Source organism: Mastigoproctus giganteus, chromosome 3, assembly GCF_048544385.1.
Source record: "Mastigoproctus giganteus isolate SK-2022 chromosome 3, ASM4854438v1, whole genome shotgun sequence".
NCBI lineage: Eukaryota > Metazoa > Arthropoda > Arachnida > Uropygi > Thelyphonidae > Mastigoproctus > Mastigoproctus giganteus.
The window spans coordinates 98,045,786-98,334,143 of NC_143577.1; the positions used below are offsets into that span (position 1 = coordinate 98,045,786).

The 288,358-nt window shown below is 40.3% G+C and overlaps 1 protein-coding gene across 1 annotated transcript; it reads left to right on the forward strand.

Moving 5' to 3' along the window:
• Nucleotides 1-75,679: 75,679 nt before the first annotated feature.
• Nucleotides 75,680-204,041, forward strand: LOC150088176 (protein Wnt-4-like). Its single transcript, XM_090370058.1, has 5 exons — nt 75,680-75,867; nt 81,311-81,410; nt 81,496-81,778; nt 148,533-148,837; nt 203,571-204,041. Exons 1-5 carry the CDS (start codon nt 75,680-75,682, stop codon nt 204,039-204,041), a joined length of 1,347 nt encoding a protein of 448 aa, XP_090226184.1.
• The last annotated feature ends 84,317 nt before the right edge of the window (nt 204,042-288,358 follow it).

The window sequence follows — 288,358 nt, forward strand, 5'->3', positions numbered from 1 at the left end:
TTTAAAGAAAGCATCTCGAATAGATGTTTACATTCTAATTAAATGGTCCAAATGGTATCTATTGTTTCGGAAGCCGCCCTGATTTCGAGAGAGAGAAAGTCATTTGTTCTAAATACCATAAAAGGCGAGCATTGGCCATTCTCTCCAATAATTTACACAAGCAGCTAGGCATAGCGATAGGGCGGTAATTTGTTGGAAGTTTAGGATTCTTGCCCAGTTTAGCAAAAGCAAGAATAATTGCCTTGCGCCAGGTGTCCGGGAACTGCTCTTCAAGGAAAATTCTGCTGTATAGGAAGAGAGCAAATGATCCATGGATTTTGGTGAAAGGCGTTTGATGTCATCTGGTCCAACAGCGGTAGCTTTTGTGAAAGCAAGCGCTGTTTTTAGCTCACAGATCGTAATATTGGTGGCAGCCCTTTGATGTAAAATTAAGGATCTGTTTTTCAGTTTTGTGTTTAAGGACCAGAAACTCAGGGGAGTAAGATTACAAATGTTTACCCAGGAGCATTGGCTATTGCAGACATCTGCACTAGTACATCCATTTTCTGCACTTTTTCTCAGAATACCTTAGAGCTGGTCGCCTGGTTAATAGCCGATGTAAAACGGATTCAGGATTCTTTTTTGCTGTGACGTCGGATAACACGTGCTTTAGCACGTGCACGTTTAAAAGCTATTGAATTGGCTGTGGTGGAATATCTTCCATGCTTTGTTTTGCTTTGCTTCTTTTTTGCTGCTGTGCATTGTGGATTCCACCATGGTTTGGGAAATTGTGGAAACCGGGTAGATGTTTTTGAAATTGCGATTGAAACTGCTTGGACGATACTTTCTGTGATGTACGTGACTGCATCATTGATAGGTTCCTAACTGTAGTGATGTCACAATTTGCCAGATCTTCAAAGTCAGCCTGATCAATCTTCCACCATGGTAACCTAAAAGAAAGACACGGTCTCCCATTGTGAAGGCAGGTTATCACGGGAAATTTATCACTTCCATATAGGTTTTCCTCCACCTCCCAGGTAAGATAAGGGAGGAGAGAAGGGGAGCAGATAGAAAGATCGATGGCAGAAAACGTACGAGTTTGCATGTGGAAAAAGGTATTTGTTCCCACATTTAGAAGGGAGAGGTCATTGTCCATGATCATATGCTCAATGACTCGACCCCTTCCATTAAGATTAGCACTGCCCCACAGGGTGCTATGTCCATTGAAATCCCCAAGAAGTAGGCAGGGGGAGGCAATTGCATTACAAGATCATCAAGGTTTTTCTGGGAGATGTCAGTCCCAGGTGACAAATTTATAGATCAGACAATTAGTAAAACCCCCACTTTAACTCGAATTGCTACAGCCTCTATATTGGTTGTAAGTGGCAGAGACTGAAATGGGGTATGGTTGCCCATGAGGATTGCAACTCCTCCATGAGCAGGGCCATTCCCAATAACAGTAACGTTATGCATCCCGTGATCATCATTTGCTCTTAGGTAAGTTTCCTGTAAGCAAAATCAAGATGGTTTGTGTTTTTCAAGGAGTGCCTTGATGTCTTCTGCTTTTTGCCGAAATCCACGACAATTCCACTGTAGGAATTCAGCTATTTTTTGGGCTTGGTGGATCCGTGAGTCGGCTTCCGAAGTGTTGCGGGCTTACTTTTATCAATCGTGGATTTATCTCTTTTGGGGAAGTATGGACGCAGTCTTGTGTCCATTTCCTCTTCCGCAAAGAGTTCCAAGACTGAGTCATTAGGTACCTCCTTCGTTTCTACATCCATTTTTTCTTGAATCGCCTTTGGCGGTTGAATTTTCTGTACTGCTATTTTTACGTTTGATTTTGGTAACGCTGGAGCAGGAGGAGGAACTGATATTGGAGTGACAACTGACTGAAATTTCTGTGCTGCTTTTTCTGAGCGAGCAACGGGCATAAATGACTCTTTCGGTGATATGGTAATTTCCGTTTGAGTTCCAATTGAACATTTTTTTTTACAACCTTTTCAGCTTATGTTGCCTTACTGCTATTTACTGGTTTAACGGCTTTTATGGCCTCCTGTTATGAGATATTCAGCTCTGCCTTTAGTCTTTGAATTTACTTTTCTTCCTTCCACCTTCGGCATGCTCTAGAATAGGCAGGTCCTTGGCAATGAATGCAGGTGGGTTTTGAAGCCTAACATGATGTCATTTCGTGGTCTTTTGAACCACAGCGAGCGCAAGCAACAGCACCACAGCAGACCATTTGTGAATGTCCATATTTATGGTACTTGAATGGGTTGAGCACGCTGAATTCTGATGGGATCCTTCCACTTGTTCAGATTACGAACCTAAGGGGGCATAAATTCAAATTAAGAAAATACGGATGTAGCATAGATGTGCGGAAATTTGCCTTTGGCCAGCGGGTTGTTAATTGCTGGAACAAACTTCCACTTGTCGTTGTGGAAATTGATAAATAAATTTAAGGAGGAACTGGACAGGCATTTGGAGGGAATGGTGTTATTTTTGGCTGATGCTGCATAAGCTCATACACTTGCTTTCTTGCATCACATACCACCACCACTACTACTACTACTACTATTACTTGAAGCAGCTTAACGGGTTCGGAACATATGGACGTATTGTGCAGTTCAGATAATCAGCTTTTACCTCATTAGGTGACGTTGGTGTATTAAAAGTAAGGATGATGTTTCTAGTCGGGACTAGATTCCCATCCCTACGTACGAACATTCTCTTTGCAACTGCCACTCCTTCCGATTTCAGTTCTGAACAGATCTCCTCTTCAGACACTTCAAGATCCCATTCCGAGAGCACACTTCGGGATCAGTTCAGTGTCTTGTGGGATGTTACTGATATTGGTATTCCCCCAATAAAGTTGGCACGGAAGAGCTGATATAGCTTCAGTCCTGGGCCTTTTTGCTGAAGTGGTGGTGTCTGTATCTGTGTCACTGACTTCTAGTTGGGACGTGTTGAGGCCACAGAAGAAAAATTTAGATTATCAGGATTCATAATGGTTTTGTTTTTGTTTCAGTTCCCGGGGTTCCCACTCACCACAGAACCCAAAGGGACGCCCACTACCTGGCAAGCATCAAATGCGCTCGGGGGTGGTACGCCCTGGCTACCCAGACACCATACCCACATCGCCGACAGCCTGAATCCTGTCCCTCGGACCATGAGCGTAGGGGCATAACATTAGCACGGTTGACTCTTGCAGGCGAACCCACTAGATAATTGATATTGGCCGAGCCTTCCAGGACCACCCGTCTTGTCGCAGCATGGGCCAACGTGGTGTGTTGAAGCTGGGCCCCTGAGCCACCAGGATCCCCCTTTACGAGTTTTCACGGGTTTTACACTAATTATTTATACACTATACAATATTTATACAATAATTATTTATACAACTTATACACTAATTATTTATGTTTAAATAATTAGTGTATAAGAAGTATTATATACTTTTTAATAATATATATATAATTCTTAATAATATATTAAATATATTATATTTTGTGTTCCAGATGGCAGCACTAAGCTGTAACTTAGAACAGATTAAGAGATTCTAAGCATTGAAAAGGTCGCTGGGGACGAACCGTTGAGGCTGGCTGCATCTTAGGAACAACCATTTAAATAATTAGTATATAATATAGGAAGTATTGCAGATTGTGTTGTTAGTTGCTATGTGTGTGAGTGAGCGTGCACCCTTTGGCCATGTGTTCCTGGAGCAGGGCATACTTCCCGCGTAAAGCGGCTGTTTTCTCATTAATAGCAAGCTCAGTTGAACCCTATGACCCAGTAACCTAGAATATATTAAGGCAACGTGTTCATCATAGTACACGCACGTATACTCACAGGAACGGGGAGTTTCAGTTGTTTCTGCTTTTCTGAAATACCATTTGACGATTGTTACGCCTCTATTCACAAAAAGAGGCGTACTATCAAAATCTATATTCTATAGAATAAACACTCGTACACCCACAATGTGTTATGATATAGAATAAACACTCGTACAAGCAATAATGACATTGCTATTTAACAATTAAATCAGAAACAAACGGTAAAGTGTTCCCAATAGAATTAGTTTATTGAATATATATACAGTATATAATAATTCTGTATTTAGGTTGCCTGGAGCAACCTAAATACAGTTAAAAATATTCAAGACCGGTAACAAATAACGGAAACAACTTCATTTATTTCTGTCGAATAATTCGTATATAAGAAGCATTACAGGCTACACTATTTAGATAGAAAATGCTTGCATTAAATACTGCAGTTATGCAGCAATAAAGTTCTTTCATTTTAATTACCGAAATTCTCCAGAATTTCACAAGTTAACTATTAGTATTAGAATGGCCACATGGTGCAAGGAAGCCTATAGCTTATGCTGCACCAGCCAAAAAATAAAAATAAATAAATAATAATAAAATAAAAGAAAATAACAAAAATAAATAACATAACAAAAAAAAAAAATAAAATAAAATAATAAGAATAAAAATAAAATAATAATAAGAAGAAAAGAAAACAAAAAAAAAATAAGAAGAGAACAAAAAATAATAATAATTAATAAGAGAATTTAAAAAAAAAACTACAATCACTATATATAATTCTGTTGTTTTCCTTTGTTCATAGGCAGAACAACCAAGATTACACAATTTAAATAAATTTTCTGTTTATACTCCAGGACGACCACATAAGGTCAGATGAATTTTAAAAGATTGAGAGGTACAAGAAATTATCGTATCAAACTCAAAGTGCGTACACTTCTGTAACCTTGAGTTTGACCACTCAATTAACATGAAATTATTTATACATCATCATCTATTGTGCAAGGACTTTAAGAATTCACCTATGCTCGCGTTTGACAAAATTGCATGTGGATAATCGCTGTCACTATTACGTTACACGGAATGAGGATTCTTGCTTCGTTGTGATTAGACTTACGATTCCATAGGTAAGAATTTCCAGTAGCAGAAAGGCTGGCATTCAAATAATTATACGGAATAGTTCGCAAAAAGCATGAAGCGAGCTTTGCACCCACAGTATATTTTTTTGTAGGATCTTGTCTTCAAGGAGTTTGATATATACAGGTCACTGAGTAGCTACTCGTACTTTCTCAGGTACACCTATCTAACAGTGAGTAGGGCCACCCTTCAGCCAACAAAAACAGCCTATATTCTTCGTGCCATGGACTCAAACGAAGTGTATAAAGCGTGTCACAAGGATGCTGGTCAGCCGGAGTTCTGGTTATTGTAAGGAGGAAGGAACCAGAAGATTCTGGACTGAAACAGGAGAGTTTTATAAAGTCCGCACTACATGAGAAATTCTTGGATTTCCAAATCCAAAAATGCATTTTTGGATTTCCAAATCCAAAAATCAAACTCTGTTTGGATTTTCAAATCCAAACAGAGTTTGATAAGATCTGAACTCAGGAGCATCTCCGAAACTTCAGAAGGATAAGATCTGAACTCAGTTTTTGTGTTTCTAACCTGGCTGAATGTTCTCTCACACCCAACATTACTATAAGGAATTAATTATTCCTTACAGTAATTTTGAGTAATATTCCTTATAGTAATGCCAACAACTTAGGATAATTTATTATATTTCATTGTGCACTTGTCAGTTCTCCGACCAAGGACCAACGTACATTACTTCTTTTACGCTAGCGTCTGATAAGTTCTCATGCTGAAACTTACAGAACTGATGCTGCAAAAAATCTATTACTTCATCCGTTTCTTTATCATTAACGATACCAAGAAGTACTGGAAACTTTCCAACAAAAAATTTCAAATCTGAAAATGATGGCATCCCGAACTGATGAAATTTGCGCTACCTTGGCATTTATAAGAATATAATTTTTCAATGGACACCTGTGCACTATGTAGTCAGAAGAAGCAATAAAACACTTCCTCACATTTTTCAAAAAAGAACAGCATATTCTCTTGTTTCAAAATCTCCACAATCGCGGCAGTAGAAATGCCCATTTTAAAGTCAGAATTATCCTTCTAATCGAGTCTTCTATAGTAATCAATTTCCAAAATGGCAAAGAAAGATTTAAAGACTCTTGGTATAATAATAATAAATAAATTTTCTGTTTATACTCCGGGACGACCAAACGGTCAGAGAAGTTTACAAGATACACAGATTACAAGAAACAGCACCGTATTCAGCAGTCACGGGCTTGAACCCCGGTCACTCAAGGCACGTGTACTTATGCACCCGCGTGCCTGACCACTAGGCTACGGCGGCCTTTGATGCTGCATATAACATTCTTCAACATATCTAGAATGTAACGACCTCAGTATATAAATATAATGTAAAGCCAACTCAGTGTGTATGAATATACGAGTATTTTACTTATACACACACAACACATATATATATATATATTCATTTATTGCAAATACAGTATAAATATTGCAAATTCAGTATAAATTCGGCATAAATTCAGTACAAGGAAGACATATAAAAACAAATGCATAGCAGAATTCATATGTACATTAACAATATATACATATATGGAGATTTCGGCAAGAAACTGAGGAGAGGAATTACTCCGATGCCCTCGTCCAACAGAAACAGGCAGATGACGGAGTGTTTTGGTAGATGTTTTCCTGGGCTTTTCTTGGAGCTCTCGCTCCCTTAAAGCGCATTCTGAATGCTAAAAACTACTGATCCATCGTGGTCGATTAGGTACACCCCTTCATGGTGACTGTCAGCAGGATAATACTCCCTGCCATGTTGTCGGTTTTATTCGAGAGTGGTTCGCCGAACACGAAAGTGACTTCTAGGCTACTTCGGCCGCCGAATTGGCCGGATATAAATCCATTAGAACATTTCTGGGATTACGAGGATATAAATCCAGCGTTGGATCCTCCAAATGTTTTGATTGGACAATGTATATGTATCATAATGTTTTGACTGGATCATTTATATGTAATTAAATCCAGATTGCTGATTTATGAAAGGGTCAAGTGATTCTGGTTGGCTAGGTAGTGTCCCGAGCAGCATATAGTGTAATATGCTTTTAGCTTCCGATAATAGTTTCCTTTTGTATTAGTAGAGTTCGAACAAGCAGATGTTGGTCACGATGTTGGTTCTGTAACTTCTGTCCGAACAAAGCCATTCGGGATCATTTTGTAGATCACTGTGTACAGAAGACTACTGTGTTAATTGGGAACTTGCAGGAGATGAAGGCTAGATTTTGCAGCGTGCATATGGTACTTGATTCCTTCTTCTCTTCCTACTCTTTGAGATGAGGTCATGTATGTTTGAAGAATCAATTTCATGAGCAACGAGCTGGCTGAACGTTATGATATTGCGGACTAGCATGGGAAACTTCTACGGTGTTGTATCCAGGCTACAGTATAGTTCTAACTTAGATATTATAAACGGTTTCCTCGTAGCTCAGTCTAGTCATCTCAAAAAACAATATTATAAGTTTAGGTGCCACTTCAGATAGACGGAGAGGCAGAAGTGCAGATCACCGATGCGTAGAGCGTTATAGGAACCACGTATCTCTGAACATATTGAACAATGATTCCGGGTTCGTGACAGTCAGTGAGTTCTGGTTTGATGGACCACATAGCCGTGTAGTATATTATTTAGCCCTCGTGCATTTTAAGTGGGGGAATAAAGGAGTGGTTAGTGTTCCACGTTATCCCTAAGTCTTGATGACGTGAGATTCTTTGAATAGGTGATCTATTTATACATACCGGGACGCCTATCGTCATTCTCTTTCTAAAGGTCATCTGCATGGATTTGGCAATTAGTTCGGGGCAGGTATTCTTCTAACTGCTTTGTCTTTTATGCTATTTTATTGTTAATCTGCGGGCCTTTGGCGGATCGGAATCTCAGAAGTAATGAAGAATTCCATGCTGTCTGTATAGAAAATTAGATCATAGTTCACTGACAAGAACAGCTCGAGAGCAACTGCAAATAGCATCAAAGAGAGGACGCCTTCTTGTGGTACGCCTCTAACGACTATAATTACGCATTGGAAATCCCGGTGGGTAACTTTAAGGATTTTATTTTATTTATTTATTATTTTTTTGTTTGTTTTTGTTTATTTATTTATATTTTATTTTGACTAGTGCAGCAAAGGCTTCCTTGAGCTGTATGTATGATTTATAACGATACAAAATAACCAACTGCTTTTAAAAATTATTTTAGTATCTGATCTTTCAACAGACTACGGGTTTAATAGTTCTCCTATCTAGGTATGTTAAATTATTGGACAGTAATAATCTGGATACAGTTTTACCACTACAGTTAGAAATGGACAGCAACGCACCGGTATGGCGTTCCGGTTTGTCACTCGCATCAGTAATTTCGTGTACATACCTGATTATTATAAATAAGATATTTTACTAACAACAGTTTCTTTCATAAAATTTTCCATTCAGTGCTTTAGCTGAGCAAATGAACGATAAGGCTGCTTAACTATACTTGCAAGTGCGCACCTAGCCTTAAATATCCCTAATAGCTCTCTTGGAAGTTCCAATCAGAGTGAAGTCTCAAACAGAGCTATTGTGAAGGGGAAAAAAGAAAGACAGAATTATAATAAAAATAATGAAGTAAAAGAAGAAGATAAATGGAAAGAAAACCTATAATAAATATCTGTGGAACCTGTTTATATCATGTGACAAAACAGATCTAAGAACGAAAGATCCAAGGTGGGGGGGGGGGGAACAGAAGTAAATACACGATTAAGTCGGAAGCTTGTTGGTACCGGAGAAAGACAGGTGTTAATTTGAATCCCGCCAAGTAATTTTAATTCCTTTCTATAAACTACTTTGTAATGTTCAGTTTTATTTCGCACTATATACAAATGTAGAAAAACTGCATAATTATTAAAGATGCTATAGAATTGTTAATTACACCTCAGACATGACTTTAATCCAGTATTTCACGACTTGCTATGCTTGTTCATATCTAACAGCATTTCATGTTTCCGAACGGCGTGCTGTTTTCTGGCGTAGCAGTCACGTTACGACCTCAGACGAACTATGTTTGGAGACATTGGCCTTTAAGGCCTAAACACAACTAGTTAGATCAGAGCACTACAATTTAGGCATCTCTGCAAACTGAGTGAAGATATAAACCGGAATTTTTACTGACACAAATTTAAAAGCATTTAATTCTTTCAAAGTAAACTTTTTTCTACCAAGAAAAAATCTCATGAATGAAATAAAACTAATTGATAAAACTTAAAATATAACGGATAATTGTGAAAATTAATTACTCAACCTTTCACGAAATAAAAAACCTTCATTTCATGGTGTCACTTCTGTTGGACTTCGATCATTTTAGAGAAAAATCTCTAAACAAATGCATGTTTAGAGATTTTTCGAATTACCATTTAATTGTATTATCATAAGTCAAAAAACTCTGCACTCTAGTTTTAATAATGCAAAATGGTGGGCGAAGTTCCAGAAAAAATTCATTTTGCAAGTTTGTAACTTTCTAATAAGTAAATTTCCGGCAAATTCCTCTACACATGCATTTGTGTTTAGAACGATCTGAAAACCGGCGCCACAACTGTCGAGTATTCTAAACTTGAACAACTCCAGTTTAATTTTCATTTTAAATCCTTCCAATTTTGAGATGGCTGTATTATAAAAAAGCATGCCCAAAACGTGCTACTGTTTGTCTTCAACTGTAGAAAAGTTCATCAAGAGCAAACAGAGATAAAAAAAAAAAAAATCCCACGATTTATTGTAATAAATGGGTTTATATATTACTACACATTGGATCGTATGCATTAAAAAAAAAAAAAAAAAAAAAAAAAAATATATATATATATATATTTTTTTTTTTTTTTTTTTTTTTTTTGATTTGGTAGTTCTTGGCGCATCGGCTTCTGTGGCCATATTGCACCTCCCAAGGTTTTTGCAGTACTTTGATCCAAGCCCGAGGCGGGAATCGAACCCGCGACCTTTGGGTTGCCGGGCAGGTACTTTACCCACTCGGCTAGCCCGGTCGGCTATATATATATATATATATGTACGTAAATATGCAATAAAATACAGACTGGCCTCGATTAACGCGATTAATTCGTCCCGCAAGCGCATCGGAAACGCGTAATGGAATATAATAATCAATAGAAAAAATTATAATTTGGTCCTTGACCTTCTGGAATGTCCATAGAGAATTTTAAAAATATCTTTTAAATAACTTTTTAACTGTATACAATGTAAAAGATAATGAAAATAATTATGGAATTAAATGTTTATTGCATAAAACAGCGGATTCCAAACTGTGCGCCGCGGAATATTTTAAATTTTCGAGGAGAAATACAGCGATACTCGACATCTGTCGGACACCGCGCGAACTACTAGATCGAGGTAGTTCACAGTTTCAACATTTCTTATTAAGTTGTTTGGACCTAACTACTAAACGGAACTGTTAGGTATTTCTTTTGGTCTGGGTGCGCCTTGAAAAAATTACTGAGACACTAAGAGTGCCGTGAACCGAGAAAGTTTGGGAACCTCTGACATAAAATAATGCGAGGCCTGGCTGTATACGAAAATATGCATGAAAGCGATACTATAGGCAACAACGTTTTTACATTTATTATCTTTATTATAATTACATTTATAGCGTTTATTTTACATTTATTTATTAATTGAATTACATTTTTTTGTATTCTATATTTAAAAGTAACAAACTGTCAAAATAAAAGGTTTTAGAATAAGTATCATTTTAAGTGGAAGTTTTTACTGCAACCGAAGTTATTCGGTTGCAGTAAAAACAATATATTTTTCAACGTGGCCAAATAGTAAATCAGTGGCGTTTATCGCCCATGATATTTCAAAAGGTCCTAGGATAACGTATCAACTGCATGTTATACACTTATATTAGCGGAAAATGAAAGCAACCTAGGGGAAACACTGTGCAGTCTGATATGAAGTTCTCAGAGCAGTGCAGATAGGCTTCCAGGCCAGCTCATGGGGTTTTGTCAATGATATACGGGAAATTTGCTAGCAGAGATAAGGAGGTGATTATCACATTTTATAAGGCCATGGTTACTGCACTCAGGCCTTATATTAGGAAGGATGTAGAACTGCTGGAATAAGTACTGAATAGGACAACGAGATTGATGAGGGGAACAAAGAAAGGCTTCATTCTGCAAATTGCAGCACCAATTGCAGGTGATATAATTGAGATGTTTAAGGCTTTGAATGGCTTGAGAAAACTCAGTGCTGGTAGGATTCTTCCTCTTGCTCAGACTGTGCACATGAGGTTAGCAAGATGGATTATATTTTAGAGTGCATGACAATATTCCTACATAGCAGCAATAGATTACATAGCTTAACGTTATCATCAGTACATAAGATAATTTACCATTAATAAATAATAATTGCAGAATATTATTTAAAAATGTTATATTTCGACAGTTTAGAGATAATAAATATTTCATCCTTTTATGAGAAGGAATATACTTTTAAAGTTAATCTCTGAAAGTTTTCCAGTTAAAGGCAACAGGTCAAATAACAACAACAACAAAAAAAAACAATTCTGTAATAGGCTTTCATCAAAAATAGATGGGTGAGAGCGTTTGTAACGACAAGATTTGGGCTCTGCATAACTTACTATTGCACATCTTATAAAAACTTCAAGGTAGAGCATGTTGCATGTGGCAATTGTATTAACTAAAATGTGTTTCAGGAAGTTAAGGATATTGAGTTTAGATCTCACAGGCCTATTTCTTTTCTCTCCTACCAGTGAAAATATCTCCCTCATTCATTCTACTGTTCATCTACATCAATTAGTTCCCGTCCCATCATGTATAAGACATCTAGCTGTCAAGTTTTGAAGACTGCACCTTCCAAGCCGTTCATATTAGACATCTGTTAGCAGCGCCTCACTAATCTTGTTGCCTTTCTCTGAACTGTCTCTTGAAAGTTTTTTTTTTTTTTTTAATACAGTCTGCGCGGTAGCACAGTGGTATTGTCACCGTTCTCCCCACACTGGGTGGAAAAGGCCTGGGTTCGAATCCCGTCGATGACGCGAGGAACTTTAATGGGCTTTTTTCACTCCATGGCAGTGAAATTCGTCATCGCAGTGGAATTCGCCCAGGCGTTCGACGCTCTGGTGGCCGAGCATCTTGGCGTGACTCACAGCTGCCAACCTTCCATTGAATCTTTACAATTGCATGAAGGATTACCTGGCTGATAGAGCAGTGCAAGTTACCACACCATATAAATGTCACCTATTTATTAACTGGTCACGGGGCCTTTACAGCCAAGCTGGCAGCGCTGGGGATTGAGGTGGATCCGAGATGTGCCTGTGGGGAGCTTGAGTGCTGGGAGCACATTATGTATGATTGCACCCATTATGAGGACCTCAGGTGCAGACTGATCACTGCAATACACTACCTCCCCAAGAACTTGGAATCACATCTATTGGACTCACTTGAGGAATACAGGGAGCTAAAGGAATATGCCCAAAAACTATTTGGTAGGCGTAAAACATTGATAGCCATCTACAGAAGATAAAAAAAAAAAAAAAAAAAAACACAGAATATGCGTGGAGAGGACTCAAGGAGAACCTCGCCCAGGAACCTGCTTACTACTAATCATCTAAAACCAGCGATCGCAAGAATAACCCCATGGAGCTGCGGATCTTCCCATGATGAAGAGAACCACAGCCATAGCTAACAGACCAACAATGGACCTGACCAGTGTTCATAGCTGAGGAAAAATATGGCTACCAATGACAGAGAAGACCAACGAAGATAGAGAAACTCCAAGTTGCTGCCTCAACGGAGCCATATTGGCTCTATGCTCTGCACTCTCTTGTGCAGTGCAATTCTTTTACTCCCACACCCGGCAGGGGAGGGAGGTGACGGCTTGCTGTCGCCTCTCTTCCCTGCCACACCATTTCTTCCCTCTGGTGGGGCATGGGCATGCCTCACTGAAAAATTGGGGGTCACCTACCCTATCGACCCTCTTCTTCCTATTTCACCCACCAGCCTCCATTCTCCCCTCCCAGCACTTTTTCTTGCACAGCGTATAGCCCTACACGTCCAAATTTAAATACACCAAAAAATTTCGCCCAACCTTTTAGGCACTTCAGAAACAGGCTTTCAGCGTCAAACCCCATATTAGTGCTTTAATGTAAGTGATTTAAAATCAACCGCGGTCGTTCCAATTTTTTTTTTTTTTTTTTAAGGTCCTAGCCACTAAAATACCAGGAAAGTAAGTGGCAGGACCTGCCAGAGTACAATTGACTCAATGGTAACACCCGGCTAGCCTCCACGTGGCGAGGTATGGACAACGTCTGGTCCCATTAGGGGCCTGGCGGCCAATAAGCCGGATAAACAATGGGCACAACATATAACACTACTCATGACCCACGCACTTCTAAATCTCTGGCTTTGACAGGGTACTGTCACCGATACATAGAACATTCGCGGAGATGGGAGAAATCCCAGGAGCCGCTAGACCCTCAATATACCTCATACCTCATACCATATAAATGTCTCAGTCGCCCAGTCCGCAGGGGCTGCCCCCAAGGTTCTGTTCTGGGACCGCTCCTGTGGAACTTTGTCTTAGATGAATTCCTCACCATGGACCTGGGTCGTGTGGAGGCCCAGGCCTATGCAGATGATTTAGTCTTGACCATCGAGGCTAACAGCAGATCCTCCCTAGAAATGGAAGAAAATGATGCCCCGCAAAAGCTGCTACAATGGACGAAGCTACACTTGCTCAAACTAGCACCCGACAAGACAAAATCGGTGCTGCTAAAAGGTACACTAGACTTAAGGAGACCACCACAAATTAAGATTGAGAACAAAACAGTTAAGCTGTGCGAACAGATTAAATACTGTATCTAGGAATAATCCATTCTGGACAGAAAATTAAATTCCAAGCCACACCTAGAATATATTAAACAAAAGATAAGAAGATATGTGGCTCTTGTCGCTAGAGTTACTCGCATGGACTGGGGACTCAGCCGTACTCCCTGTCCCTCTTCTACAAAGCACTCTTCATCCCTGTCATTACGTATGGCTCTCTGTCTGGTACGTGAGGGCGGGACTAAAAGTGAATAAACGGGTCCTCGAAACCATTCAGAGGGCCATCCTCCGTACCATGACGAGAGCAACTAGAACGACTAGCACGGCTGCCCTCCAAAGTCCTGGCAGAGGTTCTTCCCCTGGACCTCGAGGCTATCCGCTGCGGTCTGCTCTACCATCTTGCCAGAAACACATCGGCTACAATGTATGACCTCACTACTGACATCACTAATGACCGCAACTGTGAGAAGAGAAGAGAAGAATCACCGACCACCTCGTCCAGATTTGGCAGAGGAGATGGAGCGACACAGAAAAGGCGCAGTGACTAGAAGATTTCTTCCCACCGTCACCAAGCTATACCCTAAGGCGCCAGCGTGGTTCCACCCCAGTCGAAATACCACCATCCTCCTTACAGGACACGGCCCGTTTAAAGCTAAGCTTCACCAATTTGGCATCATAGATAACGCGAACTGTCCCTGTGGCACCCGAAGTCCTGGAGACAATGTTTGAGTGCGATCTGTATGACGACCTACGACTACGCCTAATAACGGCAATCCAATATATACCTGACAATCAAGAAACCAGACTGTTAGACACTCAAGAGAACTACAAGGCACTCAGTCAATATGCCCAAGATCTATTTTCCAGAAGGAAATCAACAATAGCAATACACCAATGGCAACCCGACTAGAAGGACTGCAGAACTCAAACAAGTATGTGATATACAAAAAAACTCACCATACAACAGAAAGACAAGACTTTAGGGTGATTTGGATGGCCTACTGGAGACCCAAAACTGCACTCCCTCCCTTGTGCGGCCTTCTTTTTTCCTATTTCCCGGGGAGAGGGGAAGGAGAGTATTTGCTCTTCTCCCCTCCTCCCCATATTTTCACTCTGGTGGGGCATGCCCCACTGAAAATGGAGGGTCACCTTCCTAGCGACTCCCCACATGTCCAAATTTAAATCACATCAAATTTTGCCCGACCTTTTAGACTCTCTAGAAATAGTTCTTTCAGCGTAAAACCCTACGCAGCGCTTTCTAAATGCAATTTTACCTAAATCAACCGCGATCGCTCCAACCTTTATTTTAGGTTCTAGTCACCGAAATCTCAGGAAAGTAAATGGCAGGACGTGCCAGAATATAATTAGTTAGGCTCTTGGACACCCGGTCGGCGTCCCCGTCGCCAGGTATAGTAACGCCAGATCCCACTAGGGGCCAGGCGGTCAACAGGCCGGATGAACAATGGGCACAACAAACTACATACCACATGACCCATCCATTATTTTTAAACCTCTGGCATAGACAGGGTACTGTCACTCGATACACAGAATATACGCGGAGATAGGAGAAATCCCCGGAGCGGTCTGACCCTCAACATACCCATACCTATCAAGACAATAGTACTGCAGGCAGTTCTGGAATGGAGTTTGTCACGGGTAAGCTTGCAAATCACATACTTGGTGCGATGTGGAAATCGCATACACTGTGACCTCAGTGTTAATCGTTGATTGCGTCAGGATTCGTGGCCGCCTGATGCAATACTTGATGTATGCGTTCAGTGCAGTACTTGGAAAGAACAAAGCAAAGCGAAAAATAACGTATATAATAACCAAAAGTTGGCAGTGTGGAGGGAACGAATCATATCTTATGTCAGATTCAAAACAATCACGGTTAATACTACGACCGCCTTTGTTGCAGTTTCTCGAACTCATGAAATTTAAAATTACTATGCAGACATATGATAGTATGTCTTTTTATATGCGTCATGACTCTAATTTTTATGCAAAAACACGGTCCTCCCCACACAGGGGAGGACGATGAAAAGAACTATGTTAGAATCCCGTCAATGACGCGATTCGAAATCAAGTCATCTATGAGCCTTTTTCACAACTGAGTTAGTCGATCTCAGGATAGGTTTTTTTCCCGAAAATTCGGATTTTCGTCCAGCAAACAACAAATCAACACAGAACAAACCCAATTTACAGACATATTATATGCGGCAAAATATATCCTAAGTTGTTGTTGCGCTTAAACGACCAACAAACCCACACTAACATATGACACATTTCAGGTATTTACTTAACAGCAGTACTTTCTGAGTCTGTGTGTGTAGCACAGTGGTATCGCCACCGTCCTCCCCACACCGGGTGGAAAAGGCCCGGGTTCGAACTGGGGTTTTTCATCCAGAAAAACAGCCAAATCGACCATAGAACACACGCTATTAACAGACATAAAACACGCAGCACGGCAGATGACTTTTATTATTCGGGTGGCATAAAATAATAGTTTGTTATTTTTAGTACTGTCTCTGAGAATTTTTCGGTTGTTATTCGGTTATTTTCAGCACTCGAAATGAGATGAGATAGATTTAAACAGAAGGGGTGCAAGAATATTTGCTGATGCTGTCGAGGCTGTGATAGGTGAGTCAGAAAACTGCTAGCTTGGGAGGATAAACAGACTAATAGATTTGAAGTAATTAGAGCCGCAAGCAGAGGTGAAAGCAAAGCGAGTCTTACACTGCTTCTTTTCGAACATGGAGCAGCCTGGAAAGCAAGATGTCAGGTATTTCAGATCCTGCTGTGGGTCATAATGGAAGAAGTATACACATGGGCTGTGTTAAGTAACTAAGAGAAAAAAAAACATATGCATGTATACTTACATGTACACTAATGCTAGGAGCAGTGTAAATAAATTTGATGAATTTGAAGTACTAATTAAGTCATCATATACAGACATTGTAGTAATAGCGTGCGTGTGTTTATTGGCACATTAGCTGCTATGGCTATAGTGCGCCACGTAGTGATAGCGGGGACAGTGTGCCACTGAGACATGAGCGATGCTGAATTTGAATATGGAGAGTACAATGTATATAGGAAGGATAGAGAAGACGGGAGAGTTATGTTCTTAGTTAAGAAGCATATTAAATGTAAGGCAGTGCATTCAGTCAGCATAGGTGACCAGTGCAATGTCGAGTCAGTTTGGTGTGATATGAACACAGGGAAAACGAAATTGAGAGTAGTGTTATGGGCCTAATGACTCGGTGCAGTGAGCAACTGTACAAAGGACTAGTGGCCAGTAAATCAGATTGTCTTTTAATGTGGATTTTAACTTTCCAGATGTTGACTGGAATTTGTGGATTGGTCACTCACACAAGCAATACTCTTGATCGGGTTACACTGGTTGACACACACACACACACACACACACACACACACACACACACACACACACACACACACACACACACACACACACACACACACACACTTAAATATTAAAATAATTACCAATGAAAGGAAGTTGTTGTTGCAGGGTTTATGAGCAACTTAAGCCATAATGACCACGAGTATAATATGCGGGTAAATTACGTGTGTTCTGTGGTCGATTTTCTGTTTGTTGGACGAAACACCCAAGTTTTGTGAACAAAAACTATGCTATTGTTGCCTGACAACGAAAATAATTTAGCAAAAAAAGACCATTAAAATTCCTCGCGTCATTGATACGATTCGAACTCAGGTCTTTTCCACCTGGTGTGGGAGGGTGGTGATTATACCAACTGTGCTACCAAGGAGGCTGGAAGAGCAATATCCATTGATAACCACCACTATTGTTGTTGTTGGATTTTAGGAGCATTGGCGGCTAAGGCCATGCTGTTCCATGTACGTTGTCTGTAAATTGCGTGTGTTCTGAAGACGATTTTCTATTTGCTGGACGAAAAAGCCGAGTTCAAAAAACGTGCCAAAAACCCGAGTTGTGAAAGAGGCCCATAAAAATTCCTCACGCCATCGACAGTACTCGAACTCGGGTCTTTTCCACTCGTTGTGGGGAGGATGCAATCCTACCAACTGTGCAACCCATGAGGGCTAACCACATCCAATTTACCGACAATATCCATGGCGCAATACTGCCTTTGTCGCTGATGCTTCTAAAACCATATTACAACAAAAAATATTAAATCAGCACTTATTCACTTTGTTCACCACTGGCTCTCTGAAACACACCTTTTTGAAATATGAAAATGTTTGCTTGGTGAGGAATCCACTCGTATATACACTGAGTGATCACTGAATTATGACCACCTACCTAATATTTCGTAGATCCTCCTTTTGCCCTCAGTACAGCAGCTATCCGACGTGGCATTGATTCAACAAGATGTCGGAAGCGTTCGGGAGGTATGGCCAACCAAGCTGTGTGTAATGCAGCTTTCAATGCAGGTATGGAAGTGATTGGTGTATCCAGACGCCTGATATGCCTTTCCATAGTGTCCCAGAAGTGCTCTATGGGATTGATATCGGTGGAGTTCGGAGACCAATCGATATACTGGAAGTCAGAACTGTATATCTCAAACCATTCCTGCACATCAAGTGCCCGATGGCTCGGTGCATTGTCATCTTGGAAGACACCATTGCCATTCGGGAAAAAGTGTAACATAGCGGGATGTACACAATCAGCAAGCAGTTGACAATAGCGGTGACCACTGATACGTTGTTCCACTTGTACCAGGGGTCCAAGTTCCTGTCAGTGAAACATTCTGCACATCATACAACCGCCTCCACCAGCCTGAACTTTTGATACCATGCATGATGGATCAAGAGCCTCATGTTTTTGACGGCAAATCTGTACACGACCATCCATGGTTTGGAGTAAATAACGTTTGTTTGTTTGGTTTTTTTTTTAGGAGCATTAGCAACTAAGGCCATATTGCTCCGGGATATGCGGTGGTCATTCCCTGACCTTTCCGCATCCTCTGTATTTGGTGGTGACGGGCTCGAACCACGAGTCTAATCAAGAAGCGTGTGCTACGCACTGCTGCTCCTTCCCACCTGGCTACGGAGGCGCCCCAGTAGTAAATAATGTGACTCATCCGACCAGCATATCTTCTTCCAATCTTCTAACGTCCAACTTGCATGCTCTTTGTACCAGGCTGATGAACCTTGGTTAGGAGAGGATGCCGTAGGGGTCGTCTGCTGGTATAAGCCCATACGTGCGACGCATGGACATGCCAGATATTGTTCCGGGTTGGCCCATGTTGTATTGGGTAGTCAACTCCTGAACAGTGCTGCGCCTGTTCGCCTGTACGAGTCGTCGGACCCGGCGCTCACCTCTCATCAACCTTTCGCTGACTGCAGTTTTGCCGTCGGGTCGTTGCTTGATCATTTTGACGCCAGTCCTGGTACACTTTAACTACGGCGGCTCTCGAACACCCCAACCAGTTCAGCCGTTTGAGAAATCGAGGCACCAGCTCGTCAAGCACCCGCAATCTGTCCTTTATCAAAGTCCGATAAATCTTTCCTTTTAATCATCACGCTCAGAATTTTGCTATCTACTGAACCACTGACACCTTATCTATGATACGTAGGTCTATTAACTCCGCACTCCCGTACCTCACGTGGTCAACGGGTCGCATTCAGTTTTCATAGGGTTTGTGATAATTCAGTGATCATTTTGTGTATACCGGTAGAGAAGTTTCTGGAAGGCTCACAGCGTTTCAAGAGAATTCCATATTAGAACCTTCCAGAAACATCCCAACCTTTCTTACGCACGTAACAATATTCTAGATCGTTCCGGAACGTTCTTGAATTCTGTAGAAAACTACTGAATGTTCTAGAAAAGAAATAAAAAAAAAAATAGATAAAATAGATGGAAAAAGATCAAACCAAGTACTGGTCTTGGTTTTTGGTCATTAAGCTAGATATTTGAAAACTGAGGGTGATGAGAACTTTTTAAGCACATATCTGAGTTTTTGAACATATTTCCTACAATAATCTGTCTAAATTATTTCAGAGAAGAAATCGATGTCGAAAAGCTGATAATTATCAGTAGTGATTCCTCACGCATTAAACATCAGGAAAAAAGACTCACTGGGCGACAGCAATCACAGTGTACTCATCTGGAATTTAATTAATGAAATAAATAATGTTAAAGGTAAAGGCTTTTTCTTTCGTAAGAGTCACTAAAGTGGTCTCAGACAGATTTTAAATTCTATGCAGCGGGACAACTGGTGATGTTACCAACAGCAAATTCTAAATGGAAAGCATGGAGGGAAGTAATCATAGAAGCTACTAGGCTTTTCATACCAACAAAGAAATACTGTTCAAGGCTTAGACCTAAATGGATGTCAGATGAACTATTGAGACAAGTGGCAGAAAAGAAAAGTGCATGAGATTCATATAAATTATTAGGTCATACAGAAGCCGTTGGTATATACGAGTCTGTAATCAAGTCACAAAGGAGGTTACGCAAGCTAAGGTAGATTTTGAGAAGTCTCTGGCAAAGAAAAGAAGCAAGGAATTCTATGCTTATACTGACAGTAGAAGGAAAGGTTGAATCACATTGGGCCACTTGATGTCAAAGGGTTAACTGTTGATGATCCTGTTCGGGTTTTTGACAAATTGAATAAGTATTTTGCTCCATCTGCACGTTAATAATTCTTTAGGGGAGGGGATGCCAGACGTTTATCAAACTCTAATGGGGAGCTAAATGACTGTGATAACTGAAAGGAAAGTGGAAGAGAAATTGTTGAATCTGAACATAAAAAAAGGTGCTTGGGGTGGATGGAATATATTCGGTTATATTTAGGGAAGCAGCAAAGGAGGTGATCAAACTCTTGATTATAATTATTTGAACATCCTTGGTTTCAGGGAGGGCACTGTAGATTAGAGAATTAAAGATTAGAGATATTCAAATTATGTTTCTATGATAATATCTAAACGTATTGTATTGTAATGGACACAAAATTGTATTAATTAGACAACCATTTTTCGTGACTTTTTTTAAAACTTCATAATCGTTTACTGTGAATAACAGAAGAGATTTACCTGTTAGCATTTGCAGATAATATATAACAGCCAAATGACGTAGCCGAGTGGTCAGGAGCGAATGTGCATAGCATGCGTTCTTTGAGTGGACTGGGGTTCAAGCCCATTACTACTAAATACGATAATTATTTGTATTGACGATTTATTGTAAACTCTACTGACTTGGTTGTCGTACCGGAGCATAAACAGAAATATATATTTTTATAAATATTAACAATGCCAAAAAAGGTAAAATATAAAATCGGTTAGCATATTTCATACTACATAACATCCAATGAGAAGATATAAATAAAAATCCATTCAGAGAAAACATTGTAAATTAAATACATTAAAAAACTTCAGTGTATTTAATTTAAAATGAACTGGTCAGCAAATCATGAATGATGCTGCCATGATCTGACTACACCATTTAGTCAATTTTAATAATTTAAGAATAATTTCAATCCAAAAGGCTAACCTACTCTGGAACCAGCAAAACTATCTAGGATTAACGTTTCGTTAATACGCATGATTCGGGTTTTGTAGGCGATAGAAACTGTCTGAAAACAGATATGATAACATTATTGCAGAATATTCACTGCTTTATTTCCGCTTAGCACAACATAAAGGTAGACCACATTACGGTGCACTAATTTATGTAAACTCCCCCCCCCCCCCAACACCAAGATAACAATCTAAACCAATGCGATTAAAAAAGACACTGACTAGCAACATTTAATAGCATACGACCCTACAACACTTTGCACCAATTCACGGAAAAGTTAGGTCGTGATGAAGCATGCCTCGGTGAGCACGACATTGAACATTATAGGGTGGCAGCCAAAAATGAAAAAAGTTCAGAGAATAGAAGCTTTCTTACTACTGACACGTGCTTTGCGACGTCACTCATATAGGTGACAGAAATGCCTCTTTGGCAGTCCATTGTGATTGGCCCAGTGATCCCATAGAGGAAGGCGTTCTGCCCCTTCATGAAAATGCTACACTAAGAAGCAGCGGTGTAGGTTAGCGAGCCAGTATTCAACAACCGTCATATGATGTGTGGTCTGTGGACACAGCCGATTGCCGGAGGTCCAAGAATATCTTATCTTTCCTATGAACAATCCCTCAGATTTTATTTCAATGTCAAATTATTAATTTTACAGTAGAAATAAATAGCTCATTTCGAAAGTGAACAGAACTGTCTATGTGTCTATGTACAAAAATAAAAAAGAAAGAGAGAGACAGAGAAGAAACTTGTTTAGCTAACACAGAAAGCGTACCTGAGGTCATGAACATCCGTCGATTGTGCAGCGATGTTGCATTGCTCCTAATACTTCGGCTCCCTGGAGCATTTCTTCTCCGCTGGCTGTAAGTAGTATAATACATATTAGATTTCTATCTTTAGCGATAAAAGCTTGAAGATCATTCAGTCAGTATCAATTACACCAGGTTACTTTTACAATAGTAATACGTATTACTGTAATACTGAGGGCAATTGGGTATGAGGGCAATTGCAGTATTATTTTTATTTCAATTGCCCTCATACGTATTACTATTGTAATACGCATGAGGGCAATTTCTGTGCATAACACACACGCATGTGGTGAACACACACACAAACAGAGATTAAGCTATATATATAATAGAAAAATAAGGAAATCACACGCACATCAACACAGATATAATTTGTAGTGAAATAGTGAAAACTTTCGGTATTTCTCTTTACTCTATAAGATAAAACTTTTCCATAATTCTAATCTAGCTAAAAGAATCTCTTGTTTATCTTAATTTACTACTTAATTCTTCATCATCTTCTTTAAACAATTTTCACTCAGAGTGCAAAAATTCTGGGCGTGCGAGTCCTGCTGTCATAGACTGGAGGAATTTCTAAATTCTGCCTCTTCACTCGGGGCTGTAGTGAGCAAGTATCTCAGGCGGAGGGAGTAAGGTTTTTCTTCCCAGTAATTCAGCGGTTTTCAAGCCGAAGAACAAAAATCGAACCGAGAATGCTACCCTAAGTGGTTATGCCTTATAAGCTTCTCCGCACCAACTTTTCACACCAACTTTTAGAAACTTATGAAGTCGGCCAGTGAATATTTTTCAAAACTATGCTGTATATAAGGCATATAAAAGTGAAATAACCATGACAGTTATTTTTAAAGAATTATTTCTAAAAAAAAATTCAATAACGTTAATTCTAAGAATATGGTAGAGAGCATATAGATAAAAAAATTTACAGAAAATATCAGAGAAATGTTGACACAAGGCAAATTTTGTCAATATTCTTTTTGTTTCTTATTCATGAACAACATTATGAAAATAAAATGTAATATTCATAAACACAACATAGTTTCTTAATATACTGTTTTTGATAACGAAATATGCAAATACCTATTTGACTGAAGGACAAAGCACAGAAACAATTACTGTATTATAAAGCTTATACATCTGCCTTTACCGTAAGTCGTTTTACAACTACTGTACTTGACAACCACAACTTATTATAAGTCATATGATACAAGGAGACCGAAGGCTGTCGGCTAATAAAAAAAATTAATTAATTAAATAAAAATAATAAACAAATAAATTAAATTAACTACCTATTTGACTGTCTCCTCAAGTAGGTACCCACCCAGACAACCTTTGAATTTGCCTAAGCTCTCAGCCTTAATCATTCGTGTGCAGACAGCTTATTCCTGTAATTAAAAGAAAAAGAAATTTTAGCTCGTTGGCTAAAAGAAAACTTCCCGAAGGCAAGTGTAAACCCTCTTCCGCCCATATTTTGAATTTATGGTTCCTAGTTCTGTAATCATTTGTAACAACGAAAATTCCAACTACGTATCCTCCAAATTCCTTAGTTACTAAGTTCAACAGCCAATATATTCGATTCGAGGTCGTCCTTTTCCGATCTCACCAGACGCGTTGCCTGTCTTTGGACCCTTTCAAAAGCTCGATTTGTTTTTTGTTAGATACTGTCTCCAAACTTGAACATAACATTCGAAATGAGGTCTTACAATTACCTTATACAGTGGAAATATGGCCTCCCTGTCTTTACAAGCAAATGTTCAATAAATCAATGACCGATCACCATGAGCCTTTCTTTTCGCTTGTACTGCTCAGAGAAATTCATGCCTGAATCATACCGTATCTCACAATCGCTCCCTTCCGCTACTATTTTTAATTCAATCCCACCAAAACTATAAATTAATATTTTGAGGTTGCTGTTCCCCTAGTGAGACTCTGAAATTTGCTAATTGAAATAACCGATAAACAAATAATGAAGTTAGTTCAATCTGAAAAGTAACCATTGAACACAATCCTCTACCTCGCGATCCATCAAAGGATTTTCTCTATGATTCCAACATATTTCAATTTATACAGTAACCTCTCATGCGGGGCTGAGTTGCTTTGCTCAAATCCAAGTATACAATGTCGAAATTATTTCCTACGTGTGGCTCATAACTGACATCTTGACATTACTGTCTACCAAATCACGTTGTTAAACGTGATTTTCCCTTTACAAAACTATGCTGATTTCCTTCAGAAATCCATTATTCCATGGCTATCTAAGTTTTTTCTCCAGAAACACAGGCGAATCGACCAAAGAAAACACGCAATTTATGGTCATATCACACATGAGCAGATGAATTAGTTCTCGAATGGCCCTGATATGACAGTTTATTATTATTATTATTATTACTGAAGCTAGACTAACTGGTTAGTTATCAACTTTATTCTTAAAGCTGCTTTTGTGTATTGACTATATATTGGCACTTTTCCTGTGTCCAGAGATGCCATAAAAATAAACTTTAATGGGTCATGATTATCACTTTAGATATACCATAATTCTAATCTGTTCGTGCTGTGTTTGCTTCTCTCCAGTTGATAGACGCTATGTAGTAGCTTCAGCCTTCATAATCTCCTTTTGTTTTTTTTAAAGTAAAACCCAATCCTTTGACTTTAACAACTGCTACATTTCTTTCTTTCTTTCTTTCTCTCTCTCTCTCTCTCTCGCTCGACTAAATCAGCCAAGTTGTGAAGAAGGCTCATAAAAATTTCCTCACGTCATTGAATGAATTCGAACTCAGGTCTTTTCCACCCGGTGTGGAAAACGACGATTTTACCAAATGAACGACTATGAGACAGACAGTGGTAAACCTCTGTAAGAGACAGGTCATAAATTAACATGACTGCTTCCTTTTGAGTAAAGTCTAGAAGTTGAGAGAGGTTTTAGAGGCACTACCCCTGAGGTAAAAACAATATTCCATAGTAGAGCGGAGCGAATATTTGCACAGAGTGAGCAGTTTTTTATAAGGAAAGTAACGTGCCAAGATAGATAAGTTAGGCCGATCTTAATAGAGATATAATCTTGTCCAGAAAACTAACTGTCGAACCATCGAAGATGAGCAAACGAACAGGTAGGCTCATTTTTGTGAGAAACTAGCACTATTCTCTTAAAGGCAGATATAGAAGTATTTCTAGAGATCGGCTTTAAGAGAATGGTAGCGGATATTCGAGAAGTTGAAGCTGTTTATGCAGAGCAAGGTTTCTCAAAATGGAAAATGGAATTTAGCGTATGTAAGAGTATGCTCATCAAGACAATATATAAGAATTACAGTCAGTGAATTAAGGTCATTAATATGTATATGACTATATACAGGGTGTCTCAAAAATACACGGCATAACTTCAGGAATGAGTTTTTCATATGTAGACAATAAAAATATTTTATATCAACATTGTTCCGGAAATGCTTGGTTACCGAGTTTTGAAGGTCTGTCTATGACACTTAACTGTTTACATCAACTTATAGTAATTGTTCAAACTGTTCACCTTCTGCCTGAATACAGACCTCACATCGACGTCTCATGGACTCGCGAAGACGATGCCAAATTCCTGGCATGTTTCGTATTGTCTCACAACCTGCCACAATTCGATTGCGGAGAGTTTCCACATCAGCTACCGGAGTCGAACACACCAATGACTTTAAATAATCCCACAAGAAGAAATCTAGTGGGTTTAAATCAGTTAGCGTGGAGGGTAAGCCCAGGGTAATCTGCTGGTGACAAGGCCTGTACCCGTTGCAGATGGTAAGGATACAGTTGGCATTCTCGCAACACTTTCCAAATAGTCGAAAGTTGAACAGCCAGATGCTTTGCTATTCTGCGTGTGCTGATTCCAGGAGTGGCATGCACAACATCCAAAATCTCATCCTCTACTTCAGGAGTCGTAGATCTTGGTCGTCCTCTGTCGGCAGCACGAGGTGTAAAGGTCTCATGTTCACACAAGGCGGCGATGGATACCTTCAAACGTTTTCCTGTCTGGACATCTTCGTTCTGGGAACCTTTCGTGGTACAAACGACGAGCCTCTAGAGCACTGCCGGGTACTGACAGAATCTGCCAGTACTGGACCCAAGGTATCCTGCTGGGATACCTTGGGTCCAGTCATCCATGTGCCAGGAACTCTGACGTCTACCACCTACCTAAACATTTTTATGTCTTTCTCCCCCCAGCCTTCAGTCTCGTCTCCCTCTCTATCTGCACGCCAGCGTATACCCCACAGGTCAAAATTTAATATCATCCAAATTAAAATCGCCTACATTTCGGTGTTTCAATCTAGCGTCCAACCCACGCAAGCGTATTTTTTTTTTTTTTTGTTTTAGGTCATAGCCACTGAAACATCAGGAAACTAGGTGGCAAGACCTACCAGAGTACTACAACTACTGGGTACCTGGTCTGCCTCCACGGGGCGAAGTGTGAGCAACGTCGAGCCTCAGCACGGGTCTGGTGGCTAAACAGCCAGAGGGACAACGGTACACAACACCACACCTCAAGATCCATATATTTTTAAATCTCTGGCATTTACAGCGAACTGTATCACACCACAATGTAAACTACACGGAGATGGGGGAAACCCCTGGTGCCGTTTGACCCTAAACACACTTCACACTTTACTTTACCTAAACAGCCCCCACGGGGTACAAGACTAGTCGCCTACAACCACAAGCAGAACCTGAGGACATCCACCTAGCTGGAACAAAGGGATCCTTGTTCCTGTTCCAGGACAAATACCGGTCCAACATCTCGGACGGAGCTGACGTGTGTGACACGGAGCCCAGCTGCTGACGCCATATGGCGATCTGAGCCGGACAACCTAGCCCAACTCTCTTTAAATCCTGGTGTGGGAGGGCTCCCATCCCTCCTTTCCTTCTGGTGAGGCATGTGCATGCCTCACTGATCTACTGGGGTCGCCCACTCTATTGTCCCCATACTTCTGCATTACACCCCCCCAGTCTACAGTCTCCTCCCCTTCTATCTTTACGCAAGCGTATCCCCCCACACCAAAACCTTAAACAACTCCAAATTAACTACGCCCACTTTCGGCCTTTTTACATCTAAGTGATATTTTCCCACGCAATTGAAGACACGCATATATGTACATATTACACACACACACATATATATTTTATATGTGTGTGTGTATTTTTATATATATATATGAAAAATATTTTAAATATAAAATATTGTAGGTAGAACAGGTGAAGGAGATTTATATGTAGAATTAAAACTAATGAATATACGGTATACACTGGGAGCGAAATATGTTGTGAACATCGTTCAGGATACCAACTATAGGAACGGGTTTGCAACCCCGAACTACATGAGTCCAACTACTTTTCTCTACTACAATAATCTTTCTACTTTACTAGCCTCTACCTCTTATGTCTTGTGAGTCAATAGTCTACCGAACGCAACAGCGGGACACTATTTTCTAGCTTTACCCAATCTATTTTTCGCCTTAACAAAGTTTAGCTGCCTTTTACAGCTACTTTGTCAGCTATTATATTTCTTAACTATCCTGGGCAGTTTGGACATCATGCATTTAACCTAGCACATCAGCACCATCTATTTAATTTCAATCTATACAGACAAAAAAAAAAAAAATTTTTTTTTTTTTTGTCTGTATCTAGCCACTGAAATCTCAGGTGTAAAAAAAAAATTTTTTTTTTTTTTTTACACCTAACGCTAGCGTACCCACACATAAATATATGTACTGGTAACTCGCCAACTTAGTCTTTTGGTCAGTTCTACACGTAACGGTAAGTCCCTTTCTTCCGGTCTATATCGATATTCCTTACATTTGGCTATAGAGTTTTTCTTCTTTTTTCAATTCTTTTCACTTACTTCTGTAAGGTCATCCATGATCTGTATGCACCACCTTTATTAGCACTTTAACTTAATTCATCTTACTGCATAATTCAAATCTAAATTTATTTGAGTACCATGTGGCTATCATACGCTTTGCATACAGAGCATGTCGGAAACAGAAGTAAGAGCATTGCTGTCTTTTTCATAATTTCGGTGGATGACCTCTGATGATGAAACTAAAATTGTGAAAGACACCGCAATGTTATTTCACCTTGGTCGTTCTTTCAATTTTGCTATTCATTTTTGAAAATCTTATCGTTATCTTATTTTCCAGTTCAATCCCCCCCCTTTTGTGCACGTATATTCATTAGTTTTAATTCTACATATAAATCTTCTTCACCTGTTCTACCTACAATATTTTATATTTAAAATATTTTTCATATATATATATATATATATATATATATACACACATTATGGCTGTAGGGTACGTTTTGCTATCGCAGTGTCCCTGATCCATAAGTTATGTTATTTTAATTCAGTCATATTTAAATTCAAATATATGTCCCCCCCCCTTAATGTCTTCTCTATACCATTATTCTTGATATATATATATATATATATATAAATAAATTTTTTTTTTTTTTAGGTCCTAGCCACTGAAATCTCAGGAAATTAGGCGGCAGGACCTGCCAGAGTAAAATCAGTCTCCTAGATTCCTGATCTGCCTCCACGGGGCGTAAGTTGGGCAACGTTGGGCCTCAGCAGGGGTCTAGCGGCTAAACGACCAGATAAACAACGGTACACGACATAACACAAATTCAATACCCACACACTTTTAAATCTGGCTTTACCAGAAAACTGGTACACCCACAATGTAAGCAACGAGGAGGTGGGGGGAAACCCTTGGTACCGCTTATTCATTAACACACTTTACACTTTACCTAAACATCATTGCTGACCGGTACGCCCTTTCATGGCAACGGTCTTCCCCTCCGGCGGTGCCGTCTTTCAGCAGGATAATGCATCATGCCACACCACCCGGATTGTTCGAGACTGGTTCGCAGAACTTGAGGAAGACTTCCAGGTATTGCCCTGGCCTCCAAATTTCCCCAGACATCAATCCCATCGGGCATCTGTGGTTTGTATTGGAACAGCAACTCCGATCTGCGGCTTTTTTTTTTTTTTTTTTTTGTAGTTGTTGGCGCATAGGCTTCTGTGGCCATGATGCACCTCCCAAGGTTTTTGCAGTACTTTGATCCAAGCCCGAGGCGGGAATCGAACCCGCGACCTTTGAGTTGCCAGGTAGGCACTTTACCCACCCGGCTAGCCCGGTCGGCTCCGATCTGCGGCGTCTCAACCACGGACCTTAAGGAGTTAAAGGATCTGCTGGTTATGTGTTGGTACCAGATACCACAAGACATATTTAGAAATCTTGCAGTATCCATGGCTCGCCGGGTACAAGTTGTTTTGGCTGCATGTGGAGGACCAACAACATATCAGGTAGGTGATCATAATGTTTTGGCTCATCAGTGTATAACTAAACATGACTACAGTGATTTCAGACAGTTTAAATTCTATGCAGTGGAACCAACTGATAAGTTTATCAACAGCAAATTCTAAATGGAGGCACTCAGGGAAATAATCATACAAACTACTAGGTTTTTCTACCAACTAAGAAATAATATTCAAAGTTTATTATTATTGTTATTGTTATTATTTATTTATTTATTTATTGTACTAGGCAGTCCCAGCCAGCTTTCCTGGTACCCCCCGCCACTATTTACATACTGTACAGATAATTACAATTGCCCCATTATAACATATTGAAGTTCCGCACTTCACTGTACGGTATTGAACCCTACAGTTCATATCATGTGAGTTTAAAAATAGCTAGTGAGAAAATCCTTGCATTAGCCCTCTCGAATCGTTTCACCTCTCGTAGACGTAAGTGGATTTCAGATGGTTGGATGCATATAAATTATCAGCTGATACAGAAGCCTACGGTAGACATAATACACTAGTCTGCAATCAGGTCACAAAAGAGGTTAGGAAAGCTAAGGAAGATTATGAGAGGACTTTGGCAAAGGATACAAAGAAAAATAGTAAAGACTTCTTTGCTTATGTAAGCACTAAAAGAAAAGGGGTGAATCACATTGGTCCACTTGATATTGATGGTTTAAATGTTAATGATCTTGATTAGTTGGCTAAAATCTGAATAGGTATATTGCATGTACATTCACACATGAGAAATTCCTTACGGTAGCAGATGCCAGAAGTTTTTCAAACTCTAACAGGAAACTAAATGATTTAGTGATAACTGAGAGAAAAGTGGAAGAGGAATCGTAAAGCGCAACGTAAAAAGGCGCCTAGGGTGGTGGGAACTATCCAATTATATTAAGGGAGGCAGCAAAGGAGGTAAGCAAACCATTAGCCATAATATAAGAGAGTATTTGGATTTAAGGGAGGTCCCTAATGTATCCACAATTCAAAAATGCAGACTAAAGAGTGACATGAGTAATCACAGACCTGTTAGCTTAACTTCTGTTTCCAGGGAGAATATTACAGTCGATGGCTAAAGAGGTTATGTAGGTCCATCTAGATAAGAGTGTAGTTATATTTCAGTCAGGTGCCTCCGTAGCCAGGAGCAGCAGTACGTAGCACACGCTTCTTGTTTAGACCGGGGTTCGAGCCCGTGATCACTAAATACGGAGGATGCGGAAAGGTCAGGGTATGACCACCGCATATCCCCGGAGCAATATGGCCTTAGTTGCTAATGCTCCTAAAACCCAAATAACAACATAATTCAGTCACAACATGGATTTGTTAACGAGCGATCTTGTCTGACCAATTAGAATGGGTATTATGAAGCAATAACAAAATAACTGAATGCAAAAATAATTTTGATATCTTATACTTGGATTTCAGGAATGATTTTGATACTGTTGCACATAAAAAATGCTGTATAAATGGGAGCAATGTGATACCAAGGGCAAGTTATTGCTATGGATAAAGAGATGGTTGAGTGGGAGGCGACAGCGGGTGGTTATCAATGGATGCTACTCTTCGAGCCTTCGTGGGTAGCACAGTTGGTATAATCACCGTCCTCACACCAGGTGGAAAAGACCCGTGTTCAAATATTATCAATGACGCGGGGAATTTTAATGGGTCTTTTTTCTGAATTATTTTCGGTCTAAGGCGACGGTAGCATAGTTTTTCTCCCCGAAACTCGGATTCTTCGACCAGCAAGCAGACCACAGAACATACGTAATTTACCCGAATATCATACACGTGGTCATTATGGCTTAAGTTGCTTATGCACCTAAAAACCCAACAACAACTTCTCCATTCTAAATTTCCCGGCATTCAGTTCATTTTCATTGGTAATTTCAATATTAACAACTGCAGTTTGCTTCAGTTTTCTTATACACGGCCCAGCTGGTCGATATGCCGACTTTTGCGATTACTGATGACTTCACACAGCTTGTTCATTTACCTACCAAACTGCCAGACAATTTTAACCACAACCAACACTCTTGATATCTTTCTCACTAACAACCGTTCAAAGTACACGGTCAATGTTGGGGTCCTCTAGGCAATTCAGAACAAAACTTGGTGATAATCTTTTCACCAATTGAGTTTCTCTCTCTCATAACCATTCTCAGCCTCGTGTTGTTTGGCATTACAACAATGCGAAATAAGATGATCAGCGTGGTTTTTATTCCTTGTTTTTTTCCTGGTTGGATTATTTTTTTAAATCTTCTGATTCAATGTTGCTCAGATCATGTCAGTGAAATTATTCTTATAGGGATGAACTTGTTTTACCTGTATTATTATTATTATTATTATTAGCCATATGGTGCAAGGAAGCCTGAAGCTTATGCTGCGCCAGCCAAAAAAATAATTTTTTTGAGTTACCCGGAAAGAGAGAGAGAGAGAGAGAGAGAAGTAGAAGGAAATCACCAAGAAAGAGAAGAATGATGATATCCAGCTCAGGATCCTCGGTGTGTCAAGCCAGGGTCCTGAGCTGGATATCATCATTCTTCTCGTTTTTTCCGCATTCCATCCTAAAATATATTTAAAGATGAAATGCACAAGGCATAATTATGTATGGGTTGTAAGTAATTAACTGTATAATATCGGTGAAGATATACCATAGTTTACCCATAAATTTAAACTACGTATGTAGTGTAAAAGGCATCGTTTTAATTGTATCTCATATTGTGACTACCTTCACAACGAGGTACCAGATATTGCACTACTTTCAATAAGTAACGCTTCTCTGCCATATTTTTGGTTTCTTGGCGTTGTTTGGTTTCTTGTTAAGGTCGACATAGATAAAAAATTGTCATATTATTTTTTTTTCCCAGAAAAATTCAACCATGAGTATTATGCCCATACTCTGCGTGTGTTCTCTGTTGTCGATTTTTCCGTTTTACTGGATGAAAAACCCGATTTGGCGATTTTTTCGTCAAAAAAAATTTTGTCATCCTCGGCTGAGACCGACTAACTCAGCCACAAGGCGAAAAAAGCCCATAAAAGGTCTTCGCATCATAGAATCATATGCTCGAATCCGGATACTTTTCATCTGGTGTGCGGAGGACTCCGCTTATCATTCCACTCAGCACCTGCTGTGATCTTCCTACAGAAGAAACACTCGTAATGCCAAGAAAGTTCCAGGTCCTAATGGTATTTCTTCACTTGTTCTCAATCTGTGTCCCTGTTGTCGTCCTTTTTACACTTTCTTATTACACTACTATTTTTCCTTCTCCATTAAATTTCATTTTATTCAACCAGTTGATAAAAAGTGTGGAAGATCCATTTTAGAAACTCACTCCCTAACCTCCAGTTATCGTTCACATTGCACTTACCTTTAGTCTTTACACAGTAATGGAGAAATCCATCAAGCGTTATCTATTAAACTATCTGCAAATTTCTATCTGATCAATGATCACTAATATGGTTTGTGTAGGGCTTAGAGGGGAATAGGCAGTCTGTGTGTTATCGGACACAGTCTAAAACACTGATGGATACAATATGGTTATGTTATGTTAGGTTAGGTATCTGAAGCTCTAATTATTAGAATATTATTAGATGATTTAATAACATCACTAGAAGAAACACACTTCTCAATAGTACCCCTCACAGTATCAAGCATAGGCACCACAGGCTCTTTTGTGTGTAACCTATCCGTCAGAAACTCATCTGTATCTACATCTGACTTTGGTATGTTCTTCCCTTCATCCTGTTCAATGTGTTTACCAGAGACCACAGATAAAGTTTGTAACACTGTTTGTAGCAATTGGGCTCTTTTGTCAATTTCTTCATTAATAGCTTTTAATCTCTCATTTTCTATCAATAGTGCAGTTGTTACAGTCTCCAAATTACACTATTTGTCCATAATGATATCCCCATTTTTTTTAGTCATCTTATTAGCCTCTCCGAAAAGAAAACTTGTGATATCTTTTCGCATTTTAGAAATGACCGCATATACAGAGGACGCATCTTGAATATTATCACACTCATCAGTTATTGTACTTGCATAATTTTTACATTCATCAGTTTCTGTACTTGAATCAGTAGTCAAAATAAGGGTGGGAATAGACCCAATCCCCTCCACTTCAATTAACTCACCACCTGTGCTCTGCTCTCGTACTAACTGAGCCGCGGGTCTTAACTGCTCGTGACCAATACTTTTCGAATAAACAAACTCACCTAACCTTCGTATATCGCCATGAGATGATTGAGGAATTTTAGATGGGAGTAGGGGTGAAGTATCCTCTGTATTCCCGCTGGATCTGTCTAAAGATCGTTTACCGTTAGGATTTCTATCTTCTATAATTCTTTGATATCAAAAACTCACAAATAGGTTAATATTAGTAGTATTAAATAAGCAACTTCCAAATGTATTAGTAAAAACAACTACAGTATTTCAGTAATTCCAACTTCTAAATCCTGTGTTCTGGGACTGTTCCTTTTAAGTTCAAAGCAACAATATTATTTGTACTTACAGTTACTCTACATTATCAACTACGGCTCTCAGCAAAACGCATGGCAACACAGCAGTTTCAGTATCACCACGCTCTTATCACGTGATCGGAAACTGTCGGCTCGCTCTGCATCACGTGATAAGTTGTTGTCGCCTCAAATGCGTCTTCAACTCTGTTGCGGTAATCCTCGAATACGGCTAGGTACTGGGTGATTTGTTCTCAATTAACGGTTGTTCTCTGGGAGATTCGTGTCACGTTAGCTTCAAGAAAGCGTCCCTTCAACTCGAACCATAAAAAAAGACTACTTCTTGTACTTTGGGTGTAAAGTAGGCCAAGAATTGGGCACCACACATATACTGCACTACCTGTTCATTAAAATTAAACACGTGGGTGAAAAGGGACGTTGTATGCCTTTCGCAGTGCCCATGAAATGGAGGAAGCCAACAAATCACGTCACAGACTGTTATTTCTGTATGGTGCCTCCTATTAGAAAAGGGCTGATAATGAAGAAAAGGTGGACAGTGACGTACCCAAATATACCATCTGCAATTCGTCCCGTGCCTCACTACCTATATACACTACCTATTCCTGAACCACCCGACCATTTTTCTGTACACTCCGATGAAGATGAAGACACTGATGAACATCAATTTGATATACACAAAGTACAGCAGCCGTCTACATCAGAAGATCCACCGTTTTGTCCAAATCTTTATCCTTCTGAACCATATAAGATCACAGAAAGTGAGCTTAATCCCACATCAGGGATCTCGAACCGCCGAAGAATAAGGCAGAGCTTTTGGTGTCGAGGCTACAACAGTGGAATCTTCTAGAAGCTAGACCATTCTCTGAAAGTGACAACATTTCGTACTCGAAATAAAGACTGATAAATTCTATCTAACAGAAGGTGAACTCATTGTTTGTATGGATGTTGATGGTCTAATGGCAGCAATGAACATGAGGCACCGAAGAATGGCGACTATTTATAGGCACTTCTAAGGTTAGCCTTAAGGCTGTGTTATTACACAATGGAAATATGCTGCTTTCAATATCTCTTGCGTATACCATCCACAAAAAAGAAACATGTCCAAACATGTTGAACATTCTCTTGGGTGCACACTATAAGAAGTATTAGTGGCAGATATGTGGTGATTTAAAGGTAATCGCCATTTCATTAGGACTACAAAAGGGTTACAGTAAGTATTGTTTCTTTCTATGCGAATGGGACAGTCGTGCCAAGGATATGCACTACGAGACGAGCAGTTGGCCTCAATGAAAATCATTAACACCTGGACTGAAGAATATAGCATTTGAACCTCTGGTAGATCCAAATAAAGTTTTGCTTCCATCACTCCACATCAAACTGGGGCTCATGAAAAAATTCGTGAAGGCTTTGGAAGTGAACGGTCCTGCATTCACATACTTGCAAGAGAAATTCCGAAGAATTAGTACAGAGATTAAGACAGGCGTTTTCACTGGTCCACAAATTAAAGAACTGAGAACTTAAAGAACTGAGAATTCCATTTCTTGTTTTACAAGAAATATAATTCTTGTTACAGATGAAAAACCGAAAAACTGATGATAACGTCTACACTACAAAATGAACCACTGACAAAATTTTCGGCATTTATTTATATCCTGTGGCAACAATTTTTGTACAGGTATACCGCGAAAGGAATACAATTGCTGTAATGTTCTCCATACGCATGAAGATAGCTTAATAAACATTTACAAACATTACATTTATATGCGGCTGCAGCCGAGTGGTCAGGCGCGATAGTGTGTGTACGCTTTGAGTGACCGTGGTTAAATCCCGCATAACTGCCAAATTCGGTGCTGTTTTATTATTTGGTCTTTCGACCGTGTGGTCGTCGCGGAGTGTAAATGGAATATTTTATTTTACATATACGCTTAAATACTTAAGCAACCTAATAACTTTCTGGTACTTGCGGTAGGAGATACCCGAACAGCAGAAGATATTTGCTCTTCAGCGTTTTCAAAATCCTCCTATACCAGTGTTTACTCGCAATGGTGTCAAGACTACCTCTTTCTCTAAGTCGTCTCTCCACAGTAGCAAATGTTTTGCAATTCGGGACTCGTCAACAGGCTGAGAGAGAGGGAAAAGGATTAGGGGGGTTATGGTATCCGGCCCGAAATTCTTCAAGGGGCCCCTGCAAAGACCTCAATATTATATTTTTTAAGTAATTAAATTTATTTTCAATAATCGACAAAACACAAATCGCACAGAACAAATGCTCCGACATTTATTCAGTGAAATTCTGAAACACCTTATATTACCGTAATCGGTTTACCGTACATTCTGGAGTACAAACAGACTTATTTTTATCCCTAAAATTCATTATCATATATTCGATATATATGACAGCTACAGCATGTGAAAAGAATGGATAAAACCAGAATACCTCGTTAGATTCTCCGATACATCCTTGGAGGAAGAAGAATGCCAGGAAGGCTAACAAAGAGATGGCTGGAGATCGCAACAGGCCACTAGGCCTACTACCTGATAGGATGATGATGCTTAATTATACATTAAACAAGTATACGTCATCTCGCGCAGTGTTGTATTACAACAAAATCTGAATTCAGAACCACTGTCTCTTTAATCTCAGTGACATCTAACGAAGTTGAACAAAATCTCGGGTTTTAAAATCTGAACAACATGCTGTATGTTTGTGTAAAAATACATATAGAATAAATTTTACTAATTCATGTTTTTCTAATAAGCACGTGCCTTTAACTAAAGTTTAAGATATTATACTCAGCTTATAAGCCGGCCTTGAATTTTAGTACTCCAAAAATAGACTTATACGCCGGAATAATGGTATTTTATTAGCTTTTATCCATCTACGATCTTGCTTTCCCTTTGAAGAAATGTTTACAGGATCGAAATGGCCGTCTGGAAAGTAGTTTTTTTTATTTATTTAGCCTGAATATCAGGAATTTGTCATCAACTACAAGTTTAAATTTCAACTATTCAAAACACTGTCCCAGGAATAGATTGCGTTTCAAAGTTTAATGAGTTTCGACATTCGAAGCCGTTTCTCAGGTCAACTGAAGAATTTATTTATTTATATTACTTCATTAAATAGGGTTCCATGCATTCAGTAGTTACAGTTTGATAATCATAATGAAGGCTTCACTGTAAATACACTTCATCCTCGTACATTAGTCATGTAACTTTGAGAGTTCTTGAACGTTGTTTATTGATGGAAGTTTTAAACATTCCTATAAATCTACAAATCAAATCTGTTTTCTTAAGCGCTAAAGAAACAGCACTGAGCTTCTCAGAGATCCTAATTTTCAGTTAACAAATAACGTCGCCGGCTTGTGCATAACAAATTTGTGTAGGCTTGTATGATGGAAGATGAAAGTAACAACACCACACCCTTCACATAAATGGAATACATATTGGTGACCATGTTGATATTACTTTTCAATGCAGGTCGAGGACCTTAAACAAGCCTTAGGTCCCAAATTCAGCAATCAGATAACCTGTTCTGGCAAACCGTTGCACTGAATAAGCTTTATTTTCGGGGTGATCGTCCTCATTACTCATCTCAATTTTTAAAATTAATATTCCTTGAAAAGGTGCCTTTCCATTAGGTTTGTTAAAGTTAAAAACACCGCTGTCGCGAACCTAGCAATAAAATGAAATGTTTCAAAATACACTTGTCAAACATAATAAAACTCAACCACTGTAAGAAAGAAAGGCATTCTCTGTAATCAGTTATTCCATAAATATGTAATACATTATCAGTTAATCAATAATTTTGTATTCATTACATCTGATAATGTATTACATATAAAAAATATACACTTACGTCCAAACGTTAAGCAGAACATTAAAGTGGGACATATCAAGGCAATACACTGATAGTCACTGAAATCTGCATCTAGAAAGAATGGACTGAGTTACGTGAAAATTTTCATGTATAAATGTTGGAATGTTGTTGTTTTCATCCGTTCAGTCGCAGCCGACTTTCGGAGATTTTATGGGCGAGCTACCTCCATGCTGTCCGACCTTCAACAGCTTCTTTCAAGTCCTTCATGCTCATGCCAGTGTCACTCTTGATGGTGTCGAGCTAGCGTGTTCTTTACCGAACTCTTCTCTTTGTTCCACTGACATTTCCTAGCATCGTCGATTTATTTTTGAGCTCGTTCATAAAGTTTTCCGGTGAAAAATACTGGAGTAGGTCACCATGTTTTTCTCCAGCGGTGGCGCCATTATATGGCTGTATGGGTCTTTATTAATCAAAACTCAAAGTATTTAAAAATTTATATCTTTTCCGATAAGGTGATATTTTGTCCTAAAATCAGATACAACTAATCAATGTTACAAACCTCTCCACTAATTAAAATCCCCTGCATCCATAACTTGTAGAATTTAAAAAACAGCTCTTCAAACTTTCAAATACCAGTGTATGCTAAAGCATAGGCAGCTGGAATTGACATTTAAAACATTTAAATGCTCTAACTGCCAAAACTGACATAATTTTAGCGTAAATATTACCCTTCCTTCATTATAAATCGTCAAACCTGATTAACCATATCACACTAACTCGAGTTTCACAAAATAATTTAAAATAAACACCTTAAAACCATATTTATAAACTATTTAGCAAGAGCATATATAAAAGCAATCTAAGAGTGTGTAATGCCCTCAACACGTGTAAGGCTACGTTCTGTACAGCTTTGAAAGGGGAAGGAGCATTGAGATGTCAAAAGTCGGATGGTCAACACAGCAAATCGCCGTTCAAGTGGGTTCGTGACGCCCAAATGGCTAAGCGGTTTGGCAACGATGGGTACAGGAAGTTAAATGGACAAGTCGACAGGGCTCTAGAAGAACATCAGTCAGAACGAGTGGGTGTAACGATCCTCTCGTTTTGACGTTCGGCGAGAAGTGAGACCACGTTCTCGTCAACCATTACACCCGTCTACCTCTGACGCCATTCCATCATGGCCAATGTCTGCAGTGGCACAGGGAAAGGACGCTCCGAGACAAGAATGGTATCGTGTCGTGTTTAGTGACGAATTATTTTTCTGTTTAGAATCCAGTAACAACTGTATGCGCATCTACAGACTTGCTATGGACAGCGGAGATCCAGCTTATATCACGGAGCAGCAAACCGGGCCAATGTCTAGAATCATTTATGGGGCACTATCGGTTACTATAACCATTCACCCCTGTTCATTACTGAGGAAGGCACTTCACAGCAAGACACGCTGAAGCCATTCTAAGACCAATGATTCTACCCTTTCTATGCCCCACACCAAACGTTATTTTCCAGCAGGACAATGCCCGTCTACCACATACGACTCTCAGTGATGTGCGCGATTTCTTGGCCTGCACATTTATTAAATTTCTCGCCTTCGAACGCATTTCGGATGGTGGGAAGTCCGTTGACTTCTTAGCTCCGTCTTACCATTGTTGCCCAACAGGGGCTCACATCTGGTGAGTATGGGCTTGGCACACCCAGGGTCCTGAGCTAGATATCATATTCTTCTATTTCTTGGTGATTCTCTTCTCTCTCTCTCTCTCTCTCTCTCTCTCTCTCTCTCTCTCTCTCAGGGTAACTCGGAATTTTTTTTTTTTTTTTTGCATGGTGCAGCAAAAGCCTCAGGCTTCCTTGCACCATATGGCTAATAATGATAATTAATGATAACTCAGAGCATAAGTGCAAGAAACATGGCTCAATGCTCACCAATAAGACATCCCGACTCCTTACTACGACATTCGTCCCCTTGTGTCCCTGTCCATGGAGGCCATACTTCATGAAGTGCACCGCATTTTCGTAAGTAAATACAGTATTGCTGAATCGATATGGAGACTTAACCATTTCTTGTGTACACTGATATCTGTAAACTCTACTTATTGTAAGCTCAAAACGTGGGTCGGGAATGACGACCTTAGGTTAGATAGGCTTAGGCTAGGTATATATTAAGCACCAAAGCAACTAAGGCTGAGGAGTCAATATATTTTGTCTGTATTGCATGTATTATCGGTTTCCAGTTAACTAAAGGAAACATGCAAGTTTTGGGGAGGGAAAAAACACACAACGCTCACCTGAGCCCGACGCTGTAAAAAAAAAAAAAAAAAAAAAAATAATAAATAAATAATAATAATAACAATTCCTCACGTCATTGACGGGATTCGAACTCAGATCTTTCCCACCTGGTGTGGAAGGACGGTAATATAACTGTGCTACACGCGAGGGTTCACTGAAGAGTAGCGTAAAGTATCGATGGATGAAATTCTACCAAATATTTTATGAGGAGACACCACAGCGAACTAAAACTGAGAGATAGGTACTGTGTGCTCAAGCTTCTAATATGATCACTTATGGCAATCAAAATACGAGTTTTGATTGGAACAGATGGGCGACGTGGCTTCACATCGTCTCCCTGAAGTAGCCTGGATCATGCTCGATTGCATTTAGGTCGGAGGAAAAACAAAGCTATGGCCAGCGCCACCATCAGAAAAATATCTTTACGTCGAAGGAAGCAGTCAACAAGCTGAGCGATGTGTGGAAGAGTTTACCATTTCTGGAAGAGTTAATTGAGATTGTTGTTGTTATTTGGTTTTTAGGAGCATTAGCAACTAAGGCCATATTGCTCCGGGGATATGCGGTAGTCATTCTTTGACCTTTCCGCATCCTCCGTATTTGGTGGCTCACGGGCTCGAACCCCGGTCTAATCAAGAAGCATGTGCTACGCACTGCTGCTCCTGCCCACCTGGCTACGGAAGCGCCTGTTAATTGAGATCTCCATGATAGCGTTCCCTTTCATTGACGTTGCAAGACTGAATCGATATTCATCTATGAAAGGGAAATGAGTTGGACTTGATTTTAGAGACAATGATATCCGCACAAGTCAGACGAGTACACCTGTGAGAAGGGAGAAAACCACAAACCAGAACCTTAAACAGTTCGTTTAAGATATAGGTATAAACAGAGAAGGGGAGATGGGAAGTAACTATCACAATGTATTCAACATATTAGAGATGAAAATCAATGCCAAAAACTGATATAATAGCATTAAACAAAAATCGAAATGCCCTTACACCTGGCAACAATTCTTAAATATAGATTAAATGCATTCAGTATAAAGCGCAAAAGAGATACATGAGGGGGAGCGAGGAGGGTAGTTTATAAAGACAGGACAGGAAATTATTCAAAACACCATGATGGACCCAAAAAATTAAAGATGTAATAAGAGAAAAGTTCGCTTCTACGGAAAGCGGAGTGGTGAAAATCGCCGTCTTACCACACTGCGTGGAAAACTGGAAAACATTTCGAATCCCTTATCGACGGGAGCAATTTACTCGTATTATTATTATTTAAAATTTTTCTCTTTTATGGGATTTTTTCCGCCTCGTGATGGGTACTGCTACCAAGTGCATAAAGTAGTTAGTTCGGTACGATTACTATTATTATTACTGTCGGCCAAGAAACTCTCTTATTGTTCTACAGGTGTTCAAGATCAGTGCTTTCTGGAGTTCCATGATGGTGTTCTCTGGGAGCCTAATTTTATTAGCTTCTTATAGAGGCTCTTTGGCATCATGCCGGTGGACATGGTGATCGGGATGGTCATTACTTGTTCCATATGCCACATATCTTTGCCTTACTGTCTTGGGTCTGAGTACTTCCTCATCTTTTCTTCATATGTTTTCTGGAGGTTGCTGCTGTTTGGTACCGCTATGTCGATCAGGTCGGTAGCCATTTCCTTCTTGTCGACGACCGTTATTGGCTGAATACGGTGCTGTTTGTTGTTGTATTCTGTCTGTTTGTCTTGTCAACTCCTCTGACTGTGTGATCGCTTCCTTTTGTGTGTGCCAAGCGTTTGAAGACATCTTATCTATGCAGTCTTGATGGAGGTTACTGTATTGTCTGCCATGGAGTATTTTGTTCGCCAATCTTTTTCGCTTTGTTTCTACTGTCTGTGTGAGTGGGATATCCTTGTTGAGGTTGAGTTTCGAGTGCCGTTTGTCTATCTTTCTTATGACTTGGCAGATTTGGCGCTCAGTTTCCCTGGAGGTAATCCCACAGGTTCTGAATCGCCTTCTTTACTTGTTCATTGAGGTCACACAAATCCCTCCCTCCTTTCCGGGCTATGATCAATCGCTCGATGGCCGGCTTCGGACGGCGTTCGCGGTTCTTGGTCATCATCATCCTGGTTGCTCTTATAATCTCGTCCAAATCCGTGTTGGTCCAATCTATGATCCGAAGGAATCCGTTAGTACTGGAGAAAAACTTTTCAGTGCGCTCGCATATCATGGCCAGAGGCTGAGGTAGAAGCCTACAGGCAGTAGTACAGGGAAGTACATACACTGCATTAATTAGGAAGCGCAAACGGATACTGTGGGAAGACCTTGTTTCTAGTTTTGGCAACTCGATCCCTGGGGCTGGTCTTCAAGGTCACCACCAACAATCTCCCCAGAGGTGAAGTGATTTCATCCACAAAGACCCCTCTTGGAACTATTACCACGAGTTGGTACGCATCGATAATAACATACTTGATGTAATATTCAAACAGCCAGCTGCCCCCATCCACTCTGCAGCAAATACAACGAAAGTTACGCCATGCAACAGCAGGAGCCTATATTCACAGCTGAAGAACTCAGTATAGCAGCATCAAGAATGAGAGACAGAAAATCACCGGGATTAGACTTACCAGAACCGGAAATTGTGAAAAAAAAGGTGACGGGATACAACTCAGAGCTTCTCCTTAAACTCTTTAACCACTGTCTCCAGCGTGGATGGTTCCCAACAGACTGGAAAATGGCGAACATCAGGCTTACTTATTTTGAAAAATTCTAGCAAACCTCATGACTAACCAGATTCATACAGACCCGTCGCTCTCCTGTCAAGTAATAAGCAAGTTGTTTTGAGCACCTTTTAAGACAAAGAATCGAAACATATTACAACAATGCCAACTTACCTTCCCCAAATCAATATGGATTCAGAAAGGGTAGTTTCATTGTTGACGCCCTGGAGAACATGATTGAGGGTGCAAAGAGCGCCGACAGAAAATATTTCTTAGCCATCTCAGTGGACTTTGCCAGGGCGTTTGACGCACTCTGGTGGCCAAGTATCTTCGACAGACTCCATAGCAACCTGTACCAATGCATAAAAAATTATCTATCACAGCGGAGCATAAACGTCAGGACACCGTATAGCAAAGTTACGCGCCAAATCTACAGAGGACGTCCCTAGGGCACTGTCCTGGGCCCCCTACTATGGAACATTGTACTTGATGCGTTCCTGAACATAGACCTGCAGAATGTCTAGTCTCAAGCGTATGCAGACGACTTAGTCCTTACCCTTGCCGCAGATTCTAGATGCCAAATGGAAGCCGCAGCAAACAGAGCACTCGCCACTTTACAGGACTGGACCTACCATAACCACCTGGAAATGTCACCAGAAAAGACAAAATCCATCCTGCTTAAAGGCTCTCTGAACGTAGCGAGGCCAACCCAAATCAAAATCTAAGGGACAACTATCCGGCTGACAACCGAGATGAGATATCTTGGAGTGATCTTGGATAGGAACCTATCTTTCACACCACATCTAAAATATCTACATACCAAGATTCGAAAATATGCTGCACTCGTGGCAAGAATCGCACGTCGGGACTGGGGATTGAAGACATGTATAGTATCTTATGTAGGACGGCACCTGAACGAAAGTTCAACTCCGTCTTTGTACACTGTGATGGTTACAGAGCACTGTAACAGGTCAGAAATGTGTGTAACATTATGTTCGTGCAGTGTGTGTGTTGTTGTGTTGTTTAGTTGTTTCTGGCCGTTTTGTCACCAGGCAGGCGATCACCTGGAAAGGTGATCGCCTGCCTGGTGACAAAACGGCGGAAAACGATCGCCCGACTGGGGATTGCGCGCTCACCCCCCCTCTTCTATAAGGCTATGTTCACCGCCATAATCACCTACGCATCCGGCATCTGGTTTTCAAAGGACGCCACAGCAGTTAATAAGAGGAAACTTGACTCGAATCAGCGCGTCATCCTGACTCACCATCATCCGGGCATCAAGAAGAGCCCACTGCAGCAGGTCTGACAGGCTAGGTAGACACACTCTACAGAAGGAGAAGTCACCAAGAAATTCATACCTACAATAGCAACAGTACACCCGAAATCTCCCACATGGTTCTCCTCTGGCTTATACGTCACCTTTTTGTGAACTGGCCATGAATCTATCAGAGGAAAGCTCACAATGCCCCTGTGGTTCCCTCGAAAGTTGGGACCACCTGATGTACGAGTGCGAAATATATGAAGATTTGAGATGCCTCCTCCTGACTAGGATAAATTACCTTCCTAAAAACAAAGAACAGCACAACCTCGAAAGAGAAGAAGACTATGTCGCCTTTACGCGCTATACACAGGATTTATTCGCGCGACGGAAGACCCTACAATGGACATAGTCACTATCTGGATCACCATCTCAACCAAGAGGAGACAATCAACTATATTTTGAGAATCAATGCAGGGGCCTACCAGCAAATGAGACTACACCACCACCAAATATGAGAAGATCCAGTGTAGGACAGCCAGAGCTGCATTCCTATTTATATCCCTACTGAATTAGACACAGATCACCGGATAGGACTTTAACTACCACACCACTGAAATTGACATCACGACCGGACCTGAATGAGAAGAGTAAGAAGATCGTACCAAATGGCGATCGCGTTTGTGCTCCCTTTCAAGGCAAATTTTCTCCCGCTTCCATCCCATTTTCGCCTGATGGATACATTCCATTGTACCTGGGGGGGTTGCCTTCTTCTTCAACTCCCATACTTCAACCTGCCCTCCCTTTCTTGACTCTAAAGCCAACACACTCTAACTTTTTTTTTTTTTTTACATTGGTCTCTGTCAGGAAGCATAGGCAACCCTGGCAGAGACTAGCCAGAGAATAATGGGCAACCTGGCTACCTCCTAGCGGTGTGTGCGGGCAACGTGGGGTTCCACCAGGGGCCCTGCGGCCAAATGCCAGGTACCCAACAGAACCGTTTTCTGGCATTTACAGCAGTTCTGCATTTCTTCACAGTGTACATATGGCGCAGATGTAGGAAACCACAGGCGGCGCCTGACCCTAATGCTATGCACACTGTGCAGTACTGGGACTCAACACAACACTTTCTGGCTTTCACAGTGATACTGTTTGTCTCCACAGAGTTTATATGGCGCAGATGTGGGAAACCACCAGAGGCGGCTTTCCCCTAACATTATGCAGTACTGGGATTGTCTGCGCGAGTAGCACAGTGATATCCTCACCGTCCTCTCCACGCCAGGTGGAAAAGGCCCGGATTCGAATCCCGTATATAACGCGAGGAACTTTTATGGGCTTTTTTTTTCATTCCGTGGCTGAGTCTCAGAGGCTTCTTTTTTTTTTTTTTTTTTCAGTTGTTGGCGCATCGGCTTCTGTGGCCATAATGCACCTTCCAAGGTTTTTGCACTACTCTGATCCAAGCCCGAGGCGGGATTCGAACCCGCGACCTTTGGGTTGACAAACAACGTACCTCTTAACTGGACACGGAGCGATTAATGCCAAACTGTCTCTACTTGGGATTCAGGTTGACCCAACTTGCACTTGCGGGGGGCTGGAGAGCTGGCAGCACCTAATGTATGACTGCAGGCTCTATGAAGACCTACGTGGTGTTTTACTCACCAGAATCCACTACTTACCACAGGGACAAGAACATCACCTCCCAGACACGAAGGAGGAGTATCAAGCCTTCTCGGATTACGCACAGGCACTGTTCACGAGGAGGACGAGGAGAAACCAAATGGCCGCAGCCCACAACCCACTACCATTATAACCAAAGAATATCTGTTCTTCAGCTCACCGGGCTCCCTTTCCTAGTGCCTTTCCACCCCCTCCCCTGCGCCGGTGGTGGGACGGTCCCCCCCGGCGCCCCCTACTTTCTCCTGGTGAGGCATGGGCATGCCTCACTGACTTCTGGGGTTGCCTACTCTATCATCCCCATATTTCTGCCTTAACCCCCCAGCCTTCAGTCTCCCACTCTACCTTTATGCTAGCGAATGTCCTACACACAAAAACTTAATTATGTCAAAATTCCCGTTCGCCCATTCTTTCGGCCTTTATTATGCAAGCATTATCCCCCTCACCTAACGATCATCAAACCGACGATGATGGATATATGTATCTGTCTGTACGTACGTGCATATAAAAGAGCACGCGCGTTTTTTTTTTTTTTTTTTTTAGGTCCTAGCCTCTGAAATCTCAGGAAATTAGGTGGCAGGACCTGCCAGAGTGAAACTAAAACTACTGGGTTCCTGGTCTGCCTCCACGGGGCGAAGGTGGGGCAACGTTGGGCCTCAACAGGGGTCCAGCGGCTAAACGACCAGATGAACAACGGTACACGACATCATACAGATATAAAGCCCACACACTTTTAAATCTCTGGCATTTCCCAGTGAACTGGTACACCCACAATGAAAGCAACACAGAGATGGGGGAAACCCCTGGTGCCGTCTGACACTAAATACACCTTACACCTTTGGGTTGCCAGGCATGCACTTTACCCACCCGGCTAGCCCGGTCGGCGTCACAGAGGCGTAGACAGCAAGGTTCCCCCCTAAAAAACAGGTTTTTCGTCCAGAAAAATAGGCAAATCGACAGGAGAACACACGCAATTTACAGACATAATACACATGGGTATATGTAATGGTGACCCTAATATAATAGTTTAATTTTTTTAATACTGGGATTGCGTAGGTGTTTATGGCGCTGACCACGCTGCTGCCAGTCAGCTTTGATTTTAGCAGGCTTCTCAATAAAACAGGCCTTGATCTCCTTGTGTTCTAACCGGTCAACTTGCATTATCATCAGATATTTGTACGTTTCTCCATCTGTCATGGCGCCTCCGTAGCCAGGTGAGCAGGAGCAGCAGTGCGTAGCACACGCTTCTTGATTAGACCGGGGTTCGAGCCCGTGACCACCAATACACCCTCCCAGAAAACTTGCTGTACAGGGGGTGAACCTTGCGTTAATAAACTGATAGTAAGTAAGTAAGTAAATAAATACGGAGGATGCGGAAAGGTCAGGGAATGACCACCGCATATCCCGGAGCAATATGGCCTTAGTTGCTAATGCTCCTAAAAACAAAATAACAAACAAACAAACCATATGTCATAGGTTTAATCTCTTCACCAATTTTTAACTGGTAGTTTCGGCTGACTGTATTTTCCTGATGCAATATAAGGGTAATGCAATTGTATAGGATAAATTGAATTCTAATATGAGTGGTGAACTCTTCAGTAATCCGGAGTAGCTGTTGAAGTTGACTGTCGGATTGCCGCATAGAATTTGATGTCATCCACGTACATCAGGTGAGAGAGAGTGTTCAGGTTTTTCTTCGCATCTTTTAGAGTCCATCACTACGTGGTGTGCGGTGGACAGTGGATTTAATGGTAAACAGAACACAGTGGATTCATCGCATCTCTCACTAGAAGATTACTATTCTGATGTTGATCGGTCTGGTCATGAAGTTCTCGAATTTCATGGTGGTACCCCATTTCACCATGGTTGCTTCTAGGAAATGAATTTGAAGTACTGATTATGTCATCAAATGCAGACATTGTGGGATAACCGACGTGCTGTCCTCAGACATACGGGATGCAGAATTTGAAGATTATGAGTAAAATGTGTACAGAAACGACAGGTCAGAAAAATTGTGGTCATGTTCTTAGTTAAGAAGCATATTAAATCTAAGGCAGTGCATCCATCCAGTCGACATTAGTGGCCAATGAGCAATGTTGAATCAGTTTGGTGTGACATAAGCAGTGGATTCACGAAAATGAGAGTAGGAGTGTGTTATCAGACTAATGACGGTGAGGAGTATAACACAGGTATAAAAAGAAATATACTAGGCTAGAAAATTAGAATGTGTTAATGGGGGATTATAACTTTACAGATATTGACTGAAACTTGTGGGGATTGGCCACTCACATACTAGCAAGATTTTATGCCTTTATTGGATGACTGTTTTCTACAGCAGCATGTTAGGGAAGCAACAAGAGGAAGCAATACTCGTAATCTGATTATGAGCAGCGATTCTATATGCATTAAGAACTTGCAGATAAAAGACCCTCTGGGTGGCAGGAATTCCAGTGTGCTCTTCGAAGACTTACTACTTAAAGACATGTCTCTTGTCAAGGGTAAAGGGAATGGCTTTTGCTTCCGTAATGGTGACTACAGTTGTCTCAGACAGTTTTCAAATTCTATACAGTAGGACCTTCTGATGATATTACCAGCAGCACGTGTTAAATGGGAAGAATTCTAGGTTGTAATCGTAGAGCCTACTAGAATTTTCATACCAACTAAAAAATACCATTCCAGCCTTAGATCTAAATGAAAAAATGAGCTATGTGATTGGCTGTGGTGAAATATCGGCGAAACATCTCCCATGCTTTGTTTTGCGACTTTTGGTTTTTTGCTGCTATGCATTCTGAATTCCACCATTCTTTGAGAAATAGTGGAAACTGGGTGGATATTTTTGGAACTGCAATTGCCGCTGCATGGCCGACACTTTCCGTGATGTACATGACTGCATCATTTATTGGCGGATCCAGAAAAAAAAAATGACAGGAGGGGCACCATTTTGTGCCTTGTTTGTACACAAACAAGGCACAAAATAATGCACAGAACAAAATAAATACAACACAAACGTAATGTGACTGGCGGACATAGGCATACAACTAAACTATGAATTACTTGGAAGTAAACATTACACACAATCAAACTGCGTGACAACTCGAACTAGAATGGTGATCACATCAGCATTGCCAATTGTAGTCAACTTAAAATAGCTAGAACATAATGCAAAAATAGCTATAATCCTATGTAAACAATGAAAAAAATATATTTTTTTTGTAGCTAAAGGGAATTAAACGATTGGGGTATATTTTCCGAAACACGACAGAGGTGCCACGAGCCCCCGTGCCCCTACCCTGAATCCGTCTATGGCATCACTGATAGGCTCCTGACTGAATGTAGTGATGTCAAAAATTTGAAAGATCTTGAAAGGCATTTCAGTCATTCCAGAAATACCGATTAAGGCGAACAGTATTTGACACCCAAACGAACGTCAGGTGAACTATGTGACTCGTGCCAGAGAAGAAAAATGCATGGGATGCGTATAAATTATCAGGCGAAACAGAAGCCGTTGGTAGATATAAGCTAGTCCGTAATCAATTCACAAAGGATGTTAGGCAAGCGAAGGCTCATTACGGAAATCTCTGGAAAAGGATGCAAAGAAAAATAGCAAAGACTTCTTTACTTATGTAATCTCTAAAAGGCAGGGGATGAATCAGATTGATCCACTTGATATCGATCATTTGACTGTTGATTATACTGCTCAGGTAGCTGATAAACTGAATGAGTATTTTGCATCTACATTCAAAGGTGAGGAACTTTGTAGTGAAGTGGACGCCAGACGCTTTTAAAATTCTAACAGGGAGTTAAATTATTTTGTAATAACTGAGAGCAAAGTGGAGGAGAAATCTGTTGAAGTTAAACATAAAAAAAGCACCTGTGGTGGATGGGATCTATACAGTTATATTAAAGGACGCAGCAAAGGAAGTAAGCAGGCCCATATTTATGATTATGAGGGAATCCTATGACTCAGGGGAGATCCCACGAGATGTGCAAATGTATCCTCAATTCATAAAGGAGATCGAAAGGTGACAAGTAATTACAGACCTGTTAGTATTAAGTAACAGATCTGTAATTATGAAGTATGATGAAGGTATTAAATTCTGTTCCGGGGAAAGTAATGAAGTCACTGTTTAAAGAAACAATGCAGGATCATCTAGAGAAGACTGCAGTTATAGTTCAGACACAACATGGGTTTGTTAATGAGTAACCTTGCCTGACCAATCTGATGGGATAGGATGTGGTTACAAAGGAATTGGATGCAAAAAATAATTTTGATATCATATACTTGGATTTCAGGAAAGCTTTTAATACTGTTGCACATGGAAGACTACTGTACAAATTGGAGCAGTAAGGCATTAAGCGCAAGTTGGTGCTACGGATAAAGAGATGGTTGAGTGGAAGAGACAGAGAGTGGTAATCAATGAACACTGCTCTTCGTGGACTAATGTTATTAGTGGAGTCTCCCAGGGTTCCGTATTCGGTCCATTATTATTTTCTATAATTTTCTATGATATTGATGAAGGTATTTCAGACTTAATGTCCAAGTTTGTAGACGATACGATGATTGGCAGGACTGTTAATAACAGTAACGACAGTATGCTAGTGCAACATGATCTAGTAAATATCTGGGCAGATGGGCTGATAGGTGGCAACTGAAGTTTAACATTGACAAATGCAAAGAACTGCGTATGGGCAGCAGTAATCCCAGCGTGATGTACACGCTGGGGTTACTGCTGAGTGTTGTACCGCACATTCAGGGATCTGACTTCTAATCTCTCTTGGCACAAGCACATTACAAATATTGCTTCCTCTGCATCTAAAAAACTTGGTTTTTAGGAATGGTGGGAGGTGTTTTACCAAGATCATTAATACATGAGCTGGAAGAAAAATGGGATGCTAGCAGGTCAGCTTTATCTTTGGCTGAAGTGACAACAGAACCATCTGGTTTGGACAGAGGTGGGAGCAGAGATGGGCAAAAGGAACTTAGGGGAAAGTAATGACAATGAAATACTGCGTGGGGTGCCATACAACAACAACAACATTGCGTACGGAAGTACACTAAAGGACCAGACGCCGATAAAATCAGGGAGGTTTCACGAGATCATGAAAGTAGCCAGCGAGCATAATACGCCTTCCTCCTCAAAGCCATTTCACGATAAAAATTATATCACCCAGATAAAGTCACCGGTAAATAACATATCCGATATTAATGACAACTACGAAGTAACCTCCATTAATCCAGTTACTTCACGACCAGAAGTATTAAATAACGGCAGTAGAAGGCGACACGTCAGTGACAGCCACGTACATATGAACCAGCTTGGTAAACAAAGCCAAGCTGAAGCTGGCACTAAGCAAGAAGAGTACACAGTTCGGGTAAATTGTGAGCTGAAGGAGGGCCAGGAAGGCTATGCTTCACAACAGCCAAATGAAGACACCAGACCACTGGACATCCCTCTAAACCCGACTCTACCCGAGGATACTGTACTAGAGAAGTCGCTCGTCCTCAGAACTGCGTTGGAAGACCTGTTGAAGGACCAGTGTAGTAGAGTCTCAGCTAGCCTCAGGGGACAGATTGTCACCTTATGGACTGAGCTGGAGACAATCCTAAACAAGGAACACGTGGAGCATGTAAAGATGAAAGCGAAAATGGAGGCCTACTTAGAAGAGAGAGAAAAACAAATGCCAGCGTTCTATCTCTTATTCAAACGCGCTGAGGACTACAATAACAACTACTGCAACTGATACAGCGGGGACAGAGCAGAATAAGAGAAAAACGCTGCTACCAACGCCAAATTTGGTCATCCTAAGACCACGAAACCTGGAAGAAATAAAAACTATCAAAACCAAAATAACATCAAACCTAAAAGAAGACCTAAAGCAGACAAGAGTAAAGGGAATTAGGAAAATGAGAAGTGTGGGTATAGTCATAGAGACACAGACCAAAGAAGAAGCACGGGAATTAATGGAAAACCCAAAGATTGCAATCCTTGGACTGAGCGCGGAGCCACCCAAAAGTATGGGCCCATCTATAGTTATTTATGATGTAAACAAAGATATTACCGCAGAACTGACAGAGGAAATATATCAAAGAAATTTCCAGGGGATATATCCGGAAGGGAAATCGCAACAATTAATAACTCCTAAATACGCCATCAAATCAAGGGTTGGTTCCAGCAATAACTGGATAGTAGAACTAGCCGGAAGCCTGGCAAATAATAAGAAATCAATCAAGAATCTACATAGACTGGGGATCCTGTCGCTTCAGGGAGCATGTGGCTGTTCCCAAGTGTTACAAATGCTGCAAGTTCGGCCACACCTCCCACACTTGCGCACAGGACGTCAAGATATGTGGTCACTGCTCTAAAAAGGGGCTTGACTACAACGCTTGCCCAAACAAGAACCAAGACCCTGTATGCGCAAACTGTAAGTCGCAGAAACTAGACCATAATCACTCCATCAGAGACCCGAAATGCCCGATCTATCTGAAAACCAAGAGTGTCTACCAAGGAAGAATTAACTATGGGCACACGAATTAAAAACTTTAATTCCACAATGATAAAGATCTTCCAGACAAATGCACAACGGGCCAGAGCGGTGGCCGACCAGGTCAGAGTAAAAGCAGAGGAGGTAAATGCAGACATTATACTACTCCAGGAGCCATATGTACATAAAAAGCTGGTCAGGGGCTATCCACTGCACTTCAAAATTATTCAGACAGATGAGGATACCCCGTGGGCGGCCATATTGATCAGAAATCAGAACATCACGGCCACCAGGATCACGCAGTTCTGCACGACTTGGGCCGCATGCGCACACCTTATCACAGCCCTGGGCGCCTTCTACGTGGTGTCGCTATACTGCCGACCAGGAGAAGAAATAACCTTCGCAATAAACTACTTACAACGACTTTTGGATACACTGCTTAACCAAAAAATTATCATCGGCGCGGATGTCAATTGTTGTTCGCCAGCATGGCATAGTACAGACAGAAGAGGTACCAGAAACGGCCAACTTCTGGAGGACTTCCTCATGGGCTCCCAATTTACTGTTCTAAATACCCTGTGGGAGGGCACGATCGACATCTCTCTGGCAACAAGAAATCGTGCTGGGTTCGTGACTGATTGGAGAGTCGAAGATTCGTGGACCACTTCGAACCACCGGGTCATAACCTACAAGATAACAAGAACACCACTAGCCAAGCAGATGACAAACAGATACGCTATCACCAGTGCCAACTGGGAGCTCTTCAGAAACCTACTGAATGAAGCGGTGGAACACAATCCAGGAAGTTTAGACCAGCAAGCCGACCCGGACGTACTGCAAGACAAGACAACTAAAATAATCACAGATACAAGCAACGAAGCTATCAAAAAGAAGAACCTGAAACCAACCCCTGGTGGACTCCGGAAATCAGTGCCCTCCGCAAAGTGGTAACCAAAAGAAGAAAAGAGTTTCAACGAGCGCGCGGGACGTGGCCAGAAGGCGAAGTAGAAGCCCTGAGGCAACATTATAGGGAAGCCAGAAAGCGATACACGGACGGCATCCGGAAAAGTAAGAAACGAACTTGGGAACGCTTAGTGACAACTGGAAATGATGACCCTTGGGGAACAGTTTACAGGGTTATTAACAACAAACTCCCTAGGGGGAGGCAGTGACTACCACACGAACCCCACAAAGTCAAATAACAACAACTTGGGAACAATCGGACAACATCTTGAATGCCATATTCAAGGAACCCGCGGTCCCAACTCTACAGGAACAAAATCATCTCTGTCAAGAAAACCTGAACTACAATACACAAATCATGGAGCCCCCCCCTTCACCATGGAGGAGCTCAGTACTGATGCCGCCCGGATAAGAAAGAGAAAATGTCCCGGCCTAGACATGATAGAACCCGAAATACTTAAAAAAGTAATAGAATATACACCACAACTTCTATTGACCCTGTTCAACAGATGCCTAGAGGTAGGGAAATTCCCAACAAAATGGAAAACGGCCACATCAAACTTATCATCAAGAGTCCGACTAAGAAATCAGAGTGCCCGAAATCCTACAGGCCCATCGCACTTCTTTCAGTAGTTAGCAAATTATTTGAAAGGCTGCTGCACAAACGAATCCTGCAACACTACGAAGCAGCTGGCCTCCTAGATGGGAATCAGTTTGGATTTAAACTGGGATCTTCCACAATAGAAGCCATCAGAAACATAACTAACAAGGTCAAAGAATGGGACAACAAATATTTCCTCGTAATATCGAATGATTTTGCCGGGGAGTTCGACTCACTCTGGTGGTCGACCTTCTTGGGCAGACTCAGGAAAGCTAAAGTACCCATCAACCTCTATAAAGTCATAGAAACCTATTTCTCACAAAGAAAAATTGAGATAAACACTCCATACAAAAAGATCGCAAGAACAGTACACAGAGGACGTCCACAGGGGTCTGTATTGTGGCCACTCCTCTGGAACTTGGTATTTGATGAGTTCTTTAGAATGGACCTAGGCGCAGTGGGGGTGCAGGCCTTCGCAAATGACCTGATTTTGACAGTGCAAACAAACTCTAGAGCCCAATTGGAAATCCTAGCTAATCAGGCCCTGCAGATACTCCAACAGTGGGCCAAGAATAATTTCTTAACAATTTCACCGACAAAGACATTGTCGGCGCTGCTCAAAGGAACCTTGCAACTGAGACGACCACCCCAGATTAAGATGGATGGGACAACTATCAAGTTTGCTAGTCAACTAAAACACCTGGGTGTCATACTAGACAATAACTTATCCTTCCAACCACATCTCAAATTCCTAAGACAAAAGATCAGAAACTATTCTGCCATGGTCGCTAGGATCACAAGGCGAGACTGGAGTCTCAAAAAGCGTACCCTAGCCTTATACTACAAGACAACCTTCCTGCCAATAATTACATACACTTCAGCAATCTGGTATGACAAAACTGCCTTGGTCGTAAATAAGAGAACCCTGGATGCAATTCAACGCACCATCCTCCTCACTACCACCCGCGCCTGCAGAACGGTGAGTAACCCAGCGCTTCAGGTGATAGCAGCAGTACTTCCACTTGATCTTGAAATCGCAAGAACATAACTCCTCTACTACTTATCTAAGGGAATAACCACCACTTTCTTGGAATTTACAATAGACCCAACAAACAACCATAAGGCAGAAAAGATCCGGCTTCAGTCTCACCTGCTGCAGGTGTGGCAGGACAGGTGGGCAGAAACAACCAAAGGAGCCCACAAGTTCTTACAGCAACTTGAAAAAATCTATCCAAAATCGCCTACTTGGTTCTTTCCGGGGTTGCAAACAACATACTTGCTAACTGGACACGGCCCCTTTAGCGCAAAGTTAATGGACTTCGCCCTTGTAGAGGACCCATGCGGTACATGTGGAGAGATCGAAACCTGGGAACACCTCATGTACGACTGTCAGCAATACGAGGATCTCAGGTGCATTCTAATCACGAGTATAAGATATCTCCCCAGAGGGCAAGAGTTTCACGTACTGGATTCAGAGGAGGAATACAGAGCCCTGGCCAACTTCGCTCAAGAACTCTTCTCAAGAAGGAGAACACTATATGCAATATACCAAGAGTGAAAGACGACCAGCCAGATAACAAATCAAAACATCCTTTAGGACACACCCCAGAATGAAAATTATGTGGAAGCTACTAGCTGTCTACCAAGAAACCCTGCCTATGTACCAACAAATATGAGACCTAAGTGAAACTGACAAATATACTGATTGAAGATAGAGAACCAAAAACAAAGACATTCAACTTGGACGGGACACTATCCCACGAGTGACTCTACTACCGGACTTATGACTACACTACGACTGATGCAGCCTCACTGCCATGTAGCCAAATGGCGATCTCTACCAGCTCCCTTGCCTGGTACCTTTTTCCTATCCCTGGCAGGGGGGAGGAGGAGATGGTCTTCCTGTTTCCTCCCTCCCCTACCACCCTATACATTTCGCCTGGTGGGGCATGGGCATGCCTTACTGACCACCCGGGGTTGCCTTCCCTATCGACCCCATACTTCTGTCTTTCTCCCCAGTCTTCAGTCTCTTCCCCCTACTCTGACTAATACGCCAGCGTAAACCCCACATAACTAATCAAAATTAACGATTTCTAAACTGAAAACTGAACCATATTAACCTCTCCTGGCTTTTCTAAACTTAAGTGCCCCCGTTTTTTTTTAAGGTCCTAGCCACCGAAATCTCAGGAAATTAGGTGGCAGGACCTGCCAGAGTGCATATAAGCTACTGGGTTCCTGGTCTGCCTCCACGGGGCGTAAGTGGGGAAACGTTGGGCCCCAATTGGAGTTTAGCGGCTAAAGGACGAGAAGAACAACGGTACATGACACTAAACGATCCAAGACCCACACACTTTTAAATCTCTGGCATTTACAGCGTACTGTAACATACCACAATGTAAACTACGCGGAGATGGGGGAAATCCCTGGTGCCACTTGACCCTAAACACACTTACACTTACTTCTCCTTCTGTCTGCGCGTGTAGCACAGTGGTATCGTCACCGTCCTCCCCACACCGGGTGGAAAAGGCCTGGGTTCGAATCCTGTCGATGACGCGAGGAACTTTAATGGGCTTTTTTCACTCAGTGGCTGAGTGATAATAATTCATTAGTCGGTCTCAGGCGTAGATAGCAAGGTTTTCTCCCCAGTAACTGGGGTTTTTTCGTCCAGCAAAACAGGCAAATTGACCATAGAACATACACAAATATGGGTTAATGTATTTAATTAAGGGCAACCCTAAAATAATAATTTGTTTTTGTTTTTTTTTTTTTTTACTTCTCCTTCTCACCTCTTTGCTCCGCTGGAGGATACCTTCCTTCCTCATCCTCCTTGTTCCCACTTTGATTCCACTTCTCGTACTATCTTCCCCACTCAACCTCACCATTTTTTTTATTATCATTTTAATATTATTTTAATATTATTTATTTTTTATTATTGTTTTATTTATTTTTATTTTATTTTATTTTTTGTTCTCCGTCAGGAAGCTCAGGCTGCCCCTGACGGCGAGCAGCCAGAGTACTGTGGAAGTCTGGCTCACCTCCCAGTGGTGGTGGAGGGCAACGTGGAGTCCCACTAGGGACCCTGCGGCTAAGAAGCAAGAACATTACAACAGAACCCAACACAAAACTCTTCACATACAACACACTACACTTTTTCTGGCTTTTACAGAGTTCTGTATACATCACAAGAGTACTGATGGCATAGATGTGGGAAACCACAGGTGGCGCTTTACCCAAACACTATGACAAGGCCCACTTAAGATCCAGGTCCAGGTGAGAGTGCACTTTTGCCACACCGGACCCGTGCACAGAGATGGAGATGTCATTTTTATTCTGCTTGTAAGTTATAATAATTTGGGCAGACTTCTGTGCATTAATACGGAGCCCAATGCAATCCAGGTATCTCTCAAATTCTCGGATTGTGCTATTCGCCATATGGCAGATACCTTCTGCTGATTCGTGGTCTTTGAACGTGATGAAGAATTTCACATCGTCGGCATACGTTATAAAATTGCAGTACCGAACAAGAAACGGCTCCGGGGGGGGGGTCTGCAAAAAAGGTACTGAAAGAACTCCCCCTGGCACTCCTCGCGAGACGGCAAAGCAAGATTGTTGCTTTTGGTGCTTGACAGTAAGTTTTCTTTGTTCGAACAGGCTGCTTATTATGTTTAACAAATTTCCTCTTATATTAAAATAATTCATTAAAATCCCAATGAGGGCTGGAATTGAGATGTTGTCGTAGGCCGCAGAGATATCCAAAAAAAATAATATCAATTTGTTTTTTTCTCATTTAGGGCTTTCTGCACGTGACAAATGGTTTCCAGTAAGTTTGTTATTCTCCCAGATTGTATTTTGGTTTTTAGGAGCGTTAGCAACTAAAGCCATATTGCTCCGGGGATAGGCGGTGGTCATTCTCTGACCTTTCCGCATCCTCCGTATTTGGTGGTCACGGGCTCGAACCCCGGTACGGAGACGCCTTGATCGCCCTGAAATGACTGAGTGAAATGTGGTGGTCTATGGCTGAAGCAGTGTTGGTTGATGGTAGGAAGCAATGCTTTTTCAAATACCTTCTGTAGGGTATTTGAAAAAGCATTGGAACAGAAATTGGTCTGTAATCCTTAGCCAATTTTGGATGCTTAATCTTTGGTACTGAGGTTACAATGTAATTTTTTTCAAGCTTGCGGGAACGCTCCTGATTGAATGATTTTCTGATAGATGTGTAGTAATAGATCTATTATAAATACGCTACTTATTTTTAGGATGAACATTGGAAATTTATCTGGTTCAACAGTGGCCTTATTGGGCAGATTTGATTGCTGGAACAAACTTCCATCTGTCTTTGTGGAAGTTGATAGCTTAAATAAATTCAAGGAGGAACTGGACAAACGTTTAGAGGGAATGGATGTGTGAAATTGTTTTTTGGCTGAGTTGATTGCTGGAATAAACTTCCATATGTCTTTGTGGAAGTGACCGGGTTCAAGCCCGTGACTGCTGAATACGGTGCTGTTTCTTGTATTCTGTGTATCTTGTAAACTCCTCTGACCGTTTGGTCGTCCCGGAGTATAAACAGAAAATTTATTTATTTTTTTTAAGTTGATAACTTAAATAAATTCAAGGAGGAACTGAACAAACGTTTAGAGGGAATGGATGTGTGAAATTGGTTTTTTTTTTTGTTTTTTTGGCTGATGCTACATAAGCTCATACGCTTGCTTTCTTGCATCACATACCTCTACTACTACTCCTACATAATACTACACAACATTTACATAACACTTTGGAACCTCTGGCCTTCACAGAGTACAATGATACACAACGCGGAGATGGGGGAACCCCTGGAGCCGTTAGACAATGAACACTTTATCCTTTATTGTCCACTAACAGTAAATGTGTTTTGTACCGAACACCTTCTAGTTGACTACTCATCATACCTCGTTTGAAGGCAATGAAAGGAAAGAAAGGATTGACGGCCACCATGGCCGAGTAGTCAGGCAAGAGGGTACGTACGTATACGTGCTTTGAGTGGCATTGTTCAAGCTTGCGTGACTACTAAATATGGTGCTGTTTTTGTATCTCTCTATTTGTGAACTCCTCTGACCGAGTGGTCATCCCGGATTATAAACAGAAAATGTATTTATTCAGTTATCCTTTCCTTTCCTTTCTTCATTGTAACTGAATAGAATGTAATAGTCGAATTCCCGCCTCTAAACATGGCTTTATCACGGTCTCTTGCATACGTTACACACCAAGTGATTGTGTTATGCCTAAATTATATTCACTGTAACTTCAATTATTATTGAAGAACTGGTCAATGAGAGCTTTACTCAATGGCGTGTACTCGTCTGAAAGGATTATTATATTTAAAGTGAAGAGAGTAAATTTCTATAACGCACGCACGGGAATTCACTTGTCCTGAAAAAATGACCAGACAGCGCACGTATGCCAGTCCACATCACCCGCAGTGATAGACATTCGAAGTTTGAAACCTATTGGAATACAGAAAGAAATTTTTGGTCAATCTAATCCTAATTTCCGAACTTGGTAATTTCCCTTCACCTAAAACTGAAGAATCAAAAGAGATTTCTGTTCTAATTGAAATCAGAACATAAAGCATGCCATCAGCTAAAAGTAATATAAAACATACCGTTATTTAAAATGAACTTTCATAAAGAAGAGATATAGATATTTGATTTAATTGCGTTAGTTATAAGTAATAAATTGGGAAATGAAATTTCTTTTATACCCTGTACGACCAGGACTAGAGGTGTTTACGACTTGCCTTGTATTTTTTTGTTGACGTGCGTGTGTGTGTGAAAGCATACGAGCTCGATCTCGTAATGGGCATAATGATGTTAATTTATCGATATCTTAATAATAAGAACAGATCAATATAATAACTTTAACTCGCCATACTGTGACATGTACTCGCTATTACAATTATATTTTACAAACCTTTTTAATCAAATACACAAGAATATACGGTTCGCTGCTTCTGGCAATAGCAATTATATTGTTGACACCAAAGGTTTCAGGAACCCTATTTAATGTTTCTTATTCTTGCCTCAGAGACAGAAAAACACTTGGGTCAGTGGACTTCGTTACACAACTAGACAGACTGGGTCACGTATAGGAACCAGTAGCATTCAAATACATAGTATATTTGTATGACGATTTCCTTTTTTCTCTCTCTCTCTCTCTTACAGATGGTAATAAAACTAGAAAATAATTGTTTTAAAAAGGGTAATTTAATTTATTACCCAGTTATATTAATTTTATATAAAATATAATGATAAACACTCAGTATAATATGCGTGTATGTTTGTGTTAAGCGGCAAAGCAACTAAGTTTACAAAACGTCATTATATTGTGTCTGTAATAGGATGTACAGTATATGCTACAGATACAATACACCTTCGATCGGTTTTCGTGTTAGCCGGACGAAAACTTCAGTTTCAAGGAGATTAAACTACTCATCTTTCGCGGACACAGACTACGTTGGTTATGCCGTGAAAAATACCGATAAATGTTCCTCCCGTCGAAATGGGATTCGATTCCTGGGGCTTCTTCACACGGTGGTGAAGAACAGCAATCGTATCACAGTGCTAACCGCAAGAGCAACAAAAGCAACCGATAATATACTCGTACAATTACTAGAGAAAATTAATTATAATAAGTTAATAATCTATAAACAGCAATTTCTTCTCTTAATTCTACGTTCTACTGACCCCTACGATTTTTTTTTTTTTTTTAAGTAGTCTACTTGCAGGAGAGCGTCTAAACGTGTACCACCGGTTGACACCCACTAATTGAAAGGAAATGTTTTCTGTACTCAGCAGATTAGTGTGCTTGAATGGTATTTTCCAGGAATTTTTCTTGCATGGAACGTTCTTTTCGCAAACAACACAGAACACAATAATACCATCCGTAGTAAAATGTTTTCCGTGATTAGCAATCCACGATTCTATACGAAGTTTTGTGACAGATTTAATTTTTGGCATGTTTAATGAAAACCTTCCATCTAATGTAGCCCATAGCGTGAGAACGAATGTCAAAATAACATTAAAACGTTTCCCAAGCTTAGTGAAATATTATTCCACGCTAATTTAATTGTAATAGAGTAACTATTGATAATAGTGACTGTTATGTAGTTCCGAGATCAACATTTGAAAAAATTATCAAAGTTCAGGAATATGCAGATTCAGTATTGCTCGCAATATTTATGTTATATGCATTTATATGCACTAATGACTACAATTGTTGTTGTTAATTGGGTTTTAGGAGCATTAGCAACTAAGGCCATATTGCTCCGGGGATATGCGGTGGTCATTCCCTGACCTTTCCGCATCCTCCGTATTTGATGGTCACGGGCTCGAAACTCGGGTCTAATCAGGAAGCGTGTGCTACGCACTGCTACTCCTTAGATTATATGCAATTGCATATAATCTGAAGTCTATACATTACAAACACAATGGCAATACAGTATTCTTATTACTACGCACACATACATATATGAGGTTGTAGGAAAATAAGTAAAGCGGGAAAAAAAAGGTTCTCAAAAAAACACTTTTTTATGCACTTCTGCTTTTATGTAAAGCGCCTATGTGTCTTTTCCCTGTCCGTCCGTCCGTCCACATGCAACAACTCGAGCCTAATGACAATAATAACTCCGCCCCCTGCTCGCCAACCCCCGCGCACGCTGTTCTACGTAAATGACACACCTATCGAAACGCACTGACCGATATCTAATCAGGAAATGACCTATGTAATTATTTACCTGTGCAAATTGAAAGAGACCCGCGGTGCCATTGTGGAGAAGAAGAGTCCTGGGGGCATCTCATGTATGAGTGCCCTGCCTATGACAACTGTAGAATCAAGTTTGTTACCGCAATTCAAAGGAATCCACGTAATCAAGAGTCCTCGCTGCTGCTCGATGAAAACACAAACAGGGCACTAACTGTGTATGCGCAGGAAACCTTCGCACTGAGGCTAGCCAAGATTGCTGAAATGAGGAAAACATTGGATCATGCTGCCCAAGGCCTGAATCAGACTGGCGTGGGTTAGCTCCTTCTCTGCTAGAGGACACTGCCCTGACAACTTGCTAATCCTTTAAGGGTAGGAACACTGCTGGCACCATCCTGGTGCGGGACTGCTGGCACTCATCGAGTGCAGGATACTGCTGCAAACCCCTTATAGGGTAGGATCAGCCGGGACCGTTCTGGTGCAGGATTGCTGGCACCCTGGAGAACTCCTGAGTGCGGGATACAGAGTCCACTGGCCTCTGGTGATCATGCAGGGGCATCTGTCCCCTGCTACTTTAACTTCCACTCCTAGACCCCTATTTTCACCTCACAAAGAGCGAACTGCTCCTCAACTTCAGTCCGTCCTCCTTTTCCCTCTTTCTGTTCCTTCTAACTCGTACCCCTGTTCTATATCCCCCCCCCCCTTTCACTTGGCCTTTGTCAGGAAGCTCAGGCAACCCTGGCAAAGGCCAGCCAGAGTATAATGGGCAGCCTAGCTCACCTCCCACTGGTGGTGGTGGTGGCGGGCAACGTGGGGTCCCACTAGGGGCTCTGCGGCCAAGCAGCCAGAGACATAACAACAAAACATAACACTACTCTGACAGAAACCAGACATTACACTTTTTCTGGCTTTTACAGAGATTCTGTACTTCTTCACAAAGTACCATGGTGCAGATGTGGGAAACCATAGGTGGCGCCTTTCACAAAATACTATGCCACTATGTGAAAATGTAGTGCGAGGCATCTCAAAGTCGAATAAATATCATTATGTAATTATTTACCTGCGTTTACATAAGTCATTTAGGAAAAGGCCTGGTAAAAATTCAGATCTTTGGTACCAGTCCATATTCCGACTAAAAGTCAGGAAGAAGGTAGTGATTGGCAGGTGTCACTCACTGTTTATCCCCGTCCCCCTTTCCCCCTAGGTTGACATGCCTAGGGTGTTTATCCCCCCACTTGCCACTGTTTTAAAACTGGGAACTCGTTTTCCGATTTTAAAACAGTGGGATGGGGAGATAAACACCCTACCTAAGCTAAGCACCTCCCTTCTCGACGAACACTAAACAATCAGAAACAAAACGCATTCACAATAATCACCCAATCACAGAACTCGACGTTCAATCACTTCGTTCTACGACCACACGTACTGCGCAGAGACAAGTGGTACCCAAATAATAGATTTTAGCCAAAGGCTTTTTGCTTCAGGTTCCATAATGCATCAGGAATATTGTTGCATCCGAAAGAGCACGACTGAAATGTTAACAAACTATAAAAATATTTAAAATATTTACAAAATACTAAACTATTTACAAATATACAACATTCATTAATATACAAAAAACGTTACAATGGACATCAACTCATTGAAATGTTAGACAGTGAAGTACGTGCACGAGGTTGGTGAACGTTATGGTGGCAATTGTCAATAATTAATTGCATTTGTAGTGACGTATTTTCCTCGCTCTATTCTCCCATTGGCTGGAATAAATATCACTAGGAGGAAAACTTTTATAATGTATACAGAGATAATAATAATAGCGGTATTAGTATTTTTTTTAAATTTTTAATCTTATTTATTTTTATTTATAATAGTAGTAGTAATATTTAGTAGTAAAATATAGGATATATTTTACTAATTTGAATACAATATGAATTTCTCGTTTCGCCTTAAGAAACGAGCGACAAGAATTTTCAAGGTTTAATTCATTTAAAGATCAGTGTATCGGAAAGCATGTTGAAAGGAGATAACTTCTAATGGGTTTAGAATCTTCAGATTATATATATGTTGTTTCTGCAGGCCCAGGATTCATAAATTTATTTCTTAGAATAAGTTTGCATATTCTATTTCTACAATTTTTGTGAAATTTGGATAGGCCGGAGTAATTTATTTTTTTAAGCCACATTTAAAATTAGAATCGGTTGTTGCATGCGAGCAGAGACCAAAAGAAATACAGTACATAATAAATTTCCTTTATTGCAAATACTTCAAAAACACATCCTTTAATAGGTGAATACGATTTATTGTTATAAAATTCTATCTCCAAAATATTTCAGAATTCGCAAACAGCTTGAGTTCCAAGAATTCGTCTTTTTTTTTTTTTTTTTTTTTTTTTTTTAAATGGCTCGCTCGCAAATGTGAAGCCACCCTGAAACATTTATAGCTCGCTTGCCAATGTGTAGACACCCTTACTGAGTTACATTAGTCTACATGTTCCGGTTGATTTATCCGGCATAATATTTTATTTTAAATTCCGAAGTAATTATGAACATTTTAGCCACGCATGTCAAAACTGCAAAATATTATCAGTACTTTATATTCAGATCCTTTTTCATATCAAATTATTTTCATAAAAGTATTTTAGTAATTATAATTTTTATTCAAAGGTTTTGATAACGTTACTTTGAAGTTCACTTTTTTTCCTTCTTTTTTTTTTTTTTTTTGTGTTATGTTGCAATTTGGTTTCCTGCTTCGATTAATCTCCCCCAAATAGTAGTAGTGGCATGTGATGCAAGAAAGCAAGTGTACGAGTTTATACAGCATCAGTCAAAAAACAAAAAAAAAAAAAAAAATTACAAAACAGTTCCCTCTAAATGTTTGTCCAGTACCTCCTTAAATTTATTTAACCCATCAACTTCCACAACGACAGATGGAAGTTTGTTCCACCAATTAACCACAAGCTGGCTACAGGCAAATTTCCGCACATCTATTCTACATCTGTCTTTCCTCAATTTGAATTTATGCCTTCTTAGGTTCGTAATCTGAACAAGTGGAAGAATCCCATCAGAATTCAGCGTGCTCAACCCATTCAAGGCTTTATACACCTTAATCAGATCACCGCGCAGATGCCTAGTCTCCAGCCACTGCAATTTGCGGAACTTAAGCGTCTCTTGGTAAGAGGATCCCTTCATTCCCCTCACCAATTTTGTTGCCCTTCTCTGTACACGTTCAAGCATATCGACATCCTTCCTAAAATGAGGCCTCCAGACCTGTACGCAGTACTCAAGGCGTGGCCTAACCATTGCCTTATACAGAGGGACAATCACCTCCTTTTCCCTGCTAGCAAAATTCCTATATATCATTGACAAAACCCCATGACCTGCCCTGGCGGCCTGTCTGCATTGCTCAGAAAACTTCATATCTGACTACACAATAACTCCCAGGTCTCTTTCATATTCTACCACCTTAAGTGTAGTACCACACAGTTGGTAAGTTCCTCTGGGAGTTGGTAAGTTCTTCTACCCATATGCAGTACTTTTCATTTGTCAAAGTTAAACTTCAGTTGCCACTTCTCAGCCCATCTGCCCAAATTTTATAGATCCTGTTACAGTAACACACTGCCATTACTGTCATTAACAACCCTGCAAACTTTTGTATCATCTGCAAACTTCGACACTAAGCCTGATATACCCTTCATCAATTTTTTTTTCTCCTCGCCTTTTTCTCATTATTATATGGGGTCAACGTTTTTATTGTTTTGGCATGCAATTTTTACGGCCGGACGCCCTTCCCGACGCCAACCCTCACCCTTTATCCGGGATGGGAATATGCGGTGGTCATTCCCTGACCTGCCGCATCCTCCGTATTTGGTGGGTACGGGCTCAACCCCGGTCTAATCAAGAAGCGTGTGCTATGCACTACTGCTCCTGCCCACCTGGCTACGGAGGCGCCGATATACCCTCATCAATATCATTGATAAATATACAAAACAACAGTGGGTCCAACAAACCCTGTGGGACTCCACTAATAACATTAGTCCACAAAGAGCAGCACCCATTAATTACCACCCTCGGTCTTCTCCCACTCAACCATCCTTTTATCCATTATAGCAACTTACCCTTAATACCAATATGCTCCAATTTGTACAGTCGTCTTCCATGTGCAACAGTGTCAAAAGCTTTCCTGAAATCCAAGTATATGATATCAAAATTATTTTTTGCATCCAGTTCCTTTGTAACCACATCATAATATCCAATCAAATTTGTCAGACAAGACTTTCCGTTAACAAACCCATGCTGTGTCTGAATCTGCAGTCTTGTCTAGATGATCCTGCAATGCATCTTAATAATACAGAGGTTTTCATTCCACCCAACAGGCAAACCAATCATTACTGAAAACACCCAATATACTAGCATAATGTACTGCCGCTTAGCAGCCTTAGTTACCTCGTCGAAACTAAAACCGCTTAGCGGCAGTATACAGTGTGTATATCATAACAGCTCAATTCATTAAATTAAGATATCACATTGTGTTCTCCATAGAAAATTAGTCTACATGATACATCGCTTTTTACCAATCGTTTAGAGAAGCTTGGGTTGTCCGATTCAAGCCGACAATTAGAGTTGACGATTCATGTCGACTACTTCTAATAGTCCTCATCAATCGATGCTGCAGTTCGTCAATCACAGGCGGAGGAAGTAAGGTTCCCCGTTGATTATTCCGGATATTTCAGGCTGCACAACATGTAAATCAGCGCGTCAACACACACTCCTACAGGCAAATTAAATAATGTAGATATGAGCGAGAAACTCCGGTGACATCCAATTAATAATTTCAATTTGTGTACGTGTGTGTGCACGCACTCGTGCATATTAACCGGAAATCCAAACAAATGAAAAACTACAATATAAAGATATTTACAAAGTGATGGATAAAATTCCTTTGAAAATCTGCCTATGTTTCCATAATTACTAATACCTGTTCATTATTGAAAGAGAGCATGGCTTACAAGAAAAAAAACGGGGAGGGAATAATATGTGGCCACTACTACTAATCACTACGTGAGACTTAAATGGGGCCAGTTGAATGTTCTGTACACAGAGAAAAAAAAAGCTTCAGGTCAGTCTTGACTAAGGTTGAGGTGTTCACTTAGGCAATTGGTATGCTGTCTGTTGACAGGCCGTTTTGACACTGATTTATCTGAGCACAACGAAGGAACGGAGCATCCCATGAAACCTGGTATTAAAACAGGAACTGATTAGAGGTTGTGTGGGGTCTTGCGCAGTTTATACGTACTGGGGACGGTAATGAAGGGGAGCTAAACTAATTAACGTGTCATTGCCACTGCAAAGGGTGACTAGCGATCAGGCCAAGCAAGCACCCTTCCCCGAATAAACCTGACATACATCCCAATTGGAACGTCTTATCTTGTTGCCTTGCTAGTATTTGGTTATATGTGAACATTAATTCAATATTTTACGAACGAAAAAAAAGAAGTTTTTAATTAACATTATGTGAATTTGTCACCCAATAAATGGTTTGATGACTTAACGAATATTGAGTAATTCGTGTTTTTAGAGAACTAAAAAATACAATAATAAAAATGAGCTGATTAAAATTAGAAAGGCAGTAACTGTTTCATAATAATCTTTCTTAACGTATAGGTTTGTGCTATAGCATCATGTTTATACGTACCAAACTACTAAGTAATTACAAAAATGGCATAATTTAAGTATATCTCATATTATGAACGCCTTCACAACGAGTTGCCATGGTATTGCACTACCTCGAATAAGTAACGTTTCTCTAATAGAGAGGATTACTGTTACTTATTCTCGGCGGATACTACCACTCAGACGGCACCGTTTTTGAAAATAGTATTGGATAAAGATGGCTGTTATCCTCAATATCCCTATTAGACTGAGCAAAGAAAAAAAGAGGTAGGAAAGTGACAGTAAGAGAGGGAGAGGAAAAGATGGCGTAGAAGAATGAAAGGGATTTTTTAGTTGTGATTCACCTGAACTCAAAACTCCATTCCCCGAATGGGCAATGCGTCCCCCCTGACGGGGACTATTATTACCCAATCGGGAGATCAATTTAACCATCCTACAAGGATGGTTAAATTGATCTCCCGGTGCCGTTTCTGGCTATTTGGGCTTCATCAGTGGGTAGGTAGGCTTGCTGGTAAGACCAGACATGTTTTCTAGTTTCCAGATATTTATATGGAATTTACCTTCAAGGACCTATATATGGATCCTGCATTGGGACCACCTAGCAGACGGCACCGTTTTGAAATATGGTATGGGATAAAGTTCTCGGTTATCCTCATACTATCCCTATTAGACTCAGAAAAGAGATAAAGGTGTAGGAAGGTGATAGTCGGAGAGGTAGAGGAAGGAAATGCCGTAGAAGGAAGAAAGGGATAGTTGCTCCTTCAACTCACACTCAAAGTTCATATATTCCTCGAATAGTCAACGCTTCCCCAGTAGAGAAGACTGTTGTTACCTATTCGAGGAAACTCAGTGGCCATCAGGCCCCCCAGACGGCACCGTTTTGAAATATGGTTGTTGTTGTTTGTTGTTTATTTGGTTTTTAGAAGCATTAGCAACTAAGGCCATATTGCTCCGGGATATGCGATGGTCATACCCTGACCTTTCCGCATCCTCCTTATTTGGTGGTGACGGGCTCGAACCCCGGTCTAATCAAGAAGCGTGTGCTACGCACTGCTGCTCCTTCCCACCTGGATACGGAGGCGCCTTGAAACATGGTATGGGATAAAGTTCTCGGTTATCCTCATACTATCCCTATTAGACTTAGAAAAGAGATAAAGATGTAGGAAGGTGATAGTAGGAGAGGTAGAGGAAGGAAATGCCGTAGAAGGAAGAAAGGGACAGTTCCTCCTTCAACTCACACTCAAAGCTCATATATTCCTCGAATAGGCAACGCTTCCCCAGTAGAGAAGACTGTTGTTACCTATTCTCGGAAATTCCGTGAATATCAGGCTCCCCCCGGCGACCGTTTCAAGGCTATTGGCCTATCATCAGTGGATGGGCAGATACCCTGGTATTGCAGACATGAAAACCCAGTTGTGAAGATAATCAGACAATATGAGAGATGCCAAAAGGTTTATATGATGATATTTAAAAATAACTAAATGCAACAAGGCATAATACGTTAAGAGTAAGAGTTTAATATCTATATAATATCGGTGTAGATACACCATAGATAACTCTTAAGAAACTACGATGGTAGTGTGGGCAGGTACTCTGCAGTACCAGGGTACCTGCCCACCCGCCGATGATAGGCCAATAGCTTTGAAACGGTGCCGTCTGGGTGGTGGAACTCACTGAGAATAAGTAACAATAGTCTTCTCTTTTAGTGAAGCGTTACTTATTCGAGGTAGTGCAATACCATGGCAACTCGTTGGGAAGGAAGAGCACAATATGAGACAGAGCAAATGATGCCTCCCACACTGCCATCGTAGTTTCTTAAGAGTTATCTATGGTGTATCTAACAGACAAATGCATCTATTTGTCTATGGTGTATCTAACAGACAAATGCATTGTGTACAAAGTCCAGATACAATACACGTCCTTAAACGGCCTCTGGTAAAGATACATAAACATAAAGATACAACATATAAAAATACATAAAGGTACAACAAAGCGTTGATAGAGCGGCATCTCCAAGAGACTCACTCAGAGCATGACGAGGGCATGCATATCTGCAAAAGTGGAAGATCTGTAGGTTTTGTCCTTGCACAGCTTCTCAACATCTATGGATAACACATTAAATGTTTGGATGGAGTTAAGTGGAAACATGTCCAGGGAGGACATGCTACGCAGCTTAGATCTGTATGGGTGGGGTGCGTTGGTCTGGCATCTATTTCTATCTGACGGTCTGGTGATGATATCCCAGATATCAAGCGAGTTCAGTTTTCCATATAGAAGCTGAGAGAAGGTTCCTAGAGATGATGTGCTTCCAAGGAAGCATATTAAGATTGGTGACTAGAACAGATTTTGAGATTGTAGGTGTTAGACCTGCGATCTTATTCAGCCATTTCAAAATTCAGTGTTTGGTAAGATGAGGGTGCAGAGGACCATATAGTTGAGGCATATAAAGGAATTGGGATTATGCATCGAAGAATTTAACTGATGATAAGGTGCGGATTATGAAAGTTCGAAATCTCCTGTTTCACTGTCCATAAAGCTGCATATGTTTTCATTCGAATGGCATTAAAATAAGGCAAGAACGTACGGTCTTTGTCCCAAGGACGCCCTAATCCTTATGTTGGGTGACTTTTGTAATTGGGGAGTTCGCTATAATGATGTTCACATCGTTTATATTTTTCTTCTTGGTAATAGAGAATTGTGCGGTTTTCTCTTTGTTAATGGAGAGCCCAAATCGCATGATTTTCCAGTTCATGCAGCTGTCGGTTGGAACTCACACGGAGAGACTGGTGGCATTTTGTAACGATGAAGAACTTTAAATCATCAGCGTAAGTGTTAAAGTTAGCCTTTATGATGATTCAAAAGAACGTGAGGATGGGGAAGTTAAGCCCTTTTCGGCAAGTTCAGGATGGTTCGCGAATTTTTGTCAACGGTATGGCTTTCATAATGTGAAGATGTGCGAAGAAGCTGCATCAGCGGATAAAAATGCTGCAGCTGAGTTCCATGCAAAACTGAAGGCGATCATAGAGGAGTACATACCCAAACAGATATTCGACCTCGACGAAACAGGCTTATATTGAAAAAAAAAAAAAAAAAAAAAAAAATTGCCTGCTCGCACTTATATTTCCATTGTTGGACAGAGAACTTATGTGATCGAGACCCGCTAATATTAGCGGGTCTCGATCACATAAGATCTCTGTCCAACATGTCTGACTACTGTGGATACTGTCTCTGTGTTATGACGTGTGAAATCTAGTTCCTGGATTTTATCTATAATTTTGTGCCTTAACCATCCCCCCCTTAAGTGAAAATACTTCCCTCTGATGGAATTTAGTGTGGTGAGTTGAATGATACCTTTTGTTTGGCTGCCAGAGAAGGGGTTGCGCCAGGCTAAATGTTTCTTTCCAAAATGCTTGCTCTCAGAAATTACCGTTGTGTTTTATGTACAAGATGGATGCCACTTATCATATAACTACTTCACTGGCAGTTTTAAAAATTTTGTTGTGGTCAAATACACCTGACATAGGGTGTATTGGATCTTCTATTTATAGTATTCTTTGTCCGGACATTTTGGGGTTTCTGTAGGTGTTATTGGGACATTTTAAAAGTGTGTTTTGGCCTTCCTATTACTGAAAATTGATTTTGCATTTTTAAATTACTGTAATATTGATTTTTTGCTATGTCTTGTATTTTTATATGGCCATCTTGTCTTCCTCGGTTGGGGAACCAATGAGAAAATTCATTTTTATTTTTGGAGGGAAAAGTCTAGTTCTTTAGTGTTGGGGTTTCCTTTCTAACTGCAAGGGTCTCTACTTATTGAAATATATTGTTGGGTATTCTGGGTAAACATGGCAGCCTACAGTGGTGGCTGCCATTGATAAATTTCACGCTACGGAAAATATAACTTTCTGGGTTTGGGGTTATAGACGGCCATTTATTCTTTTATTTATGTACACTGGGTGCACAAAATTTAGGTCCATTTTTAAAAATCTTTGAAATTGAAGGATATAAATGTATATGTTACCTTTTAGATATGCCTTATGTATATTTGTTTCAGAATATTGGAGTTCCCACTTATTAGGGGTGTTTTATGCAATTTTGGGCTTTTTTGGGCTACTTCTTTCTTTTTGAGATATCTCAGCTTCTGAGGGGGGTACAGTAATAATCTTGGTTTCTTTAGTCTTAACTTTTCTTTCTCTTTCGGTTGATTGGGTTTTTGGCTCCCCCTAGCGGCAATTAAAGGAGATCGTTAATAACTCTCTTCTGGTGCCTCGAAACTTTTGGGTTGGCACTGTATCAGATACCTTACAGACATTTCTTCTTTCCCTGAAAGTTTCAGCCCATTCCACCCATAACTTACTGAGTTCTAAGGCTTGTTCAAAAACCAGTTTTTCATCCCGTAAAATTTTCCATTTTTAACCAAAATTTTCAAACGTCCATAACTTTTTTGCTATTTATCCGTTTAACCTCAAATTTGATATTTGGGCTATTCTCACCACCCTCTTTCTTTTGGCATCGGTGGCGTCACCTAGCGGCGCTTTTTAAAAACATTTCATTTTTTGCTGTTGTAAATTCCAATCAAATTAATAGCATATTATGGCTGACTCCTCACTTGTCGTGGATCTGGATGGGCTTGCTCCCTCTGATCTGTTTCAGGCCCTTTCCCAGGGGTCTGGAACTCCACAAAATAATTCTTTTGCTTCATTTGCCTTAACAGAACCTCCTTCTGCAGTCTGTGATGGGGAAACACTTCCTCTCTCGAACTCCGAGAATATGCTAAAACTGTTTAACTTCTACAAATCTCAGTGTAATTATTTATCACACCTACGGCGTAAGGTGGCCCCGGGGGATATTGCCCTGGTTTTTCAAGTCCTTGACAAACTTGAGGAGACTTTCAGTTTGGTCACTTCTCTATATGATAATTCTATGAAACATATAGACTTTCTTCGTTGTGGCCTTAAGTCTGCTGAGGTCAATTATTTCACCTTGCTTCAATTGAAAGACTCTTTGTCTGATCAGAATTCTCAGCTTAACTCTGATTTAGACTCTAAAGACGAAATACTGCTATCCAGGTTGGAGCAGATTGCCAGTTTGGAAACCTCAATTAAATCCTTCGCGGATGTTTCTGCGAAATTGGACCAGGTCTCTTTAGATCTTAAGGATCGTGACCAGTTGCTCCTGCAGAAGAATGCTCAGATTTCTAGTCTGGAGACTTCCTTAGCTTCTTCTGAGGCTTCTCTTGCCTCTTTGGAGAACGTCTCCAAAGAAAATCTTTCCTTAATGGATTTGATAGCTTCGAAAGACCTTCAATTGCTGGACCTTACTTCTCGACTCTCAGCACAGGATGACTTTTCCAGAAAAGTTGACCATGTTTTGGAAACTTTCAACTCTAAAGAGGCTCAAATTGATGCCCTAAAACAAAAATTAGACACTTTCTCTGAGCAGCTCACTGCTGTTGCTTCCAGAGTTCGTCAGCTTCCTGATGCTCCTTCTCCACCTGATCCTGTGTCTTCCCCTCCTACACCCATATCAGTCGTGACTCCAGGCGTAGTCCCTTCTGTTGTTTCGGAAAAGTTTACTATATTAATTAAACCAGATGCAAACTGTAGTCTTCTGTCTAGTGATGCAATTCGTGCCTCTGTTCAGGACGGGTTGAAGACCGATTTAAAACAAGTTAGGATAAAGTCAATACGACCTACACGAGATAAAGGAATCGTCGTGGAGACTGCCTCTGCTCAAGATTTAGCCTCTATAGTTCAGTGTCAAAAACTTCAAACTTTGCGGCTTAAAACTGAAGTCCCGAAACAACTTAAACCAACGCTTATTCTCTATGACATCCCTAACAATACTAGTCAGGACGATCTTCTGGATGAAATTTTCTCCAGAAACTTACATTCTTCTCCTTTTTCTTTCACGGACTTTTCAAATGAGTTTCGTTTGCGTTTCTCTATCAAGGCCAAAAATAAGGCCAACAAGCACTGGATCTTTGAGGTTTCTCCTCGACTTCGTGCGTTTTTCCTTGGACAGCATAATCGTGTGTATATTTATTGGTCTGCTCATACTATAAAGGACTTTGTCATTACAACTAGATGCCGTCGGTGCCTCCAGTACGGACATTCTGCTCGTCTGTGTAGACAGCAATTATCTCGTTGCGGCCACTGCGGCCAAGCTGGGCACGAGGCCTCCTCTTGTCGTTCTCAGGACTCATCTCCTAAGTGTTCGAATTGTCTGCTTAGGAAACTAAACTGTAATCACTCTTACAAGGACCCTTGCTGTCCTGTGTTTCAGGCGGCCTTTAATAATGTGAAATCTAGGACAGCTTATGTGTAGCTGTTCCTGTTTGGTTAAACTAATAGTTTATTATCTAACGTTATCTTGTATATTTGGGTAATTTTGTTATTGTTAATTTTGGTAGACTCGGTGTTTCCTTGCGGTGTGTGGTTGACAGCTCTGCCTCCCACGCACCGTTTGGATCTCGGGTCTGCACACAGTGTAAATATGTTGTTTTTGGATCTTAGTTTAGATCCAAATGTTTTATTTTTAGTAGTTTAACTTGCCAAAGATGTCTTTAGCGTAAACATAATTTTATTTTTCGTTGGTACTTGTTCGTAACACTAATTCTTTTATCATAATTCTTCTTTTATTTAGTTCATTACCTTTTGATTGCTTACTATCACCTTTATTGTATACTTTAGCTAAGTGTTACTTGTTTTTGTTTTCTTGTGTTTGCAGAGGGTGCTTCCTTGCGTTCAGTTGTATTTAATGGTTTCACTACGTCGCTTAACCTTTTCTTTTAATCCAAAAATTTGAAAACTTAGTTTAACAAACTTTATCTTGTATATTTAGGTAATTTCGTTATTGTTAATTTGGGTGGACTCGGTGTTTCCTTGCGGTGTGTGGGTTGACAGTTTTGCCTCCCACGCACTGTTTGGTTCTCGGGTCTGCTTACAGTGTAAATATGTTCTGTTTTCTGGATCTTAGATTAGATCCAAGTGTTTGGTTTTTAGTTGTTCAACTTGCCAAAGATGTATTATAGTGTAAACTTAATTTAATTTTCGATGGTACTTGTATGTAACACTAATTTCTTTTATCATAACTCTGTTTCTACCTAGCTCACTACTTTTGATTGCTTAATATTACCTACATTGTATAATTTAGCTAAGTGTTACCTGTTTTTGTTTTTATGTATTTGCTTAAGGGTGCTTCCTTGCATATACAGTTGTATATACTTGTTTCACTACGTTGCTTAACCTATTCTTTTATATCAAAATTCAAAAACTTAATATTTTTTCCCTAATAGTAGTCCCCGGGAATGACATTCAAATTCCCCTTACTTTTGCTATAGTAGTTCCTGGCTACCTCCTCGTGGTTAGGGACGGGAGCGGGGGATTGGAGCATATCTTCGCTCTCAATCCCCTGCTGCTAAAGCCAGGTGCCGGCATTCACAACAACATACCCCACACTTACACGACACTAGTTACAATTTAATGCCCCCTTTTATCCTGCTCTTACTTTTAGATCTGTCTTTTTTTTTTTCTTGCCGGCTTTTGGCGCTCTGCCTAATATACGACGGTGTATAGGGGAAACCCTGGTTCCCGTCAGTAACTTACCATAATACTTGAATACTTGTCCAACATGTCTGCCCCGGTACCATTTTGGTAGTTTGGGTGCACAGTGTTCTCTTTGTTTTGATCTAGCATTTATTATAGTGATCCAAATAAGAGACTTATTTTTCGTGCAGTGACTACTGCTAAGTGGTTGGCCTTGCTTCCACGCAGTCCACGGTGGGCGACCAGGGGACTCCTGGTCGGCTAAGTAGGCCCTGATCGACGGACTATTGTCGGTAAAAAGTAAATGGTGCAGTGCGGGACTCTAAGGAATCGAACATTGTGTTCCAAGAAAGCCCATAGCTTGTGTTTGTTACATAAACATTTTTAAAAGTACTGTTGCAACTTATCTGTATTCCTGGCTATGTCTGGTAAGGCAAAGCACGGTCCAAAGATTTTGGACGGTGAGGGGATGGAGTTGGCTACTCCTGGTACTTCTGGCTCTACGGACGGTAGAGCTGGGTTGGGTTCGACACAAGTGGTGCTTGAACGCTTGCCCAGTAACCTATAAGCTATGTTGGATAGTGACTCAACTATCGACTCGATGGATCACGAGTCTTCACAGAGAACTGCAGTAAAGCGTCTCAGACAGGATTCTGATGACGAAGGTGACCCACAAGAATACTTCCAAGATATGAAGATTGTGCGTCAGGCGCTCCATGATTACATGTTTAACGACTCAAATAAAGTAAATAGAGCGGATATGTATGCGATCCTCGGGATGTGGGATCAGCTAGAGGCCAAGGCGATGGAAGTATACGCCGAGAACAAGACGCTCAATGTTCTGCAGAAGAGTCAGTCCTCTGTAGCGTTGCGTCTGCGTCGTATGCCATACGGGCTCAGAAGGGTACAGAACAAAAGAAGGCGGAGGTTCACGCCGTTTTTATAAAGTCGGACTCAGACAGTCTGAAGTCCAGTGAAGCCGTTAAAGAAGTCGTTTTGCAGGCTGTTAAGCCAGTTCTCAAATCGGCGAATGTCCGTCGTATGAGAACTATCAGAGACAATGGAGTTGTGCTGGAGGTGGCCAGCAAGGAAGACGCTCAGAAGGTTCTGTCCTGCGCGACCATAAAGGCCAAGGGATTGAAGACTGAAGTCCCCAAGAAGCCTGGATACCGTCTCATCATCTACGATGTAGATGCTGCTGTCGAGAAAGAAGATTTCTTGTCGGAGTTGTATGATAGAAACTACAGTTCTCATGGGGTCAGCAGAGTACTATTCCAGAAGAACATTGTGATTCTGGAATAGTACTCTGCTGACCCAGAAGAACATTGTGATTAGGACTGTGGCAAAAGTTGCGAATAAGGACACCAATAACTGGATCATTGAGGTTCTCATCAAGTTGCGGAAAGTTCTGATCGATAGTGGCAGGGTGTTCTTGAAATGGTCGTCCTACAAGGTCCGAGATATATTCCTCACAGTGAAGTGCTTCAAGTGCCTAGCCTTTGGGCATCAAGCGAGGAATTGTAAATCCAATATTGTGTGTAGTCATTGCGCAAGGAGTGTCCGAAGCAGGCTGATAAACCTACCTGCGTGAACTGTAAGAAGCGTAGTAATGCTTCTGACCACTCTGTTCGCAGTAGACACTGTCCTATCTACAAGATTTATTTAGAGTAGATTAAGAGCAAGGTTGTTTATGGATGATGTCCATGACAACTTTTGCACCGGTCGTGTTTCACAGTTGGTTGGTGCTCTTGTTTGATTGCCCTGCTGTCGCAGTGGGAACCTGGGTGGAGTATGTGACTTTCTCCTTGCATGTGTTGTGTATAGTGAGATTTAAGGAGCTTTGTTGCCTTTGTGTACAGGTTAATATGATATGTTTTGTTCTTGGTGCTTCTAAGAACTGTAAATATTGGCAGTACCCAGGGTTGCAATACTTGTAATATAAGCTGGTATTTCCGCTTGCTAGCGGATGTTAGTTTTGTGTTGCAACTGCTTGTCGTTGCTTGAATAGTGTTGTATATATTATATATATATATATATTTATTTATATGTATAGTTTTGACTTCTAAACTGATAAGATTGTATTATGTATAATTTCTAAATTGATATTCTTAATTAGATTTTGAAAGCAATCAGATTCTATGTACATAGTGAAAAAATTGGTGTAAATTTAAGGGTAGTAGCGACCTGCCTCCACGGGGCTGGGGATGGTAAACTTCCCTGCTGCAGTGCGAGTCCTCTTGCAGCATGGAAGGCCAAATAGGTTGATGTAAATAGCTAAATTGCGTTGTTGAGCCTCTTGTTCGGGAAATGCTTCAATGAGTGTAAATATGATGATGATGTCCAACATGTCTAGTAAAGTTTCGAGACAACAGGATTGCCATAATGGTTTTTATATTTATATTTCCGCGATATACTGTATTTATAAGAGTGCGCCAGGCTTTAAGGCTGCGAAAGATGGGCTAACACTTCTGTTTGGTGTTAATATGGAGGGTCATAAACTGAAACCTGTATGCATTTACCCTATCAAAACCGTCGTGCCCTTAAAGGTTACGACAGGTCGTACATGCCTAAATGCGAGAGTTATTTTCATAGGCCTATTATCACATTTTTGGTGATTATTTACATTAAGCGTAAATATAAATTGCGCGAGCCGTTCTGGAACGTAACCCTCACGTAAATTAAGAAGCACTGTATGAGGTTTAACCTTAATGAAGTACAATAACCGTTCTTACTTAGCAGCTTTATAGTTCCTTAGAATGCAGCTTTTATTTGTCTTTAAATTTGCGAGATGTTTTCCTCCTATGAACTTTGTTATTTAAAGGCATAACTGCAAACACTTAGCTACTGCTATCCTCAGAGACTTTGTACTTACAAGAATTCATTGTCTCTTTATGGTGCATGCATTTAGATATCACTGTCTGAACGTTTTTCATTTCCTATCAGACTAATACTGTGAGGAGAAGGGGTGCGTGCACATCTATTATCAGAGCAGTCATACAGCAGATGGATCGAGGCATTCAGATTAGTGACTTTCAGCTAATTGATTGCTAATATGGCATCAGAGGATGCCATATTAGCAATCAATATGCTCGTGCTATTGCAGAAAAACCGCAATACCCTACACCACGGCAGTCCAATCTTTTTTTAGCTAAAGGCCAAAACAGATAAAATGGTGAATGTCGCAAGCCGCAAGATCTTACCATTAATTATGCATTTTTCGAAATATTGTTTAATTTTTGTTATCTACATTCGTATTTGCGGCGCTTTTTTCACATTTAATAATGAAATACGAAAATCTACCAATTATTACACAATACTAATAATATTCCTATTATATTGTTATAATAACATTGATAAATTCTGAGGAAGACACATAAAATATGAGAAAATAATCTAGAAAAATCGAATACTATTTTCAAAAATTGGATATTTCAAAAATATTTCGAAAAAAAAAACGGATATTTTCAAAAATAAGTGTGAAACTATATTTGGTAGCACACTCCGGGGACGAATAACCCTTGAAATCTGCCTGCAAAGGTATATCAACTAATCCTAGAGCCTTTTTTTTAAAAAAACACGAACTGTTATTCCCTACCAGATACAAAAATCAGCATGGACGGACTCTGCATTATTCAGAGATTTTTTTTTTTTTTTTTTGAATTTCATGAATTTGTAAATTCTGTAAAAAAACACTTCAAGAAAATTAACTTGCCTGCCTGAAAAGGCTGTTCTGTTCTGGATAACGCTCCCCATTCCAACTGCAAGAAAGTCGAAGAAGAGAAAATAAAGGCCATTATTAACCACCGCCGAATGTTACATCCTTCAAACAGGCTATGGATCGGGGGAGGGGGGGTTTAAAGAAGACATAGGGGGAATTTTTTAAGTTTAATTTTGGAAAACTTGAAGACACGAATCTTGTAAGATTCGTCTTAATGAATCAAAGACGTGTTTACAATGTAGTATTAGCATGGAACGAAATTCCAAATTCATTATTTATGAAATCTTTGAGAAAACTTTGGCCTTTGATAATGCTAAGGAAAGCCCTTAACTACAAGAAGGTTTGTTTGTTTGTTATTTGGTTTTTAGGAGCATTAGCAACTAAGGCCATATTGCTCCGGGATATGCGGTGGTCATTCCCTGACCTTTCCGCATCCTCCGTATTTGGTGGTGACGGGCTCGAACCCCGGTCTAATCAAGAAGCGTGTGCTACGCACTGCTGCTCCTACAAGAAGGTAACAAAGAGCAGAGCATATTAGGTAATTTCAGGTGATTTGAAGTTTCCATATATTTTCAGCAAGAAGACATACTTATGAATTCAGCAATGTTATCTAATAAATCCCTAACGATTTGTTGGAAAATGAAATTATGAACGATTAATAATCATACATAATGTGTTGGAAATAGCTTGATCTAAATATAAAGAGATGGAATCAAATCCAGGCTAAAAAATTTTCATGAAGCTTGCTGCCAAAAAAGGCCTACATTCACAGCTTTACGTTATATTGAACAGCCTGATTTAAGGGTCAACAATGTGATGTTCATAAAAAAAAGTGAAGGAACTATGCAGAAAAACGACTCATTTCATTATCTAAACATATGAAAATTACTGATTTCATGTAAATGAATATACATCTGTTTCAAGTGAAAATAAAATTCTTACCGTATGTCTCCGCTTTAATCCCGATTACATCGTCTAAGAAGGAATTTGCTGTAAATTCAAAATTTTAAGGATTACATCTTAACTTCTGAATCTAATGCAAGCAGCATTCCGTTCGAAATTAGGCCTCAGTTATTACACTTATGCGGCATTTAATGCAGTCACTTTATTAGGACCGTAGAGATTTCGGCTATATACAAAAATCTAGGCAAACATTGAGAAGTCACAGCGGATGATATGTGCAGGAAAGCGCTATAACGCTATGCGACCGCACTACAGAAATAAGTTCACCAGCAATAGAGAACGGATAAGATCGCGCAGACTCCCAAAGAGGATTGATTATTAGTATGCGTTTATCAAGTGTTACAGCAGAGAATTGTTGTTGTTGTTGGGTTTGTTGGTGCATCAGCAACAATGGCTATAACGCACATATCTCTGGCTAGTATATTCAGACAAGGTGATATTTATCAATCGATTTTAGAAAAACAAAAACGTCATCCACATCCTAACGATCTCCTAGAACATTCTGTCGTGTTAATTGATTGCAATTTTAGAAATGTGAAGAGAACGCAGTTTTTCGTTCTCTTAGATATAGTGGGAATTCTATGACGATATGCTTTACAGTGAGTGGGCATGAATAGCTACAGTTTCTTCTTTTCTATTTCCTCTTAGACTGAACTGCCACTGTTTGAGCTCTCTCTTTATTTCAAAAAGTTTATTATTTGTTTCTTTTTCCCATGTTTCCACTGTTCTTTAGAAGTCTGTTGTATAATGGATTTATAGTCAACATATGGTGTCCTGAAATTGGGTGAGATCGGATTTCAAGCACTTTTAGCAGCTAAATCTGCCTGTTCATTTCCTGGGATTCCAGAGGCTACAGCAGAGAGAATGGCTACACTTCTCGGGTGTTTAAAGTCTAGTGACATTTAATCTTCAAGGAATGGAAAAATACCTGATACTCGGAAAACGTTCCTGAACAGACAACTGCTACCGAAACTGTAAGATGGCAGAGGGTGGGAGGTGCTCGACGTCTGTAGCGCATTAGTGAGTGTAATTATCGCCAAACGAGGAAATAATTAACTTCTGCATTAATGGGGAAACATCACAAGGCATCAGTATCCACAACATGAAAAGAAATTTACAAAGAATGCACTATGGAAGTGGGAGACCTTCACGGGAGCCACTGATGTCGGACACCATCGGAAAACACGGCTGCGTTGGTGTCAGGAATGCAAAGGATAGAAGTAGGGTGGAAGACAGATCAAGTGGTCCGATGAGTCCCGACATTTCAGCATCGATGGAACGGTATGGAGACAATCACACGAGGCACTTGAACCATCTTGTTGTGCACCGACAGCACAGGCTGCTGGAGAAGTTCTAAATGGTTTGGGGCATGTTTCCGATATGTGGTATCACATATCGGAAACGATATGTGGTATCTTCAGATATGTGGTATGTTCAGTGATATCTTCCGATATGTGGTATCTTCAGTCGTATCAGGGGGCCCTTGGGACCCCTGATACCACTGAAGGGCTTCGTTTAAGCTGGTGCAAATATGATAATCGATGCGGGTAAAATACACCTAAAAATTTTGCATGTTCACCCCAATGGATAGGAGTACTTTCAATATAACAAGGCAACTAGGAATCTCCCTAAATGTATGAAAAAGTGATCACCAGAACGCAAAGAGGAACTTAAACATCTGCCCTGGCCAGATGAATCCTCGGATCTTAATGCTATTAAGCATTTGTGAGATGAATTGGAAAGGCGTAAAAACAATGTTCTGCCCGCTTCGCTGCTGGGATTGAGGACAACTCTCTTATAGGAATGGTACAAAACTACTCGTTTTAATTTCGACACCTTGTTGACTCCCATGCCACGCCATGTCAGAGCAGCAATTCGGGCCAATGGAGGTCCGGCACGTTACCAGCTCATGATCCTAACAAACTGGCCAAGCATCATATTTATATGAAGATATAATACAATTTATGACATAATTTCTGTTTTCTCAATAGAAAACAATTAGCAATTTATCTAACTGCTACTTTTTATCGCGATATTAAGATGTTCATTCTTAATATGAATTTATTAAGAATGAATGATCATGTTAATAGAGTGAGTAATCGTGTTAATAGAATTTACGTGCTTTAACAAGATAAAAAGAAGGCTTTAGCATTATTTTCACTTAAATTTTCTGTAGGAAATAACAAAACAGAAAGGAATTTTTAAAATGCTCTCTTGTTTCAGTTCATTAATGAAGACGTCATCCATAGTTACAATAGATACTGCTGATCTGTGTCCTGTTCTAAATGGCCTGACTCAAAGGCAAGTGAAAATTTGTGCAAGAAATGTGGAAGTAATGGATAGCGTTCGCTTTGGAGCAGAAAAAGCAGTTTTGGAGTGTCAGTGGCAGTTTCAATACCAACGATGGAACTGCACCGTAGCTAATGGCAAACGGCTTTTTGGTAGAACAGTGATCGATGGTAAGTGGCTCATTCTTTTAATGAAAGAATTCCTCGTAAAGTTTCCTTACACAAATTTTAAAACGGCGTATAGCTGATAGCCTGATACCAATTTGGTCTTTTAAAAATTAACGCCTGAAAATCACAAATATTTTTTTCATTTGGATTTGGTTATTTTTGCAAACTTTCCCGACAAAACCTCAAAATATAAATTCGCAATTCACAGCAGAATGGCTGTGAATTGCGAAGATCCGCACTGAAATATAACCACATACCTAATACTGTTGGCAGTAAATAGCTAGCCAAGAAAGGAAGGCATAGCCTTCTAAATATTCACAAATCCGAGCTTACATATTGGTACAGCTGCGGAAAAGCAGCATACCATAATCCATATCAAAGGGATTCCCCAAAGTGTTAAACACTCATAAAAGTGCATGATGCATGTGAATAAATAAACTATTGTTGGTTCCTCGAAGAGTCCACGTCTTGTGCTTTGAATGATAAAATTTTCAGTTCTTTTCAACCTAACTTTAATTTGACTAAATGTGAAGCATTTCAAAGGATGTAGTGATTTGGATATAACCACCACACAACTGATATCATTATAATTTATATTTTCCCCGCATTGACATTTAATAGAGTGTAGGAGAAAAAAGGGTTGCACCGCACAAGAGAGTGCGGAGCCTTGAGCCAATATGGCTCCGTCAAGGCGGCAACTTGGAGTTTCTATATGTTCGTCGATCTTCTCTGTCATTGGTTTTAGTATCCAGGTTTGTCCTCCTCAGCTAAGAAAACTGGTCAGGTCCGTTGTCAGTCCGTTATCAATGGCTGCGGTTCTGTTCATCATGGGAAGATCCGCATCTCCGTGGGGGTTCTTCTTCCGTTCGCTAGGTATTAGATTATTAGTAGTGAGCAGGTTCCTGAGGCAGGTTCTCCTTGAGCCCTCTCCACGCGTGCTCTGTGTTTCTCTTTTTTTTTTTTTTTTTTTATTATTTGTTTCTTCTGTTGATGGCTATCAGTGTTTTACGCCTAGCAAATAGTTTTTGGGCATATTCCTTTAGCGCCCTATATTCCTCTGGTGAGTCCAATAGATGTGATTCCAGGTTCTTGGGGAGGCAGTGTATTGCGGTGATCAGTCTGCACCTGAGGTCCTCATAATGTGTGCAATCGTACATAATGTGCTCCCAGCACTCAAGCTCCCACAGGCGCAGCTCGGATCCTCCTCAATTCCCAGCGCTGTCAGCTTGGCTTTAAAGGCCCCGTGTCCAGTCAATAAATAGGTGGTATATAAGCCAGGTTGAAACCAAGTTGGGGGACTGGGGTACATCCTGTCGATGTTCGGAATGAATTTCATGGTGATATTTCCCTTATTTGAGTTGGCCCAGCGCTCTTGCCAACTTGCATAAAGTATTTTTGTAGTCTTATTTTTTTCATTTTTGCGTGATGCATTAGTATTAGTATTAGTAACGGCCGCACGGTGCAAGAAAGCCTATGGCTTATGCTGCACCAGCAAAAAAAAAAAAAAAAAAATCCGAACAAAACAATGATAAAACAAAAAAAAATAAATAAATAAAACAAATAAATAAATAATAATAATTAATAAATAAAAAAAAAAATAAAATATAAATAAAAAGGAAATTAAACCTATCATCCTATGCGCTTCCCTTACCCGAAAGTACTATCCAGATGACCTTTGAATTTCCCCAACCCGTCGGCCTCTACCACCCATGAAGGCAACTTATTCCAGTAATTTATAACTCGCTGGCTAAAATAAAACTTCCTGCAGTCCAATCTAAACATTTCCCCCCGTAACTTGAATTTATGTTCCCTAGTTCTGGCATCATTTATAATCTTGAAAATTTTGTCCTCATTCATTTTATCGATGCCTCTCAGAGCCTTAAACACCTCAATCAAATCTCCTCTAAGGTGTCTAGTTTCCAAACTCTGCAACCCACATATTCGAAGTCTTTCTTCATAAAGACGCCCTTTTGCCGATCTCACCAGGCGAGTTACCCTTCTTTGCACCCTTTCAAGAAGCTCGATGTCTTTCTTTAGGTGCGGTCTCCACACTTGAACACAGTATTCCAAGTGTGGTCTAACATAAGCCTTATATAATGGGATTATCACGTCGCTATCTCTACTTGCAAAAGATCGATAGGACACCATGGGCCTTCCTTGCAACCTGTTTACAATGCTCAGAGAATTTCATGTCTGACCGTATCGTAACACCCAAGTCCCTTTCCTCCAGTACTGGGTTTAGTTGAACTCCACCAAGTGAATAAGTTTTTTTGGGATTACTGTTTCCCAGGTGTAATACCTTACACTTTGTTGGATTAAAGCACAGCTGCCATTTTTCTGACCATTCTTGAAGTCTATCTAGGTGGTCTCTCTGAAGAAGCTCAGCTTGACAGTGATCATTAACTACTCTACCAATTTTAACATCATCTGAAAATTTAGACATCACGCCCTCTATCCCTTCATCAATGTCGTTTATGAAAAATAAAAACAACAGTGGTCCTAATATTGATCCTTGGGGAACCCCACTTCTTACATCAACCCAATCTGAGGAATAGCCATTTATCACAACCCTCTGCCTCCTGCCCTGAAGCCATCCTTCTATCCATCTAAGGATTTTCCCAGTGATTCCAACCTGTTCCAGCTTATAAAGCAACCGCTCATGTGGGACTGAGTCAAAAGCTTTGCTGAAATCTAAATAAACAATGTCGAAATTATTCCCTAAATCCAGCTCGTGAGTGACCCTTTCGAAATAGCGAACCAGATTTGTTAAACATGATTTTCCCTTTACAAAACCATGCTGAGTATCCTTGAGAATTTCAATTCGATCCAAATGATCCTGAATTCCACCCTTGATCATTGCCTCCATGATTTTCCCTACTACTGAAATCAGATTGACAGGTCGATAATTTCCAACTTCACTTTTAGAGCCACCCTTATGTATGGGAGATACATTTGCACTTTTCCAATCCAAGGGAATCTCCCCAGTCTAGTGATGCTCGCAAAATTAGCCTCAATGGTTCAATGCACTCGCTTGCCGCCTCTCTTAAGATTATAGGGTATATTCCATCAACTCCAGGAGCCTTACTGGTCTGTAGGCTCGAAAGTTTTTTCATTAAATAATCTTGCGAAATTTCAATATCATTAATTACATATTTTTTAACTTCGTTCCCACAATTTCCCATTGCCACAAAAGGCTTTTCATTTGTAAATATCGATGCAAAATAACTGTTGAGTTCATCTGCAACGGCAGCTGGTGTATTTATTACTGTCCCCTTTCCCTTACGTAAAGGTCCGATCTGGTTTGTCCTGCTCTTCTTGGCATTTATATATGTGAAGAATTCTTTATTCCCCCTCTTTGCTCTGTTTGCTAGTGATTTCTCATAAACTGCCTTTGCCTGTCGAACCTTTTCTGTGGCTCTATTACAGATCACCTTGTAGCTGTTATAGGCTTCAGTACTTTTTATTGCTCTGTAACCTTTCCATGCCACCTTTTTCTTCTCAAGTAATGTGGCAACTTCACTATTCATCCAACTTGGAACCCTTCTCGTGGAGTATTTTTTTAATGGTATATACGCATTCAAGGCATCTGTGATTAATGTTTTAAAACCGTGTCACAGTTCAATTGTATTCATTCTCAGCGCGATATCTACCCAGTTAATAGAGGCCATGTAGTACTTTAAGGCATCGTAATTTCCTTTTCTGAAATTAAAACCCATTCCTTTGCCTTTTACTTCTGCTACCTCTCTCTTCATCATCCACCGTAGAACTCCGTGATCACTTCCTGCTACTGGTTCCTCTACTGTCAGCCCTGTTATGTCATCTGATTCATGTGTGATGATGAGGTCTAGGATATTCTTTTCTCTAGTACTTTCCCCTGACATGTTGATACAAATAACAGTCATCTAGTTGATTTAAAAATTTTGTTCCCCATGTCGAGTTTCCTTCCCATTTACTCCAATCAATTAGAGGCAAATTGAAATCACCCATAATAAGGCATTGACGCTTACTTGCCCATTCCATTTGCATGTAGGGGCTTTTGTCATAATCTTCACAATCACCTGGTCTGTAGATTACTCGTACAGACCAGGTGATTGTTAACGTCCACAGTACAGCCATGGTATGTACAGGGTATTCCTTTCTCTATGTGGTAGATCATTCCCCTGCGCGTGATCTCTAAGTCAAGGGGGAGAGCCCCAGCCAAGACCTGCAGTGCGTGGGTACTGATTGTTCTACAAGCACGTGTCAGTAGGATGGTTCTTTGCGTTGCATCAAGGATGCGTCGGTTTACTACAGTTGCTGTTTTGGGAAACCATATCGCTGAGGCGTAGGTGATGATCGGTAGAAAGGTTGTTTTATAAAACAATGACAGGGTGCGTTGGTTTAACCCCCACTCCCGCCTGGCGATCCTAGCCACCAAGTTGTAGCCCAGTGGTCAGGAGCGAGAGTGCATAGCACGCATTCCTTGAGTGGACCGGGGCTCAAGCCCGTGACTACTAAATACGATAAATATTTGTATTGACGATTTATCATAAAACTATTCTGACTTGGTTGTCGTGCCGGAGTATAAACAGAAAATTTAAATCCAGAGTATCTTTTAATTTTGGCTCTGATATAAGTTAGATGGTGTTTAAAAGAAAGATTACCATCCAGTATAACCCCTAAATATTTTAACTGGGTCACTAGTTTTATTGTGGTAGGTCCTACCTTTATTTGTGGTGGCCTACGTATATCAAGATTGCCTTTTAGCAGGATCGAGGACGCATACTAGGCGCCTCCGTAGCCAGGTGGGAAGGAGCAGCAGTGCGTAGCACACGCTTCTTGATTAGACCGGTGTTCGAGCCCGTCACCACCAAATATGGAGGATGCGGAAAGGTCAGGGAATGACCACCGCATATTTTTTATGAAAACCCCAAACACGAAAGGTATAAAAACCTATAGTACTTAGTACCGTGCATGGGTTGAAGGAGAAGTATGGGGGAAGGGGGATGCCGGATACTTTGCTCTAGAGACTAAACATGGGTTTCACCACTTCAAGCTTCCAATAAGCAAAGTGGTGGTATTTCACCGGTTGATGAAAGTCATATCCAGGAGCAATATGGCCTTAGTTGCTAATGCTCCTAAAAACCAAAACAACAACAACGACGCATACTAGCTAATGTGATTTTTAAATTTTTAGCTCCATTAGCGACGGAAATAGAAGGGGGGGGGGCACGAAAATTACTCACATTTTCCTGTCTGGCGCCGCCATTTTTAATTTTAAAAATATATTTTAAACTTACTCTTGAGCTCATTCCAACTGTGTATAATAAGCTATAGGTTGTAGACAACATTTTTTGTCCCACCATTTCTCAGACAACATTTTTGTCAACAACGATCAACATGGCGTTACCCACATGATGTACAAACCCATGCAAAATTTGAAGTAAATAAAATAAAATAAATACATAAATTTTCTGTTTATACTCCGGGCCGACTAAATGATCAGAGGAGTTCACAAGATAGACAGAATACAAGAAACAGCATCGTATTCAGCAATCACGGGCTTGAACCCCGGTCACTCAAGGCACGTGTACTTATGCACCCGCGCGCCTGACCACTAGGCTACGGCGGTTGAGTGGTTCCAGAGATACAATGCTGTGACAGACAGACAACCGAGTGACATTATAAGGGTTCTTCGTTAGACTACGGACCCTAAAAGCTAAACATTTAAACACAATACACAAATCTTCTATGATGGTATTTAAATGTTCTTTATCCGCTAATAGGCCTCCCTTAATTAAACTTAATGGTTAATTTATTCCTTATGCTACTAAAACCAAATATCTTGGATTAATAATTATAAATAACCGTTCTTACCCTCGACATTCTTACCCTCCTTTATCCTTTTTACGAGATAATTTGAAAAAAAAAAAAAAAAAAAAAAAAAAACTGCTGGTATAATAACCAGAATCACTCGCCATGACTGGGGCCTTAGTCAAAAAACATTAACCACTCTCTATAAGGCTGTCATTCCACCTATTGCCACATATGCAGCTGCAGCCTGGTTTACACGGACCCAGGCTTTCCACTTTCAAGAGTAAATTGTGTACATTAAAACGCAGTTTTCTTTTACTTTTATTTAAAACTCTGTAGAGCTGTTTCATATCCTATCACACAGGTATCGTCTGGTTCCATGCCCCTTGACTTATTATTAGTTTTTGGAGGAGTTTGCTATCTCATTAAAAAAGAATATCTCTCTTGACTTTGACGGCATTCAAACTGATCAATCTAATGATCCGAAAAAGAAAAATCAAGTTCTTCGATATCCCCTTTTGTCAAGTTGGCAGCAACGTTGGACTGGCTCCCCTAGGGTTCAAGTCACTAAATATTTTATCAGTGCTGTTAATTTTTCCGATAAAATTACACCGAAATGGTTTTCGTAAAATCTATATTCTTGTTTCTTTCTTACGAGGTATTAGGCCTGACGTAGCCGAGTGGTCAGGAGAGAGAATGTGCAATAGCTCGCGCTCTTTGAGTGGACCAGGGTTCAAACCCGTGACTGCTAAATACGATTAATGTTTAAATTTATGATTTATTGTAAATTCTAGTGGTCGTGCCGATTATAAACAAGATAAATGCAAAATTGGCTCAATTTAATCTTTCTGATTCCGATCTTTGATTTTGCGGCGAGGTCGAGACTTCTGAGCACATTCTATTTATGATGATTTTCGTCAAACTCTTTTATCTATCACCGGCATAATCTTATGAAATTAGGAATCCGTGTTTCTTTTAAACAAGACTAATTCTATTGCCTTCAAAATTTTGCTTCTTCCCCTTTTCGTCGTCAGAAGTCACTTATGGGACGTCAATAGTGGTTTTGACTTGCTATAAAGAAACAATCTTATCCTAATTTTTATTTTATTATTATTATTATTATTTATTTATTATTTTTTTTTTCAGATGTCCTGGGTTTGGGCCACTCAGGGTAGAATCTATTGCTAAGTACCCACTGGTATAGCACTGCCTCCAATGGGTGCCGGATTTCGCCTTAAATTGGGCAGACTGATTTTTGTGCCTGAGATACAAACAGTAAAAGTGCATGAGATACACAACCTTTTGCGCTTAGTTGTGGTCCACCTCCTCGTGGGGTAGGCGAGCATTGGGTAGGCTTTTCTGGCCACTTTGCCTTCTTGATGGCGAAGTGGCCAGAAACAACCCACACACACAGCACAAATATAATATTACACACATTTCTGGCCTTTTACAGAGTTTTGTGTTCAAAATGCGGAGACTGATGTTCGGGTGCCGCCCTACATAAGTTACATGTCTATTATATTGTTTTCCTATTGCCTTATTATTTATTATTTTATTTTATTATTGCATTATTGTTTATTATTTAGTTTTATTATTGCATTACTGTTTATTATTAATTTTTACCCTCGACTATATATTCTTATTTTCCTTTGCTATAACGTTGCAAATAGTTCAAGTATATTGACTGAAATAAAATCGTAGCCAATGCTTGTACATGGCCCTTTAGGCTTCTGCAGTCTTATCTTCAGTACTGGTGGCTTATCTGAAAGGTTTCATTAACATTGAATACTCCGTTGGCCAAATGTAATAAGCAGAAAGCTATTCACAATTTCCCGCCTCATTCTGTACTCCAACTTTGTCTCGATCCCATGGGATCTTATTGTGACAAAAACGTTCCCCCATTACAATATCAAAACTATTCATGACCAGGATTTACTCGCTTAACTTCATTATTATTACATGCTCATGCAATAAAAGGCGTGTTCATGAAACTTCGGTGGACTTCGTGCATAGCCTCGATCAACTTGGAGCCTACGGCGAGTTTTCCGATCAACATGGTTGACATCTTTGATAAGCTTAGTATTGAATGTGAGCAATCTTCTGCCAGTAGTTCATACAGAACTAATAGCTCTTACCAGTCTTACCGCTTGATGATGTGTGAACAAACATCGTCTGGTAATGAAGTGTTGATGTAGTCACGCCTCTCGTTTTCAATGACACTCAAGACAGTTTCAGACTGTTAAATAGACCACGGTCTAATATTTATTCACTGTAACACTTTTAATTTCGAGATGCTAATAACTCTATTTATTTAGTTTTTATGTGTAAAACTATATAAATGGAGTAGTTTTTAGGATGTACTTCTCCGATTGACTATCCTGTTCCACCTTTGTTTAATCCTGTTAATCCTTTCTCGTCCATTATTGTTGTTATTATATTTTTATTATACACATTATATAATACATGTAGGTATTGTATTATTATAAACATAAAACTGCTAAACCTGAGTAAAATTGTGAACTCCAAATATTGGTTAAATAAAATGAAATAATCATGAAATGGCATGAATAAAATATTTAAAATAATCATAAAGTCTGCAACGAAATATTGTTTTCTCACATCTTTACAGAGCATTAAGTAATAGTTACTCGTTTATAGTTTTAAATCAGATAACAATATTTAAACAAATTTAAACATTACATACCTCAAGGTTGGAAAAAAGACCTTGTGCATCGGGAATAAGCATATTATAAAACAAATCTTGTTGAAACAGACGAAACTCGAGAAACAAGAACTTTATTTAAGATACTGAAACTACATAAATAAAATATATACAGTTAAAATGCAAAGATTAAAAGCATAAACACAATACGGCATAAATATATAGAATAAATTAAAAGCGAAAAAAAATAATACATAAAGATATGGAATAAATTAAAAGCACTAAAACACAAAGATGGGGAATAAATTAAAAGCAAACAAAAATAAAGAGAATAAACTAAAAGCCATAAAACATAAATGTAATTTTAAAATACTTAAACATTACATACCGCAAATTTGAAAAAAAAGATTGTATATTTACACTACAGAATTGCCACTGATATATTCATAATATTTTGCCCGTAGTATTGAACTACAACAGTAGTATAAAAGGCATCGATTTAATTGTATCTCTTATTGTGACTCCTTCACAAAGAGTTACCATAATATTGCACTACCGCGAATAAGTAACGTTAATATTTTTAATAATGTTCTTATTTATTGTTTCGTCGGTTGCTGCAAGTTATATTTTATAACTTAATTGAAGATGCTGATAAATTATCATGTAAACTTGGCAACATGTAAACGAATGGTAAGTATTATTTAAGGGTAATTTTTATCCATATAAGAGGGCGAATATTTTATACCAGCATATAAATCAAATTCAGTATCACAGGTTTTTGAAAAGTATACAGATGTAAGAAAAATCGTAATCTAGATCTCATCAACTGAGCATTCTGAATAATTAAAATAGTTTGCAAATGATTTGGCAATTTACGCTGCATGTTACAAGCGGCAAATATAAAAGCTTGCACCAGTCCGCAAATTAAATGATCAACCTTTGTATAAAGATTTAATAGAACGTTGTTGGATGACTGTTTTCTGCAGCAGAATATCAGAGAAAGCAATAATACTCTTGATCTGATTACCAGTAGGGATATTCTTCATAAAATAAGAATCAGTAGATTAAAGAACTACCAGGTAGCAGCGATCACAACGTACTGAAGTCGGATTTTCTTAAAGATGCAACTACCATTAAGAGTAAAACGAAGGGGTTTTGCTTTCGTGACTACAGTGGTCTCAGACGGTTTTTAAATTCTATACAGTGGAACCAACCGATGTTGTTACCAACAGCAAATTCTAAATGTGAAGCACTCGGGAAAGTAATGTATAAGCTACTAGGCTTTTTATAGCAACTAAGAAATACTGTTTAAGGCTTAAAACCAAACGAATGTCAGATGAACTAATGAGACTCGTGGCAGAGAAAAAAAAATGCATAGAATGCACATAAATTTTCAAGTGAAAAATAAGCCTACAGTGGATATAAACTAGTTTGCAATCAAATCACAAAGGAGGTTAGGCAAGCTAAGGCAGATTATGAAAGTTCTTGGTAAAGGACGCAAAGAAAAACAGCAAAAACTTCTTGGCTTGTGGTAACCACAAAAAGGAAGGAAATTAATCACATTGGTACACTTCAAAACGGTTTAGCTGTTGACGATCCTGCTCAGGTTTCTGACAAACTGAATGGGTATTTCACAGCTACATTCCAACATGACAAATTCTTTAAGGGATACCAGAAGTTCATAAAATTCTAACAGGGAGCTAAATTATTTTGTGATAACTAAGAGTAAAGTGGCAGAGAAATTGTTAAAGCTAAACATAAAAAGACACATGGGGTGGATGGGTTCTATAAAATTATATTAAAGGAGGCACTAAAGGAGGTAAGCAAACTGTTAAACGTAATTATGCGGGTAACTTTGCATTCAGCGGCAGTGGCGGATTTAGCACTTGAGAGGCCCCAGGCGCAATTCAATTTTAAGGCCCCCCTCTAAATATTTTCAATACCACTACAGTGTGCATTCTACGCGCACGTTTTTACTGTAGCACACGCTCTAGATTTCGTGTTCCGGTTTTAATCATTTTGGTTGCGCAATTTTTCCTACATATTTTAACTGATGTTTAAATGAAAAAATGACACAACTACAATCCCTCCGAAATCTATCATTAATACATAAAATCTAGCATTAATGATAATATATAGAATAGAATACAATAGAATCTTTAATTGCAGCCATGATAGACATACAATTAGTCCCGTCACGGCATGGTGGTGCCAGGGGTTTAAAAAACATATTTACAAAAGATACATGAGAAAAACATAAGTTACATCAGATTATTAACAAAGCACAGTTTTACATTTTCAGTTCGACGAGGATACCCTTCCTGTATTTTTTATTATTGACCACTTCTTGGAGGTCCCCGTCGATGGCTTTCAGTGAGGGCAGCATTTGCTTTGGCAGGAATCTGTCGGTTAGTACTAGCCGGTTACGGTTTGCTAGCAGCTGTGCTGAAGACCGGAGATAAGGGGGATGAATGCGCCAAGAGCAGTGATCGCAGAAGTTCGGCTCTGTAATTTTACCGGTGGCCATCTTGATGGTGAACAGCGGCCATCTTTCTCCAATGTAGGACCGGAGCCTGCGTAGTTGAAGAGCTTCTGCTAACTGCGTTTATCTGAGAGCTGGGGGAAGGTGGAGTTTGCTGTTGGCCCATTTTAGAAGCCAGAATTCGGCAGAGAATATTCTTTTAATGTTGGATTCGGTCCATATCTCTGAAGCATACAGTATTGTCGGGTAAAGGATTGATACGATGTATCTTTTTACCAGTTGTGGGTCGGTGGTGTGGAGCAGCTGTTGTTTGGCGACCCAGCGTAGTGAATTCAGCCTCGACTGTATGAGGTTTATGTGATCGTTGAAAGATAGTTTGGAGTCGAAAACGACCCCCAGGTCTTTGTGTGTTTGAACACTTGAAACTGAGGCGCGGTTAAGCACAGGCTCCAACGTTGTTGGGCTGCCCTTTAGAGAATAAGTTATTTGTGCCGATTTTAGGGGGTTAATTTGGAGGTTGAAAGTATTGACGTAGTCAGCCATGTCCTGCAGTTTGCTAGTGATTCGCTGAGTGATTTCGGCTGCCGAGTTGGATGGCGATATTCTAGTAAGGAGCTTGACATCGTCAGCATATGTGATCCAATTGCACTTATTGGTCACAAATGGCACCATCATTGCTGAGAAGAGAATGCCATACAGGACCCCCCCCCCCTTGAGGTACACCGGTAGTTATGTGACGCGTGAAGGTCTTTGTTCCGATATTTAGAACAAGGGTCCTCTTCGATAGGAGAGATTCTAGGAACCAGAGAACATCGCAGCGAAAATTGAAGTAGTTTTCTAAGAGACGTAGGAGATTAGGTATATAGATTGAACTGTGAGAATACAATTGAACTGTGGTACGCTTTTAAAACATTAATCACAGATGCCTTGAATGCGTATATACCCATTAAAAAAATACTCCACGAGAAGGGTTCCAAGTTGGATGAATAGTGAAGTTGCCACATTACTTGAGCAGACAAAGGTGGCATGGAAAGGTTACAGAGCAATAAAAAGTATTGAAGCCTATAACAGCTACAAGGTGATCTGTAACAGAGCCACAGAAAAGGTTCGACAGGCAAAGGCAGTTTATGAGAAATCACTAGCAAACAGAGCAAAGAGGGAGGATAAAGAATTCTTCACATATATAAATGCCAAGAAGAGCGGGACAAACCAGATCGGACCTTTACGTAAGGGAAAGGGGATAGTAATAAATACACCAGCTGCCGTTGCAGATGAACTCAACAGTTATTTTGCATCGATATTTACAAATGAAAAGCCTTTTGTGGCAATGGGAAATTGTGGGAACGAAGTTAAAAAATATGTAATTAATGATATTGAAATTTCGCAAGATTATTTAATGAAAAAACTTTCGAGCCTACAGACCAGTAAGGCTCCTGGAGTTGATGGAATATACCCTATAATCTTAAGAGAGGCGGCAAGCGAGTGCATTGAACCATTGAGGCTAATTATGCGAGCATCACTAGACTCTGGAGAGATTCCCTTGGATTGGAAAAGTGCAAATGTATCTCCCATACATAAGGGTGGCTCTAAAGGTGAAGTTGGAAATTATCGACCTGTCAATCTGACTTCAGTAGTAGGGAAAATCATGGAGGCAATGATCAAGGGTGGAATTCAGGATCATTTGGATCGAATTGAAATTCTCAAGGATACTCAGCATGGTTTTGTAAAGGGAAAATCATGTTTAACAAATCTGGTTCGCTATTTCGAAAGGGTCACTCACGAGCTGGATTTAGGGAATAATTTCGACATTGTTTATTTAGATTTCAGCAAAGCTTTTGACTCAGTCCCACATGAGCGGTTGCTTTATAAGCTGGAACAGGTTGGAATCACTGGGAAAATCCTTAGATGGATAGAAGGATGGATTCAGGGCAGGAGGCAGAGGGTTGTGATAAATGGCTGTTCCTCAGATTGGGTTGATGTAAGAAGTGGGGTTCCCCAAGGATCAGTATTAGGACCACTGTTGTTTTTAATTTTCATAAATGACATTGATGAAGGGATAGAGGGCGTGATGTCTAAATTTGCAGATGATGTTAAAATTGGTAGAGTAGTTAATGATCACTGTCAAGCTGAGCTTCTTCAGAGAGACCTAGATAGACTTCAAGAATGATCAGAAAAATGGCAGCTGTGCTTTAATCCAACAAAGTGTAAGGTATTACACCTGGGAAACAGTAATCCCAAAAAAAACTTATTCACTTGGTGGAGTTCAACTAAATCCAGTACTGGAGGAAAGGGACTTGGGTGTTACGATACGGTCAGACATGAAATTCTCTGAGCATTGTAAACAGGTTGCAAGGAAGGCCCATGTTGTCCTATCGATGATCTATCAAACTTTTGCAAGTAGAGATAGGGACGTGATAATCCCATTATACAAGGCTTATGTTAGACCACACTTGGAATACTGTGTTCAAGTATGGAGACCGCACCTAAAGAAAGACATCGAGCTTCTTGAAAGGGTGCAAAGAAGGGTAACTCGCCTGGTGAGATCGGCAAAAGGGCGTCCTTATGAAGAAAGACTTCGAATATGTGGGTTGCAGAGTTTGGAAACTAGACACCTTAGAGGAGATTTGATTGAGGTGTTTAAGGCTCTGAGAGGCATCGGTAAAATGAATGAGGACAAAATTTTCAAGATTATAAATGATGCCAGAACTAGGGAACATAAATTCAAGTTACGGGGGGAAATGTTTAGATTGGACTGCAGGAAGTTTTATTTTAGCCAGCGAGTTATAAATTACTGGAATAAGTTGCCTTCATGGGTGGTAGAGGCCGACAGTTTGGAGAAATTCAAAGGTCATCTGGATAGTACTTTCGGGTAAGGGAAGCGCATAGGATGATAGGTTTAATTTCCTTTTTATTTATATTATATTTTATTTTTTTAATTATTATTATTTAGTTATTTATTTTTTGTTTTTATCATTGTTTTGTTCGGTTTTTTTTTTTTTTTTTTATTGCTGGTGCAGCATAAGCCATAGGCTTTCTTGCACCATGCGGCCCTTACTAATACTAGATGGCATCAAATGCGGAATGGATGTCAAGATATATAACTGACAATTCCTGTCTTTGTTCAAAGGCATCTAAGATGTGCAGAGTGGTTGTTGCAAGGTTAGTTATAGTTGACCTTCCTGATATCCCATAGTGTATTTGCTGAGGACTGTCTCGGAGAATTTGATGGGTGACAGACGGTAGCAATGCTTTCTCCAGAATTTTTAGCAATACAGAGGCGCAAGCGATGGGCCTGTGTTGGCTTGGGAGCGTCGATTGTTGGTGCTTAGGAAGGGGCCAGAAAGAATACCTGTTCCACTGGGGTGGAAAGAAATGAACTTCGAGGCATCTGTTGTATATGTTGAGAAGTGAGTCGATGATGAAGACACTTAAACATTTGATTATGAACTGGGGGATACCATCGTCACCGGTGGTTGTTGTGAGAGGGAGAGTATTAATGGCCTGCATCAGTTGTTGCTTGGAAATTCGGATCGTAGCGAGACTATCAGTGAGATGAGAGCGGTTGAGGAGTGGCCGATTAGGTAGAGCTGGAGGTTGATTAGAAAATCTGGCAACGTAGTTGAGCCAGTCAATTGGGTCGATGTTGCTGGAAGAACTAGCCTTTTTTCTATAGAATGGTTTTCCCCTTTTTAGGGTTCTTTAGAGGTGCTTTTTAATTGCAGCTGATTTGTTTCTGTTGAATTCGGCCCTGGCTTTGGAGAATGAAATGCGGTCTTGGACATCGCCGGAAGCTTTCCACTGGCGTGTAGTAATTGTCTGTAGTGGAAACTTTGGTTGAGCTGGGGAGTCCACCATGCTCTGGAGCGCGGAGTAATGGTGACTGTCTTGGTAGCGGTGTGAAGGGCTATGGTATTGATCCATTTGGTCATTAAATCGATTGCGAGGCTCAGTTCACATCCATCTAAGATGTTCCATGGGACGCTAGATGCAGCTTCAATACAGAGTGCTGGATTCAGAAATTTTGGAGCGGTGACCTTTTTCACAGATTTGGTTTTGGAGGTATTGAAATATTTTTTGGGTAGGAGAGCTGTAAATATGATTGGTTGGTGGTCTGATTGAAACATGTCGGCTGTGGTTTCTTCGAGTTGGCATGTTGCCGAGGAATAGACTATGTCCAGTAGGTTTTGGTCTCTCGTTGGCTGGTAGTTAACTTGGAATATTCGGATTGATTGTGTGAGACGATTTTTGAGGTGTTGGGTAGATGGCGGAAGATTGAAGTCCCCACATACGATGTGAGTGGCTGCTGGGTGGAGATTATTTATTAACCAGTTAGTGGCTGCGTCAATGGCCATCATAGTTGGCGTTGGAGGAAGGTACAGGGATGCGACGTCTATAGTGGTACCTTGATGTTCCAGAGTTATCATTAAGGCTTCCACGTCTTGAGAGATACTTGAGACAGAGTGTACGATGGAGAACTTTGTCGTATTGAAAATTATAGCAACTCCACCCCCTCTGCGGTTATCGCGAGAGGCAGCCAGTACATGAAAGCCTGCAGGAATGGAGCAGCTGATATCTGTCTGGTTCGCCTCTAACCACGTTTCAGCGAGGCACAATATGTCTAGTGAGTTTGAGAGTAGAATCTCTTCCAGTGTATTAAGTTTATTTCTTAAGGACCTGATATTCTGGAACATTACGCAGATGGTAGGAGAGGTTGTAATGCTTATCCTCACAGGAGGGAGCCTTGCTTCCCGGCTGTGAACAAGTAGAGGCTCTCGATAATGAGAGATCAGGACAGGAATGAGGCGACCTCGGGTACTCTCGCGCGTTGGAGGATGGTATTACCAACCTTGGGCGGAGTTTGTTCCAGTATGTTGGTGTGGGAAGATTCTGGTGCTGGTATTCTTTCTGGCAGGCAATTATACTCGCCAAGTCAGCTGGGACTACGGTGGGAGTACTTTTGTCGGATCTGAGTAGTCGCTTTAGGTTTCGAGGTTGATTGATAGTGAACAAATGGCCTGATCCTCGTTCCGACAGGCCAAATGGCGACGCTTCCTATCAGGTCTACTTGCTATCGGCTACAGTCAATTTTGAATGCAGCATATTGTTGACTCCTAGTTTGCAGTTTATGTACAGTTGGCCGTAGATTCAGCTCTTCATATATAACCTGTTTGACTAGTTCAGGAGTTGCGCATGGATCCAGTCGAGATACGAAAAGGCTGGTTGTAGTGTCTGGTTGTAGTTTCTGGTAGTGTCTTGAGTCCTGAAAGCTCGTAGCTTGGAGTTTATTGCTATGCCGTACTTTATAGAGTTTCTCTGAGTGCGGGTTTCTTGTCTGGTGTCGCCGTTTAGTGAAGCTGCTACAGATTGGACAGTGCTGTTGTCGTGGTTGCTTCGTCGGATTTTGAATGATGTCGATTGAGCTCGCTTGGGCGTTGACGTGGCTTGATCAAATTGTCGGTATATTTTCTTGACTGCGTTGGGAAGTCAGCGATGGGTTTAGGTCACTGTCAGGGATTGAAGTTTGGAGGGAACTGTGCAATTTTATCGCGGTGCATGTTAGAGCTTGACCTTTGATGGTTTTGCCACTATTGCTCACCTCGGTGGCCAGGAATTCTGCGTATGACTTATCCCGGGGGGACTCTGAAGGTTGCGCATCATGGATGTTTCTTAGAGCTGTGCAGCCACGTTGGGGTGATGCTGATGTATCAGCACATTTGCACGTCATGCTTTCCAGTGTGTGAGAGTTGGCTTGCGGACTGGCATTGATTTCGTTACTTGTTAGGCAACTAGTTATTTTCTCTATGAGGACTTCCACTATTTCGTTGATTTTGCTGTCAAAGATTTGCTTTAGAGATGACTAAGTTTTGGATATTAATTTCTGGTTGGGTTTGGCACCCTTCGGACCTCCGCGCAGGTGCGCTTTGGCTATTTTCAGATATTGGCATAATATAAGCTGTCTGAGGGGTTGTTGAAGATGCATCGATGCTTGCATGCGATGTGGGCAGGTTCAGGTGGCCTGGTGTTGGTCTGTAGGAGGCGTCAGTATGAGGCGTTATATCTGTAACGATGGTGTCAGTCTCGTAGGTATTATCGCTCATATTTTTTTGCAGCTTGGCATAGTGCTGAGTATTATCTAGTAGTGACGAGACTTCGGTGAAATCAACCTCACTGGGCTGGTTTTGCTTTGCGCTTTGGGCTGTGCGTGGCGAGTTCTGTGAGTTATTGTTGGAAATTTTCGGGTTGTCCTTGTGGCCTAATGAGCGTAGCTTCTTGCAGCATGATCCCTTGAATTTCAGCCTGGCTGCCATGGAAAGTTTCTTCCAGCTGGATGGGGACAGGCCCGAACATCCGGGACAGATGGGGTTATCACAGCTGGTACAGAGGATGACGTCAACAGCCAAATTATAGCAAAGGGTACATTTCTGTGTCGAGTTTAGGGGTTTTCCGTTTCTGCTCATATTTGGGAGGAAAGCAGTGGGGATATTCAATGGACGGGCGTTTGTGTAGTCTACGTGGATATCTTGCTGTGAGTTGGCTTCGGGCTAGGGGTTGCGAACTTTCCGCACAGTCGAATAGTACGGCAAGCAGAGTAAGCGGGAAGCTGAGTGAAAAACAAAGGGCGCACTTCAGCCTAATGCTGTGATCAGAAAGTAAGCTTTTCAGCACCCGGGGCTATGGCTGGTGAACAAAGGCTGGCAGAATACAACGTGCCATAGCGTTCTTATTCGTTTGCAGCGATACGAATATGGAAAAACAGTAAATTCTATTTACCTGATTCAGACGGCAGTATGAAAGCTTCGTCATCATGAAAACTCCACGGACACAAAAACGGTTGATAGTTATTGTCTAAACTAAGAAGCATATTCTAGTGGGAACGAGCCAATATCATTCAAACCCCAGATTCTTATTTTTAAATTGAAATAGTGAAACCGCTAAGCCTAATTATCAACAATGCGTATGTGATTACAGCAAAACGCGTTAGCATGCGGTCAGCAGAATGCTAAGCCTAATGAGATTAAGTAGATAACGAGAGGGTTCTTACAAGATAACTCTGGTAATGACAAAATTTTCTCACCAACATAATCCGCTTACTTAGTTCTTTCAGCTGGCACACTTTTCCAGTGGAAGAAAACACATTAAATAATTCAAAATTCAAGAGCTGGAGAAATCGTGGCTGCATTGAATGACGGCCATTAAGTAAGATGTATTAAGTAATATATGTATTCTACTTCAGATTCACTTAGTTCGCATAGATATTTCATGTAATATGTGGGGATATTCGCTTAGAGTTTACTAACTTCTCATATTAAATTATAGTTTTATTCAGTAACGGTAATAAAGATGAGTGTAAAAATTTAAAATGAAACAATTTTTTTTTTTTTTTTTTTTTTTTTTGAGACCTGAGATTTGAGGCCCCTCAATTTAAGAGGCCCCAGGCGCGCGCCTGTGCGGAAATCCGCCACTGTTCAGGGGAGGTTCCTGTGCAGAGGCATAGTTAGGTTGTCGGCACCCTTGGCAAATTCGTGGCTACGCGCCTTTTTTTCGATATTGGTAAAATCATAATAAATAATAAGTACAGTCGGACCTCTGTTTAACAAAACACACAAACGGCGCCTCCGTAGCCAGGTGGGAAGCAGCAGCAGTGCGTAGCACACGCTTCTTGATTAGACCGGTGTTCGAGCCCGTCACCACCAAATACGGAGGATGCGGAAAGGTCATTCAGGGAATGACCACCGCATATCCCGGAGCAATATGGCCTTAGTTGCTAATGCTCCTAAAAACCAAATAACAACAACAACATAACATAATAACAACTGTTTAACAAACTTCTTTATAGCGAATTTTTCTATTTAGAGATAAATGTTTTCTGTTTGCCGAATTTTTTTAGAATTCGCTAAATAGAATTTTATTCTTTACCGAATTTTTTTAATTTCTTCGTTTTATGGAATGAAAATTTTCTTCGTTCTACGAACGAAGAAAATTTTCCATATAACGACTGCATTACGAGTCTTAACTGGGTACACATCGTTCGCACCCATTGCCTTCAAGCAAGCAATAGTGCTGTTGTTACGCCCGAATTAAAAGATAAAGAGATTACCATCTGCAACTCAGTGGAACAGTATGTGGAACCTATCCGACTACCTGTTCCACATACTGAGAAGTCGAGCTAGTCAACTACTTTCTGTGTATCCATAGCCAAGGTGTATTAAACATTTGGACAATAGGCTCTGGTCAACCTTCTAATTGTAATCACTCAGTTAGAGATTTAGGAGAGAGTCGTTTCCCTTTATCCCGACAAGCGGTCATCTGTTCTTTCATGGAAGTGAAACGGCACCGTTTCAAAGCTATTGGCCTATAATCGAACACAATATTAGATACAGAGGAAATGATGCCTCCCACACTACTATCGTAGTTTTTATCTTAAGAGTTATTTATGGTGTATCCACGCCGATATTATATAGATATAAAACTCTTACTCTTGACATATTATGCCTTTCTGCATTTAGTAATTTTAAATTATTTCACTTCATACTTTTGTTGCTAACAAATTAATAAATCCATTCTGAATTTCTGGGGATAAATAATTAGTGTGGTGTTTAATATGTCATTCCAGAGCATTTTTCATACCAACGTCAAATTGGCTGAAAAATTTTATCAAATTTAAAAAATACGCCACAATTTTTTTCTTCGGTATCGATATTACTAGCATGTCCACGAAATGCCAAATTATTTTCAGCACAGAACAATATACATTTCAATATATTACGCCATTTCGAGATTTCGCTTCTTATTGTTGCTTGTGAAGCGTCGTTAATTAGTCCATCCTTTTTGAAGACCCTTTTCTAATAATTTTCATGTTATGAAATTATTTATGTGTTGTAATAAATTCTCATGAAAAAGAACGTTTGGATTTAGATGTTTACAATCCTTAAATCCATCTGAGCTTCAAAATGTGCCAGAACATTATTTGTGCCAGATACAAATAAGAGGCACGGAAAACAATATATTGCCTCTTTGTTTTTGCAATAAAATAACCACTTCCTCTCTTTTTTCAATACCTTCATTTTTGTATTTCCAGGAATTATTGAAACATCTGCCATTAGTGACAGGATACGAATTTAAGACTATATGTTTGGGACCGTGCTACACCATAAGAGATCGTTTTTGTGGGTATTAATGTGGTCGGATCATTAAAATTCAGACTTACATGTTCAACGTTAATATTATTGTTGCCATCATTTTCTTCTGCCAACTGTTGTTGGTATTGTCCACACTTTCTAATTCTTTTAAAATAACTTCAACTGTTTGAGCTTTTCTTGGACTTCCATTTCAGTGGCAACATCATTTGTTTCATCTTCATTCGAATCATGTTCGTTTTATTTGTCACTTACAGGTTTCGAGTGGCCTATTGTAAGCCAGTTTTGTAAACTAGCAGAATGCTTTTTTTCTCATTTCCTCTTTATGCAGTCTTTCCACTTTTTTTTTAGTGGCATGTCTAAAATTAATTTGGCCTTTATTGTTTTATTTAAATTATAAATCACACTATTCACGATTACCTGTTTATATAGCAATCACAAAAACACTATAAGTTATTCAGTTTGTACAGAATGCGTGAATTGCGAACTACTATGCATTCGAGCATGCGCTGATGAAGCGATCGCCTGATTGGTCCCTTCAAAGTTACATTCTGGACAGCAAATAGATCTATGATGCTATGCAATATGTATTCAGATGTAAGGATGCATGCAGGCTTGAATTTTTTTTTTTTTTTTTTTTTTTTTACGTAAGGTTGGTGCAAAACACTAAAATCCACAGTATGAATATACCCAACCTCAGAGGCCTGTTTGAAGAATTGAATTACCGTGTGAAAATTAATTTTCACCCTTCTTGTGCTGTCATATTGATTCGACATCATCGAGTGGCGCCATTTCGTCAGCTAGCCTCGGGTGTCGAAATAACTTGACACTGTACTGATGTAGTCTGTCAGTGACACCCTTCTCCTGTCGGCGCCCTTGGCACCTGCCCCGATGCCAAGGCGTTCCTACGCCACTGTTCCTGTGGACTGAAGATGTGCAAACATATCACCAAATCAAATTCATAACGAGGGATTCAAAGAGAGACAAGAGTAATTACAGACTTATTAGCTTAATTTCTGTTACAGGAAAAGTAATGGAGTCTCTGGTTAAAGAAGAGTAATGGAAGACCATTCTAGAAAGGAGGGCAGTTATATTTCAGACACAGCATGTGTTTGTCAAGGGGAGATTTTTGTCTGACTAATTTGATTGGATACTATGATGCAGTCACCAAGGAACTCTATGAAAAAAATAATTTTGTTGAAATTATTTTCCAACAAAAGCTTTCCTGAAAAATAATTTCAGGAAAGCTTTTGATACTGTTGCACCTGAAACTCTGCTAAAGAAACTGGGGCATTGTGGCATTAAGAACAAGTTACTGTTTTGGATAAAGGGTTCGTTGAGTGGGAGAAGGCAGAGTTGATACTTCTCTTCGTGGACTTATGTTATTAGTTGAGTACTTCAGGGGTTCAGCGCTGGCCCCCACTTGATTTTTTTTTTCTATATTTACCAAAGATAATGATGAAGGCATATCAGGCTTAATGTCCAAGTTTGCAGATGATACAATGGTTGGCAGGGTGCTTAATGACAGTAATGAAAGTGCGCTACTGCAAAAAGGTCTAGAAAAATTAGGCAGAAGGGCTGAGGAATGGCAATTAAGTTTTAGCATTGACAAATGCAATGCATTGCATATGGTTAGCAGTAATCCCAGGTTAAAGTATCAACTGTGTGGTACTACATTCAGGGTAGTGGAAAATGAAAACCTGTGGTAATTGTACAGTCAGATATGAAGCCCTCTAAGTAGCGCAGACAGGCTTCCAGGGCAGCTCATGGGGGTTTTGTCAATGGTATTCAGGAATTTTGTCATTAGGGATAAGGAGGTGATTGTCCCATTGTATAAGCCTTATACTATAAGGCAATGGTTAGGTTGTGTCTTGACTACTGCATACTGGTCTAGAGGCATCATTTTAGGAAGGATGTCAATGTGCACTGGGACGGATGCAGAGAAATACAACAGGGTTGGTGAGGTGGAAAACAGTGCTCTTAACAAGAAAGGTTTCAGTTATGCAAATTGGAGCGTCTGGAGACTATGCACCTATGAGGTGATCTGATTAAGGTGTTTAAGGGTTTTAATAGTTTGAGCAAACTCAATACTGATGAGATTCTTCCTCTTGTTCAGACTATGCACATGAGCAGGCATAAATTCAAACTGAGGAAGGATGGTTGCAAGATAGATGTGCGGAAGTTTTCCTTCAGCCAGCGAGTAGTTGATTCCAAAACAATAGATGGAAGATTGTTAGAACAATCTTCCATCTATTGTTTTAGAAGTGGGTAGTTTGAATTTTTTTTTTTTTTTTGGCTGATGCTCCATGAGCTTGCTTTTTTGCATCGTTTGCTACAACCAATACTAATATTAAATCCAGGGCGCCACTTCTAGGCTTTCTGATACAGAATTAATCTTGGGACATTGGAAGGTTCACTGGTGTGAGGTGACTCTATCGCGTCACATCAGGATCCATTATTTGAGGCTGTGATACTTATTTTTCGTGGGAAAGGGGAAATGACCGAACCAAAAAAGCATATAACACGATAGGCAGCAACACTGGTGTAAAACTTAAGGACCAACACTATTTATAGAGGTTACAACTATATAATCTTTACTTAAGGTACTCTTTACTGATGAGAGCAGGTTCAGTCTCAGCAGCGATCGATTCTGGACGTCAGCTAAGCTAATCTGGCGAGAGGTTTGCACACATCACTGAAAGGGATCGATAATGGCAATCGAGCTGTTCTAGTCTAGGAAGGCGTTATCTTGGATGGACGTACACAACTCCAGATACTGAAAGCCGGTACTGTAACCGGTGCACGCTACTGTACTGAGGTAATCCTTCCCCATGTGCGTCTGTTCCCAGGTGACACTGGCCCGACTTCCTGTTTATGGAGGGTTGCACCACACCCCATCGCACTGCAGCTGTTCATATACTTTTGGAAAGTGAGGAAATTGTTGGTATGGATTGGCCTGCCCGTTACACCAATCTAAATCCCATCGAACTCATATGGTACGCTCTGGGGAGACGCCTAGCGGCACGTCCACACCCATCAGAAAATGTTCACCAGCTGAATATGGCGCTGACAGAGGAATGGACGATGTTACCGAAAGAACTTATCAACAACATTGTTCTAAGTATGAACAGGTGGTGCCTGCATCGACATTAGGGGCGGCCATATCTCCTACTGAGGACCACCTCTTCCATTTGTTCCATCTTTGGCAGTGATGCATCTGTATCATGGCAGCCAGTGCTATGGTGCCATTTTTGAATAAAGTCCCTCTGTACCGTTTTGTTTTCGTTGTTGTGTCGGTATCGTTTCCCTCATCATTTCTGTACCTCACGAGGTTCCTTTGGTATGCTTTTCGCATATCCAGGCCACTCCTATGAGAAGCTACAGGTGAAAACCTGACTGGTCCTTAAATTTTGCACACCAGTGAAGCACTACTGAATATAGGGAGTTTAATATTTGCGAGCCTTACTAATTCCTGACTGATGGTCCAAATTTCCTCATATGCATTTCCTTGTGGCAACAAAATGTTGCTTGAATAAGAGATTCTCCTTCAGTATTAATCCCCCGTCTTTGTGTGTTTCGATAATTTTGAAACCTCACCATTGATGGACACTTCACTTCCGGAGGAAAAATTATGCAACCATCGCCTGAGACCAACTAACTCAGCCACGTTGTGAATAAGCCCGTAAAAATTTCTCGCGTTATTACGTGTTTCTAACCCGGTTCTTTTCCATCAGGTGTGGGGAGGACGGTGCTCGTTTGCAGTGTGCATTGTAATTAGGGACGGATACAGTGGATACTGAAAAGGGAGGAGATTTGTTTATGTTCTGCCTCAGTGGTTCCCACACTTTTGTCACTTAAGTTATTCTGAGTTAAAAGATTGTATATTTGCAGCATACCTAAAGAGCGATTGCCATTAAGCTTAATGGAGTTTTGTCTTAATCTTGCAGCACACACTTGTAGGTCTCTCCTGCTTTTGAAAGACACACAGTTTAGGAACAACTGCAATTTACCTTCTGAGTGACGCACTCATCATTACTATACATACAGGGTTGCGCGTCGAACTGTTGCTGCTTCTCTTTTTGTGTTTTTGATTAGCATTTACATTTTTACAGAATTTATTTTGATCTTATATTTGTAAGGCTTTGAAGATCATCGTGTTTTTCCGTATCAAATAAAAATGCTACCTAGGAAGATAGTCGAAATTTTGGTGTATGTATGTACCTTGTTTCATCAACTTATCCTTATCTTTATGTCTGACTGTATTGTTAACCTTATCGTCGTTTCTATGTTGTATATATAAAAAATAAAGTTTACTGTAATATTTTTATATATTTTATTGGCATATATATTTTTTCATTAACTCCCTATTTTCTATGGCGCTTAGTCTTTCCAAGAACGGTTTTGCCAAACGGTACTTTTCAGGAAAGTATTCCTTGCGATAGGCAAGTTCATATTCACAGTACTTCCAATACCGCTTTTATAATACTAGAGAGTGATTCAAAAGACATATTAGTATATAGTACTCATATATTGATATGAGTATATACAGAGTGATTCACTACCAGTGCGACAAACTTACAGGAGGTGTAGGGGGCACAAAGGCGAATCGGAATCACATAGCATTGCAGGGTCCGAAATGCCTTCGTCATGCGGTAGAGGACGTTGAACGGGAGGTCGCGTGAACAGCGATCCCGCTGGAAGTCAGCATTTGAGAACCGGTTCCCGAGGCAGTAGGATGGACCAGTATTCAAACGTTGAACTGGCCGACAAGCACCTCGCGTATGGAGCTGCGGACTGTAACGGGCGCACCGCTCTGCGCTTATACCAGGAACGTTTCCCGCACAGGCGTGCTCCTCATCATACGATTTTCGCACGTGTGCACAGAAGGTTATGTGAGACTGGTTGTTTCACGAGAGGTACTATGAATCGAGAGCGAACGACGAGGACGCCAGACAATGAGGAGAATGTCCTACGTCTTGCAGAAGGCAATCCGAGTACACGAGCGTTATGCCAACGATTGGGTATTTCCCAATCTACTGTGATTTTGTGATTTTTGGTTTTTTTTAGGAGCATTAGCAACTAAGGCCATATTGCTCCGGGATATGCGGGGTCATTCTCAGACCTTTTCTGCATCCTCCGTATTTGGTGGTGACGGGCTCGAACCACGGTTTAATCAAGAAGCGTGTGCTACGCACTGCTGCTCCTTCCCACCTGGCTACGGAGGCGCATCCAATCTACTGTATGGAGGGTACTGTCAACAAACCAAATGAGAGTTCATACCATCTGCAACGCGTCCAATCATTGGAGCCTGCGGATTATCCACTCCAGAGGACTTTTGCTATTTGGTTTCTTCAACAGAAACGGTTCGCAAATGCTGACTTCCAGCGGGATCGCTGTTCACGCGACCTCCCGCTCAACGTCCTCTACCGCATGACGAACGCATTTCGGACCCTGCAATGCTATGTGATTCCGATTCGTCTTTGTGCCCCTACACCTCCCGCAAGTTTGTCGCACTGGTATTGAATCACCCTGTAGTACTCAACAATTGAACAGTATATGTTCAATTGTTGTCGGTTTTAGCTGCATCAGTTACTTGGACCATACTGATCCGTATCTACATTATGTCTGTATTATTATATTATGTATATTATGTTTTTTTTTTTTTTTTTTGTTTTTTTTTGTGATTTGGTTTTTAGGAGCATTAGCAACTAAGGCCATATTGCTCCGGGATATGCGGTGGTCATTCCCTGACCTTTCCGCATCCTCCGTATTTGGTGGTGACGGGCTCGAACCCCGGTCTAATCAAGAAGCGTGTGCTACGCACTGCTCCTCCTTCCCACCTGGCTACAGAGGCGGCCTATGTATATTATGTCTATATCATGGACGAGTATATTACTCGTATATTATGTGTATTATCGCATATGCGTGTGTTCTGTGGTCGATACCTGTTTTGTTGGATGATCAAATCCGAGTTTAAGGAGAAAAAAATCATACATCCCATGCCTGAGACCAACTAACTCAGCCGCGTTGTGAATAAGCCCATAAAAATTTCTCGCGTCATTACGTGTTTACAATCCCGTCCTTTTCCACCAGGTGTGGGAAGGATGGTGCTTGTATGCATTGTGCTACCAGCCAGGATATCTGTTCAGTTTTAATTAATTTATTATTTAACAAGGCCATCCAGTAGGTTTCTTATTATCAATACGTCCAGTAATCAGGGAAAGAAAAAAAAACGTTTTATACAATTTTTATTAACAATAAGAAATCAATAACAAAAAAATAAGATATTCATCTTTTAACAACTTAAAAATTAACTATAAAAGTGCAGAATAAATAAACAGTAAAATAATAAATAAATAATTACAAAATGCAGTGAAAAAAATTGCCTCTTGTTTTAACTTCTGTAAACTTTTCAGCAATGTCATTAAATTTTAGGGCGCCTCCGTAGCCAGGTGGGAAGGAGGCAGCAGTGCGTAGCACACGCTTCTTGATTAGACCGGAGTTCGAGCCCGTCACCACGAAATACGGAGGATGCGGAAAGGTCAAGGGAATGCCCACCGCATATTCCCGGAGCAATATGGCCCTAGTTGCTAATGCTCCAAAAATAACAAATATCATTAAATTTTAAATTATTTGTGTAATTATTTTTATTTCCTGTTTTGCTTTACCATTACCTGTATTCACTACCGCTCTTTCTTTTACTGTTACCTACCTTGAATGCTCTCCAAGAGAGCACAGTTAGTATAATCACCATCCTATCTACACCGGGTGAAAAAGACATCAGTTCGAATCATGTCAATGACGCAAGGAATTTTGGAATTTTGATCGGTCTTTTTCACAATATATCTGAGTCAGTCGGTCTCATGCGAGAGTAGAGTGTAGAGTGTGTTTAGTGTCAAACGGCACCAGGGGTTCCCCCCATCTCCGCGTGCTATACATTGTGGGTGTGAAACAGAACACTGTCAATGCCAGAGGTTTAAAAGTATATGGATTTTGTATTTGTGTAGTGTCGTGTACCGTTGTTCATCTGGTCATTTAGCCGCTGGGCCCCTAATGGGACCCAACGTTGCCCCACTCCGCTCCGTGGAGGCAGACCAGGTACACCACTAGTATAGCTATTTACTCTGGCAGGTCCTGCCACCTAATTTCCTGAGATTTCAGTGGCAAGGACCTTAAAAAAAAAAAAAGAAAAAAAAAGCGCTATTGATAGGGGTCGGCCAAAACAAAGGGAGTACTAGTTGGGCGATTTGATGTTGTTAAGTTTTTGGGTATAGGGCTCAAACAATTTGGGGTTGATTCAGACACTAGTTGTAAGTTAGAGAATGGGAGGGAGACTGAAGACTGGGGGGAAAAGAGAGATACGGGGTCCATAGGGAAGATGATCCCAAGTCAGTGGAGCAGGCCCATGCCCCACCAGAGTGAAAAAGAGGGGTGGCGAAGGGGGAGGACACCAGGGATGAACTCCCCCTCCCGGCAGGGAGTGGAGGCAAAGGACCACGCAAGGGAGCGTGGCTAGGGAGGCCTAAAGGCAGCAGCTGAGCTGTGCTGGTGTAGGTTCTGTCACTCCTGGGACGAAGGAAGGAAGGAGCGGTTTTTTTTTTTTTTTTTTTCTTTTTGTTCCTTCTCCTGAGAGGACTGTCATATCCAGGAAGTTTCTTACTTTGATCTTCAATGGGTGGTGTTTGGGTGCCTAACCCGTCTAGCAGTGAAGACAGACTGCGCAAACTCTGTAGCTGCTCGTCCATTATAATCAGGTGCTCACAATGCCGGGGATTTTCTTGCATTTTAGTGGCAAACCTTAGCCGGAACTCGTCACATTCATGGCAATCATACATCACGTGATCCCACGTTTCTTCAGCCCCACAGTGACACAGCGGATCTTCTTCTATGCCTAGGGATGTTAGCTTCGCTTTAAAGGGTCCGTGGCCTGTAAATAGAAATGTAGTATGGAGGCCTGGTGAGTACCAGGGAGGAGGCTTTGGACTGATGAGGTTTACAGAGGGAATGAACTTTTTGGTTATCAATCCTTTGTTGGTGGTGTTTCATGTCTCTTGCCAGGTCCTGTACATAATTTCAGAGATTCTCTTCCTTTCCTGTTTGGGGTTGTTATCAAGGTTAAGAGTGATGCCTGCTGTTTCGGTGGAAATACTCTTCTTCGATCGTTGATATAATCCTCTTCTTATTACCTCTAGGTGTAGGGGTACACATCCAGCTAGCACCTGTAGAGCTGGGGTGCTTATAGAACGCTGTATGGAGTCTAGTTTACGGCGATTTCGGTCGAGGGAGGCCCTAGTACGCCATACTGAGGCTCCATAGCAAGCTATTGGCACAAATATAGCATTATAGATGAGGGCCAGAGCCCGGCGCTTAAGGCCCCAGTCTGCACGGCTTATACGGATGATCATGGCCGAGTATTTTTTTATTTTCTGTGACATATATTTCAAGTGAGGATGGAAATTTAGCTTCATATCTAAGACGATTCCTAAATACTTGATTTCTGGGTATAATTTTATGGAGGTGTTGTCAATTTTGATAACCGGTGGTCTTCGTAGTTGGAGCGTTCCCTTGAGCAATATAGATTTGGTTTTCTCTCCCGAGATCTTTAGTCGGTGAATGGCTGTCCAATCCTGGAGCTTAGTTAGTGCACAATTTTCTCTCTCCTCTAATTCAGCTCTTGTGTCACCATGCACCACCAAAAAACAAATCGTCAGCAAACGCAAGGGGTTGAGTCATCCCCAAGTCCATCCCAAGGAACTCGTCCAGGACGATGGACCAAAAGAAAGGCCCCAGGACCGAGCCCTGGGGACAGCCTCGGGAGACCTGGCTAGTGACAGACTTGTACCTGGTACTAACATGGACAGTGCGGTGTCTCAGGTACTCCTTGACACAGCTATAAAGGTTAAGTGGTGCTTTGGCTAGTCGGAGTCTTCTGAGAATACTTGGCCACCACAGCCGATCAAACGCTCCAGCAAAGTCAACTGTGATGGCTAGCACATACTTGCCTTGAGTGCTTGAAACAGTAGATATTAATTTAAGAAGAGCATCTTCAGTGCTGCAACCAGCTTTGAAACCGTACTGAAGTGGAGAAATGAGGTTTTCTTTAGAGTAGCATTTTGACAACCTGCTGAGCAGAAGCCTTTCCAGAAGTTTGCCTAGGACTGACAAGAGAGCAATTGGTCTGTAAGATTTTGGCTCTTCAGGTGGTTTGTCTGGGTTCTTCAAGATGAGTTTAAGGCATGCCTTCTTCCAGATAGCAGGAAAGTGGCCTTCCATTAGGCATCTGTTGAAAGTGGCGAGCATGGTGTTAGGGAAGTAGGTTGCAAATTTCTTGATAACATCCACCTCGAGGAGGTCATTGCCAGGAGTTTTATTTTCTTTAGTTTTGTCCAGTGCAGCTTTTAGATCGTCATTTGTAAATGGTTCTTCAGTATTTTCTGTTGTATAAGAATCGTTAGCGGTAACAATCTGTAGTTGCTCTTCAGTTAGCTGTGCATCATCTGTTGGAAAGAGGGCATTTAGCATGTTATGGACAGAGTCCTCCCACGTGAAGGTGGAAGAACCATCAGGCTTTACAGATGCGAGAGTAGCAAACTTTTATCAGAAACAGGATCACAGAACACACGTAATTTACAAACATATTTACAACATGACCTAAGTTGCTGATGCGCCTAAAACCATACAATAATAACCAACCATTTCGAGTAATGCAAAAAGTATAAACATTATTTAAATAATTGTAAAATATATAATTAATAAAAAGAAATCTTACTTAGTAGCTGATAATAACACTAACGTAAATAAATAAGCCCATTTCCTCACACACTATTACAGGATAAACCACACTGGTGCAATGTAATCTGCAAATCTCTAGCCAGCGCCGAATACTCTATACAAGCAGGCGGCTCCGTAGCCAGGTGGGCAGGAGCAGCAGTGCGTATCAACGCTTCTTGATTAGACCGGGGTTCGAACCCGTGACCACCAAATACGGAGAATGCGGAAAGGTCAGGAAATGACCACCGCATATTCCCGGAGCAATATGGCCTTAGTTGCTAATGCTCCTAAAAACCAAATAACAAACAACTCTATACATATACATTCGGTGATCACTGAAATATGACCATCTACCTAGTACAATGCTAGGTCCACCCTTCGCTCCAGGCTGGGTGAGCCATTAACCTGTCTATTTGTTACAACGTAAAGATATACTTAAATGATGCCAATTCGTCACTACTTAAGTAGTTGGCTACACTGCAGATCTAGAAAAAATGACAGGAGGGACACCATCTGTGCCCAAACAAAGCATAAAATAATGCACAGAACAAAACAAATACGACACTCAAGCGTAATGTGACTGGCGGAAACAGACACACAGCTAAACTCTGAATTACTTTGAAGTAAACATTATGCACGACCAACCTGCGTGACGCCTCGAACTAGAATGGCGATCACATCAGCATCAGTGTTGCCAACTGTAGTCAGTTGAAAATAGCTAAGCCACAATGCAAAAATAGATAAAATCCTAAGTAAACAATGAAAAAAAAAAAAGTTTTTTTTGTAGCGAAAGGGAATTTAAACGATTGGTGTATATTCTCCGAAAAACGACAGGGGGGGGGACGTGTCCCGGTGCCCCTACTCTGAATCCGCCTATGGTTGGCTCTTCAGAAATGATGCTATTGCACTAACTTGTAAGTCTGTCTATGTATTTAAATAGCTTTTTGATATGCGCTTTCTGATTTAAATACAGTAATAATTAATTGAGCGTCGTGGCGGCACTAAATTAACTATTATTATTTATTAATTTTTTTTTTATTTTGTCAGCACCATTCTAGGGGCAGCAATGCCACACACAGAATAGTGGAAAATACATGGCCGGGATTTTAAAACTAAAACTCGATTACGAAGATGATGCAACCAGAAAAATGATTTGCTGCGCTCGTACACTACTAATGGTGACTGGAGCCTAACATAAAAACAACAGCGGTAATTAAGGCGCCAAAGTTGCTGTCAGAATCGAATTCTCACAAAGTTGATAAATTGGCACTTATGTTGCGTTTATTCTGAATCGCCCTGTATACAATTTTCAACTTTTATACTATCATTGTTAGGCGTCAGTTCTTTTAAATAGGCTGTATCGAAGAGCCAGATTCTTACTTTGATTAACAGGAAAATTAATATTAAAAGTTATCGCTTTACGATTCAATGGTATTCTATTTCCTACAAGCACAGAAGAAATCATTTCATTTGCAAAATATAAAATCCAGAGCATTAAGTTTTTGTATTATATACACAATAACTTTGTTATTTAGTTTTGTTAATATATCGGCAAGTTTACGTGAGAATATTAAAATCTCGCATAACAGTCATAAAGTATGGATATGTTCTTCGACCATGATCTTCTGTCCACTTAGCCATACAAGCCATTTATTTATTAAAATTGTAATGATGATTTTAATAACGTAAGTTTTTAAACCACACAATTGATTTTACACTACAGTTTGGAAAATTAGAGAGACGGGGGGGAAAGAAGTACAGTATGAACTTAAGATGGAACCAAGTTTTCCAAACTCCTCAAGCTTATCAGTTAGAAAACTAGTTCATTTAATATGCAGACTATGCTCTCCCATAAGGTGAGCATAGGTCCATCTACCCACCATGCTTATTATCTAAACGTTTTAATCACTCTTCAAACAAAAAAAAAAAAAAAACAGAAGATAAATAACAACCTGTGTCATCGTCCCCTGTCTGAAATTGCCAGGTCAGCATGAGCACACGAAGCGGTCACACACTGGTTCTGCAAATTAGAATCTAACGGAAGTGTTTACAAACGGAAAGATATTCATAATATTGAAAATATATATAGTCTTTTGAAGCTTTAAAAGGAAGGATTTTAAGAATCATGTAAACAGCATTTAATATTTTTTGCTTCAAATTGCTTTGGGAGTGTTACGTAATGGGAATTATGATCAATGGGAATTATAATGCCTACTAATGCTAGTGATACTCAAAAAACTGCATCACCTCATTTTTTTAGGTTGCTTGTCCTTGTACTGGCAGCTAACCTTTTAGAAATAGCTGACAGAAAAAGAACATAAATCAGTGATAGCAACACACATGAAATTCTTAATTGCAGAAAATTTTATACGTGACGGGTAGATATACAATGAAATGAGTACTTTTCTCCAAAATAAGAGCATGTTACTTAAGGTTCATATAATAACAAAAAGTCTATGAAAGCAGGGATTTTTTTCATTACTTTTCTAGGACGACAGGCAGCTATAAAACCAAAAAAAAAAAAAAAAAAAAAATGCATACTAATATTTCGTTGGGCCCATCCCCTTGCTTTGATAACTGCTGCGTCGTGGCATCGACTGGATAAGGTTCTGAAGGTGTACCTAGGAAATCTCATTGTACCAAACAAGGATTAATGTTTCCTGCAGCTCTCTAAATGTTTTTGGTTCATTTGCATCACTTAAACACCCGGTTTTGGATTATTCCCAGGCCATTTTGTTATGCGAATTGATTCATCCTTCAACCGCTTTATACCCGTGGACAGTAAAGAAATTACAGTGAAAAAAATTACATTTATTTGAGTGAGTGCAACTTTCATAAATTTAAAACTTTTGCTTATTTTATGGTAGTACTTACGGTTTGGGTTCTATAACATGAGTAGGGGTGTGGGTGATTTGAACAGAATTTGACAGCGGGTGGTCTACCACCAGCCCTATCCCCCTCCCTCCGCTAGAGGGCGCAACCGTTGAAATACTTTGAACCGAACCAGCGGGCGGTCTACCACCCGCCATACCCACCGAGGGTGATGACGTCGTCAATCATGTTAACTCTCCTCCCCACGATGCTTTTCGCAATCTCCAACTTTCTCTCCCATGATCCTTTGCACGCGTCAAACTTCATTATTTATTTTTTTATTTTAAATTTTGCTGCTGGAGGGCAGCACATGTATTTTTGAATAAAATATTTCAGTGGGATTTGAACCCAACATGATAAATCTTAGAGGCAAGTGCCTTCATCACTGGGCTACTAAGATATTCCCAACACTGCAAATGTAGTATTTGAACACACAATTTTTAGTAAAAAGTTAAATCAATGTATGGTTTTATTTTTAATCAATAAGTTAGTGTTATTTTGAAGTCAATGTGTTGTTTTAATTTTAATTGTTTTAATCAACAATGAACAGAATTACTTAATAAGTGAGCATTATTTATTTTGAATACAATTTTAAATTAATTAGGCTATTATTTGAGCACAATATGCTTTTTTCCATTTATCTCGCCAACCAAAGATAACATGGAGAAATTATAAAGTTAAATACAACAAATTTTCACATTATTTAGAAATGTTCAATTTTTATGTGAAATTATAAAGTTTGAAATTAATTCTAAGAAGAAATTAAAAAGTTAAAGGAAATTTCACAAAAGTTGTGCGAAAATTATAAGGTAAACATTGTAACTTCCAAGCTATATAACGTTCTTACTATTCTGCTTAAAATTCTAAAATCTTCATTAAAGACAGTTTTAACGAGCTTTTATTGGAATTCTAAAGAGGCAATATCGACATGCACAGGTCTTTACTAATAATAAAGTTCGTAATTCAGATAGCATACTGTTATGAGGACAATCCATTTCTTTTTTCTTTTTCCGTATGAAGTCTTCAAGTATAGTTCCAGATAGTGTTCAATACTTACAATATGGAAAAATTTTCGAACTCCACAAAAATTGGTCGGTAATGCTAAGTTTAAGTAAGTTTAAGAAAAATTTGTTAATTTCAGGGGAATTTTCTCATTTCTATTGCCATAACAGAACGTTCATGTATGAACTTTTAAAATTAGACAGAAAATAGATTCTTAATCTATGCTGTTAACAGAACCAACAAAATATGTATTAAAAAATTATGTAAAAAAGGAACACGTTAACTAATTCAATCAATAATACGTTGTTTTTAGCATTTATTTAGGAGTTAAAATGTTAACACGAAAGGATAGCATGAAAAGTATGTAAAAATAAATATAGTTCTTTATTGTTTGGTTAGACTTGGATTTCAGGAAAGCTTTTGACACTGTTGCGCATGGAAGACTACTGTACAAATTGGAGCAGAATGGTATTAAGGGTAAGCTGCTACAATGGATAAAAGGATGGTTAAGTGGGAGAAGACAGAGGGTGGTAATCAATGGGTGCTGCTCTTCGTGGACTAATGTTATTAGTGGAGTCCCACAGGGTTCGGTGTTGGGTCCACTGTTGTTTTGTATATTTATCAATGATATTGATGAAGGTATATCAGGCTTAATGTCGAAGTTTGCAGATGACACGAAGGTTGGCAGGGTTGTTAATGACAGTAATGGCAGTGTGCTACTGCAACAGGATCTAGATAATTTGGGCAGATGGGCTAAGAAGTGGCAACTGTAGTTTAACCTTGACAAATGCAAAATACTGCATATGGGTAGAAGTAACACCAGAGAAACGTACCAACTGTGTGGTACTACACTTAAGGTGGTAGAAAATGAAAAAGACCTGGGAGTAATTGTGCAGTCAGATATGAAGTTTTCTGAGCAATGTAGACAGGCTGCTAGGGCAGGTCATGGGGTTTTGTCAATGATATATAGGAATTTTGCTAGCAGGGAAAAGGAGGTGATTGTCCCTCTGTATAAGGCAATGGTCAGGCCACGCCTTGAGTACTGCGTACAGGTCTGGAGGCCTCATTTTAGGAAGGATGTAGATTTGCTTGAGCGTGTACAGAGAAGAGCAACACGATTGGTGAGGGGAATGAAGGGATCCTCTTACCAAGAGAGGCTTAAGTTCTGCAAATTGCAGTGGCTGGAGACTAGGCACCTGCGCGGTGATCTGATTGAGGTCTATAAGGCCTTGAATGGGTTGAGTACGCTGAATTCTGATGGGATCCTCCCACTTGTTCAGAATACGAACCTACGGGGACATAAGTTCAAATTAAGAAAGGATAGATGTAGAATAGATGTGCGGAAATTTGCCTTTAGCCAGCGGGTGGTTAATTGCTGGAACAAACTTCCATCTGTCGTTGTGGAAGTTGATAGGTTAAATAAATTTAAGGAGGAACTGGACAGGCAATTGGAGAGTATGGTGTGATTTTTTTTTTTTTTTTTTTTTTGGCTGATGCTGCATAAGCTCCTACACTTGCTTTCTTGCATCAAGTGCCACTACTACTACTACTACTACTAGACTTTTTATTCAAAAATATGGAGGATTACAGATTGTTTATTGCGTTTTGTTTTTTTTTTGGCTATTTAGCGGCCTTCTTTGTTCAGCACGTTTACAAGGCCGAATATATTTACTCATGAAATCTAAAAACATTTGAAAACGTAATGATTCAGAATAAAATTGGTTATTCTGAATTACAATTCCAAACTTCAGTGGAAATTATATCGTTATATTCAACGCATTTACGGAGGCTTATAACGCTGCTGATTTTGGGTTTGTCTCAGAATTCTACCTATACTGAGTTTTCCAGGAAGTCCAGAGGATTCAGGAAGTCCAGAGGATTATGAACATACGTGTATTAGTATACAAATTACAACGTTGCGCAAATGCTGGGAAAACTTTTGAAAAATAAAAGTTGTGAATATCACTTAATTTGATATTCAAATTAAGCTCCTAATTTTTGCTCGTAATTGTGCACAGCCGGTTTATGATTTGTTCAACTTGTACGTGATCATTTCATTTCAGTTGCCTTTAGCCGTGGGGTTGGTGTTATTACAATTTCTGTATCATCAAATGGATTTCTCGAGTTGGTTTTTGTGAATTTTTCAATCCTCCATTCAGATTCTTGTGTTGTTGTTATTAATGTGGAGAAGAAACTTCCAGAACCGATAAAATATTTGCAGCACAAGGAAGACAACGAATCAGCGATTATGACTCTGGGTAGGGCACAATTTCAAATACAATCCATTCTCGTTCAGCTGTGTGTGTAAAATTTTACTCACTGGAAATACAACTTGTGAACTTTGTGTGAACTCTACTAAAACTAGGTGAGTGGCTTTGTATGTTATGATTAAAGAATGATTTAAATTACTTGTATCCCTTTAAATCTCTTTTGAACTTTTTCTTTGTGTGTAGTATGTTAAAAATATGTAAATAAGTTAAATTTAACTACTAAGTACTTAAACTTAGCATCACCGACCAATTTTTGTGGAGCTCGAAAATTTTTCCATATTGTAAGTATTGAACACTATCTGGAACTATACTTGAAGACTTCATACGGAAAAAGAAAAAAACAATGGATTTTCCTCATAACAGTATGCTATCTGAATTGCTAACTTTATTATTAGTAAAGACCCGTGCTTGTTGATATTGCCCCTTTAGAATTCCAATAAAAGCTCGTTAAAACTGTCTTTAATGAAGATTTTAGAATTTTAAAAAGAATAGTAAGAATGTTATATAGCTTGGAAGTTACAATGTTTACCTTATAATTTTCGCACAACTTTTGAGAAATTTCCTTTAACTTTTTAATTCCTCCTTAGAATTAATTATAAACTTTATAATTTCACATAAAAATTGAATATTTCTCATAAGTGTGAAAATTGTTTCATTTAACTTTATAATTTCTTCATGTTATCTTTGGTTGGCGAGATAAATGAAAAAAAAAAAAAAAAAAACACATTATGTTCAAATAATAGCAAATTTAATTAATTTAAAATTGTGTTCAAAAAAATAACGCTCATTAAGCAGTTTAAAAATAATTTGGTACTAAATACAATTAAAAAAAAGTGTTCAAATAATCAAAATAAATGAAATAATTCCGCTCATTTTTGATTAAAAATAATTAAAATTAAAACAACACACTGACTTCAAAATAACACTAACTTATTGATTAAATATAAAACCACACATTGATTTAAAATAATTTTTTTTTTTTGTCCTCGCCTTTGTACCATTATACAGGGAGTCTCAAAAATATTAGTACAAACTTTAGGGGAGGTAGGTAACATCTAAAGGAATGTGAATCGCATAGGAACCCATAACCGGAAACGTCACGGGAAAGTAGTAGCAGAACCACAAGAAGCAGAAATGACACAAGACAGTAATTAGTGACAAACATTTATTTGACATAATATTAACAATGGAGTACGAGATGGATGCTGCTGTTGTTTCGTTTTTAGGAGCATTAGCAACTAAGGCCATATTGCTCTGGGAATATGCGGTGGTGTTTCCCTTGACCTTTCCGCATCCTCCGTATTTGGTGGTGACGGGCTCGAACCCCGGTTTAATCAAGAAGCGTGTGCTACGCACTGCTGCTGCTACTTCCCACCTGGCTACAGAGGCGCCCGAGATGGATGCATTTCATGATGTTACAACAGATGCTCGAATGTTCCACCATGAGACGCGATGCATGCGTGACATCGACGCAGCATGGATTGGCGGACACGGTCGAAAACACCTGGAGTTTCTTTGACAGTAGCAGCAGCGCAGACGAGTCTCGCCACGAGATCCATTTCCGTCTCCACAAGCGATTTATACACGATAGATTTGAAGGCTCGATAAATCAGGTGACCGGGGGACCAGGCAACGGGTCCACCACAGCCAATCCATCGACGCCCAAAACGCCTGTTGAAATGGTCACGAACACAACACCTTCCATAATGGGCAGGCGCCCTGTCATGTTGAAACCAAATGTTGCGTCTCACATTTGCTGGAACATCGTCAAGTAACGCTGGTAGAACTTGTTCAAGATAGATCCGATATTTAGCGGAGTTCATGCGGGATGGTAACAGGTATGGGCCGACTAAGCAGTCACCGACCATACCTGCCCACACATTTATTGCGAAGCGATGTTGTGCCGCATGGGGGTGCACACCGTGTGGGTTGTCGTGAGCCCACACATGAGCATTGTGCTGATTGAATAAGCCTTCCCGAGAGAAATAAGCCTCATCCATGAACAAAACATAGGCTGGAAAATTCCTTGAACACTTTCTTGGAGAAACCACTGCGCAAAAGCCACACGTGCAGGATGATCTTGGGGGAGCAGTAACTGAACCCTTTGGAGATGAAAGGGGTGTAAGGAATCGTCGTGCCAGACACGCTGTACACTGCAACGAGACACTCCTAAGGCAGAGGCAACGGCACATGTGCTGGTTGTAGGATTATTCTGGACGGCATTCAACACACTTTCTTCCATGGCGGGAGTTCGCGTCGAACGTGGTCTGCCCACACTACTCCTGTTACCTCTAAATGACCCATAATCGCACAAATTTTGATGCACACGCACAAACAAACGGTTGTCCGGTACATCTCTGTCTGGGAAGCGTTCTCCATAAATTCTTTGAGCGGCTCGTCCACTGCCCTCTGCTAATCCATACACTAGATGCATGTCTGCCAGCTCACAGTTCGTATAATGATGCATGCTCTTCGTGCGGCGACTACTGCTTGAATGAGTAAATCGGAAATTTTCCCTCTCGCGAACTGATGAACAGCGCCGTGTACCGACTTACGGTGGCGTTTCCGGTTATGGGTTCCTATTTGATTCACATTCCTTTAGATGTTACCTACCTCCCCTAAACGTTTGTACCAATATTTTTGACACACCCTGTATATAATGAGGCCAGCGTTTTTACTGTTTTGGCATGAAATTTTTACAGCCGGATGCCCTTCCTGACGCCAACCCTCGCCGTTTATCCAGGCTGGGGATATGCAGTGGTTATTCCCTGACCTTCCACATCCTCCGTATTTTGTGGTTACAGGCTCGAACCCTGGTGTAATCAGGAAGCGTCTGCTACGCACTGCTGCTGCTCCTGCCCACCTGGCTAAGGAGGCGCCTTCCATTTCATTTAAAAATATTTGTTAAAATAAAACTTCACTAAAAATTGTGTTCAAATACTACATTTGCAGTGTTGGAAGTAAATATCTCAACAGCCCAGCGGTTAAGGCACTTGTTTCTAATATTCATCATATTGTGTTCAAATCCCACCAAAATTATTTTTTAAAAAATACATGTGCTGCCCTCCAGCAGCAAAATTTAAAATACAAAAATAAATAATGAAGTTTGATGCACGCAAAGGATCATGTTGAAGATTGAAGATTGCGAAAAGCATCGTGGGGAGGAGAGTCAGATGACTGAGGACATCATCCTCGGTGGTAGACCACCCGCTGTGAAATTCTGTTCAAATCGCCCACACCCTTACTGACATGGAGCACAGTCGACCAGATAAATTAAATTGGCAACATCCTCGTAATGATCTCAAACTGGGAAATAATTTTGTCTCAAGAATGCCCTTGTACACCTCAGCATTTTCTGTATCCTTCACAATTCCAGATGATCAACTTCTCTATGTGAAATACAACCCTACATATGTCGAACATAATCTGCCTTCGCCTTGTATCTTTATCTATGTATTTGTATATTTTATATTACCCAATATGGATTTTGTATTATGTTATGAAAATATTTTGTTACCCTCCTATCATTTGATTGCTGTCTAGAGGTGAATGTAAATTTTACTTTATTTGAATTAAATAAAAAAATATACTGTATATATATATATATATATATTATTTTATTATTTAAGATGTTAGTTATAGTGGTAGAGTCTAATGGTGTAGTTATAATCAAAATTTAGCAGGTTATAGTGTATACCGAGAAACCAACCGGTACGATATAACGGCCCAAGAAACATAAGAACCTATGTACGCGCCTACGGCAACCTGGGAAAAATATATATGCATTAATCGGATCTGTGTTGGCTTATTTATTTATTAAATTAAATTTGGTATATTTATTATATTTAGTTTATTGATTATGCATTTTACATACTTTGGATATATATATATATATACAGTGTATATATTTATATACAGTGTATATATGTTATTTATATATATATACAGTGTATATATATATATAAATAACATTTTTAATTATAATACGAACTGGATAAATTGAAGAATTTAGAATAAAAGTATTAGGGGTGAAAACTATATTCATTGGTTCAAGGGGCGAAGTATTTAGGTAACCTAAGTTGGACTTAGTTGTTGTACCCTATAAATAAACACATAGAATAAAATAAAATACAGTAAAATGAAATAGTAAAATTAAAATGATGATATAGCTAATTATAGATATATGGATACATTGAATGGAACGTTAACTAGGGCTAGCCCCACTCAATATATCACAACAATAATTAACTGCGACTATCTGTTTCTAATAGCAGTTCAATTAGTAAATCAAAACTAGTTTCTGTAAAAACAGAAATTAAATAAATAAATAAATAGAAAATGAACTATACCTTCCTGTAGTGGACTAAATAGCTAAAAGGATTTATATCCCAGTTTGCTGCCCTTATATTATGATGAAGAAAGACGGCAGCGCCCTCTCACTTTGGTTATTATGTGAACAATTAAATATTTAATTAATTTAATAACTGAATTGTGGGAAAATTAAATTATTAATTGAACTACATGAGAACTACACGTTCCATTCAATGTATCCATATATCTATAATTAGCTATATTTTCATTTTAATTTTACTATTTCATTTTATTATATTCTATGGGGTACAACATTATATTTATAGGGTACAACAAAGAAGTCCAAAATTAGGTTACCTAAATACTTGGCCCTTTGAACCAATGAGTATAGTTTACATCCCTAATACTTTTATTCTAAATTCTCCAATTTATCCAGTTGGTATTATAATTGAAAAATGTTATATACAGACAGATGTAATGTACAATCATAAATTTGATGGCATTAATCTGTTCTGTCACTCTTTCTCTTAGTCTTCTACATAACTTCATATACAGTTATATATATATCCAAGTATAACAAAGCAAATATTAAATGTTATAATAAATATAAATATTATAATAAATATTAAGTAGTAACATAACCAATTAATGCCATCTAGGACGATTAAACATTACATCGGTCTGTATGAATATGAGTTAAGTTAATAATGGTAAGAGTTTTTTAAAGGTAAAATATGATATACTAGCTTATCAGGTAAACCATAAACCAAGGCGGGTACCCAACGTGACCTGGAAAAAATCAATCTATGCCATGACATAAGCAATAAATTATATACATATATAAAAATATATAAAAATACCATTAAAAATGTTAGTTATGGCAATAAGATACATTGCAAGGGACTTTTTCGAGGGCTAACCCTTACAATGTATCAACCATAATTAACGAGCTATCCGTTTCTGTAGTCATCGTCCAGCATAACTATGTCCTAATATATGTAAAATAGTATTAGGTTAGAGCCAAATGTATAAATTTTGTAGTAGTTAAAATTTGTAGTAAGTTAGAGCCAAATGGTAGTAATAAAATTTGTTAATTAATCCCAAATTTAGCAGTAAACTGGCAAGATGACTGTTAGCCCGACGGATAGCCAAAATATTAAATTAAAATTATAGAAAGAGCTATAATTATTGTTAGGCATATGTGTGTAGTTGATAGTAAATGCTGCCACGGTAGTCTAATCAAAAAAATAAAAATATTAAAAACAGTGTGAGCTATAGCTAACCAAGGCGAACGGAAAAAGGTATAAGAATAGATATAGTACCTCAATCCCCCTCGAATACTCTAATAGTTCATGAGGTATGAAAAGATAGGGATAAGAAAGTGAAAGTTAAACAGCAAAGAAAAAGCAAAATAATTAACATAGGATGTAACCTTATAGTAAGGTATCCTGGTTAGAATGATTTAAGATTAAAATTAGAATGCTTACCACCGTATGGCCAAGGTACTAGAAAATCACATGTATTGGCGCGTGTAGCATATATAACTACCGATCGCAGCCCCCCCTAGGAAATGTAATAGTTAAGTTAAGTGATAAAATAAGTATAATTACATACAGCGCCCTCTGCTGTTATTTAATATACTGTATAGTATTTTCCTGTATAATATTTTCCTACATAGCTACACATATACATCCGTTAACACTTCTTAGTATTAAATAGAGTCTGTAATGTTGGCCTCTCAGACAGCCTTTTTCCCTGTTTGGGTCTTCCGACGTTTACTGGAGAATTTTATATGTATGCGCACATCTTATATTTATACGATCATGAGTTTCTACACAAATAAGAATAACATAATGCTACGTCGGTCGCGTAGAATAAACTGTACCGCGGATATCACTGGGGCTCTGGGTGATCCGACAAGTTTTTCTACTAGCCATTCAGCATCTAATGCTGCTGTCCAATTGAATCTATTCAGTGCCAATGCTGAGGCTCCTACTAACATAGCATGCTATCCTAATGATCTTACCGAGATAGCAAATAATAATGTGGCGCTTACCGATATTGCCTGCGATGCTCCTGATACTACAGACGTAGTAACTTGCAATAAACATAATAGCAGCTATCTAAAATTTAATAGTTGTAACAATACACTTTGTCAGACCTGTCCTAACATGAGCAAGTATCATATTACTAATAACCTCGACGCTCCAGTTTTTTGCCATGCCAGTGGGGTGGTTTACCTCATTAATTGCAACTTATGTGAAGCTAAATACATAGGACAAACTGGAGGGGAGCTACACATTAGAATTAACGTGCATAGATCCCACATTAAAAACTTCGTTAATATTAAAGACATCGAACTACAGCACTTTCAACTACACAGCTTTAGCAATACTTCTATTACTATATTAGCTATTGAAAGTAACCACAATACCAGGCTAGAATCCGAAAATATCAATATATTAAAATATAAAACACTGTATCCTTATGGTCTTAATAATAAATTTAATGGAAATTGCTACACTAGCAATACTATGAACGATACTTGTATATATAGCCTGTTTCAAATAGTGAAAAGACCCAAATCTAACAGAATAACCAAAACATACAATAAAAAAGCCCGCACACCAAATATAACTGACGATTTTAATGACATGTTAATGTATTGGGACAAACCAATTATACATGTCAAACAGATTCATGATTTTATATTCGGGTTGAAACATAGTAAAATCCGAGCCCTTGACACCATCAACTCTAACTATAGACATAATAACTTACACCTTAACCTCCTGATTAAAGACATAATTAAATTTATTTTTAGTAATAAAAAAACTAAGGTTACATATGAATATATAAACATTAAATTCAGCCACGCATTATTCGATGATGTCTGCCTAGATAAAATCATTAACGTATATATAAGTGATTTACCTATTACCAATGCACTGTTACGTACCAGATTCAGCTATAATAAACCGTTTGGACTTTTGGTCTGTAACTATAAAAAAGCAGCTACTAACCTCGTCAATAGTGATATTGAGGCGGATTGCTATTGCCATTTACCGCAATATCAGACATATGTGGACGCACACCATAAACACATCATCACAGGAGATTTGAGCATTATAGACTATCCTGAGCTACGTGAGATTCTATCATTTGGTTTTAAATTTCGACCAAATACCGATATTAATACCTATGCCATTATTAAACAACTACATTCAGATATAATGAAGTTCTGCCTAAAGTTATCCTACAAATATAACATATCCTTGGAAGCCTTCCACAAGTGGCTTACACTCACCTTTCAGGCCATCAAGAAACAGATAAAGTCCGCAAGCAAGAAACTACCACCTACTAAGATTTTTAATATAGATGTAATTAAGCGTAAGCTTAAACTGATACAAAATAAGTTTATAATTACTACTATTGATAAAGCCTCTAATAACTACAGCATCATATGTAAAAAATTTTACACCACAGCATTACTAAATGAACTTAACAATAGTAGCACATACAAAATAGTAACGGATAAACGTAACGCTATTACTAAGAAAATACGTGCTTGGCATAAAAAATTAAAACTTACCAACCATACTACTACATACCCATACATATACTGTATACCTAAGTTTCATAAAAATCCGACAGGTTTTAGATTTATAACTTCATGTAGGGATAGCTACGCTAAGATTCCGCATCGCAAACTAGTTAATTTACTTCAAATTATTTTTGATAGTATAGGTCATTCAAATATTATTCTCAATAATAGACCGGTATTGAATTACATCAATAGCAACACAGGCATCAATACGATAGAACATATCAATACGTTCGACTTTAATAACTTGTTTACTAGCATCCCACATAACAGCCTAAAAACTGTGTTCGGCCATTATTATGATAAATACAAAAATATCTTACCCTGTGAGAAACACTACTGGGATGACCTTTTCAACCTTTGCATCTTCAATAACTATATATTTAATGGCAGTAATCTTTATAGGCAACATACAGGTATACCGATGGGCGCATGTAGCTCATGCATTGTGGCAAATTTATACCTACACCACTTCGAATATAATTTTAAACAAAATATGGTTCTATACAGATATATTGACGATTTGATAGTTTTTAATATGCCTGACTTCCATACGGAAGCAATCAAATATTATCCGCCTGAATTAACATTAGAACGCACCAACACTAATAATTCCAAATCTGCTACCTTCCTTGATTTGGATATAAGGATAGATAACAATACTGTACACACAAAACTGTATGATAAACGCAAAAATTTTCATTTTAATACTATTGACCTCACTAACTGGAACTCGAATATCTCAAAAAGGATACATCGCAATACCCTAATCGCGCAAAGCATCAGAAGAATACACATATGTAACCAGACAAATTATATTATAGATACACTCATTGAATTCAGATCCAAGCTTTTAGAAAATTACTTCCCACACCACATAATAACAAGATATATGTATAGAGCTATATTGATAGCAAACAACAAGGGGAATTATAACCTTAACGCACAGAGTATTATAGATAAAGTCCTAAACAGGCGCTAATATAACATAGCCTTTGTAAAATTTTCGTAGGTGTTTCTTTGGCTTAGATAAATTTCGTTGGATATGTAATTATGTAAATAGTAGGCACTGCCCATGGAGTAAGTTACATATAGCTTACTCGCATTAAAAACTTGTACCTATATTTGCTCCATGGGTAGGAACTTATTCTGTAAACTTCTATTATTACTTCGAGAGATACTTATTTGACGGCTTTTCTATGTGTAATACTACACAGTATATTAAATAACAGCAGAGGGCGCTGTATGTAATTATACTTATTTTATCACTTAACTTAACTATTACATTTTCTAGGGGGGGGGGGCTGCGATCGGTAGTTATATATGCTACACGCGCCAATACATGTGGTTTTCTAGTACCTTGGCCATACGGTGGTAAGCATTCTAATTTTAATCTTAAATCATTCTAACCAGGATACCTTACTATAAGGTTACATCCTATGTTAATTATTTTGCTTTTTCTTTGCTGTTTAACTTTCACTTTCTTATCCCTATCTTTTCATACCTCATGAACTATTAGAGTATTCAAGGGGGATTGAGGTACTATATCTATTCTTATACCTTTTTCCGTTCGCCTTGGTTAGCTATAGCTCACACTGTTTTTAATATTTTTATTATTTATTATTATTTTTTATTTATTTTTTATTATTTTTATTATTTTTTTTGATTATTATTTTTTATTATTTTTTTGATTATTATTTTTTATTATTTTTTTGATTATTATTTTTTTGATTATTATTTTTTATTATTTTTTTGATTATTATTTTTTTGATTATTATTTTTTTGATTAGACTACCGTGGCAGCATTTACTATCAACTACACACATATGCCTAACAATTATTATTTATTTATTTTATTATTTTTTTATTATTTTTATTATTATTTTTTTTGATTAGACTACCGTGGCAGCATTTACTATCAACTACACACATATGCCTAACAATAATTATAGCTCTTTCTATAATTTTAATTTAATATTTTGGCTATCCGTCGGGCTAACAGTCATCTTGCCAGTTTACTGCTAAATTTGGGATTAATTAACAAATTTTATTACTACCATTTGGCTCTAACTTACTACAAATTTTAACTACTACAAAATTTATACATTTGGCTCTAACTTAATACTATTTTACGTATATTAGGACATAGTTATGCTGGACGATGACTACAGAAACGGATAGCTCGTTAATTATGGTTGATAAATTGTAAGGGTTAGCCCTCGAAAAAGTCCCTTGCAATGTATCTTATTGCCATAACTAACATTTTAATGGTATTTTTATATATTTTTATATATGTATATAATTTATTGCTTATGTCATGGCATAGATTGATTTTTTCCAGGTCACGTTGGGTACCCGCCTTGGTTTATGGTTTACCTGATAAGCTAGTATATAATATTTTACCTTTAAAAAACTCTTACCATTATTAACTTAACTCATATATATATATATATATATATATATATATATCATTTGAGGAACAATGTTTCACTGTGGAGAAGATACAGCCATGATGAAACAGTCTGCTGGCCAACCGAACCATGCAAGTTGAATTTTGATTCATCAGAGAAAATAACACATTTCCAGCGATCCTTAAACCAACTAGCATGCACTTTCGCCCACTTTAGTTAACGGGCTTTAATTATTTTCATCAAAAGTGACTTTTTTCTTGGGCGACATTGCGACTACTCAAGGTGAGAAAAGGCGTCTATACTGTAAAAGTACTTGCCTTTACTTGTGTATCCTCCTCCTCCCATGCGGTTTTGAGATCTGTCGATGAAGGTCTTCTGTTTCGAATACACAGACGGACCCGAAATCTGTCCTGCACTTCAGAAGATATTGGTTGACGTCAACTTCCTTTATTTCTGTTTAGACTGCCAGTTTCTGATAATTTTCGTAATAAAAGTTCCACTTTTGACTGATTACAGTGAATCCTTTTAGTTAATTAATGCCTAGAATGGCCCTCTTCATTCAATGCAGCAAAACTTTTTTCTACGTGGTGTTAATTGTGAAAATTAGGCAATAACACAGAAAACTGGGCTGGTGACATTGCGCTGTATGTATATTGCCCTAGGGTGATGATATGCTGCATTTTTTTTTTTTTTTTATGTAAACCCCAAACACGAGAGGTATTAGAACCTATAGTACTTAGTACCGTGCTTGGGTTAGAGGTTGAGAAGACGAAAGAAGATATTTGTTGACATTGGACTTGAACTTCTGTAGACTGTAATTTTCAGAAAATACGTATAAAGGAAGGTTGTTCCAAAAAACGCCAGTTCAATGAATAAACGAGGAAGATGAAAAGTTGGTTCCGTGAGTTTGAAGTTGGACAGTAAATGGATGTTGGCTGGTGGCGTCACGTGTTCGGACTGTTTTGAAACAGAGAGCGGGAATTATAGAAGCCAATTCAGAAGAACATTGCCCATGGAAGTATCTGAAGAAGAGGCATGCAGCAGAAACAGTCTTTGAGACAGCGAGTGGAGAGACTCTGTTAGAGATGAATCATTAATTAACCTAACTTCCCTCTTCTGAATGGAATCAAGAAGCCTCAGAGAGGTTTTGGGGGCACCACCGCAGATGTGAGAACAATATTCCATGGCAGGGCGGATTTGCGATTTATACAGAGTGAGCAGCTGTTTGGAAGAAAAGTAACGCCGAGAGCGAAAGCGAAAACCAAGTTTTTTAGATGCAGTGGAAGCAATATTTGTAATATGCTTATGCCAAGAGAGATTAGAAGTCAGGGTAATCCCCAAAAGAGATATAATTTTGCCTAGAAATCGGAGTGTCACCAAAGATAAGCATAGGAGCAGAAGAATCCTTTTTGCAAGATATAAGACAGGACTGAGTTTTAGAAGGATTGAAATCAACTAAGTTGTCTTTGCCCCACTGGAGAATTAACTGAAGATCGGGGGGGGGGGGCGCCTCCGTAGCCAGGTGGGCAGGAGCAGCAGTGCGTAGCACACGCTTCTTGATTAGCCCGGGGTTCGAACCTGTGACCACCAAATACGGAGAATGCGGAAAGGTCAGGGAATGACCACTGCATATCCCCGGAGCAATATGGCCTTAGTTGCTAATGCTCCTAAAAACCAATAAAAAAAAAATAATAACAATAAAATCGGCATTTGAGGAATTGGTAGCAGATTTTCGAGAAGTTGAAGCTGACTGAGCAGTAACACAAGGTTTCTCAAAATGGAAAGTGGAAGGCAATGTGCTATCATCAGCAAAACTATGGATAGGATTTCCAGTGAATGCAAGAAGGTCATTAATATACAAGAGGAAAAGAGTGGGGGAAAGAACTGAAACTTGGGGAACAGCGGAATTAGTGGAGAAGTTAGAAGCCAGAGATCCATCTACCATCACCATCAGTGAGCGATCAGAGAGAAAACTGGATAACCAATTACTAAAAACAGTTGGCAAACCATAAGGTGGAAGCTTGTTTAGAAGACCTTTATGCCAAACACGATCGAAAGCCTTTGAGATGTCAAGAGCAACTACTTGTGTTTCACCGAACTTTTCAATTGAATTAGTCCATAAATGGGTAACATAAGCCAGAATATCACCAGTGGATCGACATTGAGGGAATCCATACTGGCAATCGTTGATCAGACGGAATGTTTCTAGGTAGTTTAAGAGTTGGCGATTAATTGATTGCTCCATTACATTAGAAAGAGTAGAAGTAATTGCAATGGGACAATAATTGGATGGGAGGGATTTGTCACCCTTTTTAGGAACTGGCTAGATATGAGCAAATTTTCAAGCAGAAGCTGCCTTTTTTTTTCACTTTATTCCAAAGGTGTTTTTCTTATTCCAAAGAAAAACACCTTTGGAATAAGAAAGTGAAAAAAGGCGGCAAAGAATAGGAGTAAGTTCAGGAGCACAGGTTTTGAGAACAAGTGAAGAAATACCATCGGGCCCTGGAGCTTTCTTAGCATCAAGATTCGTCAAAATCCTTCTGACATCCTTTTGACGGGAGACCACAGAAGGCATTGAATGGAGCGTGTTGGGGATGGTGGGAAGTGTTTTACCAAGATCATTAATACATGAGTTGGAAGAAAAATGTGATGCTAGCAGGTCAGCTTTATCCTTGGCTGAAGTGACAACAGAACCATCTGGTTTGGACAGAAATGGGCAAGAGTTGCGGCCAATACCTTTGGCAAGAGACCAGAATGCTCGGCTACCATTAGGGCAAGAAGCAAGTTTTCTACTCTTAGCCTGTTCAAACTCCAATTTGGACTGATTAATAACTGCTTTACAATTGTTGGGAGCTTTTGCGTAGGCAAAAAATGAAACTGAAGAATTAGAAACAAGCCAATTACGATATGCAACATTCTTCCCTTGAACAGTCTTAGCACATTTATTGGAAAACCAAGGTTTAGATAAAGGACAAGATTTTAAAGTGGGGTGTGGGATAAAGGATTCCATTCCTGCAAGAATAATTTCACTGACACGATCTGAGCAAACGTTGACATCAGAAGTTTTGAAACAGTAATCCGACCAACGAAAAAAAAAAAAAAAAGTCTCACAGGTCATTCCCATTTTGCATTCTTGTAATGCCAAACAACACGAGGTTGGGAATAGCCATGAGCTAAAGGTTCCATTTGAGAAGAGACCATCACCAAGTTGTGATCTGAAGTGCCTAAAGGACCTCTCACTTCGACCGTGTACTTAGAAGGGTTGTTTGTGAGAAAAAGATCAAGCTTATTGGCTGTATGATTAGGATTGTCCGGTATTCTTGTAGGTAAATGAACAATCTGTGCAAGGTGATTAGTAATTGCAAAAGCCTCAGCATCTCGACCAGCGGGAAGAGACAATCACCAAGTTGTGCTCTGAAGTGCCTAAAGGACCTCTCACTTCGACCGTGTACTTAGAAGGGTTGTTTGTGAGAAAAAGAGCAAGCGTATATTGGCTGTATGATTAGGATTGTCCGGTATTCTTGTAGGTAAATGAACAATCTGTGCAAGGTCATTAGTAATTGCAAAAACCTCAGCATCTCGACCAGCTGGGTCTGTGTGACTAGAAAACGGAAGCCAGCTGGAGTTGTGAACATTAAAATCACCAAGGAAAATTACCTCACTGTTAGGAAAGTTGGACTGAAGAGTCAAGTTGCAAAGAGAGGAAGTCAAACAGCTCCAAGTGATTAGTGGAGTTGGGAGAACGGTAGAGACAACAGATGAATTTGACACAATGAAGTAGAGAGATTTTAAGCCAGAGAAGATCAAATCAAAGAGAGGAGATTCCAAATTACCAAGTCTCTGACATGGAATATCAGAATGGACATATGCACAAGTACCACCTTTGAGACGAAAGGAATCATACAGCGAATAATTTGGGCATTTGAGATGGGCAGTAGTTGAATCAAATGATAACTGAGATTCTGTCAGAAAAAGTACATGGGGTTTGGCAGACTGCAAGTGAAAATGCACATCGTTCAGATTAGAATTGAGACCACGTATATTTGTGAAATGAATTAAGAAGTGCTTGGGAGGTTTATATCTTTTCGCAGATAAGCTTGCTCTATTAGTTTGACAATTCATGGTGTATTCAATAGTAAGAAAAAGTGGGTGGGACATACTTAATGAAGTAATGAAATTTTTGGATATGGCGTACACATGGTAAGAATATACCCAGATCCTTGACATAACGTGACCTCGACAATGCTCCCGGAATACACACTATTCGGACTCCCTCCAGTCACTATCTAGCAGAGTAGAGGTAGCAAGGTTATACACTAGCTGATCCGGAAGTCTCCGAGAGAGTTACCAATAGGTTCGGTCCGGTGTACTAAGTAGTGGCCGGCTGCGAACACCGTTTTAGAGCTGTACCCTCGAAATGTAAGGAATATTGGATCTCGCCACGATGTTCATCATAACCTCAAAAGTCATCAATCATACTGCATGATGGAAGAGATAGGGAAGGGTTGACCGGAACTTAGCTCTGGTGACTAAAGATGGGTTTCACCACTTCAAGCCTCCAATAAGCAAAGTGGTGGTATTGCACCGGTTGATGAGAGTCATCTACCACCTAGTACTGCCTGGTAACATAGAGGGGCGGCGTTCCTCCATGTGGTGTGGACGCCACACCTCGACCCCTGCTTACGTTGGTTCACACCTGGGAAGGTGTGAACAAACGTAACCTCCATGCACAAGCACTGTGGTCACCCACAGTGCTTGTGCATGGAGGTTATATCCAGGATTACTAACAGTCCCACCATCGTGGAGTTGCAAGCAGAGGATTTGGCTGTCACAGACCATCCGGACTTCGCCGAAATTGGGTCCACTTGACTTGAGTGTCATCCGAATATCAGTTCCATCAGCGTTTTAGACTTCCAGGTAGCAAGTACAGCTTGTCTGGCATATCTGAGAGAATGTCTGTGACAACCTCAAGGACCAAATGGAATGAGACATCATCTCGGAGAGCTTTCTAGAGATGGATGATGCAATATTACATTACTTGCAAAATTCGCCGAATTTCTATGAAATTTGGTAAATTTTGCAAGTGATGTTTTTTTCTTTTTTTTTTTTTTTTTAAAACCAGCACTGTAGGATATCGTACGTTACCAGCCCCGGGTTCAAAGCGAATTCGAGGTCCAGCGATCCAAGTACAATTCATACAGCTCTCGAAAAGTGATTAAAGTTATTTTTTATGTTCACATTGTATTTCTCTAAAAGAGTCTTACATTTGTTGTAGTTCTATATTAAAGTATCAAATTAGAACACAGAAAGGTTATTTGTTGTAGGGTTTTAAGCGCATCAGCAAATTGGGCCATACTGCGCAGTGTGTGTGTAAATTGCGTGTGGCCTGTGGTGGATTTCCTGTTTGCTGAAAGAAAAACTCGAGTCTCCGGGAGAAAAAAACCAAGCTACCCTCGCCTGAGACCGACTTACTCATCTACGTAATGAAAAACACCTTTAAAATTCTTTGCGTCATTGTCGGGATTCGAACTCGGCACTCATCCACCGGGTGTGGGGAAAGACGGCGATTCTAAACATTGTGCTACCCACGAGGGCACACAGAAATGAAATTTAATTTTCTTTCTCTGTATATATTTTTCTAACCAACTAACTCTTCCAGCGCTTGGTCTCCTGTCGCTACTACTCTTTCCTCCACGTGGCGGAGTCGCTAATTCGGGAGAAAAAGTCCCCACTTCTGGGCTGAAAGGAGTAACCAATGAAAACATAAAAACAGACCTCTGGACCCTCGACTGCCAAACGGGGAAAAAAAAAAAAAAAAATCAGCTCCAACTCTATTCCCGCTCTTTCTTATTATGTATTCTTTAAAAGACCAACCAGTCAGCAAGCTGGTATTTGGAAGTTGTTGGTTTTTAAAGAGATAATCTGGGAAGCTTTCTAGATGCAAGAGTAAGGTGGAAGAAACTACCTAACTCTTGAACAACACAATGTCGGATCTTTTCATTATATAAGGCTCTCTAAAAAAGAACCAATAACTTATAGAGACAAAAACTTTGAGTCGATCTTCCCTAAGAGCCTCTACAAAAATCTGATTACCTTACGTTCTCATCTTAGCATCAAAATAGCATAGACGGTTAATAGCTTATTCATAAAAATCTATTCTTCAAGCGGAAAAAAATCGAAGTAACTTTTAAGCCATTCCACAGGTCCCACTGAACGGTAGAAGATTAGCATACAAAACTGACTGCTAATCGTTTGGCATAAGTGGAGCAATCTTATAGAAGAGTCCATAAACATCTCGAAAACAACAAATGCTACATCTGCTTGGGCTACACCACAACCTCAGAAATGGTGTAGCACAGCATCGTAGAAGGCTTCATCTTTGCCCTTTCTAACACCAGATATCTCCAAATATCCGTATGAGCATAGTAGGGAATAGAGGTGTAAAATGTGTGTTTATCGCTAAAACAACTAAGGCACAGTACATAATTTTCAACCACCTCAATACTGTATTTTGAGATTGTTGAACAGGATCTGTGGCCTCCCGCTTACTATCTTCTCAAGATGAATACTCCTTGTACACCTCGATCTCCGGCCCTAGAAGCATACAGTAACTGTTTGTTTGTTTGTTTATTTATTTATTTATTTATTTATTTGGTTTTTAGTAGCATTAGCAACTAAGGCCATATTGCTCCGGGGATATACGGTGGTCATTCCCTGACCTTTCCGCATTCTCCATATTTGGTGGTCATGGGCTCAAACCCCGGTCTAATCAAGAAGCGTGTGCTACGCACTGCTGCTCCTTCCCACCTGGCTACGGAGGCGGCCATACAGTAACTGTAAAAAAATATTCTGACGCTTTCGAAACTTATCACGGGAAAGTTGGATGCTCCCTCAATATCAAATATCATCAATCAAGGCACCCAAAAATAAGCAGTAACATTCGTTTAATAGTCATTTGCTACTTCGTATAATCCCTTCAAATCTCGCTGCGGCACGTTCCCAGCAAATACATTACCACAGTCAAAACTATGAAGGTCGACCTCTATACGTATGCAGAGGACAAGAAGTATAGGAGAGAAATTCAAGAAAATCTTGAAATATGTTTCGGGCTCAAAAGTTGACTTAAAATTCTCTCAATAAACGTTTGAACAAATTAACTGATAGTAAGACTGCCCCCCTCCCCCCCCCCCCCTCTCTCTCTCTCTCTTCTCTCTCTCTCTCTCTCTCTCTCTCTCTCTCTCTCTCTCTCTCTCTCTCTCTCTCTCTCTCTCTCTCTCTCTCTCTCTCTCCCGCCTCGGCAGTAAGTAATCATTAATTTTTTTAAAAATTCTTTATAATAACTTGTTCTGATCCAAACGTTCAACAAGGAGGCGGCAATATTTACTTTATTTTTTGCCACAATTAATAATAAAATTTCGTTATTGGTTCATAAATAGTCAAATATTCTTATTCTTATTCAAGAGTATTGAAATTTCTTATTCACTGCAATAATTGTATACAAAATTAACGTCGTTGAGTGAAGTACCTTCAAGCTGGTTATCATACAGAGTCGTGGCAGTTCCGAAAAAGCCTCATGCGAAAAGACCGGCTGACTTCAGGCCAATATCAATTGCCAACTTAAAGGCGTCATTACAAGCAAGGAAAAGTGGGCAGTCTTGGACAAGCTACTACCTGGAAGAAAAACGAAACCACAGAGCTGCGTTGGAGATGTAGTTGAGAACGAGGTACTCATTTCGGATGACCAGGAAAAAGCCGCAGCATTCCGTAATCACTTTATCTCAAGCGTGAATAACCTTTTTAAAGACGAAGTTGACTCTAGAGATAATGCAACGAAAGAATCTGTCAAGCACTCAATGAGGAGCTCTTTTTTCCTCGTTCCGCTCTCAGATCAAGAGATTTTAGAAGCAGGGCATCAATTAAAAGAAAAGGGAGCCCCTGGCTTTGATGAAATATCTCCTGCTCTGCTGAAAAAGGTCCTTAACTCAATTCTAACACCACTGAAGTATATTTACAATCTTTCCGTTCAATCTGGTAAATTCCCGTCTCAATTCAAAAAAGCAGTCATTGTTCCTGTTCCTAAGGGGAAAAATTGTAACTCTATCAACAATTTTCGTCCAATAGCTCTACTCTCAGTTTTTGCAAAATTATTCGAAAAAATTCTTCACGGCAGACTCATGGGCTTCCTGGAAGTCAATCAGCTTATCCATCAACAACAGTACGCTTATCGTTCAAAAAGATCCACTGACCTGGCAATTGTTGACGTCTGCTCCAGGATCACGGACTGTCTTGAAAAGGGTCACTATGCAATAGCACTGTTTCTAGACCTATCAAAAGCTTTTGACTGCATAAATCATAATATCCTACTCAACAAGCTCAACAATCTTGGCTTGAGAGGAAAAATTAACCTTCTCCTTGAAGACTACCTTAGTGATAGGCCATTTGTCGTTAAAACAAACCAGTCTTTTTCAGACATTTCTTATTTCTCTAGGGGAGTACCTCAAGGCTCACTTCTCGGACCGATCCTATTTGTTCTTTACATTAATGAATTTCTCTCTCATCTTCCATCTTCCCACCTAGTAGCGTATGCCGATGACATTTCCATTCTAATCACTGATAAAGACCCTAACCAACTTCAATGCAAGATCTCTGCCCTGCTGTCTGAAATGCATAGTTGGCTTCAAAAGAATCAACTGATACTACACCCAGAAAAATCCAAATATATGGTGTTTAGGACGAAAAATAAACCATTGAATATTGATTTTGAAATAACATACAAAGGAAAACAACTGGAAAGGGTGAATGATACCAAGTTTCTAGGAATCTGGCTAGATGACAAGCTGAGTTGGGATAAACAAATGATCACCTTACGAAAGAAAACTTCGTCACTAGCAGGAATACTCGCCCGAGCCTCTGCCTGGGTACCTCCTTCCCTTCTCAGACTAGTATTCCTTTCCTTAATACAGCCTCACTTCACATATGGAATTATCTCATGAGGTACGACCAGTCAATATAACCTTACGAGGATCAATTCAATTGTCAATCGATGTGTTCGTTCAATTTTGGGCCTTCCCTGGAATGCATCGGTGACTTCGAGATATAAGGAAGCGAGACTCTTAAGCATCTACCAACTGATACAAAAAGCTGAGGCGGTCTTTGTCTACAATGCTTTGAAAACACCAAACTTTCCTCCTCTCTTCAGATCCTTTTTTATAACAATAGAAGAAGAAGGAATAAGATATAATTTAAGAAATGAAGCGAACCTGAAGGTTCCGCTTTTCAGAAAAGCCATAGGCCAGAAAAATATAAAATACAGAGGCGCAAAAACCTGGAATAATCTTCCTGAAAACATCAAAAATGCCATTTCACTAAACAAGTTCAAGAAGCTCCTGACTGAACACATCACCAGGGAGGTCTGATCTAAATCACCTTCCACTCAACTCCTGAACTTTCCACAATGCATACCAGTTTGGAAATTGCGTAAACAAGTTGAAGGAATAGCTGTCATAAATTGAAACATTCTATGCAATTATTTCATAATTTTTCGTTCATACTTGTTATTGTAAAAGTACTCACAATGTAATTATAAGTATGTACTGTTGTTAACCACGCGACATGTGTGGTTGGTTTACGTAGTCTCGGTAATGGAATGTAGAAACATGTCCGATTCATGATGTATCTGTTTTTATTGTTATCTTTTTCAAAGGGAACACCCCCTAAAAAGCCTCTGGCTTATGTGTTCTCCCTCCCTTCTTGCTGTTATCTCCCAACAATTGTAACACAAAATAGGGATAAATAAATTATCAAATTATCTCTCCCTTCCTGAAATGCCTCGAGAAGTGCATCTATAATGATGTAGCACTCGCAATCTTTGCGCATAGGCCAGAACATACCCATTATGCCATGCCTAATAGATCTACCGTAACCTGCCTACAGTCATTATCACAGAAAATACTTCAGGCCTGGAATGACAACGAAGATCTTCACACCATTTTTCTGGACATGAAAGCTGCTTTCGACTCAGTCCAGATAACACCCCTTCTTGCCTTACTTGAAAGATTCTACGGGATATCCGGAAATATGCTCGAGATCCTTAATAATTTGCTATCTAGGAGAATGCTTCACTTCAAAGGTGATGGCATTACAGTCACTAAAAGCGTCGAAGTCGGGATCCCACAAGGTGGTTGTCTCTCAGCCTTGTTATTTGCAGCAATATTCGTTCCACTAATGGATCAAATTCCAGCCTTCCTATCGTATGCTGATGATATTGTTTGCTACTTGCCATGCAAACGCCATGTTGGTGATGCACAAGAAAGACAAACCGCCTCTGAATCTGTAAACAGCTACCTAAATACATTCTATAAGTATGCTAAATTTTTTGGCCTGTCAGTCAATCCAGAGAAGTCAAACTATCTCATCTTTACGCCAAGTCCAATGACTTCTACTGATACCGCATCTTCTCTACTTCCGGAATTGGCAGGAAAGGTCCTTACTCCCACAGACAGCGTCAAATTCCTAAGCGTAATCCTTGATGCCAACCTCACATATAAAAAACAAATCCAAGCACAGTATTCCAAAGCCCTAAGAGCGTTCTGGGGAATGAAAACTGATCTGTGCAAAACGCACAATAAGAAAATAATCAAGAAGTACCTTGCAACTTACTTCTGTAGTGTGCTCTCCTATGCCGTGGAGGTTTGGTCGGCGGCACCACCCACCAGCCTCAGGAAACTATGGGGCCTCGAATTCTGGGTGCTGAAGTGGGCCAACTTGTGGTCGCACCAGAACTACACAACATCTAAATCTACTCTCTGTTGCAACCTGCAATATACGCCCATAGTCCACAGAGCCCATGTGCTAAAAATAAAGTCATTCCTTCATCTGTGCTCGGCTAAGCAGGATCACATCAACATCTGGAACACGGTTGGTTGGCGTTTGCCAGGCAGACATCGTAGTACTCCCTCCCTGTGCTCAAGGCTCCAGCGGTTACAGAATTTCGGGAGACACTTCCCTAATGTGACTCTGGACACTCTCAACTCGCTCAACATCGACCTGTGGACTATAGACAAGGCATATCGCGATGGCATCTTGGCCCATCTTGCTGTTTGTAAAGGACATTTGTGTAAGTGCCGATCTTAGCTAGCCGATGTCATTTCATGTTCTGCTCAACTTGTAGTCCGTTTTCGCTGTAATTACTACTTCATTTATTTTACATTCTGATTATCATCTTTGCTTTGATCTATTAATTATTATATAGTTATTATTATTATTATATATACATATATATATATATATATTTTTTTTTTTTTTTTATATAAAACAAAATCACTTGTATAAACAACAAATTGTAAGATTCCTCTGGATTTCTGTGTACGGAATCATTATTGTATAAAATTTATGTTAATAAAGAATCTTATTATTATTATAAGTGATATAAACCGCAAAGAACTTAAAAAAAAAAAAAAGGCTGAAATAATTAAAAACGGGTCTTGCCTAAAATCCCGACAGTATCTACTATGTTGTAAAAATATATGGATATAATTCTATATATTTATTAGTTTTTTAGTAAGTAAAAATTTGCCCTCTTAGATTAATTTTGTATAGAAAGAATATAAAAAATAACAAAAATTTTAATCTCTTTCAATTTGAAGATCACGTTTTCTGTTACAAAAACAAACATTTAAAATACGATCAGCAAATAAAAACGACTTAATTTTACTTTATTATATTGCATTTAATTGGTAATTTTTCAAGTCGAATTTTGGTATCTGTATAGGGCGTTTGAGCAATAATTATAGGTCAGCATTGAAATGCTAAAGATAAAAAAAAAACTTGAAATAAGAATACCTTCAGAATATGTAAGTTAAGAGTAATGCATTTCGGCAGCTGAGTAACATTTGTCATAAATATCATTAGCATAACTAAAACTGTAATTATACAGGTATTTATTTATTTATTTGTTATTAGCTGTACTTTCACGAATTTCTTTGAAAAGTACATTAGGCATGACCATGGACGCGGGCGTCATCTATTAAAAACAGTGTTTAGTCATTCTGACAAAAAAGCACTGTTAAAACGAATATGCAAATATAATTTAATATAACCCCAAATACTGCAATTTCATTTCGTTACTTTTTGCAAAAAAGTCTTTTTCTTTTTTCTTTTTTTCCTTTTTCTTTTTTTTTCTTTCAAAATTTCATTAAAAATTAACATTCGTTCAGAATTATTTATTATCTACAGCGATTCAGCAGAGGCTTCCCTTGCTGTAGCACAATGAGTATGATCACAGCCCTCGCCATACTCCGGGGAAAAGGCTTGAGTTCCAATCCAGTTAATGACGCAAGGAATTTTTATTTTATTTCTATTCTCCCAGCACACCACAATATAGCTGAATTAATCGGTCTCAGGAGAGGGTTGCATTCTACCCCCACCCACCCCCCAGAAACTCGGATTTTTGAAATGAAACTTCTTTAGGCACGCTCCAGGCAGCTTTCAGAACTTGTGTTCGTGGATTGACAAAAAAAAAAAAAAAAAAAAAACGCAAGGAAAATGCGACCGTTACCATAAACGTAAACAGCCAACTATCATACTAGGATAAATACCCCGGTTCTCTGCGATTACCGAAGTTAAGCATCGTTAATAATTGGGAGGGCGACTACCTGGGAATATGCGGTGTAATTGACTTTTTGCCTTCCTTTGTTAACCTGTGGAAAGTATTCTTCCGATTTTCACGTATCATTTAATTTTGTTATTTGGTAAGGTAATAAAGTGTAAATCTGTGCTTTGTATCTTTACTTTTATAGCCTATGGATAATATTCCTATTTTCGCTTATTAGAATCGCCGTTAATAGAATAGAGTTAAAATTCAATTCGTAAACGTGATCGCAATGACCGGCGCTTAATACATATTGTATAGTGAACGGTATTTTGTTACGGAGTGTCCATCTTAAAGTGATTTGATCGCACAGTGACCAATCGTAAAGCTGGGCTACACTGTAGTGAGTGTTGTAAGCTGCATAGTGCACGTACACGTGAAATGCGTCCGTGCATAGACAAAAATTGCCAAGAAAATGCGACACGAAATGATTCCCCTCCCCCCCACACCATTGTACCACACCATACCGGGAACGAGCGACGCATGACCTAATCAGTACCCCTACTGATTGCGTCATGCTATTTCCTTCGTCATTCTCCACTGTATTTAATAAAAAAAAAAAACGGTGAAAAAAAATTTATAATTCAACATGTCGAAGACTAATAATGAGCGTTGCGAGGTGTACAGATCATATACGTGCAATGCGACCACAAAAACCACCTCCACTGAGTACAAATCTTTGCTATTTCGACAGCGGAAGAAATTACAGCATGCGATGGAGTTGAACAAAGAAGCCAGAGAAGGACCATCCACATATTTAGAGCTTTACATCCCCCAGAAATGTTAGAAGTGAATTTGGAAGAAGGAGTCATGGAAGCTGATACTGCAAATGAAATCCATGAAGAGTCCTGGAAGCCCAGTCGTAAACGAAAAGCGAAGAAGCCAAAACCGACTGTCGGAAGTACTCTATCAAATCGTTCAACACGTAATACACAGCTGGAGCAGCAACAGAATTTTAATAAACACCGAAGCATCCACGCACAGTTTAAACGTACATTCCTGGATAATGTTTTCGGTTCAGTCTGTTCTGTGTGTGATCGGCTTTGGCTCAAGAACGATGTGAAAGCAGCTCGAGATCACGCTCTTCTTCAAACAGCATTTCCAAATGAGGTTGGAAGTCAAATGTCGGCCTGTAACAGCTGTCGTGGCTCTTTCAAGAACAAAGTGATTCCAGCTCTATCGAAGTCAAATAGTTTTAAATATCATCCGATGCCACAGCACTTGCCGAAACAAGATTTGGTAACGGAACGTCTTATATCTCCGAGGCTCCTGTTCATGCAGATTCGTCGCCTGCGGCATTCATACGGTCAATACGGGATCCTCAGTCAAATGATAAATGTTCCCTAAAGAAGTTTCACTTGACTTCTGCTATGCGTGCTCGGAACACACGATTTTTTTGTTCAACAGGCAAATTGACCATAGAATATATGCAATTTATAGACTCAATATACGATACCTCATAGCTGGTTGCTTTGGCACTTAACGCCCACACACACTAGAAAAACAGCACTTTGTTAGTTTGTTATTTGGTTTTTTAGGAGCATTAGCAACTAAGGCCATATTGCTCCGGGATATGCGGTGGTCATTCCCTGACCTTTCCGCATCCTCCATATTTGGTGGTGACGGGCTCGAACCCGGGACTAATCAAGAAGCATGTGCTATGCACTGCTGCTCCTTCCCACCTGGCTACAGAGGCGCCTCACAGGACTTAGTGACCTTGCAATATTAGCAATACAAAAAGGTTCTTCATGGCTAGCACAGTTGGCAGAACTCACCCAACACAGGGTGGAAAAGACCTCACGTCGAGTCCCGGCATTGACAGGAAGAATTTTCATGGGCCTTTTTCACAACGTGGATGAGTTAGTTGGTCTCAGGGTTGCATGGTTTTTCTCTCGGAAACTCGGATTTTTCTAGCAGCAAACCGAAAATCTACTACAGAACACACGCAATTTACAGACAACAACCCTGCTCTTAAAACCCTACTACAACAATATAAAAAGGTATTTCGGAGAGCATTAATATTGGAAACTTATTAGAGAATTAACATTAAATCGTGAAAATTTAGCATGTAAAATTATATTAAATTATTACATTTTGAAGCAATTATTATATTTTTTTATTTTTAATATTTTATATAAAATTAAACGGTTTTGTGTGTGTGTGTGTGTGTGTGTGTGTGTGTGTGTGTGTGTGTGTTTCAAGGTATTTCGAAATTATAAAAAAAATATAAGCTTTATTTCATTTATTATTCATTTCATGCTATTTCATTTTTTCAAAGGATGTATTTTTAAATTTATATGCAGTGGCACATAAACATAGAAATAAGCTTGAGCGTCCACTGCAACTGAAAACTCAAAAAGTACGCTCACCCTCGCGAGCCACTTCACGATTGAAAATATCAAAAATGGTTTAATGTACCATGAGCTAGTTTTGAAGGGTTTCAAGGAAGTCACGTTGACAATCGTATTCCACGAGGTGCATATTTACACGGATAGTAAGCAACGATTTCGTGACTCACGATCATGAATTACGCTCCCTGTAAAACTGCTTAAAATTCCTACATCAGTCTGATAAGAGAGACCTTACTGGGCGTTCTACTGCACCGATCATCATGACATGCTATTCGTTTACGCCCATATATGTCACAGTTATGGATCGAGTTCACATAAATCCGTGTGTAGTCTTTCAATGTAGGACAAATTTCAATGACGAGAAGTTTTGCTTGCGAAAATCTGATAAAATAATATGAAATCAACACCGTAATGTAACGTATTTTATCACGGTCTCCTTATAGCGAAACAGGGAGCTTAATAATAATAAATTATTGTGCCACAGAGCAAAAACGGAAAGAAAAGAAAAGGACAGGTTGCAGTAAAAATATGTTGATGTTCACACGAACAAAATCAAAGCGCAAGTAAAAATAATACAGGAAAGTAATACATAGCTTTCGGACTGGAAGGCATCCTTCATCAGTTGCGACCGTTAATCTAAAATATAGATCTCTATGTGCGTGCCATGGCAGTCATGTATGGTGAACTGCGTGTATGTAACAATTAGCTGTTATAAGGGAAAGCTTGTAGTTGTAATACCTGGGAACGGTGCAAATGCAAACGTTTTTCAGCCAAGAAGATGGTCGGCTCAGTAATGGGATGGACACGACATCCTCTGTTCCGGTTAAAGGAATCGCTACAGCATGAGATGTGCAATGATTCCAACCAGGCGCGGCGGCGGTAATGGCGAAACCGATCAATAATCATAACATCGCTGCGTGGATCAACGTCGTGCTGGATCGACCAGAAGTACTCAGAAACGACCGAGTTCTCCACGTCCGCTAAACGGATAACTTTTTGTTCAGAAACACGATCACTGAGCCTCCTACCAGTTTCCCCCAACGTAGCAGCCAATGCAGTCACGGCAGGGAATACGGTATACTAATCCACTCGCCAGCGGGGGGGGGCACCAATGTTTTAACTCTTGAAACGAGGGATCACAACTTTCTGCCGCGAAGTTGTAAGCATTTTATCCCATGAGCCTTTAAGACTAGAAATCTGTTGTGATAGGTTCGGGTAGAACAGAATAAAGGCAGTCGAGGCGGAGTCATTACTGCACATGGTCCTGTGGGTCGCTACGTGGTCACGGGCCTGTAGGTCACACCTATCTAGGGCACAGGTCGGGTGGCCGCAACTCGCAACATGTCTTAACCATAGTAATCTCAGTACGTCTCTCATCCAGGTGGTAGATGACTTTCATCAACCGGTGAAATACCACCACTTTGCTTATTGGAGGCTTGAAGTGGCAAAACCCATGTTTAGTCTCTAGAGCAAAGTTTCCGGCATCCCCATCCCCCCATACTTCTCCTTCAACCCATGCACGGTACTAAGTACCATAGGTTTTGATACCTTTCGTGTTTGGGGTTTTCATAAAAAAAAAAAAAAAATCCACAGAACTACAGTGGGTCCAGGCCCGGGTTAGCAGGGCTTGCGCTGTGCCGAGAAGATAGCTGCGTGTGTATGTGCTGACCGGAGTTGGTGAATTGGGCAGCACAAATCGGCTTGCTATAGACTGCCGTCTTCAAACGCGTGCCCTCGCGCCGGACAAGGATATCCATGTATGGAAGGGTATTGTCTGACTCCAGCTCGATGGTAAATTGAATGAAAGACGACAGAGAGTTAAGGTGGTGCAAAAGTCGGCCATAAACACATCATCCACATAGCGACACCAAAAGACAATGGGATCTGGTAGACACACAAATGCGCGACTCTCCAACCCCTCCACTGCAATGTTTGTCGTGACTGAACTAACCGGGGAACCCATGTCTGTACTGTGTATCTACAGGTAAATGGAGTCACCAAACATGACGGCCCCACCAGTCAAGCACAATCTAAGGGCGGAGCAAATGTCCTCCGAAATTAGAGAAGATCTGTGTCTCAGAGTCTGGTTGTTGTCCAGAAGCTCCTTGGCACATGTGATGGCCAGTTCGACTGGGATCGAAATGAAAAGAGACACCACGTCAAATAAGGCCGACTTGACCATCCGAGATGAATAGGGTACGAATCCGATCTAGGAACTCCCCACTCTTAGAGATGGTGTTGGAGGTCTTGCCCACTAGGGGAGACAGTAAGCTCGAAACAAACTTAGATAACTCGTAAGTCTGCGAACCACAACAGGAGACGATAGGTCTTAAGCTTTTTTTTGCACTAGCAAAAAAAAAAAAAAAAAAAACAAGTAGATAATAAATTACAAATTATATGGTTCCCTCCTCACACAAGTAACTACTCAGTTGAACTTTGAATTTATTCAATTTGTCAGCCTCAACTACCTTGCGAGGGCAACTTGTTCCAGCAATCAACGACTCGTTGACTAAAAGAAAACTTCCTACAACGTAATCTAGACCTTAAATCCTGTAATTTGAATTTGTGATCCCTAGTTCTGGAATTCTTTAAAACAGTGAGAATTCCACCTTCATTCATTTTACTAATCCCTCTCAGAGCCTTATAAACCTCAATCAAGTCGCCTCTGAGGTATTTAGTTGCCAAGCTCTGTAGCCCACATAATCCTGGTCTTTCCTCACACGGTCGTCCTTCTGCCGATCTCACCATTCGAGTTACATTTCTTTAGGCCATTTTAAGAAGCTCAATGTCTTTTTTTCAGATGAGGTCTCCATACTTGACCACGGTATTCCAAATGTAGCCTTACAATTGCCTTATACATTGGGATTATGACCTCGCTATCTCTACAGGATAACTTCGATAAATCATCGATTGGACACCATGGAATTTCCTGAATGCCTGTTTACACTGTTCAGAAAACTTCATATCTGCCCGTATTGTAACTCCAAAATTCCTTTCCCCTCCACTGTTTTTAATTAAACCCCAACAACCGTATAATTTATTCGTAGGTTGCTATTCCCCTAGTGTAAGACCCTGCATTTACCAGCATTAAAACATAGCTGCCATTTCTCTGACTATCTTTGAAGTCTGTTCAAGTCGTTCTGAGAGGAAGGTGCTTGGCACTGATCATTAATGGCTCTACCAATCTTTACGTGTTCTACAAATTTTAACATCACGCCTGCTATTCCTTCGTCGATGTCATTTATGAAAATGAGACACAACAGTGGTCTAAGAACTGATCCTTGTGGGACCCCCCCCCCCTCTTGACTTTACACCAATCTGAAGAATATCCATTAATCACAACCCTCTGCCTTCTTCCCTGCAACCACCCAGCAATCCATCTTATAATCTTACCAGTAATCCCAACCTGTTCAAGCTTATACAGTAACTTCTCATGAGGGACCGAGTCAAATGCTTTGCTAAAATCCAAATAAACTATGTTAAAATTGTTCCCTAAATCCAGCTAATGAGTAACCAAATAGCCTACTAAATTAGTTAATCATGATTTTCCCTTAAAGTCATGTTGCCTGTCCTTCAGAATACCATATCTATCTAAATGTCCCTGGATTGCACTCTTAAGTTGTTGAAAGTCTGATAGTGACAGCAGGACAGTGAAATAGGATCCGGGAACTGGTTGCAGGTTGGTTTTAGAGGGGGGGGGGGCTTTCTTTCTTATATTATAACATAAGAAACGTTTCCGTCTACCTTTCATGTCGGTGCCCGGTTGCATCCAGCACACTCCTGATTTGCACGACTCTGAGTTTCAAAGCATTCAGTGATATCGCAAATAAGATAATGTAAAGAAAAATGTAGTCAGAACCTAGGCGCCTATGGTGGAGCGATAGTAGAAGCCTATCTACTGCAGGGTGTAGTTGCTTTTGTTTATTTCAAAATTCTTAATGTGACTTATAGTTTGTCTGGGAAAAAATTGTGCATATCAGTAGTGTTTAAAGTTCAATTTATTTATACTCATTTTATGGCATATATTTTTGTCTTGAAAAATATTATTTTTAATGAAACAGAATATAAATTAATTGTGAATATGAGATAAAATCTCTAACACCTTAAGAAAAAGTGTTTAAAAATGAATGGATGTCATCCACTGTAAACTATTTGACAAAATCAAAAACTTATTAATTACCATGATTTCTTTCTCATTTACACACTTTTTCTCAATATTTACTGTACATGAGTAACTTGAAACTTCAACGAATTTCCCAAGTTACTCATGTAACTTGGGAAATACGTTCATAAAAAAATTAACTCAAAATAACCTTATTAAAGAAATACACTTTAACCTGCGTTACGGATGCAAGTAATTTTACTTACATTATAATTACGCATCAGCATTTCCAATAATTTTATTGGTCTTCGACTGAAACATCAAATGAAACCATAAGATGTAATTACAATTATTCTATAAGTATAATATAAGTATGTTATAAGATATTCGTATGATATAAGATATTCTATAAGTAAGTACTTATTTCCATTAAAAATAAATAAAATAAAAAAACGTGACGCAGTGTAAGAACGCATTATAATTTAAGTTACACGATACAGTTTAGGGCTAAAGCCTCAGGTTACGTAAAGAGTCTAACTAATGTACACGTTAGTGCAATTGGATCATTTTTGTATATAGCCAACTACTTAAATAGTTATAAATTGGAATCATTAAGTATATCTCATATTGTTATGATATCGAGTTGCCATGATATTACACTACCTCGAATAAGTAACACTTCACCATAGGAGAAGACTATTGTTACTTATTCTCAGCGGATACCATCACTCATACGGCACCGTTTCGGAGCTTATTGGCTCCTCATCAATGGGTGGGAAGGTACCCTGGTGCTGCAATGATGAGAACTCAGAGTTTCCGAGAATAGGTAACAACAATCTTCTCTACTGGGGAAGCGTTGCCTATTCGATGAGTTTTTGAGTGGTGTGAGTTGAAGGAGTAACTGTCTCTTTCTTCCTTCGACGGCATTTCTTTCTCTTCCTCTCCGACTATCACCTTCCTACATCTTTTTTGCTTTCCTAAGTCTAATAGGGATAGTATGAGGATAACATAGATCTTTATCCCATACCATATTTCAAATGGTGCCGTATGGGTGATGGTATCCGCTGAGAATAAGTAACAATAATCTTCTCTTATGGTGAAGTGCTACTTATTCGAGGTAGTGCAATATCATGGTAACTCGTTGTGAAGGTATTCACAATATGAGATATACTTAATGCAGCCAATTTATAACTACTTAGTAGTTAGCTATGTGCAAAAATGATGCAAATGCACTAATTGTACATTAATTTAAGTTACATTAAACAATTGTTAAAATACAGAAGTACCTGGTATATTATTTAATATCCGTTTAACATTGAATCTGGTTTATTTATGCCACAGGAACCAAAGAAGCAGCATTCATACATGCCATTTCCGCAGCTGGGGTAGCTCACGCAGTGACTCGTGCCTGCAGTAGTGGTCAGTTAGCTCGGTGTGGATGCGATCGAACGATGAAAGGCACTTCACCCCACAATTTCCAGTGGTCAGGATGTTCGGATAATATTGCATACGGTACAGCTTTTTCGAAAACTTTTGTAGATATTAACGATATACGGAGAGCAACTGGTCGTTCAATAACACAGGAGCGTCTGAGTTCTGTATCTCAAGCACTCATGAACCTTCATAACAACGAAGCAGGAAGAAAGGTGTGTATAAATGCTTCCGTCTCAGATTTGGGTCTGTCTTCTAGAGATCAATAACGTCTAACAGTAGCTCGTAATTTGAACAGAAAAACTTTGGAGTGCCTCTGCTAGGGCTCCCGTTGGTTTCCATAAATCAAGATGAACTTTGCAGAATCCTAGTGGACAGACAGAGTACCTTATAGCAACATTTTTTTAAAAAAGAGACATGTTCCTGTTTCAGGTATATCCTGTTGTTACTAGGATTTTTCTAGTTCTATTACCTTGATGAATTCACGTATACAGTTTACTAAAACATATTATTACATTATTTATATGCTTTATCATATGACATGTATCTCAATGTCATTCCAAGAATGATGAACCAGCATTATCACGTACAACTCAACCGCTTTTTTTTTTTTTTTTTTAATTAGACTTGGTTACTGTCACAATACCAACACTATCATTTACTTTTTCCTATATAGTGTGATTGACAGTGTTACTGTCGTTTAAATAAATTGCCTGTATAAAGCAGATAATATTATCCAATATGATCCTCGCAGTTTTTCCCATCAAATCCAGTCCAATTTTTTTTTTTTTTTTTTTTTTTTTTTTTTTACATTATGTGTAAGTGCAGCTGCGCCATCTGCTGCTCTTTCACGTAGTGTGAAAAATGGCAACATTTGATTCCTGTAATTGGCCAAATTTGAGAAATATTTCGTGTCATGTCAGAAGAAACTTTTATGAGCCCCTCACTCCACACAATAGACACACCCACGGTCCTTGAAGTTTTCACAGACATTCTCTCAGATATGCCAGACAATGCTACCTGGGAGACCTTCGATTCAAGTGGATCCAATTTCGGCGAAGTCCGCACGGTCTGTGACAGCCAAATCCTCTGCTTGCACCTTCACGATGGCGGGACTGTTAGCAATTCTGGGTATAACCTCCATGCACAAGCACTGTGGGTGATCACCCAGGTGTGAACCAATATAAGCAGAGGTCGAGGTGTGGCGCCCACACCACATGGAGGAATGCCGCCCCTCTGTGTTACCAGGCAATACTGGGTGGTAGATGACTCTCATCAACCGGTGTAATACCACCACTTTGCTTATTGGAGGCTGGAAGTGGTGGAACCCATGTTTAGTCAGCAGAGCTAAGTTCCAGTCAACCATTCCTCATCTATTCCATCATGAAGTATGACTGATAAATTTTGAGGTTATGATGAACATCAAGGCAAGATCCAATCTTCTTTACATTTAGAGGGTACAGCTCTAAAACGGTGTTCGCAGGCCGGCCGCTAGTTAGTACACCGGACCGAACCTATTGGTAATTCTTTAGGAGGCTTCCGGATCAGCTAGTGTATAATCTTGCTACCTCTACTCTGCCAGATAGTGACTGGAGGGAGTCCGAGTAGTATGTATGCGGGGGCATTGTCGAGGCCACGTTATGTCAAGAATCTGGGTATATTCTTACCATGTGTATGTTATATACAAAAATTTCATTACTTCATATAGTGGCGCCCCCCGTAGCCAGGTGGGAAGGGGCAGCAGTGCGTAGCACACGCTTCTTGATTAGACCGGGGTTCGAGCCCGTCACCACCAAATACGGAGGATGCGGAAAGGTCAGGGAATGACCACCGCATATCCCAGAGCAATATAGCCTTAGTTGCTAATGCTCCTAAAAACCAAATAACAACAATAACAACTTCATATAGCATGTCACCCCCCACTTTTTCTTACTAATGAATACACAATGAATTGTCAAACTAATAGAGTAAGCTTATCTGCGAAAAGATCTAAACCTCCAAAACACTTCCTAGTTCATTTCACAAATCTACGTGGTCTCAATTCTAATCTCAACGATGTCCATTTCCACTTGCAGTCTGCCAAACCCCATGTACTTTTTCTGACAGAATCTCAGTTATCAGTTGATTCAACTACTGTTCATCTCAGTTGCCCAAATTATTTGCTGTATGCTTCCTTTCGCCTCAAAGGTGGTATTTGTGCATATGTCCGTTCTGATATTCCCTGTCAGAGACTTGGCAATTTCGAATCTCCTCTCTTTGACCTTCTCTGGCTTAAAATCTCTCTACCTCATTGTGTCAAATTTATCTGTTGTCTTTACCGTTCTCCCAACTCCACTAATCACTTGGAGCTCTTTGACTTTCTCTAGTCCAACTTTCCTAACAGAGGTAATTTTCCTTGGTAATTTTAATGTTCCCAACTCCAGCTGGCTTCCGTTTTCTAGTCACACCGACACAGCTGGTCGAGATGCTGAGGCTTTTGCAATTACTAATGATCTTGCACAGATTGTTCATTTACCTACAAGAATACAGGACAATAATAACCATACAGCCAACACGCTTGATCTTTTTCTCACAAACGACTCTTCTAAGTACACGGTCGAAGTGAGTGGTCCTTTAGGCACCTCAGATCACAACTTGGTGATTGTCTCTTCTCCAATGGAGCCTTTATCTCACGGCTACTCCCAACCTAGTATTGTTTGGCATTTCAAGAATGCAAAATGGGATGACCTGCGAGATTTCTTTCCTTCTTTTCCTTGATTGGATTACTGTTTAAAAACTTCTGATGTCAACGTTTGCTCAGATCGTGTCAGTGAAATTATTCTTGTAGGAATGGAATCCTTTATCCCACACTCCACTTTAAAATCTCGTCCTTTATCTAAACCTTGGTTTTCCAATAAATGTGCTAAGACTGTTCAAGAGAAGAACTTTGAATATCGTAATTGGCTTGTTTCCAATTGTTCAGTTTCATTTTCTGCCTACACCAAAGCTTGCAACAATTGTAAAGCAATTATTAATCAGTCCAAACTAGATTTTGTGCATGGTAAGAGTAGAAAACTTGCTTCTTGCCCTAATGGTAGCCGAGCATTCTTGTCTCTTGCCAAAGCTATTCGCCGCAACTTTTGCCCGTCGCTGCTCCCACCTCTGTCAAAACCAGATGGTTCCATTGCCACTTCAGCCAAGGATAAAGCTGACTGCTAGCATCCTATTTTTCTTCCAAATCATGTATTAATGATCTTGGTAAAACACCTCGTACCATTCCCAACACACTCCATTCAATGCCTCCTGTGGTCTTTCGTCAAAAAGATGTCAGAAGGATTTTGACAAATCTTGATGCTAAGAAATCTGCAGGTCCGATGGTATATCTCCACTTGTTCTCAAAACCTGTGCTCCTGAACTTACTCCTGTCCTTTGCCGCCTTTTTTTCACTTTCTTATTCCAAAGGTGTTTTTCCTTCTGCTTGGAAATTTGCTCATATCCAGCCAGTTCGTAAAAAGGGTGACAAATCTCTCCCATCCAATTATCGTTCCATTGCAATTACTTCTACTCTTTCTAAAGTAATGGAGAAATCAATTAACCGTCAAATCTTAAACTGCCTGGAAACCTTCCGTCTGATGAACGATCGCCAATATGGATTCCGTCAGTGTCGATCCACTGGTGATATTCTGGCTTATGTTACCCATTTATGGACTATTTCAGTGGAAAGGTTCGGTGAAACACAAGCAGTTGCTCTTGACATCTCAAAGGCTTTCGATCGTGTTTGGCATAAAGGTTTTCTAAACAAACTTCCATCTTATGGTTTGTCAACTGTTTTTTTATGACCTTCTTGCATTGACTGGAAATCCTATTCATAGTTTTGCTGATGATAGCACATTGCATTCCACTTTCCATTTTGAGAAACCTTACCCTGCTCAATCAACCTCAACTTCTCGAATATCTGCTACCAATTCCTTAAATTCCGATCTCTAGGTATTTCTCCAGTGGGGCAAAGACAACTTAGTTGATTTCAATCCTTCTAGAACTCAGTCTTGTCTTATATCTCGCAAAAAGGATTCTTCTCTCCTATGCTTATCGTTGGTGACACTCCGATTTCTAGGCAAGTTGATATATCTTATTTGGGAATTACCCTGACTTCTAATCTCTCTGGGCACAAGCACATTACAAATATTGCTTCTTCTACATCTAAAAAAATTGGTTTTCTCTTTCGCTCTCGGCGTTACTTTTCTTCCAAACAACTGTTAACTCTGTACAAATCGCAAATCCGCCCTACCATGGAATATTGTTCCCACATTTGGAGCGGTGCCCCCAAAACCTCTGTCAGGCTTCTAGATTCCATTCAGAAGAGGGCAGTTAGGTTAATTAATAACTCCTCTCTAACAGTCTCTGCACTTACTGTCTCATAGACGGTACTGTTTCTGCTGCATGCCTTTTCTACAGATACTTCCATGGGCACTGTTCTTCTGAATTGGCTTCTATTATTCCCGCTCTCTCTTTCTTTCAAAATAGTCCGAACACGTGCCGCCACCAGCCAACATCCATTTACTGTCCAACTTCAAACTCACAGAATCAACTTTTCATCTTCCTCGTTTATTCATTCATCTGCTGTTTTCTGGAACAACCTTGCTTCGAACGTATTTCCTGAAAATTACAGTCTGCAGAAGTTCAAGTCTAATGTCAATAAATATCTTCTTTCGTCTTGTCAACCTCTAACCCAAGCACGGTACCAAGTACTATTGGTTCTAATACCTCTGGTGTTTGGGGGTTTCATAAAAAAAAAAAAAAAAAAAAAAGTGCAGCTGCGCCATCTGCTCTTTTACGTAGTGTGAAAAATGGCAATATTTGATTCCTGTAATTGGCCAAATTTGATAACTATTTCCTGTCATGTCAGAAGAAACTTTTGTGAGCCCCCCCCCCTTCGCGCGCGCGCACGCACACGCACACACGCGCACACACACACACTGGCAAGCGCTAATCGGTTGCGGCTGAGATCTGCACGTTTCTTTCCACGCGAATACTCCTGATTGATTTTCATCACAATAAACAGGCAAATCAATCAGAGAGCAAATTAATTTGCAGACACCATATATTAACGCTTCATGAGCACAATCTCATCGACACAATTTTAACATAAATTTTTCTACATATGCAGAAACTTAGATGATGCGTTGAAAACGTCCAAAATATCTCGACTTATACTCAAGTATCTACAGAAGTTAGTTTATAACTCCACAATCGAATAATTTTTTGGATTCTACTTAGTGAACACCTGGCTGGGTCAAAGCCTATTCAGTGTTTAAAATTATTAACACAATTAAAATATATATTTTATTAAATGTATCTTTTGAGTTGAGAATGTAATGTCTGTCGCTTTTCTCATAGGCCTTTAACTTCTCCGTTCACACATTGCTATTCGCCGACCTAATCAGGAATGTAACCGAGAACGGCGAGGCCCTACTGTGTTGTTATTATAATAATGCAAACATATGTGGTAATCATTACAAGTGGCCAAGATGTGCGAATGATGCACGGAGTCGACAAACGACTCCAAATCTTTTGAATAGCAGGTCAGGTATACGTGCATTCGCTTTAAGCATTTCAAATTGCTCAATAAATAACGAAGGTGAAAGACGGCACCACATGAGGCATTTATACAGAGAGTTAATATGAAAAATATGGTGGAAGTCAAGTCGTTCATTTTTTCACGTCAGCTGATTCAGTGCTTTGCGATATTTTTATCCTACGAAATATCTACCCAAGAGGAATGGAGCGCTGTAATCTGCGGTACTGCCCACTGCAGTGGCTCTACGTCCACGACAAAATGGTGGAATCTTCTGCAGCTCGAACGAAGTAGTGCAACATTTTGGCTTGTTTCGGTTATTGCTACATTAAAATAAATTTTCTGTTTATACTCCCAGACGACCACACGGTCAGAGGAGTTCACAAGATAGAGAGAATATAAGAAACAGCACCGTATTTAGCAGTCACAGCTTGAACCCCGGTCACTCAAGCCACGTGTACTTATACACCCCTACGCTTGACCACTCGGATACGGCAGCCTAAAAGTTCCATTTGTGTAGAAAGGTTTCATTGTTCATTCCTCTTTTCACAATACATATAGCTGATTCACCGTTGCCTCTTTCCTTCAGTTCCATTTGGGTAGTGGGTTTCATTGTTCATTCTTATTTACACAATACATATAGCTGATTCACTGTTGCCTCTTTCCTTCAGTTCCATTTGGGTAGTGGGTTTCATTGTTCATTCTTATTTACACAATACATATAGCTGATTCACTGTTGCCTCTTTCCTTCATTTACAAATTCGATTTTCGTGGTCACTCCCTCTCTCATCCACATATATAGAGACCATATTTATTGTTGCTGGCTGAACCTGATAAGACTATATCCAATAGCTACGGACTCTATATCAGCAACAAGATGCCATACGGCGATCTACATCAGCAACAAGATGGACAAACGGCGATCTTCGTATCAAATTCCAGTATTCTCACCGAGATTATCCTCGGAATATCGTCCGTGTCTTGCTGAAAGGTACATCATTCTCTGTTCAAACGAGAGGGAAAATATTTGTCTTGCGGATTAACCCCAGTATTACTCCGAGTTTCATCAGAGAAAGAATTGTAGAAGGAAACACGACATCCTCCATACTCCTCCTTCACTATCTTATCCTCCCCCATTAATTTCGAAGCCCAACTACTGAACAGAAGCATATCGCCCAACGGCACCCTGGTTAAACGTTACAGGAAACAATCGGTAAGGCTCTTTTAGAGACAGTGAACGCTTTATCAACGCAGCAGCAATTAATGACTACTCACTTGACTATAAAGAAAATACCAAGTCCTCCCTCAAATTTTTTTTTTTTTTTTTCCCCCACAAAACGTTCACAGCATATCTAATAAACTTCGCACTTTGCAGAGACTTCTATTAAATTCAGAATACGCATTTGTCGGTCTGACTGAGAACTGGCTCCAAAATAATAAACAGCTGAATGCTCTGTGATTAAAGAGGCCTGTGTGCTCTGGATTCATTATTATTATTAAATTACAGTTGCTCAGAGCGAAACGGATACAAAAATAAAAATATAGATTGTGACAAGTTTAATAATAGGAAATATACATATATTAGATTAGATACATACAAATAAAAGCTTTCGGTTGTTTAGTTTACCTTCTTCAGTTGAAATGAAATGACAGTTAGAATGGAGGCGTGTACTGCCAAATCTTGTACGTGAATTGAGTGGCTAATTTGTTGGATGTTGAAGCCTGTGGCTGTGATGTATATGGACGTGGCCAGCGTTTGTCATGGCAAACGTTTGTCAATGTCAATGGCAAACGCTGGCCACGTCCACATACATCACAGCCACAGGCTTCAACATCCAACAATTAGCCACGCACTTCAGGTACAAGATTGGCAGTACACGCCTCCATTCTAACTGTCATTTCATTTCAACTGAAAAGGTTAACTAAACAACCAAAAGCTTTTATTTGTATGTATCTAATCTAATATATGTATATTTCCTATTATTAAATTTGTCACAATCTATATTTTTGTATCCGTTTCGCTCTGAGCAACTGTAATTTAATAATAATAAGCTAAATGCTCTGGCAGATAGTTTAGGCTATAAGTGCATAGCCTATAAGGCTATAAGAGGGAGGAAGGACAAAAGAGGCGGAGGGTAATGATTTTATATAAAACTGACTCCTTTATTTTGAAAGAACAAAACTCTCATCCGGAAAACTTTGAAGCTGTAATTGCCACATTCTTAGGATAGAGAGAGAACGAGAAAATACAAATGTCTTATTTACATGACACCAGAACATACGCGAAAAACCACAAATGACTGTTTTACCTGGCTTGTCTCAAATTTAAGCGTAAATGTAGGTACAGTTATCATGGGTGATCTGAATATGTTCATGACAAAGAATAAAGATGAAAAAGCAAAGCTAGGCATTGCAATAGAAACACATGAAATGAAACAATTAACAACACCCGCAACATGAGAGCTGCAGTGCCTTGATTTAATTTATTATAACAAACGGGATATTAATTGAAATTCCTTGCAGAATATAAAAATAAATTTTCTGTTTATACTCCGGAACGATCATAGGAGTTCACAAGATAGACAGAATTCAGGAAACAGCACCGTATTTAGCAGTCACAGGCTTGAACCCTGGTCAATCAAGGCACGTGTACTTATGCACCCGCGCACTTGACCACTCGGCTACGGCGGCCTTTATGTGACTTTCAAAGACTAAATATAATATCTTGAGAGAAGAATCCATCGACGAGATTTCGAAGTTGTTACATAATGCCTATACAGGACCAGCTAAAGTATTAAAGATCTCGGATAGAGCGAACTCCTAGTTTACTCCGCAAGTCAAAGTAAATTTTAAAGAGAAACAAAAGCTAAACAGAACGTGGAAAAGAAGTGGGCACTCACCTGATCGGGCTAAGTGCAAATGTGAAAGGGCGAAGTTCATTCAAATGAAGAGACAAGCATAATTAGAGAGAGAGAGAGGGAAGTAACAAAGAAAGAAATGTCAGACCAGCTTTTTAAAGATTCGACAGAAACCACATGCGGAATTCTCCTAAATGAAAACCCGATAAATCGTGAGAAAAACATCTGCAAAACGCAGGAAATAATTAACAGACTGATGGAAACTGCAGGCACTAATCAAACTAGAGCTGTAAACGCAGTATTAAATGAAATTAATATTACTAGGGATAACTTAAAAGAAGTGATTAACTGTCTCCCCAACAAGGCAAACGTTTCCATTATTCATGATAAAAATATGTAGGGCATACCTAATTGATCCATTCCATCACTTCTTCCAATGAATATCCCACTGGTGTGCAAAACTTAGGGATCAACACTGTTTCTAAAGGTTACAACTACAAAATCTTTACTTAAGGTGTGCTTTACTGACGAGAGTAGAATCAGTCTCAGCAGCGATCGATTCTGGACGTCAGCTAATATGGCGTCCAGAATCGATCAGAGGTTGGCACACGGTATCACCCCGCAAACATCACTGAAAGGGATCAATATGGCAGTCGAGGTGTTCTCGTCTGGGGAGGCGTTATCTTGAATGGACGTACACAACTGCAGATACTGGAATGCGGTACTGTGACCGGTGCACAGTACTGTACTGAGGTAATCCTTCCCCATGTACGTCTGTTCCGAGGTGCCATTGGCCCCGAGTTCGTGTTTATGGATGATAACACCACACCCCATCGCACTGTAGCCGTTCATATGCTTTTGTAAAGTGAGAACATTGTTCGTATGGATTGGCCTGCCCGTTCAACCGATCTAAATCCCATCCAACACATATGGTACGCTCTGGGGAGACGCCTAGCGGCACGTCCACGTCCACCAGAAAATGTTTACCAGCTGAAGATGGCGCTGACAGAGGAATGGACGATGTTACCGCATCGTCCAAAAAAAAAAAAATGTTACTTTTTTTTTTTTTTTTTTGGATGTAGTAGCAGTCTTTGACAACGTCTTTATCCCAGTATTAAGTGTAATTCTGGAGTATTTTCTCCTAACATGAAGCATCTTAAGCGTACTGAAACCAACACCTCCAAGCAAGACTAGTTACTACAATTAACTGAAATAAAACAGCAACTTATCGTGTCTTCAGAGGAGTTCCAAAGGGAGTGTCTTGTCCGCCACCTTATTCGCAGTGGCACTTGCCCTATTTTTAGCTCAAAACGGTAAACAATTCAATTCCATATGCAAATGATTTAAACTTTTTGTTACCTCTAAAGGGCAAGAAACTGCACTTCATTTTAGCGAGAAGGCAAATAATACAATAAAGAAGCTTGAAGAATACTTAAGACTACACTGGTTTGAAACTAAATGAAAAGAAAACTGCGGAAATGATCTTCACTAACAAAAAAGAAACACGAAATTACAATTTTTGTAATTGGTACCAGAGTACAAAGCGTTCTCTCACATGTCAAACTCGGGCTTCAGTGGGATGAAGGATTAACCTTCATGCTTCACTTTAAACATCTAAGAAAGAAGACGTACGCAGCACTCGCTATCACCAGGCAGGAGATCACCGGCCTCAGAAGCCCTCAACTAATGATCCAATGCATTATTTTTATTCCTATTGTATTATTTTATTTATTTATTTTATTCTTCTTATTATTATTTATTTATTTTTTATTATTATTATTTTTGGCTGGTGAAGCATAAGCCGTAGGATTCCTTGCACCATGTGACCATTGCTAATACTAATTCTTAAATTTGTTACGCTAGTTCCGTAATATGCATCAACTACTGTATCTGGTCATCGGCCCCCGAGAGTAGTAGCATCAAGGCTTTCCTATGCGTGGAATAATGGCCCCTTAGATGGCTAAATAGTTATTGCCGCGAAACGGTTTACCATCTCAAAAACGATCTTGTTAACCTACCCCAGACATCACACCTTGGATGCAAATCATCATTACAAGAAACATTTTAACTATGGCAGAATTATTAACAGATAGACTGGATGAGCCCAAAGAGGAAAGTTTATTAACTTGCCCACGGGTGATACGACGGAGAATAAACGGGGAAGAAATAAAATCAAGTGCAACACGACACAGACATTCTGGGGAGCTTTTTAATATGATTTGAACATACACACAGAGACTATGTACAGATAAAATACAGAAGAAAGAAATCTTTGGTATTGTGTACTGGCAGATTCAAATATAAATGTACTCGTATATACGTATTACGCTACAGATGACGTTCATAGAGTATTAAATTAGTTATAGGCTTGCAAGAAATAAAATTTCTTGAGGCTACTTTTTAGCACAATTAAAAACACAAGAATTCCACTACCACACAGGCCCTCATGGGTAGCACTAGCTGGTAGAATCACCGTCCTCCCCTATACCGGGTGGAGAAAATTCGAGTCCCGTCGATAACGTGAGGAATTTTTATGAGCCGTTTCACAACATGGCTGAGTTAGTCGATCTCAGGAGAGGATAACAGTTTTTCTCCCGGAAACTCAGGTTTTCCGTCCAGCAACAGAAAATAGACCACAGAACACACAATTTACAGAGAGAATAAATATATGGAATAATATGGCCTTAGCCGCTAATGCTCCTAAAACCCAACTACAACGCATTACGTTAGTTACGAGATACGATGTTCGCGCATTATCAACGGTACAAAAGCTCTCTGAATATTGTATCGGCAAACGAATACTGTAGTGTAGATTCAAAATAAGCTGACGAACGTGACTAAGACTATTACATTATTTATTAAACATAATTTAAGGTTAAGTTAAAAAACGGCAAAATTTTTTCAAAAATTTTTTTCTTCTTAAGAGTTTAAAATTCTTCGACTGCACAGTTCGAAGCCTCTACCCCAATTATTCAGCCGGCTTTATCAAATAGCAGTACCCCCCCCCCCCCGCCTCTCACCTTATCCAAGGCGACTTTACTCTCACTCTTGGAAACAATCCCATGAATGCTTAAAATTACCATCTGAAACATCATCACTCGCTATAACGGCTGGTTCTAAGCTACAGACATCCATAGAGTTATGAAGCAACCAAAGACAAATGAAAGAATTTCAGAACAGCACAAAAATTGCAACTGCTTTCCTCTCTTAATTATCTGAGCTGTTTGAATAACATATTTCCAGCTCAAACACTCAGATTTTTCAACGAAATGGTCATTGATTTTCGAAAGATATGCGAAGATAGAGGTTACAGATACGTAGTATTTGTGAAACCTGCGCTATACTACAATTCTAAAGTAACTAGCACCTAACAATCCCAGTTGCTTTAGAATAAACTTACACACAGGGGTCGGTCACTAATTTGAGACCACCTATTTAAACCTTTTTTACCACCGTTTGTACGGATAATAACCGTTATTCGGCTAGGCAGTGACTACATTAGATGTCTGCATGGCTGCATTGGGATCTACAGCCATGCTGCCTGCAAAGCTTTCCACAGTGTTGGAAATGATAACGGTTGCGGTTCCATAAACCTCACTCCCTCGTTCCAAAACATACAACAGGTGTTCAATAGAACTGCAGCCATGCGAAATGGAGGCCAATCCAATGGGCGATAAGTTCACTGTGTTCCTGGAACCACTCGTACACAGTGTGGGCCCCAGGACACTACGCATCGTCTTGGAAGATCCCGTTTCTGTCCGGAAATATATAAGCAACATGGCAGGGTGCATATGGTCTCCTAAGAGCTGTCCGTAGACCTCACCAGTGAAAAGTTCGTTCATACGCACCAGGGATTCTGGTTCTTGCCAATAAAACATTCCCTATATTAAGCAACCACGGCAACTTGCCTGGATGGTGGGCACCGCGCATGATGAGTCCATGGACTCGTGTTGCTTGCGCAACACACGAAGGCGTCCGTCAGCGTGAGGCACCAGGTATTTGGATTCATCCGACCAGCACATTCACTTCTTGTTCGCCAGTGTCCCACCAGCATGTTGTTGCCACCACAGCATTCGCCTTCGACTATGATCAGAGGTGAGGAGAGGCGCCGCTTGAGCTGCCTGCTGTGGAACCCAATACTTCTGAGTGTGGAAAGGCGGCGCTGCAGTCGCGGTAATGAACGGACGCGTGTACATAGAGCTGCGCTTGATTTGACGGCGGACGGGGACCGTAGGTAACTTCGTTTGATTTCGGTTCAATACTAGGATTTTTTTTACCATGGATTATATCGATTTTAAGGTGCATGCAAATGGAGGTAAGTGATATATTAATAAAAATAAATTTTCTATTTATACTCCGGGACGACCAAACAGTCAGAGGAGTTAACAAGATAGACAGAATACAAGAAACAGCACCGAATTCAGCAGTCACGGGCTTGAACCCCGTTCACTCAAGGCACGTGTACTTATGCACCCGCGCGTCTGACCACTAGGCTACGGCGGCCCTTCCAGGTAAGAGTTTTGCTTACTATAATTTTTCACCAATTTTAGTGCTTTTGAGAGTATTTTCGTGCAGCGCGATCTCACTGTTACTATTGTTGACTTGCTTGCACCTCAAGAACACAAAAGTTTTGATTATATTACAACTAAAACTAACTAAATTAAACATATTTTGGATGGAAAATATGATTATAATGTATTTTCAGAACTTGAGTTAGTTTTCTTTGTTTCTCGCAGTTTTCTCCGGCAAAATGTTAGAATTAGACACATCAACTTACTCCTGCCAATATAAGGAACAAATGAAAATAGATAAAACGACTGGGCAAGAACAAAACACTGAGGTTCAAGGCAGAAACCTTGAAATAACGATTTAGACAGAGACAAACTCTGACTTAGAAATAAGAATTTTAAGGGAAAGGACTCCCAAAAATGGCGATGAAACTAATAATGATGGCTTAGATGTATGTCCTCCAGGCCTCTTGAATATGTACAGGGTCCAAAAATGAGGAACCAAGCTGAGAATAAAGAGGATAAAGCAAAGGAAAACAATGAACAGATTGATAATAAGACAAGGTTTCAAGCAATAAATGAATTGGCCAATCCAATTAAGCAAATAAAGAGTTGAAATTGTACTTAGAGGATATCTTCTAGAATCTTCAAGATATCCTCTACAGAATCTTCTAACAAATCTACTAACAGAATCTTCTTCTTTAATGCTGCCGAATGGCGTTTGCGACTTCGTTTTGATATTGTTCTCTGTCTAGCGCTGCGTGTAGAATTTGTGCTGTTGTCATGTGAAGCCAGGTGTTGATGTTATCTAGCCATGCCATTTTCGGTTTGCCTGGGCGTTTCTTGCCTTCGATCTTTCCCTCCAGGATGAGTGGTAGTAGGTGATATTTTTGTTGGTTCCTAGCGATGTGACCTAGGTATTTGCATTTCCTGCTGATGATGGTTTTGAGCAGGTCCCGTTCCATGTGCATGTCCTGCAGGACCTTTACGTTTCTTGGCTGTCCACGGGATTTTCATCATTCTTCGGTAGAGCCACATTTCGAAGGCCTGGAGCTTTTTTGTAGTAGCTGATGTTAAGAGTCCAGGTCTCTACACCGTAGAGCAGTATTGGCCAGATGTAGCATTTCAATGTGCGTAATTTGAGCATGATGTTCAAGCTTCTGTCGGTGAGGATTTGGTGAATGCCTGCCTGGCTTGTTCAATTCTGCTTTTGATTTCGGCCTCATGGTTCAGCTGGTCATCAATGAGTACTCCGAGATACTTGAAGCGCATTTGCGTATTAGTATTTGCTCTAATTTTTCATTGTTTGATCGTGATTTTGCTTGCAGTCCTGCTGACCTTCATCACCTTTGTTTTCTTTTTGTTGATTCGTAGCCCCATGCTTGGCTTTCTATGTCCACTTCGTTCAAGATGGTCTGTAAATCTTGTTCTGAATCCGCTATTAGTGCTGTCATCGGCATATCTTAAGTTATTGATGTAGTGTCCGTTAACTTTTATGCCGATGTTCTTGTCAGCCAGTGTTTGGTCGAAGATCATTTCCGAATAGATGTTAAAAAGAATGGGAGATAATGGGCAGCCTTGCCGGACGCCTTTTTTTATTGGAATTGGGTCTGTCAGGTCGTTGTCATAGCGAAGCCGGGCTGTTTGATTCCAGTAGAGAGTTGTAATAAAGTTGATATCGTTGTTTTCAAGCCCAGGTTTTCTCAGTCGGTCAATTAGACGGTCGTGGTCTATTGAATCGAACGCTTTCTCGTAATCAATAAAACATATATATATATACACGTCTTTTTGATGTTCATAGCACCTTTGCAGCAATATTTGTAAACAGAAAATTGCTTCTCTGGTGCCTAGTCCCCTGCAGAATCCGAACTGTGTGTTTCCTAGTGCACTTTCGCACTTACATCTTATCCTTTGCTGAATCACCTTGAGGAAGACTTTTAGCACCTGGCTCATTAGACTGATCAGCCTGAAGTCTTCGCATTTCCGGCTGGTAGCCTTTTTTGGTAGGGCCACGAAGATGGATTGGAGCCATTCGGATGGAATGTCGTTGTTGTTGTAGATTTGATTGAACCATTTCGTTAGTTGTTGGATGTTGCTGTAGTCTAGTTGTTTCAGCAGTTCCACATGAATCTGATCAGGTCCACAGGCCTTGCCTGGCTTTGTTATTCGGATGGCATGTTCCACTTCAGATGTTAATATGTGTGGAGATTGTCTTCCTGTGTTTGTTGTTGCGTTTCTGCCGGTTTTCTGTTGGTGCCGAACAGATTGTATATATAGCTCTTCCAGGTGTCGAGTTAGGCTTGTTTGCTTAGTATAGGTTGATGTTGTCCGTATATAAGCTTGGGACAGAAGCCGGTTTTTAGATATTTCCAGCTTCGTTAAGCTTCTTGTGCAGGTTATAGTTGTCATTTTTCTTGAGTAGGTCTTCGATTTCTGCACACTGATCTTCCATCCATTTTTCCTTCGCCTTCCGGATTTCCTGTTTGATCTTTTGTTGTATTTCTTTGTATTTTTCCCGGTTGTTGTTGCTTTTGAATGTTCTCCGTTCATCCATTAGGTCTAGTATGTGCTGGGTCATCCACCGTTGTTTCTTTTTCGACGCCTGATGTCCTAGCAGGGTTTCTGCTGTTTCATTGATGCACTGTTTGAGTGAACGCCCGAATGCTTGCACATCTGTTGTTACTGCTTCGATCGATCTGATTGTAGTGTTGAGATAAAGCTGTACTTGTCGCCTGTTGGCGTTGTTCTTCAGTTTCTCCAGGTCGATTCTTTCTGTTGTGCTTGTGCGTTTGATGTTGTTATTTGGTTTTTAGGAGCATTAGCAATTTAGGCCATATTGCTCCGGGATATGCGGTGGTCATTCCCTGACCTTTCCGTATTTAGTGGTGACGGGCTCGAACCCCGGTCTAATCAAGAAGCGTGTGCTATGCACTGCTGCTCCTTCCCAGCTGGCTACGGAGGCGCCTTGTGCGTTTGACTGCTCGTAGTTTGAGACGTAGCGTTGCTATTACTGGGTTATGGTCTGATGATATGTCAGCTCCAGGGTAAGTTTTTGCCTTGAGGACACTTGACTTATATCTGATGTTAATTAAGATGTAGTCAATTTGGTTCCTGACGATATTGTTGTCAGAGTCTTGTGGTGAGGTCCAGGTGTATAGTCGTCGAGGTGGTAGTTTAAACCAAGTGTTGGCAATGCTAAATTTTTCTTCTTGGCAGAACTGGACGAGTCTGTCGCCTCGTTCATTCCGTGTCCCCAAGCCATGTTCTCCGACAATGTTTTGTAGCTTTCCTTGACCGATTTTGGCATTAAAGTCACCGAGGATGACTGTAATGTCGTGCTTCTTCAGCGACTTTAAAGTGTTGCTTAGCTTGTCGTAGAACAATTCAATTTCTTGATCGTCTTTGTCCGCTGTTGGTGCGTAGACCTGGAGCACATTCAGGTTGATCTGGTTGCCTGCTAACTGTAGTAGTGCGATTCGTTCCGATATTGGGGTGAAACTGGTGACTTTGTTGGCCAGTTGTTTGTGGACAACGAAAGCGACGCCGTACGTCTGCTTGGTGTTCTCTTCTCCTCCGGAACAGAAGACGTGGTGGTCGTTTGATATAAACTTCTTTGTTCCAGGCCATTTGGTTTCACTTAGCCCAAGTATGTTGATGTTAATGCGTTCCATTTCTTGTAAAGCATTGGCTAGTTTTCCTGGTTGTGGTAGGCTTCTAACGTTCCATGTAGCTAGTTTCAGAAAATTCTTCAACGCAAGCTCGGAGATTCTTAGCACCCCTGTCCCATTCAAGGGACGCCGAAACTCGGGGCCGTGGTTTATTTTGCTTGCTATCATTGAAGTTTTCAAGGGAAGGATAATCCAAGTAGTTTCCCGTTGCTTTCTTGGATCACAATTTAGTTAAAAAGGTCGTGTGTGTGGACCTTTTGAAACGGGTTTCGTCTGACGTCTCTCCACTGAAACCTTTCCGCCATGGGAGGCCCTTCTGGGAGCATATAGCTCCCGACGGTATAGCTTTCAGTTTCTTCAACGTACGCAAACTCTCTCGCCACGTTAAGGCACCGTTTCTCGAGAGAGACTAACAGAATAACATCTGCAATCAGACTGCAGATTGTTAATTGTTTGGACAGTCTAAGAACAAAGGGTGACAGAACTCAACACAGAAAATAGTGTTGAGATCTCGGATAGACAATGTATCTGAGGAAAGGGATAACTACAAAGAAATGAACACCCTAAGTTTTGCCCAGGTAGCAAGGGCAAGTAAAACAGAAATACCCAACCTAAACAAATACTCAGGACTAAAGAAACCAATATAGTGATATTAAAAGCAAAACCAGACAGCGACTACAAGACTAGTGAGGCAGTCAAAGGGGAAAAAAAAAAGTTCTTGTTTATACTACTGCACGACCACTTGCAGTGGAGTTTACAATAAATCAATCAATACTAATCGTATTTAGCAGTCACGGGTTTGAACCCCAGTTCACTCAAAGAGCGGGTGTTACTGCACTCGCGCTCAAGCAGTAGGAGGAAAGTAAGAGAAAATTGGGTGCTATTGGAAGTAGCAAAGAAGATTTGAAAAAGGTAGAAACTCAAAAGAGCCACAAAAAGCAAGAAAAATGGCCAAATAAATATCATAGTGGATATTTCCCCAAAAATCTGGAAGCATATATAAAGACAGCAAAGAATCTATGCTGGGTGGGCCAGCCATAGATTTAGGGAGCACTTCCCTGTAACAAGATGTTATAATTGTCATAAATTTATACACACTACCAGGAATTTCAGTCAGAAAGAACCTGCCTGTGGTCATTGTGCAGTGGTTGGGCATGACTATAAAAACAGTAGAAATAAAGATCAACAACCAAAATGTGCTACCTGCAAGGCAACACGTTGACTGACTATGCACACAGTATGAGGGATGAAAAATGCCCCTGCTATAAGAAAACGATAGAGCAAATACAATCTGGGGCCCTAGTCACATTTATATTGAAAATATAAATGTGACTAGGGCTTTAAATCTCATCCAATTGAATGCCCAAAGAGCAAGAACTGTTGTAGATCAAATCAAACTCAAATTAGAAGAAAGCAATATAGATATCCTGGTATATAGATCTATAGATATCCTGGTATATAGATACCCAAAGAGCAAGAACTGTTGTAGATCAAATCAAACTCAAATTAGAAGAAAGCAATATAGATATCCTGGTACTCCAAGAACCCTACACACATATGGGTATGGTTCAAAGATACCCAAGAGGCTATAAAATAATAGAATACAACCTCAGTTGTCCCTTCTACAGCAATGATGGTCAAAAACACTGATCTTACAGTCACAAAGGTGGGTCACCTCTGCTCTTCAGTGGTAATGCGTAGGTGACCCACCTTTGTGACTGTAAGGCCAGTGTTTTTGACCACTATTGAACCCAGTGGACTGGGGTTCAATAGTGGTCAAAAACACTGACCTTACAGTTAGTAGGACAGTTTTATATTACATTAGGAGAGTTTTATATAGTAGGACATTAGCAGCAGGGGGCAGTTTTATATTACATCTCTTTATGCAAGACCAGATGAAGATAAATCTTACTATAGATTACTTACAGGCTGTTTGTTTGTTTGTTATTTAGAGCATTAGCAACTAAGGCCATATTGCTCCGAGATATGCGGTGGTCATTCCCTGACCTTTCCGCATTCTCCGTATTTGGTGGTGACGGGCTCGAACCCCGGTATAATCAAGAAGCGTGTGCTACGTACTACTGCTCCTTCCCACCTGGCTACGGAGGCGCCTCTCTTACAGGCAGTCATCAATATGTTACCAACTGCAAATATTATAGTGTGCGCTGATGCCAACTGCCGGTAAGCCTTATGGCATAGCCGTACAGAGCAGGCACACACAATGGCCAGATATTATCAATTTATAGCCCCCCCTCACCCTTTCAAGTGATAAATCAATCTAATAACATACCAACTTTTAGCAGTACCATGTGGGAGAGTGACAGTGATGGCAGTCACTCTTGCAACCAATTCAATAGCCTGCAAAATTACAGCTGGTGTGTCCAGCCAGCCTGGACTACATCACCTTCAAACAAAACAGGCAACCACAAACAATCCAACACTCCTTGTTGGATATCAAAAGGTATAACTTTAAAAAGGCAAATCGGCAGATTTTCGCAGAACAAAAAAAAAAAAAAAAAAAAAGTGGTCTAGATCAGGCAAGCACTGACTATGACAAACATTTTAACAAAAACAGCAACCTGTATAACCCACGGGAGGAAGCAGGAAGTCCACTGGTGGTACTCTGAACTGACTATACTCAGGAGAAGGGTGCACCAGGCGAGCAGAAATTTTCAAACAGCCAGAACATCTTGGCCACAAAATGAGGTGGATATACTGAGAGATTGTAATATAGAACTCTTCAAGAATCAGTACTTGGGGAGTTGTCTACAGAATAATGAACAACAAGCTGCCAAGAGGAGATGCCTTAGAAACTACTGTCACATCAGATGGAACCCCAACCCTATGTTAGGCGGATTCTGTAAATAACATGCTAGACAGTATTATTCAGATTGAAACTGGGGATCATTCCCCCACCCAGCTAGACATTATAAAAGAAAACACTTATTATGACAATGCCAATATTGAAACTCTGTTTACTATACAAGACCTACAAACAGCACTATCTAGAATCTAAAAACAATAAATGCCCAGGGTTTGGGCCTCTTGGCAGAAATAGCATCAGACAAATTAATAGCATTATATAGTAACTGTATGACAGAAGGTATATTCCCAAAAATATTGAAAATAGCTGTGTTAAGAATAATTCTCAAAAACCCTGAGATACCCCCTATCGATCCCAAATCATATACATCCATAGCCCTACTCCCTGTACTAGGGAAAATATACGAAAGACATATATACAGGGTGTTTCAAAAATGATGGTCAATAATTTAAAGGTGAAAAGTACAAACTAAAATAAGCAAAAAAGTCCCAGTGAACATCGGGCCGCAAATGAATCGTTTTGGAGATAATGCACATTTTCGGTTTCTGTTTCTATGGGAGCACTCTGAGAGGGTAGTCTGTACTGCTGAAACCTTGTACACGCTGGATATGGTAGGGGGTCTACAGTAATTGGCGATGTAAAATTCGCCACACACTGCTGCGACTCAGTACACGCTCTTGCAGATCAACCCTCCTTGTCGAAATTCCTGGATTTTATTCTATTCTTTCTAACAGTCTGCGTGGGTAGCACAGTGGTATCGTCACCGTCCTCCCCACACCTGGCGAAAAAAGGACCGGGTTTGAATCCCGTCGATGACGCGAGGAACTTTAATGGGCTTTTCCTCCAGCAAAACAGACAAATTGACCATACAACATACGCAATTAACAGACATAAGATACACAGCACGGCAGATGAATTTCATTATTCGGGTGGCCTAAAAATAATACTTTGGTTCCCCCCAACACCCATTCCTCAACATCAGGTGTTATATTTCTGGGCCTACCTGCTCATACTCCATGTGCGAAGCGCCCATGTTCTATAAGGCGTTGATGTACCTTGATAAATGTGCGCCTGTTGGGCTGACTTCGGCAGAGAAATGCTTCCGAGTACAAACGTGCAGCCTCTTTTTTTTCTTTTTAGGCGTCAGTGTACCTTTATTAACAAAACAACAAGCTACCCCTAACCAGAAAATGGCAAATCCGCTATGTACATATATATATATCATTGTATATATACACACAGACTGAATGTAGACACTAAATACTTTTTCAATTTGTCAGCTATCTGAGCAGGATCATCAATGGTCGAATCATCGATATCAAGTGGTCCAATCTGATTCATCCGCTTCCCTCTAGAGTTTACATAAGTAAATAGGTATTTACAGTTTTTCTTTTGTTTGCATCCTTTGCAAAAGTTTTCTAATAATCTGACTTCGCTTGCCTAACCTCATTTGTGACTTGATTACAAGCTAGCTTATATCTACCATTGGCTTCTGTGTCGCCTGATAATTTATATGCGTCCCATACATTTTCCTTCTTTGCCACGAGTCTTACTATTTCATCTGACGCCCATTTAGGCCTAAAACTTGAACAGTATTTCTTAGTTGGTATGAAAAGCCTAGTAGCTCCCAAGATTAATTCCTTCTCCCAAGATTAATTCCCTGATGATGTTACCAACAGAATTCGCTGTTGGTAACATCATCAGTAAGTCCAACTGCATAGAATTTAAAAAATCTTGGAAACCACTGTTGCCACCTTTACGAAACCAAAAACTCTTCCCTTTTCCCCCTCATGGTAGTCACATCTTTAAGTAAATCCCACATCAGTACCCTATGATCACTGCTACCTGGTGGTTCCTTTATCTGTAAATTTTTAATGTCGATGATTGATATCGATGGTTCGACTGTTGATGATCCTGCTCAGATAGCTGACAAATTGAAAACTTATTTAGTGTCTACATTCACACATTAGGAATTCTGTGGAGGCCAGAAGTTTATCAAACTCTAATTGGAAGCTAAATGACTTTGTAATAACTGAATGGAAAATGGAGGAGAAATTATTGAAGCTAAAAATAAGGTGCTGTGCCCGTTGTTGCGTATATTTATCAATGATATTGATGAAGGTATCTCAGGCTTAATGTCCAAGTTTGAAATGACACAAAGGTTGGCAGGGAATTTACATTACATGAATAATCACTGCTGATGATCAGATCAAAGTACTGTATTATTCCCTCTAGTTGCCTCTCAAACATGCTGCTGCAGAAAACAATCATCCATTAAATCCACAAAAGTCTTGCTAGTGTGCGAGTGACCAACCACAAGTTCTAATTTTTGTCTAGGAAATTAAAATCCCCAATTATAAAACATTCTGATTTATTGGCCCACTCTATTTCTGTGTATAGTTGTTCATTGTACTCATCAGAATCATTTGTCCTATAACACACTCCTACTCTCATTTTTGCTTTCCCTGTGCTTATTTCACGCCAAATTGTCTCCACACTGCACTGTCCACCAATGTCAACTGGATGCATTGCCTTAGATTTTATGTGTTTTTTTAACTCCTCGCTTCCTATCCTGTCTATCCTTCCTGTACACATTTTACTCCCCAAATTCCAATTCTGCATTCCTTATTTCTATGTGACACCATGTCTCTGATATCCCAACAATATCCGCCTCTGAATTTTTGATCAAGAGTTCAAATTCATCAAATTTATTTACTATACTCCTAGCACTAGTGTACATGCAAGTATACATACACTTGTTCTTACTCATAGTTACCCTAACACATCCCATGTGTTTACTTGATTTATGATGACTCCCAGCAGTTCCTGAAATCCCCAGCAACTTGTTTTCCTGGCTACTGCTCATTTAATAGAAGCAGTGCAAGAATCACTTACACCTCTGCTTGCAGCTACTGTTAATCCGAGTTTGTGAAACCCCCCCCCCAAACTTGCATACATTTTATGTACACATTTCAGCTCTGCACCAGTATGCAGCACCGAACTGTTGCATTTCAGCTGAGTCCAGAAGTGATCACAATAAGGGCGTCCACTATACATGTATATCTTGTAACATGTTATTATACGTTTACATATAAAATTCTTTACTGTCTTCCTAGTACACTGGTGTGCAAAGCTTACGGACCAGTCAGCTTTTCATAGGAGTGGCCTGGATATGGGAAAAGCATACCAAAGAAATCTCGTAAGGTACAGAAATGATGAAGGAAACAATACTGACACAACAACGGAAACAAAACAGTACAGAGGGACTTTATTCAAAAATGGCAACATAGCACTGTCTGCCATGATACAGATGCATCTCTTCCAAAGATGGAACAAAGGGAAAAGGTGGTCCCCAGTAGGAGATATGGCCACCCCTAATATCGATGCAGGCTTTGCATCGACTGTCCATACTTCGAACAATGTAGTTTATATGTTCTTGCAGTAACATCGTCCATTCCTCTGTCAGCGCCATCTTCAGCTGGTGAACATTTTCTGGTGGGTGTGGACGTGCCGCTAGGCGTCTCCCCAGAGCGTCACATATGTATTCGATGGAACGGACAGGCCAGTCCATACGAACAGTGTCCTCACTTTCCAAAAGCATATGAACAGTTGCAGTACGATGGGGTGTGGCGTTATCATGGTGAAGGATTACCTCAGTACAGTAGCGTGCACCGGTTACAGTACCGCATTACAGTATCTGGAGTTGCGTACGTCCATCCAAGATAACGCCTCTCCAGACGAGAACATTTCGACTGCTATATTGATCCCTTTCAGTGATGTTTGCAGTGTGATACCGTGTGCCAAACTCGCCAGATTAGCTGACGTCCAGAATCGCTGCTGAGACTGAATCTACTCTCATCAATAAAGAGTACCTTTAATAAAGATTTTGTGGTTGTAACCTTTAGAAATAGTGTTGATCCTTAAGTTTTGCACACCAGTGTATACGGTACCCTAGTTATTGCCCTCCTGGTGTATGCAACTGTGTGGGTAGCATAGTTGGTATTAACACCGTCCAGCCTACATGGGGTAGAAATGACCTAAGTTCGAATCCCGTCCATGACAAGAGGAATTTTTATGGGCCTTTTACACAAGTGGCTGAGTTAGTCAGTATCAAGCGAGAGTATCATGGTTTTCCCTCCCGGAAACTCGGTTTTTTTGTCAAGCAAACAGTAAATCGACCACAGAACACAAGCTGTTTACGGACATATAATGTGCGGCGCAATATGGCCTAAGTTATTATTATTATTAGCTATATGGTGCAAGGAAGCCTGAGGCTTATGCTGCACCACCCAAAAAAAAAAAAAAATTTTCCCGAGTTAACCTGAGAGAGAGAGAGAGAGAGAGAGAGAGAGAGAGAGAGAGAGAGAGAAGGGAATCACCAAGAAAGAGAAGAATGATGATATCCAGCTCAGGACCCTGGGTGTGCCAAGTCCATACTCACCAGATGTGAGTGGAAGACCCTAAAACCATATAACAACAACACCATCTAGTATATGAACGCTATGTTGGAGGCAAATGGAATTTATTTATTGAATAAATAATAATAGTTAAAAAATCCCCAAAGCATCACCCTATCTGACTCATCACTACTTACAAAACCCTGCACAGAGTGGTTCAAATGTCTCGTTGCGTCTCCTCTGAACTACTCGGTGCCTGATTTTATTAGATAAAAGCAAATCTTAGATTCCTCGTTCTTCAGTCAACAGCAATCCAGTTTTGCCTTTCAGCTGATATTAGCCGGATTTTATTATAAGCAGCCTTAACGTTAGTCTTTTTTTTTTTTTTTTTTTTTTGTGGTGGGGGAACAAAGATATACATTATGCCATTCTGTCTTCGCTCGCAATATTCTCTCAGAAATCGTCCTTGGCTAACAGCTTGCAGCAGTTCTTATATTGTTTTAAATTGGGTTGGTTTTTTTTTTTTTTTCACTAGATACGATATTTGTCGCCGATCACTAAGCACAGATTTTCGATCACATTTTTTTCGCTGATTTCTGGGTGATTTCGACTCGCGCCAATTCTTAAAATCTCTTCTTACTCTTTCTGAAACTACTTTTTGAATTCTTTAAGAGACTGTCTTTCAGATGAATGCTATCCCTCCATTTTGCCACTCACAAGCATCTCTTTGACGGTGGCAGAAAAAGTGTTTCATCTCGGCCAATCATGCCAAATCCGCGCAATTTATAATACCGGTTTACTTAAGCAACCTTAAAATTATGTGGTGGACGAAATAGTAAAGTAATTTTAAGGTAGTTTTGTTTTCGTTTAGCATACAGGGTCATCGAAAAAGGTGTCCGAAGATAATTAAAAGGTCTCCCTTTTAATTATCTTCGGAAATATTTGATCGATTGCTGTGATTGTAGCAGCAAATAGTGTGGTAACTCATTAAGCTTTGTTTGACACCTCAACAATAACTAACTGCACCGTGAGTGTGCACAGAATGACTCCTACGCGCACCGCCTCAGACAGTGTCAGTAAGATGGCCACTGTGCAACAGAAAGTGCAGTGTGTCTTATAGTACACTGGATTTAAATTTGTCATAACGGTACAACGTCAAACGTCGGTATTGACGTTGCACTGTTATGACAAATTTAAATTCAGTGTACCACAACACACACTGTGCTTTTTGTTGCACGGTGGCCACTGTGCAACAAGTGTTCGCGTCAAAGTAATTGAACACGTGAACAACTCATTCGAGTGGCCCAAGTCACACAAATGAGCTTAATAAAGGAATTTCCGCTAAGTTCGATAACTAGCCTAACTTCTAACTTAGCAACAGTGCGGCAGCGGCATCTTCCCTTGTGACAGTTTAGTTTGACACAGACAATGGTAAGGATATAACGTTCATTCGCGCTGCCTATTTATCTGCATCGTTACAAGTTTCTTTTTGTTTGTGTATAGGGTAGAGTGAAAAAAAAGGCATTTTTTTGAAGAATATTCCAAAAAATAGTCGTACATAAAGAAGGGATATTGTTGTATTTGTAGTACCTATATTTCAATTTCTCATGGCGGCAAATATGATATACAGCAACACTTATCAAGAAATATTCATAATTCAAACATCAAATCGGCTTCAACTTCAAGATACTGTGAAGCAAGAATCTTGTCTTTCGTTTCAACCAAATCCCCGCCCCCCACTCTCCGCCGAGGTCCAAGGACACAACATGTCCCGTATTGGGTTGGCAAACTTATGGCGATCCTACGGCTGTATTATACATTTAATATTCTTCGGACTTTTTTTTTTTTTTTATTCTTTTTTGGTTACGCTCTAAACTCAGTACTGTAAGCAAGCAAGAGTAGATGATAGAGTAGTGTTAAATCCAACTTGTTATTTAACAGTAGATGATACAACTTGTTAAATACAAGTGTTATATACCCTAAATACCACAAATAACTAATTTTCTGTCGTGTCTGTATATTAGATTTAAAAAGTACAAATATCTGAAAGGACAATTCCGAACTTCTCCATACTAGGATTCTAATTACATGTATGACAGTGAAAGAGCCACTAGCGACCAGAATAATGTAAAATGGATATTGTCGAAAGAAATTTCAGTAGTCAAAGGCAAAGGGAGAGAGTTTCAATTCTATGAGGGAGAGTAGTGAGACCAAAGCGGATAGGGGACTCAGTATCTATGAACTGGAATGGTAATTTCAAGTCTGGGGTCTCCATGGCTAAAACTCCGGTGCATAAATTGGCAAAAATTAGAAATGATTTTTAAAATACTGAAATTTAAAAATAATAATAAAATAATAACAACACATATAATAATGTAAGGGTCCCAAAGCTAGCACCTAGTGCATCTATACTATAATCGGGAATCCGTGAAATTTTTTTTCACAAATTCCTGAAGCTTTTTTTAAATAATTAAACATATAATGTACTGGAATGACTGAATAAGAACTACCATGCCTCCCATAAAAATTCATGTGCTAACTAACATAAAGGTACTCAATTTTTTCTCAGAGAAAACTAGCATTATCTCGCTCTTTTACTTATTATCAAGCTTGATTCTATTATCTTGTTTGCCACGATTTCCAACGCTAATCAGATTTTACTGCTTTCACTAGATTGCTCTCCTCCTCCTACCTGAATTACATGATCTGCCTAAGGGCGGCAGTGCTAAATCTTCGTCGCAAGTTCACAGAATTATTAACCAGGCTACCGAACTTCCATCGTAAATCAGGCGTCTACCCGGAGGTCCCCTCCATAAATATGTTAAGTAAACTGACCAAACTGTTGTAGACGGGATGGCATACAATTAACTCTGTTCACAAGAAATTTAATTGAAGTTCTTTTATGGGTAGTTAAATCACCTGTCTCTTTTCATAAGACATTTTTCTTTGATTTACTCAATGGTGATTACACCACTGAGTAAATCTAAGGCAAAAAATAAATAAATAACAGTAATGTTCTACTTCTGTGAAAATAAATTCAAAAGATACAAGTATATGTTTGTCAAGGCAGCAGGGCATTAGTTAAAACTCTGAAAGTCGTGTCGAAGTCATTTTAATTTCAGTTATCGATAATATATCTATTGCTTGGTTAAGAGGTTCATAAAATTTTTTTCCATATGTTTCTAGTTATACAACCCGGTCTGCTTCTAGGCGTGATCGATTCGTATGCCGTTACATAAATGGGAGAAAAACACATTCTCATTAATGTGCCTACCAAAAAAATTGCAGGACAAATGACGATTTCCTCCATTCCATATCATCTATTTTCTCCCCTCCTCTTGGATTGACTGTTCCAAAACAACGTGTTGCATTTTCACAACGGATACAAGCGTACTTAAATCACTGGCACAATTCAACACTTTGCTGGGTAATTTGTTGACGTTTCGATTTTCATCACATCTGTATATGTTTGCAATAGTTTTCGACGGTAGTTCCTACTAAAAATTATACAAGGCAAGATGACTTAATCTAGAATAAATAATAAATAACAAACAGTATACAAAGTCAACACTTTTCAACGAATTAACTGCTGCTTGTACAGGTTGTCAGTACTAGAGACTAGGGCCCAACCATCAGGTAAGGCTTCGGAAGTCACTTGCAAGGCACCGACACTTAATATTTAGCAAAAAAAGTAATATAATGTATTTTTTTAGATTGTGCTAAGTGGTATGGAGTAAAATAATATAAAATAAAAAAATAATGCAATAAAATAAAATAAAATATTAAACTAAAAGAAAACAATCACAAACCAAAGCGCATATTATCTTTTCAAGAAGCTATAGCATGATTAAAAAGTTATGGCAGAGATATGAATAAGGCACGCTTTATACACTTCCGCCTAAACGTTTGGAATTGCAGTTTATGACAACAGTTTTCGTTAATATTTTTGAAATTAGTTATAACAATGTAAGGTTTAATATAAAAAACAACATACTACAAAGTATTTTAAGATTTTTTTTAAATCAGTGAAAATTTTACAGAAAAAAAATTTAATGATTAATATTAACAACTATACTGATTTTTAATCAAAATATTCTCTACGAGATTTTATCACTGCCTTACCCAAATGTGGCATTCTGGCGATTAATTTTATAACGTTTACCTTGACTAACATTATTCCAAGCGATCTGCCAGTTTCATAAATTCTGTAAAGATAGGCACACTTCACGGATTAACAGTCTGTTGTTGTTTTGGTTTTTAGGAGCATTAGCAACTAAGGCCATATTGCTCCGGGGATAAGCGGTGGTCATTCCCTGACCTTTCCGCATCTTCCGTAGTCACGGGCTCGAACCTCGGTCTAATCAAGAAGCGTGTGCTATGCACTGCTTCTCCTGTCCACCTGACTACGGAGGCGCATTAACTGTCTAGAAATTTCAGTGGTGTCCAACCTTTTCTCGTACAGGGGTAATATTCAAAGTTTGATTTGTTTCTCTGGCCGCACTGAGTGATTCGAGAAAAATTAGTATTTGAAGATTAAATGCACAAGACATAATATGATATGGGTTTAAATTAACTATATAATAACGGTTAACGGTGAAGAAGGGATAAAGTCGACTTGCCCCTTCTTAACCAGCTGTTAAATGGTACCCTGAATTGCCCTCATCTCATCTCACAAATAAATTTCAACGCACCAAAACATGAGCTTTAAGAAACCATCGACTACTGAAACCATCAGTAGTAACGGGGTGTGGTTTGAACGAAATTCGCAGGGACGGATCCCGACAATATGAACCGAATTTGCTGGGACGGAGGCGAGTCCAGATTTGGCGGGAAATAAAAAGTTTTGTTTTTCTCTCAAAGATGGCATTAGTTGTAATTTCAGAATATTATATTTTTTTTTTACCTTTGGATGGTAGGCGCGATCTCTGGTGATCATGCTTGGTGAGTGGGCATCTTAGCTCGTGCTGAGTTCCCCGTTAGATTTGGGTTAGATGTAGCTTTTGGATGTATCGGCTGTGATAGTGAATTTTTGTGAATAATTTCAACGTTACTTTTGTGGCAATGCATTGTGGGTGTTAATAGGGACTGTGTATTTTGGGGATGTTTATGGTGTGGGGGAGGACTACGGCTCGCTCCGCCGCCGCGTCGCAGATGCGGCACCTTGTGTGCGGGATGAAAAACTTTTTTACTTTTTTTTTTTATTTCTGGAAGATAAATTCCTTGTTTACTTTTTTGTTGAGACCTGAAAATAAATTCCGTAATGTTTATGTTGTGGAGGACCGCCCCCCCGCCTAGCCGTCGTCGCTCGCCCGAACAGCTGCTGCAGCACGGCACCGCCGCCCTGCCCAGTGTCGGCGACGTGGTACCTTGTGTGCGTGATGAAATTTTTTTTTTTTGTTTTCAACTGTTGTTGAGACCTGAAAATAAAATCCGTATTCTTCAAGTTTTTCCTTCCAAAGTTCTATCTGTTCCTGAAAAACTGAAAATTAAACCTCTGTATATGTTGATGTGTAAAAGCTATTCCAAAGTAAAATTAAGCAGTTCTTAAAAAGATTACCTGTTTTTGAAAAGTTGAAAATTAAACTTGTGTCTGTGTGCTTAAAGTCTTGTCTGAAAGCAATGATTGTAATTTTTTGTAATCTCTGTATATGTTGTTGGCGTGTAAAATTTAAGATTTTAAGATTAAGTTGTTTAAAAGATTATTTTTCTGCTTCCTTGAAGTCTTGTCTTGTTTTTCTGCACAGAAAGTTTTTTTTTTTTTTTTTTTTTGTAATCTCTGTATATACTTGATGTATGAAATCTATTCCAAGCTAAGATTTAAAATTAAACTCTTAAAAGTTATTATTATTCTGTCTAAGATTTTAGTCCTTTATCAGTTGATTGAATGTAAATAATTTAAAATCGAGAAAGGGGTTCCACAAGGAGACACAATATCTCCGAAGCTGTTTACTGCTGCCCTTGAGGAAGCTTTCAGAAGATTAGACTGGTCGCAGAAAGGAGTCAATGTGAACGGAGAGTACCTAAACCATTTACGATTTGCAGATGACATTGTGGTCATAAATCACGATCCCAAAGAATTAGAGGAAAATCTTAATCAGCTATGCAGAGTTAGTAAGGATTTTGGACTAAAGATGAATATGGCTAAAACAAAAGTAATGATGAACAAGTATGCCACAGAAAGGGAAATAATGACTGAAGGAGCAGTAATTGAAAAGGTAGAGTCATATACTTATCTGGGACAAGTTATTAGCTGTAATAATGATATTTTATATTTTAGTATTAAATCAGCTCACACCAACCATAAGAATAAGTATTTACTGTAACTAAAATATTTATTTACATATTAAAATAAAAATTTACAAAAACTGCTATTATATTAAATTAAATTATATACATGTAAAAACATTAAAACTGTGATAAAATCCTTGAGATAAAATACACTAAAATAAACCGGATTAAAAGCGATAAAAACGATAAGAATCTCTGGAGCTTTCGGAAGCTTGCGCTCCCTTCCTCAGCAGTAACAAAACTTCCTGCAGCACGTCCATATATATAACAGGCTCACGGTACCTATACACGTGGTGCAGTCGGCGCATGGTCTGAACTGGAAGCGGAAATAGCTCGGGAACGTGTTAAGCAAAACCGTTCATCCGTACTTAGGATAATAGTTTCAAACAGAGGATGCATACGCATACCTCTGTCCCTATTCATAATATTGTGGTCGGATGAACAGATTCGTAGGCTCTCGAGCCATTTACGGTTCCAGAACCCATGCGCTCGATCCATGATAACCGCATCCTCTGGGGAAATTTGATGCTGCTTCTCCCAAAAATGTTCGGCCACAGCAGACTTATTGTAATCAGCGGTTTTTATAGCATTGGCATGCTCCCCCAGACGATCCTTGAGCCGTCGTTTTGTCTCGCCCACATAACACTCCCCACAATCCGGGCATTTTATCCTGTATACTACTCCACTACTCAGGTCCTTTGCTATTGGGTCTTTTACCTGAGACAACACTGTGTGCAATCTCCGCCCAGGAAGCTGCACACAGCGTGTTTTATAGCCCCGCAAAATTCTAGCGAGATGCTCAGTAACGCCCGGATAGTAAGGAATGTATGCGGTAGCGACAGGAACAAACTGTTCCTGACGGTTAGACTCTATTCCTCTACTAAATCTGTCTATGATCCTCTGGGGGTATCCGCATTTTCTAAGGTCTGCTGTGACCCGTCTAATTTCACATTCTTTGTCCTCAGAGGTGGTGCAGTGTGACCCTGCTCTATCTAGTAGAGCTTTCACTACAATATTCTTATGCTGCCCAGCTTGTGCTGAACTATAATGGGTGTACTGGCCTCTGCACATAGGTTTTTTAAACACAGAAGTTTTGAGCCTGGGGCCTACCCTAGAGACCAGTACATCCAAGAAAGGAAGGGTACCTCCTGTTTCCACCTCTGAGGTAAATTGTATAAATTGGGAGAAGCTATTAAGCCAATGGAGTGCATCATCCTCTCTCCCCTTCTGGAGCACGGTAAAAGGTATCATCAACATACCTTTTCCATTTCTTTATGGGAAACTGACATCCACTAAAAACCCTGTCCTCTAACTCCTCCATGGCCAGATTTGGCCACGATGGCGCTAATAGGAGATCCCATGGCTGTACCGTGAACCTGTTTGTACATAACACCTTGGTACACCATAGTGGTGCTGGCCAGACAAAGTTCCACACCCGAACAAATATCCTCTACGTTTAAAAGCGATCTACTACCCAAAAAGACATCATTACTCAAAGATCTTCTAACACAATACATTCCATGTTTAATTGGAATGCATGTGAATAGTGACACCACATCAAAAGAAATCATGCTGCCGTTTTCATTTACAGTCAAATCTTTCACAAAATTCACAAATTCTTTACTGTCTTTTATGACATAGTTGGACTGGCCCACTATAGGCGAAATCAATTTAGCCAAATACCCTGACAAAGCATATGTGGGGCTTCCTATAAATGATAGATACAATAGGTCTGAGTGGGACTTCTGTCTTATGAGTTTTTGGAAGTCCATAAAACCTCGGGAGTTGACATCCAGTAGCATGTAAGAACCAAAAGGTCTCCCTGGAAATCTTCTCTGCCTTTAACCAATCCTGTACCAGTTTATTAACGCGCCGCTCTAGGCCAACCAACGGGTTTCTCTGAGTAACTTTATACGTATTATTGTTCTGTAAAAGATCCATTGCTTTTTTGTGATAGTCTTCTTTGTTTAGGACAACCGTCGATCTGCCCTTGTCCGCAGGTAAAACCACAATTCCCTCGTCTCTTCTCAGTTCATTCAAGGCTTTTCTTTGACTAAAGTTAAGATTCGGAGATACTTTCTTTACCTGGCTCAAAATAACGGCAGATTTAACCCGGATCTCATTAGCTAGGGCCTCCGGTAGCTTGCTGATGGCCCGTTCAATACCCATTGCTATCTCCGCAATGGGAGGTTTGGGAGGTACAAGCGTAAACTTGGGACCTAAATTTAAAACTCCCTCTTGCTCTTCCGTAAGTTGCCTATTACTCAGGTTGTAAACAAAATGAGTACTTCTATCGCTACGTTGTACTGTACCTTCTCCCAACAACCTATTAAACTTCATAATCTGCCTCTGTCTATAGGTGTCTGCTATCCTAATAGCAGACACCTAGCTAATGAGTTCCGGGTTAAATCTGCCGTTATTTTGAGCCAGGTAAAGAAAGTATCTCCGAATCTTAACTTTAGTCAAAGAAAAGCCTTGAATGAACTGAGAAGAGACGGGGGAATTGTGGTTTTACCTGCGGACAAGGGCACATCGACGGTTGTCCTAAACAAAGAAGACTATCACAAAAAAGCAATGGATCTTTTACAGAACAATAATACGTATAAAGTTACTCAGAGAAACCCGTTGGCTGGCCTAGAGCGGCGCGTTAATAAACTGGTACAGAATTGGTTAAAGGCAGAGAAGATTTCCAGGGAGACCTTTTGGTTCTTACATGCTACTGGATGTCAACTCCCGAGGTTTTATGGACTTCCAAAAACTCATAAGACAGAAGTCCCACTCAGACCTATTGTATCTATCATTTATAGGAAGCCCCACATATGCTTTGTCAGGGTATTTGGCTAAATTGATTTCGCCTATAGTGGGCCAGTCCAACTATGTCATAAAAGACAGTAAAGAATTTGTGAATTTTGTGAAAGATTTGACTGTAAATGAAAACGGCAGCATGATTTCTTTTGATGTGGTGTCACTATTCACATGCATTCCAATTAAACATGGAATGTATTGTGTTAGAAGATCTTTGAGTAATGATGTCTCTTTGGGTAGTAGATCGCTTTTAAACGTAGAGGATATTTGTTCGGGTGTGGAACTTTGTCTGGCCAGCACCACTATGGTGTACCAAGGTGTTATGTACAAACAGGTTCACGGTACAGCCATGGGATCTCCTATTAGCGCCATCGTGGCCAATCTGGCCATGGAGGAGTTAGAGGACAGGGTTTTTAGTGGATGTCAGTTTCCCATAAAGAAATGGAAAAGGTATGTTGATGATACCTTTACCGTGCTCCAGAAGGGGAGAGAGGATGATGCACTCCATTGGCTTAATAGCTTCTCCCAATTTATACAATTTACTTCAGAGGTGGAAACAGGAGGTACCCTTCCTTTCTTGGATGTACTGGTCTCTAGGGTAGGCCCTAGGCTAAAAACTTCTGTGTTTAAAAAACCTATGTGCAGAGGCCAGTACACCCATTATAGTTCAGCACAAGCTGGGCAGCATAAGAATAGTGTAGTGAAAGCTCTACTAGATAGAGCAGGGTCACACTGCACCACCTCTGAGGACAAAGAATGTGAAATTAGACGGGTCACAGCAGACCTTAGAAAATGCGGATACCCCCAGAGGATCATAGACAGATTTAGTAGAGGAATAGAGTCTAACCGTCAGGAACCGTTTGTTCCTGTCGCTACCGCATACATTCCTTACTATCCGGGCGTTACTGAGCATCTCGCTAGAATTTTGCGGGGCTATAAAACACGCTGTGTGCAGCTTCCTGGGCGGAGATTGCACACAGTGTTGTCTCAGGTAAAAGACCCAATAGCAAAGGACCTGAGTAGTGGAGTAGTATACAGGATAAAATGCCCGGATTGTGGGGAGTGTTATGTGGGCGAGACAAAACGACGGCTCAAGGATCGTCTGGGGGAGCATGCAAATGCTATAAAAACCGCTGATTACAATAAGTCTGCTGTGGCCGAACATTTTTGGGAGAAGCAGCATCAAATTTCCCCAGAGGATGCGGTTATCATGGATCGAGCGCATGGGTTCTGGAACCGTAAATGGCTCGAGAGCCTACGAATCTGTTCATCCGACCACAATATTATGAATAGGGACAGAGGTATGCGTATGCATCCTCTGTTTGAAACTATTATCCTAAGTACGGATGAACGGTTTTGCTTAACACGTTCCCGAGCTATTTCCGCTTCCAGTTCAGACCATGCGCCGACTGCACCACGTGTATAGGTACCGTGAGCCTGTTATATATATGGACGTGCTGCAGGAAGTTTTGTTACTGCTGAGGAAGGGAGCGCAAGCTTCCGAAAGCTCCAGAGATTCTTATCGGTTTTATCGCTTTTAATCCGGTTTATTTTAGTGTATTTTATCTCAAGGATTTTATCACAGTTTTAAAGTTTTTACATGTATATAATTTAATTTAATATAATAGCAGTTTTTGTAAATATTTATTTTATTTTAATATGTAAATAAATATTTTAGTTACAGTAAATACTTATTCTTATGGTTGGTGTGAGCTGATTTAATACTAAAATATGAATTTTCCCAACCTCAGAGGCCTTTTTCAGGATGTAATAATGATAAATGGCTGGAAGTCAAGAGAAGAATAAATTTTGGATGGACAGCATTCAGGAAATATAGTCACATACTGAAGAGCAATATCCCAGTTTGTCTGAAACGTAAAATAATGAACCAATGACTTATGGAAGTGAAACCCCACCATGACTTATGGAAGTGAAACTTGGGCACTCACCAAAAGAATGAAAGAGAAGCTGAGAACTACTCAGCGAAGAATGGAACGAATTATATTGGGAATCAGACTGTTAGATAAGAAGAGAAACACATGGATTAGGCAGCAAACTCAAGTAAAAGACATTCTTATCAAAACTAAAGAACTAAAATGGTCCTGGGCAGGACACATAGCTCGAAGACATGATGACAGATGGACTAAAATAACAGAATGGTACCCAAGAGGAGCTAGAAAAAAACCTGGAAGACAAAGGCGGAGAAGGATAGATTAAATTCATGAGTTTGTGGGTAGTAAATGGATGGCCAGTGCTCAAAACAGAAGGAACTGGAAAGTTGCTGGAGAGGCCTTCATCCTGCAGTGAATTCAAAATGGCTGATGATGATGAAATGAGTTTGCTGACATATTAACAGCAGAACATAAATTCAACCTGCCCGGAGATACACTTTTACCTGCGTTCGAAAACTACAGCCGACAAGTTGTAAGAATCAGCCCCTATTGATTCTAACTGAGTTATAAAGAACATTCCAAGATTTCACGTGGCTGAGTTAGTTGGCCTCAGGCGAGGGTAGCATGGTTTTTCTACCTGAAACTCGGGTTTTTCGTCCAATAAACAGAAAACAACCACAGAACACGCGAATTTGCATACAATATACACGGAGCAAAATGGCCTTAGTCTCTGATGCTCCTAAAACCTTACTACAACAACAGTTTCAATGGCTGCTCTACAGGAGCTGTTTGGTGCATTACCTCTGGATTTAAATCTGGCCCTTCGAGGTCTCTGTCACAGGCTCCGAAAAAAAAAAAAAAAAACATTCCAACAAAATTTCAGAACAGCACCAGACTTAATTTAAACGATATTAAAAGGAAGAGGCAAATAATCTGGAATAAACTTGTAAACCTTTGGCAAACTAGATGGGACACACGTCACTGACGGGACAAGTTACAAGTCTTTTGTTCCTTCGTCACATTATTGCTCGAAAATAAAGAAAATCGGTTCTCCCACAGTCTATACATTTCATTTATTTTAAAGGGGCGTGGCTCAATTAATGAGAAACTATTCATATTAGGCCTTCACCATATGGATTTATGTTCATGTAGAGCTAAAGAAGACTGGAAGCACATCTTGTACAACCCCAACTTATACAGTGATTAAGGGCATCGTTAAGCCCCTGGATTCAAAATATCTCTTTTCACAAAATACTAGACCTTCCAACTCCTAGAAGATTTTGCAACAAATGTGTTCACCGACGACGTATTCTGCAGATTACAACGGTTCAGCTAAGTAATGAACTATATTTCTGGCCATTCCAGTTGTATTACTCCATTTGTAAAATTAAAACAATCCCTATTAGACTGGACAAAATTTTATGGACTGCCAGACGTTACTGGATTAGCTTTTGAACGACTAGACTGGTCTACCTTTAGACACTGTTCTGGACATATTTTGGACATGACCTGACAAGTCTGCCTTATAAGTTTCTGCTGTTCTTGACAGAACATGTTCCTCTTACCCTTTACCAGTTTTCTTTTCCTTCTGCTGATGCCCTAGATTGACCTCTCTGGGAACGGAATTGCTGGCATCCACTGTTCTTATTCTTTTCAGCGGAGGCGGGATTTATTATTTTTTTAAATTTTAATCTGTTAATTTATTTTTATTTATAGAATGATCTCAAACTCGTTTTGGGAATTTTGCACGAGATAACCGAGGTCCACACCAAGTTTCAATCTTAGTTTGCCGCACATCCTCGTGATGTAGACAGAACTGGGCAGGCTTTCTAGGTGATCGCCTTCGTGGTAGCAAAGCGGCAAGAAACAACTAAACAGCACAAAAATAACATTATACACATGCACGACCATAGCATTATACAAACAAAACATTATCTACATAGCACAAACATAACATTACACATTTCTGGCCTACAAGTATAATATACATGTCGACATGCTGGAACACACTTGTACCACCCGGAAAGACAGTCACCATGAAGGGATGTTCCTAATCAGTTACTATGGCTAGGTAGTTTTTAACATTCAGAGCAGACTGCAGTTATCAAGCAGGTGACAGCAGGGTTCCAAGAAAACATTCCCATACTAAAACACTGCTCTCACCTGCTTGATTTTTTTCGGAGCAGGAACATCGGAGTGATTCGTCTCTTCAGTTTGTTGCTGCATCTTCTTTCTACCATGGACACAGCACAGCGAGAAATGTGATTCATCATAAAAGGCAACTTTTTTCCAAGTCGTCAGCGGTTCAATAATGTCGTTCAGATGCAAACTTTAGGCGTCCTTAGCGATGGATGGCTAAGCATAGGTACCTTGACCAAGCACCTATACCAGGGGTCCATACAGAGGCGAGTTCGCTGGATCGTGGTCCTGGAAACACGACTTTAATCAGCCGTGATTCCAAGACTAGGTTCAAGTCCATAGTCAGCAGTTCTACGGTTCTTAGCTATTGGCTCGCATAACGCGGATTAGCCGTCCCCTAGTCAGGATCAGCCGTCCATAGTCAGCCGTTTCACGATTCTTGGCTATCGGCTCGCATAAAGCTGATCAGCCTACGTTCACCACACTACGGTCACCCATCATTGATCTGGCAACAACTATTCTGTTCACCCTTGGAACACCTGAACACCTTACTTACAGCACTATGAACATCCCACAAAATTCTCAGTTTCCGTAATATTCCCCCCCCCCACCTTCCAACCGATAGCCGACAATCACCCCTTTTTCAAGTCTGGCAGATTATTTCCCTTGCCCAAGTACTTCGTATGGACTGCATGCCAAAAACCTGCAGTATCAGGTAAATCGGTTCTCCCCACGACATAGGTGCCACCAGGTAAGGAGGATTTGATTGATTTTTGATTTGGTAGTTGTTGGCGCATCGGCTTCTGTGGCCATATTGCACCTCCCAAGGTTTTTTCAGTACTTTGATCCAAGCCCGAGGCGGGAATCGAACCCGCGACCTTTGGGTTGCCGGGCAGGTACTTTACCCACTCGGCTAGCCCGGTCGGCCCAGGTAAGGAGGAACGGCTGATTGCTAACACACGGTGGTGGTCGTAATGGTCTGTGTGTGTGTATATACTGTGTTGGGGTGGTTCCTAGGCATATGCCCATCTCCACCTAGTACATTTAAAGAATACAGAAAACTGTAAAGTGGGCCAGATAGATAAGATAGCTAAGAAATAGAGTATCCAAAACAAGAAAAATTTTGAGATGTTTACAAATTTCAACGCTAGTATCTAAAATTAATACATCATTTTGTATAGGAAAGATTAAAACGTAATGGTCTGACTGAATAGTGTGTGTGTGTGTGTGTGTATACATACATACACGCGCGCGCGCACACACACACACACATGGTGCCGCCAAAAATCCCGACATACCGATTGTATTAAAAAAAACAAACTTAGGGTCCATATCTCAGAAACCGTTTGAGATAATAAAAAATGCTTTTCATGTAATCACAAAACGGCAGCTAAAAACATTACAGTATATGATAATGTTAATATTTTATGTCATATAGGAATAAACACACTATATACAGGGTGTCTCAAAAATATTGGTACAAACGTTTAGGGGAGGTAGGTAGCATCTAAAGGAATGCGAATCGCATAGGAACCCATAACCGGAAACGTCACGGGAAAGTAGTAGCAGAGGCAGAAGAAGCAGAAATGACACAAGACAGTAATTAGTGGCATTTATTTGACATAATAATAACAATGGAGTACGAGATGGATGCATTTCATGATGTTACAACAGAAGCTGGGAGGTTCCACCATGAGACGCGGTGCATGCCTGACACTGACGCAGCATGGATTGGCGGACACGGTCGAACACACCTGGAGTTTCTTTGACAGTAGCAGCGCAGACGAGTCTCGCCACCAGATCCATTTCCGTCTCCACAGGCGATTCAAACATGATAGATTTGAGGGTTCCCCACAGAAAGAAATCAAGGCTCGATAAATCAGGTGAGCGGGGAGCCAGGCAACGGGTCCACCACGGCCAATCCATCGACGCCCAAAACGCCTGTTCAAATGGTCACGAGCACACTTTCCATGATGGCAGGCGCCCCGTCATGTTGAAACCAAATTTTGCGTCTCACATTTGCTGGAACATCGTCAAGTAACCCTGGTAGAACTTGTTCAAGAAAGATCCGATATTTAGCGGAGTTCATGCGGGATGGTAACAGGTGTGGGCTGACTAAGCAGTCAGGTGACCTGCAATTATGTTAGCAGCCACACATTTATTGCGAAACGATGTTGTTCCGCATGGGGCGCACACTGTGTGGGTTGTCGTGAGCCCACACATAAGCATTGTGCTGATTGACTAAGCCTTCCTGAGTGAAATAAACCTCATCCGTGAACAAAACATAGGCTGGAAAATTCAAGTCTTGAACACTTTTTTGGAGAAACCACTGCGCAAAAGCCAGACGTGCAGGATGATCTTGGGGGAGGAGTAACTGAACCCTTTGGAGATGAAAGGGATTCGTGGCAGACACGCTGTACAATGCAACGAGACACTCCTAAGGCAGAGGCAACGGCACGTGTGCTGGTAGTAGAATTATTCTGGACGGCATTCAACACACTTTCTTCCATGGCGGGATTTCGCGTCGAACGTAGTCTGCCTGCACTACTCCTGTTACCTCTAAATGACCCATAATCGCACAAATTTGATGCACACGCGCAAACAAACGGTGGTCCGGTACATAATAAATAAATTTTCTGTTTATACTCCGGCACGACAACCAAGTCAGTAGAGTTTACAATAAATCGTCAATACAAATATTTATCGTATTTAGTGGTCACGGGCTTGAACCCCGGTCCACTCGAGGAACGCGTGCTATGCACTCTCGCTCCTGACCACTGGGCTACGTCAGGCACTCCTGTATGTCTGGCAAGCGTTCTCCATGAATTTGTTGAGCGGCTCGTCCATTGCCCTCTGCTAATCCATACACTAGGTGCATGTATGCCAGCTCACAGTTCGTATGTCGATGCATGCTCTTCGTGCGGCGACTACTGCTTGAATGAGTAAACCAAAAATTTTCCCTCTCGCGAACTGATGAACAGCGCCGTCTACCGACTTACGGTGACGTTTCCAGTTATGGGTTCCTACGCGATTCACATTCCTTTAGATGTTACCTACCTCCCCTAAACGTTTGTACCAATATTTTTGAGACACCCTGTATACAAGGATGTTGTGGAGGGTATACACCGTATACCTTCTGGATTCTTTTAGGTGAATAGCGTATGTGGTGCTACCCAAAAGTTCCCTAAATGTATTTATAAAATAAATTAGACTCACGCTGGGTCTTATTCGTCACCTTCGAAGTAGTTCCCCTTGACAGCGTAAACACCGATCCCGGCGCTTCTCCCATCATTTGAATGCGTCCTGAAAGTCCTTCTTCATCATAGTGTTCAGGACCGCTGCTGTTGTTGTGATGGAGTATTACGACACATAGGCTGCCAGGGCCATATTGTGTCTTTCAATGATTAGTGCGAAATACTAACTTTATTGTAATAGGGCAGTGTTAAATTTTATGATAGGTATACCTATACAGCAGGGACGTAGCTCCCGTATAGCAAAAGTAGGCAAAGACTAGGGTCCTAGTGAATTAGGGGCCCATCAACAGATGCAAGTATGGGTCGCCCCTACTACGCTAAGGCCTATAGACAGACGCAACGTGTAATGAAAATATTTTTCTCACTGAGCTCTTCAACAATGTGAGACATCTAGAATAAGGAAGGAATTCTTATATCTTATCGCCAAAACATAACAAACAGAGGCGGCGGCAGTCTTTGTTTTGCTATTACAAATGCAACTTTGTATAGTGATCAGACACCCGTTGGGTTAGTGTAGGTATCATATCGTATGGTGTTCGGGATTCCCCAACTTGACAGGAGGACAGGGGGGGGGGATAGACCCCATTAAAAAAAAAAAGTAAAGTGCAGCCATTATCAACCCACTGCAGGATGGAAGCCTCCTCAACAATTCATGCTGAGGGAAAATGGACCATAATCTGCCACGCTGGTCCAGTGCGGGTTGGCAGATCGACCGTATACGAACATTAACCATATACAGTGGTCAAAAGTCGTTAGATGATTAATTTCAATTCACGTTTATCATTATCAAAACAGCAATTGACATACAAAAATGTATTTGTTTATTATTACTATTGGAATTTAAAATATAAAGTTTAAATTAAATTAATAAGATTTTTTATTTAAAAATGGATGAAATGAGAAAGGTAAACAGTGGAGCATAAAAAGGAACAATGAAGAAAGCAAAAGAACAAGCAGTCAATAAATTACCTAAATTAGATCATTTCTTTACAAAACACAGCAAGAAATTACGTCCAGAAGGAGATAAAGAAAAGACAAGTATTGAATGGGAAAATGTGGAAAAGAATGCTATTGGCGTAAATATATCTGCGGATCATTTAAATCAAGTAGAGTCCTAAAACGAAAACAATTCAACAATCATAGATATATGCCTTCGTCGGAAATTAGTGTTGAACGCACTGCACCGTTTATTCCCTCAAGCGATCTTGAAGAATACGTGAATATCAACATTTCCGATGAAACAAAAAGAAACATTATAAGTTCGTCACCTCAGAGACCTAAAGGACCATTTCCAAGGGATCCTGAACAACAAAATAGAAGTTTTAGTGACACGTACTACTATTCTACTTCAACGTATGGACCAGACTCACGAATTTTAGATGCTGCATATTGTCAACCATGATGGCTCTTTTTTTTTCATATATTAAAAGTCAGCGGCAGTCCCGACTACGAGATTGGAAAAATCTATCTTTTCGGATAAAAACTCAGTGTTTCTCAACATCATATCGAGGCGTGTGCTATACATGAAATGTGGCAAAAGAATGCAACGATTGATAATGATCTTGAGAAACAAGTAAGATACAGATCCTCATTTTGGAAAATGGTTATTTCGGATAACGCTTATGTTGGCTAAAAATTCTTTAGCTTTTCGAGGGCCTTCGGGAAGGATTTTCGGAAGATTACAACAGCATTTTTTTACACAAGTCCATTTACTTTCCCACTATGATGACGTAATGAAACAAATTATTAATAAGCCATCTGGTTAAGTAACTTCTTTAAGCCCCGCTATCCAAAATGAGTTAATAGAATGTTTAGGTACCAAATTAACAAAAGAATTAACGCTCAAAATTAATTCAGCACCATTCCATTCACTAATTTTAGATACTACTCAAGATCTCACAAAAAAGATCAAATGTGTTATTGTACGACATGTTCACACAATTCGCGACGAAAATGAAAAATCCAAAGATTTTGAAATTTGTGAAACATTTTTAGAATTCTATGACATGAATGATCGGCATGAATCATTCGGCAGAAATGATGACGGTTAATGTAATGAAAATATTACACAAACTAAATATTCCCATTGAAATTTGTTTTGGTCACCGATATGATAGGGCTAATGCCATGAATGGGATTTATAATGGTGTGTAGTCACGCATTAAAAGGATACAATCAAATGCAAAGTACATTCATTGTGCAAGTCACAAGTTAAATTTAGTTATTAATAATATCTAGCATAAATTATTATAATAAAGTTTCATCATTTTTCAAAGTTTGTATAATCTTTTTTTGGAAAAATACAAAAAGATGGGATATTCTTTCTAAATTTACTGGGGAATCTGAAGTTACGTTAAAAAAAACTTAACCTTACTCGCTGGTCTGGAAGATTACAGTCTATAACAGTCAGAAAGGAGGTTAGGCAGGCAAAGCCACATTACGAGAAATCTTTGCCAAAGGATGCAAAGAAAAACAGCAAAGAGTTTTTTACTTATGTAAACTCTAGGAGGAGGGGGATGAATCAGATTGGTCCACTTGATATCGATAGTTCAACTGTTGATGATCTTACTCAGGTAGCTAACAAACTTAATGAGTAATTTGCATCTACATTCACACATGAGCAGTTATTCAGGGAGGGGAATGCCAGGGGTGTATTAAACTCTGGCAGTGAGCTAATTGATTTTGTAATAATTGAGAGCAAAGTGGAGGAGAAATTGTTGAAGATAACATAAGAGAGGCACATGGAGAGGATAGGATCTCTCCATTTATATTAAAGGAGGCAGCAAAGGCAGTAAGTAAACCCTTAGCCGTGATTATGAGAGCTTCCTTGGACTCAGGGGAGGTACCCATCGAGTGGAGTTGTGCAAATGTGACGCCAATTCACAAAGGAGGATCAAAGGCAACACAAGTAATTACAGACCAGTTAGTTTAACTTCTGTTCCAGGGAAATTAATGGAGGCACTGGTTAATCAAGCACTGCAGGACCATCTGGACAAGACTTCAGTTATAGCTCGGACACAGCATGAGTTTGTTAAGAGGAAGTCTTGTCTGACCAATCTGATCGGATACTATGTGGTCACAAAGGAACTGGATGCAAAGAATAATTTTGATATCATATATTTGGATCTTAGAAAGGCTTTTGATACTGTTGCTCATGGAAGACTGCTGCACAAATTAGAGCAGTGTGGCATTGGAGGCAAATTGCTGCTATGGATAAAGGGATGGTTGAGTGGGAGAAGACAGAGTGGTAATCAATGGACACTGCGCTTCGTGGACTAATATTATTAGTGGAGTCCCCCAGGGTTCAGAGCTGGGTCCATTGTTGTTTTTTGTATTTATAAATCATACTGATGATGGTATATCAGGCTTCAAGTTTGCAGATGATATGAAGGTCGGCAGGGTTGTTAATGACACTAATGACAGTACACTGCTGCAACAGGATCTAGAAAAGTTGAACAGATGGGCTGAGAGGTGGCAACTGAAGTTTAACATTGACAAATGTAAAGTACTACATATGGGAAACAGCAACCCCAGAGCAACGTATCAACTCTGTGGTACTACACTGACAGTGGTAGAGAATGAAAAGGACCTGGGGGTAATTGTGCAGGCAGATATGAAGTTTTCTGAGCAATGCAGACGGTCTGCAAGAGTAACTCGTGGTGTCTTGTTAATGATAAACAGGAATTTTTCTAGCAGGGATAATTGATGGGCTGAGAGGTGGCAACTGCAGTTTAACATTGACAAATGTAAAGTACTGCATATGGGAAACAGTAACCCCATAGTAACGCTGACAGTGGTAGAGAATGAAAAGGACCTGCGGGTAATTGTGCAGGCAGATATGAAGTTTTCTGAGCAGTGCAGACGGTCTGCAAGAGTAACTCATGGTGTCTTGTTAATGATATACAGGAATTTTTCTAGCAGGGATAGTTGTAAGGAGGTGACTATCCCCTTGTATAAGGCAATGGTCAGGTCACACTTTCAATTCTGTATACAATTCTGGAGGCCTCAATTTAAGAAGGATGTAGAGCTGCTGGAAGGAGTACAGTGAAGGGCAACAAGATTAGTGAATGGCACAAAGGATTGCTCTTACGAAGAAAGGCTTAAGTTTTGCAAATTACAGTATCTGGAGACTAGGCACCTACGAGGTGATCTGACTGAGGTGTATAAAGCCTTGAATGGTTTGAGCATGCTCAACGCTGATGGGAGTCTTTCCTCTTGTTCAGAATAATCGCCTGAGAGGGCATAAATTCAAATTCAGGAAAGACAATTGTAGGACAGATGTGTGGAAGTTTGCCTTTAGACAGCAGGTGGTTTACTGCTGGAACAAACTTCCATCTGTCGTTATAGAAGTTGATAGTTTAAAAATATTCAAGGCAGAACTAGACAAACATTTGGAGCGAGTGGATGGGTGAAATGAGAATGTTTTTTTTTTTTTTTTTTTGCTGATAAAGCTTGCTTTCTTGCATCATGTTCCTTTACTAATGCTAATAACAGCTGTGAAAGTTCATTTTGCGGATATTATGAAAGCTTTGACAGAAATTAATCTTAAATCAACTAAAAAAGCAGACTGAGACGAAGCGCTTAGAATAATGAAGCAAATGATGGCATTTGATTTTAATTTCATTCGTATATTTTTGAATAACATGCTGTGCAAAATTAATTATGCTTCAAAAACTCTACAGAAGCATGATATAGACATTTATGAATGTACTTCTGTACTGAATAAATTCAATAAAACTTTACAAAATATTCGAAATTATACGAACAAATTAAATACGAATCTGAGCAAATTGCCAAAGAGTTCTGGGTAGATCCCAAATTTGAAGACAAACGACAACGTAGAACAAAAAAGACAGTACGATGAATTAGCTTCAGAATTTTTGATAATAGAGATTAGTTTTTTTTTTTAAAATCAGTGTTTTTTACTGTTCTAGACAAAATTATAATACAAATTAAAAATTGTTTCAAAAGTACGGAAGTTAGTAAAACATTATTTTAAAATACTGGAACCGAAAAAAATAATTAATGTCAAATGCTGATATATTAAGTGAGTGTGAAAATCTCATAAAAAAGTATTCATCTGTACTCTGTCCCCAACTGCTGGATTCAATATTGTAATTTAATCACACTTATTAAACAAGATTCATCAGCAGACATGTCTATCACACAATTTCTTTTTTTATTTTTTAGTTTGAAAATATAGTGCCCTAGGAAATGACTTTTCAGAAATTTTTACTTTATTTATGTTGTTTTTTACAATGCCCGTGTCAGCTGCCTCTGCCGAAAGATCATTTAGTAAATTACGAATAATAAAAGATTATAAAGAAATACTATTGGTAAAAGTAGAATGTGCAATCTTGCAATGTTGTCTATTGAGCATAAATATGCCAGTAAAATAGATTTAAGAGATATCATTAATTCCGCAAATTTAAAAGCGTGAAAAGTAACATTTTAACTTTTTTCGTAAATTTATTAGTTACAGTATAATTTTTTATGTTTGCAAATTGTATTTAATAAGTAGTATCATATTATAATATTAATTTTCATGTTTTTGATGTTTGCAAAATTATAAAGAAATCGTAAATAAAATACATATTTAATGTTGTTAAAATTATTAAACATTTTTTATATTATACCTAATTAAATTTATTTTAATTAAAAATAAAGGCCTCAAAATGATTTCTTGCCTAAGGGCCCAAAAACTTAGCTACGTCACTGTGTATAAAGTTAAGGAGGGTAAACAGTTCTGTTTTATTATGATCATCTCCGAGAATCTGCATTAATGATAATGATGAGTGTGAATTGGGTATTTAGAAACTGGGGACAGTCTACTAATAAATGACGAATAGTCAGTTGTATATGACATGATGAGCATTGCGGAGCGCTGTCATTCATTAATAAATACAGGTGAGTGAGGCGAGTATGTCCAATTCTTAGTCTTCCTAAAATTATTTCATCTAGCCTGCTTTTTCGGAAGCTGGAGAGCCACAGCTTTGATTCTGGTTTTATTTGGTAGAGTTTGTTTCCTGGATTCCCTTTCCAGATTAGTGACCAGCTATTATAACATGCTTTACGGATAATGTGTTTGTAATCTGTATATGGAACTTGAAGTCTGCGAAAGAATAGTTTCTGTTTGTTTGGCTGCAAGATCTGCTCTTTCATTGCCGGCTATTCCAGAATGTCCTGGAATCCAGCAGAATGTCACAGTTTGGTTCGACTCATTACAAGCAAGTAACTTAGAATTTATTTGTTTAATTATAGGGTGAGAGGAGTTGTTACTACTAATTATAGCAGTGACAGCACTGAGTGAGTCAGTGTATATTAAAGCAGGCGTAATTAAAAGTTCAGTAATCCGATCAAGCGCTAAATTTATAGCATAAAGCTCAGCAATAAAGATACTATATTCTAATGGTAATGAAACAAAAATGGTGAATGAAGGAAAGATTGCCAGCATCTACTTGAGTCTCAGTTTTTGATCCATCTGTATAGATTTTACAGGCCTCTGAGTTAGAAGAATGAGTTTCATGTAATTGTGCGATACTGGAGGGGGACAAGGTGTTCTTCCCTACTGTTGAAAATAGTCGTCGTAGTTTTGCAGAAATATTTGTCCAAAGTGAATCATGTCCTGAAATATATTGCTGACTTCTATATTCCATGTTTGAGTAAGTTCTTTAAGTGTAACTGGAGCAGGTCGGTTTTCATTTGGTTTACTGTTGTAAAATGACTCCCATTCGGTATTGTACAGACATCTCCAACTAGGGTGAGAAGGAAGACTGCAAATTTTTGCAGGTATACATCAAAAGTAATGCTTTCCTCCGAAGATGTAAGGGTGTTTCATGAGCTTCGATGTAAAGGCTCTGAACTGGGGAGGTTCTGAAAGCCCCTAGTGAAACTCTCAGGGCACTGTGCTGGATCGTATTCAATCGCTCTAAAGTAGTTTTTCTCGCAGTCATACACTGGAAAACCATCGTCTAAGCAGGACCTGATGAGAGCTCGATAAAGATGGATCAGGGTATGTCGATCAGGACTCCATGACATGGATGATTCGCACCCAGAGGATATTCAACTTTTTCAAACAGATAGTTCGAAAATAGGCCACATATGCTTGAAAGTTCAGTTTCCTATCCAGTACCAGGCCAAGAACACGGACAGTGTGAACAAGAGGAATTGAAATGTTATTGATCTTTAGCTCAGGATCAGGATGAAGTGACCGTAGTTTGCAAAAATTCAGTTTGTTTGTTATTTGGTTTTTAGGAGCATTAGCAACTCAGGCCATATTGCTCCGGGATATGCGGTGGTCATTCCCTGACCTTTCCGCATCCTCCGTATTTGGTGGAGACGGGCTCGAACCACAATCTAATCAAGAAGCGTGTGCTACCCACTGCTGCTCCTTCCCACCTGGCTACGGACAAAAATTCAGTAGTGGATTTCGGCTCAACAATACGGTATCCATTATTACGTAAGGTCCATGATTCTATTCTGGCAAGAGCAATTTGTAAATGTCTTTCAACAGTATTCATACTTTGACTGGCAGGTCAGCACGGCCTGAGATTCGGTTTGTATATCCTCTACGCTATAAAATCTTCGACCCTTCAACTTGATTTTCATTCTTGGGAAGACGCAGAAGTCACAGGGGGCCAAGTCTGGATAATAGGGGGGGAAATATTGTCACGTTATTGGATGCCAAAAACTGTGCCACAGCAAGAGATGTGTGGGCCGGCGCGTTGTCATGATGAAGAATCCAGTTCTTTGTCTATCAATTCGGCTTGACCCTGAAAAGACTGTGCAAGGCTCAAGGGGTAGAAATTTTTTCAGCCTGGTCTGTACTTGTTAACAGAAGGGTGTGCTTCTACAGGGATGGGATACACTTAAATAAAAAGGGTGCAACAATATTTGCTGATGCTATCGATGCAGTGTTAGGTGGGTCGGAAAACTGCTAGCTTGGGGGATACTAGGACTAATAGATTAACAATAGCCACTGGCAGAGGTGAAAGTGATTCTTGCACTGCTTCTATTGGAATGAGCAGAAGCCTGCAAAACAAGATGCAGGATATTTCAGAGACTGCTGGGAGTCATTGCGGTACAAGTAAACACATGGGTTGTGTTAGGGTAGCTAAGAAAAAGAATAGGTGCATGTATACTTGCGTGTACACCAATGCTCAAATTCATCATCATCAAAATTCATCATGGATTTTGGGGAGTAAAATGTCTACAGAAAGGATAGACAGGATAGGAAGGGAGGAGGGGTTATGCTATTAGTTAAGAAACACATAAAATCCAAGGAAGTGAAGGCAGTCGACATCGCTCGTGTAACATAAGCATTGGGAGATCAAAATTGAGAGCAGGAGTGTGCTATACGCCTAATGACTCTGATGAGTATAAGAAGAAACTGTACAGGGAAATAGAGTGGGCCAGTAAATCAGAGAGTCTTATAATGGGGGATTTTAATTTCCCAGATATTGACTGGAATTTGTGAGTTGGTCACTCACACACTATCAAGGCTTCTGTGGATTTATTGGATGATTGTTTTCTACATCAGCATGTTAGGGAGGCAACTAGAGGGAGTAATACTCTTAATTTGATTATCAGTAATGATTCTTCATGCATTAAGAATCTGCAGAGAGAGGAACCACTAGATGGCAGTGATCACAGTGTGCTGAAGTGGGATTTACTCAAAGAGGAAACTATCATCAGGGGTAAAGGGAAGAGTTATTGCTTTCGTAAAGGCGACTACGATGGACTGAGACAGTATTTAAATTCTATACAGCGCGATGAACTGATGATGTTACCAACAGCAAATTCAAAATAAGAAGCATTCAAAGAACTTATCTTGGAAGCTACCAGGCTTTACATACCAACTAAGAAATAGTATTCAAGGTTTAGGCCTAAATGGATGTCAGATGAACTAATGAGACATATGACAGAGAAGAAAAATGCATGGGATACATATAAATTAACACGTGACACAGAAGCCTATGATAGATACAAGTTGATCTGTAACCAAGTTACAAAGGAGGTTAGGCAGACGAGGGCAGATTACGAGAAATCTTTGGCAAGGGATGCAAAGAAAAACAGCAAAGAGTTCTTTACTTATGGAAACTCTAGAAGGATGGGGATGAATCAGATTGGTCCACTTGATATCGATGGTTCAACTGTTGATGATCTTGCTCAGGTAGCTAACAAACTAAATGAATATTCTGCATCGACATTCACACATGAGTTATTCAGCGAGGGGAATGCCAGAGGTGTATTCAACTCTGGCAGTAAGCTAGATAATCTTGTAATAACTGAGAGTAAAGTGGAGGAGAAATTGTTGAAGATAAACACAAGAAAGGCACCTGGGTGGATGGGATCTATCCAGTTATATTAAAGGAGGCAGCAAAGGAAGTAAGCAAACCCTTAGCCATAATTATGAGAGCTTCCTTGGACTCAGGGGAGGTACCCATAGACTGGAAATGTGCAAATGTGACCCCAATTCACAAAGGAGGATCAAAGGCTGACACAAGTAATTATAGACCTGTGAGTTTAACTTCTGTTCCAGGAAAATTAATGGAGGCACTGGTTAAAGAGACACTGCAGGTGCCTCTTTAACAAGAATTTTTCAAGAATTCGTCTCAAAAGGGAGAACGCTAAATGCAATACACCAAGAGTGAAAGACGACTAGCCAGATAACAAAGCAAAACACCCTTTCGGACACACCCCAGAATGATAATTATGTGGAAGATACTAGCTGTCTTGCCTAGGAATAGTGACGGTGCACTTTCTACAATGATACGAACGAACACTGGAACCAAGAAACCTCCTATGTACCAACAAATATGACACCTAAGTGAAACTGACAAATGTACTAACCAAAGACAAAGACATTCAACCTGGACGGGACACTGTCCCACGAGAGACTCTACTATCGCACATGATCTTATATGACTATACTACGACTGCTGCAGCCTCACTGCCATATAGCCGAATGGTGATCTGTACCACTCCTTGCCTGGTACCTTTTTTCCTCTCACTGGCAGGGGGAGGAGGAGATGGTCTACCTGTCTCCTGCCACCCCATATACTTCGCCTGGTGAGGCATGGGCATGCCTTACTGACCACCTGGGGTTGCCTTCCCTATCGACCCAATACTTCTGTCTTCCCCCAGTCTTCAGTCTCTTCCCCCCTACTCTGACTAATACGCCAGCGTACGCAGCTAATCAAAATTAATGATTTCTAAAGTTGAAACCTAAACCACATTAACCTCTCCTGGCTTTTTCTAAACTTAAGTGTCCCCCGTTATTTTTTTAGGTCCTACCTACCGAATTCTCAGGAAATTAGGTGACAGTACCTACTAGAGTATATATATAAGCTACTGAGTTCCTGGTCCGCCTCCACGGGGCGTAAGTGGGGCAACGTTGGGCCCCAACAGGGGTCCAGCGGCTAAACGACCAGAAGAACAACGGTACACGACACTAAACGATGCAAGACCCACACACTTTTAAATCGCTTGCATTTACAGCGTACTAACACACCGCAAGTAAACTACGCGGAGATGGGGGAAACCCCTCGTGCCGCTTGACCCTAAACACACACTTACAGACCTAGACCTCGCCTGGGATGTTTGCCTCATCTTTCAGCCTCACTTTGTCAGGATGAAACAGAAGACGTGCGTTGCTCTTTGGGGAGTGCATCAGGAGCTCGTGAGTGTGCGTCAGCCATCGATGCTTGTTCGATACATACCAAAGCGTATTTCCCCTATTCCTCTCTATGCCTCTGAGATTTGGTTATTTGCTCCTGCCTCCTACCTAAATAAGTACTTCAGTTTGGAATACTGGCTGCTCAGATGGAGGAACCAGGTGGTGGGTCATCCCCTTACTATCTTCAGATCTAGCCTTAAAGCTAATACGGGCACCATTCCCTAGAGATATCTCATCACGACAAGAAATGCTCTCACGTTTGCACGGCTTTTAACAGGACGAACTGATGCTCCTTCGGTATCGCCAATAATCTCTCGTCCAAAGAAGGCAAGAGGAGAACACCCCGACTCCTGTCTCCCTCTGCCACCAATGCTGACAAATATTGATTCCTTGAGGGACATGTTTCTCGACAATTGTCTTCAGATCTTTTACAAATTAGGCATCCAGAAAGAGAAGTTCTGTGAGTACAAGCTCTACAGAAAGGAAATCCTTAAGAACTGTTACTAGCTAATGAATCTTTGATGATCACCTGCTCCTGGACATTACCGACTGCTGCTTTTATCTTCCTTGAACTTTTACCTATCTGTATATTTCTACAAACTTTGATTTTGTTTTCATGCATTTCTAAGTTGAATTCTGTATTTTTCGCGACTCTAGCAAGCATGTACTCTTGTACATGTGTTCCTGGCACCTCAGTCTGTAAATTTCACACCCTTCTGGCTCATTGCCGTCCGGGGATGACCGACGGTTTCTTGTGGTTAATAAACTGATGTTAATAATAATAATAAAATTTACACTGAGTTTGCCTGCATTAATAACACCCCCTTGCGTAGGAATAGACTGGTCTGTAACTCTGGAGAAAGTCGGGAATGGTAGACATAAGATTGTACTTGACACATTTGGCGATCAGTTTCTAAGTGTCTGCGAGGAAGAATGAGTCGGCGTCGGTTTCTTTCCGACTTCGAACATGGAATGATTGTGGAGACAAGACGTGCAGGTGCCAGTACCTCAACGCCAGCCAAAATGGTTAAGTGCTTTCGTTCTGTAGTGATACGAGTCTACAGCAACTGGATCAATAGCGGTCGAACAACCAACCAAAGGTCACACGTAGGACAGCCATGTGTGGTTGATGCCCGTGGTAAGCGCCGTGCGTGTTGTCTCATAACACAGAAATGATGACGCACAGTGGCCCAGCTAATCACCCAGTAGAACGTAGCAACAGCAAGACCAATATCCTCGTGGATTGTGCGCCAGACATTTGCTCATATAGGCTATGGCAGTCAAAGCCGTCACGGGTACCCATGCTCACTGCAAAACTAAAAAAAAAACAGCACCTTACATGGGCATGTCAGTACCAACACTGGACTACTGACGTAGAAATCTGTCGCCTGGTCTGAAGAATCCAGTTTCTAACTCTATCATGCCGATGGATGTATCAGCATTTGGAGAAAGAACACGAGGCCACGATATCTAGACGCAACACGGCAGGCTGGAGGCGTTATGGTTTGGGGACTGGTGTCGTAGCAGCTCTGGGTACCTGATAACCGTTAATTAATTGCTCGATGGGAACGCCTACTTTTATATCGTTCCCGTGGTGTGGACGAGTACCCAGAATAATCTCTCCAGGTGACTGATGCTTCTGGGTTGCCAAGTGGCCAGAACAACACAACACACGCATAAAACCACAATATCACATATCTGCCCTTTTTAGTGGTACTGTTCTTCATGGGGCGGAGATGGACTGATGTGCTAGGAGTTGTCCCTTACAGAAACATGTCCACTTTATATTGTTCTGCTGGTTATACTTTCCAACTGTTCAGTCTCCAAAAGTTATTTTACCACCCGCCAAGTCATTGTAAAATCAAAATATCTCCATGTTTTTAATATCAGAGCTCTGTCCAGGGGCTCTCATTTGGAATTTAGTTCTGCAAAATTGGCTGTCCCGTACTTTCAATAATTGTAAAATAATTGCTTTGGCAGATGTCCCCATGGTCATTATTTCTGGAAATTTCTGAGCTATTGTTGAAGAACATGCTAATCATGTCCTACTTGACCTGTGCTACTGGACGGCGGAAAATAAGCTTACTATTAGTCCCATAAAGGCTAAGATAATGATGTTTAAATAAAAGTTTGATCTTAGAAGACCTCTTGTCATATTTCAAGATACTCGATTATCACTCGATACTGAAACTTAGTATCTTGGAGGAATCATAGATCACAAATTGAGCTTCTTTACTGATCTTCACCATTTTAGTACTGTAGTCAAGAAATTCATTGTCACTATTATCCGATCATCCAGAGTCAATTGGGGCCTCTCCCCATAAAAGCTGCACCTTTACTCTCTTCCTCTTTACGGTATCCTTTGCTGCTGCAGCTTGGTTTCATAAGGTGTAAAATGTCAAATTCCAGTGGCTTTTCAAGTGATTGCAAGCACCATCTCCCTTGATCTTTTTTTGTTTTTGATTTCTCTCATTTCGAATCAAGAAAAATTCCTACTAAGATTCTGGACATTGAAATTAATCTACAAACAAATGCTAAAAAAGAGAAGTTAAGATGTTGGAATGAGCTTATAAATCATTGTTAAACTAGATGGGATACTTCTTCTCTTGGTTTAATTAAAAATAAATTCCTTCCAGATGTTACTTTCTAGGTAAACAAAAAAAGATGAGATTCTGTGTTTTCTCTTAGCTTGGAGACTTCATTTATCATGGCTCGATTAACGAGAAGCTTCACTCTTTTGGGCTGCACAATACTGAATTTTGCTTCAAAGTGAAAAGAAAACTGGAGTCACGTTTTATTTCAATGTGATTTATATAATGACTTGAGAACTGAATTTCTAACTTTCCCATACTTTTCTCCTGGAATAAGAGCCTTCTTATCCTTCAGGATCACTTAAAATTCTCTGCCTTGCAAACCTTCGCTGCTGAATCTTCAAACGCAGAATAATTAGTACAATAGTGTAACTATTGTGAATGCTAATGTTGCTAGTGTAAATGACAATTCTGTTAATAGCTAATTCTAAATTGTGATTTATTTATTATTTTATGCTGAAACTTTGTTTGAAAAGATATTTCTTTATAAATTCTGTTTTTATTTTGTACATCGTTTACCAAAGCTGGTAAATGATTCGTCAATTTGAACACGCTCCTCTATATAAGCTTTTTTTTTTTACTCTCTAGATTGGGCCCCCCAGAGATACTCCGTTCACTGGTATCGCACTTCCTCCTGTAGGTGTTAGACATGTTCCCACGGTGGCAGCATGCATAAGATAAAAATGGCCCACCTTCAAGTGGTTAGCGACGAGCAGCCGGAAGCGGGTGTCCAGATGACTCCTGCTTCTGAGTCAAGACGCCAGAACAACATATCAACACAACACACAAATCTACACTGCCCACAAACCTGGCCTTTTTTTTACATGTGCTGATACAAGTTTGTGTATTAGCACATTGACACCAGGTGGAGTTGTTCTAGGAGCTGCCCTAACAAAATATACATGTCCCTACGTGTCACCGACCAAGTACATCCCTCAATGATGCCAGTTTATTCAGACAACTCTGGTGTCTGTCAACAAGACAACGAGCCATGCCACAAGGCTCGGCAGTTTGCTAACTGGTTTCGAGAACATGACAGCGAATTTCCGTCCTCCCATAGGCGTTCGTCAACTGAGCATGCTAGAGACCTACTTGAAATGGACATTCGATGCTACGACCATCTACATGAGAATGTGCGGGCATTACTAGACACATTGTGGAAAGCACGGGTATATCTACCACAGGACACTCTGCAACACACTGCGAAGTCAATGCCAAGACGTATACGCGTTGTATTATTGGCAAAAGGGTCAAAGGCGGTTCCATGAGGTATTAGGTGGGTGTTGCTAATGCAAAGCCACGCCAGTGTTTATTCAATATCTTAAATCCTCACTAGTCGAAATACGGACGTTTGAACAATCGCCTAGTTCAACGTTCGTTAAAATTAAGTGAAAAAATATTAACAATTATTGTATATATTTCATGTCATCATTTTAAAGTAAGACATTTCCTAACAAGTCTACCTTATAGTCGTTTACTTTCTATCTTGCAGGTTATCGAACACAATATGCGGGTCGAATGCAAGTGTCACGGAGTTTCTGGATCATGTGAAATGAAAACATGCTGGAGAGCTATACCTACTTTCAGGCAAATTGGTCGCCTGTTAAAATTAAAATTTGACAATGCCAAGAAAATACATGCAAAGAAAGAAGGCAAAAGAATTTATCTAATTCCGCTGGGAGACACTAGTTACAAAATTAACAGTGACCAAGATCTAGTATTCTTTAATTCGTCCCCAGACTACTGCGAACCAAACAGCACTATCGGTTCGTTGGGCACGCACAATAGAATATGTAACAATACGGCAACAAGTACGGAAAGTTGTTCTTTCCTTTGCTGTGGGAGAGGTTACACAAGGTACATGCACAGAGTCACAGAGAGGTGTAAATGTAAGTTCCAGTGGTGCTGCTATGTAGAATGTAAAGAATGCACAAGGGATTTGGAAGTCTTTAGATGCCTTTAGTAATAAACCAGTTAAGATTTCCACTGTCTAGATAGTTCACATATGTGAATGATATACAAGTTATTCAACGTTTCCTTCAATTCCAAAATATCCCGAAACTATTTCCCTTTTCCATATTCTTCAAGTTGTGCTCAGCTGAAAACAGAACTACTGAATCTGCTATAATTCAGCACAATATTTTTTGAGGTGATTACTTCTTACTTCTGGGAGAGACATATTATAAATTGACTGTTAACGAACAGCAAGGGTAAGTGTATATTGCAGTAAGTTATTTTAAAATTAAGAATACTCTTTGTGTAGTAGGAGCGGAGGATATCCAATAAAAGAAATATGCAATGTATTCCAGTAACTCTCCTCCCAAATTTTGATGTTTTCCTATTCTTTACAGTTTTATAGACTGAAAAGATTATGTTACAAATCTCTTTGTTCTTTAGGAATGAGAAGTGATTTTGATTGTCAACATTTAAAAAAAAAAAACTAAAATTCCAGATGATTTTTGCATAAATTTTTAGGTCTATGCTCATCACAAAACAACTCGACCATACAAAAAGAAGTTCGTCAAAATAGAGGATAACAAATAAAAATAATCTGTTGTAAAAAATCATCATAACAAAATGTCACTAATTAAAAATTATAGGGTAAATGTACATTTCGTGATATACAGTTAACTTAAAATATCCCCAGTATTTTTTAAAAATCACCAAAAAAAAAAAAAAAAAATGACATTTCTTTAAAAAAAACAAACTACGCAGTGTGCAACAGCAAAAATAAGCTACTTTCGTTATATAATGAGGTGTGAACATCTGCAAGGCATTTTTAGAACCACGATGAGACTGCATTTTGTGGCTAAATCTCCAGTTGCCCCCCTACCCCGGTATCGGAAATAAATACAGTACAGTACATGATACTTCATGTATCTGTTAAGTTTGTTTCCCAAAACGAAACAACTATTCCTTGTGCCTAGAAGGCTTCAGCAGAAATGGTATAAGTGGACATTATTTTAATTAAAACAAACCCTCGTTCCACACACACACACAAAATAAGAAAGACGAATAAAAAGCCCAAGACAATCATATGGCAAATTGATGGTGAGATTTCAAAATCAGCTACACAATTCTAAAAACTTTTCTATGCACACAACAAATGAAGTTTACTGGATCCTGATCGGAAACTTTAATTCTACGAAAAGTCAAAGGGATACATATGAATGGGTCCCCTATCACCTGAGCATAAGCTTGGATGTGTGCTGCCAACTACAAATGACTTTCTTTGACAATTTCGCCATCACGATCATAATGAGAATAAATTTTAATGAGTGATGGACTTACAATTTTTTTTCATGCTGCGTTTTGCTGCTGGTGTCACATTCAGCTCTTCAGCACTTAAGTGCAGGTCTCGGAAAAACAAGCATCACACCTCAAATTAATACTTTGTATTAATAGGAAATGGGACAAAAACAATTCCCGAACAACAAGCGAATATCTGATTATTTGAATAACTTTATATCATTCAACAAAATCGAGCACTGTTTTTCTCTTTTAACTCATAGAGAGAAAAGAGGTTACTTATTCGAGGTAGTACAAAACATCGGTCAAAACAATTAGGGGAATCAATGCACAATCTACTGGACACTGACGTATTGATATCCAACGTAGTCGCAATTACAGCGCACGCTCACGCACTGACGTGCGTACAGATGTGAATTACTTTTTGTTCTGCAAGGCTTAAAGAAGCAATGCACAACACCGCAGTTATAGTTGAAACACAGCATGGGTTTGTTAAAGGGAGTCTTGTCTGACCAATTTGATTGGATACTACGATGTCGTTACAAAGAACTGGATGTAAAAAATTATTTTGACATCATATATTTGGATTTTAGGAAAGCTTTTGATCCTGTTGCACATGGAAGACTACAGAAAAAGTTGGTGCAGTATGGCATTAAGGGCAAGCTGCTGCTATGGATAAAGAGATGGTTGAGTGGGAAAAGACAGAGTGGTAATCCATGGACACTGCTCTTCGTGGACTAATGTCATTAGCGGTGTCCACCAGGGGTCCGTGTTGGGCCCATTGTTGTTTTCTGTATTTATCAATGATATTGATGAAGGTATACCACGCTTAATGTCCAAGTCCTCAGACCATAAGAAGGTTGGTAGGGTTTCTAATCACAGTGAGGACGGTACGATACTGCAACAGGATCTAAAAAATTAGGCTGAGAGGTGGCAACTGAAGTTTAACATTGACAAATGTAAAATATTTCATATGGGTAGCAGTAACCCCAGAGTAACATACCAACTGTGCCGTACTACACTCAGGGTAGTGAAGAATGAAAGACCTGGGGGTAATTGTGCAGTCATATATGAAGTTTTCTCAGCAGTGTACACAGTCTGCAACATTACTTCATTGGGTCTTGTCAATGATATATAGGAATTTTGCTAGCAGGGATAAAGATGTGATTATCCCCTTATATAATGGCCAGGCCACAACTTGAGTACTGCATACAGGTCTGGAGGCCTCATTTTAGGAAAAATGTTCGGCTACTAGAATGAGTACAGAGAAGGGCAATGAAGTTAGTGAGGGGAACAAAGGGTTGCTGTTACCAAGATAGGCTTATGTTCTGCAAATTGCAGCATCTTGAGACCAGCACCTGCGAGATGATCTAATTTAGGTGTATAAAGAAAACATCCCTTCAGCTGAGCATGCTCAAACCTTGTGCTGATGGGATCCTTTCTCTTGCTGAGATTCTGCACCTGAAGGGTCATGAATTCAAATTGGGGAAAGACAGTTGTAGAATAAACTTTCGGAAATTTGCCTTTAGCCAGCTGGTGGGTTGATTGAGGGAAAAAAACTTCCACCTGTCGTTGTGGAAGTTGATAGCTTTTAAACAAATTCAAGGCTGAACTAGATAAAACTTTCGGAGTGAATGGATGGGTGAAACGGGAAGATTTTTTTTTTTTTTTTGGCTGATATTTAAGCTTGCTTTCTTGCATCATTTGCCTCTACTAATGTTAATTTTGAAGTACAAGAAGCAGGCATTTTTATGGCTCGAGTTAAGGGACGCTTTCTTGAAACTAACGTGACTTCTCCACATACGTAACAGAAGTCATCCGGACTATTCACACAATTATAGGGCATATTAATCTTACACGACACAAATACTGCGCAAAAGGTAGGAATCTCACCGAGAAAAACCGTTAACTGAGAACAAATCACCCAGTACCTAGCCGTATTCGAGTATTGCTGCAACAAAGTTGAAGACGCATTTGAGGTGGCGACAACTTATCATGCGATGCAGAGTTGCCGATCACGTGATAAGAGTGTGTTGGTACTGAAACTGCGCTGTTGCCATAGTTGATAATGTAGAGTTACTTGCTAATATGAGACCTCAACTGTAATTCGAAAAGAGGAGCCAGTCGACAAATTTTAATGTGATTTGCGTGTTCAGCAGCATAAAATTAGTCAAGATTGGGTATTTTCGTTTTCGTAACATTTTACGTGTTGATAAGTGTTATACTAATGTCAATGTAAATATTGTTGACATATACTGTATATAACTATAAGAGGGAATATCAAAAAGTTCGTACCCTTACGTAAAATAATAGCCATGGAAAAGTGAAAATTCACAGGAACTTAAATTCTTTTCTATGTACTCTCCAGGTATAGTAACACGTTTCTCCCATCTATGGTTCAGTTGTTTAATGCCTTGATCATAGAAGTGCGCACTTTTTGCCTGAAACCACAATTCCACTTCATTGATGACTTCCTGAGACGAATCAAAGCGACGTCCACGCAATGGTTTCTTCATTTCTCGAAACAAGAAGTCTGACGGTGCTAGGTCAGGAGAATAGCATGGGCGCTGCAGTAGTTCAAAGCCGCACTGGGCAACAAAGTTGGTGGTGGCAACTGCCGTGTGAGCCGGTGCATTGTCTGAAAGAAGACGGACACCTTTGGTTAACATTTCACGCCTTTTCACCGTCAAAGCATCGCTTAATTTTTTCAAAAGACTTCTGTAGTATTCTCCGGTAAGCGTGGAACCACCCGGTAGGTAATCTGTCAGGATAACTAATTTTCTGTCCCAAAACACGAACAACATCACCTTCTTCGCAGATGGAGTGGTCTTTGCCTTTTTTGGAAGGTGGGGAGGAGGTGTGCTTCCACTGCTTTGGCATGTCTTTAGTCTCCGGATCATACTGGTACACCCAACATTCGTCACTAACCGATCAAAAAAGTTCTCAACATCCGCATTGCACAAATCTAACAGTTGGCGAGAACATTGTATTCGACGTTGCTTCTGCAAAGGCGTCAGCAATCTTGAAACCCATCGTGTGCAGATGGTCATGTAAAATGGATCTGCGCGGATAGCACAGTGGTATCGTCACCGTTCTCCCCACACCGGGTGGAAAAGGCCCGGGTTCGAATACCGTCGATAACGCGAGTAACTTTAATGGGCTTTTTCCACTCCGTGGCTGAGTTAGTCGGTTTCAGGCGTAGATAGCAAGGTTTTTTCCTCCGGCACCTCGAGTTTTTCGTCCAGCAAAATAGGCAAATCGACCATAGAACACATGCAATTTACGGACATAATGCACGGCAGATGAATTTAGTTATTCGGGTGGCCTAAAAATAATAGTTTAGTCATGTAAAATGCTGTGGACAGACCTATAACTAATTCTCACTGCATTTACGATGAATGAATTGGTACACATCTGTCACCACTAGCTGCTCAACCTTTGCAATCGTCTCACTGTCTGTGGATGTTGATGGCCTTACTTCGCTTGGCTCGTCAGACACTTGTACGACCGCAATGGAACTCCCGTTTCCACTTTTTTACAGTGTCATAGGATGGACAATTCTGCCCATACAGTTTTCATTTCTTCGTCAATTTCCTGAGCTTCCTTGCCCTGCAAATGTAGGAACTTGATCACTGCTCGAAACTCCACTTTGTCAACCACAGCGTTCTTCTTCAGATTTCGGGCTCCAACTCTGGTATACGATCACCTACGGGAATGAAATTTCATATGTTAATTAGGGAATATGTAGACAACTTATATTAAAAACGGCATCTACCTACTGATGTTTTATCTAGGTCAGGGTACGAAACGTTTTGATACTCCCTCGTAAATGCCAATATATTTATATGCTTCATATTCTGTTGTTGCCATACACATGTATACAAATATATATTCCAACAACAGAGTATGAGGGAAAAGGAGATTTATGAGCAACTAGAAAATGCACTTGAGAGAGAGGTCAGGCAACAGATTTTTTTGTGATGATGGGCGATTGGAATGCAGTGGTTGCAGAAAGAAAAGAGGAAGAATATGTCGGCTGGTAGAAATTTGTGATCAGAATGATCTAATGATAACATACGCTTGGTTCAGACAGCATAAAAAAGGAGTGTGTATCTATATATATAAACACTTGGTTTAGATAAAATAAAGATCTGATCTTTCAGATTTCAATCCAGAACTCTCGTTAGAGCCTGTATAATACAATACAACAGAAAGAAGTCATATGTAATGGAATGATGCATTGTAAATCAACAAAGCAGAAATTTTTATGGGCTTCTTTCACATCATGGATAAATTAGTCCGTCTCGGGCGAGGATTCCCCAATTTTATTTTTATATATATATATATATATATATATATATTTTTTTTTTTTTTTTTTTTTCGCTCCTAAAAATCGGATTTTTAGTCCAGCAAAAAAGGCAAACTACGCATTGATTGATGCCTCGTATATTTATCGGCTTAGACATAAAAACACAAATAAACAACTGCACGTTTAATAAGCAGTTTCTTCCTTAAACAGAGCGTTTTCGTTAACAACATATAAAGTGAAAGTTACTAAGTCGTGTATTGCGTTGTGTTGTGTGATTTTTTTCCAGTCAAACATATAAGAGTAAGCATTTTGTTAGCTGAAAGCATATTCAAGTCTAAGCTTCAGGCCTGCATTTTATCCAGTCGAATTCCTGCTTTTCTCAGACGTGTATACGCTGCCTATTCGAAAAGCCACCGGAAAGATGATATTCCCATGAGAAATACAGTATCTCACATGTCTAAATAAGGCAACATCCTACGACGACATGTAGCCAACCTCACTAGAAAATTAATTCAAAAGTGACATGGTAAATATCTGAATGGGCAGGCTATATTTCTTAATCATGTGTTTCCCTAAACTAAACTGGCTATTCGTAAACAGTAAGAGAAAAACTCGAGGTTACGATCATTGAGATGTTTTTGTTTAACATCCTTATATGCATTCCTATCTAGTTCGTCGTAGTATCGTCTTTCTGGAGCCCAAGAAATGAAGGAGAAAAAAATGCGATAAGCCCTCTTAGGTATCTCTCAACAAGCTTGTTTCATTCTCGGGAAGATAGCTTTACAACTTCCTTTCGCTTACAGCATTTTAAGGTAATGCAGGAATGGTGAGCGTAGTGACCAGCAATAGCAGAACTGAAGAGAGATGCATGAAAAAATTCAAGAAGTTTCTCACTATGAAAGAAATTAGCGAAATAAATGAAAATTTGAATGAACCAGCTGCAGTCAGCATAGTAAAACAATATTCAATATAGTAAATTATTAGGTAATCACAACAGGTTTAATTCATATTCTGATTTAGTGCAATTTAGAGCATGCAATTTGCAGCTATATGTATCGTTAACATCAATAATAAACCTGGGTGTTGTCAGCGTGGTAAAGCGGTGTTCAATATGGCAAATTATTAGTCGATAACACGATTAGTGCAATTTAGAGTCAAAAAGCTCATCCCTATGTCTCTTTAACACCAATAACAAAGCCAGGTGCCTCAGCATATGCGTATTTAGTATTGTAGTCCAAGGAAAAGTGGAAAGACTATTTTAAGAAGTTATTAAATGAGAAAAACCCAAGAGCATTATGCGAGGATGGAGAGACGAATGAAAGAGTAGTGGAAAGCATAAGCAGGAAAGAAGTGGAAAGCGCACTCAAAAAACGAAGAGGGGGAAAGCAGTAGGTGTTGATCAGATACCAGTAGAGGTGTGGAGAAGTCTGGGAGAAGAAGGGTTCGATATCCTATGGGACTTTATGGAAAAACTGTGGCAGCAGGAGAGGATACCCGATGAGTGGAGGGAAAGTATACTTGTGCCAATCTATAAAGGAAAGGGTGATCTATAAAGGAAAGGGTGATGTGCAGGAATGTGGGAACTACAGGGGAATAAAATTAATGTCTCATTCGATGAAGATCTGGGAAAGAATTGTGGAAGGAAGGATAAGGCAGGAGACGGAAATAGGAGAGGAACAGTTTGGTTTGATGCCGGAAAGAGGAACAACAGATGCGGTCTTTGCTTTAAGGCAGGTCATGGAAAGATACAGAGAGAGAGAGATGCAAGTAGAGTTGCACATGGTGTTCATAGACCTAGAAAAAGCATATGATAGAGTGCCCAGACAAGAGGTATGGAGATGCATGAGGAAGAAAGGTGCATCAGAAAAGTACGTAAGGCTTGTGAAGGAAACGTACGAGGAAGCGGTGACTCAGGTTAAGAGTAGTGTAGGTATGACTGAGGGGTTCTCTGTAGAAGTTGGACTGCACCAGGGATCAGCTCTCAGTCCATATCTGTTTGATCTGGTAATGGATGTGTTGGTGAAAGAAGTGAAGAGTAGAGAACCGTGGAGTATGCTGTTCGCAGATGATATCATACTGTGCGAACTATCCCAATGAAAGGTAGAGAAGAAATTGGAGGAATGGAGGAAAGCGTTGGAAGAGAGAGGCATGAGAATAAGTAGAACAAAGACAGAATATATGGTATTGAATGGAGAAGTTCGAGAGTTCTATAAAACTGCAGGAGGAAAAGCTACCATCAGTTTCGAAATTTAAGTATCTGGGATCGAACGTTGAGAGGGATGGTTGTTGTTGTTATTTGGTTTTTTAGGAGCATTAGCAACTAAGGCCATATTGCTCCGGGATATGCGGTGGTCATTCCCTGACCTTTTCGCATCCTCCATATTTGGTGGCTCACGGGCTCGAACCCCACTCTAATCAAAAAGCGTGTGCTACGCACTGCTGCTCCTGCCCACCTGGCTACGGAGGCGCCGAGAGAAGGAATTGAGTGCAGAAATACAGCATAGAATGCAATGTGGATGGTTGAACTGGAAACAGATGAGCAGGGTGCTGTGTGATAAGAAAGTAAATTGTAGAATGAAGGGAAGAGTGTATAAAACTGTGGTTAGACCTGCATTGATGTACGGTGCTGAGACATGGGCGATTACAAGGGCCCAGGAGAAGAAAATGGAAGTGTCGGAGATGAGGATGCTAAGAGATGGATGTGTGGTGTGACGAAGAAGGACAGGATAAGAAATGACTACATCAGAAGTACGGTTAAGGTGAGGCCCTCTGAGTAAAAAAATGCAGGAATCTAGGTTGAGGTGACTTGGACATGTGGAACGAAGAAGTAAGGAGTATGTGGGGAAGAGGTGTGAAAATTTGGAGGTGATGGGGAAGAGGAAGATGGGAAGACCTAAGCTGAGATGGAAGGACAAGGTGGCAGAGGATTTAAAAGAGAGAGAGAGAAAATGGAGGAGAGAGGAAGCCCAGGATAGGGAGGAATGGAGGAAAAGAATTAAGGACGGAAATGCCGACCCCATATAAACGTGGTAAGAAGGCGAAGATGAAGTCCATATTGAGCAACAATTACTGCTGGTTCCAGCAGAAGCAATCGAGGACATCTATTAACCTCAAAGTCTGAGTGAATTGGAATAAATGCTGTAAGATTTATGATGTAAAAATGTACGATAACTACTCGTGCTACATGTATATTATATAAAGGCTGATTAAAAATTGGAGATAAATCCAAGCTAAATTTTCAATTACATTACTGTAAATAGCATAAATTATCATCATTATATTGCAGCACCTTAGAAATATCTCATCATCGTCATATCGTCCTCTTTCCCCCACCAGAAAAACAGTCTGGATCCGCCACTAGCAACGATATTGGTCTCCAATCCATATTTTTGTGAATCGGAAGCCAATTTCCATCACAATACCCGTTTTGTCTGCTTCCATTATAGAGTTTGAGCTTCTGTGAAGGCCCCTGAGAAATATCTCATCATCGCCATATCGTCCCCTCCCCCACCAGGAAAGTCTGGACTTGCCGCTAGCAACGATATTGACCCCAATCCACATTTTTGTGGCTTGGAGGCAATTTATTTCCATTACATTACCTGTTTTGTGTGCTTCCTTATACACTTTGAGCTTCTGTGAAGCCCAAACTGTATAAGGGACTACACAGTGTCGTACCGCACAGTTCGTATGTTACTATGGGGTTACTGCTACTGATTTGCAGTACTTTGCAATTAATGTCAAACTTCAGTTGCCACCTCTCAGCCCATCTGCCCAGCTTTTCCAGATTCTGTTGCAGCAGCGTAATGTCGTTAACAACCCTGCCAACCTTTGTATCATCTGCAAACTTGGACATTAAGCCTGCTATACTTTCATCAATATCATTGATAAAAATGGAAAATAACGATGGTTCCAATACCGAACCCTGGAGGACATCACTAATAACATTAGCCCACGAAGAGCAGTGTCCACTGATTTCCACTCTGTCTTCTCCCACTCAATCATCCTTTTATCCATAGCAGCAACTTTCCCTAAATGCCATACTGCTCCAATTTGTAACAACAGTATATGATATCAAAATTATTTTTTGCATCCAGTTCCTTTGTGACCACATTGTAGCATCCAATCAAATTGGTCAGACAAAACTTCCTCTTGACAAACCCATGCTGTCTCAACTGTAACTGCAGTCTTGTCTAGATAATCCTGCATTGCTTCTTTAACTTCATTAATGCATTAACTCCATTATTTTCCTCGGAACAGAAGTTAAACTAACAGGTTTGTAATTACGCGTGTCGCCCTTTGATCCCCCTTTGTGAATTGGGGGATACATTTCTCCGTTTCCCCTTCTCCGTTCCGTGGGGTACTTCCCTGAATCCAAGGATGCCGCATAATTATGGCTAAGGGTTGACTTACTTCCTTTGATGCCTCCCTTAATATAACTGGATAGATCCCATCCACTCTAGTTACGTTTCTTATGTTAACTTCATCAATTTCTCCTCCATTTTCCTTCAAATTATTACAAAGTCATTTTGCTTCCTATTAGAGTTTGATAAACTTCTGGCCTCCACAGAATTCCACTTATTCAATGTGTCAGCTACCTGAGCAGTATCAGCAACAGTCGAACTATTAATATCAAATGGACCAATCTGTTTCATCCCCTTCCTTCTAGAGTTTACGTAAGTAAAGAAGTCTTTGCTGTTTTTCTTTGCATCCTTTTCCAAAGATTTTCGTAATCTTCCTACGCCTGCCTAAACTCCTATGTGACTTGATTACAAACTAGCATAAGCTAGTTTGTAATCTACCGTAGGCTTCTGTGTCACCTAATAATTTATATGCATTCCATGCATTTTACTTCTCTACTACCAGTCTCATTAGTTCATCTGACATTCATTTAGGCCTAAACCTGGAATAGCATTTCTTAGTTGGTATGAAATGCCTAGTAGCTTCCAAAATTGAATGGGAAGCATTCCTTGAGTGCTTCCCCATTTAGAATTTGCTGTTGGTAGCATTATCAGTTGCTCACTATATAGAATTTAAAAACTGTCTGCGACCACCATAGTCACCTTTACGAAAGCAAAAAAATCCTTCCCTTTACCCCTGATGGTAGTTACGTCTTTAAGTAAATCCCACATCAGTACAATGTGATCATTGCCACCTAATGGTTCTTTTATCTGCAGATTCTTAATTCATGAATAATCACTGCTGTAATCAGATGAAGATTATTACTCTCTCTACTTGCCTCTCAAACATGCTGCTGTAGAAAACTAATAGTCGCCCAGTAATTCCACAAAAGTCTTTGCTAGTGTGTGAGTGATCAACCCACAATTTCAGTGAATATCTGGAAAGTTAAAATCTCCCATTATAAGATAATCTGATTTACTGGCCCACTATTTCTCTGTACAGTTGTTCATTGTACTCATTTAAGACTAAGAGACATCAGTATATATTTCGTCTCTAAATTTGCGTGAATTCCGTAGTCAATATGCCGGTCTGCTTGATGATTAATCCAAGTTTCGGGAAGAAAACACCAAGAAGCTCTCTCCTTAACCTGACGACTTTGATTCATCTCATCAATCAGATTTAAAGTGAACTTGGTGTTAACTGTCATAAGAGTGAAATAAATTCAGACCGGACATCATAAGTTATCTAGTAACTATTTTTAATTATTTCTTAAAATATTATAAGAAAAATATTAATACTATAACATTATTTTGGCCAAAGATCCCCTCCAACGGTTAAAAAGGCCTGACAGCAGTGAACCACGCACGATATCGTATTCTATGGCAGCAAATTCCATTCTTCAACCAGCGCAGATCTGAGCTCACCAAGTGACCGAGGAGTTGGATGTCTGTGTGCAATGGGCCGTCCACGGGCGTCACGCATGTTCGATCGGATTTAATTCTGGTGATCGTACTGGACACGGCGACGTTGGATATCTTGCAACGTAGATTGCAACAACAATCTTGCAACCTACTACTGTAAGTTGCAATTTTGTGGCTGGTTTAGGACACTGGATGATGTAGTAGGTATGAAGTCCCCCTAAGTTCTGTCCGTTACGAGTTTTTTTCCCTATGAGGTTTGGCTATACCAAAGAGGGGATCTACAGTTGGCAACCATGGATACCAAAACCTCGCTACCAGTTAAAAGAGTTAAGACTGCCTGTAGGTACTCTGTGCTGGGTCCTATATTTTCTCCAGGTCTGCAGTAAAAGGATATAACATGAAAGCTTCCCTTCGGGGGGGTAGTGATTTGAGCTCAGGTTGCAGAGATGGTTGACCTTAGTTACAGTTATATTTGTATTTCTGATTATCAAGGCAGCCCACGTAATGTCCGTGGTGGCCTCAGTAATTCTGTAATATCTAGGTATCCCTGAACCCTACCCCCATGGGTGTAGGGCTCTTGGATACAAGCTATGTCTATTTTCTTTTCTTCCATTATGAATTTTAATTGGTCTGCAACAGCATTTAGTTGGAGGAATTTCAAAGCTTGGTGGTTATAGGAATTACTAGAACTATCCATAATCCACTTTCTGTTTGTGCAATTTCAATGCCTTTAATTAGCTCGTCCATTTGGGATCCCTAACTGAGTGTTCAAAGGCAAGTTCTGCAGTCTTGAAATTTGAGCATTTTGCTACCTGAGTTTTTTTTACAGCTGTTATAGTCATGTCCGCGAACTGCACAATGGCCACACCTGCTCTCATTGGGAAGCGCGCCCAAATTTTAGGAATCGATAGCTGTTGTTCTTTGGTTTTTAGGATTATTAGCAACTAAGGCCATATTGCTCCGGGATATGCGGTGGTCATTCCCTGACCTTTCCGCATCCTCCGTATTTGGTGGTGACGGGTAATCGGTAGCATTTGGGTATAGGAAAATGTTCCAAGTACCTGTGGCTGCCCCATTCAATATATATTCTTTCTTGCTTACTATTTTTGCCACATTTTGAGTGGTAGTTCCACAATCCAGTTACAGGATTGTGAAGATCTGGACTTGGTGGAATATTTCAGGTTAAACTCAGTGTTAACTTGTTTTCTGGAGACAAGCTCAGAGAAATTCTTTTCATATATATATCAGTCTTGATTTCATTAAGTTTTAGTTTTATCTATGTCAAATAGCAAGACGTTGGGATCTCTAGTTCCTGGTTTCTCTGTTTTTTGCCCTAAGTTTGTCACTGTGTAGTTTTTGTTGTTATCCTTTTTCTCTTGGATAGCCATCAATTGTAGTTTTGTTTGCTTGTTATTCTGTTGATTCCCTTTAAGAACCTGTGAGTATGACATCCTATTTTGTCTTTGAGACTCGCATTCTTTTTCATTGGTCTCTAATTTAACACCTCGTTCTCAATATGCAGGTCTGAATTTTTACTTTCTAAGTGCATACACATTCCAGTTATCATCCTTCTGATGGGGCAGTGATTATTCCTGTCGGCTCAGCCATGAGCTTTTCCAATTGTAATTTCGCTGTAATTATCTGCTCCAGAGCCAGCTGCCTGGAAACACTTCTTTATCTTGTCGTTTTCGTTGTCAGGCAGTTCAGATTAAAATGGTTGACAAGTTTGGGGGGGGGGGACTTATGTTTTGGATCTATACTCAACTTTGTATTTTATGCTGGAAGCATGTCCATGTTTGTCCTCATCTTCAGAAGTTGATCGGGTGTCATTTATCTGTTCGTTTTCAACCTGAACTTTCAGTTGTCTCACACGAACTGAAAGTTCGGGTTGAAAGTCTCGTCACTTGTCTTGTTTCATCATTTCCTTTTTTGTTTTTATTATCCTTTCCCTTTTGATGTTTTGATTTACTGGCCATCTTAGTGTGTAAATTTGTGTTTAATCTTCCTAATTCTGTCAAAAGTTCCTGCACAAAATACCTCCTTTTCCTTTGTGATTCTAAATCCTCTATACTAATTTCGCATGTGGGGCGTGGGAGGGAATTACCGACCAACTCAGTAGCGTTTGTATCGCTATCAAATACAGTATCACAAAATGTGAACTGAAACAGTACTGACTACACTTTTTACTAGTTTTCTTCTTAATTAAATCGACTTAAGTGCTAAAATCAGCTCCTAAGGAAACGTGGGCATGAAAAGAATGCCCTGTTACAAAGGAGAGACTTTCGATGTGGCAAGAATGGCGACCAAGAAGGATAGACTCATTGTAGCCACGTAGTGATTTAGAAAGCCCAGATCTCATTAGGAACCGAATAAATAAATAAACAAACTGCATGAGGCCTATGGGATCGCTCCGTGTCATCTAATTGTTCTTTCACCCAGGCGAGGACATAGCTCCTGCCATCAGGTATCTACAAGCAGTCCAAGCCTCCTAGATGGAAAGATTATTCTCTGGGCCGACGTCACTTGTCGTTCTGCAATGTGGCAGAGCAACTCGGAAGGCCGCCCGTGCAACCACAATGGCCGGCAACTCGAGGGCTTCCTCGCTGCGTCCTCTCTTATAATTGTTAACAAGCCCAACAACCAGCCACCCTTCAGCAACATCCTATGAGAATCCACAGTAGACATCTCAACAAGATCCATCACTACTATAATCACCGACTGGTAAGTCCGCGAGGTTTGGACAACTTCCGACTAGAGGGCGATTACTTTTAACCTTCAACGCTCAATAGAATCAATACCTCCTCCTAGAAACAATATCATCCGTTATGCAGTTAAGAAAGCAGACTGAAACCTCTTTAATTTTACAATTCAAGCTTCTTTTCAAATTCCTGGAAACACCAATCTCACCAACCTCAACCAGCATGAGAGGAAAACATCATTAATAACCAATGTCTGTGACAAAACAATCAAGAAGAAAAACCCTTTCCCGAGGGCAGTCCCATGGTGATGCATCCAATTGGAAAGTCTCTGCCATCAGGTTCATGCAGCACGGAAAGCATTCCAACGGGCTTGCTCTACTTCGCCTCCTCATGAAGTAGATGGCCTGCGTAATACCTGCAGTAAGCTAAGAAATTAATACACTACCTTAATTAGAGCCAAGAAGAAACAGTCATGGGAGCACCTGGTCTCCACGACTGGAAACGCCACCTTCTGGGGAGTTGTTACTAACCAACTCACCAGAGGCGAGGTCATCTCTTCTACGCTCACCCAGTAGGACACTACAACTTTCACCTGGAAAGAGTCGGTAAACAACATCCTCGACACCCTGTTCGCGCTAAATACGGATCCTCAATGCAGCCAACAACATGAAATCAGCGCTGAAAACGCCTCCTACAACACCACTTCAATAAAGAGCCTCTGAACTTAGATGAATTAAAACTTGCCATTTGAAAAAAAAGCCCAGGGTTAGACTTCATTGAAGCAAAAGTAATTAAGAAGCTAGCAGAAACTCAATCAAATCTCCTCCTCGACCTGTACAACCATTGCTTGGAAATGAGAATTTTCCTCCGAAAACTGGAAAGAGGCCAATCTACGCCTCATCTTGAAGAACCCGACTAACCACCAGAGCAGACAGGGTCTGTAGACCCATAGCACGTTTGAAGCAAAATTTTTGAATGTCTTCTCTTAATCAGATTGGGAAACACTATGTCAGCGCAAATCTCCAGTCTCCAAACTAGTTCGGCTTTCGGTCGGGTTAGTTAGTTATTTGGAGCATTAGCAACTAAGGCCATATTGCTCCGGGATATGCGGTGGTCATTCCCTGCTTTCGGTCGGGACATTCGACGGAAGAAGCCCTTCGATAGCTCCTAGACTCTGTCACAAACTCAGCCACCAAACACTTTTTAGCAATATCAGTGGATTTCGCCATGGCTTTTGACCTGTTCTGGTAGCCTAGTATACTTCGGAGACTCAGAGAAGCTAGCATTCCAGCAAATCTTTGCAACTGCGCACAGGACTATATGCATAACAGGAGTGTTAGTCAGAAATGCTTATCGACAAGTCTCCAGGGATGTCTACAGAGGCTTCCCACGGGGGGGGGGGGGAGCAGCCTCTGTAGACATCCTCTGTCCTTGCCACATTTCTATGGAATGTGGATGAGTTCCTGAACCTAGACTTGGGCAGTGTTTCCACCCAAGCCTTCGCAGACGACCTGATCCTAATAGTCACCGGAAACTCCAGAGTTTCTCTGGAAACAACAGCCAATGAAGTCCTAACAAATCTACAAGAATAGGCCACCCGCCATAAACTTCATTTATCTCTTGATAAAACTGTACTTGAGTTCTACTCAGAAGAACCCTTCAAATAAGCATCCGCAGCAGAAATATGGGAAAATGAAGAGAAATACGAAAATCTGGAGTCAATTAGATGTACATCTGTAAATCTAGATCTATTCTTCGACTTTATGAACTTCATACTAGGAAATAATGACTCACAGATGTACGTTGAACCAAAGCAAGAGTTCACCATTAGCTCTACATTTTTTAACAAAGGATACTTATTCTTGTCTCCCCCCCCCCCCCCGATTCCAGAAGTCATTATCTTTTTTATATGATTGTAAAACAATGTCACTTTGAAGATTAACAATTTCTAGTTCAGTTTCTGCAATGTCTGTTTTAAATAAGTTTCCAACTAATACTGAAATCTCAGAAATATCTACATTGTGGAAGGGATTTAGAACATATTTCAACAACTGGATCAATTTTCTTGAAATTCTGGAAACGCCATCTGAATTCTTGCTTTAGTTCTTCCAGATGTTCTACAAAAGGCTGAATATTAAAAACTCTTTTCAGTGGCAGTTTCGATAATAAACTTTTTCAAATAAGTGTAACAGTGATTTTTTTTTCTTATGTCAGATTCCCACAAGTTTAGTTTACCTATGAATGAACTGATTAAACTAATCATTTCAGCAATATTCTTGTCTTTTCCTTGAAGTTCAAGATTTAATATATTAAGTTTCAGATTCATATCTGTAAGAAATGCTAAATCTAGCAACCAAGTGTGGTCATTAAGTGTTGATATTCCTCATTTCTGGATTCGAGAAATACTCGAATGACGTAACTCGCAAAATCTTCTTCTACTTAACCATCGTATTTCGCTGTGCAATATCAATTCTGAATACGCAGATTCAACTTCTTTCAAGAAAGATCCTGTGGTGACCCGACAATCCAACACGGTCCGGGGATCTGCGATGGGATCGCTCCGATGTTTCACGCGGGCACATGAAACCCTTCGGTGGACACCTTGGTGCCCGCGGGCATACGGTTGGCGATCCCTGACCTAGGTGAAGTTTTACAAATATATCAAGCCGAAACTTACATCAAGTTTCAAAGTGATAAAGGCCACATCTCGAGTGTTACAACTCGAAATCGAAAAAAAATATCTTCTGAATAAAATATACATCAAACTAAAATAATATATTAATTCTACATATTCCAAAATTGTTACTTCTTTGTTGATGCCAACAAAGTTTTTACTTCTTTGTTGGCATCAACAAAGAAGTAACAATTTTGGAATATGTAGAATTAATATATTATTTTAGTTTGATGTATATTTGATTTGTTCCTTAATTTCTCTAATCCCTCTAATGACGCGACGAATTTTGATAGGTTGTTTCAAAACGTGGCTAGGTTAGTCGGTCTTAGGAGAGAGTTGCATAGTTTTTTTCTAACGGAAATTCGGATTTTTTTTTCGTCAAATAGACCGGCATATTCACTACAGAATGCATGCAACTTACAGACGCCTCCAACTTACAGAATGCATGCAACTTACAGACGCCTCCAACTTACAGAATGCATGCAACTTATATACTGATGCCTCCTAGTCTTAGTCGCAGTGGCGCTAAACCTCCCCCACATTACTCTCTACTCTTTTTGTATTCACGTACGAAAATAACTCTGTATCCATGTTTTAGATCATTTGCTAGTGATTTCTCGTATTCTGCTTTCGCTTGTCTTACCCTTTCAATTGTTTTGTTATAAATACGTTTATATTTTCCGCGGCAAAAAACGGAAAATATAGCGGCTGTGGGAAATCGTAGCCTTTTCAATTGCAATTTATAGACAATGAAAGACTAATAAGAACTTTTAAAATACTAGTGAATAATCAAGATTTATGAATTAGGTAATTAATAATGAGGCAAAAACCTTTTATTTATTAACCAATAATTGCAATCAAACTATTAATTAAATGCCTTTACCGTTAAAAAACACTGCACAGTATGCTCGAAGATTATTTTCAGACAAGTTGCAACGTAAAGGAGACAACACAAATTCACTTCGATAATGAGCGTTCTACGTCAAACAGATGGTGCTGGAAATGCCAGATATGTTTTTTGCTAAAATGGTTAACTTTGGTAGTCGTTTTTCCAGAGAGGACCAAATAGTAGCTATATTTTCGCGCATTTCTTCTACCTCAACGATATCTATCTGCCCCATTTCCGAAAGCAGATGCTAATACTGACAATTTTTCAATGAGCATCAATAAAGTTGCATGCTCATTGAAAAATTTCGAAAGTAAAAGGTAATTGGCGAGGATCAAATATGTGCACGGTTTTGAAAACTATCATGGCTGGTTGCTTTGCGCCTTCCACATATTCATCTAATTTGGCGGCTGCTGAGTTCATAGCTCTTTCAGTTTTCTGTTGCAAAAGGAAACCCTGGAGCCCTGAGCCACGAAAAATTATCTGCAGTTTTGTTGTATGCATCAGATGCTAAGAAGTTGCGTGTCTGAAAAGCGGTAAGAGTACTCGTTAAATGTTCACCACGAACAGTCATATATTCAAGCTCCATAGTCAATATATCCATGTTGTCAGAAGATAACAGCTGATAAAGTTTTCTAAGTTGCATATTGCTAGCATTGTCTCGTATTTAATTTTCTACAAATCCTTTATATAGATTAATATGTTTTGCGTGATAAACTGCCTCATTTAACCAAATATTCCAGCGTGTTATCACTGGAACTGGAGGAAGGAGATGGCTTATTCATGTTTTGCTGACGCAAGTAATTAAAAAACCGTGCCCGGCGATCTGGAGCTTTAGAAAAATTGCTTTCATGCCGGCAACCAAATTATTGCACAACTCAAGGCAACTTCGAAATTCGTCACTAACCCAGGAAAGAGTATAAGCCCAACAGGTTGCGTGAACTGCGTTAGGAAGCACGCCTTTTAAAACCTCACTAAATGCATTCTTCATATAGGCTGTGTTGTCTGAAACAAATGCTACATCTTATTTAAGTCAGTGCTAGTTATTTCCCTCATAAGCTACAAAATTGTACCATTGTTCACGTGTTCAAGAAATTCAGTGTTAACTAAAAGTGCTTTGGAATCATTTATATTATGCATGTTAAGTGGTTTCATAAGGATATTGACCACATATCGACCAGCCACATCCGATGTTTCATCAACTGTGATAGCACTTTTTTTTTTAATTCTGAAGATTAGCTTTAATATTTGACTGCCAAAGTTCAAACACTTGGGTACAACCTAACATTCTCTTAATCTAAATTTCTATAATGACCACTCTTATACCACATGAATATTAAGATAGTTTATTTAGTTAAACTAAATCGTATATTTTAAGGTAAATAACGTTTTGGGAACGAAGTTTGCCGGAACTCAACCTTCAGGTTGCCGAAACGTTACCTTAATGTATAGAAATTTAGTTAACAGCTAAATAAACTATCTTAATATTCGCACTGTCATTATAGAAATGTAGATTCCATGGAACACTGCCACGTAATGTCTTTCTCTAACTACACTGCTCAACAAAATTAACAGAATAAAATGTTTTTTAATTAATATTTTATTGTAAACAGTGTCTCCGAAGGCGAATATTTAATATAATAGGCATCTTGGCATGCAAATTCTGAGTATTCAATAGGAATCGATCTGCTACCTTACATCACTTCATTCCCACACATGCAAATTATTCATGCTTATAAAAACACGGGTTGGGATCACATCGCTTCATTCCCGTTTTTTGGCTTGCCCAGTGGGACAGCCACACCCCCAGTACACAAGCTGGCAAGCCACCGTTGTTTAGATGATTCTTTGAGATGGTGGGTCGTTGGATGACTTTAAGTCGGGCGGTTACAGGCAGAGGTGGCACGTTGGCTTAACATGTCACACAGTGTCGTCTCGGCACTATGGAAGCAGTTTCAGGAGATATGATCCATTACAAGAAGAGCTGGCCAGAATAGATCACTATCTAGCTGTAACAGCAAGACAGAACCCTACGATGTCCTGTCATTAACTGTCTCTTGAGGTTGCTGCGGCCACAGGCAAAAACGTTTCCAACCGCACTCTGTTAAGAAGCTCAATTCAAGTGTATTCTACTCAAGGAAGTCAGTGGTCTGTATCCCATTAACCCCAAACCGCCGCATAGCTCGTCAAGACAGTTGCAGAATAGAGGTGTGAACATGTGACCCTGACAAATGGGGTGCAGTTCTGTTCTCCGATTACTCCCGTTTTAGCCAACGAACAGATTCTAGACGTTATTTCATCTCAAGACAACAAGGAATGCGGCACCATCCTTCCAACATTGGAGAAAGGGACACTTACGGTGGAGGTGGTGAGGGTGTTATTGGTGTAATAATGGCCACAAATGAAAAGTGTGAATACGTTGAGATTAGTATTAGTAATGGCTGCATGGTGCAAGAAAGACTATGGCTTATGCTGCACCGGCCAAAAAAAAAAAAAAAAAAAAAACCGAATAAAACAATGATAAAAAAATAAATAAAATAAATAAATAATAATAATTAGTAAAAGAAAATGAAATTAAACCTATCATCCTATGCGCTTCCCTGACCCGAAGGTACTGTCCAGATGACCTTTAAATTTTCCCAAACTGTCAGCCTCTACCACCCATGTAGGCAACTTATTCCAGTGATTTATAACTCGCTGGCTAAAATAAAACTTCCTGCAGTCCAATCTAAACATTTCCCCCGTAACTTGAATTTATGTCCCCTAGTTCTAGCATCATTTATAACCTTGAAAATATCGTCCTCATTCATTTTACTGATGCCTCTCAGAGCCTTAAACACCTCAATCAAATCTTCTCTAAGGTGTCTAGTTTCCAAACTCTGCAACCCACATATTCGAAGTCTTTCTTCATAAGGACACCCTTTTGCGATCTCACCAGGCGAGTTACTCGTCTTTGCACCCTTTCAAGAAGCTCGATGTCTTTCTTTAGGTGCGGTCTCCATACTTGAACACGGGTTGTTCAAGTATGGAGACATCAGTATTACTGTGTATTCCACACTTGGAATACACAGTATTCCAAGTGTGGTCTAACAAAAGCATTATATAATGGGATTATCACGTCCCTATTTCTACTTGCGAAAGTTCGATAGATCATCGATAGGACACCATAGACCTTTCTTGCAACCTGTTTACAATGCTCAGAGAATCATCTCTGACCGTATAGTAACACCCAAGTTCCTTTCCTCCAGTACTGGGTTTAGTTGAACTCCACCAAGTGAATAAGTTATTTTGGGATTACTGTTTCCCAGGTGTAATACCTTACACTTTGTTGGATTAAAGCATAGCTGCCATTTTTCTCTGGGCAAGTAGTATCGCAAATAGAATGCCTATGGTCCTTATAATTTGAGCAGACGGATGGGTCTTCCTTGTGAGGACATTCATTAAATATGTCCTTGACGAGCACAGTGCCCCCAAGTAGGCACTTCCAGTTTGCATGTGTCTGATGTGTCACCGACAAAAAAAAAAAAAAAAAAAAAAAAACCACTTTGTCACGATAGTGAAATTTTTAATCTTGTGGGATGGCCTTCCAATGTAGATTCGATCTAGTGAAGTTACAATGGAATGAATCCGAGGAGATAGTTCCAGCATCCAGTTTGATGAATTTTTTGATCTAGCATTGTCCTAAAACGCAAGCTAATTTCTTTTCCTATTTCTTCTGTCGTGATAGCAAAATCTTTTACATTTTTATGAGAGATGTCATGCAGAATGTCTTCACTTAAATCGTTGTCTATATCAAATATTAGGATTGTATGAATTAGATGTTTTAGCAGCCCATCTGTAAGCTCAGAGAGAGAGAGAGAATTTTAAGGAAGCAATGGAGTTTAACTCACCTTTTGAGCTCGTTTCAATGACAATTCCATTGTTTTTAATCGTACGAAGTGCTTTTAATTTTATCTCCTTTAGGTTTTTTTTTTATTTTTTATTTTTAATATACTAATGACTGTCTTTCACCTCCCTGCTAGCTGAGATTTGTCTTGCATCACAAGCTCTAAGCAGGTTTTGTGCCTTTTCTGAATGGTCGTTTTGAAAGCGACATCACGATGTTCGATAGGAGCGGTCTGCTTCAACGACGGGGAAACCATATCAGTACACACACATGGTCCAGGCAAGCTGCTCCTTTAGAGCAGAAGCAAAAGAGCGAGCAGCAAGCGGGGTATCAGTGTTAGTTTCTTTTAATTCTTCAATGCCGGCTTGTTGCAAATCCACTTTAACCACAATCTGCCTTTCATTTTATATCAACAGAGCATTTAGCAATTTCTCTAATCCGCACCATGATCGCAGAATCATTTCTGTAGCTGACTTGGTAATATTATTATCTACTTTGAAAATGTACCCTTCCAATTCTATTCGAAGGAGAATGACCGCACCGTCCATCGGTAAATGTGTAATTGATATAGTGTTTTTGTTGGGTAGCTTTACCTGTCTAATATGTGACCCGTTCAGGGATTCATCCTTAAAAAACTGGCAATCATTAGCATTAGACCAGGCACATGATGCAAGAAAGAAAGCTTATACAGCTGTGATGCTGTGCAATCAAGAAAAATGATTTTTTCTTGATGCTTAACAGCATCAAGGGAAAAAAAACAAAAAAAAAAAAACACCTTCCCATTTCACTGTTCCATTCATTCCAACTGTTTGTCTAGTTCTGACTAGAATTTAGTTAAGCTTCTGCAACGGCAGATGGAAGTTTGTTCCAGCAATCAACTGCCCGTTGGCTAAAGGCAAACTTCCGCACATCTATTTTACAATTGTCTTTCCTCAGTTTGTATCTATACCCCTGAGGTTTATAATCCGAGCAAGAGGAAGAATCCCATCAGCATTGAGCCTGTTCAATCCATTCAAGGCCTTATACACCTCAATCAGAAAGCCTCGCACGTGCCTAGTCTCCAGAAGCTGTAATTTGCAGAACTTAAGCCTTTCTTCATAAGGGCACCCCTTTGTTCCCTTCAACAGTCTTCTAGCCTTTCTCCGTACTCGTTCTAGCAACTCTACATCCTTCCTAAAATGAGGCTTCCGGACCTGTACGCAGTACTCAAGGTGTGGCCTGACCATTGCCTTATACAAGAGGATAATCAACTCCTTATCCCTGCTCGAAAAATTCCTGTATATCATTCACAACACCCCATGACCTACTCTGGCAGCCTGTCTGCACTACTCAGGAAATTTCATATCCGACTGCACAACTACCCACAGGTCTCTTTCATTCTCCACCCAGTTGAACATTTCTCTGGGGTTGCTACCCTATGTAGTACTTTGCATTTGTCAATGTTAAACTTCAGTTGCCACTTCTGAACCAATCTACCCAACTTTTGCAGATCTCTTGCAGCAGCATACTGTCATTAACAACACTGCCAACCTTTGTATCATCTTCGAACTTTGATATTAAGCTTGATATACCTCCATCAATATCACTGATATGAAAGAAAACAACAATGGGCCCAACACCGAACCCTGAGGGACACGACTAATAACATTAGTCCATGTAGAGCAGTATCCATTAATTACCACTCTGTCTTCTCCCATTCAACCATTCTTTTATCCATTGTAGCAACTTGCCCTTAATGTCATATTGTTCCAATTTGTACAGTAGTCTTCCATGTGCAGCAGTATCAAAAGCTTTCCTTGAAATTCAAGTATATGATATCAAAATTATTTTTTTCATCTAGTTCCTTTGTGACCACATCATAGTATCCAATCAAACTGGTCAGACAAGACTTCCCCTTGACAAACCTATGCTGTGTCTGAATTATTACTGCTGTCTTGTCTAGATGATCCTGAAATGCTTCTTTAACCAGTGACTCCATTATTTTCCCTGGAACAGAAGTCAATTTCACAGGTCTGTAACACTCGTGTCACCCTTTGTTCCCTCTGTGAATTGGAGATACATTTGCACATCTCCGGTCCGTGGGGACTTCCCACGAGTCCAAGGATGCTGTCATAATTATAGCTAATTTAGTCCATAATTATAGCTAATTTAGTCCATAATTATAGCTAAGAGGCTTTTCGCTGTGGTTGTCGCGATTTGAGGTTGTTATATCATTTCTTTTCTTCTTTTGCTTTTTGCCCAAAAAAAGGCAAAAAGCAAAAGAAGATAAAGTAGCACTCTGTTGGTCTTTTTTCCCCTGTTCTTCGGCCTCTAGCTTTAATTTGCTTTGAATTCCCTAATTCAAAATAGACATGTTGAATGACATCTTCAACATGTCTTCTTGTTTCTGCTAAAATAGCATCATGGTCGTTTTGATAGGAACAAGAAGACAAGTTGAGAAGTTCCAATTTCTCCTTCGGGGCAGAGGGAATAAATATCTATCATACCCAATAAACGCAGCCAGTAAACAAATTTACTACAGCTGCTTGGAAAGAAGTTTCTGGCGTGTACCCTATGTAGTACGCTGAATTGTCTTGGAGGTCAAGAGCTGAACCACTTCTGGCAGGAAAAAAAAAAAAGTAATCCTCTCTGGGCAATGCTTGGAAATATTACAGTAGAATCAGGATTTTGAACATTTTAGGAAAAAATAGTTATAAATTCTATTAAATTCATATTCTGCACTTGTGGAAAGAGATGTTATTTTTCCTTTAAAATTTTGTGAATTAAGCGCTTTTTCCTAAAGTAGTCTGATTTTTCTAAAATACTTGGATATTGTGAGCCTTTTACTCCTTCTATTTCCAATGAAAACCGAAACTATTCTAGTTTGCTCCATCCAGTATTATATTTTGTATGAAACTGAGTTGGTAGCACTAGAACTGAAACTTAGCTGAAAAGAAGGACATATTTTCAAAAATAAAAAAGGCCCAGCGCAGATCGGAAGTTGAAAGAGAAGCTAACACGAAACACTGAATTGCACTGCTTCGAAAAAAATCAAAGTTTCTTGCGACGACTGACTAACTGGTTAAAATAAATTTATTAAAATAAAAATGATATACACATAAGATAAAAGCGTTAAAATACATAGTAGCTTCGAAGCGAAGTGCCTCTTCATAAGCTAGTCTGTGAATGGTGTACTTCAGTATATATTGATGGTTACAATAGCACAAGTCAGCTGGGCATGATCATGTATCACGAGTCTGGTTTCAGTAAAGCAAAATTACGCATAAGTGATGATCGCCAGCGCTCATCGCACTGCAATACAGTACATTTTATAATAGGGTGTAAGTGTACTCCCCTCGTCCGATTCATAGTACTATTATTGGTGGCTATGTGTAGTGCTTCAAGCCTTGAGCGATGGCGGTAATCACGTGAATAGTCGACGATTTCAATATCCCGTTCGGAATCAAGATTGTGCTGCTCAACCCAATAATGTTCGGCGACTGCGGAGCGTTCAAAATTAGCGGTTTGCAGAGCCACCTCATTCTCAGAAACCCGATCAACTCCCACATAATCTATACAATTGCATCAGCAGTTTCCTGTGTGACAGATCAGTAAAAGTCACTGCTCCTTACTGTACAATAAACAGACTCATCTACAGAGTATGCCCACAGGGCTCCGTCCTGGGTCCACTGCTCTGGAACGTGGTCCTCGACGGATTCCTCAACCTCGGAAATGCAGCCTCCCAGGCATATGCGGATGACCTTGTCCTGACGCTGGCAGAAAACTCCAGGGCACAGCTGGAAAACACAGCAAACCGGGCGCTCGCCACTATACAACAATGGGCTGACGAAAATAACCTGAAGATATCATCCACTAAAACAAGCTATATCCTACTTCGGGGAACCCTGGACACCAGGAGACCCCCCCCAAATAAAAGTACAAGTAACCACCGTCAAGCTAACCACAGAAATGAAATTTCTCGGGGTTGTCCTTGATAGAAACCTGTCCTCCACCCCCCACCTTAACTATCTCAGAAATAAAATCAGAAATTACTCTTCACTATTTGCAAGCATCACCCGCAAGTACTGGGGCATAAAGAAGAAAACCCTTGCACTTTTTCATCACAAAACTGTGTTCCTGTCAGTCATCGTCTTTGCCTCGGGGGGGGTCTGGTACAAGAAAGCAACCGCTGCAACTAATAAAGAAAACTAGAAACCATACAGAGGTACATCTTGCTGACTATCTCACGAGCTTGCAACATGTGTTGCAAGCTCGTGAGATAGTCAGCAAGGACCTGGAAGTGATACGCAGTGGACTCCTCTACAGCCTTCCCTTGGACCTGGAAGTGATACGCAGTGGACTCCTCTACAGCCTTTCCAGAGGCATACCGGATACCTGCCTAAATTTCACATTAAATGTAGCCAGCGAACCGAAAATAGAGAAAAGAAGACTAACTGTACATCTCCGGCAAACCTGGCAAACACGGCGGCAAAACTCAACAAAAGGGCAAATAACGCGAAAATTCCTCCCAACTGTCTCGGCCGTATACCCAAAATACCCAAGCTGGCTCTCCACAGGATTGCTGGCCACGTACCTCCTAACTGGCCACGGCGCCATCAGATTCAAACTGATGACCTTTGGACTGAGCAACACTCCCCTCTGTCATTGTGGCTTAGTGGAAGCATTTAATGTACCACTGTAAGCTTTATAGGTGACACCCCTTGGGCTGCAGTTGTGGTGCGCAATCCCAATTATACTGTGACTAAAGTAACACAGCTTTGTGCACCCTGGGCGGCGTGTGCCCACATCTTAACGCCATTGGGCCAAATCTATGCTGTGGCCCTTTACAGCAGGCCGGGCGAGGACATCGCACCCATCACCAGGTACTTGCAGGCCTTGACCGACATGCTCCCTGATCAAAGGATCATAATTGGGGCAGATGTAAACTGCCGCTCACCAGCCTGGCACAGTCTGACCCCAGACAGGAGAGGTACCAGAAATGGACAGATTTTAGAGGACTTTCTCTCGAACTCCCGGTTCACTATCCTGAACAGACCACACCAGATGCCTACATTTTGTAATACCCTGTGGGAGGCGACTATTGATGTCACATTGTCCACGAGAAACCTTGCAGGTTACGTTGATGATTGGATCGTCAGAGACTCGTGGACGACTTCCGACCACAGGGTGATTACCTGCCAAATCAGAAGATCATTAAACAGGCTACTGATACCTAAACAAACACTAAATCGCTTCGCCATCCGCTGGGCGAACTGGGAAAGGTTCAGAGAGGTTTTAATGCCCGCTGCAGCCCTACACCTGGAAACAACAAACCAGAATGGGGATCCAGACGAGAATCAAAAGAGGGTAACGGAAATAATACTTGCGGCGAGTGAAGCATCAATGAAGAGGAGAAATCCCAAACCGGGAGCAGTCCCGTGGTGGACTCACGAGATCCAGCAACTCAGAAGGGAGACCATGAGAAGAAGAAAACTCTTTCAACGGGCAAGACGCACATGGCCTGCTGCTGAGGTCCAGATACTAAAGGAGCACTATAGAGAAGCAAGAAACAGATATACGGATGCGATAAACAAGAGCAAACAAAGAGCCTGGGAAAACTTGGCAGGCATAACAGGAAATAATGAGCCATGGGGGGTAGTCTATAGGATAATCACAAACAAACTCCCCAGGGGGGAAGTTATTTCTACCACATTGACACCACAGGGGAGCCAAACCACCACATGGCAACAGTCAATCACAAATATTCTGGGCACTATTTTCCCGGAGACTGCCATGCCTACTTCACCTGAACAGCATAGAATATGTCAAGAAAATGACATATACACCACTGACTCCCGTGAACCACCGTTCACGCTAGATGACATCAAATCCGCGGCAAATCACGTAAGAAATAATAAGTGCCCTGGCCTCGATTATCTCGAACCGGAAATTGTCAAAAAAGTAACGGATCTGACCCCCGAACTCCTTCTAAATCTGTTTAACAACTGTTTGCATCAAGGCATCTTCCCAAGAAACTGGAAGACTGCGGGACTGAAGCTGATCCCAAAAACACCCACGAAGCCTCCACAACAGCCAACCACTTACAGACCGATAGCTTTGCTACCAGTGATCAGCAAACTATTTGAGAGAATGCTATATGCCCGAATTGACACACATTACAAGAGTGCTGAACTGCACATGTCTACCCAGTTCGGCTTTAAGCCTGAGTCTTCGACAGTAGAGGCACTTAGACATCTGCTGCACGGTGTGGCCAGTTGCAACAGTAAATACTACCTAATCATCTCCATAGATTTTGCCGGGGCTTTCGACACCATTTGGTGGCCAAGTGTCCTGGCAAGGCTAAGGCGGGCCAACCTTCCCTGCAATTTGTATCTCACTATCAAGTCTTACCTTACCGACAGGAGTATTAGTGTCGTGGCACCCTATGGTAGGGTAAACCGCCGTGTCTGCAGGGGTTGCCCCCAGGGTTCTGTCCTGGGGCCGCTGTTGTGGAACATTGTCTTGGATGAGTTCCTGGCCATGGACCTTGGTGACGTCCAAACCCAAGCTTTTGCCGACGACTTAATCTTGAAAATTGCTGCCGACAGTAGAACCCAGTTGGAGGTAAAAGCAAACCATGCCATCAGGATACTACAGGACTGGACCATCTTACACTGCCTAAAAATCTCACCAACTAAGACATCCTCAATCTTACTGAAAGGCTCCCTTGACCTGCACAGGCCACCTCAAATAAAGGTGAACAACACCACAGTGAAACTCCAAAGCCAGCTTAAGTACCTGGGGGTGATATTAGATTGTAATCTTTCCTTCAAGCAGCATCTCACACATTTAAGAACAAAGATAAGGAAGTACTCTGCACTGTTAGCACGTGTGGTTCGTCGGGACTGGGGACTTAAACGTCGCGTGCTCTCCTTATATTATAAAACGACATTCCTACCAGCTATAACATACGCCTCTGCGGTTTGGTATCACAAGGCATCAACCGCCGTAAATAGACGCATAATCGACTCAATCCATAGAACTATCCTGTTAACCATTACCAGAGCCTGTAGCACCACTAGCACTGTTGCCCTACAGGTCTTGGCCGGAGCCCTTCCCCTTGACCTGGACATCATACGTACTGGAATAGCCTATTATATAACCAAAGGAATGCCTTGCACCCACCAAGACTACACAGTGGATAACAATGCAACCCACAAGGCTGAAAAGAACAGGCTGCAGAAATACCTAAAAGAAACCTGGCAATACCGCTGGACAAACACAACAAAAGGGAACATCACCAAAAAGTTCATCCCGGACGTAGACAGAGTATACCCCATTCTTCCAACCTGGCTGCAACCCGGACTTTACACGACCTACCTCCTTACGGGTCATGGGGCTTTCAATGCAAAGCTTACAGCATTGGGAATAGTGGAGGATCCGCGTTGTACTTGCGGGGAACAAGAAAGCTGGGTGCACATTATGTTTGAGTGTGTCCAATACGAAGACCTTAGATGCAGACTAATAACTAGAGTTCACTATTTACCGAGGGATCTCGAGTCACATCTACTAGATACACAAGAAGAATATTTAGCCTTAACTGATTTTGCCCAGGGATTATTTAGCAGGCGCCAAACACTAGCCGCCATATACCGAAGACCTTAACGGAATGAGACAAAACAAAACTGCAAATAGCTGCGAGACGACACAGAGGAACCGACTATACAGACCTTGGACTGACTACAAAATGCACTAGGAAAAGACAAGTGACAATAGATTGTCGAACTACAAGAGTCATGATTACCGCCAATAGAAGCGAAAAAACACCTTTAAATAGTCGTGACATCAGAACAAAGGGACACTGCCCCAAGTCCTTGCAGCATAGACCCACTACATAATGACAAAAGGTAGTGTAAGGACTAGCAAACATCACGGAAGGGATAAAACCCCATAATGACAGCCAGTAGACTTGATTATGACCCCAAGATAATGACCAGAAAATAAGCCCCAGACCACATGCAGTCTGGAAGGATGACATCCAGATTTAATCCCCTATTAGTGTCCCACCTAGATGAGACTCAACGGCCAATTTTTTAGGGCCTGCAAACTGATGGAGACGACATACGTGGCACTCTCCCGCCGGAACAGCCTATTGGCGACCCAAATCCGCACTCTCTTGAGCGGATCTTTCTTTCCAAACTCCTGGGGAGGAGAGGCTTGCCTCTCCTTGCCTCCCCAATTTTTTCACTCTGGTGGGGCACGGGCATGCCTCACTACCTGCAGGGGCCATCTACTCTGTCGGCCCCTTATTTCCAATTTCTTCCCCCCAGTCTTCATCCTCCCCCCAAACTTTTGTCTTGCACAGCGTTTAGCCCTACATGTCAAAATCAAAAGAGAACATCAAAATTCTTGCCCGAACCTATTTGGTTTTTAAAACTCACTTTCACCGCACAGCCCCACGTCGCGCAATATTAATACTAACTTGTATCACTAATATCAACCTCGATTTTTTTTTTTTTTTTTTTTTTTGGTCCTAGCCACTAAAATCCCAGGAAAGTAAGTGGCAAGACCAGCCAGAGTACAAATATTGGTAACACCCGGCCGGCCTCCCTGTGGCAGGTATTGGTAACGTCGGGTCTCACTAGGGGCCCGGCGGCTAACAGGCCGGACGAACAATGGGCACAACAAACTACACAGTACATATCCCACACACTTTTAAATCTCTGGCTTGTCCGATACAGAGAACATACGCGGAGATGGGAGAAATCCCAGGTGCCGTCAGACCCCGAACATACCTAATACCTAATGTAAGCTTTATGTTGTTGTTGTTTTGTTATTTGGTTTTTAGGAGCATTGGCAACTAAGGCCATATTGCTCCGTATAAGCTTTATGAAGACCGATGCCGACTAATTACAGAATTACATTATGTACCAGAGAATCAAGAGGAACGCTTACTGGAGGAGGAGCACAGCTACAAAGCACTGGCAAACTTTGCACAAGATCTTTTTGACAGAAGGCATACTCTTCCGCCCCCACAGCCACAATAGCGATTCTCAGGCCCACAATGGCCGCCGAAGCCTAGTGGTCAGGCGCGCGGGTGCATAAGTACACGTGCCTTGAGGACCGGGGTTAAAACCCGTGACTGCTGAATACGGTGCTGTTTCTTGTATTCTGTCTATCTTGTGAACTCCTCTGACCGTTTGGTCGTCCCGGAGTATAAACAGAAAATTTATTTATTTTATTTATATATGACTTTGAAAACAACCATATAAGGTGCACAGACAGTCACCATCAAGACAATCCACAAAGGGACTGCATCCCAGGAAGAAACAGCATAAACTGAAGTAATCACTTACTGGACTAAACACCCGCAACCACATACCTTACTAATGGACCTGTCCTGGTGCTAAGTGACAACTACGGACAGGATCCAACAAATGGACTCAGGATCCAACAACTAATGACCATGACTCCAGACAGAAACATAAGTAACCACAGACTGGACTAAATACCCACAACTACGGACCTGACTAAGGCACCTGTCCTGCTGCCAAGTGACAACCACAGACAGGAACCTACACCCGGATTGAACAACTCGGACCCAACCAAGGATCTGACTCAAGCAGCTGCCAGGCCATACGGCGACCTGTGCCGGCTCCCTTGCCGGGCACACTTTCCTCCCTCCCCTGGCAGAGGGGGAGGCGACAGCCTTCTCGTTGCCTCCCCCCTGCCATCCCACATCTTTCTCTCTGGTGGGGCATGCGCTTGCCCCACTGGCACATGCTGGGATCGTCTACTCTATTAACCCCAGTCTTTCCTAGCTATTCCCCCCACCCTTCAGTCTCCTCCCCTCTCTATCTGCACGCCAGCGCAAGACCCACACCAAAATTCAAGCTTCTTTAAATTATATCGCCCTCTCCTCGGCCATTAAATTCTCAAACGCAAGCCCTTCAAACCGGGAAGCATGTATGTGATCGACATACAACGTGCAAAAATTATTTTATTTTATTTATTTATTTATTTTTCTATTTTTTTTATTAGGTTCTAAACCACTGAAATCTCAGGAAAATAGGTGGCAGGACCTGCCAGAGTAAATGCAAATAACTAGGTACCTGGTCTGCCTCCACGGGGCGAAAGTGGGGCAACGTCGGGCCTCAGCAAGGGCCTCGCGGCTAAATAATCAGAAGAACAACGGTACATGACACCACACATTTCAAGATCCATACACTTTTAAATCTCTGGTCTTTACAGTGAACTGTATCACACAACGTAAACTATGCGGAGATGGGGGAAACCCCTGATGCCGTTTGACCCTGGATACACTTTACATAACACCCCGACGGATCGCCAATATGGCTGCCGTTACGACCATATAAGTTATTTCGCGCTCTGAATTTGCGTGGAAATTAAGTGTTTAAAATGTCTAATCAATTTAAAAAAGTGTTCCACTTGAAAGAGCTTATCTGGAGGATTCCGTAGGTGAGATTTGTTTTATTATCTACTGGGAATTTAGTAAATTACCAGCGTTTCTATCTGTGTCCTTTGTTGTCAGACTATAATGGTCAACATGTGGCTGGCAGCAGGGCCATAGCGAGGCACTGATATAAAGCAGAAGCAGCGTTGGTAGTTTACACTTGACTGGGGAGTTGCCTAAACTGTGTTTAAAACTGAGCTGAAAGACCAAACTGTGCCGTAAATCGCCAAATTCTGTAAAATCGTGTGCTATCTGAACAGAAACAATGACTGTTGTGCTTTTCCCCCACCATAGACTTAAAATGGTAATGTGCTATCTTCTTCCCTGTGTGCCCACCACCGTTTTTAATGCTACCACGTCTTTGCCGCCTTCAGATACCCCCTACGGAAGTGATCCCGCTCGTCTCGGGGAATTTTAATAACAGGCTGTTCCCCCCACCAAACGACTGGGGGACTAGCCCAAAACTTAAACGGCTCAGTGGTAGCCACCGAATTGGCCTACAAACTTGTGGCTGACATCTTTTGCCAGCAAATTAAGCTCTAGCAGGCTCCACAAACCATTCCCGCTAATCCGGACAATTTCCGCTTATCCGTACGGCGTCGACATGGAAAGGAAACGTCCAGTATGAGGACGTCCAGATCATCGCAGAACAAATGGATATGGTGGACACCCGACCAAGGGGAAAAACATCAAAAGGACGGGTCCCAAACCAGAACGGGAAACGCGATCACAGACAGAGACGACAGAGCATCTGGACACTGCATGTCAACAGAAGGAAATGAGTGACGACAAGCAGCAGGACCCACCGCTGGTAAACCGTACCCTGCCAGAGGGTACGGTTTACCAGAAATCCCTGTTACTAAAGACGACCCTTGGAAATCTGTTCAAGGAAAACGCAAGTAGAGTATCCGCTAGCCTTAGGGCCCAAATAGTCACAATCTCCCACAAAATGGAAACAATATTAGTGAACACGCATCTTGAATGTGAAAGAGCCATCACGCATCTAGAAGCATACAAAGAATGCGGGGAAAACCAAATGCCACACCTCGCTCCCACGTATGCCCAAGCGCTGAGGACAAATACGCAGGAGCCACCAGCAGCAATAACCAAGCGCAAAATGCTATTACCAACTCCAAACTTGGTCATCCTCCGACCAACATTCACAGAAGAGCACGCCACAAGCGAGGCGGTTAAAAATACCATAATAACAAAACTGGCAGAAGATCTAAAAACAAAAGAATAAAATCTGTCAGCAAAATAAGAAACACTAGGGTCATAATAGAAACCCTGACCAAAGAAGATGCCCAGAAAATAATAAGAAACCCGAAAATACAGACTCTAGGCCTGTAAGAAGCGCCCCCTAGAAGAAAAGGAGCTAGTATCATCATATATGATACGAACAAAACTAACACCAGCAACACTCCGGGAAGAACTCTACATAAGAAACCTGCAACAGGATCGTCCGGAAGTCGACCCGATGACGCTAATAACACCACAGTACCAGAAAAAATCCAGGTCAAGGAATGCCACAAATTGGGTGGTGGAACTCTCGCCGGCAGCATGGAAGATCATAAACCGACGCAACAGGGTTTTTATAAACTGGAGCAGTCATCGCTACAATGAAAACATGACCATCCCCAAGTGCTTTAGGTGTGGCCGATTTGGACACACTACACATACCTGTGCCCAAACCATTCCCACATGTGGACACTGCGCTGCAAAGGGCCACGAATTCAAGGAATGCGCTAAAAAAGCAGAACTGCCAACATGCACAAACTGTAAGTCGCAACAAATGCAAGCGGATCATTCAATCAGGGATAACAAGGGCCCTGTTTATATTAAAGCAAAGAGAATGTACCAACTAAGACTGGACTATGGCAGCACGCCTTAAACACTATCACATCAACCTGTTCCATTTCGTCCAGCTAAATGCCCAAAGATCTAAGGCAGTCGCAGCTCAGCTAACCAAAAAAGCTGATGAAGAGAACATAGACATCCTGCTTATACAGGAGCCCTACACCCACAGTAAGGAGGTCAGGGGATACCCCCTGAATTACAAAATAGTCCAAATAGTTGGGGGAACCCTTTGGGCAGCAGTTCTAATAAGAAACCCTAACTACACGGTAACCAAGCTAACAAGGCCGCCGTAGCCTAGTGGTCAGGCGCGCGGGTGCATAAGTACACGTGCCTTGAGTGACCGGGGTTCAAGCCCGTGACTGCTGAATACGGTGCTGTTTCTTGTATTCTGTCTATCTTGTTAACTCCTCTGACTGTTTGGTCGTCCCGGAGTATAAACAGAAAATTTATTTATTTTTATTTAAATTACTGTCTCCCTTGGTCGGCGTGCGCTCACATTTCGCCCAGGGCTGAGACATTCTATGCGGTTTCACTCTACTGCAGGCCAGGAGAGGATAACATGCCTGCCATAACATATCTGCAGACTTCTTGAACGCAAAAATAATTGTTGGTGCAGAAGAAAACTGTCGCTCACCTACATGGCACAGTGAAACCCAGGAACGACGTGGTGTTTTAAACGGACAGTTACTTCACCATCTTAAACCGACCAAATAATCTACCGACCTTCTCCAGCACCATGGGGGAGGCCACAATAGACATTAATCGACCAGCAGATCTATTGCTCATCACATTACCATGTGGACTGTTACCGAAGGTTGGACAACGTCTGATCATAGAGCAATCACGTTCGACTTGAACTGATCCATAACCAGAACAACAACACCAATTTAGATATGCTATCTAAAAGGCTGACTAGCCTATGTTCCAGGAGACGCTGCATATTACTGCCAATACACTTGAAACGGATAGACTAAATCTAGATCAACATCAAACTATAATAACAAAACTAATCACTGACGCTGCTGACAGATCTGTCAAAAAGAAAATACCGATCCCAGGGGCCATCCCCTGGTGGTCCCTGGAGCTCCAACAAATCAGACAGGAGATGAACACCTCCAGGAAAGGCTTCCAGCGCACCAGGTGCAGCTGGCCTACTGCTGAAGTGGAGGCATTGCAGGAGCAATACCGCGCAATCAGAAATCGATACACAGCTAAGATCCAGGAACGGAAGCAGCGTACATGGGAGCACCTGGTCTCAGAGAGGAAACAATGATCCATGGGGAGTGGTTTTTCGTGTGACCACGAAAAAGCTTCCAAGAGGTGAAATTATCGCAGCAATCAGGAAGCCACAGGGAGAATATACCAAGACGTGGAAAGACTCCATTAATAACATCTTGGATGCCATGTTTCTGGAACACCAGGACCCAAATACGCCGGAACAACTGCTGCTATGCCACCAAAACAGTACCTACACCACAGCAGATGAGCCTTTCACTAGGATTGACCTGGAAAATGCAGCCGCCAAACTGGGGAACAAGAAAACACCAGGCGTGGATCTCCTAGAGCCCGAAATCGTAAAAAAGGCTGCTGAGGCCATTCCCGATCAAATACTAAGCCTTTTCAACATATTCTTAAAAGAAGGATACTTCCCCCTCGCATGGAGGCCGACGTCTTAAAAAACCCTACAAAGCGACAGGTCCTCCCGGGGTCCTATCGACCCATAGCACTATTGACAGTGTTAAGCAAGCTCCTGGAACACCTATTGCGGAGCAGGATTGAAAATCACTACACCAACTCAGGACGCCAAACCAGTACGGTTTCCGGAAAGTACACTCAACTCTTAATGCCCTGGAGAACATCATCAACGCAGCCACAACAACAAAAGAAAATTCTTTCTTGTCATAGCAGTGGATTTTGCCGGGGCGTTTGATACCCTCTAGTGGCCAAGTGTTCTCGGCAGGCTCCAGGAGGCTTACCTGCCAATTAATCTTTATAAATACATTGCTACCTACCTGTCAAATAGATCCATCACTGTCACAGCCCCGTTCTGCTCAGTCTCAAGATCAGTATATAGAGGATGCCCACAAGGCTCTGTCCTAGGCTCACTTCCCTGGAATGTGGTCCTGGACTGCTTCTTAAACCTCAATATTGGGAATGCTAAGACACAGGCCTACGCAGACGACTTTGTCCTGATGCTCACTGAGGACAGTAGAGCTCAATTAGAAAACACTGCAAACCGGGCGCTTGCTGCTTTACAATAATGGGCCAGTCAAAACAATCTGACAATATCTCCAACAACTTTTATCCCCAAATAAAAGTTCAGGGAACCACAGTCAAACTAACAATAGAATTAAAGTATCTCGGTGTCATCTTAGACAAGAACGTATCCTTCACACCCCACATTAACTATATCTAGAACAAAATTAGAAAATATTCCTCTCTTCACAAGAATTACTTGCAATGACTGGGACCTGAGAAAGAAGACCCTCGCCCTTCACCACAAAACGATCTTCCTGCCAGTCATCCTATATGCATCTGGAGTCTGGCATCCAAAAGCAATAACCGCAACAAACAGAAGAAAGCTAGGAAACAACGCAACGATACATCCTGCTCACTATATTATTTTATTATTATTATCCGTTTATTTCCATAAGGAAACCACCCCGGGACGGCAAAGTGCCAAGAGGGTGCTAAGTACATATCAGGGTACGAGATACTACGTGCAGTGGGTTACATATACTGAACACGTAGTCTCGTCCCGAAATATTATATACACATTTTATGTTTAATATATATACACATTGATGATTCTGTACATACATTATACAACTGATATATTTACAATTCACTAATAATTCCATCTATAAATTACATATTTACATAACTATTACAGAAGGTATATTTTTACAGTCAACAAATTATTATTGTTCTGAAAGCAGAAAGTTTCTCTTTTACTCTAAATTCTTTGGTACTTTGCAGCCGATTCATATTTTGGTAAGTCTATACGAATCCTGGAAGATCTCTTTCCGGTATGTTGCATCCTCACACAGTTTTTCGGCATCTATGTGTAGTGAGTTAAATATTTTCGCTGCATTTGATGGGAAGAATCTTTGCAGGCTACTAAGATTGTTCAGGACTGGACGCAGTGGATTATTTACTTCCCCGCAACGTCTAGCAGTGGCACGCGGTTTGACTAGAATATTATCCAGGACTGGAGCATCCACTCTGCCTGTGAGCATTTGTGCGAGAGTGTGTATGTTCCTGTTAATTGTCCGCTGCATCCAGGGTGTGATGTTAAGGTTTGAGTATAGAATGGCCCTTGAGATAGTAAAAGGGTGGCCAGCAATTCTGTTAAGCCATCGCAAGAACCAGTACTCGATCCCAAGGACGGACTTATAATGTGAATCTGGAGCTGAAGACCAGATTTGCGAGGCATACATTGCAATTGGCAGGACACACATTAAAATGTACTTGGTCGCTAGCTGAGGATCCCTAATTCCTACCAGTTCCTGTCTAGTAGCCCATAAAGCGGCGAATATTTTTGTCTTCATATGGGCGAAGTGTTGAGCAAAGGTGAGTCTGTCATCCCACTTAAGACCCAGGTCCAGGTGAGAGTGCACTTTTACCACATTAGACCCGTTCACAGAGATCGAGATGTCATTTTTATTCTGCTTGCAAGTTATGGTCATTTGGGCAGACTTCTGCGCATTAATACGGAGCCCGATGCAATCCAGGTAGCTCTCAAATTCTCTGATTGTGCTATTTGCCATCTGACAAATACCTTCTGCTGATTCATGGTCTTTGGAAGTGATGAAGAATTTTACATCGTCAGCATATGTTATAAAATTGTAGTACCGTGCAAGAAACGGCTCCAGGGCGGCCGCGAAGAGAGTAGCCGAAAGAACTCCCCCTTGTGGCACTCCTCGCGAGATGGTAAAGCAAGATTGTAGCTTTTGGTGCTTAACAATAAGTTTTCTATGTTCTAGCAGGCTGGTTATTATAGTTAACAAATTTCCTCTTACATTAAAATAATTCTTTAAAATCGCAATGAGCGCTGGAATTGAGACGTTGTCGTAGGCTGCGGAGATATCCAAAAAAATAATATCAATTTGCTCCTTCTCATTTAGTGCTCTCTGCACGCGAAAAAGGGTTTCCAGTAAGTTTGTTATTGTTGATCTACCCGATATAACTGAGTGCAAATGCGGTGGTCTATGGCTGAAGCAGTGTTGATTGATGGTGGGAAGCAGTGCTTTTTCGAATACCTTCTGTAGGGTGCAGCTGACAGAAATTGGTCTGTAATCCTTAGCCAATTTTGGGTGTTTAATCTTTGGTATTGGGGTTACAATGTAATTTTTCCAGGCTTGCGGGAAAGCTCCTGACCTGATGATTTCCTGATAGATGTGCAGTAATAGATCTATTATAAATCGGCTACTTATCTTAAGGATGAACATTGGAAATTTGTCTGGTCCAACAGTGGCCTTATTGGGCAGATCGTTGATTGCTTTCATTACGCTCTCTTTGGTGATTTGTATTTCACTCAAAGGAGGTCTTGTTGGTTCCTCTATTGCCGAATGGTTTCGCTTGTTTAAATCTTTCAGGAATTCAAAAATTTTGTTACCATTATCAGTGTTCTCAATTTGATTCAGTCCATGCAGGTTACTAAAAGTGTTATTAGCCCATTCCTTGAAAATGCATTCGGTCATATTCTCTGTGCTATTTCTATTGCTAGTAATTCTTTTTGCTCTTTTTAGTTTATTATGAACAACACTGCAGTGTGCCTGTCGTTTTGCTTTGATGAAATGTGCTCTTTCTTTCTTATAACGAATGTGATCGGCAGGATGACCCGTTCTTTGCCATTTTCTATACAGTTTTTGCTTCCTGAGGAAACTTGCTTTCAGTTGTGGGTTAAACCATTCTTTTGTTCTCTCAGATATTTTGATTTCTTTTGCTGCTCCTTCCAATGCTGTTTGGTATAGCTTTTTAGTAATCATTTCTAAAGCTTCGTCTACTGGCTTTTCTTGCAGGTCATTCCAGTTGTAACTAGTCAGGTGACTGAGAATGACCTCTGATTTAATATACTTCACGGAGAAAAGATACTTACTTTGCTTTTCCCAGTTCGTGTGGTTACCCTGCATGTATTTGTGTATCTTCAGTGCTGCTTCAATTTCAATGGGATTGTGGTCCGACTTAAATTTTATGCAGTTTTGCGCTAGCCTTATGTCTAAGGAACTATGATACAACAGGTCAAGTTGCTGCATTCCCCTTGTCACTGGTGTCGGAAGCTGCGTTAAGTGCAATGCACCCAATGTAGCATCCAGCTCTTTCTTGGCCTCCCTGTGTTTCGGAAAAGGCAAATTAAAATCTCCCGCTATTATTGTGTCGACTGATGGCTTTAGATTTGCAGCAAGCCAAGCATAGAGTTCGTTTCTTGTCTCCTTTGAGTGCTCAGGTGGGAGGTATATGATGCATAACTGTATTTTCACGTGCTCTTTTGAAAAGGTAACGCAAATTCCTTCAAAATTATTTGAATTGGTTTTTCGTTCTCTTATAGGCTGGTATTTATTTTGGTAGCAAATTATAACTCCCCCTCCTCGCCTATCTGTTCTTCCGGTTCCCACACATTTGCAGTTTGCTGCCGCAGTTAGCCGATCTAACTGTTTTCCATTTCCCAACCAGGTTTCGATTAGGCAAATGAAATCCAGGTCCTCGTACATCATCATCGTTTGTAGGGTGTGGAGCTTATTTGAGATGCTCCTCACGTTTTGTACAAACAGGTGGATGTGATGTTCTGCATTCCCAGCTGGGGGTAGTTTTCTTGATTGCTATTGAGCCCGATTCCTTGCATCATTTTTAACCAGTGGTCTGGCCCATCTGTCTCTGTAGGGCTTGACTAAGGTACCTACTGGCCAGGCGCTTACGTCTTGTAGGCGAGTTGCTTTATCTGGTGGACAAGAGATTATAAAGGAGGAGTAAGCTGGATGTCGTGTTTTCACCTGCTTTACTTCCACAGTTATCCCATGTTCGCCCTCACACATGGCTTTAATGTTTCTGGGCTGTGTTGTGGGTCCCAGCCTTGATACAAAAATTTGCTCTCTGGTTGCAACGGAAGTAATGTTGTACAGTTCAGCAAACCGTTTGTTTGTTTCAGGTGTGTTACAGGAAGACACGTTAATACTTTCTCTGTGAACTGGATTACGTCGTCGGCTGTCCTCGGCGAGAGTAGGCATGAAATTTTGGGATGGGCGGGTTTTTCTACCCTCAAAAGTGTTATGCTTTTTAGGTAGCATAGTGATGTGCGCATAAGTGAGTGGGTTTGCAGGAACATGATTTGAGGGGGAAGATGTAACTCTGGAGTTCGTACTCTTGGAATACATGCATGCCCCAATCATTTCAGTTGATTCCTGTTGTCCTAATATTTCTGAGGCTTCTTTATTTTGGTTTCGACTTTTCCTAGTGGAATGTGTGGAGCCATTTCCTTGTGCTGCCTCTAAAGTTTCACTGGGTTTGGTGCTATTGCTTGCGAGGTCCTACTGAAAACAGACAGTTCGCGGCTGGGCTTGAGATTCACATATTATTTGGCTGTCTTGTAGTTTTGCAATTCTTTCTGATATGTTTTCCTCCGAATTCAATTCTTTTCTTGTCTTCTGTTTGTGATTTTCAATGCTTTCTGTCCTCCTGTACAATCCATGCATATCACTTCTACTTTTCTTTGGGTAGCTCTGCCTCGCATAGCAAGTTTCGTCGGTTACGGGAGCCGTTGAGCCACCTTGTGCAACGAGGACGGATTCAAAGCATCCTAGCTTTTCCTCCAGTCGTTTAAGGGTGTGCAATATTTTACTGTTTTGTTCTTTGAGAAGAAAATTCTCTTCCTGCAGTTCCTGTAGCATTTTATGTACAGGGATGAAATTGCTCGCGAGGTTTTCAGCGTATTCCACAGCCTGCATCGAAAAGGGGCTGATGCAGTCTGCAAGGATATCCTTTAATTCCGTACGCGAGACATATTCTTTACGGTTCTCTTCCTGCCTTTCATCCGGGCTATGATTGCTCCTCTTTCTAGAGAAACCCCCTTCAGAGTGCTCGCAGTCTTCCGGGCAAATATCGCATCCCAAGGTTTCAAAAATTGATCCTTCAGGATGGCCCAAGATGCCATTTCCAAGGTCAGTCTGCGAGAGGATTTCTCTTGTTGCTTGTTCAAGGTCATTAATCTGTTTTGTGCAAGAATCTTCACAAATGACTTCATTGGGTAATTCTTCATTATTTTTCTCTGTTTGTTGCCTACAGGCGTTACATTCAAACTTGCGTTTTCTAGTTTTGTTTAATTTCTTAATATCTACAGAAGTACAATCAGGCTTATTGCAATAGTTTTTGTGACAAGTAACGCATTTAATTATGAAGTCATCATTGGTCAGACATATGCAGCAAGTAAGCGGCACGGCTGATGCGCTGAAATCTGTCATTCTGAAATGCAAATGGGGGCTGGAATTTCAGTAATTTCGAGGAAGGTAGTCTTTAGTACAACAAGATAGGGCACTTCTATCGTTCGATGACTAGCCTATGAAATATGCAGGTGGAAATGGGGGAGGTTTTAATCCCTAACTTTGTCACCGCTTGACCTTGTCCAGAGCTTAAGTGCCGTATTGCCTTAAGCAGAATATTGCTATGTTCCGCTGCACTGAATCGCTATAAACCAACCGTTCCTTTCAACTATTACGCGAAGTATGAATGCTTAAAATCAAGATTAGACATATTACCTGTTCAGGATTCTATTAGTAGACACTATATCCAGATTCCACTTCTCATAAGCTCTCTGTCAATATGCAGTTCATTTATGATCCTTTCAGGTTAACTTAGGTATTTGAGTATTTTTAGGAGCACATAATTCAGTAACTCACTGACCTTCGCCACCTAGCGGAGTTTCCAGACCAATCCAGAGCCTACAATACAGTCAGACCTATCCAGACCTATCCAGAGCCTACAATACAGTCAGCACCCACGCACTCCAGGTCCTCACGCCTTTCCCCTGGACTTGGAAGTCGTTCGATGTGGACTACTCTACCATCTCTCCAAAGGCCAAACTGCTACCTGCCAGAACTTTACGATAGATCTGACAAATGACACCAAAACACAAAAGAAGAGACTAACCCTGCACCTCCAACAAACTTCGCAAACACTGGGAAAATTCAACAAAGGGTTCAATTACCCGAAAATTCGTGCCAAAAGTACACTCTGTATTCCCAACATACCCACACTGGCTTTCACCAGGACTACTAACCACATGCCTCACCGGCCACGGTGCCATCAGACAGAAGTTATCAGATTTTGCACTGATCGACACACCTCTCTGCCACTGTGGACAGAGAGAAACGTGGGAGCACCTGATGCACCACTGTCAATTATACGACGACTTACGCTGCCGTCTAATTACGGAGACCCAATATGTATTACTAAATCAGAAGGACCGTCTACTGGAAGAGGAATACAGCTACAAAGCTTTGACCAAATACGCGCGAGACCTCTTCAGGAGAAGGACCTTCCCTGTGCCACAAACAAGGCAACCGCGAACACCGTAATCTCCGCTCCTCACCAGACCCAGAGAGAAGCTGGATCACACGGATACCCGCCTATTAAGACTCATCTATCTGGAAGAAACCCCACCCCAGGAATGGCTAAAACATAGAAGAGACAAAACCTAAAGAGACTTTCTTTCCCGAACTTGAAATCCACGGACCGGACAACTGGTAAAGACACTGTCCATAGGGACATTTAGATATGACAACTACCCAAGACGGAGCTGCTTTCTAGAAATTACTAAAACGCTGACCTGACATAGTGGAACTGTAAGTGAAAATCTGCACCTGACAGACAACTAGCAAGCTGGCAATTGAGCTCAGCTGGAAACCTAGCTAACCAAAATTACCATCGATGAGACCCGATCCTGGGAATGACATATGCACTGAATGGACAGCCAGCCCTGGCACTGGAACCTGCCTGGACATTTCTACCCATGATATAACAAATAGCAGAAATGCTACTGCAGAGCCATACTGGCGATCTGAGTAAGCTCCGTTGCCTGGCTCACTGTCTCTCCCCTCCCTGGCAGAAAGAGGAGATTACGTTCCCTCTGTCTCCCCCCTGACCACCACCCCTATCCCCTCTGGTAGGGCATGGGCATGCCCCACTGTCATCTGATTGGAGTCGCCTTCACTATCGACCCCATATTTCTGTCTTTCTCCCCTCAGCCTTCAGTCTCCCCACCTTCTCTATCTGCAAGTTAGCATATGCCCACACATCAAAATTTAACTTTATCCGAATCACACTCGCCCACTTTTTCGATTTTTCATACTTCAAGCGCTCTCCCTTCGCAATCGAACGAAATTTTTTTTTTTTTTTTTTTTTTCCTTTTTAGGTCCTTGCCACTGAAATCTCAGGAAACTAAGTGGCAGGACGTACCAGAGTAAACTAACTACTGGGTACCTGGTCTGCCTCCACGCGGCGAAGTGTGGGCAGCGTCGGGCCTCAGCAGAGGTCTGGCGGCTAAATGGCCAGAAGAACAACGGTACATGACATTACACACACCCCAAGATCCACACACTTTTAAATCTCTAGCCTTTACAGTGTACTGTAAACTACGTGGAAATGGGGAAAACCCCTGGTGCCGCCTGACCATAAGCACACTTCACTTTACATAACACCCCCACAATCCGGACACGTAATACGGTATACAGAACCACTCCATAGGAAAGGTGGAACAGGTGTTTTCACCTTAGAAATAATAGATTGTAATTTCCTTCCCGGAAGACGCACACATCGTATATGATGGAGACAAAATCCTAACAAGACGTTCCGATACGCCCGGATAACAGGCGGTAGAAATAAATTGAAGGACGCGAGGCAGGTTAGATTTCATAACAAATTCATAACAAAATCTATCTAGAACATGAGGTGGATAGCTGCAATTTGAAAGCTCCGTCCTAATTTTAGAAATCTCCAATTCCCTGTCACCAGTCGAATTAGATGCATCCAACCGCGGGAGAATAAAGTACGAGCAGGTTACGTAAATGACCAGGTGTGTGTGCGCAGAGCCATAATTGATAAATTGGCACATTGGCTTCCTAAAAACGGAAGTTACTAAACACGAATCCACACGTTGGACTAACACATTCAAAAAAAGGAAGGGTATTATCAACCTCTAGTTCAATTGTAAACTGAATGACGGGCGACAGGGAATTGAGATATTGCAGCAGCCCAGATTTTGATCCTCGGGGTACAATTGCAAAAATATCGTCAACATAACGACACCATAGAGTGATAGGAATACGTAAGTTCAAGAAAATCTGACTCTCAAGTTCCTCCATGGCGATATTGGCCACGATAGGACTAACAGGGGCACCCATAGCTGTGCCCTGTATTTGGCGAAACAGAGTCATTGAACATGATCACGCCCCCATTACACACAGATTGAGAGCAGTACAAATATCATCTGTAGAGAGCAAGGTTCTATCTCCCAATGTGGTAACCCTGCTCAAAAGACGTCTCGCGCAGGCAATAGCCTGTTGTACAGGAACAGAAAAACCACATCAAAGGAGACCATAACCTCGCACTCAGAAATAATAAAATCTTTAATAATACGCAGAAATGCGTACAGAAATGTGGAAACAGTGTAAACTGTTTTCCCAACAAGGCGTGCTAATAACTTGGCAACATGTTTAGAAAGTTCATACATAGGTGTATGACAACAAGAAACAATGGGTTGTAAAGGAATATCAGGTTTATTGATCTTTGGAAGTCCATAAAACTGCGGGAGTCGACAAACTCTCTCTCTCTTGGGGTAAATGAGAAATTTTTTTTAGGCTGGTGCAGTATAAGCCTCAGGCTTCCTTGCACCATATGGCTAATAATAATAATAATAATATTAACAACAACCTGTTGCATGAATCTTCCAGCGGACGTTCTTGGTAATCTTATTAGCTAAAAACTAAGAATGCACAAGTTTTAACTTTGCATTCCAACTTCTCCAACACTTTCACAATTTCATAAACCTCCCGATCCTGTAATAGAGCGAGGCCTTTACGAATATACACCGACATGTCCAGGACAACAGTGCACTGCCCCTTATCTGCAGGCAAAACTACAATAGTGCCATCTTTGTACAAAGAAGAAAGAGCTTCCCGTTGACATCGTCTGAGGTTATTAGTAATAGGCCGGATGTGCTGCAAAATCGAAGCTGTTTTAAAGCAAATTACGTTAGCAGTCTCTTCAGGTAGCTTGTCGAGAGATGCATCCACACCCATAGCCAAATGTGTAATGGGAGGTTTACAAGGAAGGACCGCAAACTCCATGCTGTGGGTCAAGAGATCATGTTGCTCCTTAGACAATTGTTTGCTACTCAAGTTCAAAACAAACTGCGAGTTATCTCTCATATGTGTGTTCCTAGCAGTATATGCTTCTCGTAATAAAGCGTTAAATTTATTCTGCTGACGTACACGATACGCTTCAGTCACACGCATGGCTTGGGAACACAAAACATGAACCACTGTACAAAATATATGGGGAGGGACCAAACTTCTTAATTCTTGCATGAGCCTGGATTTGTTCATGATGATCCTTTTCAATTCTTGATGAACACTACGAATCCAGATTCCCAACGTTTTCAAACCAGCCACGCCTCATACGGTCACAGGAGAACGGTTCCTTGAATCTAAAACCCCTGGGAATAACACGATGGGCTTTACACCAATGTGCAAAGCGTAAATGTTGTCTATTACGGCTTTCAGACAAACAATTTCTGCAACTGACATTAACACCGTACACTAAACAAACATTAGAAAACAGACCTTGTGCGTCGGGTTGCATTATATCATCAAAATTTCTTGCGACGACCGACTAACTGGTTAAAATAAATTTATTAAAATAAAAATGATACATACATAAGATAAGTGTCAAAATACAATAAGATAAAAGAGTTAATATATATATAATAAAAGCGATCATCACGTGTATGTAATTCTACTTTACCGATGCCAGACTCGTGATACATGATCATGCCCAGCTGACTTGTACTATTGCAACTATCAATACAGGGTGTCTCAAAAATATTGGTACAAACGTTTAGGGGAGGTAGGTAACATCTAAAGGATTGTGAATCGCATAGGAACCCATAACCGGAAACGTCACCATAAGTCGGTAAATGGCGCGGTAGTCACCGCACGAAGAGCATGCATCGATATACGAACTGTGAGCTGGAAGACATGCACCTAGTGTATGGATTAGCAGAGGGAAATGGACGAGCCGCTCAACGAAATTATGGAGAACGCTTCCCAGACAGACATGTACCGGACCACCGTTTGTTTGCACGTGCGCATCAAACCTTGTGCGATTATGGGTCATTTAGAGGTAACAGGAGTAGTGCGGGCAGACCACGTTCGACGCGAACTCTCGCCATGGAAGAAAGTGTGTTGAATGCCGTTCAGAATAATCCTACTACCAGCACACGTGCCGTTGCCTCTGCCTTAGGAGTGTCTCGTTGCAGTGTACAGCATGTCTGGCACGACGATTCCTTACACCCCTTTCATCTCCAAAGGGTTCAGTTACTGCTCCCCAAAGATCATCCTGCCCGTGTGGCTTTTGTGCAGTGGTTTCTCCAAGAAAGTGTTCAAGACTTGAATTTTCCAGCCTATGTTTTGTTCATGGATGAGGCTTATTTCACTAGGGAAGGCTTAAACAAGATCGCCGGGAAACCGTTTACCATCTCAAGAACAGTCATGTCTGCCATGTAAGACATGTATAGTATCTTATGTAGGACGGTACCTGAACGTCAATTCATCTCCGCCTTCGTACACTGTGATGATTACAGAAGCACTGTAAAAGGCCAGAAATGTGTGTAAAATTATGTTCGTACAGTGTGTGTGTGTGTGTGTGTGTGTGTGTGTGTGTGTGTGTGTGTGTGTGTGTGTGTGTGTGTGTTGTTGTGTTGTTTCTGGCCGTTTTGTCTGCCAATCTGGTCATCACACCCTGGAAGTATATCATCACAACCAGAAACATCTTAACTCTGGCAAAGCTACTAACGGAGAGAACAGATGCGCCGAAAGTGGGAAACGTGATCACTCGCCCTCGGATGATAAGACCCAGAATAAACAGGGAAGAACCAAGTCTCAAGTGCCAATTGACTCAGTTGGACTCTCTGGGGAGATTTTTCCCAGCAAATACTGTGAATTATTTTAATAATTTAAATATAGATCCAGAGAAACTATGTACATACAAAATGTATAGGACAGAAATCTTTGGTAATGTGTACCGGCAGGTACAAATATAATAAGAAGACTAATTTAATAATATATATAATAATATTTAGCATTTAACAACCATTCGCAATTAATTAAACCAACTTAACAATTAATTCATTAACCACATACTGTGTTTATTCATTTCCAAATATTGTAAATAAGTTCATGTAAATATGCTTGTAAATACTGATATAATGTAACCACACCCTCTAGCCACGTGCTGTCTATGGGTGTCTCGAAAGAGAAATAAACAGATAATAAAAATAACAATTATTATTATTATTATTCAATCAGCACAATGCTCATGTGTGGACTGACGACTACCCACACAGTGTGCGCCCCATGCGGCACAACATCGCTTCGCAATAAATGTGTGGCTGCTAACATAATTGCAGGTCACCTGACTGCTTAGTCGGCCCATACTTGTTACCATCCCGCATGAACTCCGCTAAATATCGGATCTATCTTGAACAAGTTCTACCAGGGTTACCTGACGATGTTCCAGCAAATGCGAGATGCAACATTTGGTTTCAACATGACGGGGCGCCTGCCCATTATGGAAGGTGTGTTCGTGACCATTTGAACAGGCGTTTTGGGCATCGATGGATTGGCCGTGGTGGACCCATTGCCTGGCCCCCACGCTCAACTGATTTATCGAGCCTTGATTTCTTTCTGTGGGGGGGGCCCTCAAATCTATCGTGTATGAATCGCCTGTGGAGACGGAAATGGATCTCGTGGCGAAACTCGTCTGCGCTACTGTCAAAGAAACCTCCAGGTGTGTTCGACCGTGTCCGCCAATCCATGCTGCGTCGATGTCACGCATGCATCGCGTCTCATGGTGAAACCTTCGAGCATCTGTTGTAACATCATGAAATGCATCCATCTCGTACTCCATTGTTAATATTATGTCAATAAATGTTTGCCACTAATTACAGTCTTGTGTCATTTCTGCTTTTTGTGCCTCTGCTACTACTTTCCCGTGACATTTCCGGTTATGGGTTCCTATGCGATTCACATTCCTTTAGATGTTACCTACCTCCCCTAAACGTTTGTACCAATATTTTTGAAACACCCTGTATATACTGAAGTACACCATTCACAGACTAGCTGATGTTATTTTGGTTTTTAGGAGCATTAACAACTAAGGCCATATTGCTCCGGGGATATGCGGTGGTCATTCCCAGACCTTTCCGCACCCTCCGTATTTGGTGGTCACGGGCTCGAACCCCGGTCTAATCAAGAAGCGTGTGCTACGCATCGCTGCTCCTGCTCACCTGGCTACGGAGGCGCCGACTAGCTGATGAAGAGGCACTTCACTTCGAAAGCTACTATGTATTTTAACGCTTTTATTATATATATTTTAACTCTTATCTTATTATTTTTTAAAATCTTTTATCTTATTTTATTTCTGTTTTATCTTATGTATATATCATTTTTATTTTAATAAATTTATTTTAACCAGTTAGTCAGTCGGTCGTTGCAAGAAACTTTGATGATATAATGTAACCCTACGCACATGCCTGTTTTCTAACCCAAAGTTTAAACTTGGAGAGGTGTTAGGGCCTTCAGTTTTCCTTATGACCTTTTGAACTGTACTGTCAAATACTATACCAATAGGAGAAATAATGTCATAGGGGAAATAATGAAGCTAAACTTCAACGCAGGAAGGTCGTTAAAAGTAGTTTTGTTAAGTACAGAAGTCAGCTCAGTAATACGCATCGTCTGTTAAAAACCAGTGTAGCAAATTCCTGTAGAGCTGAGAAGGCATTTTGATTTGCAATAAATATATCTTTCATTTCCAAGAGAGAAATTATGCACTGTTCCAATTAATGTTTGTCTTAAATCTTGGTAAACTGGGCAAAAGAATAAGACATGACTCCAGTCTTCAGAGGCACAGCAGAAACAGGTATCTGACGTAGCTAGATTAAATTGAAGAAGACGAGCGTTCAAAGAGCCGTGGCCAGTTTGATTTTTTAATGATGTAAGAATGCTTGGGTAGAACCAAAGCTGATTACTTTTTGAGAAAGTGAATTTAATATCAGGTATAAAACATCTGGTCACTGCTTCTTTGGTTGAGGAATTCCATCTCACTTGCCATCTTTCATGAAGTCCAACATTTCGATTTTTTCATTCTTTGGATCGGCAGTGGAATCATCGGTCAAATCCGAAAAAGTTAAGAGGATATCCTTGACGAATACAGTAAGCAAAGCCTTTTTACGTAAGATACAGAGATAATAAGCCTGCGATAGCTTGCAAAGATGCAGTTGAAACTGTTCTACAAGTTCTCTGGAGAACTAGCAAAAAAGTTCGTTGAAAACTATCTAGTTTGCTTTGAACTGTAGTAAGTTTGGTTCTGTGAAACCATATGCTGGCTGCATATGTAAAGATTGGAATAAATACTGTGTAGTATAGAATTCTGAGGGTTCCCTTTTTTAAAACCCAGTCCTGCCTAGAGATTTTGAATAACATGGCCGTAAAAGATTTCACTTTTTTTGGAAAGATTTAAGATGTGTGGTAAGAATGACAATTTTTCATCAAAAATTTTACCAAGGTACTTATGAGTGGTAACGAGTGGCAGAGATACTCCATTAAACTTGACAACCGGAGGTCTATTATGGCTAGTTTTCCGTGATATATCATCTTGGTTTTTGATGATGACATTCTTAATTTATTTTTCAGAGTCCAATCCATCAAGTTATCGAGTACAGAGTTAGCCCGTTGTTCCAATTGGAACCTGTCATCAAGGACAAGGACAAGGTTCACACAAGGGGGCCAAGAATGGAACCCTGGGAACACCCTCGAGAAACAACTTCAGATACCGACTGATGTTTGGTTTGGATGTAGACAGTACGTTCAGCAAAGTAACTTTTGAACAGAAGGTTGTTGTTTGGTTTTTAGGAGCATTAGCAACTAAGGCCATATTGCTCCGGGATGTGCGGTGGTCATTCCTTGACCTTTCCGCATCCTCCGTATTTGGTGGTGACGGGTTCGAACCCCGGTCTAATCAAGAAGCGTGTGCTACGCACTGCTGCTCCTTCCCACCTGGCTACGGAGGCGCTTGAACAGAAGGAAGAGATGTCTAGAACAACGAGCGATTGTAAGGCGCTGTAGGACACTCACCCACCAAACATCGTCGAAGGCGCCTTCGAAATCAATAAAAACTGCCAGTGTATATTTATAATTAGAGCTAACAATAAAAATATGATGAAGTTATAAATTTCTTTTTTCTGGGAACCTAAGATGATGACCACCAACATCTTGAATTACAGGTTACAAAATTAATAGACGCCATCAGAAAAGCCATAAATGCATCAACTAGAAAGAGAAAGCCTCAAACAAATGGTGTACCCCGGTGGTGTCATGAGCTGGAAGACTTCTGGCAAAGAATCCACCAGGCGCAGTGGCGGATTTCCGCACAGGCGCACAAGGCGCGCGCCTGGGGCCTCTTAAATCGAGGGGGCCTCAAATCTCAGGTCTCAGAAAATAAAATAAAATAGTTTCATTTTAAATTTTTACACTCATCTTTATTACCGTTACTGAATAAAACTATAATTTAATATGAGAAGTTGGTAAACTCTTATGCGAATATCCCCACATATTATATGAAATATCTATGCGAACTAAGTGAATCTCAAGTAGAATACAAATTATCATTAATGCTAGATTTTATGTATTAATTTTATGTATTAATGTTAGATTTGGTGGGGGGATGGTAGTTGTGTCATTTTTTCATTTAAACATTAGTTAAAATATGTATGAAAGAATTGCGCAACCAAAATGATTAAAATCACCAAATCCAGAGAGCGTGCTATAGTAAAAACGTGCGCATAGAATGCACACTGTAGTGGTACCGAAAATATTTAGAGGGGGGGCCTCAAAACTGAATTGGGCCTGGGGCCTCTCAAGTGCTAAATCCGCCATTGACCAGGCAACAAAATATTTTCAAAGATATACATCTGGCGAGCCTCCCCCCCCCCCCAACGATATTAACAGCAGTGGGGAAAGCCAATAGGAGTCCCCTCCTGCCCTGCTGATGTCATTCTCCCATGTGGCATGACGTGGGATTAGCTGACACCGGCTGCAGCTGGTCGTTGGCGTGGAATCACAAGACAAAAGCAACTTCCACAATGCGTTCTCCCCCCCATATAGGGTGCTCTGGCCCTCTGAATTTTCTCCCTAAGATCCCAACCTCTTCGCCTGGTGTACCGTACCACCACAAACCTTTTACTGCTCTTGACAGTTCCCCCCTGCGGAGGATGATCTCTCTCTCCACAGGGATACCCACTTGTTTCTTTAATTTCTAATTTCCAGGTGGATAGTCTTCCTATCATCCACCCCTTTTATTTTCACCCCTTTCTTTCCCAAATGCCTAAACTGTCATCCTGCGCTCCCCTTCCAAAAAAAAAAAAAAATTTTATATTTGAAAGGGGAGCAACTTGCGGTCCCACCCGGGGCACTACGGCCAAATTCCGAACAACAACAGAACCCAATACAATGCTACACATACAACACGCGACAATTTTCTGGCATTTACTGTGAAGAAATACAGTAGTACTGTATTTCTTCACAGCGAACGTATGGTGCAGATGGGGAAGGAACCACAGGTGGCGCCTGTTCCTAACACTGTGAATGACCTTTTGTAGATACTTACAGCACTTCTTGACTCTGCTGAATATTGACTGTAAAGGACGTAAGATCATTGTGGGCCAGCACAGGATCTCTCTGTACACATGACTGCCTTATTGTCACTCAAGCCGCAGCAACCATGTTTTCAACGAAAAACGCCGTGTCTCAACTCTGCAACTGTGATATTTCACTCGCCCACAGCGTGTTGCCCCATGCCTAGAGGTTTGATGGACCTGGCTTCAAGAGAACCCTATCCGAATCCCTTATTAAAAAATCAGTTTGATAAAAATTTAACAGACTATTTTAACCGGGGATGACCCTTAGCTGAAACTCTTCTCCAGTGAGCCCCTTGTGAAAAAAGTGACAGCATTCCACCCCGCTCATACATCTTTACCCAGCAGTCTAGACACTCGTTTTATCCTTCTATAGTTAAGCAAGAGCCGATAGCCCATAACGCAACAATGATAGGAATTTACTTAGTCATATCAATAGCTGCAGCTATGTTACATTGCTCATCGTACTTCAACTCTACAATTTTCACTACCGTCCCATATTTATCTAACTCGGTTCCCAAGACATCTCCGCGGTTACCGATCTACTAGAACCGTCATCCGAAAATCTGCGAATATATCAGACTTAACATTCTCGTAACCAACGGAAAACCAGTCTAACAGTCGATTAAAAGACGTGATATCCTTACACAACACATGATACCACCAATTATGCAAAGAGGTGTGAGCCCTGTACATTACTCAAATTTACTCGATACAGGAACAATTGAATATATTATTGGTATCTTCAAGATCGCGAATATATGGCAGACGTTGATCTGCCACCACAAACGATTTAGCTTGAGGTGTATGCATCCCAGATGGTTATGAAAACAAAGCGTTTTGGGTCACACGTCCCAGATCCGTATGCTTTTGGGAGACTGGGTTCCGAATGCCATACAGTATAGACATTACCTGCGCTAAGGGTTCTTGGGGAGTATACCAGAAGAGCGAATTTTGGTGAACTGATTTTCAGTCGAAATGTGCGAGGTACTCTGCCAACCTTGATGAGTTTTTGATTTATTTCATCAGTAACATGTTGAGTGTCGCCAAGACTACTGACAGATATCAGTTTGATGTCATCTGCATAGCACAGAATGTCTCTTTTTTTTTCCACAGGCGATGACACCAGCACCACCGCAAAGAGGATTTCTAAGATGACGACTCTCCTTGAGAAACTTTCATATTAATTTTAAAAGTATACGTTTTACCACGAGTTTTGAGATGTATTCTTTCTTGGAGGAGAGAGGTGTTAAAAAAAAAAAAAAAAAAAAAAAAAAAAAAAAAAAACAGGGAATGTCCCCTTTAAGCTGGAAATGTTCATCGCAAGATGGAGCAAACTGGTGACATCAACCGCGTCAAAGGCCGCTTGGATATCCCAAATATATCAATGCTGATTCTGCATTTTCATCGAAGGAAGCTAGGATGTTGTTGATAACTGCAAGTAGATTTTTAGTGGTTTATCTACTCTTAATCCCACAGTGGATTTGCTCTGGCTTGTTTGGCATGACTTAACTGGTGGCCATTTTTCAGGAACTTTCAGCAAGCAAGATGCCATAGCAATTGTCCTGAATTGGTTGACCTCAGTTGACGTGCTAGCTTTTTTTTTTTTTTTTTTTTTGTTTTTTACTGAGAGAATTTCATATTTGTTCCACGTATCTAGAAAATACCGTTATGTAAGTCATAGGTTTGGCGGCACAAGGAACATTTGTTCAACTCCGCCATTTAAATTTGTAGCTTTCATACAGGTCACTCTGAATTTATAATGTAGAAGAGGCAAATCCAAAAAGCCTTCATAGCATCTCATCCTGTCCTCGTGGAGGGAGGTGCTCAACCACCAGGCTTGTAAGTCCTCAGAATAAGACAGATATGCCGTACAAAAGAGGGAAAGGAGAAAAAAAAGGTGGGAAGTCAAAAACCTTTTTTGTGACCCAAACAGAGCAAGATGTGATCAAACAACCGAGTCTTAAAACACTAAAACTAAACTAATATGGTTACATCAGTAAACATAACATATAGTAAACTATGCATAATAGTAGAACTGAAACTAAGTTGATATGGTTACATCAGTACATATTTACACTCAGCATATCATCCAAACAGTGGCCAGGTTAAAATTTAAAAAAATCAGATGGAAGCGGTTGTGTTTGTCCAATAGATCGGCGTCTTTCAAAAACAAGAGAAGCAAAGTTCTGGAAGGTGCAGTAAACTTCTTTGCTTTCCAAAAGGTGATGTTCAGTCCAGCACGAAAATCTCTAACACAATTTTTTAAAGGAATTCTCAAGTCCTCATAAATGTCGCAATCAAATAACACTTGTTGCCAGTTTTCACGTTGTCCGCAGGAGCAGAGGTTAGTTTGATGAAGTCCTCAGGTGTACAGTTTATCGTTTAGCGAACCGTATCCAGTGATCAAATATGACGTCTGCATCGATATGGAGAGCCATTTTCTTCTTTCTTTATCCATTATGTAAATTGTGTTACTACTATTATATTATAATATGGAGGATTAGATCACGTAGAACGGCACTGGGACATTTGATGACGAATTGCTGAATATTAAACTCGCCTGCCACAGCGTTTGATTGGAGGGAATTGATACGAGCTGAAATCGTAGTTGAAATCAATATGGTTAATAGCACGGTTTGGGCTTGCTCTGAATTTGTAAGACTTTGGGTTTTTATGCTTACTTGGTTGCTTCTGTATCTTGTAATATGGTTTAGCCAATCTTGGGGATTAATTCATGATGAGAATTCCTTGTGCTTTACACGTTTATAAAAGTTTCCCAATTCTAGTCAAATAATCACTGTCTCGCCTAGGTACAATTTCTCACAACCACCTGTTTTATTCTACGGTGACATCTAGTCGGAGAAACTGCGCCTCTTAGCATATTGCCAATTTTGTTTATTGGTTTATGTACTACATTAAGTCTGTATTTGTTACATATTCTCATATATGTAACAAATACGGACTTGACTGACCAATAAATAAAAATAGCAATATTCTAAGGGGCGCGAATTCTCCGACAAGACAAAAAATTTAAAAAAAAAAATGTTCTTTATACTCCGACACTACCACCAGGTCAGTGGAGTTGACAATAAATTATCGATACAAATGCTAATCGTATTTAGCAGTCAGGGGATCTAACCTCGGTCCACTCAAAGAGCGCATGCTCCTGCACTTAGCTACGTAAGGCCTGCATAAACAGGCCCTACGTAGCTGAGATGCACATTTTCTTGCGACTACAAAATCGTGTAGTCTCAGGAAAATGTACGTCAGTGGGCTAAGGAAATCAATAATACTAGAATTGGGGAACATGTAAACATAAAGAAAGGGAAAATACCAGGATATTCGAGATAACAGAACACGCCTATGGACGCACACACTTTTAATGTAAAAAATTTCAATTTTTTTTTAAATTCAAAAGGAAAAGTAGCTAAGCTAACTTTAGCTACTTTCCCTTAGACACCATGTTAAGAAAATTACTAAATCTCAATATTCTCATTATCTTCACTCAGCTGAAGCCGAAGTCACTCAGAATTTCAGTTCGAGACCACTGTGGTTCTATCTCAAACAGCTATCAAGATCTAGAATTCCTATGTTAACGAATGATTCAAATATCTCTATCAACTCTCATATCATATCAACAATCTCTATGTCCTCCTGGCATTGATAATTCTTTTGCTACACACTTTTCTAAACTTTGTTTTTCCGAACAGCAACGTCTATTCCCTGTTATCCGTTTGAATATAATACTATTGACAGTTTTGATTGATTAGTTCTCACTCCTGATGACGTCCAGTCAGCCATTTCTCTGCTTCAAGATTTCACTTCTCCTAGTCCTGATACCCTCCTTGCTCTTTTATTCAAGAAAAGTAGTTCGTCTTTATCTCCAGTTCTTACAAATCTCTTCGATTACTGTTTTCTTCATGGCTGTTACCCTTCAGCGGTAACAACCATGAAGCGGTAATCACCCTTTTATCAATAATCATCAGTATGCTTTTCTTCCAGGAAATCAACTGTTTCAAATCTTGCCTTTTCTCTCTCATTTCCTACAAACTACTTTGGACAAAGGAAATCAAATTCATTCGCTTTTCCTTTATACTTTACATTCATTTGACATTGTCCACATCGATCTTCCGCTGTTCAAGCTTTCATCTTATGGTCTACGATCCTCTTTACTAGATTTACTTGATTCACTGCTTAGAAATCGTAAGCTATCCGTAGTAATTGATGGTACTTCATCAACTCCATTTACTGTTTCGCAAGGTGTTGAGGGTCACCATTGGGTCCGCTCTTTATTGTTTATACAGTACTAATGATCGGTCAACCTTACTTCAGCCCGTTAATAAAAAGGTAAACTGCAGCCATTATCAACCCACTGCAGGATGGAAGTCTCCTCAACAATTCATACTGAGGGAAATGGACCATAATCTGCCACGCTGGTCCAGTGCGGGTTGGCAGATCGACCGTATTTAGCAGTCAGGGGCTTGAGCCCAGGTCTACTCAAAGAGCGTGTGCTACTGCACTCCCGCTCCTGACCACTCGGCTACGGAGCCTCGTAATCCGTTAATGTTGTTAATGTTGAGTGGCAACTCTATGCAGATGATATTAAACTTTACAAAGTTATTTGTTCTTCAACTGACAGCGATGAACTCCAATTCTGTGTTGATTCCCTCTCACTCTGGCTCAATAAAAATAACTTGTTTCTAAACCCGTTATATGTCGCTTTCGCTCGTATCGTGTAGTTAGACCCTCCGTCCCTACTGATCATTACATTGGAAACTCTCTAATTGCAAGTACTGATACGTTCAAGGGCTTAGGTGTCCTATTTCGATCTGACCTTCATCCCTCTTCCCATGTTGATCACGTAATATCTCAGGCTTCTAAACTTCTTGGATTAATCAAGAGTTCTTTCTCTATTTCAAGAATGACAAAGTTAAAATTCATCTCTACAAGCAGCTTATACTTCCTATTTTTGATTATTGTGATATTATTTGGTCCCCACAACCGGAATATCTTTCTCACAGACTTCAGAGAATTCAAATTAAATTCATTAAATTCTTAGACTATCGAAATTATGGAGCACTTTGTGGTCTCTTCAGAATCGTTCCTAATTCAGACTTCACTTCAGACGACAACTCCATGGTCTCTTTTTATCTACAATATCATAAACTCTGTTATCGATTCTCCATCTCTTATTGAACCTTACACTATACCCCATTTGAATTCTCGTTGCCTGTTCCTCGTACTCATCACTTACTTCCTGGTCCTCTGTTTCGTTTCCTTCAGGTATTGAATAATCACAACATTGATTTTACACTTAATCCATCTATGTATAAGAATTTGCTCCTTACTCTGTTTTCTTAATCTAAATATTGTATATATTTTTATTCTAGTTTTGTATTTTCTGTAACTCTTAGCGCTCTCACCATTGTTTAGGGTCTGTGTGCCCTGTGTGTTTGTTTGTATATATATACACACCCCGTCTGGCTCACATCTGGTGAGTATGGGCTTGGCACACCCAGGGTCCTCAGCTGGATATCATCATTCTTTTTTTTCTTGGTGATTCTCTTCTACTTCTGACTCTCTCTCTCTCTCTCTCTCTCTCTCTCAGGGTAACTCAGAATTTTTTTTTTTTTTTGCTGGTGCAGCATAAGCCTTAGGCTTCATTGCACCATATGGCTAATAATAATAATATATATAAAAATAAATAAATCCTGGCTGTGATAATAGTAAACAGGCTAGTTTTAGACTAGACGTATTGGCATTTTAAAATGAGAGAATTCAAATTAAATTCTTCAGCCATGGAAATCGCATTGACTTTCACCGTCGAAATTATGGAGCTCTTTGTGGTCGCTTCAGAATAGTTCCTCTTCACTTCAGACCACAACTCCATGGGTCTCTTTTTGTCTACAGTATCATTAACTCTGTTTATGATATTTATTTATCGAATCCAGTACTGGCATTGGCATTTTAAAATGCCAATGCCATTTTAAAATGCCAATACGTGTACTGATTTGGCATTTTAAATATTCGATAAATTAAACAAACACATTTAATAATTCGATAAATAAAAACCAACATCTGGATTATTATCCATTATTTCTGTCCCGGGAAATTTGAAAAAGACAATTGGGGGTTAGGGGTGGAACTCCATTACAGATTCCATATGTATATAAAAACCATATTTTCATTAGGGACTTCATTTTTTAGTTATTAAAAAATGAATTTTTTTAATAATTTAATTTAAAATAATCAAAGACTATAACAACCTTTTTCTTTTTCACACTGCTATAAGTAACACCTCTCTTCGGCCAGGATTGACGGAGGTAAAGCCTGTCCGATAAAGCCGACCGTCTGTTATTCGAAAGAAGTGCATGTAATCTCAAAGGCTGATAAAATGTTATTGAAAAATATAACACTAGCAATCTTGTATAGGTTCCTTGCATGGTCACAAAACAGAACAAAAATGCTTCATATATAGTATTTTAGGGTTTCTATCTGATACTGTATATATAAAAGAAACAAGGCCAGCCCTCTCATTACCGGTGGGTTAAATTTGCTTTATTGTTTAAATAATAATAATATTTATAAAAGAAACAAGGAAAAAAGAAACCTAAATATGTCCTCTCATTTTGTTATATCCTATGATGCTTATCATATGTACCTGTTTTAGTAAAATTTATTTTTAACTATATTTCAAATATTATATACGTTAAGAACATTTGTAAAATTTAATGTTATCTACCCAATTTGGAGCTGAACGTTTCTGAATTAGTTACAAGTTTTAATGGTCAGAAACCCTCTCATTACCTGCGGGTTAAATTTGCTTTATTGTTTAAATATCTTTACAGTAACTGATGGTAAACATCACAGACTGAGGCGGTTAAGACTAATTCCAGTTCTGAGGATGCTATCCGTTATTTTTGAAGTCCGTTAAAGCGAGAGTTTACTATATATCTGAGTAATTATTTTTAAGATTTCTGCATATTTTAAATCATCTGATTGTCATATATATTGATGGCTGTGTGTATCTAGACACGACTCTCCTAACATAAGGATGCTGTCTAGAGGTAAATGTAACTTTCCCTTCACCTAAATAAATATGTCCTCTCATTTTGTTATATCCTATGATGCTTATCATATGTACCTGTTTTGGTAAAATTTATTTTTAACTATATTTCAAATATTATATACGTTAAGAACATTTGTAAAATTTAATGTTATCTGCCCAATTTGGAGCTGAACGTTTCTGAATTATTTACAAGTTTTAATGGACAGAAACCTTGTGCTTTGCTGCATTTTTAAGTGAATACACAATGGATGATTTGGATTAATATTTGAAAAATTCTCTTGAATACAACCAGCTTAACTACAGAACCTCTATGGTTCAGTTCTTCTGTTATCTAATAGACTATTTGTACACCATTTCCCATTAACAAAGCTATAATTTAAACTGTTGAAATTGTTTACAAGTAGCAGAAGGAAATATGTATCTCTGTGTTGGGAAGACAGCGATCATTGCCCACCAGATTTATGAAATAACTATTAAACAAGGCTACTCCACATATTTTGATCTCATTCATCACAGCCTTCAACGCTCGGCAGATATCGCGTATGAGCGGCTAACGTAAAACTACGAATGCCGTGATTGTAGATAACATGTCCCGATCTTTAGGGTTGTCGACGTCGTCTCATTGGCAACAGATAGATAGAAGCAGGCGCCGGAACTTCACCCCCGCATAAGAAGGACCTATATTAGAAGGATAGAATGGGAGATGATGGAACTCCAGCAATCCAGGTTCTAGTGTGTAGAGATAAGCGAGGAACTTTGTGAATGTCCTAAATAAGGCCGAGCTGTTTCAACTCTTGGAAGTATAACAATCTATCACCTGTAACATTTGTGTGACCTCTTCAGGTTTCAAAAGATATCGGAAGGATAGTATTTTCCCTTGTGAAAAAGGTAAGCATACAGCATGAATGTTCCTCAAAGACCCGTTGATGGGTTTGAATAATTTCTGTGATGGACCGTCAGCTTACTTACTAATGATCAGGGACAGGGCCGATTTGGGTGAAGTGAACACTGCATGTGGACGCCTGTAACAAGCGGACACTTTAGCAACCGTATTAGAGGCTGCCGTAGCAGATGGTCAGGCGAGAGGGTACATAAGCACACATGCTTTCAGTGACCAAGGTTCAAGTTCACGTGACTGCTAAATACATTGCATTTTTTTTTCTCTCTCCCTCCCTTGTTAAAGAGAGAGAAACCGCAATCTCTCTTTCTCGTTAAACTCTTCTGACCGCGTGGTTGCCACGGAGCATAAACAGAAAATTAATTTACATGTATTTATTTCATAGGAGGCTCAATGAGAGTAGCAGAACGGAAACTACTTAGGAGTGCCAATATACTTAAGGCTACTCCTGTTAGGTAAGTCGCAGAGAGAGAGAGAGAGAGAGAGAGAAAGAGATAAATGAATATGGCAGCTCCTATTAGTCATGCGGCCAAAAGAGAAAGAGATAAATTACTACTATAGTCGCTCCTGTTAGACATATTGCGGAGAGAGAGAGAGAGAGAGAGAGAGAGAGAGAGAGAGAGAGAGAGAGAGAGAGAGAGAGAGATGTAAGAAAAAGTTTCCAGAAATAAAAAACGGAGCACCCTATCTGAAAAAGTACGGATATCTTCGCCTGAGAATGCCGAACTCAGCGCAGTTTGAAAAGAGATTAAATTACGCCAAGATTATGCCAAGCCGACCAGGCTATAGAGGTTTTCACTTTGGAAGCATACATAACTTTTATCCAGAAGTGACATAACTGAATAATGGTCAACTTACTAAAAAACGATTTGCAGCTATTCCTCTACAGTTCAGGATGGGCCTGGCCCAAAATCCCTACAGTATCTACTATATTGTTAAAATATATGAATATAATTCTATATATTTATTAGTTTTTGAGAAAGTAAAAATGTACCTTCTTAGATTAATTCTGTAGAAAGAATATAAAAAACAACAAAAGTTTTAACGACAAATACCTCTCAATTTGAAGATCATGTTTTCTGCTACAGAAAAAGTTTTAAAATATGATCAGCAAATAAAACGACTTAATAAATTTTACTTTATTATATTGCATGGTAATTTTTCATGTCGAATTTTGTTATTTGTATAGGGCGTTTTGAGCAATAATTATAGGTATAGCATCGAAATGCTAAAGATAAACTTGAAATTAGAATACATACTTTCAGAATGTGAAAATGTTGAGTAATGTGTTTTGGGAGCTGCGTAACACTTGTCATAAATTTCAATAGCATAGCTAAAACTGTAATTATACAGGTATTTGTTATTAGCTGTACTTTCACCAGGGGCGTATTCAGGGAATGGACAGAGAGGGCGTATGACCCCCCCCAACAAAATATTTGAAATTAAAGAAAAAGAACGGAGGAGGCGTTCTAAAAAAAAGCTCAAAAGACGGGTCGCCATGCTCCCCCCCCCCCTTAAGATGATACCTGGATACGCCACTGACTTTCACGAATTTCTTTGACAAGTATAGTATGACCATAGGGGCCTGCAGGATATTTTGAAAGGGATAACAGAAAAAATAACCCCGAAAAAAAAATATCCCATTTGCTCATTATAATAATAAAAAAATGGGATTTCTTGTTAAAGATTCTGCAGTGGGAGCGGAATGAATTCTATTTACAACAACAGTAAAATTTTCAACGCAAATAATGTGCTCAACATTGGATTATGGATGGTACAATTAAAACCGTGCCCACAATTTTTTTTAATCAATTATATACAATACATACACCGTCGGTAATGAAAATTATTGAATCTTCCCTTAGTTTATGTATTGATGAGGAATAAGAGTAAGAAAATTATAAACGTTTGTTTCAAGATATTAGTTGAGGCATATGATGCAAAAAAGCAAGCTTATAGAGCATCAGCTAAAAAAAAAAAAAAAACACACTTCCCATTTCACCCATCCGGTCACTCCACATGTTTGTCTAGTTCAGTCTTAAACTTCTTTAAGCTATCAACTTCCACAACAGCAGATGAAGTCCGTCCAGCGATCCACTACCCGCTGGCTATAGGCAAACTTCCGCACATCTATTCTACAACTGTCTTTCCTCAATTTGAATATAAGCCCCCTCAGGTTCTTAATCTCAGCAAGTGGAAGTATCACATCAGCACCGAACCTGCTCAAACCATTCAAGGCCTTGTACACCTCAATCAGATCACCTCGCAGGTGCCTAGTCTCCAGTTGCTACAACTCCAAAGTTTAAGCCTCTCCTGGTAAGAGAACCCCTTTAGTTCCTCTCACCAATCACGTTGCCCTTCTTTGTACTCGTTCTAGCAACCCTACATCCTTCCTAAAATGAGGCCTCCAGACCTGTACGCAGTACTCAAGGTTGTGGCTTGACCAAAGGTATAATCACCTCTTGTCTCTGCTAGCAAAATTCCTATATATCATTGAAAAAAACTCCATGACCTGCTCTGGCAGCTCGGCTGCACTGCTCAGAGAACGTCATTTCCGACTGCACAAATACCCGCAGGTATTTTTCATTCTTCACCTCCCTGAGTGTAGTATCACACAGTTGGTACGTTTCTCTTGGGTGACTGCTACCCATATACAGTTCTTCTCATTTGTCAATATTAAACTTCGGTTGCCACTTCTCAGTCCATCTACCTAACTTTTTCTAGATCCAGTTGCATACTGTCTTTACTATCAATAACAACCCTGCCAACCTTTCTATCACCTGCAAACTTGGACATTAAGCCTGATATACCTTCTCGATATCATTAATAAATACACAAAACAACAATGGCCCATCACCGAATCCTGGCTACTAATAACATTAGTCCACGTAGAGCAGTGTTCATTTATTACCACTCTCTGCCGTCTCACACTCAACCATCCCTTTATCCATTGCAACAACTTGCCCTTAATGCTATACCGCTCCAATTTGTACAACAGTCTTCCATATGCAACAGTATCAAAAGCTTTCCTGAAATCCAAGTATATAATATCAAAATTATTTTTTACATCCAATTCCTTTGTGACCACATCGTAGCATCCAATAAAATTGATCAGACAAGACTTCCCCTTAACAAACCCATGCTGTGTCTGAACTATTACTGCAGTCTTGTCTAGGTGATCCTGCATCACATCTATAACCAGTGACTCCATTATTTTCCGAGGAATAGAAGTTAAACTAACAGGTCTACAATTATTTGCGTCACCGTTTGAACTCCCTTTGTGAATTTGAGATACATTTACACATCTCCAGTCCATGAGGACCACCATGTATCTAAGGATGCTCCCATAATTATGGCTAAGGGTTTGCTTACTTCCCTCGATGCCTCATTGAATATCACTCTCACTGGATAGATTCCATCTGGCCCAGGTGCCTTTGTTATTTTATTTTATTATTATTATTTTTTTTTTTTTTTTTTTAGTTGTTGGCGCATCGGATTCTGTGGCCATAATGCACCTCCCAAAGTTTTTGCATTTTTACTCTGATCCAAGCCCGAGGCGGCCTTTGTTATTTTTTATTATTTTATTATTAATATAATTATTATCGTATTTTTTTGCTAAATTTGGCATACTATCAATTTTTATTTTATTTTTCATACATAATTACTTTATTATTATAATATATTACCTGCAAGCACCACTAGCTTTTTTATTATTTTTTATTTTATTTATTATTATTTTATTTATTTTTTTTTTATTTTACAACCTGCCACGGGTAGTTTTTTTTTTTTTTTTTTTTTCCCTCTCCTCTCTTCCCTCTGGAATGAGCCCCCAGAGGTTCCTGGCCCACCTGCTGACAACACCAGGTGGGTCAGAGTCTCTTTAGAGACGGTACGTGTTTTACTGGGACTGGCCCACCTTCCCGTGGTGTGGACGAGTACTCAGAATCATTTGTCCAGATGACTGATGCTTCTGGGTAGCCAAGCGGCCAAAACAGAACAACAGAATACACACAAACCTAAGTCACACACATATCTGGCCAATTTGTAGTGATACTGTTCTTCACAGAGATACGAGGCGGAGTTGAACAAACGTTCTAGGTGTCGCCCTTACATATACACGTCAACTTCTACAATTTCTCTTCCATTTTGCACTCCGTTATTACAAAATCATTTAGCTACCTGTTAGAGTTTAGTAAACTACCGACATTCTCCTCCCTTAATAACCCATGTGTGAATGTAGATGCAAAATATTCAATCAGTTTGTCAGCTATTTGAGCAGGATCATCAAAAGTAGAACAACCAACAAAGTGGACCAGTCTGATTCATCATCTTCCTTCTAAAGTTTACATAAGTAAAGAAGTCTTTCTTGTTTTTCTTTGCATCCTTTGCCAAGGATTTCTCGTAATCAGCCTTCGCTTGATTACAGTGACGAACAAAAAAAAAAACTGCATCACCTTAAAAAAAGTAACATTTGTTGTGAAACGTATAACATATTGTTTGATTACGGTCATTCTGTTTGTCGCAAAGCAAAGATATTGCGTCAGATAACGCTTCTATTGCATCAGCCGTTTCAATAAATACGGCATTGGAAGGGTATACAAGCTAATTAGTATCCTGTTTTGCCGAGGTGTAAGCATAGCTCCATATGTTCAGTTGACACCAAGAAAAAAAAGTGTAGCTGTTTCTCTGTCCCAAGAAGGGCTTTCTACGCGAGCTATTGCTGATAAAATAGGATGCTACCAGTCAACAGTATCCCGGGTGCTAAAATTATCACCAGTGAAGAGAAGACCTGATGCAGGTCTTCTCTTTACCGGTGATGTGAAGAGAAGACATGGATCAGGCCGTAAGAGAGTGATTAAGCCTTCCCAAAATCGATATTTGAAACGGTTATGCCTTCGTAATCGCCATGCTAGTGCTCCTGATCTATAACAGGACTTTGAGATGGCCATTGGTGTTGAAACAGGTGCACGAACTGTCCAAACACGGCTTTCGGAATGTGGTCTGCATGCCTATCGGCCAAAGAAGAAGCCTTTGCTGACCCAAGAAAGGAGGAAGAAGCGACTTTCTTGGGCTTAAACGCATGTTTCATGGACAAAAGAGCAATGGGACACCGTCATCTTTTCTGACGAATCGAAATTCAACCTGCATGGCTCGGATGGGAAGCGATATGTCAGAAGACGAAAATCGGAGGCATACCATCCTGACTGCATAACACCGACTGTAAAGTTCCTTGCCGGTCATATGGTCTGGGGATGCATAACAAGCAAAGGGGTGGGCCCAATTAAGTTTATTAACGGAACGGTGAATGCAGAAACTTACACTGCTATCTTGCAGGAGTGCCTGAAACCCGTTATTAGGCATCACCACACAGACGTCCAAAACTGCATTTTGTAACAGGACTTAGCACTTTGCCACGCAGCAAAATTGGTAAGTTTTATGCTATTTAGATTTAATGATGAGTTTGTCTTCTTGTCTCACAAGGCTTAAAACATACTTACACCAATGTTTCCCCTCGTTTTTCTCCCTTATGATGCAGTCATACCTCAGAAATGCTGGCATTACAGTGTTGGACTGGCCCAGCAACAGTGCAGATTTGAACCCTATTGAAAATTGTTGGTACATAATTTTGTCTAAAATTGCTCAGAAGAAGCCAACAAGTAAGATTCAGCTGCAAGAGAGCATTGTAAGGGTGTGGTACCACGAAATTGGGCAACGGTATATCCAGAAGTTGTCCGATCGTTGCAAGGCTGTAATTGCAGCTCAAGGAGGAACAACAAAATATTGAGAACTTATTTTGCTGATTTACAGTACATAATACTATTACGTTAACTTGTCATTTCAGTTTGTACACGTAAATGCAATAAAATGTATGTTTGGTTCTCATGATTTCTCATATTTCCATTAATTACGCATTTTACCCTTTGGGAAGATATTTATGGCAATTAGGTATATCAGGTGGAGTCTTTTTATTCGATTTCATTCACAGAGATATATATCCCATCTAACAAATGCATTTCGAACATTACTGCAACCCACAATGCAGCGCAGAACACATTGGTAGTGTGCCCCAACAGTGTTTTTTATCGGGCTGAAAGAGAGCTCCAACACATTTTAATTTTAAGCATTCATATTCCAATTAATTAAGAGTCGAAACCAACAGCAGGCTTAATGTTCATTCAACGCAGCCGAAATGAGTGATATTCTGCTAAAGGCAACACGTCACTTAAGCTCCTGGCAAGGTCAAGTGGCGACAGGGTTAGTGATTGTTTCTCCCCCACTCCCACCCACTGCCGCATACTTTCTCCTCTAGTCATCGAACGGAAGAAGTTCACTGTTTCCCCCCACCTATTTGTGGGGGACAGGCAAAATCTTCTTTAGTGCACAGAAATTCACCAAATTGGACTACGAACTTGTAGCGGGTGTCTTCCTGCACCAAAAATCAAGTCCTACTGAAGCAACACCATACCGACCCGGAAATCCGGACCTACTTCGATTATTTGAAATTATCCCAACGTGGAAGGTAAAACCAATAAAACCCAAACCTCGTTGCAGCATACCAACAAGGATGACATTACAGTCATCGAGCATGACGAGGGGCCGGTGGATCCCCGCGCCGAAGCCCCCTCCGCTAAAAGGAAAACCCGCTCACAAACCGACACGAGAGAATCACAAGAGATTCATGCCTCCCAACGGGATTCTACCGAAGAGAAACAAGAGGACCCCACCACTGGATTCAACCTTGCCCAGGGGCACCGTCCCTGAACAGAAACTAATCCTGCGAACCGCCCTTGAAAACTTATTCAAGAAGCAGAGCAGCAGAGTGACTACAGGACTAAGAGCTGAAATCGTTTCCCTGTGGACCAAACTAGAAACAATTTTAGACCAAACGCACCTGGAAAATGAAAAAATAACTGCCAGGCTTGATGCCTATCTTGAAAGTGGGGCGAACAAAGTGCAACAGCGAGCCCCCACTTTTGCTGAAGTGCTGAGGACACAGCAACCCACCAACCAAACAGTAACTAAGGAATCTACCACTAAACGCAAGACCCTCTTGCCAACCCGTCACCTAGTCATCGTAAGACCGACCTCCAAAGATGAAGTCCACACCAGCGAAGAGGTAAAGAGCATAGTAGTAAACAACCTTACCGAAGACTTAAAAGCGGCAAAAATCAAATCGGTTCGCAAAACCCGAAATGTGGGTGTTATCATTGAAACCCACACAAAGGCGGATGCAAACCTGATACTAAACAATCAAAGAATCCACACACTTGGATTAGAGGCCCTACCACCGAAAAGAAAGGGACCTTGTGTAATTATATACGACTTGGACAAGGACATATCCCCGACTGAGATCCAAACAGAGCTGTACATGAGAAACCTACAGCAAGACTATCCAGGGAAGGCACCATCAACCATCGTTACTCCGAGATTTCAGACTAAAGCTAGAGCAGGAAACGCCACCAACTGGGTGGTAGAGCTCTCACCAGCGGCCTGGAAGACTATATGCCAGCAAAACAGAGTCTTTATCAACTGGGGCAGCCACCGCTTAGGGGGGTACGTACCCGTCCCAAAATGCTTCCGGTGTTGTAAATTCGGGCATACTACCCACACCTGCGCTCAGACTCAGCCCACCTGCGGCCATTGTACAGAGCGGGGACACGAGTTTAAAAACTGCCCAAATAAGGACAAAGACCCTATCTGTGCTAATTGCAAGTTGGTAAAAATGGATTGCAAACACTCGATAAGGGACCCCAACTGTCCCTCATACATCAAAGCGAAGAGCATGCACCAAACTAGAACTGATTATGGCGACTACAACTAAGAAATTCAACACCACAGAGATGAAAATATTCCAGCATAATGCACAGAGAGCCAGGGCTGTGGCTGACCAGCTACGCCTTAAGGCCGACCAAGAGAGCGCTGATATCCTGCTACTTCAGGAACCGTATGCACATTCCAAACAAGTAAGGGGCTACCCACTTGCATATAAACTAATCCAATCTGATGAGGACACTCCCTGGGCCGCGGTCCTGGTCCGAAACCCGGACATAACGGCAACGAAGATCGCACAGCTGTGCACACCATGGGCAGCCTGCGCCCATGTCATCACACCAATAGGAGCCTTCTACGCCATATCCCTCTACTCTAGACCGGGACAGGATATCACAACTGCCATAAATTACTTGCAACAGCTACTTGACATCCTACCAAACCAGCGGATCATTGTGGGAGCAGACGTGAACTGTCGGTCGCCTGCATGGCACAGCAAAACGGAGAGCAGAAGAGCTACGCACAATGGTCAGCTACTTGAAGACTTCCTAGCCACCTCGCCGTTTGTGATCCTTAACCAGCCACACCATTTGCCCACATTCTGCAACCTGCTTTGGGAAGCAGACATAGACATAACAATAGCCACAGCCAATATGGCCGCGCATATCGACAGATGGACAGTCGAAAATTCCTGGATAACATCCGATCACCGGGTGATCACGTACCGAATCTCAAGAACGCTAACCAGAACCCCAATCACCAGATATCTCACAAACATATTTGCAATCCACAAAGCGGACTGGAATCAGTTTGCAGTTCACCTAGCCACAGCTATCAAAGCTAGACAACAGCAAATAGAGAAGGAAACTGATCCAGATATCCTGCAAAGAACAGTGACTAACATAATCACAGAGTCCAGCAGTGCAACCATAAAGAAGAGACCCTCCCCAGGAATGGTCCCATGGTGGACCCGGGAGCTGCAGACCCTTAGGAAGGAGGTCGCAAATAGAAGGAAACAATTCCAAAGAGCCCGCAGGTCTTGGCCGCAGGCTGAGGTGGAGGCCTTAAGCCAACGCTATAGGGAGGCAAGAAATCTATACACAGACAAAATCCAAAAGAGTAAAAGAAAATCCTGGGAGTTACTTGTCTCCACAGCTGGAAATGCGGATCCCTGGGGGGTTATATACAAAGTAACTACGAATAAACTCCCCAGGGGAAAAGTCCTCACGACGACTCGAACTCCACAAGGCACTCTAACAACAACGTGGGAGGAATCAGTCAACAACCTCCTAAACGCAATACTGAAGGAACCAGCACAGCCAACCAGTGAACAACTCAAGCTGTGCAAAGAAAATGAAGAATACCTCACGGAACAGATAGAACAACCATTTACAATGGAGGAACTGCAAGAAGCGACTGCCCGGATTAGGCCCAAAAGATGCCCTGGAAGAGATATGCTTGAATCTGAAATCATAAAGAAGGTTGCTGACCTAGAACCCCAACTTCTCTTAAGGCTGTACAATTGCTGCCTGGAGGCTGGCTACTTCCCTAAGGAGTGGAGAACAGCAAATGTCAAATTAATTCTCAAATCCCCAAGCAAAAATCCGGCATTCCCGGAATCATATCGACCCATAGCGCTCCTAACAGTTTTAAGTAAGCTATATGAACGGCTCCTCCATAGACGGATACAACACTACTACTCCACTGCCAACCTTGAGGCAAAAAACCAATTCGGATTCAAGCCAGGTCACTCGACTGTCGATGCGATGAGAAACCTACTGATATCAGTGAATGATTGCCAACAGAAGTACTTTCTCGCTATTGCAGTGGATTTTGCCGGGGCGTTCGACTCACTTTGGTGGCCGAGCGTCCTGGGCAGGCTCAGAATGGCACAGGTCCCAAGCAACCTTTATAATAATATCAAAAGCTACCTCTCACACAGAAAAATAGAAGTGAAAGTACCATACCAACAGATCAGCAGGAACATCCACAGGGGGTGCCCCCAGGGTTCCGTGCTCGGTCCACTGCTGTGGAATATAGTTTTTGATGATTTTCTGAACACCGGCCTTGGGGAGGTGGTAATCCAAGCATTTGCGGATGATTTAATTCTCACTGTGACGGCAGATAATAGGACACAACTTGAGACTCGAGCAAATCAAGCTCTGTATACTCTACAGCAGTGGGCTATGGAGAACTTTCTACAGATCTCGCCTGCCAAAACGACTTCCATCTTGCTTAAGGGAACATTGGACATAAGGAGGCCACCGCAAATTAAAATAAATCGCGCTACAATCAAATTCGCCCAACAAATGAAATACCTCGGGATCATTTTTGACAGCAAGCTAACATTCCAACCGCATCTCAGGCAACTCAGGACGAAGATTAGGAACTACTCAGGCCTGATTGCGCGAGTCTCACGCAAGGACTGGGGGCTGAGTAAACAAACCATGTTGCTATACTACAAGACTACTTTTCTCCCAGCGATCACATACGGTGCACCAATATGGTACCATAGAACCAGACTGACCACCAACAAAAGAATACTGGACTCAACACAACGAACAATATTACTCAACACAACGAACAATATTGCTCAACACAACCCGAGCCTGCAATACTGTGAGCACGGAGGCGCTCCAGGTTCTTACTGGATCCTTACCCCTGGATCTCGAAGTGATCAGATGCGGACTAGCATACTACATATCAAAAGGAATCTCTGTGACCTACTCGGGCTTTACGATTGAACCCACAAACAATATAAAAATGGAAAAGGCTCGTCTCTTGGCAACTTAAAACAGGAATGGCAAAACAGGTGGACAGACTCAACCAAAGGAGAGGTGACACGACGCTTCATACCTGATGTAGACAGGTTTTTCCCAAAACTACCTGTATGGTTCCACCCAGGCCTATATGCCACCTACTTATTGACGGGTCACGGCCCCTTCAACGAGAAACTAACATCTCTGGGCCTCCTCCAAGACCCCAACTGTTCATGTGGCGAACCGGAAAGCTGGACCCACCTCATGCACGAATGTACAAACTACGAGGACCTACGTGGAAATCTAATAACAAGATTGACCTACGTGCCGCGAGGCCAGGAGCATCATCTCTTGGACACAAGCGAAGAATATAAGAACCTCACCAGATTTGCACAGGAACTCTTTGCCAGAAGAAGAACCTGTTCTGCGATCAGGAACTAAGGGCACAGTATGCCTTGTAGCAGACATTAAACTTCCACAACACCGGACTATAAGCAGCACTAGACCACCCTTCCTGATGATGGAAACAGGATCAACTGACCAAACCCATCCGGGATGCAAAAGAGACACTCCACGAGACTACCCTGGTCGTGTATATAACCCATAAATGTGACTGACCTCAACCTACCTGGATGGACACACAGCCAATGAATGACATCGGGGAACTGGTTCCGAATGCTTCGTTGGACCCATATCTTTTTCCCCACCTTGAACAGCAGATTTGCTGCCAGTGCACCAATTGGCGACCGAGCTGGGCACTCTTTCCTGGCTTTCTTTCCACTCCACTTCCCTGGCAGGGGGGGAAGGTGCCTGTCCTCTTGTCTCCTCCCTTCCTCGCCACTCCCAATTTTCCTTCTGGTGGGGCATGGGCATGCCCCACTGACACCTATTGGGGTCGCCTTCCCTATTGACTCCATATTTCTGTCTCTTCCCCCCAGTCTTCAGTCTCCCTCCCCTACTCTATCTGTACACAAGCGATTGCCCTACACGTCCAAATTTAATCATGTCCAAATTACTGTTTGCCAATAGTTTCGGCCTTTCAAATCCTAGCACTCTTACCCCCCGCCACACGAAAGATCAAAAATTTTTTTTTTTTTTTTTTTATAGGTCCAAGCCACTGAAATCTCAGGAAATTAGGTGGCAGGACCTGCCAGAGTAATTAATTATAATGCTGATATACCTGGCCTGCCTCCACGGGGCTGAGTGTGGACAACGTTGGGCCTCAGCAGGGGTCCAGCGGCTAAATGGCCAGAAGAACAACGGTACACGACACTACACTCATACAATATCCATACACTTAAATCTCTGGCCTTTCCAGTGAACTGGCACACCTACAATGAAAGCAACGCGGAGATGGGGGAAACCCCTGGTGCCGCTTGACACTAAATACACTCTACATAGGTTGATGGGGACTGCAGCCTCTCTCAGTCTGCCCAGGAAGCTTGGCCACCAAAGTGAGTCGAACGCCCAGGCAAAGTCAATCGAAATGACCAGTAGGTATTTTTTCCTGCATTCTTGTGCTTTCCTAAGTAGGTTTCCAAGTAGGTTTCCACTGTGGAGAATCCCGACTTAAAGCCAAACTGGTTCCTAGCCGCCAGGTCCACCTTCTCATAGTGGCTTTGAATCCGCTTGTGCAGCAATCTCTCATATAATTTGCTGGCCAGTGACAGCAGCGCGATGGGTCTATATGATTCCGGACATTCTGGGTTTTTAGTATCAGTTTTGTTTTTGTGATTTTCCAAGCCGCAGGGAATTTTCCTGTTTCCAGACATCTGTTGTAAAGGTTGAGTAACAATTGTGGGGCAGTTTCTACAGTTTTCTTCAGTATCTCTGGTTCAATCATATCGTCCTGGACATTGGCGGTTTCTAATTTTAGTAGTTGCTGCGCCGAGCTCCTCAAGGGTGAAGGGGGGGGGGGCTCAAGCACACAGGAGTGATGTAGTTTTTATTGTCTTTGCAGATTTTGTGTTGCTCTTGCAGGGTTGGTATCGCCGGTTCCTTGAAGATTGTGTCTAGAATATTGCCCATCTACTGCTCCCAGGTGGTTGTTAGATTTCCTTGCAGAGTCCTAGTACTGCTGATGACCTAGCCCCCCCCTGGGCAGTTTGTCTGTGGTTACCTTGTAAACCACACCCCAGGGGTCGGTATTTTCAGTAGTGGATACCAGGTTCTCCCAGGGTCGCTTCTTACTTTTTTGTATGGTGTCAGTGTAGTAGTTCCTGGCGTCTCGATAATTGTCTCAAAGCCTCTACTTCGTTTATAGGCCATGTCCTGCGGGCTCTCTGGAAGTCTTTTCATGCTTTGTGCATCTGTCTTCGGAGTACAGCTATCTCCTGAGTCCACCAGGGAACAGCTCCAAATTTTGGGTTTTTTCTTTGGATTTCCTGGTCACTGATGCTTAGTATTAACTCTGTAGTTTCCCTCTGCAGATCATCCGGGTCGCTCATGGGGTTTATGCCCACTGGATTGCTTTCAATAGCCGTGATGAGGTCTCTGTAAATCATCCAGTCTGCTTTGATGACTGCACATCTGTTTCTTGGTTGGTTTGTTAGTATTGTTCTTGTTAGTTGTGATATTGTAAAAGTTATTGCATGGTGGTCTGAAGTAGTCCACGCCTCCTCCACCCTCCAGTCAGCCACGACGCTGGCCATGTTCCTAGTGGCCAGGGAGACATCAATTGTAGCCTCCCAGAAGGTGTTGCAAAAGGTTGGCAAGTGGTGTGGTTGATTTAAACTGTTAGCTGGGATACTTTCAGGTAGTCTTCGAGGAGTTATCCATTTTGGGTTCCTCGCCTGTCTGGGGTTGCGCTGTGCCATGCTGGGGAGCGACAGTTTACATCTGCTCCTATGATGATTTTTTCGTTTGGTAAGGTATCCTGCAGGCAACAGAGGTAGTAAGTAGCAAAATCTATCTCTTGTCCCGGTCTACAGTAGAGTGCCACGAAGTATAGGGATCCTAACGCTGTGCTGAGTTGGACACATGCAGCCCACGCAGTGCAAAGCTGCGTGATTCTGGTTACAGTGATGTTGCTGTTCCTTACCAGGACAACTGCTCATGGGGTATCATCATCCGTTTGTATTACTTTATAAGTGAGTGGGTATCATGCGACCCGTTTCCCATGTGAGTAATGTTCTTGTAGCACAATAACATCCACGTTTTCCTCTTCGGCTTTAACCCTAATCTGGTCAGCCACTGCTCTGGCCCGTTGCGCGTTTATTTGGATTATCTAGAGCATGATGGGCCCCGCTTATTAATTTCCTCGAGAGCATCTACCATACACCTCAAACTCTCATAGACGTCCAACAGAACGCTGAGTTTGCACCTAATTTCCTCACAAGTCTCTGCACCTAGCACACACAAAGACATACTCCTTGGCTAGATCATGTCCTATTCTAGATACTTCCGCAAACATTTCACATTTCGCGCATTTTTTTTAGACTGCCAACCCTGTGATACGTTGGAGAATTGTCCCCTTCGGTTCTCCCCCAAGCCACAGCACTCTGGCTAATCTGTGAGTTGCTTTGCTGCTTCAGTCTGGGTCATGATCCGTTTAAGTACAATTTAATTGACAATGAAATTTAATAAAATTAAAAAAATTTACTGATCAATTGATAATTAATTTATTAATTATCAATTGATCAGTTTTTTTTTTTTTTTGGCTGGTGCAGCATAAGTCATAGGCTTTCTTGCACCATGCGGCCATTACTAATACTAATAACACTATACTAAGCTAACATATTTCTAATACAGTGATACGTGTTTCGCTATCTAGTTTTACGTTAAACCTTACGCTATCTGGTTCGGGATATACGTTGCATCGTATAACAATGGCGGCAAGTTACGAACGGTAAATGTACAGACACTATCTAAATCCAAAATAAACCAAGGAGCTTGACTAGGCCTATAAGCTACTTACAGAAAATAATTTAATATCACCATTAAATCAATAAAACGGCTAAATATAATTAAAAACTTTGCGTTCGCCGGAGCCGCAAAATCTTGTCCAACACTGCCCTTACCGATACTAAGTAATAACCTACAAAATCTCTATCTAAGTTCAAAATAAACTAAGTATCATAACTACGAATATAAAACTACTTAGTGAAAATAAATTAATATGGCAATTTAAGTCAATAAAACGGCAAAATTTTAAGAAAGTTCTCTATTAACTGGAGTCGTAAAAACTTCGCCCGCACGGAGCTACTCTCGTTCAAAAACAGAGGCTAAAGTCACTAGTTAAATAAGTGATGCAGGATCATCTAGCCAAGAACGGTTCCGACACAGTATGTTTACACACTACGATGTGGTCACAAAGGAACTAGATGCTAAAAATAATTTTGATTTCATATACTTGGATTTCAGGAAAGCTTTTGATACTGTTGCATATGGAAGACTGCTGTACAAATTGGAGCTATATGGCATTAAGGGCAAGTTGGTGCAATGGATAAAGGGATGGGTGGGTGGGAGGCGGCAGACAGTGGTAATAAATGGACACTGCTCTACGTGGACTAATGTTATTAGTGGAGTCCCCAGGGTTCGGTGCTGGACCCGTTGGTGTTTTCTGTGCAGGTGACCTTCGCACGGTATAGCACGGTAGTTTGGTTCCTACAAAATCTCGTGTAATGCGAAACGGTGTTATACGAGACTAAGAACTAGTACAAAAAAGGGAACTAGTACGTTCCAAAAGCTAATAAATACGCCATTTTTTATAACCATCGGAAACTTAATTTTTATAGTAGTAATAACTTAATATTTTAACTTTATTTTTATAATAGTAGTAACTTAAATAATAATAATAATTGAACAAACGTTTTACCTTACAAACTGTGATACAGCATGTATATGTCAGGTAGTGTACGTTCATTTAATTTTCTTCCTCTTCATCGCTGCTAAGCAACTCATCTGCAGCATCCCGATTTCGTGTACTTTCTACTCTCTGTCAACTGCACTCTTCGAAGTCAATTATTTTTTTATGGTCTCAAACAAGCACAAGTTCAATAGCACAGAACCTAACTCAGGGATCTCGCAACAAAATACAGTGGACCCCCGCTTTAAAAGATACGTGAAAATCGGAAGAATATTTTCCAGTTAGCAAAATAAAAATAAATTTACGCTTACATACATAGCCTAATTAATACGTACTGTACAGTAATATGTACATACTAATTGATATTTCTGTTCACTGACTTTTTTTTTTTTTGTTGTAAAATTTAAAAAACAGTAAAAATGATAAGCAATTACCGTAATAACAAAGAACACGGCATGCACAAGTTGCAACAAACACGCTTTTCAGAAACTCATTACTGAAATGAGTTTCTGAAAATTTATTTTTGTTTTTTATATGATTGAATATTTCACGGAAAGAGAAACACATTTCACAATAATAACGTGAAAATCCACAGAATGACACCCCAGGGATTCACATCTGGTGAGTATGGGTTTGGCACATCCAAGATCCTGAGCTGGATATCATCTTTCTTGGCGATTCCTTTCTACTTTTCTCTTTCTGTCACGGTAACTTGGGAATTTTTTTTTTGGCTGGTGCAACATAAGCCTCAGGCTTCCTTGCACCATATGGCTAATAGTACTGTAGTAATAATTCCAGCTATCGGTTTTATAGCAAATGCAAGAAAATCGAGTTCACTACCCATTTATAATTGATTACAGTAACAGAAAACACCAATAATCCGGAAGCTGCAAATTGTTTTATGGTAGTGACCTCCTGAAATGTGGTTTAGAAAAATATCACGAAGGCGATAACAACTAGCGAGTCAATAGCAGGGATCACAAAAAGGAATGGAAACGTTGAAAATTACATCTAACATAATAGCAAGGTTTTCCCAACACAAGAGCTCAAAAATACCATGTTATGCGAGCTTTCCAGCAATTCTCAAACCGTGTTATATAAGTACCGTGTTGTGCGAGGAATGCAGCAATTTATCAATCGTGTTAGAGCAAAACCATGTTGTAGAAGTAACGTGTTATAAAGGGGTTGCCTGTATTTATCGATGAAGGTATATCAGGCTTAATGTCCAAGTTTGCAAATGATACAAAGTTGGCAGTGTTGTTAACGATAGTTGTTTATTTGTTTGTTATTTGGTTTTTAGGAGCATTAGCAACTAAGGCCATATTGCTCCAGGAATATGCGGTAGTCATTTCTTGACCTTTCCGCATCCTCCGTATTTGGTGGTGACGGGCTCGAACCCCGGTCTAATCAAGAAGCGTGTGCTATGCACTGCTGCTCCTTCCCACCTGGCTACGGAGGCGCCTGTTAACGATAGTAAAGAGAGTAAGCTAATGCAATAGATCTAGAAAAGTTAGATAGATGAGCAGAGAAGTGGAAACTGAAGTTTAATATTGACAAATGCAAAGTACTGAATATGGGTAGCAGTAACTGTATATGGGTAACCCAAGAGAAACATACAAACTGTGTGGTACTACACTCGGGGAGGTGGAGAATGAAAAAGACCTGGGGGTAATTGTGCAGTTGGATATGACGTTCTCTGAGCAGTGCAGACTGGCTGCCAGAGAAGTTCATGGAGTTTTGTCAATGATATATAGGAATTTTGCTAGCACAGACAAGGCGGTGATTATACCTTTGTATAAGGCAATGAGGCCTTGTACAAGGCCTTGAATTCTGCATAGGTCTGGGGCCTCGTTTTAGAAATGATGTAAAGTTGCTAGAATGAGTACAGAGAAGGGTAACAAGATTGGTGAGAGGAACAAAGGGATTCTCTTACCAGGAGAGGCTTAAATTCTATAAGTTGCAGCATCTGGAGACTAAGCACCTGCGAGGTGATCTGATTGAGGTGTACAAGGTCTTGAATGGTTTGAGCAGGCTCAATGCCAATGGGATACTTCCGCTTCCTCAGATTAAGAACCTGAGGGGGACATAGATTCAAATTGAGGAAAGACAGTTGTAGAACAGATATGTGGAAGTTTGCCTTTAGCCAGTGGGTAGTTGATTGCTGGAACAGACTTCCATCTGTTGTTGTGGAAATTGATAGCTTAAATAAATTTAAGGTTGAAGTAGACAAACATTTGGAGTGACCACTGGTTAAAGAAGTAATGCAGGACCATCTGGACCATTAAAGTAATTATACTTAAGTCACAGAATCTGTTAAGGGAAGATCTTGTCTGACTACTTTCATTGAATACTGTGATGCAGTGACAAAGGAACTGAATGTAAAAAATAATTTTGATATTATATACTTGAATTTCAGGAAAGATTTTGATACTGTTGCACATTAAAGTCTGCTGTACAAATTGGAGTGGGCTCCTCCGTAGCCAGGTGCGAAGGAGCAGCAGTGCGTAGCACACGTTTCTTGATTAGACCGGGGTTCGAGCCCGTCACCACCAAATACGGAGGATGCAGAAAGGTCAGGGAATGACCACCGCATATTCCCGGAGCAATATGGCCTTAGTTGCTAATGCTCCTAAAAAAACCAAATAACAATAACAAATTGGAGCAGTGTTGGCAAGAAGGGCACATTGCTGCCATGGATAAAGGGATGGTTGAGTGGGAGAATAACAGAGTGGTTAACAATGGACATTGCTCTTTGTGGACTAATGTTGTTAGTGGAGTTCCATAGAGTTCAATGCTGGGCACATTGTTGTTTTCTGTATTTGTTTATGAGGGTTAATGTTTAATTTTACAGATGATACAAAGGTTGGCAGGATAGTCAACAACTGTAATGAAGATATGCTGATTTAGATCTAGATACGAGATCTAGAAAAATTAGGCAGATGGGCTGAGAAATGGCAATTGAAGTTTAACATTGAGAAATGCAAGATACTGCATATGGGTAGCAATAATCTCAGAGTAAAATATCAACTGTGTGGTACTACACACAGGCTAGTGTAAAATGAAGAGGATCTGGGGTAATTGTGCAGCTAGTAATTTTGCTAGCAAAGATAAGGAGGTGATTATCCCATTGTACAAGGCAATGGTCAGGCCACATCTTGACTATTGGATACAGATCTGGAGGCTTCATTTTAGGAAGGATGTAGAGCTGTTGGAATGGCTACAAAGAAGGGAACAAGACTGATGAGGGGAACAAAGGGGTGCTCTTTCCAAGAAAGACTTCAGTTCTACAAATTGCATCTTCTGTTGACTAGGCACATGCTAGGTGATCTGATTGATGTGTTTAAGGCTTTGAATGGCTTAACACTAGAAAATCTAGCTAGTAAAAATACCTTAAACTGCAACTGCCCATGATTTTGACTGTTGTGTATAAAATAGACTTAAGTTGTGTTTCCAACATGTTATTATAAGCACTGATATAAAGTAACAGGCAACAGTACATAGTAAAAATAATAATTCTTTTTATAGCAAAAATTGACCACAACTTTTTTTTTGTCTAGGAAATAAATGGAAGTTTAAAAAGTAATTTTCACAATTCAAACAAATGGCAGATTTTTTCAACAGTTCCTGCACACTTTCCACATACATACTTTTTACACACTACACATTTCTGTTTGCCTTGCATTGCCTAATTTAGCATTAATAGCTTTAGAGAGATTTGGAATGGCCCCTATTGTTACTGGTTTCAGTGAAACCAGTAACTGAAACATCTGTAACAGTGAAAATTGAAGCAAAGCTATTTGCAATTGTATTTAAGGAAACCTGTCCAGGAGAAAGCAGATTAAATACACACATTGTCACTTGTCTTGATAATTCTCTTATTTACTAGGTTATAAATAGTTTTAGTAAATAAGTCTCTGCTCTGCCGAAGAAACCAGGGGCTGTGGATTGTGAACTATATCGCACTAGGGCTTGCAAACCGGTTAAATCCGGTTTTCATATTGAGTTGTTAAAACCGAAACCGAGCTTCTAAAACCGGATTCGAATATTTTCTTAGTTAGCCCTCGAATATAGTTTTTTTGTTACGCACATTTTCTTTTGTTTGTTCGTTTGTCTGGATCGTTCAACTGCTTTATGTTTTAAACATGTTTTTTATTTTATTTTAAGGCACGAATCTCATGGGCAAGTGGCCCAAATCTAGGAGGGGTACCTTTTATCTTCCCACCTGTATCATGGCACGATGCACGTGTACTCATTTACCACTGAGTGAGTCGGAGCGATAGCGTAAAAGAAAACGCTCAACATTTCTCCGTTCCATCTATCTTGCTTGCCAGGCAAGTTATGGAACACCTTATTGATGGTTACCCACTAGAAACAGATTCGCTGAATATTGCATCAAATTTCAATTGTAGAAAGTTTTTTGCTTCTCTTTTGCGATCAAATGTTCTCCAAAAAGCATTCACCAAATTTGGCTTTTATGTAATTTTGAAAATACAATAGATTTAATTGTGGGGAAAAATTGCAAGTAAATAAATAAAAAATTTCTTTCATGAAAATTTTGAAACTTGCCTCGTTTAGACTCTTCATTCAGTGCTTGTGGGAGTGACGCGTAGTATTGTGCCTTTGTTATCTTCAATATTTTTATTTAAAAATTGTCGGTGATATAAATTCCTACTAATTAATATTTATTACTCTTAATATGTCTAAGATGAAATCAAATGTATGGAATTATTTTGCTCGAAAAAGCAAAGATGAAGCACAATGTTCGAAATGTCAGAAGATAATGAAGTTATCTGGAGGATCTACATCATCTTTGATGTTGCATTTAAAGAAAATGCATCAGATTGACATTAAACAAGATAACAGTGAACCTCCCGTAAAAATGGTAAGAACATTAGAAAACTTTATCGTTAAAAATTCTATGGAAGAAGAGATTTCAAAATTAGCCGCTTTAGATGGATTTTCTTTTAATTCAATTGCCAAGAGTGAGTTTATACAATCAAGCCTTCACCTTCAGAGAAATAAATACGATAAATTACCACCAGCCTCAGTAAATGGAATTAAAAATATGGTTCTGAATTATTATAAAACTAAGAAAGAAGAACTCATTCAGCATTTCAAAAATTCATTGGTTTTGGGTGCACGGTATTCATTGACTCTAGACGAATATACAAAATAAAAGGTATATGAATATAAATGTGCGTTCAAAAGACAATCATTAGTCGTTAGGTCTTATTGAGATTAATGGTTCACTTGATAGCAGAAGAACTGAGCAAATTGTGAATGGACACTTGAAGGAATTTGGTTTGAAATTGGATGAGGATATTGTTGCCTGCACCACCGATGGAGCAGCAATGATGATTAAATTTGGCAAACAAATTACGCCTAATCATCAAAAATGTATAGCCCATTTTATACATCTGTCAGTTATAGATGTACTTTATGAAAAAGCAATCAATTATGGTGCCACAGTCTGAGTCTCCCAAAGACGAAAATGAAAATAATGAGGAAAGTAGTGATGATGATGAAGTTGAAGAAAGCCAGCAAGGCATGCTTTATCAAACCGACTTTACCGATGAGCTCATTTATTTCTTCAATCCAATGGCCAATATTGCACAAACTATTAACAAAGTCAGAAAAATTTGCAAGCTTTTTCAAAAATCGCCTAGCAAAAATGACATATTACGAAATTTTGTTAAAGTAAAATTTAATGGGAAAGAATATAAACTTATATTAGATTGCAAGACTAGATGGGATAGCACATTCTATATGATTGAGAGATTTTTTAAATTGAAAAATTGCATTCCAAATGCTCTATGTGCAGTAATGTCAACTGAAGCTGTGTCTGACGATGCCTGGAAAACACTTGAATTGCTATGTGAAACTTTGCGATCAGTTGAAATGATTCTGAAGGCTATAACCTCAGAAGATACAGACTTACTTAAAGCAGAGTCTTCAATAGAATTTCTGCTTGCTAAGCTTGATACAGCAGAAAACCCATTTGCTTTAAAGTTTCACCAAAGCTCTCTGCAGCGTTACAATGTAAGAAGAAATTGTAAAACTGTGGCTTTGCTGAGCTATCTACACAACCCCAAAAAGTTTAGGAAAGAAGATTCAGTTTCAAGAACTTTTGATTTTCCAAGTAAGCAAGTTTTGAAAAAGCATGCTGAAGAGATTTATCAGAGATTATTTGCAAAACATTCCGAAGGAGTCTTAGCGTTGAATGAAGAAACTGAAAATAAACGAACTGTTCTTTTAGAAGAAAACAAAGACTCGTCTAGTTCCGATGTTGGAGATACACTCATGCGAGAGTATGAATAAAGAGATTAACTGAAGAGCCTTCAAAATATCCGAGTAAATTGGAAATCAGAAAAGAATTTAAAATTTTGGAGGCAACTAGCAGTAGAAGTGAAAAGCTGGAGAAAGTTTATAGAGCACTGCTGACCATTAAACCAACAAGTGTCCAATCTGAGAGAGTGTTTTCGATCACTGGTTTCTTTAACACAAAAATAAGGTCAAGTCTATCAGGAAAAATGCTTAATATACTGTGTGTTTTAAAGGATCATTTTCAGAAAAAAGCTGAGCAATAAACAGTAAAGTAATTTCCCCAAGCTGTTGTTTTTTTTTCACATTATTTTTATTTATTTATTATTATAGGGCTTATTATTTTTTTGTTTACTATATGAGAAGATAGTTTTTATTCAAAGGATTTGAATACAATTTGTAATTTTGTATAATCTCAAGCTGGTTACTTTTTTGGAGCATTTTAATTTTTTTTACTATAAGAGGTGATAGACTGTTTAAAAGATTTGATTACGATTTGTACAATCTACCCAAGATAAAATAAAGACCTGTGTTATAAGCTTTTAATTATTTTCCTATACTATCTTCATGATAAGGATAATGTCGGAGAGGGCTATTGAAATGAAGAGAGACCTGTTTATGTGTTTCATTGATCTTATGAAAGCATTTGACAGGATGAAACATGAAGAACTTTCAACATTCTAGATTGTTTTAAAATCGGTTTTAAAAGTAAACTTCGGTTAAACTAGGTTTTGAAATTTCTCGGTTTTATGCAAGCCCTACATCGCACCATATTAGCTTAATGAGTAATATTTCTAAAACTCTTCTAAGAATAATATTGATGAGGATAAGGAATAAAATAAGGCCGGAGATAAGAGAACAATGTGGATTTATGCAAAATACTGGAACAAGAAATACTATCTTCATGATAAGGATAATGTCGGAGAGGGCTATTGAAATGAAGAGAGACCTGTTTATGTGTTTCATTGATCTTATGAAGGCATTTGACAGGATGAAACATGAAGAACTTTCAACATTCTAGATTGTTTAGACATAGACGCGGAAAGACATAAGGATACTCAGGAACTTATACTGGGAACAAACAGCCAGCCTGAGAATTGGAAAAGACAGGGGTGAGAACATAAGAATTGAAGGGAGTAAGACGGCTGTGTTTGCTCTCCGGACCTATTCAACCTCTACAGCGAGGAAATTATGAGAGGAACACATGGAATTGGAGGATTCGCATTTGGCGGACAGAATGTAAACAACATCATATATGCAGACGATATCGCTCTCATTGCCGAGACAGAAGAAGAACTACAAGAACTACTAGACAAAGTAGTGGAACAAGGTAGAAGGAAAGGCTTAGCAATAAACATTAAAACAACAGAGTGCATAGTTTTCAGAAAAAAGAAAATTGTGCCCAAATGCATCCTGAAAATAGGGAACAACATCATAAGACAAGTAGAGAAATACAATTATCTAGGGAGTTGTGTTATACAAGATGGACGACCAGATAATGAAATCAAAAGATGGATTTGTATGGCCAAGGCCATGTTTCAGAAACTGGGCAACATACTAAAAGATAGGAAATTGTCGTTGAAAACGAAAAACAGAATTTTGGACTGTTATATTATACCTGTCCTTATGTACAGTAGTGAATGCTGGACAATCTCCCGAGAAATGGCAAAGCGTTTGGAGGTGACAGAAATATGGTTTTATAGACGGATGCTCAGAATATCCTGGATTGAACATACCACGAATGTAGAGGTACTACAAAGAGCAGGAACTCGAAGATCATTACTGAGGAATATAAGAGAAAAGCAGCTGAAATTTTTTGGGCACATCATGAGGAAGGAAAGTTTGGAGGAGATCATCATGACAAGCAAGATGAATGGAAAGCGAAGCAGAGGAAGACAAAGAATAAACTATATTAGTAGTATGACCAATTGGATGAATGTACGGAGTCTAGACTTGCTGAGATTAGCAAAAGATCGAGAGCTGTGGAAGACCATGATCATCAACGTCCTTAACGGACATGGTACATAGAGAGAGAGAGAGAGAGAGAGAGAGAGAGAGAGAGAGAGAGAGAGAGAGAGAGAGAGAGAGAGAGAGAGAGAGAAATAAATAGTCTGCCATTTCTCTTTCTTAGAAGTCTGTTTGTTAGTGCAAAGTGTGTTAGTTGTCTGACAGCACCAGGGGTTTCCCCCATCTCCACTGTTTGTTAGTGCATTGTGATATGCATTGTATGTTTAGTGATTAGACTATTTCTTTTGTTCCTTCCTTAAGATTTTACAAAGGGTACTAGGAAAGTTTTGCAATACAGCTTTGTTTATTTAATTTTTTCAAAGTAATTTCCTCTACATTCAATACACCTCTCCATCCTCCGAAACCAATCTTTAAACCAGTTCTGCCAAGTTTCACTAGGGAGCAAAGCACACTCGTTGTCCCAAGCCCGTAGAAGGTCCTCATCACTGGAAAACCGCCTCCCTTTTAGCTTTATTTTCACATGCGGGAACAGTGCAAAGTCGCAGGGAGCAAGGTCTGCACTGTAGGGAGGGTGCTCGAGAAGTTTCAGTCCTGTCGTAGTCAAATAATCGGTGCAGGCTTTGGCGCGGTGAGCTGCAGCATTATCGTGATGGAGGTACCAGGTGTCCATTCTTGACTTTGGCCGCAGGTTCTTCATAGATCCAATGACTTTAGGCAGGCATTGTTCAGTATACCACTTAGCTGTGACTGTCTTCTGCGTGTCCAAAACGACACGTTCCACAATTCCACTCGATTTGAAAAATACAGCTATCATTTTCTTCTTTACAGATCGGGATTTTCTGACAATTACGGGTGTGTCATCATCATCAAAGACCCAAACTTTGTTTTGAG

Coding starts and splice junctions, on each gene's coding strand:
- LOC150088176 (XM_090370058.1), top strand. CDS start 75,680: ATGAGAACTATCAGAGACAATGGAGTTGTGCTGGAGGTGGCCAGCAAG. Junction 81,411..81,495: donor TGAATGATCATGTTAATAGA/GTGAGTAATCGT, acceptor AATTTTCTGTAG/GAAATAACAAAACAGAAAGG. Junction 81,779..148,532: donor TGGTAGAACAGTGATCGATG/GTAAGTGGCTCA, acceptor TTTATGCCACAG/GAACCAAAGAAGCAGCATTC.